This window comes from Myodes glareolus, chromosome 4, assembly GCF_982192425.1.
Source record: "Myodes glareolus chromosome 4, mMyoGla1.1, whole genome shotgun sequence".
NCBI classification, from domain to species: domain Eukaryota; kingdom Metazoa; phylum Chordata; class Mammalia; order Rodentia; family Cricetidae; genus Myodes; species Myodes glareolus.
This window is the reverse complement of record NC_142029.1, coordinates 29,538,338-29,807,495: the sequence shown is the minus strand read 5'-3', so window position 1 is coordinate 29,807,495 and position 269,158 is coordinate 29,538,338. Positions and strand designations below refer to the sequence as shown.

At 38.8% G+C, this 269,158-nt stretch overlaps 3 protein-coding genes and 1 non-coding gene across 16 annotated transcripts; 1 reads left to right on the top strand and 3 right to left on the bottom strand.

Moving 5' to 3' along the window:
- Positions 1–1,095: 1,095 nt before the first annotated feature.
- Adam10 (ADAM metallopeptidase domain 10) lies at positions 1,096–103,143 on the bottom strand. The gene is made up of 16 exons (XM_085689319.2): positions 102,945–103,143; positions 76,544–76,694; positions 60,890–61,008; positions 57,127–57,285; positions 41,766–41,866; positions 39,000–39,152; positions 37,032–37,124; positions 33,818–34,001; positions 29,303–29,466; positions 22,845–23,028; positions 18,203–18,353; positions 17,279–17,462; positions 16,388–16,496; positions 15,503–15,723; positions 4,843–4,969; positions 1,096–3,352 (listed from the first exon to the last, which is right to left on the bottom strand). Exons 1-16 carry the CDS (start codon positions 102,997–102,999, stop codon positions 3,258–3,260), a joined length of 2,250 nt encoding a protein of 749 aa, XP_085545445.1. The 5' UTR covers positions 103,000–103,143; the 3' UTR covers positions 1,096–3,257.
- A 17,026-nt stretch (positions 103,144–120,169) lies between these two features.
- Positions 120,170–194,282, top strand: Mindy2 (MINDY lysine 48 deubiquitinase 2). 3 transcript variants are annotated; one of them, XM_085689317.2, is made up of 9 exons: positions 120,180–121,107; positions 132,970–133,027; positions 143,250–143,314; positions 154,433–154,591; positions 165,234–165,336; positions 176,165–176,307; positions 182,318–182,491; positions 185,250–185,450; positions 188,195–194,282. In XM_085689317.2, exons 1-9 carry the CDS (start codon positions 120,340–120,342, stop codon positions 188,318–188,320), a joined length of 1,797 nt encoding a protein of 598 aa, XP_085545443.1. In that variant the 5' UTR covers positions 120,180–120,339; the 3' UTR covers positions 188,321–194,282. The 3 variants fall into 3 exon arrangements, with proteins under 3 accessions (XP_085545444.1, XP_085545443.1, XP_048280135.2); XM_048424178.3 differs by having other exon boundaries at positions 120,185–121,107; positions 188,192–194,282; XM_085689318.2 differs by lacking the exons at positions 165,234–165,336; positions 176,165–176,307 and having other exon boundaries at positions 120,170–121,107; positions 188,192–194,282.
- Positions 194,283–200,092: 5,810 nt separating this feature from the next.
- Positions 200,093–254,873, bottom strand: Sltm (SAFB like transcription modulator). 11 transcript variants are annotated; one of them, XM_085689314.2, is made up of 21 exons: positions 254,733–254,873; positions 245,326–245,413; positions 234,449–234,513; positions 231,968–232,165; positions 231,106–231,153; positions 221,086–221,113; positions 219,334–219,802; positions 218,654–218,703; positions 216,204–216,322; positions 214,053–214,202; positions 213,402–213,505; positions 213,130–213,293; positions 212,614–212,699; positions 211,971–212,134; positions 209,103–209,283; positions 208,320–208,444; positions 207,295–207,462; positions 206,220–206,537; positions 205,990–206,134; positions 202,628–202,788; positions 200,093–200,755 (listed from the first exon to the last, which is right to left on the bottom strand). In XM_085689314.2, exons 1-21 carry the CDS (start codon positions 254,763–254,765, stop codon positions 200,647–200,649), a joined length of 2,973 nt encoding a protein of 990 aa, XP_085545440.1. In that variant the 5' UTR covers positions 254,766–254,873; the 3' UTR covers positions 200,093–200,646. The 11 variants fall into 11 exon arrangements, with proteins under 11 accessions (XP_085545440.1, XP_085545437.1, XP_085545439.1 ...); XM_085689311.2 differs by lacking the exon at positions 254,733–254,873 and adding an exon at positions 246,257–246,498 and having other exon boundaries at positions 206,220–206,534; XM_085689313.2 differs by lacking the exon at positions 254,733–254,873 and adding an exon at positions 246,257–246,498 and having other exon boundaries at positions 206,220–206,534; positions 219,334–219,748.
- A 13,072-nt stretch (positions 254,874–267,945) lies between these two features.
- On the bottom strand, positions 267,946–268,051 carry LOC125393796 (U6 spliceosomal RNA). Its single transcript, XR_007229954.3, has one exon. It is a non-coding gene; the product is annotated as a U6 spliceosomal RNA (small nuclear RNA).
- Between the last annotated feature and the right edge of the window lie 1,107 nt (positions 268,052–269,158).

Here is a 269,158-nt window from a genome sequence, read left to right as displayed (position 1 = left end):
GCCTAGTCCTATGGAAATCACTAAATTCTGAAACTGTAACAATGATTTGTTTATAAACTGGTGTCAAAATTTAGAAAACTACACCAAAATAAATTCCAAACAAAATTTAAGCAGCAATAAATAAAGTACCAAATTTGTAATTACCTGGGGGTTGCTGAAAACTACCAGCTTCATGGAAAAAACAAAACAGTTTCCCCCTCCAATTATTATTAAGTAATTCTACTGTGAAAGTATTATAAGGTGGGCACAGATACAGATGTTCCTGATTCTAACACTTGGAAGGCAGAGGCAAGGGATGGTGAGTTCAAGGCCAGCTACACAGCAAAACCTCTATTTCAAAACCAAAATAAGTAATATTTATTATGTAATAGATCCAATCATTTATATCTAGTCTTAATTTTAAAAAAGGAATTTGGGGCATATTATTCTATGAAGAGCACTACTTTATGTACAAAATAATTTCTTTTGTAGGTAACACTACGATGTCAATTCTCTACAATAAATCTGACAAGACAGAAAAATATTAGTCCAAAATTTCAAATATATCTCCATTAGACCAGGTCTTATGCTGTGTGGGAGCACTAGGGAAGTGCTATGAATTGAAGATGGAGTCCATGTGCATGCTAGGCAATTAGTCTACCAGGATTGTTCAGAGATCTTGCATGTAGCCCAGGTTGGCCTTTAACTCCCCAAATCCTACTTTAGCCTCTGCAGTACTGAGATTATGGATGTGCACTCCCATACCCAGATAAATTAGACACTAAAAAGGCACTTAGCACGTAGAACTTTGGAAATAGAAAGAAGACTGCAGGTTTCCAGTTAGGCTCAGTTCTTCACTAAGACAAGTCCTGGAGACTGACTACAGTGAAAAGCAGTCCTGCTGAGTGATTTTTAATTGTATGTGTGTGTGTGTGTGTGTGTGTGTGTGTGTGTGAGACAGTGATACCCAATAGGACTGCTCGTTGTGGCTCTTCCCTGTGAGCAAGGAAGCCTGCACTCGCAGGAGGAGATATGTTGGGCTGAGCAGTCTTTCATTCAGTAGGGCAACTGCCTCTAACAGTTCTCTGAGTTCAAAGAGAGAACAGACCCATCAAATTGATTTCATCAAGTCTATTTATTAATGCATTTCAAGTTTCAAAAAACCTTACATCTTTGCACAATACTTTATTTTTTGCAGGTTTTAGTAAAAATTTCCAAAGTGAACAAAAAAAAGATACTGTATAAAACACAGTGGACATTAAACTGACAGTAGTATTAGATCTCACTGGTCCTGATCCTTTCATTTTTACCACATCTTAATTTGCAGTGGAAACAGTTCAGTGCATGTATCTCTTCAGAAAACATTTAACTTAGACTCAAAATAAAATAAGACAGTGTACAACTGCCAAAATCCTACCACAGGATAACATTACAAGCAAAAAATGTACATGTTCCAAAGTCTACCACACTCAAGAAGTTACTAAGAACTCTTGCAGAATAAAAGTCACCATTTTAGAAATGCAAACCCACTTCCAACCTTTGCACAGTCCAAAAACAAAGGCATTTGAATGATTTAAAGCAGTGTCATACACAGCTACCTACTTGTTGGGTTAGAATTATTTATAGTCTATCTGGGGTTTCATGTACAAAATTTGTCTCTAAATCATGTACAAAAAGCTGTTTTGAAAAAAGTCACCACGTACTGTACAAGTTTACAAGGAGAGATCCCATTGTTTCTCTAGCGTTTTTGGCCTTGCTGGCTCGCGTCACATTATGAGTGATTGTGTAAACCTTAGACTCTTAAGAAAAAAGAAAAAGAAAAAAGAAAAGAAAGCCAAACACAGTAATCTTGTCAACCTTCCCTAAATTTGCCTCCTATGTAAAGCCAGGAAAATCACTGCTGTTGACTTCTAATTTAAGTGATGTAGCTGGAAAACAGAAGCAATGAATATGTCACAAGCTTACAGTTTTTAATGCCCCCTCCATTTTCTGCATAGCGATAAGCCTGTTAATACATTAAATGCTTTTGCTTTCTCTTTCTTTAAAAATGCCAATTATTTATATCTGCTTTAAAAAGAAGTTTGTAATGGGACACTGTGCTGTCTACCTTTATTGTTGTTAAAATGGCTTACAGGTTGGAAAAACAACGTCAGAAGGCCTATCTACAATTTCAACTACCTGCCAAGCAAATTACTAATTTCTAGTGGTTACCAATGATCAATGATGGTGTGCTGAAGAATGGTCCAAATATTTCAATGAAGACACTGATTTTCTTTTCCATAAAAACAGAATTGGCAAACTTTAAGTATATGGAATATACAAAGGAATAAGCAGGCTACAAATGAAAATAATTATTTCTGACATAATTCCTACCAAGGCATCAAGGCATGAATAAAATTTCACCTAACAATTTAAAAAGGGAATTGAATTAGGAAGTATAAAATACTAAGCAGAAACCAAACATTTACATAAAGAACTGACTCTGAAGCCCAATGCTGTTGTTGTTCAGTTCACACTCCGATCAGCTGTGTTCTTCAGCACAGTCTTTCCTGCTCACAACAGCCATGCGACAAGACAAAAAGATGTACGTAAGAACCAACTCTATCGTAAGAAAAGGGAAAATGATTCTATTTCAAAACTGCCTGTGTGAAGCATTACAGAATCCTGGACCACTGAACACCACCATTCTCTGTTATCCTGAGTATGTCAATTAAACAGTAATTTTTCATTAAGAGCGGGAAAAATTTATAATACAAAGAAACATCCATATTGCAATTTCTGTTTACAATTGCACAGAGAAATACAGTGTACGTAAGAAATACATGTCTGCATATAACAAGGTATGTACATTGGCAAGTGATATATCCAATGTTGAGGTGGTCGAGCCTCCCAGCCTTGATTGGCAGTTGAAAAAAATATATTTCAATTTGTGATAAAAGTTCATCGAGAGCCAAGTCTGTCTGCAATGAAGAAAATGCAGCAACGAAGAACAGGGAACATGGGGCACATAATAATATTCTAAGACTTTGTGCCATTAGATTAAAAATATCTGTCCATAAGAAAATTGGGTTCCTTTTCCATCCACCCCCCCAAAAATTGGAATTTTCAGGCTTTAAATTTTAGGTAATTCCACCTGGTCTGAGGACATGATCTCTTGCCATTTTTCTTCAACTATGAACTGTGAGGGTTTCGTCTGGAGATGATGACTTAACAGGTTTCTCTTTGGAGTGAAGTTTTCCCACTGTAGGCACTAGGAAGAACCAAGGCAAAAGCTGCAGTTAGCGTCGCATGTGTCCCATTTGATAACTCTCCCGGGGCCTCTGACGCGGGGGCTGCTGAATGGGTTGCGGCGGTCTCCTCCTTTTTAAAGTGCCTGTAATGAAAGCAAAACAGTTTATTGTTCATCACCTCCTAAAAGCAAGAAAAATTATTCTTTGTGACTGATCAGCAGTATGTGCCCTGTAACACAGTTTTCAATTTTCTGGTGGACATAATAAAAAAGTAATAATACTAAATAATTTTAATACTTATTTCATTTAGGCCAATTCCAGTTAAAAACACCAACTTTAACATGTATTCAATATAAAAATTACTATAACGCTACACCATTTCATACTGACTTTAAATCTGATTCATATTTAATGTTTAACAGCCTTAAGAATTAGACTGGTTATCCTAAATTAATAGGTTTGAGGGCAGAATCTAGGACTTGAACTCTGACAGGACAAGATACTTGAGGTTGGTCTGCACAGCAGAATGGCAACTAACTCATCCAGTCTGTTGTGAGGACTTGGAGACTACTCCTGTACGTGCTTAGCACTTTTTATGAAGGTTTAACAAATGACAGTCTTCAGAGGTGTTAATACACAAGTCAAATATCTGTTCCACTGAAGGAGAACGTCATGGTAACTGTGCCTAAAAGTGTCCTGTAGTTCTTGGAAATGTGTTAAAACAAATCCAAGTGCCTGAGTTCTGACTCAGGAAACTTAAGAAAACAAGTGTATCAAATCAAACATCCTCTCACCCCAACCACAACTTCTGGGCTCTCTTGTCCCAACACAAAAACAGAGGAAAACTACAAAGTAGAGGAAACTACTTTGTGTAGGGGATTATAGTTGGCTTGACAAGGCTCTCCTAGGAAAGGGGAAATGCTAGCACCCAACCCTGGCTTTCTTGCCACTGTCTCAGGCAATGTCTTCCCCACACCTATGATGATTAGCCATTATACTCTAGAGAGGGGAAAGGAGGGACTGTTAAGCCTGACTAATGTGTAACACAAAGAAGCTGCTTCCTCTTGTCTTCTTGCCCAGACTTGATTTATCCTAGTGGTGGTATCCTCCCAAAGGAAAGGATAGGGACTACTTGATAGGTTCTCAACATTTGAAGCTGCTATACCAAGACTCCCCCACATAAAGATCTGTACTTCTCAGTAGGCCTCATCTAGGAGGAAAATGTGCTTCTGTGCCAGAAACTATTTCAAGAACACAGACATCACAAATAGTACCAGAGCCATTAACTACTCAGAGGAAAGACCAATAATTTAAAAGCAGCTTAACTACCATAATAAAAACAAGGTATGGTAACAGATTGAGACAAAAACAGGGGGTGGGGGAGTCTACGCAAAAATCAAAATGTTATTCTAAATGTTTCTTGACGCACAATAAATCAGCATTACACTGGTAGTCAGTGACTAGATTGAACTGACGAACAAAAATACAGCCAGTGAATCATTTATCAGGTAATTTGTCAACAACAGAGCCCATAAACTCAGTTACTAAAGCCTTGTGGGTGCTGCATCCTTCATCCTCCCTGCCCGAAAGCTCTGGCTCTGCTCACAGCAGCAGCCATTGCTCAGCACCTTACCTGGAAGTGGTTTAGGAGGAGGCAACTTTGGATTACTACTTGGAGTGTGAACACTGCAAATCTTGATAAATCCAGCCATTAACATGATCAGGGCAATTCCCATAAGAAGGACTGCCCACCAGTGAGCCTGGACAGGAATAGAATTAAACTGTTTTAAGAACAGATACTAACAACTATCACTGTTAGTGTTTACAGCTTCTAAACTCTGAATATCCACATTGGCATTAATACAGATTATTGTAACACGTATGCAATTACTACTCATTATTTCTAGCAAAACAACATTCAAAATGCCTCTATCATCTGAGACTTTACATTACTTATTACCTCTGTAGTGTGTTTACTCAGATCCTAAAATAAAAATACATGCTGTGTCAAAACACCCCCCAGCCACTTTTTATGCATATATAAGCTCTCACATTAGGACAACTTTTGTTTTACTTTGAACGACTCTCTAACTTAATGAAAAGTTGCAAGCAGTGCAAACACCTTTCAGAAATCTGACCCAGAGTCAGCTGCATGCACCACTTTATGCTCCTGAGAATGTTAGCATGAAAGGCCCATAACAAGGAGCTCAACTGGCACTCAATGGGCTTGCCTTGCCACCAAGATGAGGACCTACGTTCAGATTCTTAGAACTCATGTAAAACGCCAGGAGTGAAAACAAATACCTGGGGAGCAGATACAAGTGGATCTCTGGGGCTTGCTGACCAGCCAGTTTAGCCAACCAGAAAGCTACAGGTTCAGTGAGAGACCATACACCAACAACAAAATAGGTGGAAAGCAACATCCAATATCAAACTCTGCCTCACACATGCAATCTCCAAAGCAGACCACTGACAGAGACAGACAGACACACATAGACAGACAGACAGACTCTCTCTCTCTCTCTCTCTCTCTCTCTCTCTCTCTCTCTCTCTCTCCCTCCACCCCCCCCCCCCCATGATAAAAGAGTATTTTCTTAGGCCACGGTCATCACAAACCCATGCAAGCTTTGCCATCTGTTCCTCTCTGCTGTCCTTCAGTCTGTAAGGGTTCCACAGATCCCCTCTGACCTTTAAGACTGTTAAACTTTTGAGACTAGAGAGATGATCCAGTGGGTAAGAGAACTTGCTGCACTTACAAAGGATCTTGATTTGATTCCCAGCACCTACATGACAGTTCACAATGATCTGTAAATCCAGCAACAGGGGATCCAATGCTCTCCCACCCTCCACAGAGGAAAAAGAGATGTGATGCATGTGGGCATACACACACACAGGCAAATTACACCCCTCCCCAAATACACATACAAAATAAATAGATATTTTTGAAATTTTCAGAGCAGGTGTTAATTACAGGATGGTAACAAATTTTGAAGTTTGGATTCTCTAGTGTTTCTTATGATCAGACTCAGGTCATGCATCTTTTAGGAGTATCGCAGAAGGGATGTTGTACTCTTTTATCATATCCTGTCAGGCTGGACATGACTCTGATTTCACTACTATGATGCTAACCTTGATTACCTGATTGAGATACTATCCACCAGATATTATTCAATGAAATTATTTTCCCTTGTGAAACCAATGAGCAATTTGTAGAGATGTCATCTGGAACTATGCAAACACTCTATTCTTCACCAACAAGTAAGTAAATCATCATTGATTTACTTACTTGTTGTGCTGTAACCATGGAGTTTTTAAGACCTTCCCCATCTCATTCTTTAAGCACTTACTTTCTCACGCAACAAAAACTTCCAGGTTTATCCTGTTTTTAGTTTTTGTTTTAAATATCTGAGTCCGGGACCACCATGTCTCTGTTGAACCCTGGTTCTCCTCCAAGGAAGACCCCTTCTTCACCCCACTTGTACACTGACGTGACACTTGCCTTCTACACAGGACAGAGGCCTCTGACTGTACTTTCAATCTTTCTCCTACTCTGTAGACCCTACTCACTTCATTTGAACACTAACACAGCATTCACCTTCCACATGGAATAGAGGACATTCACAATATTTGGAATATGTCGTCCCATACCATGTTCTTCCCCACACCCTCCTGACCAGGTAAGGCTCTATTAGCCAGGCATGCCTTTGGTATTGCAGCTCTCCATAGCTGATGTGGATTCCAACCTTGCTTAGACTCACTCAATGACTTTAGGAACAAATTCTTCAAGAAAAGAAACTATATGATGGAAAGAATGGATTCCAGAAAGTTGTTCCCTGACCTCCATTTATACTTACACACACACACACACACACACACACACACACACACACACACACATTTTTTTTAATGCAAAGGTAATAGAGAGATAGCTCAGTGGTTAAGAGCACTGGCTGCTCTTCCAGGATCTAGATTCAATTCCCAGTATCAACATGGATCAGGGGATCTGACACTGTCTTCTGGCTCCTGCAGGTAGCAGGCACACACATGGTACACAGGTATACAAGCAGGCAGAACAATCAAACACATAAGATATAAAAATAAAAAGAAATGAAAGGAGATGTGATGGCACATGTCTATGATGTTAGCAACTGAGAAACGAATACAGAAGGATCAGTGGTTCATTCAGGATTAGCCTCAGCTAATAAATACTAACTGAGGCTGGTCTGGGTCAAAGGAGATCCTGTCTCAATCCTTTCCCCCACTTTCACCCCAAAAACATGAAAGAACAGGGAACAAAAAAGGGAACGAGGCCCTGGCTGCCCCTGGAGAGGTGAGTGTCTGGAGTCGCATCTGGATGGCCCAGCTCTCTAGATGCTAGTCCCTGCCAGCCCCCACACCCCGTTTGGCACATTCCATGCCCCACCCCCATCCAGTTAGGCCCCAGGGACCTGGGAGCAATCTTTCCACACCTGCAGTCATCTCCCACTACATCTCTGACCACTGGAGCTTTGGCCCTGGCTGCCCCTGGAAAGGTGAGTATCTGGGTTCCAGTTGGACAGCCCTGCTGTCCAGGCCCTAGCCCATGGAGGAAAACCCAGTGCCTCACCCCCAACCACCAAACCCCAGAGACCCTGGAGCAGCCTCCCCACTCCTGCAACCATCCCTCACTGCACCTATCTAAGATCACTGGAGCTTTGGCCCTGACCGCACCCGGAGAGGATTCCCCAGAACTGCATCAACAACTACCTTTATCAGCCCTGCCTACACCAGGAGGAAGAGTGAACATCTAAGCCACAGGACAAACCTGCATCAACTGGAGGAAGATAGACCCCCCATGAAGCACAGGTCCCACCTGCACCCCTTGGGTAGGTGCCAGCGCAAGTATATTTAACAACCTAAAGAGCAATATGGCAACGTTTGAACATAATAGTCCTACAAAAGGAAAACCTGAACATCCTAACCCAGAAGCAGAAGAAAATGTGCTTAAATTTAACTTTCTGAAGATGATAGAGACCCTTAAAGAGGAAATTAAAACTTCTCTTAAAGAAATGGAGGAAAAGACGAATAAAAAAATGGAAGAAATCAATTAATCTCTGAAAGAAAGCCAAGAAAACCAAGAAAAAAAAAAGGTAAAGTAAACAGTTCAAATAATTCAAGACTTGAAAATTGAAATAGAGTCGATTAAGAAAACACAAAATGGCAGGCGGTGGTGCGCGCCTTTAATCCCATCACTTGGGAGGCAGAGGCAGGAGGATCCAAGGTCAGCCTGGTCTACAAGAGCTAGTTCCAGGACAGGGTGTTGAAGATATAGTAGAGGAAATAGATTCATGGGTCAAAGAAAATGTTAAATCCAACAAATCCTTAACACAAAACATCCAGGAAATCTGGGACACCATGAAAAGACCAAACCTAAGAGTAATAGGGATAGAAGAAGAAAAAGAACTCCAGCTCAAAGGCACAGAAAATATATTCAACAAAATCATAGAAAAAAACTTTCCCAACCTAAAGAAGACTATCCCTATGAAGTTACAAAAAGCTTACAGGACATCAAATAGACTGGACCAAAAAAAAAAATGTGCCCTCGCCATATAATAGTCAAAACACTGAACGTACAGAAGAAAGAATATTAAAAGCTGCAAAGAAAATGGTCAAGTAACATATAAAGGCAGATCTATTAGAATTACACCTGACTTCTCAATGGAAACCCTGAAAGTCAGAAGATCCTGGACAAATGTGCTGCAGACACTAAGAGATCACGGATGGAAACCCAGACTACTATATCCAGCAAAGTTTTCAATTACCATTGATGGAGAAAACAAGATATTCCATGACAAAACCATATTTAAACAATGCCTATCCCCTAAAACCCCAGTCTTACAAAAAATACTAGAAGGAAAACTCCAACCCAAGGAAGCTAGCTGCACCCACAAAAACACAGATGACAGATAAACTTACACTGGCAAACCCCAAAGAAGGGAAAAACACAAACACTACCACCAAAAAATAACACGAATTAATAATCACAGGTTATTAATATCACTTAATATCAATGGACTCAATTCACCTATAAAGAGACACAGGCTAACAAAATGGATACAAAAACAAGATCCGTCCTTCTGTTGCATACAAGAAACACACCTCAACCTCAAAGACAGACATTACCTCAGAATACAGGCTTGGGAAAAGATTTTTCCAAACAAAGAGACCCAAGAAACAAGCAGGTGTAGCTATCCTAATATCTAACAAAATAGACTTCAAACTAAAATCAAGCAGAAGAGATGGAGAAGGACACTTCATATTCACCACAGGAAAGGTCCATCAAGATGAAGTCTCAATTCTGAACATCTATGCCCCAAATACAAGAGCACCTACATATGTAAAAGAAACATTACTAAAGCTTAAATTGCACATCCAACACCACACACTAATAGTGGGAGTCTTCAACACCCCACTCAACCCATTGGACAGGTCAACCAGATAGAAACTTAACAGAGAAATAAGAGAACTAACAGATGTCATGACTCAAATGGACTTAACAGATATCTATAGAGCATTTCACCCAAATACAAAAGAATATACTTTCTTTTCAGCACTTCATGGATCCTTCTCCAAAATTGACCATATACTCAGTAACAAAGCAAATCTCAACAGATATGAAAAAAATTGGAATAACACCCTGTTGGAATAACACCCTGTGTCTTATCAGACCATTCATGGCTTAAAATTAGAATTCAACAACAACACTAATTGCAGAAAGCCCACAAACTCATGGAAACTGAACAAGGTTCAACTGAATCACCACTGGGTCAAGGAAGAAATAAGAAAGAAATTAAAGATTTTCTAAAATTCAATGAAAATTACCACATAACATACCCAAACTTGTGGGACACACTCATAAATGGATATTAGACATAAAGCAAAGGATAATGAGTCTATTCCACAACCCCAAAGAAGCTAGGTAACAAGGAGAACCCTAAGAGAAATATACATAAATCCCCCAGGGAAGAGGAAATAGACAAGATCTCCTGAGAAAATGGGAGCATGAGAGTAGAAGGGAGGGAGGAAGGGGAAGAGAACTTGAGGGAATTGGATGGTCAAAATGCAGGAAGGACAGAGAGGGAGAGCAAGGTCAGAGATATCTTGATAGAGAGAGCCATTATGGGGTTAGCAAGAAACTTGGCAGTAGAAAAATTTCCAGGAATCCACAAGTATGACTCCAGCTAAGACCCTAAGCAATAGTGAAGAGGGTGCCTGAACTGGTCTTGCCCTGTGGTCAGATTGGTGAATATCTTGAATATTACCATAGAGCCTTCATCCAGCAACTGATAGAAGCAGAGGTGGAGCTCCCTAAGTTCAGTCAAAGAGTGAGAGGAACAAGAATATGAGCAAAGGGGTCAAGACCATGATGGAGATACCCACTAAAACAGTTTACCTGACTAACAGGTGCCCACTGACTCCAACCTGACAGTGGGAGAACCAGCATAGGACCAAACATTTGCCCTCTGAATGTGGGTGACAGTTGTATGGCTGGCACAGACAGTGAGACCAGGATTTATCCCTAATGCTTGTACTGGCTTTTTGGAACCCATTCTCTCTGGAGGGATATGCTGCTCAGCCTAGATATAGTGGGGAGGTCCTTGGTCCTGCCTCAAAGCAATGTGCTAGACTTTGGTGACTTCCCATGGGAAGCCCTACCCTCTCAGAGGAGTGGACAGGGGGTGAGGTGGGGGGGGTGGAAGGAGCAAGAGGAGGAGAGGGTCTGGGAACTGGGATTGGTATATAAAATGAGAAGAGTTTCTTAAAAAATAAATTAAAAAAAGAAAAGAGGATAGTTTTATTTTTAATTTAAAAATGAACTTAGAATGATTTATATTACATGTGGCTTGTCATTAGTCTCCTACAATCCTCAGGTTATTTTCTTTCTTTCTTCTGTTTATTTGAAGCAGCGTTTCTGTATAGCCCTGGCTGTCCCTGAACTGCTCTGTAGAGCAGGCTGGTCACAAACTCACAGAGATCTGCCTGCCTCTGCCTCCCTATTGCTGGGATTAAAGATGTGCACCATCACCACCTGGTTCTATTTTCATTTTTTTTTCAACAGTCTATGACAGGAGTTTCCAGTTTGTCACTCTTATGGTCACTAATTGCAGGAATTGTAAACTTACATGCCCACATGGCAGTAAGGTGCAATGCAATTTAGCCTTCCTGCTCAAAGATCTGTTTTTTTGATCAATGATCTGCTTTTCAGGAGAAGTTACAAATCTGAATTTTTATGTGAATTTTTTTGTTAAATACTGGCAAACTTGTTCAGGGTTTCTAAAAACTATGGCCGGACCACACAAAACATGTTGATGGAGGCTAAATCTGGCTTAAAAACCAGGTGTTTTTTTTTTCCCCTTCAAGTTATGTAAGGCAATTATTGTGCTGGTTTATGATCTATGGGTAAAATGAAAGTCTAAAAGACCAAACATCAGTTTTTGTTGTTTTCCAACTGCTCCAGATATGCTGAGGTGTACTTTTGTGTTCTATTGAATGTGCATTTGGAGACTTGAAGCCTACAATGTACTCTCTAAACTACTGCTTCTATCCTGCCTTAGACTGTCCATTTTCTAAAATGTTCTTTTATTTGCTATAGAAACAATTTTCAGAGTTCCTTTCTTTTTTTGTTCTCAGGATGACATCATCCTTGTTTCAGAAGTTTTCTATGGATTCCTATTATTTTTCTATTCTTACTCACTGTCAAGAAACAGACTTGCTGTTATCAGGAGGCAGGGTACAGGACTCCTGTCAGTCTGACCAAATTGGTTCAGAGTCAATTTTGAGCAATGTTTGAAGCTCAATATTCCTGGAGCCCAGTTAGTAAATATCAGTAGAACCCTTAGTTACTCTAACAGCTACTGTATACTTCTGAGTTCCTACTGGGAGCAGTGACCAATTCTTAAGCTCAGAGGACAATGGCCATCTTACTCCATTCAAGCTAAGGCCGAGTACTGACACAGCAGCTACTTCTACCTTTAGTGTTCCTCTCATTTTTCTTAAAACCTAGCCAACACAGCTCTACTTAGTTCTCTTACAGTATATATATACTGTAAGATAGTATATACTGTAAGATACTACAGATAGTTTCTAAAGAACACACAGGAAATTCATCCTAGGCAGACAAGCTTCAGAGCACAAAGCCGGCCTGCTTTTAAACAGAGCACTTTATCAATTAAAAGAACTCATCAAGCTTTACAAAAGACTTTCAAACTGTTTCAGTGTTGAAGGCTGTTGTACATGTGGCTTTTCCATGTACTTCCTTCTCCATGAAACATTTTTGATGTCTGCTTCTGCCAACTCTTAAGAATGTAGTTCTAGTGTCACCTTCTTAAAGAGGACTTCCCAATGGCTGGGGATGGGGCTGAGTGGTAGAGAATTTGTCCAAAGTAGCTGAGACCCTGGGGTCACTTGCTGCCAGCATCACCAAAATATAAACAAACAACAACAAAAACCAAACCAATAACAAAAAAATCTTTTTAAGATTTCTCCAGTACAGTCTGCTGTTTTCTATGAAAACGACACACAGAATTGAAGTACACTTCTATGTCTGTCTTCCATGTCCCAAACTGAACTGAGTTCCTGTACTTAAGAAACCACTTGTTGGGATAGTTATCACAGTGGCTCATCATTCTATCCCACTATGGTCCATGTACCTTGTTCTAGTTTGTCTGACACTGACAACGTGGACAGGGATCCATTACCAGAGTCACAACACAGAGATACTTCAGTGCTAGTAACACTCCTTCTTCAGACCAACATTCTATAGTGGAGCAACACAAATACCATAACACTGGAATAAGTAAAGTCTGGAAATAACTGGTTGAAACTTGGCTTCAGGCCAATTCCAAGAGCTTTGACTCACTTGGTCTAGGCCCTGTGGTGCTCTTGGACAATGTTCACCAAGTAAAGTCTAAGGACATCCTAGTTTTGCAATCCTTCCATGAGTAAATGCTCCTATGGTTGTTTCAAAAACAAAGCTAAAATGATGTATGAATTCTAGAACTTCTCCCAATTTCACCAGCCTCCAGTTTTCTCAGAGGCATAGATAATCAAGCTGAGAACAAATGTAGTCTGTGATTCACTTGGGAACCACTGCCCTAAATCTTCCACTCAAAAAGAATACCAGATACTTAGTATTTAAATTCATAAAGTTAGAACAAAATATGAGGGTAGAAACTGATTAAAAAGTGAGAAAGTACATTTTGGAGGTTGAGGTAGGATTGGGGCTAGTTTGAGCTCAGCTTGGGTTACATAGCAAATACCAGGTTTAGAGCTATGATACAAGGCTCGTCTCAAAAAAATTGAGGGGTGTGTACTTGGAGTCCAGCTACTCAGAGGCTAAGAGTAGAGGAACCCCCTTGAGCCCAGGGATTAAAGATCTAGACACCATAGTAAGAAGGAGAATAAGGAGCGTTAATTCTTATCAAAACAAAAACTGAAACACAAACTTTTCTCAAACTTAAATAGTCACAACATATCAAGGGATGAAAAAAAGGAGGCACATACTGATAAATTAAAAAAAAAGGTTAAAAAATGGGTCTCTGCAATATGAAACCTAGCCAAAAGGTGAAAAGAGAAACAAGACCATATCAACTATAGGGGAAACTGGAAAAGAATTACTAATGCCCTGAATTCCCACTTAAAGGACAATTGATAACACCCAGGATCTCAATATATTTAATGGTGAGTGCTCTCAGTCTTCTCAACAACTACACGATGCTTGCTAAAGCTATGGAGTGTTTATCACTGCCTCCAAGCCAAACAAATCCAGCAAAGGTATGGAGCATACTGTGGAAAAGCTTAAACATGGCTGTCAAAACAACTCTCTACAAAGAAACAACAATAACAACAAAAAATATCTCCATGGCAATAGGAAGTGTTAAGGTTCTTCCTACTCTACAGAATTTCAGGAGAAGAAAGGGGGACATAAAGCACACCGAGGAGAGAAAAGGACACCAGGTAGCACTGGAAACAGAACAGTGAAGGGAGCCCTTTACTTCTTACAGTCTCTTACAGCAGAACACCCTAACAGCATACATTACCAAACAAAAATATTGCGTCTGGTAAGACGCCAAGACACAAACTATCATTACTACAAAACAAACCTTTTTATGCAAGAAAAGTCTGCACAAAGTCAAATGAGACAAACAATGTAAAACATCTCAGCATTTACTGTATTAATTCTTGATCTGGCCAATGCTCACCAAAGCATCCAAAATCTCCTCTCCAGGCACTGGGGGTGGTGCTAACTAAGGATGTTATACAATTGTATATATAATGCTGGCATTATAAAATAAAAGATACCTGTTACAGTCACTCATGTACAGCAAACCTGTATAAATTCAGAATTGTCTGATTAATCTATTCCAGAATATAAGATAAGAACATTCTTAGTGCTAATTCACAGAAAGGGATCTTTCATTAAAACTACTTTTAAAAAGTAATAACCCTTGGAAAAGGGAGAGTCTGAGTTCTAAATCAATTTGTAAAGCAAACTACTCCATTTTGGGCATAGCACATTCTTAAACATACTACTTGCAAGTATGTGTCTGACACAAGTGCACTTGAAAAGCGTGAACATTTAGGTTAATCTCAGCAATCCTTTAAGAAAATTGCAGCTGGTGCTGGAGGGATGGCTCAGCAGTTAAGAGCATTGCTTGCTCTTCCAGAGGTCCTGAGTTCAATTCCAAGCACCCACATGGTAGCTTATAGCCATCTATAACTGCAGTTCCATAGGAACCGATGCCCTCTTCTGATGTACATGCAAATATATGCAGACAAAACACTCATATACATAAAGTACATAAATAAATACATGTACTCCTCCCCTCCTGATGTACATACAAATGTACATGCAGACAAAACACTCATATATATATAAAGTATATAAATAAATACATGTATATGAGTGTACCTGTTACACTGAAACAGGAGAGAAATACATAAATCAAGTAGCACTTTCCCAAAAGCCCAGTGAAAACACTAATATATGTACCACCAGAAGTCACCTGCAAGAGACAATGTAAGCAGCAGAGGGAAGCAGAGTGACTCTTAGAACATACAACAGAGCTTTAAATGATATTCAGGTGGAGAACCCAATCACTGCAAAAGGAAATAAGAACCAGAGTTACTATACATACAGTAACTCTAATATAAATAGGCAAGTGTTCTTCCTCCAACATTGGTGACCACTGCCCAAGTAAAATTAAGCCCAAACATTTTAAGTTAAGGCTTTTATGAACGAAGACTATACTTACTACAATCCACTCCGCAATATTTTCATAGAGTTGTGGACTAAAAATTGCTTTTTTCAGCCTCGCTAGAGGGCCATCAGCATCTACTAATCTGCACCGCATGAAAACATCACAGTAGCCTCGGAAGTCATTACACGGAGAGCCCGGCTGCAGAGTGATAGTCCGACCACTGAACTGCTTGCTCCACTGCAAAGACCCTGTACTGGCACAAGTTGAAGGAGCCACTAGAAAAAGAAGTTCCAAACACAGAGGTCAGAATACCTGGCGGGACAATCTTGGAAAGCAAAAAGAAAGACAGAACTACCTAAATTCATTCCCATATTACACAGACCTACACTAGTTTGTCAGAGTAACATCATTAATTACCTTAAATGTTAAATATAAACAAACATTAAATCTTGATTTAATGCCTACAATGGCTTTAAAACCATTGAGCTATGTTTATATAAATTATTACCTGAAGCTAAAAAGATTTGGTTAATACATCATTTAACATTATAAGGACTATAATACAATGCTACATTTAAATTTTCCTCAAGAGAATCAATTTAGCTGGAAAGTATCTGTCCAAATTGTGTATCAGTTTAATAAGGGAAACTTAAAGACAGGAATCTTCTCTGTCCTACCCTACCCCACCCGTGCCACCCCTCTTAGGGCAGTTCACCTAATGCTCCTCTGCATGTTCTAAAGGAACCCTCTTTCCCTTTAAGGCTCTGCTAAGGTGTTTCTGATATTGCTGTTTCTTTCTTGTGCTCACTTAAAGGCTCAATCATGGTCTTGGAAGTCCTTACTCCTAATAAACCTCATTCCCAAAGGATGAAAAACAACTTAATGGCAAATAACAGATTTTGATAGTAGACTTTAATCCGAGGTACTGAAAAGCCTTACTTTTCTTCATGCAGCAAACATGGCATAACTCTTTGTCATCTTTGCCATCAGAGCTGGCACAGGTGCACTCTTCCAAGTCATACTTCTCACAGATAGAACCTGCACATTGCTGGGGAAAATGCAAATTTTATTTAATATCTGTGGAGTCAAAACTACTGTCCACAGTAACAGGTAGGTATAAGTTTCAGATGTCAAATAATAAAGTGGGTATATTTAATGTAATAAACAACAGGGCTAGAGATGAGTCTCCCTGACAAACAACTGCAGGCGCATATAAGGTCCTGGGTCTAATCCCAGGCACCACAAAACAAAAACACAGACGACTATCAGAACCAATAATATCACATAAATATACCTGAGACTGAATGAAAGTAAGCTGTGCAACCTTTAAATCAATTAAAGGAAAGAAGAAAAAAACTAAACAAAAGCAGAGAAAGAGGCCATTCCACATTTATGTTGGTTATTGTGACTCCTCTACAAGCAGAAAAAAAAAAATAAGTTTTCTTTACGCAGAAAAAGTGACATTTAGCCATGGAAGCTCAAAAGATTTTACACTCAGAGAAAATGACCAGATGAGCTCTTTTATTCAGGCTTCTGAAATATTAATTTACACAACTTAAAAGCAATGCTGATAACACCACATGCCTAGTTGTACTCTTGTGAATACCAAAGACATATGGTTACAAAGATGAAAGGTGAGTCAGGAACTAACTGTATACCACCAGGCAATTGTCACATTATACATTCATGGATTTGTGGGGAACAGATAGGGATATTACTGAATGGGAGCCCCAAAGTAGTTATCTTATGGAGCTTCCAGGGTCAACTATTATTCTGAAAAAGGAGGCTCTATAAAATTTAAATTTAAAACATCTTAAATCAAATACTTACTCCGTTAATACACACTTGCGTATGCCTGTTACAGTCTGTAAAGTTGGGCTTGGGATCAGATGCTGGGCAGAGAGCTGTGAAGCCATTGCATATGCCTTCCTTTGCACAGTCAGAATCATCTCGGCATTTCTCGGACTTTGACTTGAATGTACACTGTGCTGTACAGCAGGGTCCTTGACTTGGACTAGAAGAGTGGTCAGATAGAGTAAATCTCTTGATGGGCCTGATTTTTACATCATCTTAAATGGTGAGTACATTGATGGAACACAACTTCAAATATTACTACTAACAAACTACTCTATTTGAACATTCTAGCAAGTGTAAAAAAAATGATTAAGCATCTGGTTTCCACAGTCAAAAACACAACAGTCAGCATTCTTACTCAGCCTTTTTGTGAAGTGAATCCAGGATTAAGAAAGTTTTCAGTGCTTTTTTTCCACAGCTACTAACATAGTAGTCAATTTACAGATTTTTTTTGTACTAAAATTGCACTAGAATACATGCCTAACCATCTAAAAAGTTTGTGCAAACTATAGTCTATTGCCTGTAATTACGACTGCATTTGACAAGTGAAATAACTATATGACACTTAAATCACAGAAGCCTACATGCCCCATTTTACCTTAATACTTTCAAGTTAAGATACTATTTGGACAGAAGATAGTAATGTTTTCAAAGTTAGGAACTAAATGATATGTATTTTAAAGGGCAGTATTTTCATATTCTTTTTTTCAATGCCCAAATTATGAATTGTTCCAATTGTCAGCAACAAGATATGGTCCAGAAAAATAAATAACAATAGAACAAAGCAGGGAAAATTTCCATAGCCTTATGAATCTCTTGACATCAGCATTAAATCTGTCTTAACTGCTGTGCGTGACCCTGCAGGCATGTTCACATCAGTGGGGTTGGCAAGGCAGGTACCTGCACTGCTTCCCGGGCTTCAGTTTGCATTTCTTCCCCTCTGGCTGGTTTGCATCGAAGCAGCACTCATCTTTACACTGGTCACTGTAGCCACAGTCACATTCTTCACCTTGCTCCACCATCCCATTTCCACATATAGGCTGGCCAGACTCTGAAGAAAGTAACAGGACAAGATGAACACTGTGTACACACATTAATTTTCTTCAAAATTTACAAACTCAGGGCTGAAGAGATGGCATGATGGTTTATTTAAGAGCATTTGCTGATTTCAGTTCCCAGCACTCACATGGAGCTTATGTCTCTTTATAACTTAAGATCTAGGGGATCTGACATCATCTTCTGGCCTCCAAGGGAATCAGGCTCACACATGATGCAGACATACATGTAGGCAAAATACCATAAATATAAAAAATAAAGTAAAATTCACAAACTCTTTAGAGCTTTACCTCCAACCCCCCAAAAAGGAAATTTTGATAAGTAAGTAAGACAAAAATAGAATCTGAAAATCAGACCTGTTTTTCAATAAGGCAGTGCTTTGCTTACTACCAACAATGAAACCTCAGGTCACTTTGGGGGCCTCTGTTTCTGTACAGTGAGAGGACTGATTCCATAGGTCCTTCTTATTATGTTCTTTACAGAACTAATAACTTGCTACTTAGGCCATATCACAGTAGAGCTTTGCTGACTACACATGTGTGTCATAATATGCAAATAAAGTTAGTATTTTTCTCAACCAGGCAAAAAGGGGGAAAACCTGTTATAGAAAATTTCAAATATACATAAAAGTAGTAAGAAACTAAATACAATGACCTCCCATGTATGCTTCTCTTGTCTTACTTATTCCCAGGCATTTTTATTTGTAGCATTTTGAAATCACCACACCTAATATGTTGTTCTTTAAGTAGTTCAGGCTGCATGACTACATGACAAACCTTTTATAAACCTAACTATATATCATTATCACAGCTAATAAAATCAGCAAGATGCTTAATAAACTAAGCTCCTAATAGCCAATCAATGTTCAAATTTCTTAAACTATCAGTTGGTCATTAAATCAAGTTTCAAACAAGGCTCTCCTAACTCCACTCCTTCCCTCACAGGAACTTTAGATGATGTATCTCTTAAGTTATTTTACTATAGAATATGTTCATCCTGTCTTTTTATTATTGCATCATTTATTTGTTAAGGAAGTTGGATATTTTTATCCTATAGAATAACTCACTTTTAAAAAGTGATCCTAACATTGTCAATAAGAACTTTCAAATGTACATTATTTTTTTTCTTGATGAACCAAATTCCTTAAGAGAAAAAAATAATTATTAATATACTCTCTGTAATCCCAAACAGCCTAACAGTACAAGGACAGATCTTAGATAATTAAGAGTTAGAAAGTCTGGTCTAAAAATTGGAAAATTTCAATTTATTTCTTTAACTTCTGAAGTTCTCATTGAAGCTCGATATTAGAGTAGTGGATTCAATCCCCAGCACCACTAAAACAAATGATGTGGGGGAAAGAATCAGACTAGAAATGCTGCTTTGTGAGATAACAAAATCACCTCAAGACATTATCATTTCCTGGGAATGACAAGAATCAAATGCCTTTATTTTCTAGTAAGCAAAGCTAACTTCCAAGGGGCTTGTGACTTGCTAGAGGCCATATACCCCAGTATGATCAAACAGATGAAGTCCAGGGGTTCTTGGATCTTAAATCTTAGGTTCTTCTCTTTCTAATGCACCAATTCAGGTTTTAAAATGGGAACTAAATGAATAGAAGGAAATCCACACCCAACACAGCCTCATTTATGACACAGATGAGTGAAAAACACTCCCAGAAGATAGACTTACATTTATCAAGTTCGTTTTTAATTCACTAAAGAAAATCTTAGCAGTCACTGAAACTCCAACCCACTATCTGATCTTATATGGTGTCTTTGGACTCTACAACTAGAACGTCCACACTAAGTAAAACAATGACTTTTAAAAGGCTAGCAGTAACTTTGTAATTCATGTAACAAGTAATTCAAGAGAAAAGATCAGAAAATACATGTATAGTATCTGACACCCAATCTTCTTCCTAACACCTACCAATCGATACATCCATTGTTATAATCAACTCCTCAGGTTATTGTGAAAACTCTTACCCTCTACAAGGCAATTCTACATGAAGAACTGACCAGAAGTAAGTGACAGAAAAACAACCGCCAATGACAGTAACAAATAATTACACCAATGTAACGTCAAGCTACCCTATTGGGGAAAAGTCTTAAAAGTCAGAGATTCTGTGACAAAGATAAAGAAATATACTACAGGCTGTGAGAAAACATGTGTAAACCATTATCTAAGTCCAGCAAAGTGGTACACAGCTATAACCCAGCACTGAGAACACAAAGATAAGGAAGATTGCACTCTACACCAAAAATACCAAAAAACTCTCCAAGTTATCTGAAAAACCACCAGAAATCCCAAAACTCAATGGATAAAACAAAAACAAACAAACACATTTTGAAAACAGCTGAGAAACATGAGCAAACATCTCACCAGAGAAGATAGCTAATAAGCTGTGTGTGAAAAAGTTCATCACTGTTACCAGAGGAATGCAAAATAAAATAAGGAACTATTTCCTCACTCCTGCCAGAATAGATTGATCCAAAAATAGTGAATATGCTAGATTCTGACTCTGATGATAAGACTGAGACTAGTCATAACCAGATCATGAGAATGTAAAATAATACAGTCACCCTAGAAAGCAGTTGCGAGTTTTGTAGAAAACAAAACAAGGGATCGCTACATGGTCTATTAACTAGACTTAAGGTACTTATCAAAAGAATAAAAAAAATGTATGTTCACACAAAAGATCCTCCACACGAATTTTATATTTAATTATAAAAACAAAACCCTGAAAACAGCCAGCCGAGCTGTTTTTAGCAAGTGAATAACTAAACAAACTATTATATATTGAGGAGTACTTCTTAATATCAGAATGGACAAAATACTAATAAAATTTGGATAAATCTTTAGCAAATCCTTCTAAGTGAACAAATGCATGCCCTAAAAGCTATATACTGTACAATTCCATCTATACATTTTCAAAAGGACAGTATTTTAGAAACAGAAAAGATGTTAGTGCAGTGGGCAGGAAATAGCAAAAGATAGCTTGGTGCAGTTATAAGTAAACAGGTGTGATTATGAGCAGATAACACTGTGTATCCTTGACCTGATGAACTGTTCTAGATCTTGTCTGCAGTGGTGGGATATAAAATTACACATGCAATCAAAGTATATAAAAAGAAACAAACACCCTGAGAAGATATAAGTAAGGAGTGTGGAGTGTGCACTGATGATAACATCTCACTGATGATACTACCTACCTGAAAGTTATTACCAATGAAGGTACTAAGCACCTACTGCTTATTCTAACTGTATGTGAATCTATAATTATTCCAATAAAAACTGTATTAAAAACTTATTGTTTGTAGGGACAAACTTATCTGGAAGTCTTTCTTAATTTGTCAACCCTTCTCTGAATGTTCTTTATATACAAAAGTGACCATGAGTCAATATTTGCATTCAAGTATTTTACAATCTTGTGGGAAAAAAGGACACACACACAAAAAAAACTTTTAAGACTAGGCAGAATATCTGCAATCTGGTAAACATCACAAGAGAGATACACAACTGTATATAAGACCAAAATCTGGTATGCTTTACACAGTGGAATATTGTTTGCCCTTAAAAAGAAGCGGAGTTGTGACACATGTTATTACAACAAGAGAAACCGATGAAAAAACTTCACATATACACACTTTGGGTTTATTTATTTTTGTTGTTGTTCTTTGGTTAGAGACAGGGTCTTGCTGTCTGGCTGGCCTGGAGCCTGCTATGTAAAACAGGATGGCACTGAACTCACAACCTTTCACATGTTTCTGCCTCCCAACTGCTGGAATTACATCCATGCAGCACATACACAATGGAGTTAGTCAGACATGAGGTGGACAGTTTTTTGGTGTTTGCAGGAAAACAGATGCAACTGGAGATAATCATATTAAGTGAATTAAGTCAATGTTACAAAGACAGGTATCATATTGTCTTCTCATTTCTAATTCCTAGCTTTTATACAAACACATAAAACCATGTACAAGAACACAGAAATAAAACTACCTCTCTCTCTATCTCTCTCGATCTCTCTCTCTCTCTCTCACACACACACACAGAATGTGAAATTCACTTATGAAAGAGAGGGGAAGAGTGGAAGAAACTCAAACAAACTCAAGCTACTGAGATATAAGCTAGTGTTTAGATGTAAAATACTCTGTCATCTGCAACTCAGTTCCAAAGGGGCAAACAAATTCCTAAGCATTTTGATAAAGCAAATACAGCAAAGTCTTAATTGGAAAACATAGATGGGAGATATTCTTAGAGTAGAATCTTTCTAGTTTTCTGAATGTTTAAATATTTTGGGCTGAAAAGATGACTCATCAGGGGAAAAACGCTTACCACCAGACTTGACAAACTAGATTCAATCCTCAGAACCCACATGGTAAAAGGAGAACACTGAATCCAGCAAGTTGTCTTCTGACCTCCACATACATGCCATAGTGTGTGAAAAAAAATTAATAATTAAAATATTGAGAAATATACATACCAACAAAACAGTTGTTTCTCTTCTTCTCAAGCACTTGGCTTATGTTTCTAATACTGCAGAGTGAAAATTTGTTGTTGTTAAGTTTGTCCCCAGACGTTGCTCTTGCATACATGATATAATTACCATTTTCTTTTTGTCCTAAGTTCTTAGACTCTCCTGGTGTGCACTCTGTTCCAGAATCATGCTGCCAAATAGAATATGATGTAACATTAATAGGAAGTAAAATAGGGTTTCCAGGTCATCTGCTTAAGTGGAATTCTCTCATCAGAAGAACAGTGGAAGTTATACTTTCCTTGAGGAAGGATCTAACAACTGCCTAAGATGGTGGCACTTGCACACAGAAGGAAAACTGAAGGTCTAAACATAAACTATCTTAGAGCTTTGTAATTAGGGACTAGAACTGAGCATACACCATTATAAAGACTATTGAAAAAAAGCTTTTAAGGTTGGCAGTAATAATATGGATTACTTAACATTTATTAAAATACATGGTAAATTACGTGCTAAAACTGGTTCAGGAAGGCAGAGAAGAAACTGAAACCCAGACCAGTGCTGGGGAAGGCAGAGAATAAGAACTCAAGGCAGTGGCAGCTTCCTTATGAGTCACTTCAAAAGACAGCTGAGTAAAATGCTGAGTGGAGACAGAAACACAAGTTTTACTTTTAAATGAAATTAAGAAACTCAAGGCATGAGATCAAAACATTACTTTACAGAATAAACAGGAGACAGAGTTCTGTGTATGAGCACACGTACAGAAGTGGTTTTGGTTCCAGTAATTTATCCAGGTATCAGAGGCACCAGAAGAGCTGCCTAAATTTTCTCAAAGAAAACGTATGGTGCTGGAATGAAGTAGCAGGCCCCAGCAGCACCTGCTTTCCTGGGCACTAAAACAGCCTAGAGTTTGGCAGATGCCTTGGTGAGTTAGAGCACTTGTTGTGCATGCAAGAGGACCTCTGTTCAAATCTCTAGGACCCACATAAAGCCAGGCACAGGATCAGAGAGATGGCTCAAGGGGTAAAGGGGCTTGTCACCAAGCTTGGTAACTTAAATTTAATCCTCAGGACCCAAATGCAAGTAACTCACACGCTCTCTGACTTCTACTCACATGCTATGGAACACAAGCGAACATACACAGACACACAGACACACAGACACACAGACACACAAATAGATAAAATATAATAACAATTTTAAGAAAAAACTTAAAACCAGACATGGTCATGCTTATCTGTAACAACCTCATTGCTGGAATACAGAAACAGATACCAGGAGTCCATAAGATGACCAGTCTAGCCCAAATGACAAGCTCTAGTTCAGAGAACTTGTCTCAGGCACTCACACAAAGAGTGATTAAGGAAAAACACTCACCGTCCTCCTGATTTCTACATGCACACACAAAGGTGCATATTCAGTTGCATGTATCACACACACACACACACACACACACACACACACACTACCCTCAATATACACACTCACACAAAATATCCTCAAGGTATTAAGGTACTCATCATTGCAAGGGGCAAAAAATATTAGCTACTAAAATGGCAGCTGTATTTAACTGAATCTTGGTTTGAACACCCAACAACGCCACTCTCCGCAGACAAAAACAATACATACTAGGTCACTTTGATTTTTATATTTTCTCATCAGAGACCTCTATTCAAATCTTACTCTTCCTGATACTGCCCTGCTTTTCTCCTGAGCCCAGATTCAGTCTCTAGCAACTACTTGTTCTGAACGCAGTATTACCTTGCTTTATGGTTCTGCTCCTTACAATACAATTTGGTTTCTGATTAAGTATGGTACTAACAAGAGTGTCATCATTTAAATTAAGAAACAGAAATAAAAAAGATTCCAAAACAGCATAGCTCTTAATGTGATCATAGAATCACTTGCTACCTTTCAAGGCAGTAAATATTAGAGTACCCAGTTCTACATCAAAGTACTTCAAACCTCTTTGCAAGGAGTTACATTCTTTTGCTTGTTTGTTTGTACACAGGGTTTCTCTGTAGCTTTGGAGCCTGTCCTGGAACTTGCTCTGTGGACCAGACTGGCTTCAAACTCACAGAGATTCATTGCCTCTGCCACTCAAGTGCTGGGATAAAAGGCATGTTCCATCACTGCCCGGTGAGAGTTACATTCTTAAAAACAGCAAATTGTGACCTACCTGCCTAGTTTTAATTTATTCAGGAATGGTGTAACAGAGTTCATCAATGGTTATAGAAGGAAAAACTGATTGTAAACAAGGATGCTTATTATTTGCCACTTCAGATACAGGAACAAAACTGACAAAGAAGTAAAAAGATCCCTACTCCCCTAATACAGATATATACACAAAGGACTACTTTGACTGGAAGCCAAAAGGATTCAGAGTTCAAATAAAGACTGTAAAGTTTCAGGCTAGAGAGATGGTTTAGAGGGTAAGAGCACCGGCTGCTCTTCCAGAAGTCCTGAGTTCAATTCCCAAGCAACCACATGGTGGCTCACAACCATCTGCAATGAGACCTGGTGCCTTCCTTGCCAGAAGTATATTGTATGCTTAATAAATAAATCTTTATAAAAAAATAAAGTTTCACAAGTATACTACAACTTTATTTAGAAAAGAAAGCAACAAAAACTACTTCCTAAATTCAAAAGCTACATTTGGCGGGATAGATTGCAATCCCAGCATTAAAGAGGCTGAGGCAGAGAGATTACAAGTTTGAGGTCAGCCTAAGCTATCCAGTAAGAACCTATCAAAGAAAAGAAGAAGAAATAGAAAAAGGAAGAGGGTGGCAACAAAGATGGGAAAAAAGGAGCAAACATTCATAAAAAAAATTTAGAAAAAGATTTAAGAATATATTAAAAAATCAATTAAAGTCTACTGCCCACAACTATTGACATTTTGGTCTATTTCCTATGACTATATATGGTTTTATCACATCTTAATTTAAAATTTGCATTCTGCTATGAGTATACTGATTATCTATGTCTCAGTGTGCCAGTGTAAGATAAGCACTGAAGAGCCTAAGTTTTTTAATGGCTGCAGAGCATTCATGGTAGCAGTTAGAAGCATTTGCTGCTCATGCAGACCTGGGTTCAGTTCTCAGTACCGACATGGTAGCTCACAACCATCTGTAAAATCCAGTTCTAAGGGTTCTGACACCTTTTGCTCTATAGACTTGAAGCACCCATCTGGTACACAGACATATATGCAGACAAAACACACATATAAAAATAATTTTTTAAAAAAATATCTCTAAGTAAGGTAGGCTGAAGCAAGAGTGTCATCGGATTTGCAAGATAAGAGGAGATGACATAGAATATATACTTTGAATTGAATTATGTCAAGGCCTAAATACAGAATGAGAAAACCTGTAGTGTATTTTAATAATACCATTTGTATTTTAATAAATAAAGCTTGCCTGAAGACCAGAAGGTAAAACCAAGCCATTAGACGACAGGCAGTGGTATCTCACACCTTAATCCCAGTACTAGGGAGGAATATAAGGCGGGACAAGACAGGAACTCATTCTCTTTCAGTCTGAGGATTTCTTAGAGGTAAGAACTCTCTAGTGGCTTTGCTGCTTTACTTTGCTGATCTTCAGGTTGAACCCCAATACTTTTCTCTGGGTTTTTATTATTTGTGCCACAGAAACCTTAACAGCAGTTTCATTCATCACACAGCAGAAATAAAGTCAGAGTGGCATGATTTGAGCTAGATTTGCACAAAGATCACTCTGGTAAAAGCAGAAATACATCAGACTTCTCATACTAAGAAGTAGGACCTTTCTCATTTGTGATTACAGCTTTTCACAACAAAGCTTAAAAAGCAGCTTACAAATACACAATAAATATTTGGGATAATAAAAGTGAATATAAAGAATAATGTAAACCACCGGGAGAAAGTAACATTCTGTGGCACAGAGACATAGCAGGAAGGAAGCGGGCAGAACGAGATTTCAGAGGAAGATGTCAAGGTGGGCAGGTTTGGGAGTTTATGTCCAGCTCATTTTTAAGTCACTCAATAAATACTTATTAAATATCTACCATAAATATGCAGAATTCACAACATGCACAAAGAAAGAGTGTGATTAAGCATGACAAGGTCATTAAAAGTAGTCAAGTAGGAGAGAAAAAGGTTAGCAAAACAGACAAGGAACAAGAACCTAATTATCTATTAAACAATTTATAAAATAAATAATAATGTTAATTTACTAAATGCCAATTCATTGGCAGTAAGATAAAGATTAAGATGAGAAGTGAGGGGACTAGGGAGATGTGGCTCAGCAATAAAGTGCCACCCAAATATGAAAACATGAGCTTAGATTCCCAGAACCCACATCAAAGTTGAATAAGGCAATACGCTGGCAGTTAGACAAATCCCAGGGGTTTACAGGCCAACCAGTCAGAATAGATAAAAGGCAAGCTCCAGATTCAGTGAGATATCCTGTCTTTAAAGAAAAAAATGGGTGGAGTGTAATGGAGAAAGAAACTTTAAATTGGCTTCTGGCCCATACACACACAAACTCAGGCTCCACTAAGAATCTGTATTTTGAGCTCCTTCGGTGGTTTATATGAACATTAAAGCAAAACAGGTCAGTCAAGTGTGGTGGTGTATGCCCTTAACTCCAGCATTCAAGAAGTAGAGACAGGCGGACTGCCATGAGTTTGAGGCCAGCCTGGTATACAGAGAGTGCCAGAACAGCAAGGTCTACACAGTCTCCAAAAAATCAATAATAATAAATAAACAAAAATAAAATAAGCCAGGCCCTAGGGCAGAGAAAAGAAATGGTACTAGAAAAAAGGGTATGACAGCACCTCTGGCAAGGCTTGTGATAGAAGGGGCTGTGAAGAAGGGATGTTTCCTTGCTCCTGAAACTGCAGCATAACCATTGACATCAGCCTCTGCTCATCGCTGATACTCTAAGAATGCTTGTGAAAATAATCTCTCAATTTCTGATGGAGACTTAGACAAGAAAAGTCTGAGACAATGCATTTTACAAACTTAGAAAACTCAGAAGTGCCTTTCAAGATTTTAAACCACAAGTTCATGAAATTTTTATTAGTTTATTTATTTTGGTGCTGGAAATTAAACCCCGGGTTTCATGTATGCTACACAAGTACTCTGCATTGACCCATGCCCTCAAAACCAACAAATTATCCTTTTGTTTGTTTTTTTGTTTTGTTTTTTGAGACAGGGTTTCTCTATGTAGCTTTGGAGCCTGTCCTGGAACTAGCTCTTGTAGACCAGGTTGGCCTCGAACTCACAGAGATCTGCCTGTCTCTGCTTCCCAAGTGCTGGGATTAAAGGCGTGCGCCACCACCACCTGTTTTGTTTTTTTTTTAAACAAATTATTATGAAAATAAATGATTCCATGTTTACATATGATAAGGTTCAAGTAAAATGAATTTAGATAGTTTTCAAGTGGAATTTCCCCAAACATGCACTTGATAAGCTCCAGTAAAAGCAGACATAATCTTTAACTATTTCCTGCTTCTAAGTTGAATAGATGTTTTAGAGCACTTACAAATCATCAGAATGGACCAAGTGTTGCAGGGTAGGAAAGACAGCTGTTGTTAAGTGCAATAACCATATTGTGGCTATATATGAAACCTTTTTCTAAAATATGTAATGATGTTTTAATTTAAACATCTTAGCAAAGAAAAAGAAAGGAATGCAAAAAGCAGACGAGGCAAAACCTTGATAACTGACTCAGAGGTCAGCAAATGAGTCCATATTACCTATAAGCTGCTATTACATAGCATAAGCTAAGAAAGGCTTTCCATATTTGAAGAATTGAGAAACAAATAACATGGAATATGAGACAAAATGTTACCCCCAAAGCCTAACAAAAATGTTCAAATAGGCCCTTTGGGAAAAGCTTGTCAAATCCTGTTCTACATGGTGGGAACACGGCCTGTTATGCTATTACTTCTTCTGTGTATCAGAAATTTATCATAGGAAAATGTAAAGTATCAATGTATTTCCACAACAGAAAAATACACTCAAGTAAATCACAATACTGCTTTAATAGAAACAAAGCTAAAAGACATCATACAATGTAGTAGATTATTAAAAAGAGACTCACTGAAAAGAAATTTGAGTGTATTATGTGTTGGTGACTGTTTCAGAACCAGCAAATACAGATAGATCACTTTCTGTCCGAATGAGCCAGGCAGAGTCAGGTCTGGCTGGTGCATTCACAGATCTTGGGAAGCAGGGACAGGAGGGTCAGGACAAGACTGCCTAGGCTACATGAGATGCTATCTCAAAGTTGTCTCCCCACAAAGAAGCCAGGTAAAATTCTGTGCTTTCACAGAATTCTTCTTTTCAGTACAGTCAGTTACATCGCTGTGCTCTGGCACAGTAACACTAAACATTCATTGTACACCACATGTACAGCAAAATACCACTGGAAATAAAAGTCAAGCTAATCACTTTTTAAATTTTTTAATAATTAGTCTGTACTTACCGGAGAGCCAAAGTTATGTCCAACTTCATGAGCAAAAGTAATATGAGAGACTTTAGGAGGCACATGAGAGCCATAGTTCTGAACAGTAATAATGCCAGTGTTCAACGACTTCTTCTTGCCATCTGAATACAACTTGCTTTTCTCACATATTCCTCCAGAGCTTCCTAATTCAGATTTAAAAAAATAATAATAAAATAAAGTAAAAAGTCTAAATTAGTTATCTATTCCCCTCCAAAAAATGGGTAAACAGTAAATGAAATCATTATATGGAATTAAAACATTTATACTTTTCAATTTAAAATATATCTGGTACCTAAATGACTCAAATACTCCAAAGTTCCTGTAGTCCAAGATTTAAAAAAATCATTAAAATAAAATGTTAATGGTCCCTGCAAAGAAACCCCAGTATTGAATACACAATCCTTATATGTTTTTCAGCATCAAAAAGTTTCTGCTGCCATTAACATACCAAAACAAATGTTTTCTTTAAATTTGAATACGTACACATTTATACTGAATAAAAGCATACACCCCTTCATCTTTTAAATGGAAAACTTATAAATTAAACAAAAGTTAAAATATCCTTAATTACATTCTGCAAAAGCCACATCTACAAACAGAGAAGAACATTCAGCATGTGATGGCAGTCCTTCAATGCAATGCATCCATCAAGAGTTCTACTGGTGAAACACTAACTAAATGACATGGATTTAAGAAATAAAGAGTTGAAAGAAGGGTAAAGAGAAGGTGGGAAAAATGGTAAGGCAAGAAAGTAAATATGGAAGAATACGAGTATCTAGTTTGCTACAAGGTTACTGGACGAGTCACACAACTCTTTAGCAGCTGTGAAATTTAAAAAAAAAACACTGAATTATGATTTTGCAAGGTTCCCTGAATTCATTTTCAAATTTTAAAAGAAATTACAGTAAGCAGAGTAACCTATTTTGTAGTTTGTCTTTTCATTAACAAGAACTTTGGAGTTTAAGACCAAAATGACAATATATTCATAGCCAAAGGCAGTTACAAGAAATAAAAGAAAAAAATAAATGAGAAAAATCTACTTAGCTGGCCATCTGCCATTCACTTCATCTCAGACTACCAAATACATTTACAAACATATGTCACCATGTTTATTCTTTCTTTTAACTTTATAAATATTTTAAGGAGAAATTCTTTAGTCTATGTTCACATTTAAAAGAACGTAGCTCAGTAGCAGAGTACTTGCCTCAGGTGCCAAGATCCTGGATTTGGTTCTTAGCATCACAAAAATTTACTATTTAAATAAACAGTTTTTTCTTATTTAGTATTATTTTTAAAGATTTATTTTTAATTTTATATATGTGGGGGGTGAGCATGCGCACATGTGTGGGTACATACAGAAGTCAAGAGGGTACCAGATCCCTAGGGTGGCTGTTAGTCACTTGATATGGGTGCTGGGAACTGAACTCAAGTTCTCTTCAAGAGCAGTTCAGTGTTCTTAACCACTGAGCCATCACCCCCACCCCAGTATTTTAAAAGACAAAATCAAATTGATTAAAATATTCTGATAATCAAATTATCTCATTTTAGTTTCAACAAACTAGGACACAAATATTTTACTAAGTCATTTAAAAGTCTAATGCTTTAAATTTCTGATAAAACATTTAATAGAAGGCAACTGGAAACAGAACTGCAAATATGGCATGATTACAGCCAGGCATAGGAGAATATATCTATAATCTTAGCATTCACGAAACTGAAGCAAGAGAATAAATAAGTTCAAAACTAGCCTAGTAAGACCTTGTTTTGTTCCCATGCCCTCACAAAAACAGCAAAAACAACCTATTGCTTTAATCCTATTAAATATATGGCAACACACATAAATTTGAAAAACTGTTAGGATTTAGCAAACTGAAATCATAATGCATTTCATGGAAAAGGAAAGTGAAGATTAAGCCAAGTGCAGAGTTAGCCCACGAAGCATGGACAGCCTTCATGATGGTCTCTATCTGCATCCTTTTCTTCTCTACTACCATTTTTTGAAATGTGAAATAACTTCAGAACTTAATGAATTAAATTTAGGGCAAATTAAACAACAGGATAATTAATGAAGACTAATTAGATCAAATAAAAATAAAAGATTAAGAAATACTAACAGACTATAAACCCAATAAGTCAGCTATGAAGTATTATCTTAAAAAAAACAAGATAGCAACAAACACAAGAAAGACATAAGCAAAAAGATGGAGTCTCAAAGGAAGGAGAGAAAATAAATTATAATATAAATTAATCTGATGCAAAGTAATTTACTGGAATGTATTAAAAAAAATAAAAGCAAATAAGAGCCCAAGGCTCTTAGTGCCACTGCTATTCCCACAGAGCCTCAACATTACTCCACATGCTAATGCTGAATTATAGCAGTGTTCCCATGTCCAGTTTCATTTCTTAAGAAAGAAGGAAATGTGTGTCTTCCAGAGTGTTTTACTCTAAGTAAAAAAAATTGACAAATCTAGCTGCACTTTTAGGAGAACACTGCAACAGATTCAATCAGGGTTACAAAAAAGCCAAAATGCAGCAGCAACCAAAAGTAGCCTAACTGTAGGCCTCGACCAGGGGGATCAGCACAACCAGACAAAATGCAATTTATTTTCTTTGCTTGAAGTTGATACCCCCCTTGTATTTTTACTTCTCTGTGATTACAAGAGGAAGTGCTTATAATTATTGGCTCTCCGTGTTATGATTATCACGTTTGGTTTTTTGTTTGTTTGTTTTTAATTTCAGTGCAAACACCTCTGCAAACACATTCCTTGTGGTAACCTGAAACCCCTATCCGGGTAAGATTCTGATTGATTTTAGTAGAACAAAGGGACAACGGTTTCTCATTTGAAACCCAGATGAGACATTCCCTATTTCTTTTTAAGCTGGGAGTGAAAAATGGTTGGGTGGTCACTGTTTCAAAAGAAAAGAGGAAAAACACAATACTGAACAGGGCAAATGTACAGTGGCTACTTTTCTGTCGTGGAATTGCTGTACTATATGTGACAATCAAGAGCCCTAAAATGCGGGCACCTCTTCACCTTGCCTGCCAGTCAGGGAGTTGGAGGTTGCTCTCAGTGACTGATAAGCATATTGCCTGTGCCAACTCAGGATGTGATCACTTGATTCTTTTGACATTAAGAGAGCTCCATTCGATCCTGACAGATGGTCAGGATATGGAAATGTACTTCTGCTCCTTCTTTTGTAACTATGAGGTCACCTGGGGAGTGGTTGCCTTCAGATCTAGAGTAACTTCACTACCTAAACAACAGGATGTCTCAAAGTGTTAAAGCGATTGACTGAGTTATCATTTGTATCATGTTAATAAAGTCTTTTGCTACCTCCCCCCTTTACATTCGGCATAAAAGCTATGGAAAAATAAATGCGGGCGATTTTAGTATATAAAAAAAAAAAAGAAAAGAAAGAAAGAAGGAAATGCAGTCAGTAAAATGTAACTAACCTCTACTGAAAGGCTGGACCTATTATCCTGGGATAATCAAGTAGATTATATATGCAACATTCCTTGTAAAATCAAGTGTATATCAAACTCAAAATTAGTTCAGTTACTGAGGACAAAGCTGCTGGTGTTATTTCATGGCAGAAACCCTGTATGAAGGCAATTGAAAAGATTCCTTCCTTCCCTCACTCTAGCCTCTAATCTCTCTGCCTATCCTCTCTCTAAGAGCTTTTGGAAAAAGCCTTTTAAGACCCAGAGTTGAGGATTTAATAGTCAAGTTAGAGGGCATTTTTCACCTGAAATAACGGGGAAAGGTTATTAACTCAAAAGGAAAAAGCAGAGAAGGGAGAAAAAAAATAAGGATAAAGGCTGGAAAAAAAGGTCACATTTTCCATTCTGACGACTCACTCTTCTGTCAGTGCTCATGATAGACCAAAGTAGAGTTCTGTTTCACCCACGCAAAGAATCTAACAATAAAAACTCTACCCAGTACCATTTTAACAAAATGAGTAGTATCACAAAGCGATGGTTCAAATATCCCGAAATCTAGGCATAAATACTAAGCATCCCTAAGCCCACACCCCATCTAATCATAAGAAAATCATTTGACATCAACATAGGACATCCTACAACCTGGCTAAACAGCATTCTTCTAAACCAGTGCGAGGATGGGAGTGGAGAACTCATCATAACATAACTCTAAAAACTGTTCTAAGTAACAATAAAGCTTCTTTAAAAGGAAAGTAAGCAGTTATGTATGTAAAAGACATGAATCTAAGATTTCAAGAAAGATGGTCAAGCTCCTGTATATATCCACCTACCCGGAATCCCTTTTTTTTTTTAATTAAATTTATTCATTCATTTTATATCCTGACTGCAGTTTCCCTTCCCTTCTCCACTCCTCCACCCCTTCATTCCTTTCTTTTGGAGACAAATTCTTACTAGGTAGTTAAGACTGGCCTTGAGTTCATGATTCAGAAAGGATTACAGGATGCCCCCAAGGTTGCTTTTTCTTCCAAGTATTAAGACATTATACAACCTACCTGAAGGTGCTCCAACCCATGCCAGACCAAGAACGCCATCATCAAAATCCCGGTCGGTGAAGACATAGGCCAAGCAGTAGTCATCATGATTCTGCTCAGAATTTAGCTCCAGGAATTTCTCCACGCCAATATTTGGGAAACGGAAAGGATTTGTAGGGTCCTTTTCATCAGAAGTTGTATTGATCTAAAATTCAAAACAATAAATTAAATAAGTAATTACCACTAGCTGCTCTCTACCCACCTCCTCCTACATAGGCCTGGACAACATTCTTGTGGGGTCTAGAGGAGAGTGCACAGTGCCAAACCAGTCGCAGAAACCATATACATAAGCACACAAACAGAAAGAACAAAAGGAAAATAGGGCAAGGAAAATGAAATTGAAGATGTTCAATTTCTCAGCAAGCATCTGCCAGATTCCTGAACAGAAGCCATGGAAAGAAGACACTGTACCTCCCCAAGATCTAATGAAGGAAGTTTGGGTTCTCAAACTCATTTGTCTAAGCAGGTCTCTTTATGGGAGCTCTATAAATGAGGATGAATATAAAGATACAAAACCTCATAATCAGCGAAAAACTAGAACATCAAATAAGTATGGAATTCAAGACTGGTTTTCCTGGTTTTTCTTGAACATGAGTTAAACCTAACTAACTTCTTGATTCATTGTTTTCTTGGTGTACACAAGAATTCTGAATTCTACTTTCAACTCTTACTAAGTTTTAAACTGTTCCTGCAGATCTTTTATCTGATACTTAGCTATTCTTCTCCTCCACAGTCTCTCCTTCCTAATCTGAAGAACAATCGACAATAGATCTTTACTGAACAACACATTCAAGTGTCAACCTTCTTTCCTCCACAGATGCCCTCCTAAACACTTAACCTATAGAGCAGTTCACTTTCCTGAGAAATCACACCCCAACTGGGTAACAGATCATATAAAAGGTATATATGAAAGTAAATATTTTTCTAGAAAGCAGACTTAGTCAATCTGAAAGGCCAGCTTTAACTGATACAGTGAGAATTACAGATTCCTAGGCTCCACACCCTCCAGAAACCAAGAGGCTGGGATGCAGGATTAAACACAAACACTACTAGAAACAACAATTTAAGGACATGCTTCAGAACTTCTGGCTTAAGTATCAATTAACTGTACACCTTTGGTTATAGTCATTTAATACAAAACTATCCAAAATCAGGCAAATATATATTATCATAACCCATTAAAATGGGTTTATCCACTTCATATGGAAATAAGTTTTTGACATTTCTTATACTAGTCATAATTAAAAACTGCATCTAAATTTTAGTCAGCTACATTAAAAATGAGTAGTTAATATTTAAGTACTATTGATCTAAACTAAAATAATAATCTCAGTTATGATGTTCCAAGCTGCCATATTCGTACTGATACAAATACATCTTCAGTACCAATCATTTTACTAAACTCTACCTTTCTCCCAAAGTTGTTAGATACCCACTACTTCCTATGATGTTACATTTTATTGTTTTGCCAGTTATTCCAATACTCAAACCACTTTTCACATTTACTTACACATTTAAGGATTTCTATTGATTAGGAGTGACTCATCATGTAAATTATATTGCCCTTGAGATAAACCAATGCAAGATCTAATTACGTACTAAAAATGTCTAGTATATATAGTTCTTATTGAGTTATTTTAGGAAAAATATGAAAATATAAAGAAACTTTATGGTAAAAATTTTGTAAGAGGGTGAATTCTTTTAAAACTTAAGTATATCCAGTTAAAAACTTAGAATCTTAAAAGACATGCAGATATATTTAAGAAATTCAGAAAATTCTTTACTTAGCCTAATTTATCAGTTATTCAATATCTATTTGCATATAAATCAGAACAATAATTTTTCAAAGCAATAAAATACAGCAATAGAAAACAGTGAATATCTAACAACTTTTGGGCAAAGGTAGAGTTTAGTAAATTTATTGGTACTTTGAAGATATGTGTGTATCAGTGAAGAATATGGCAGCCTGGAAGGCTGTAACTGAGATTATTTTAGTTTAAATCAGTAACACTTAAATATTAGCTACCTATTTTAATATATCTGAATTTTAGGTTCAATTTTTAGTTATAGCCAGTATAACAAAAATGTCAAGAAATTATACTCAGTACCCTGTGGTTCTGTTCAACAGGTCTGAAGAGTTACAAACAGAAGAGGATTCCATAGCCAAATTTAGAGTAACAGCTTTATTTCTTGGAGATCTTCTCAAAATCTGATATATATATTGTAAACGTGAATTTTCAAGATTATAATTATTTCTCCAATTTCTAATTTTGCTTAAACACTGTATCTATTTTTCTTCTGCCCTAGAATAACAAAAGAGGCACATCCAAAACAACACGCACAAGGCAAATCTTAAAAAACTAGCAATAAAAAAGGGGAGAAGTCAAGCAATGTTTATCAGACAAAAGAAGGAGCACTGTTTTACCTCTACTGTAGTACAGATTAAGGACTTGCAGATTTGATTCTTGCACTGATATGTGTACATGCTCATGTGGTGGTCACAGGTTGACACTGGGTGTCTTTCCCTAATGCTCTCCACTTCATTTTTGAGACAGTTGCTCCCTGAACCTGGGGCTCATCAAACTGACTAGCCAGTCTAGCCAATGAACTTCAGGGACCAGCCTATCTCTGCTTTCTCAGTTCTGGACTGGAGTATGACTATATGAGGCCACAACTGGCTTTTACATGAATTCTGAGCACCCAAACTTGCAGAGCAGGTATTTTACCAACTGAACTATCTTCCCAGGTCCCTGGATTTGTTTCTTAAATCATAAACTAAAGTTTGTGTGCACACATGCGCCAAGAGTAAAGAGAAACAGCAAGAGTAGATATGATTTAAGTTATGTTATTTCATGTAAAAAATGAAGTAAAAAGCAAGTATATTCTTTCTTTGTAAACTTGGTACTTACTTTTTAATTTTAAGCTTTATTTATTTTTGCTTTATGTGTATTTTGCCTTCATGTATGTAAATTCATCACACGTACGCAGGTGCTCATGAAGGACAGAAAAGGGTATTGAATCATCTGGAACAGGAGCTATAGACAGTTTTTGAGCTATCATGTGGCACTCAGAACCCAACCAGGTCCTCTGAAAGTACATGAGTGCTTTTAACTGTTAAGCCCATCTTTCCAGCCCACTTATTAATTTTAAAAATGTCTTTTATGGAGTTCCTTACCCTTATGCGCTTCACCATGAAACTGATGTTACGGATTCCAGAGAAGTCTGTAGTCTGGTAAATTGTATCAATTGCTTTAACATGACTGGATATCTAGTGATTAAAAAAAAATTTAGGGGTATTGTTGAAATATGAAAACAATTATCAATTTCTTCTTGTACCATCAAGAACTATACTACACAAATAAATTTTAAAATGTCTATGCTAATCAACCAACCAATGAACCAATCAGTAAGTGTACCCCTACTTTAGTCCTATTAAAAACTGCTTCATCAGTTCAGCTTGCAGAGTCCCATGCCCCTCCTTTTTACAGACCCTAATGCCTGGAATGTTTTTATTTGTCCTTAAGACTCAAACACTTCTATAAGAATCTAACAATATCAGGGCATGCATTCCTTTCTCGACAATAGTCCTTCTGTTGCTGCACTGGCACAAATTCCAGAGATTTGTTGATTACTTTCTATGTAATAGGCACAGCTTCAGGGGCCAGGGATAAACAGGCAAATGATATGGAGAAGATCCCTATAAATTAACAAAGGTTTACTATAATGAGGTATATAGGAGGTAAATAATCTGAATTTTAAAAGGGAATTTAAATCCTAAAAGGAAATAAATTTAATGAATGATCTCAAGAGGTATTTGTTTACTTAGTTGACTCCCACCTAAGCCCTGGCTCAGACCACTCTGCATGCAACCTTCCAACTCATCTATAAAACAGCACCCTGGCTACTGCTTAAGTGTAAATATATACATACACGTTCAAAACTTATTGGCAAGGCACAGAAAATGGCAAAGAAGTAGCATTAATAAGAACATTTCAAAAGCAGTCTACGCTGATAAGAACAGTAAGGCAGGGCTGAAGGGTTGGCTCCCAATGCCTGTCCAGTTTTCTTACTGCTTGTGCTCCACTCTCATCTGCAGTGATTCAGGTAGTTCTCTAGACATGAGCATATCGCCGGCTTCACAAAGAGTTCCTCCCTCTTTGCCATCTTTAACCATCTCTACCTTCCTCAAATGGTGACTCCTCCTTAAAGAGTCACTTTTCTTCATGACCTCAATCCTTAGTACTGTGGACATTTAAGAATATCCATGTCCCTCTCAGTTTACACAGTTGATCTATAAAGCTGTTTCCTGCTCTTTGAATGTTCTTATTGCTCCCCATTTTTCTTTTATCCCTAAACTATAGTCTATTGTATTTTTTCCGCTTTTCAGGTTTTCTTAAAACCCTGTCTATTCCCACCACCAAAATGGAATCATCATTTATACCACAGTACCTCCACCTTCTCAGACACAAATCTTTGAGTCAAGCATAAATTTAACAAACTTTCTCTTGGTATCTTTAACATAAAAAGACATTTTAAAGGATACCCTCAAAACATTTCTATTTTCATAAGGGTTAATAGACATTACCATAGTTGGTGTGATAGACAAACCTGTAATCCCAGGACACTTAGAAGACTGAAACAAAAGGATTATCATGACTTCAAGGACAGTCTCAGCATAAAGAGAACTCAAGCCACCCTTGTTCTCAGAGAGAAAGGTGGAGGACAGCTATAAATAATTTTACTAGGAAAACGCTAAGTAAGTACAACGAGATACAAAACAGAAATTATACACTACTCATTGGAAAAGTTCCTGGTTTTTTTCTTTCAAATTAAAAATAAAATGAAATTGTTTTCAAAGGTAAGTTTCATACTTGTCTACCATGCATGAGGCCAGCCCCAAGTCCAAACACTTTCCTATCAAAACAAAACAAAGAAAAACAAAAGCCTAAGTTTCAGTGTCATCAGCAAATTTAAGAAATTATTTCCTTTATCTTCTGCAGTAAAAAACCTAAACTGGTCTTCCCATGTTCTTTGCACTTAGTTTACAGACTTCCCATGGCACAACTGAAACTATATACTTTCTTTAGCTTTTATTTAAGAAAACAATAGGAGAACTCATAACACAGTGAGCAACTTTAAGTACCTGGGCAATCACAGCTTCTCGTGTTCCATAGTATTTAAAGAACAGGTGGTCTGTCTGGATATAGAGCTGACAAGTATTTCTTTCAGCCTGAGTTGTGCGCTTTTTCCTCAGGAGCTCGGGACCACTACTAGCAGCATGCTCCTCTTGACGTGCCTGTATGTGGGTCATTTCTGATAATTAGCTTGTTTCACAATTATAGTTTTATAGTTTAGAACACATATGCAAGACAATTTCATATCATGTGACTATGTAATATTGCAACTATTTCTAAAGCCATTAGTGTAACAGGGGCCATTAGAAGTTAGAAAGGAAGCCAGGAATGTGAGGGGTAGCTAGTGGACACCAAAACTTAAAGGGGGATTGCCATGATCTGGTGTTGTATGGCTAAGTAGAGCGACCACTCTGTACTACAGCTAATGGCAAACTGCCAAACAAAAGAAATGGAGAAAAGAATTAGGAAACACACACACACAAAGTAGTAAAATCCAAGGAGATGGAAATAATGATGACTCTGATCATCTCACAAACACACAAACACACACACACACACACACACTAAAGGTATGTATGCATTAACCCAATTAATATGTACAAACATGTCACTTATATTTTGCAATATTACACATATCACAGAATCATTTATCTATCTTCCTTATTCAGGACAACCTTATATTTATTATTTGTTTAATTTCTGTCCACAACTCATCACTATTACTTCAACCACTAGAAGTTTTTGAAAAGGAACCTCATTGTGTGTGTTTTGCACTATATTATTATCACCTAATAGCTTTAGCAGAAAGTATTTCTTTAACGAATTACCACTACTGTTGAATTCAAACACTCAAAAAAGTTTACGACATCAAAAACATCATTTTAAACCTAATTTGATAGTTGCATAGAATCTGAATTAAATTTTAATCCACAACTCCAAATTTACATTAACAATTTATATTTTTCTACTCCCTGGACAATTTCCTGTTAATTTACATAAACTATAAATGCTATATTATGTTCCACAAAAAAGGAGTAACAGTGAGATAACGAATATGTTAATTTGCTTTACTATAATAATTTCATTCTCTCTATATATCTATAATATAGAGCCTATATCATAAAACACACAATTTTAAAAAAGAATTTTAAGTGTTATTATGGGTAAAACCAAATTCTACTGGGTTAGTGATATAGCTCAGTGGTACAGTGCTTGCCTAGCATGAACAAGCCCTGAATTCAATTTCCAGCCATGGGGGAGGGAGAAATCAATACTATTAAAAGCTACAGTCCTAAATAGTACACTTGGAGGAAGCATGCCTTTACTACTAATTTCCTCAGGAGACTTTCATTTAGGTGGTTTCTAGATGATGTCAGTCTGCTTATCTTGAAAACGACTGAAAAGTACTTCATATGCACAAGTTTGTGTTATACAGTTCATACTTATAATCATGCTACTTCATACATAAAGGATTTGAATGTTAAACTCAGCTACATTTTAAAGATGCATTTACAATTACAGGATTTGAATATTAATCTCAGCTACATTTTAAATTTGCATATAGGTTTAAAAAAAAAACTTCAGGAGAAAAACCTGAATGCTCCAAAATGAAAATATTTTTTGAAGAAAAATTTAAACTAAGTAAGTCTTAAGTATGAAGGAGATTCCCAAGTAGAGGAATTAACATAAATTAAGTGGTCAAATTTATTAATCATTTAATTCAGAATTTCCATATCTTTCTTGGGCTTTATTCTTTATCCAACTATTCCTTAAGAAGTGAACTGAAATCTCTGTCATATGGTCTTTTTACTGCTCCTTCCGGTTTAGCCAATTTTAGCTGTATTATTCTGTTCAGAGACAAAACCTCATGTAGCAAAACTGGTCTTAAACTCAAAATGGAGCTGAAGACAATCTTGAAATTCATATCTTGCCTATTCTCCCAAGTGCTAGGAAACCAGTATCTAACAAGTGAGCTACAGATGCAGGCACGGCTTTATATATGTTGAAGTTATAGTATAACATTATAACAAAAGAGAACAAAATTCTTTAAAAATATATTTATTTTTCTAATGCTTTCTTACCTGAAATCTACTTCAATATTAAGAAAGTATATATAACACTGATTAGAGTTTGAAATTTTGATCTCTTGTATATTTTTCCTTTCCACCTTTCTAGATTTTTATCTTTAGAGGAAGAAGTTAACTTAGTAACTATATAATAATTTACTTAATAAAACCAAATATACTTTTAAAATTCACAGAAAATTTAAGAACTTGAGAACACATTAACTACATTTTCATCCTGCTTCAGTCTCCCAAGTACTGGAACTCCAGCATGGTGCTCACAACCATGGGCAGTTGCACATATTCTTAAAAGTCTGTTATTCTCCTGGAGTGTTTATCTAGCCTTTGCTTGGACACTTAAATGGTGTAAAAATTTAGGGGCATGATAAAATAGCATAGACCGTTTATGACTATAAAAAGAAAAGATCAATGTGCAATTAAAATGTCAACAGCACTGAGCTTTTATTTAGGGTGAGAAATCATCTTGGTTTGTCCAAAGACTCAAGACTCAGTTTTAAAAAGAGCGATCAGCACTACCTCCTTACTACTGCTAAATTATGTGCATGGCCTTTTTGAACATTAAATGAGTATAAATATTTCACAACAGTGGTATAAACATTTAATAACACCTAGAACATATCTGTGAAAAGAAGAAACACTTGCCCAAGTATATTTCCATGTCTTAACTTTAACAAATGCTGAAATCCTTACCTGTGTTCCTTCCTCTACTCCAGTCATTTGGTACTTCCTCATCCTTTCAAAGACAGAGTGATCTGCACAGCCCCCCTGTGGGCCGTATTTATGGGGGTAGTCTAAAGCAGAGAAGAAATATCATTGTTACATGTTTAGATAGAGACAACATCTTATCAATTAAAAATTAACTATCCTAATTTGGAACTGGAAAGATGGTGCAGTGGTTAAGAGCATCTACTGCTCTTCCAGAAGACCTTGGTTCAATTCCCAGTACCCACATGCAGGCTCACAACTGTGTTCTTCCAGTTCCAGGAGATCTAATGTCTTTTTCTGGCCTCTGTGGATACCAGGCACAGATGTGGTGCACAGACACACATGCAGGCAACATGCACACCAAATAGAAATAAATTTTAAAAACTGAGTATCATAATTAATGAAGGTCATGTTTAGTGAACATTCATGAGAAAAGCACTGTTCTAGGGACTTGGATTCCTGGTTCTAGCTTTTTATCTGTGGACAACTTCTGAATTCAAAAACAGAACAATAACCACTCTTTATTTTGGACATAATTTCCCCATGTTAGATAAACAGAGCATCTTAAAATTGCAACTTACCTCGTTTTGTTATTTATAACTTTCCCTTCAGTACTTTAAATTTCCTACACTACAAATGTACAAATTCCCCCAATTTGAACACAGTAAGGCCAATATAAGACTATCTTTGGTTTGAAGTCCTTCTATGAATACTAACTGGCCTCAGATAAAGTGTTCTCCATAAATATTCTATGGCATGAAAAAAGTAGATTGATTTTAAATTTATCCCATGTAGAATTCAAATGCTACACAAACTGATAACTATTTTATCATTTGTTCTCCCTTCATGTATTAATTTATCCTCAGCTAAATCTGGTTTTGTTTTCAAATAAACTATGTAATTTAAGTGAGTCATTTAAATGTTTATTCTACTTTCTCAATAATCTACAAACTTCTTTCTGTTTAAGATTCTCCTTAGTTTATGAACACATTTTACAATCCAATTCAATAACCACAATTAATAAGAGAATTGACAAAATAAGATGCCAAGATATAGGTAGGAGACAGTATGCACTGAAAAGCCTCAGCAGTAACTGTAGAAACCAGGAAAGTAAAACGCAACCATTGCCAAGATGGGGAGAGGGAGAATAGAAGGGCAGAGAGAGCTAATTGGAGATCTTCATCTCTGTGTCCAATGATATTCCTTCCTGTCTACACCTTCCTAGTGCTGGGATTAAAGGCACGGGACTCTGAAAAACTGGGATTAAAGGTGTGAGTCACCACCACATGGCTTCTAGTGATCTTTAGGCAAGCTTTATTTGGTAAAATACAAACAAAATATCACTACAAGTTGGTTATCCAATATCAAATGATCTGTCCTGAAAACATATATAAAAGTAACACAATACAGATTGAGCAGGTTATATTTAGGAACGTATATTTATATGCATGAGATAACAATTAATGAAAAGAGAGGTCATGACTTTCAAGAGCAAAGAGTAGTATATGGGAAGGTTTGGAGGCAGGAAAGGGAAGGGAGAAATGATGTAATTACAATATTAAAAAGTTTAAGCAAAGAAAAGATTATTCTATTTCTCACAAGATAACAATGTAGAAGATGATGGATTCTGCTGCGGACTTAGTTCATGTGGTTGTTTGGACAAACATGGCTCCCACAGGTTCTTATGTTTGAATGTTTGGTCCCCAATTGGTAGAACTATTTGGAAAGGATTAGGAGGTGTGTGTGGCCTTATTGGAGGAAGTGTGTCACTATGGTGCTTTAGGTTTCAAAAGCCTATGCCATCTCCAATTAGCTCTCTCTGCCTTGTGGTTGTTGTCTCAACATGTAAGCACTCAACTATTGCTCTAGACATGCCTGCCTGTCTGCTGTCATGCTCCCTGCCATCACAGTCATGGACTCACCTTCAAACTGCAAGCCCCTAACAATCTCTTTCTTCCATAAGCTGCCTTGGTCATGGTATCTTCACAATAAAAGAAAAGTAACTATGACAGCCAGTAACCACAGAAGCAATTGAAAAACCAAAGATCTAAAAACAAAATGGTTTGCCATATAAACTGTGATTTTAAATTTTTAAATTCCTGTTCCAGTATGATGAGCAATTATTATTTGATAAGTATGTCATGTTCTTATTTTTGTTTGTGAATCTGTGTATAATGCTTCTATATAAATTTCTAAGACTGTCAATATTTAAGTTAATAAGATCTCATTTTAACATTTACCTTAGGCTAATATAAGTTTAATGAAGAAAAATATTCAACATTTGATACCATTCTTAATGAACTAAATTAGGCACTTTCCTCCAAAGAGTTGGGCTTATAGTTTTAATTATGAAGTTTCTAAAACTGCTACATCCCCCCCCCTCACCCTCAGACACATTCAAAACTTCTCTCTCACACACTCAGACAATAAAAGGACAGATATAAAAGCACATAGATACCATTACTCCCAAATAAGTGACTACCAAAATTAGGAGTTTCAAAGACAACCCCTGTGATTAAATCACTTGCAGCAAGTTTCACAATAATATTCCCTAAATGTCTCCCATATTTAGCCCCTTCCTTTATACCTCAACAACACACACCATTTAAAAAGTATATACCAGAGTTGGGTAATAATGATCTGTTCAACAAAATATATATTTCTCAAAGACCCTTTTATACTACCATATTAACTTAGTCAGACTTTTAAAAACTACTATTAAAATTAAATATTCTTCTTGAAAAAGCAATACTTGCTTGATAAAATAATACTAAACTTAATAAATAATTAAAATATTATTTTTTGACAAAAGCAATTTGAAAGTTATTGACCAAACTATTCCTCAATATCCTGAGCTAATGTATGCAGACTGAACTTTGTAGCTTCCCTTCACGTAAAGCATCACACACAACCAAGTTCTAGTTGAAGTAACTAGCCATGATCCTCCCTGGGCTTCTTTTTTGAATGGCTGATAGACTCCAGCCTGGTAACAGCAGAATGATGCCATGGTTTGAATAAAAAATGATCCCTACATGCTAGCCAGTCAGCCTGGCCTACTTGGTAAATTCCATACCCATAAGAGACTCTGGACTCTGCCTCAAAAATAAATAAATGAACAAATGAATAAAGTAGGTAAATAAGTAAAAATGAATGAATAACATATGCATGTATACACATGTACACTGCATGCACATACACACATGCGCACATGTGAGCACGCACCACTAAAATAACTAAAAAATTCCTTAAGGCATTTATTTATACTTTTAAAAGAGAAGCACTTAAAAACATGAAAGAACATTAAACAGGCCATTTTTCACAATAAAGCAAGGTAATAAAATACATCTGCAAATACTAACTACTGTACTCAGGGCATTCTGGATTACTAACAACAACCACTAGTCCAAGAATGCTAAGCAAATTAATTACATTTATAGAGAAGTATGCCAATAGGCAGAATATATAAAAAATTCATATCTATGCTTGCCAACTGTTATACAGCTTCAGAATCCAAAGCATCCCATACAAAGTGAATCTTCTGATTAGATTAATCAAACCACAACAGGACAACACTATGTATGCCATTATTACTCAAATAGTCAAGTTCTCAAAAGAAATTTATCATTCACAAATGCAGAAATTCTTCACTAAATGAGGTTAGTGTGATGATGTATATATACAGACACACAATGGTTACACATAAGTAAATGCTATGGAATTTTATTAGTTTTGAGATAAGATATCAACATGTAGCTCTGGCTGGCCTAGAACTTGCTAGATAAAGAAAGCTGGCCAACTCACAGAGATCTGCCTGTCTCTGCCTCTTAAGTGCTGATCTGAACTAGATGTTGCTTGAGCATAGGAGACCTCAAAGTCTGCCCCCACAGTGTCACACTTATTCAAATAAGGCCACATCTACTTCATCAAGGCTACAACATCTAGTAGTGCTATTCCCTATGAGCTTATGGGGACCAATTACATTCAAGCTACCATAACATGCATGCTAGGGATCCACTCAAATGTTATGCTTGTATAGCAAGCACTTTAAATGAGTGAGTCATCTCCCCAGCAATCTTTGGTCTGGAAAATCCATTCTGCACACACTCATATAGAGACCACAAAACTGGTACATGATATCCTCATGGTTCAAAATGCAACACTGTAGAACAAATGCTCTCTTATCCTACACTGCACATAATTATTTTCAAACCAGTCTAGTAACAACACTGTTGTTAATTCATTTAAAACTCTGGTGATCTCATCAGCTAAAAGAAATACAAATGCAGACAAAAAAAAAAAAGCCTTGGTTTTTCGTTTTGTTTTTTTGTTTTGTTTTGTTTAGTTTTAGGCAGGGTTTTCCTATGTAGTTCAAGCTGATTTAAAACTGACTATGTACTTCAGGCTGGTCTCAAACTTAGATCCTCCTCCTCGCCTCACCCTGTTGAGTGCCAGGATTACAAGCATGAGCCATCACACCTGGAAAACAATTAAGTGAAACTTTTGTGATTGCCACATGGCAAGTCATCACTTCCCTAAAATTTGTCTACTCCTCACACATAGCTCCCTATAGACCACACACACACACACACACACACACACACACAGACAGACACAGTGATATTTTATCCGTATTTTAATAAATAAAGCTTGTCTTATGATCAGAATCAAAGCTAAGCTATCAGAAGCCAGGGAGTGGTGTCATACACCTTTAATCCCAGGATTTGGGAGACAGAGACAGATGGATCTCTGTAAATTCAAGGCTACCCTGGGCTACAATATCAATCCAGAAATAGATCCAGCTGGTGGTGGCTCACACCTTTAAAGCTAGTGTTTGGGAGTCACACACCTTTAATCCCAGCACTAGGGAGGTGAACAGAGGAGCAATATGGTTGGGCAGAGAGAGGAATATAAAGGGGAAGAGACAGGAACTCTTTGGAGTGTGGAGTCTGAGGATTCATGGAGATAGGGTCTCACCCTATTGGTCTAAAGATCTGGTAGAGGTAAAAGGTCTCTCTAGTGGTTGACTGCTTTGTTTTTCTAATCTTCAGCTTTAACCCCAATATCTGTCCCTGGGTTTTTATTATTTGTGTTACACACACACGAAAAATTTTGTTTTGGAGATTTCATCTTTTAAACATCAACATTTGGGATTTTAATATTTTGGAATGGTGAGGTTTTGGACTGAAATGGCAGGGCCTGGCCATTATTGCACAGGCTAGCCACAAACATTTGAACTGGACTCCTCTCACTTAACCTCCTTAGGACTACTTGTTATACATTACTATGCCTCGTTTATATAATTTTTGCTATTTTATACTTTAAGGATTTTGATCTTTGGGGATATTTCAGTCTGAGACTGTGACAGCTGAGATTATGATTAGCACTGGTTATCATCAAAACATTGTTATGGATGCAAACTAGATGTTTCATCATTAATTCTAAAATAATCTAACAAATAATATCTACTGAGCATTTTACCTTCTTCTCTATTGATAAAAGATGAGTTAATACATTTACATACATAAACACATCTATTTGTAACACTGTATACAATACATATACTTGATATTAGAGGGAGTTCCCAGTCTTCATATAGTAATCAAATATGTACCAGTGTTCAGAGTATACCAGACTGCCTATATGGGCTATCACCAGCAGGAATTGAGGGGAAGTCAGTAGAAACTTAATAGAACCAATATCCAATAGGTTGTCTGTCATGCTTGAGTGAAAAGGCAGCCTAGAATTACTATAAAACTGCCTTGCTACTACATCACTGTGAAAAGATTACAACTATCTATAGTCAAAAGAGTATGTTTTTATAAAAACAACTACTCTAAAGTCCATCATCTGGCAAAGGTCAAGAGCATCTTTACCTGTATCATGGAGTTAAGGGCAACCTATTGTTAGAAAGAAAATCATCTGCCCCCTCCCCATTTCAATAAGCACTCAGGGCTACATACCACTTTCTGCCTTGGATTAGTTAAAAGAAAAAAATAGCTGTTAGATTATATATATATTTATATATATATATATGCATATGTGTATGCATGTATATGTAATATATATGTTTATGTGTGTGTGTGTGTGTGTGTGTGTGTGTGTGTGTGTGTGTGTGTGCAGACTCCTGTGGCCTCTTCAGCCCTCAAAGTCACGTCCCTTTATTTCTTCTAAGATCTTGATTCACTCTTACTTCCATCACTCATTATAATTCTCTGAAACTACAACATCCATGTGATGATCTCTCTGGAATATATAGATCTTTTCTCTAGTCCACATTCCTACTTTTGAACTTTCTCATGACTGATAACCAACCCCTTTACAACCTCAACTTTCAGTATCCTATCTTCTGTCCACCATTGCCTGTCTAGACAATCCCTCTAGACCCATGAGTCATTCAAAAACAATAAACTCTTTTTAACAAACCAACACCTACCATCCTGTGAACTCTCACAGGAGAGTTTCCTCCTGCATATTTCTTTTATATATCACCAAAGATAATTACTTACTGCACTCACCTGTAACTTCTTTGTCCCTACCCTACTCCCTTGACTCCCAACCAAATTTCTTTTAAATTCAATTCTTTACCTATACCCCTGGTAACAAAGACTATTCTCATTCAAAAGTCATAACCTGTAGCCATAACTTTAACTTCCCAACACAGCCTGGAACCTCCAATCTATTCTGAAATCTGTTTTCAGTTTCACTAGCATACAGTTAGCAAGAGGCAGAATCTTATTTTGTACAGACCATAAAACGGATCCTGCAAACTTCTTGAACTCTGGAAGTGACTTCAATAATCAATGGGAAAACCTGTAACTGTTCTAATGTTTAAATGTCAAAAGGCTAAAACTTCCTACTGTTATCAGTGTATATAAAATGAAAAACAATAAAGATATATTTAATAAACTGTAATTTTAAAATAAAATTGTTTATACAGTTAGTGTTTTATCTCTTTGTGATAGAGGAGTTCAGCCAATCACATTCTGTCCGTGGGGCATGTTGCCCTAAGGCAAAAATTTACCTATAAACCTGGTGGGTGCGCTTCCCCACCCTCTCTTGGGACCTGCACTCGGATCCTTGGGACTCTGGTGTAAGTTTTCTTTTATTCTGCTTATTAAAGATATATCTTTTATATTAAGCTAGTCTGGTTAAAGTTTAATTATCGATCGACCACGCCCCATCATCTTTGTACTATATATATATATTCATTTTTTGTTTGTTTGTTTGGTTGGTTGGTTTTTTTGAGATATGGCTTCTCTGTGTAACACCCCTAGTTGCCCTGGAACTAGCTCAGGTAGACGAGGCTGGCCTCGAACTCACAGAAATCCACCTGTCTCTGCCTCTCGAGTGCTGGGATTAAAGGTGTGCACCACTATCACCCGGCTCTGTAAGTTATATTTTATGTAAGATAAAGACATAAATTATTTTGAAATCTTTTTAGGGTAAAAGTAAAATTCCAAGCAACAAGACACTATTATATATTTCAAATTCTGCAACAAAACACTGTTATATATTTCAAATTCTGTCAGCACAAAATTTTCATGACAGGAAAAGGACAAAGGCCAAGCACAAAAATTTTTCTGTATACTTCTAAAATTTCTAAGAGACTATTTTCCCTGGCCACCACATTAACTACAAAAAACGGACAATGACATTTTCTCTCTAAAATTACTAACAATATAATCCTCATTTCTAGAAAAAGCCTTTGTTCCAACTAATGAATAAGCCCCCATTGAGATGCAAAAATCATAGGATGCACTGCGGTTCCCTGAAAAGGCCAAACAGCGATTCTTTCAAAAGAATGAGCAATGAGCGGAGAACATTAGCCAGTTTAAAACAAAGATGGCTTTAGAGCTCCTGCCCTCTCTCCAGTTCCTCAGCATACAAACCGCTTGCTTTTGTTTTGTTGTAGGAAACACAAATATAAATAACACATAGACACATACACTAAGGCACCACCTTAAAGAGGAAGTAAGTAGTTGACTTTCAATTATCCACTCTGCTAAGGCAGGATATTTACAGTTTGAGTTATCTGGCCCACACCACGAGCCACAAAACATCCACATCAGCACCTCTATGTAGTTAGTTAATTAAGGTCTAGGGTCTTCACCATAGCTCTCGAATAGACAAAGCAGTTCTAAAATCTGGTAATAAGCTATTGATCAACAAATCCAATTAAATAATGCAATCCTTAATATGAACTGAATTTAAATACAATAACTCCACAGACAGATAATTATATGAAAACTATTGCCATATCATGGGACATGTTCCTTAACTACAAATTTCCATTTATTCCAAAGTTTCCCAAATAGCAAGAACCAAGAAAAGAAAGGATGAAGAATGTGAAGGTAGGGAAGGACTCCAAATGCTTCTCTTCAATTCCAATGGACATGGCCCCTTTTCTCACCAACCCCACTCCCAGTTTAGGAAACATGGGGAAGGTGGAAAGAGCAGCACATGTCACTCATCTCCCAGGAAATAGGTGAGAGAGCCAACTCAAGCACGTTCTTCCTTACTCTGGCTTTTGGAACAAAGGGTTAGGGTTGACAGGCGGGGGTTTGTGGGAATCAGAACAACAGGGAAAATGCTGTTGTACTGTAACCAATTATAAACAGAATCACTAGACTGTAGACTTTAAAAGGATGGAACTTTGCTGTATCCACCACTGTATACCACAACCTAAGGAGAAGATCAGCCATTCAAATAATGTAAATTAAGAAATAAAGTAATCATTAAACTTGCTAAAGGAGTATTTGCTGAAGGCCTGGCCAACTATTATGCTCAAAGGCAATGGAAAAAACCTAGCAGGAATTAGGTCACTAAAAGCAAGCACTGAAGAAGTACCATCCAAGGCCTTTCCTGTCACTGTCTCTCGGGATTCCCAGAGGGCATACGGTGAACAGTATTCACAGACTCCCCACCATGTTACATTCACTGTTGCCACCAGAGGCCCAAAGTAACTGAACAAACAAACCATTTACTGAACTCCAGAACAAATACAAACTAAATCCTTCCTCTAAAAGTTTTAAAAAAAAATCTGAAGTAGCAGTACAAAACTAACAGAGAACCTGTGAATTGTAAAACTGACAACTGAAACACATTATGTCCATCTTTGCTTCTTGGGATAACACACCTGTCCACAGCAGTAAGTGGATGCCTCTAAGACAAAGCCAATATTTGGCTCATGGGTTTTTTTGTTTTGGTTTTTTTTTCTTTTCTTTTCTCAAGTTCCCAAACAAGTAAAAAGAAATATTGTTACAAGCCGGTAACAGTTTCTGTAATCACAGACTCTTTCTCTGGCAGTCTAGAAAAGACCTCTAGTCTTATGGTTCAAATGCAATGTCACAAACCCCAGGAAACTAAATTCAACTAAGGATTCCTGGGTTTATTCCACTCTCATTAAGTTACAGTATTAGATTTTTATTTTATTTTTTGAGACAGGATTTCTTTTTCTTCTGTGTAACAGCACTGGTCGTCCTGGAACTCGCTCTGTGAACCAGGCTGGCCTCGAACTCGGAGAAGGGGCCACCGGTCTCTGCCTCCCAAGTGCTGGGACTAAAGGTTTACGTCATCACACCTGGTGCACATTCTTTCACTAAGTGAGAATTCACCTTCAAGATGTATTTTTTAAGACAGTATTTCCTGGTTTACATTCCTAAACCAATATAGCTGAATTTAATTTTTCCATTCATCAACTGGTTTCTATGTCTCTTTCTCAAAGGCATCTATCATGCAGACATATATTTAAAAAAACAAAACAACAAAGCACCTCTTCAATAGCCTCCTGCTGGTTTTCATGCTACCAACGACTAGGAATTGTCTACCATTTCTAAATGACTTCTCCAAAAAGTATTTTTTAAATTTCTGTTTTTACAGACTACTACAAAAGACACATTCAAAATGGGATCCAGGAGAACTTGCCCAAAACACATAAGGCACCTGCTCTTCCAGAATGCTTAAACCTATGTGTGCTACTATTTCCCAGAGCTGCATTAACTTTCTTGTCACTACTCCAAAAGAAAACACTGATTTTTAAAATGAACAATTGTAACATTTGAAGATTTTTTGAATTCAGTCTTCTTACTACCAAATCAAATGTTCACAAACATTTCACCACATTGTACTGAAAACTACACTAGAAATTATACCCAAATATAATATCTAGATTGTACAATAAGTTAATTTCTGCTCGTCTTGTTGATATTTATTTATTCAAGACGGGGGTCTTGTTATAAAGCTCAGGCTATCTTGGAACTCAATAAGTAATCCAGTCTAGTCTCAAATTCACAACTCTCCTGCCTCAGTCTCCTAAATGCTAGGCAACAGATATGAGCCACCAGGCCAGCTAATTTATTTCTTTTGTAAAATAAATACTGTAAAATAGAATAGTGAAACAGTTCACAGAAGAAAAAAATCAATGTCAATTCCTAGAGTTGTTTTATGACAGATCTTTGATGTTTTTAAACCATCTTATGCTTCTGAAATGATGCATTATAGATCATTACAGCTATACTTCATTTTATAATTAAAGGTATAAATACATATAGACATATATGGTAACAAATCAGAAAAGGTCTTGATCTAAAATTTTCTCAACAAGTTCTACTTCTATAGTTTCTGACTGAATAAGCCTTTTTAAATCTAATTTTTGCTTGTGTGTTGTAATTTGTTTGTTTTATTTTTTATTTTTTTCTTTTCTTTTTTTTTTTTTTTTTTAAAGAAAGGGTGTAGTTCTGTTGCCCTGGCTAGCCAGAACTCCCTATGAAAAACAGGCTGGACTTCAAAATTGGAATCTTCAGAATTCGCATCACCTATGTGTTGATATTGCAGATGTTCCTCATACCCTTGGCTTCTTTTGATCTAATTTTTAACTGAATTAGATTTCTAATTAACTATAGTTTTTAAAATAACTGCCATTTCTTTCTGGCTTTATCAATTTTTCCACCTGTAAAACGGTTGGAGAAATTTATATTCCCCCCCCCAGGTAAACTGGGGGTGGGGACAAACACAACGAAAAAGCACCTCCATCTATCTAACTTGAGGTGACAGCTAACACTATCACACCTGCCTAGAATCGTGTGTACCTCAACGCACAAAATATTTTGAAAAATAAAAACATTCTCTAATATTTTATATTTGTTCCAAATACTTTTATTGTGCCTATGTTCAGTATTTAAAACCAATACAAAAGAAAAGCTATAAATTATCATGTAGTAGAAAGATAACTAATACCCTTGCTCACAAAGATCCAACATCACTATTTCCCATCACTTGTCTATCTTAGCTTGTCACAATTCAATATATGCAAGATTTCCAAACTCCACACTAGCCCTACGTATGGCTAGTAGAATACTTTAAAGGTAATCTTCAGAAATTTGTGTTATAAAAGTGACATTACAATCTGACATCATAAAATATTAATAGTGCTAGTAATCCCCAATTCAATTTTTTTTCCCACTGATACCACCATCTCATGGTGACACGAAAGACCAGGAAAGCATAATAACCAACAAAACTCAGTTGTGCCAACAATTTCAAAAACATATATGGAATTAACTAATTTCTGTTTATTCACTGTCCAGATTGTTTGCTTGATGTTTGAGACATATTTTCATGTAGCGTGGGCTGGTTTTGCACTTGCTGAAGATGACTTTGAATTCTGATTCTCCTGCCTCCATCTAGCATTTGCTGAGATGACAGGCATGGCGTGTCATCACATCTGACTTCTAACTGATATTTTAAAGGTATTAAAAGCAACATACTGAAGCCTCCACAAACAAACCTTCTACATGAATGAAGTCTCCATCTTTGAATTGTAAAACAAAGTTTTTAAGTATCTTAATTCTTAAGTTCATGAAATTATGTGCCTTCTCACTAAAACACAAGAAAAAGGAGAGGTACATACAGCTATAGTTAACACAAGCTTGAGAGCAGGGGCACCTACATTCCTAAGAGACACAGGCAAAATTCCATACACAGGAAAATAGATAATAAATAAATCTAAATGAAAGAGTAAACCAAACATTCTCTACATAGCTTCATACATTTAATTAAAAGGTGTTTCTAATTCAGAGTTTAAGTATTATTATGAAAATAAAACAAAAAAGGGACTTAGACCTTTGCCTCAGAGTACATGGAAGGCCCCAATAGAGAAATAGTCAAGCATTCCAAAGATCAACACATATCAAAATTACTATTAGAGTTTACAAGACCGTGGTTTTGCTGTTTCTTCAAAATAAACTTATTTCTTCAAAATAAGCAGGCAGAGAACTAAGTATCTAACTAACTAAGTATTTGTACCTTGTCATAATTGTAATACTAGGAAAGAGTGTTTTACTGCTGCAATAAAGAACTGAGCATATGACTCCTGAGTCGGTACCTGCATATAGTGAGCAGCACCACACCCAGGTGTGTATCAAAGTACCTGGAGAGACTGCTCAGTGTTTCTGCTGAAAAAGCATCACCTAATGTTCTCCAGAACAACAACATCATTTTCTACATGGATTTACATCTATACCAAGAGGTCCAAAAACAGTATTCAGAAAGTATAGCTAAATTCTAATCAAAACATTTGTATAAATTCACTTATACACAGCCACAGTATATAAACAATCATATAGCACTTCAGTTGTGAAAATAAATTACTGGCACTAAGATAATTATGTGAAATAATAACATGCATTAAAGAATATACCCTTTTTTCTCATTAGTTAAAAAAACAGCAAGAGGATAGAATTTGGTCTAATGGGAGAGAGGGGAAAAATGTATAGCTCAATAAAAACAATAAAAAGAAAAGAATCTGGTCGAACACAGCAATACATGCAAATGTGTAATTTTGGGTGTGCAGATTTCAGAAAAGCCCCAGAAATCCTAGTAGCAAAAGATAATAAGGATTTACAGTTTCTCCCCATGGGTCTATGGCACAGAAGATGGTGTCCATAAGTCACATAAGACTCCAAGTCTTCCTTCCCTCACCTATAAAGTAGGAATAATACGTTTGCCTATACCTCACAGAGCTACTGAGGATGAAATAATTAACACACATAAAGAATTTTATACGGTGTCAAACAACATTAAACAACAACTACCCTTCTTACTAATGCTGCTTCTTTTGGGATCACCAACACCCAGAGTCAACTAAAAGTAAGATTACATGTCCATTCCCTAGAATGGGAATAAGTAAACTACAGTCTGCAAGACAAGTCCAACTATCTATTTTTGTTTGGTATGCTTGCTAGAGGTAGTTTTTCTACTGTGTGTGATACACATCTGTGTGTAGGGGGAGGTTACGTATGTGTGCAGGTATGTGTGTCATAGCCAAAACTGGATACTGAGTGTCTTCCTGATCACTCTCCACATTATATATGAGTCAAAGTCTCCTGGTGAACCTGAGGCTCACCAATTCTGGATAGTCTAGCTAGCCAGCTTGTTCTGGGAATTCCATCTCTACCTCCCAGATGCTGTTGTTACACCTGTCTGGCTTTTATGTGGGTAATAGAATAGCCTTCACACTTGTGCTACAACCATTTTTATCCACTAAACCATCTCTCCTGCCACAAGAATTCTGTTTTTAATATGAATAAAGTTTAAAATGCATTGTATGAGAACAAAACCAATTCATTTTATTGTAAAAAGTGATGAAAACATGTTATAAACTTTTACATCTTGACATCAGTACATTTCCACTTAACAGAGAAGTTAAAAGCAAAATCATCTTAAACATACTACATCTTAAAACCACTACTGATATCTAATAAGAAATGTTGACATAAACAAGATATTTGGAAGTTATGATGAGACATAACAAGAGGTAAAAGTAGAGAAAAACACAGAACCTATGAACACCAGAGACTGACAGGAGCAAGAAAACAGGAGGGAGAAGCCATCTCAGGAGTTGTAAAAAGCACAAAAACACAGCAAAGACACTGACAGCAAGAGTGAAGCACACACACAAGACAGCCACAGTAACACAGGGAGGAATAGCAACCTATCCAATCACTCTTCCCAACCTCCTTACCCAGAAAGGCCTAACTTAAGTCTGAAGGTACTTGCTAGGGAACAGATTTCAACATTTTATTAGAAATTTTCTGCTTCACAGATAAGTGTTACTTGAATATTAAAGAAGTAAAAACCACAGGACCTGCATTTGTAGAACAATACATTGTAATAGTGGAGATAAAAACTACAAAAAAAATCCCTAAATTAATTAGAAAATCTCAAGGAAAAGCACAAGCCCAGTAAAGAAAAATTCTGGCAGCAGAAAAAAAAAAAAAAAAGCAAAGGAATCTACATTCTTACTTATGGAGGAGGGCTGTAGCTTGGTGGTCGAAAGAAAAATAATAAGGGCTTGGAATACTAGGAGGTGAAGGGGTAAAGGTATCAAATAAGGATGACTAAAACACAAGCAAGCAGTCTTAATAAATTCAAGAGACAGCAAGCAACAACAATAAGGACATCCCTAAGTAAACCTGGGCTGTCCTCCCATCAGAATCAACAGGCTGTTTGGTCAGTAGAAGTACAGAAACTGTCAGAGCTAATGGAGGAAAAAAAGCAAAATAGTTCACTTTTGCCAGCATATTACTAAGCATGAGAATGAATTATGGATAATAAATTCCTATCTGTAGAAAAGAAAATGAAACCAGGAGGAAGCTGCCAAGTCAAGAAAACATGCAAAACTAGAAAAATTGGCCTAGCTACATTAAAAAGAAAGAAAAGTATTCAAGATGCATAGAAATTACAGGAATATGTTTCTGTGTTATTTTAATGGCACATTCTCACAATTGGATAACCATGGAAACATAGAAAATGACAGAATTAAAATATAAAGTCTAAATGAATTTTCTATCCTTAAACACAGAAAAAGAATTATCCCAACAAATTCATGGTAAGATTGGAGCCTTACCAAGCTCTGGTCAAGTCAATGTTTCAAGAGTCTAAAAAGAAGTACTTAATGGATGTAAAAATTTTAAAAATCCTATAATATTACACAAATATTCATACAGAAATTGATATAAGAAATATGACATTATTATTATTCCTTCAGCAAGCCACAAACATAGATGTTACGTTGTAATTAAGTAGACTGGCTGATACCAGAACTTAGATTGCCAGTTCCAGTTGATTTGGTTGATTCACAGTTCAAACAGAGATGCCTGGCCTGTGCTGGCAGCTGCTATACCACATACAACCTTTATTTACTAAATGAAGACTGCTTATTAAGCTCTAGCTGTTTAACCTGAATAAGTATAGGAAAGAAAACAGCTCAGGCTACACTTGTCTCCACAGAGTTAGGAGGATTCCTAGGCCTTTGCACAGATCACCTGGTATAAAAGTGAGTACTTACTAATATCATCTTCATGATAAATAACAGAGTGAAACGGCAGAATTCGGTCTTTAATATATCTCTCTGCTGGCTCAATATAAAACGTGCCGCCACGAGTCTGGATGAAACCTTCAAATCTTCCATCAACGACAGACCCATGACTAAAGCTTCCTTCTTCACCTATTGACAAAAGCAACAAATTCTTGAAATTTTAACTTGCACATTCTCCTTTTTTTTTTAAAAAAATCCATTCTTATATTTTTTGCAAATATTCTGAGTACAAAATGTACTGGAAAATTAGTTTTCACAAAAATATATGAAGCTAATTTGAGATATGAATAGCAATCAGTATGTAGTTAAAACAGACAGTTACGTACTCAACAATGAAAGTGGAATGTCTGTCATGATGGTCAAATCCTAGCACCTTGCACAGTACCTGATGTGCAGACAGCAGTAATTCAATAGCCAGTACATTAATTTAAACTTTGAAAAAGTAAACAGATCCTTTAATAAACTATGTATTTACAGAATAAAGATACTCAAAGTACCTTTTGAAACTTTTCCTAATTTGTCACAAGTGAAAAGGACCTTTCTAGCTTGACACTTCAGTTTTTGGTCTCGTTGCCACCTATAGATCTTACAAATATATTTTAAATAGAAAAAAGCCAAGCAGTTCAGAAGTAATTAAAACAAAAGCATTTCTACAATCTTGTTTAAAACGCTGGACAACGAAGCCAGATGTAGTGTCTCACATCTACAGTACCACTGCTCAGGAACCTGCAATGTCAAATGAGAATGAACCGCATACTGAAAATGATGTCAGCTTGGGAGATGAGTGACACTTTGTCTTTAAAAAAAGGTATTGGACAGATTGGCAATACTATCTCACTATTCTCTAATGAGAGAAATAACAGCAAAAAGGGGAGTACTTTTAGTTCTATTTAAATATGATCTCAAAATCTAAGTACCAAAATTAAATGAGAGAGAAGCATACAGTTTGCTCTGAGGGTTCTAAATTCATGACCTCCCATGTGCTAGGCAAGCATTCTACCTCTGAGCCATGTCTACAGTACCATCAGCCATTCTGGTTTGTTTAGAGATAGCATCTTGACTATGTTGTTTAGGTTGGCCTCAAACTCCCTCTACCCAACCTCCCAAATAGCTGAGACTACAGACACATGCCTTTAAAGATGGGATTTAAAGTTAAATTTATCAAAGCTTGGTGTGGGACTGGGATAGGATTTGAAATAAGTCTGAACACCATTAGCAACAACTACAAAACCCAAAATTTTATTTTTTAAAAATTTATCTTTCACTAAAAACAAATTTTCCTGGGCTCAATCCCAACCAAGCATTACAAGGAGGGGAGGAAGAGCAAAGGAGACACGATGAAAGGAAAGAGAGAGGAGAGAGTAGAGAGAGAAGAGGTAAGGGAAGAAAAAGGAAAGGGAGGGGGAAGGAAGATAGGATAGGAGAGGTAGGGTAGGGTAAGGAAGTGAGGGAAGGAAGGGAGAGGGAAGGAGGGAGGGGAGGGCAATGGGAAAGAGAAAGGGGGAGAGAGGGAGAGAGAAGGAGAGGGAGAGAGAGGGGAGAGAGAGAGAAATGAAAGAAGAAAAAGGAAGGAAAGGGAATGACAAGATTGGACTCAACTCACAGGATTTTCTGTAATTCTGAGGCCATCTGGCCCTGGTACATACTAAGTACATACTCTACCCATGTGAAATATTCCTAGATTCAGTCTCTCACAATTTCTAAGTTACAGGTTAACATTAGTTGATTTTTCAATTAATCACAAACTGTTAAGATTTTCTTTTCTGTTTTTGTTTTGTTTTGTTGTTTTTTGTTTGAGACTGTATGTTATGTCCTGAACTCATACTCCTCTTGCCTATGCCTCCAGAGTACCAGAACTACAGGTATGTGCCATCAAATCTAATCCTCCAAGACATATATATTTTAAATGACATCATCTTTTTCTACAAACTCACTTACATTTTTACTTTTGATGACCATCACCTACCAAAGAGGGAAGAGTCTGCCCAGTAAGACAACTGATAAAGAAAGTAAGAGAACACTAAGAACAGCCAGAAAAAATACTTTCCTTTGGCTATGATTACAAGACTGCAAAATTTAGTAAAATTTACTAAAATTTAGTAACTTGGGTTAGTTTACAGGTAAGTATAAAAATGACTCATTTATCTAGTAAAATAAAAAATTAAAAGCTCTTCTTTAAGCATTTAATTTTTCAAAATGTTATGACTTTGGGCAAAAAAAAAAACCTCATTTACTGAAGAAAATTTTGACTGCTCTAACTCAATAATTGAGGACTGTCTTTAGTAATTATTAATGGAAAGTTATAATAGCCTAGAAGATTAAATTACTTTAGCCATATGACTTCCCTGTCTGTCTTGCACTTTGCCATCAGATGAACTTCCTGTTGGGCTAAGTATATGCCTGTGCCTCCCAGCAACTTTGTAAATTGGTGAGAGCTATTTGTTACAAGTGTCAGGAAAGACACATGGATTTTAGAAAGGAAAGGCCTGGGAAATTATTTTTAGGTGATTTTATTACATTGTTTTAGGCTAAAATGATCTCTACTACCAGTTTCCTTTTAGGTTTTTCAAATTTTTTTCATCTTTTTAAAAAAATATTTAAATAAACCTGGAAATCACTGCTAATTTCTTCCCTGAAAAATTAGAATGTTATAAAAATCATTGAAAATTTTTTAAAAATTCTGAATGTGGGGGTTCATGCCTGCAGTCCTATCCCTTAGGAAATAGAGGTATGAGGATTGCTAGTTCCAGGCCAGCCTAGACTACATAACAAGATATTGTCTCAAAAACAAACAAGAGGCTAAAACAATTGGAAACTCTTAACACTTGGAAGCACCAAGAGTCAAAGAGTTACAGATTTCAGAAGTGGCACAACATATAATTCACTATTAAACATCATGTAAAGTGGGTTCATAAATGACTTAATTTTCAAAGACCATTTTCCTATATAATCTGTTCTATTTCCTCAGGTTTTGTTTTGAAAACTAAAAAATTTAATTAACTAGTTTAGTTAATTAAAATTTTTAAACCCACAAAATTCACTACATGTCTTGGGCATGGTAATACTGGGCTGAAAGGCAGGCAAGACAGGTGACTAGCGTTCTCATCTCTGCTGGGGCTTGTGTCTCTGCTGCATGTGGTGGTCTAGTCTATGGAAGACGTGCAGGAAGGATATACGCCAACAGTCAGGGACATCTTGAATTTTGTTTGTTTTTGTTTTACCAAAGTTAGAAATACATTAAGATAAGTTTTAACAAGGTTTATCTGAGCAAGGGGCATTAGGGACAGAAATACTTAGGGAAAGACTGGCCTTCTCAAGAGACAGTCCCTAGACTATCTTGTGATAAGTATTGCAGTGACAGCCACCTGGGATCAGAGGCCAACCTCTTCTTCCTTTTCTCATAGGTGCATTATTCCTGTCCAGAATTCATCCCCAGGTACAAAGTTGAACAAGGAACCAGAGAGCCAGGGGACTGCTTTCTCAGTTGTCTCTCCATCTTTAAGGAAAAGGTCCCTGGTCAACAGATCAGCAACCTTGACTCTTAAGGATCTAAGAGTCTTCTAGAATTCTTGACACTCTGGACAATCAAATGACAAGACATTCTTTCTCTGTCACTTTCTTACCTCTCCTCAGGATTTATGCAACCTTTTCTTAAATATCTGCCTATATTTATAATATATGCTGCCTTTTGTAGAAAAAAATCAAAGGAAAGTCTGATAAAGGTCCAACTTACCATAAATATGTCCAGTGTAAATATGAGAGGTATCATAATCAAGTACTTTATTTGATGTTTCTACTTTAAATTCATCACTAAAAAGGGAAGTGTCCCTCTTCATTCGTAGGTTGAATTGTCTGCAAAATGAGACAGGAAAAGAAATTAAAAGGACCCAATCTTAAATGATTTCTTTTACTATTAAAAAAAAAAAGCACACAAAACAAGGACTGTGTCACATGATTTGTCTATTTGGGAAATGTATGTATTTATATTTATATATTTTTATAAATATGAAGTCTCACCAGGCCAGGCGGGGCTATAAAACGATACTCTGTCTCAAAATAAAACTAAATTAAATTATAAATTCTGCCTATCTTGTGAAATTGCTTTAAGGATTAGAGATTACGATGTAACGTAGCACAATGTAGCCTGCAGGAAATGTGAGTAACAACTTAACTATCATTACTAAACTCTTCCATAATTGCTACAGAAGTCTGCACACAGAATTCCTATCCCTGATCTTTATGACAAATATAACAAAGTTATCTTCTTGAGCATGTTTTGAATAGTAGAAAAGGAAGGAAACTTTTTGTTTAAAACACATTACAAATTTGCACTGTAGTCATTATACTCGTCTGTGATATGAAAAAAGTGGTATAATATCTGCTTAAGAAAACTGATCAAAAGAATCAGTGACAGTGACTTCTAGTATAGGAATTCCTCTTCTAGAATTCATGTGCATTCTTGTATATAATAAAATGACCTCTAGTACAATAGACTACAACAAACTGGCCTTTGTCTCCATTTCCTGTGGCAAAGCCCTTAAAACTCTGGGATCTCCAGAAGAATAGGAGTGTCTTCTTTCCCAATAAAGAGTTCATTTCCAATCACACCAAAGTCTATAAAGAGGACACCCATACAGCATCAGGATGGATTGATCAGGGACTATTTAATGTTTGTATAGAATTCAATAACCAATCTGTAATCCCTGATCTCTGGGTCTGAAATTTCAACCCTCAGTCACTTAGTCTTTCTGATGATCAGTCCAATTTGAGACTGTCTTAGGGGTCCCATGTTCGGTCATTTCATTATCATAGAAAATGAAATCTGATGAGCATCCACAGGTGGTTAGCACATGGCAGTGGTGCAAAGGTAATAAATACATAAAAGACATGGAAGCTCGATGCTCCCATCTGTCCTTTGTATCTCTTCCATTTAGCTGCTCCCAAGTTGTATCCTTTAAAATAAACTGTTATTAGTAAGTAAACTGTAGGGTTCAGGATGTGGTTAAAAAATACAGGGCTTGCTTAGCATGCTTAAGGGTTACCTGAGTTTGTTCCCTGCACTAACGAAAATAGGTAAGAATGTGTATGGATATGGGAAAAAGAAATACTTACTGCTGCTGCAAATACAAACTGGTACAGCCACTATGAAAATCAGTGTGGCAGTTCCTCAGGAAGCTGGGAATCAATCTACCTCAAAATCCAGCTATACCACTATTGAGCATATACACAAAGGACTCTACATCCCACTACAGAGATACTTCTTCATCCATGTTCATTACTGCTCTATTCATAATAGCCAGAAAGTCGAAATAGCTTAGATGTCCATCAACTGATGAATGAATAATGAAAATGTAGTACATTTAAACAATGGAATATTATTCAGTCACTAAGAAAAATTTAATTGTGAAAACTGCAGGTAAATGGATAGAGCTAGAAAAAAAAATCATTCTAAGTGAGGTAGCCCAGACCTCAAATGACAAATATTGTGTATTTCCTCTTACATGTAAATATTAACTTTGAAGCTTTCAATATATGTGCTACACTCTGAAAATGCACAGAGGTTAAGTACCCAGTAAAGGACTAATGGGGAAGAGAATCTCAAAGAAGAGGAAACAGAATATAGTGTTATGGAAAGACAAGGGGGAAAGTGGAATAGAAAAATTAAATAGGTAAGGGGATGGGAGAGAAAGGTAAACAATAATAATTGATGAAGGACAACTAACACTAAAGGCCATTGAAAAACCATACAAAATTCTATTTCTATAAAAGCTTCTTAAAATAGATGCATATATGGATCATCAAATAAGGAAGACAATCTTATATCATCAGTATAAGTATGTAGACATCTTATACCATCAGTAAAATCTCCAGTGCCAGAAATGGGCTGCCTCTTGTTGAGTTATTGGCCAAAGGGCCACACAGAAACCCCAAGCTAACCTATTGGTGTGGTCTTACTGCTGAAGACAACACTTACTTAAATCAATGAACAAAGAGAATAGTTGGCACCTAACTAGGAACTTTACCTCTACTGACTAGCATCCATAGTATTGGAAGGTATTTTGCAGGTTATCAAAGGAGAAAAGTAATCATCAATATCACACAACTACAAACTCTGTGACCTACAAGAGTGACCTACCTGCAAGACAGAGTGGTGTAATATTGGTACATATACTACTGGAGTAACCAACCACTTTCTGATTGGATTTAAAGCCCAATCCAAGAAGTGTAACCCACTTCTGGTACTGCTAAAATGGCCAAAAACCTGAGAGTAGATCGCAGGACTTGGAGAAGCCTACCAGAATCATTTTGCTAAAGAACATAATAAAACGACTCCTAATGACATACTACTATACACATATATCAGAGCCTTGTTTAATCATCATCAGTGAAACATCTTCTTGCAGTAGATGAGATTTAACAAAGATTTACAACTAGACAACGTCCAGAGAGACTCTGAAGCACTCAGTCCTAAATGGGATGTTTTCATCAAACCCATTCCCCCAGGCTCAGGGATCTATGCAGAAGAGGACACAGAAAGATTTTTAAGAGCCAGAAGTAATGGAAGAGTTCAATGAAGTCATGTCTTCCAGACACAACAGGACTGATACACATATAAATTCACAGCAACTGTGGTAGCATTCACAAGCTAAGCAGGGTCCCAGTAGTGAAAGGCGAAAGAGGACACAGGATCCTACCCCTAACCAGAAAGCTATCTGCAACAGATACTCACTGTCAAAGAGAAAAATCTGTCTCCCTGGGTATATTAATCACACTACAGAGCAGGCCCCAAACCCAGGAGTAATTGGCTAACACAAAACAAACACAATGGTAATTTTGTTCACTTTTGTTTATTTTACATTATTTATGGCATTTTTTTTGTCTTATTAGACTTTTGCTTGTTTGGATATTTGTTTTTGTGTTTTGAGAAGTTTCTGTTTCTTGTTTTTTCTTCCTTTTCTTGTTTGGTTTTTAAATGAGAGAAAGAAAACGAATATAAAGGTGGGTGAGTTAGGGAGGTGAGGCGGCTCTACAAGGAATTGGGGGAAGGAAAAAACATGATCAAAATATATAAAATAAATTTTTTAATAAAAAAATAAGGTAACTGTTTCAAGTTCTGTAATCCATTCTTGAAAATTAACTTTAGGAAGAAGTTGCAAGCACTCCTTATTTATAGCAGGTTGGTCAGACCTAAAGATTGCTCAGAATTTACCACTGTATCTGAAGGGTTAGAGGAGGGACCTTTGTGGGTCAGAGCCCTCAAGCTATGAAGTCTACACTAGCTCCACACAGTTACTATCAAACCTGAATTAATTAACTAAATTATTGAATACTCATTTGGTGTCTAAAGGATAAGAAAACTGTTAATTAATACAAGAAAATACCCCAAGAAGCTGGGTGTGGTAGGGCAGTAATCCCAGCACTTAGGAGGCAGAGTCAGTATCTCTGAGTTCGAAGCAAGCCTGGTCCACACAATGAGTTCCAGGACGTCCAGAGCAACGTAAAAAGACCCTGACTTAAAAAACTAAAAATTAAAATTAAAATTAAAAGAAAATACCCCCAAAAGAGTATTCACTCTACAACTGATTGGAAAAAAACAATCAAGTTAAAGAAAAAATGGTTATCAAAAAGAAACAAACAAAAAACCTGGGGGGGGGAATAAAATAATTCACATTTAATGAAACTAAAAATACTAAGTTTTTAAAGGGGAATAAAAAATAGGAAAAAGAAATATGGTAGCTTAAATGAGACTAGCCCCCAACAGACTTACATATTTGAATACATAGTGCCCAGTTGATGAAACTGTTTAAAGGATTAGGAGGCGTGGCCTTACTGAATGAAGTATGTCACTAGGCATAATCTTTGAGGTTTCAGAAGTGCCTACCATTCCCAATTGGCTCTCTCAGTCTCCTACTTGTGGAAAGGATGTGAGCGCTCAGCTACTGCATCAGCACATGCCTTCCTGCTGCCATACTCCCTGCCTCTGAAACAGTGAGTTTGCCTTACAGAGTCTTATCATAGCAAAATATAATTAAGTATATTACAGGCTTTTAGATTTTTATTTTATTGTTTTATGTATATGAATTTTGCCTGCATGTACATCTGTGCACCATATGTGTGTCTGGTACATGCAGAAGTCGAGAGAAGGCTCTGGATCCCCTAGAATTAGAATTACAAATGGTCTGAACCACCATGTTGGGGCTGAGAATCAAACCTAGATTTGCAAGAACTAGAGCTCTTACCCTAAGCCAACTTCCTAGTCAATATTATATTTTTAAAAAATAAAGAATATTAATGAATACATACATATGTAACCCCCTAAATTTATGCAAAGAAAATATTTTATGTGAGAGACATAGTGTCAAAATGTATGTCAAATGTCCTGAAGGATATAAAAGCAATGAAAAGTAATGGCTTAATAGTTAAAAACACTGGTTGCCCTTCCAGAAGACCTAGATTCAATCCCTAGCACTCACAGGGCAGCTCACAACCATCTATAACTCCAGTACCAAGGGATCCTCCTCTTCTGACCTCTGAGGGTACTACATGAATGTGGGACACAAACAAAATACCCCAAAACACAAAATAATGTTAAGAAGAATAGGAATAAGAAGAGGAGTTGATGATGATACATGCCTTTAATCCCAACACTTGGAAGGCAGAGACAGGCAGAACTCTATGAGTTGAAGGCAACCTGGTCTATAGAGCAAGTTTCAAGACAGGTGCCAAAGCTACACAGAAAAATTCTTCTTGAAAAACAGGAAGGAGAAAAGGAAGGAAGAAGGGATGGAGGGAGGGGAAAAAAGGAGGAGGAGGGAGGGAGGAACTGGGGGTGGGGTAAGGGTAGAGAATGAGAAGGAGAAATAACACAAGGCACCAGACATGGTAGCTGTGTAACATCCAGGTCTGAGCTATATAGAGAAATGCCATCACACCTGTGCCCGCCTCCAAACTGTAGAAATCAGAAACTATATAAGAGGACAAAAAGGGGCAGAGGGAAGAGTTAAGAGAGGAAGAAAGAGAAAAAGAAACAAAGCAAGAAAGAAAAAGAGATGAAACTAGACGATGAGAATTTTCCTGCATATGTTTTATAACCAAGAATTAAAGCAATGGTTTTCAACCTCCCTAACGTTGTGGCCCTTCAATACAGTTCCTCGTGTAGTGGTAACATCCAACCATAAAATTATTTCATTGTTACTTCATAACTGTAATTATGCTATGTTGTGAATCGTAAAGTAAATATCTGAGATGCAGGATAACTGATTTGTGACCCCTGTGAAAGGGTCATTCACCCTCGCCCCTAAAGGGGTCAAGAACCATAGATTGAGAACCACTGAATTAGAGGGAGCATATTAGCATAATTAGAAGAAAACATACTATAAGAGAAAGGACAATTTAAAAAAAAGATCATGTGGTTTGAATGAGAAATGTGCCTCCTACCCCCAGTTTCTCTGAAGGTGCTACTGTTTGGGGAGGTTATGGAATCTCTGTCGTTGGGCTTAGTCATTGAGGGCCAGGTCTTAAGGTCTGTAGTAAGTTCAGGTTCTGGCAAGCAAGCAGCCTGACACTCCTGCTATTACTTGTCATGAGCTACTCCTGCTGCCCTGTCTTCCTCGTCATGATGGACTGTGCCCTCAAACCATAGCCCAGAGAAAGTATTCTCCCTTAAGCTGTTTCTTATCAGATATTTGATCATAGTAACCAGAAAAGTACCTTAATAAAAATAATATTTCACTGGACAGTGATGGCTCATGCCTTTAATCCCGCGCCTTTAATTCCAGTCCTCAGGAGGCAGAGCAGGCAATCTCTGTGAGTTCATAGTCAGTTTGGTCAACAAAGCAAGTTCCAGGACAGCCAGGACTGTTACACAGAGAAACCCTGTCTCTAAAAACCACCACCACAACAACAAATATTTAAAATAATAATAATAATAATAATAATAATAATAATATTTCATGATCAATTTAGTTTATTCATGGATAAGGTAGGTCTGCATTTTAAAATCAATGTAACTCACTGTATTCAAAGAGAAAAACACACAATCATTTCATTACAGGAAAAAGCAACTAAACTTTCAGCACCCACACAACATAAAAATTTTAGCAAACAAGGAAGAGTCAGAACTTCCTTAACCTAACAAAATATCTCCAATATATTGTAGTGTTAAAGATCAATCATTCCACCCCTAAGGTAGGAATAAAATTGCACTTGCCAATTCTTTTCTACTAAACAAAGGCCCCAGTTAGTACAATAAATTCAGTGTATAAACAAAGAAATAAACATGCCTTTATTTGTAGATGACATAAAAAAAATCACCTATGTAGCACTACTAAGGAATCTACTGGACACTAACCGAAGTAGTAGTAAACTTAACAGAGTCACAGGACACAGGAGTAGAATACCAAGACCAAAATAAACTCTATTAGCGTGTTTTTATACATAGCAGCAAACACATGAAAGATGAAATTTAAGGAACAATCCCTTTAAGAGAGAGAGAGAGAGAGAGAGAGAGAGAGAGAGAGAGAGAGAGAGAGAGAGACTTTTTCAATGGGGGTCTTGTTTTATTAGACAGGGTCTCACTATATAGCCCTAGCTAACCTTAAGATCAAGAGCTATACCTGTCTCTGCCTATCAAATACTAGGGAATTCACACCATGATCAACTACAATAGTATTTTTTTCAATGTCAAATACTCTTTATTTGTATCATAAAAAAACCACAGTACATGCCTTTCAGTGGTAAAAGGCAGCATTCTTGACATAGGGAATTCTAATTAAAACAATTAACATTGTCAAGAACAGACAGTTGCTTCCTGACATTTAAATATTACCTGTAACAGACCAGTGAACACAAACACTGAAACACAGGAGAATTTTGTTTCTGAGACAGTGATAGAATTTTCCCAGTGTTTAAATATATTCATATGCCCAGTTATATAAATCTAAGTATAAAACCATTTAACAGGTTTGAGGTGATATATCCATCTTTATGGAAAGTAGAACGTTATCAATTAATTTCAACCTTATCTTGGAAAAGGAAGAGTAGTGATAGTATTCATGCAACTAGAATTGTTATTTTTTAAAAGATCATATCCACTTTACTATATACAAGTCAATTTTACTTAAATTAGGACTGTACAACAAAAAACATTATTAGCCATTTGTAATCTGAATTTTGGTGTATACATTAAATTATAGTACACATGTTTTGTGATAAATAATGCAGTGATGTTGCTTATTAGTAGGCTTTTTAACATAAACTATTAATCTGCCCTTCCTCCCTTCTTAACCACAGTGAAGATCTCTTTTGTTTTCAGGGATTCTCCAAACACTCCTTCAAGGTATTCTCCCCCAGGTGACGTCTTTGCTCTTGTTAGCATCTGTGTGTAAGAGAATTCAGCCACATGACCTGTCTTCCTCCCAAATAGACCATGGAGATTTGGTCCAGTCTTATGTTTGCCTCTCTTTTCCACAGTGTGTCACTAGGCACACTTCTGAACCAGTCTTCTTGCCTTTCTCAACATCATGCATTCTTAATTCTAATTCGCTCTCAGCTGGTCAATAGCCAAATGCTATGACCCAAAGATGGACATTCCACTCTCTATACAATAGTATTTTTTAAAATACTTAGGAATAAATTTAACAAAAGATGTACCATATCTCTACATTGAAAGCTATTTAGAAAAAAAAACTGCTGAAAAAACTAAGACTTAAATAAACGGAGGAATCAGGTTCAGAATTCAAAGACTAAATAGTGTTTCTGGGCTGGGAATACAGTGTGGTAGGATGTATGCTAGCTTAGGACGTGAGGTCTTGAGTTCAAGGCTCAGCACTTCTTTCAAAAAAGCTACCAACTTTCCAAATTATCTAAAGATTCAGCAGTCTCTATCAGAAGTGCCACAGTACACATGTGAGTGTCAGAAGACACTTTTAAGAGTCTGTTCTCTCCTTGTTTCAATTCCAGGGACTGAACTCAGGCCACCAGGTTTGGCAGCAATATATTTTCTGAGCCATCTCACTAGCCCAATAGAATTTTTTTTGAAACAGAAAAGTCCTTCTTCAAATCACCTTTTAGAAGCTCAATATATATCATATACACACACATAAATAATAAGCAGAACAATTTTACAGAAGAGGAAGATAGAATCAGTTCTGTGCACCCCAGGCATCATCCACAGGAATTCTAGAGCTCTACAGACTAAAAACAAAGACAAAAATTACTACAAATTAAGCAGACAAATCTAGGTTTAATAATTTCACAAAGCAAAGAGAAGAGTAACATGAATAGCATACAAATAAAACGAAAGTCTGAATCCGACATAATCTTTAGCCAATGACCTTCTCACCATATCAAGTTCCCCTGCTTTGGATGTATGGGGAAGCCCTAACTGGCAAAATGTAGGCCTTTTGGTAAAAGCCAAAATCAAAGGACTGACTGAAAAAGCATAATCAATGGTGGGAAATTTGAAAAGAATGTGTCAATAGCAGGAATCTAAAAGGAGTAAAACAGGTTGTACACTCTACGCCTCAGAATGCCATCCAATATCAGTCTGGGCAAAATGAACAACAAGGCCTCAAGAAAAAAAAATGAAAGAGTCACTCCGAATGACAGGTGAGATTAAGCTATTTATGAAACTATAAAAACAAACAAAAAACAGCTGGTAGTCAAATATGTAGGTGTTTGTCTTTTAGTAGGGACAGCAAAATGTATGTGCTTCAGACTATAAGGAAAGTAACTGGGCTCCTGCAATCACCACAGAATCAATAATGTTAGTTCCTCCCACATTGGTCCATTAGACTTTGTACAACTAAACTCTTCAGGTTAATCCCAAGAATCCATGTAAAGAGAAAAGGCTGGGCCTGATGTTACATGCTTGCCATCCCATCACTGGGAAGCAGAGACAGGAGGATCCCTTGGGCTCCTTGGTCAACCAGCTTAGCCTACTTGGTAAGTTCTAGAACAGTTGAGTGGCATGCCTCAAGAGGTAGGCAAAACCTGAGGAACGACATCCAAGATTGTCTTCTCACATCCACGCTCATTCACATGGATGGACACCTACACATATGTACACATACAAAAGAAGCATAGGTCTTACACGACTGCAGTAAGAAGATTGTACTTGTTCAAGTTTCAGACAAGCTTCAGATACATAGTGAGTTCCAGGCTCATGTGAGCTATATATGTGAAACTTAAACAAAACAGCATCAGGAGGCAGACACAGGAAGACGGCCATTAGTTCAAGGCAGTCTACAGACCTTGCTACAAGAGTCCATGCTATTGACCTTGGTTTTTGAAAAGAAGAGAAGAGAAGAGAAGAGAAGAGAAGAGAAGAGAAGAGAAGAGAAGAGAAGAGAAGAGAAGAGAAGAGAAGAGAAAAAGGCTAGTAAGATGGTTCAACAGGTAAAGGCTCTTAAAACACAAGTCTTATTAAAACCTTCAACTTGATCTTCAAAACCCACATAATAAAGGTAGAAGGAAAGAACCAACTCCAGAAGTTGTCCTCGTACCTTCATGTGGTGGTTTGAATGAAAATGGCCCATAGGCTCATAGGGAGTGGCACTACTGGCAGTGTGGCTTTGTTGGAGAAAGATATGACAAAACAAAGTCCAAGATATGTCCAACTTAACCTACAGAGATATTACATCACAGAACGCAGAACTGCAGAATCAAAACTTAAAACGAGGTTAAACTTGCATTTTACAAAGACCACATCAACTAAATTCCCAAGGTGAATCTAGCACATTAGTATTATAGAAGCTTAAATGCATGGTAGTCAAGCCATGGATACAGATAGTTAAAGTAGGAGGTATAACAGATATAGCAGGATGCAACATGTCACTGGCTAGTATTTAAAAAGAATACAGGAAAACAGTTCCTGGTACATTATACACTATTACATGAGGACAAGGATTGAGAAATACAAATTATCTGAAATTACTATAAAAAACCTGTTTTATAATATGATATATCTGCCTTTTCTGCATATTCTTAATATTTCTGCATTCCTTCCTTCTTCCTCTCACCCTCTCCCCGTTCTTTTCCTCACTATGACCATTGTCTATGTAAAACCAAAGTAACACTCAGTCTCTGCATCTCAAGTTCACAAGGAAAAATAGACATATGTGGACACAATAAAACAGGTAACCGAATAAGGAGAAAGGAACAGCTGGCATAAACACAGCACTAAGTAACCAATTCCACTTACCCAAATGAAGTCATTTCAGAAATCCAGAAAATTCTGTATCGAAGTTACCTTTAAATTATACTTAAATTACCTTTGATAAATTTTATCTTAGAATCTATTGACATATTCTTCTAAAATACCTTTCTTAAACAACTGCAGTACTGGCACAAATAACACTTTCCACAAACTTTCAACTTTATTTCAAAAGCAATAGCTTTTTGTAGAATTCTTATCTTTGATCTTGGAAGCCTGGCAGGGTAGTTAACACCTGTAATTCTTGAACTCTGGAGGCTAAGGAAGGAGAACTGCCACAAGTTCAAAGCCAGAATGGTCTATATTGTCAGTTCTAGGCCACCCTGAGATGCAGAGTGAGACCCTGTCTCAAAGAAAAAGGGTATATACCTTAGTTGGTGGAGTATTTGCCTAGCATGCACAAAGCCCTGGGTTTAAGCCCCAACACTACATAAACCAGGTATGGTGGTGCACTCCTGTAATCTAACAATGGGGAGTTGGAGGCAGAAGGATCAAACGTTTGAGGTCATCTTTGGCTACATAGCAAGTTCAACCAAGACCAGCCTAGCATATATGAGACTGTGTCTTAAAGAAAAATGTTGGGGAAAAACCACACACACAGTGTTTTATTTCAGTTTGGTTTTTTGAGACAGGTCTCTCTACATAGCCCTGGCTGTCCTGGAACTCATCATGTAGACCAGACTGGCCTTGAACTCACAGAGACCCACCTACCTCTGCCTCCTGAGCTCTGGAATTAAAGGAGTGAGTGCTCAACCATGCCTATGCCTGGCCTGAAAAAAAACAAAACAAAACCTTAATAATTAAGCAAAATTTAAAGTTTGGTCATATACTTAGTTATAAAAGAAATAAAAAAAGGACTTTAATACTTGAACACACAGGGGCTGGAATACTTCCAAAAATTTAAGTCATAATTGTCTAATCATAATGTTGTACAACCATATTCTTTATGTGTCTGAGCTAACTATGCTATATTCAACATGTTCCATGATTAACTTAAGTAGACAAACTTGGTTCTGAGGAGCTAGGCCCTACTTTATGAATAAGATAAGCTCTTATTAATATTTTTAAAGGTTGAAAAAATAGGGAAGTAATCTAGCCACAATGCATGAGTGGGACATTTTACAGCTGTGACTACTGTTAACAATAACCCAAAGTTTTCATTATAGTGTACTCACTAACAAATACAAATATACAAGAGATCATTTATTAATCACCTAAAAATTAAATGCAAGTTACTTTTTATTCTCAAAATAATAATCTGGATATAGATATATATATTCTCTTGGTGGTGTTATGATATATTTAACCAGAATTTCAATTAGTTTTTTGGTTTTTGAAACAAGGTCTTATTATACAGACTACACTGTTCTAGAACATGATCTGCCTGAACCTCTCAAGTACTGGGGATGGATTACAGTCATGCACCATCACATCTGGTTTTAGTATTTCTTACAAGACAGAGGAAATATATCTAGTAAGAAACATATAATTAATTTCTTACACAACTTCACCATTGTATTTCCTGCTTCAAAGAAAGGGAGACAGATGTTAACACCATCAAACTATCACCTGAATAGGAAGCTCTCCCACTGTAAGTTTCTACAGCATTGTATCTCTAAAATGCAGTAAGTGTTCCTTCTTCCCAATGATTTCTGCACACCTTACTGTTCCTATTAACCTATGTCTATGTTTCTATAATCCAGGGCTTAAATGAGGTTAGCTTTAACCTGCAATCAAGTTATTTTTTGATGACTATATACCTGCATGGCACTCATGCGGTAACTCTCACTCACATACACATAAAAGAACCACGAATTTGGTTTGTCAAATATAAAATATATAATGTACCTAGTAAAAATCTACCTACACAATAATGTGACATCCAAATCAAAGGCAGCTAACTGAAATTGTATCTTCTGCAAGCGAGGGATAAAACAATAGTAGTATATTTGGGAACACAGTGGCTGTTGCAAAAGGAGCTACGGGCTGCGTCTAGCCACCCGGCTAGCTTTACCCGAAATAATTACATGGAAACTGTATTCTTTTAAACACTGCCTGGCCCATTAGTTCTAGCCTCTTATTGGCTAACTCTCACATATTAATTAACCCATTTCTAATAATCTGTATATCACCACGAGGTCGTGGCTTACCGGGAAGATTCTAACCCACATCCTTCTCAGAGAGGAGAGCCATGGTGTCTGCCTCACTTCCCTTCTTCCCAGCATTCTGTTCTGTCTACTCCACCTATCTAAGCTGCTGTCCTATCAAAGGCCAAGGCAGTCTCTTTATTAACCAATAAAAGTTACACATAGACAGATGATCCTCCTACATCAAGTGGCAAGTTTATTTTTGAGAGGTTACTAAAGTTAAAAAGGCCAATGACATTATCTTTTGACGAAGCTAATAAAGAATGGATGATTTTAATAATATCTAAAACTAGGAGTCATAAAAATGTATTTAGCTAGCCCTAAATTTTTTAACATAAAAATCTTCAAACTAATCTTTTGATTAATCTATTAGCATCTCTCCAAAGCACCAAGATCATATGTGTAATATAATGAATAACACTAAATACTAAAGTGCTTGCCTGTGAAGAAAACAACACATACATAGACAATAGGCTGAGAGACGCTCGGTGGCTCAGAGCAATGGCTGTTCTCGCACAGAACCCAGATCAATTCCCAGCACCCACAAACTCCAGTTCCAGGGGATTTAATACCCAAGCCTGGCCTCCATGAGTTTCAGGCACATACTCGGTGTACAAACATACAAACCAGCCAAATACTCATATACATAGAATAATTTCTAAAAAGAAAAGAAAAATAGGTAAGAAGTACATGGAAGGAAGAAAGCACAAATCAAGTGTTGTCAATGAAACAGTGAGAAATTTAAAAGTTCTAAAGAAGGGGAAAACATGACTAAGAGGTAGAATTTGAATTACAAATCAAAAGATGATCAGAATGTAAGATAAATATAACAAAGAACAAACTATATATGCACCTCAGGTACTTAGAAGACCATTCTGGCTGAAAAAGACACTTGAAGCTAGATTAGACTAATAAACTATGACTAATTTTTTTTAAAAAAATTATTCAACAAAAAATTTAAAATCTGGCTAAAACTTGTTAATAGAAAGCTTCAAAGCATATACACCATAAACTGACATGAAAAAGGAAACATTTAGGGGCTCACAGAGTGTTTGTCAGTGAGTGCAAGGGTCTGGGTCCTATACCCAGCACCACAAAAGAGGGTATGGTAGCATTTAGGGAAGAGCCACATTGTAGCCATATACAGAATAATATTAATGAGAACAGGTTGGAAGGTTAGAAATCTACTAGGAAGTAAATAGAGATCTCAAGGTTACATCAGTACAATAAGCTACAGTATAATTATAGCAAGCAATACAGAGTGCCTGACCAAGAGTACAGGAGAAAAAAAAAATGGTTTTAGTCATCCAGGTCTAGCTAAAATCTATACTGTGAAAGTTATTTAACTTCCCTGAGTCTATGTTTCCTCATCTTATAGACATAGTTACCTTTGTCTGAGTGTGTTTTCGTTATTTTTAACTAACAACTTGCCACAACTGAGAATACCTCAGGAGAGACTCAATTAAGGAAATGGCTAAATGAAATTGACCTGTGGGCATGTCTGTGGGGAACTGTCTGGATTATTAACTTGATATGAAGACCCACACCACTGTAGTGATACCACCCCTAAGCAGGGATTCCTGAACTACCTAAGAAAGATAGCTGAGTGTATACAAGCCACCTAGCAAGCAGCATCCTCCATGGTTCCAGCTATACTTCTTTGGCGATGAAATGAATTCCTTGGTTGGAAGTAAGGGCGTGTGGAATATCAAGCAGGTCTCCCTGCCCTGCCTCAAGTGATGGATTGTGACCTGGAGTTGTAAACTAAAACGACCCTTTCCTCCCTTCAGTTGCTTTTTGTCAGAGTATGTTACCACATTGGGGGGGAGGGGTGTCAAACTAAACAGTGTTAAAAAGACTAATAATAAAATACACATGAAGGACATTTGAATGACTCTGCGGATAAAGGCAATTTCTGTAGAAACCTGACAGTCTCATGCCTGAACCCCACATAAAGGCAGAAGGAGAGAAACAATGCCACAGAGTTGTCTTCTGACCACTGCATGTGCACTATGTTATGCATACACCCATATACACACAACAACAACAATTTTTCAAGAAAATGCAAGTAAAACACTGAAAATAGAACAGTCATTTAATAATTAATTTTCTCTTTCTCCCTTAGTTCTCCTTTCTGTGTCCCTTCACAATTTTGTGAGAATTGAACAGGCAATCTGTCTACTGGTTGTTACTACAGAATTAATACAATTGAGTTAATAAAAGATTAAGTAACTTATTCAGTAGTAAACAATTAGTTACTTTATCTGTTGGTACCAGAAAAGAAACATTAAACACAAAACATAGAAAAAGTGGAAAGACAAACACAAGATCTTTTATAAGGGTTAGTTTATGTTTAAAAAACATGGTGCTGATATGGATAGCTGGTATGAGTTAGCTAAAACATAGCTGACACCCAACATCTGAGGACCTATGAGTTGGCACAAAATGGCTGACACAGATATCCAAGAACCCCAAAAGTAAACACTGATGTCATCTGTTACATAACTATTTCTAGCAGAGTGCCACTTTTGTGTAATATATGGCCTTAAGATCACAGGTGAGTGCCTTCTCTTTCATCAGCCTGCCTGTGTGTGCCTGTCACTGTCCCTACCTCTGTGTGGTCTATGCGCCAGGTCAGAGTGTTTGCCTGCATATGCGTGTCTCCTGTGAGCCAACTCCTGCCTGAGTACTTGCCAGTATCTTGCTACCTAACCACGTGTGTGCTAGTGAATAAAATATGTCCTCACATCTTCTGTAACCACCTAGCCTCCTGTTACCCTCCCTCCTTTACATGCATCTGAGATTAGACCTCATATTTACAATTTTTGAATTGTAAATAGCTACATCCAACTTAAATATATAATAGAGCAATCCATTTCAAAAGACATTTTTAAATGTATATATCAAATTCCAGTGGAGGTTGAATTTTTAAACGGGAAGCTTTCCATTAGGAAAAAAAAAAGTTTCTTCCTTTAGCAGACTGAATCAAAAGACTTCAGACACTGTCAACAATAAATTTACTCACCTTCCATGGGCATGGAAATCTAGAAGTAAAAACTGGTCCTCATGTGAAACTGCCCGTTTGGCACGCTGGTGTTTTTGGTGTAATGAGTCCACGCTGTAAGATAATCCTTCATAATGTCTAATATATTTATTTAGAGGATTTCCATACTGACCTATAAAAACAAGCAAACATGTAACAGTCTGAATTAGTATTTTATTTTTGAAGACCTCTTCTTCTTCTAACTAATTAGTCCTAATCCATACATTATTTTCAAATACATATGAATAGTATATACCAACTGTCTCGTTAATCCTGATACTAGGATGAATCTCCCACTAACATCATTCTCACATACTTTTAAACTTATTATGAGGGTGACATTTGCCAGACCTGGTGGCACAAACCTTCAATCCCAGCACTTGGGGGGCAGAGATAGGAGGATCTCTGTGAGTTTGAGGTCAGCCTGGTCTACAAACTGAGTTCCAAGACAGCCACCGCTATGAAGAAAAAACCCTGTCTCAAAATAACCAAAACAAACAAAAACCAAACCAAACCAAACAAAACAAAACAAAAAGAAACTTGTTGTGGCATTAATCACACACAAAAGCTTTTGAGTTTGCTGTAGGTTTGTCTTAGATATGCTTTATCAGACTGAACAAAGTCACATTAATTACATTTTGTTGATAAAAAAAACTAGCACCATAGAAGCCAATTTTGTCACCTGTTCCACTCAGTTTCTACTATGAATATCAGAGTAAAAGATAAGTGGAAAATTAGTACGTCTTCAATCTTCAAGATAAATTTTTAAAAAAAGTATCATTTCCCCCTTCAAAGTTTCTCAAAATTTACCAATGAAATCATCTTGTTCTAAAATTGTCTTGTGGAAATAGTTTAACTACAATTTCATTTTATAGTACATGGTAGGTATGCAGAGCTTTAATGATAGCACTCAGGAGGCAGAGATAGATGTCTATGAGTTAGAAGTCAGCCTGGTCTACAAAACAAGCACCAGGACAGCCAGAACTACATAGTGAGACCCTGTCTCAAACAACAGCAAGTAGATTTTAAAAAGAGAAGGAGGAAGAAGCAGAAGCAGCTAGTCCTGGTTGAACTTTATATGCATTCAGGACTATTAAATGTTCTCTCAGTACTGCCTCAGAGGTAACATTAACTCTGTTATATTCCACTTCTATTTTCACTCCTCATTCTTTCTAATTTATTCTTTGATCCATATGTTATTTTAAAGACTATTATTTAGTTTCCAAATAATGAAGATTTTTCAACTATATTTTGATTATTGATCTGTTGTTTTTGTGGTACAGGGGATCAAGCCCAGAGACTCATACATACTAGGCAAGCAGTACCACTGAGTACATCCCAGGACTTAATTTTGTTACTGACTTCTAATTTAACTGTTATATAGCCAAAGAATACAGGTTATATGACATCCTTTCAAATACGCTGAGATTTCTTTTATAACCCAGAATAAAATCGCTCCTGAAAAATGTTACATGTACACTCAAATATAACCTTGCATAATCACATTAGGGCAAAACCACCAAAGAAACAAAATCAAAGGAGGAAAAACCGACCCAACTATGATAGAAACAAATGTCTAAAAAAAAATTCAGAACAAATAATCAGAATCATTCTTTGATAACATTGAGAGATTCTTGCTACTTTTGGTTAGTACAATTGTAGTTACATAATAGAAGGTCTTGAATTTTCAAAGGAGTTTTTTTTTAAAGTATTTTGGCGGTTAAATGGCAAAATATACATAATTTACACTGAAGTGATTCTAAAAAAAAAAAGAAAAAGAAAAAGAAAAAGGATGCAAATTGTTAAGTCAATATCTAGTTTTGGCTAGGATAAAAAAAAGACAAAGTAAATTTAACAAACAGTCCTAACAATGAGAAACTGGACAAAGAAACATATGAGGTGATTTTTTTCTTTGGGGGGGGTTGGTTTTTTGAGGCAGGATTTCTCTGTGTAACCACCCTGTCTGTCCTGGAACTAGCTCCTGTAGACCGGGCTGGCCTCAAACTCACAGATCCACCTGCCTTTGCCTCCCAAGTGCTGGGATTAAAGATGTGAGCTGCCACCACCCAGCTCAAATAAGTTCTATTTTGAATGTCCATAACTTCCAAGAAGAAACTTAGACAGCTGAGTTCAGTGAGGCCAACCAGTTAAGACCTGTGAGACAGAGTTGCCAGAAGGAAGAGAGCTAAAATTTCTCGAGTTTTGATGAGTAATGATCTGAATATAAAGAATAAATTATCCCACAACAGTAAATAAGAACCACCAGAAGAAGAAGAATTCTTTTTACTTTTTAATTTTTGAGATATGCAATCTCTATGTAGCATCACATGTGCAGAAACTCACTATATAGACTAGGTTAGCCTTGAACTCACAAGGCTAATCATAAGAGAGATCTGCCTGCCTCTGTCTTCTGATTGCTGAGCTTACAAGTATATACTACTGTGCCCAGACAAAACACATCTAACACAGGTCTGGTAAATACTCATTTTCATATCACCAAGAAAGAAAGTCTAAAAGTATATGAAATACTGGGGATAACCTTCAGAAAAGTAACTCCAACTTAGTAGTGGGGTACAAGTAGTCACAGACTAACAGATGTTCTAGATTTATCTTAACTAAGCTTAAATAAGCATGGTCTTCCAAATTTAAATAGCAAATTGGATTTAACTGATTCCAAGCAGTTTAACTGCCGGAAAAGTCTGAATGTGTTTAAAAGAAAGATACAATCAAACACCTCCAAATATAAAAATCAGAATGTTCTTTATCCAACAATTACCATGCATATAATGTGTGTGTGTGTGTGTGTGTGTGTATTATCACATAACTAAAACAAAAATCAGTCCTTAGTAACAGAGATGATGAAGTTTGTAGACGAGGTTGTAAAAGCAGTTATTAAAAATAAGTCCCACTAAGCTAGGCAGTGGTGGCGAATGCCTTTGATTACAATACTTGGGAGGAAGAGGCAGTCAAATCTCTGAGAGGTCTGCTTGGTCTACAGAGCGAATTCCAAGATAGTCAGGGTTACAGAGGAAAAACCCTGTCTCGAACCTCCCCCCATACACACACACACTAGTTAAACAAGAAAACAAATATTTTGGAGAGGAATAAAAAAATATATTTATAACTCTAAGTCAACACTACGCCAAAAAGAATACATGTAAAAGAAAACTAGATAAAAGCAAATCATAGGCTAGTGGTTGAAAACTAGAGGTCAAAAATGTTGAAATGAACTGTATCAAGGAAACACCAAAAAATCCAGAGGAAAAGACACATGCCACACAGAGATACATGGGTAAGAATGAAGGCACAACTCTGTGTACAATCACAAAGTGGGAGTTTATGTTTAAAGTTCTGCCAAACTTACAGTCAAAGATCCTAAAACCAGTTAAATGAAGTTAAAACCAAGACTTGTTTGGATATCAAAGCTTCTAACCTAATTCCAGACCTGTACTACTAAAAATGTAAGATGACAATTTCCAGGCAGAAAACAAAAACAAAAACAAAAACAAAACAGGGAGATGGAGAGATGGTTCAGCCATTAAGAGGGTTTACTGCTCTTGCAGAGAACTTAAGTTCCCAGCACCCAAAAAGCAGCTAAGTCTGTAACTCCAGCTCCAGGGAATCTAATACTCTTTTCTGGCCTCCAAGGGCACCAGACATGCACACTGTACACAGATAGGCATGCAAGCAAAATATCCATACACATAAGCAAATAAAATTTAAAATTGTTTTTCAAGTATTCATAATAACAAGTACAAAATAAACACAAACACAAATCAGAGACAACTCAAAATATTCCAATTTGTTCCCTCAGAAATTTAAATAATATCACTATTCTAATAATTTATTTTTTATTTTTTTCTCCAGCCCTCTCTAATAATTTCTAGTAAACTATTAACCCACCTTTTAATAATCTGTTGTTCCTAAATATCTCCATTTTGAACAAGATAGAGTAAGAAGAAATAGGCAAAAAATAAAAGGTCAAGTAACAATCAATTCCAGGTATGAAGAGACATTTGTAGAAAAACAACTTCAAGAAAATGTATCAGTTAAGAACATAACTAGGCCATTTTCAACAAAAGAACAATTCTATGATCCTCTGCTCACAACCAAGAACTTCTTAGAACACTGGTAGGTCTCACTCTGCATTTAAGACCAACATCTAAAGATGAAAACCTGGAAAACATATTATTTACCATATAATCAAATAAATATATTAAACTTTTTTTACTGTTTTGTTTTTGATTTTTGCTGTTGTTGGTTTTGAGGGGGTTGTTTGTTTGTGACAGGGCTTCACTATGTGGTCTGCCTAGCCTGGAACTAGTTTTGTAGATCAGACTGGCTTTGAACATACAGAGAGGCATGCACTAAACACCCAATTACTCCATAATTGGTAATAATTATATACCAATAATGGGCATAAACCCATTAACTCAACACTGAGATTAGAAATACACTTCTGTGCATGTATTAATCCTATGAAAATACTTTTCCATGCACAGATTTTGCATTTCCTATCACAAGAGACCACATTATCTAAACTGCTTCAAAGGCTAGAGCAAGGGTACACCCTGGGGAATTGTTAATAGGGAAGATTCTAGAGCACCCCACAACATCTACTGACACTCCCAATAACCCAGTGTGGTAGGTAATCTTGAATGCTGCCTTGATTGAATTAAGAAACATCCAGAAGATCAGTGAAGAACCTGTAATGTGCTTGAACAGATACTGTTAGATCATAAGGGCTCTGACATAATCAATGCTCTCAGTCACCGACAGATCTGAAATGCTGAGGCTACTGTAAGGAGATGGTGCTATGAAAGGTGGACCCTATTTTGAGAAAGTCACTCACTGTGGGAATGCCTTTAAAACACCTATTTACCTTGGCCCTACAAGCTTCTATTACCTTTCCTTGTTTTCTGGCCACTATGAAGTGAGCAACTTTGTTTCATCAGAATGTTCGGTTTGCCTCACCACAGACCCAGAAATAATGGCAGCACTGGCCCATGGATTGGAACCTCTGAAACTTTAAGCCAAAGGCAGCCATTTCTTCCTTAAGCTGATTTTCTCAGGCATCTGTCATAGCAACACAATGGTGCGGGAGAATTATCTGTATTCTGTCAATCATATTTTAATAAAACGCTGATTGGCCAGGCAGGCAGTATAGGCAGGAAAGCCAGACAGGAAGTAGAGGTGGAGCAAAGAGACTGGGAGTATTCTAGGAAGCAGGAAGCTCCCTCTGCCAGTTCTGCCCAGACCACCGGAGAGGAAAGATGTAAGCTGCCCAGCTGAGAAAGGTACTGAGCCGTGTGGCTAACATAGATCAGAATAATGGGTTAAGATAAGTCATAAGAACTAATAAGTAGCCTGACCTAATGGACCAATCAGCTTTATAACTTATAGAGATCTCTGTGTGATTGATTTTCTCTGGGACTTGCCGGCTGTGGGGTACCGGGCAGGAACAGATACCCCAACAAGCTGGCCCTTCATGTTACAACACAAAGCCACCATCTAAGCCCAAAGTTGATTTCCAAAGTCATCCATATGCACATTCAGGCTTAGGAAGCACTGTGACTTGTCTTCATGAAAAAATTTCAGACTTCAGCCCAGGAGCTATTTCCCCTTTTATCTACAGAATTGCTTGAAGCATCAACAGGGCTAAGGCCCACCCATGCTTCTAGGTAAAAGAACTGGTTAAAAAAAAAAAAATTACCAATAATGCAGGAATACATAACCTATAACCCAAAAGCCAGTTTTCAGACAGTATCTGTTTTTAAAACAGATAAGATCATTAATTTACTTGTTTTTCTACCACTGCTTTTGTGCATCAGCTGAGTAAACTTGTCATCCTAGCACTCAGGAGGCTGAGGCAATTAGAGCACTACAGAATGATACAGAAGTCACTAAAGACACTAAGTTTCTTAGTGTTGACTTAACTACAATGCATCCTCTTTTCTACTGCAACAAGAACACTAACCTGAGATCAATAGACCTCTGTGATAGTTAATCTTAGTGTCTTCCTAAGTAGATTAACAAAGGCCCAGAGACAGGGCAGGAGAGGTTGTTCAGAAGTAAAGAGCACTCGCTGTTCTTCCAGAGGAGTGGGGTTTGACTCCAAACACCCAAATGGTGGTTCACAACTGTCTGTAACTTCAATTCTAGGGGATCTGATGACCCTCTTCTGACTTCAAGATACCAGGCATCCATGTGGTACACAGATTATACATGCAGTAAAATACTCACACACACATAAGATTTTTTATTTTTTTATTTTATTTTGCTTTTTTATTTAATTAAAAAAATAATTTTGAGAGCTGCCAAAGTGCTATTTCTGGGTGTGTCAAGGCGACTGCCACCTGTATCAGGGATGTGAGTGTGGAAGACAGAAACTGACCCAATCAATGTGGGCGAACATCACCAAATTGCCAATTGTTTATAATCATTTTCTCCTTTTCTCTCTACGATGGCCTACCATGAGACTTCTCAGCCTCCATAACTAAAAGCCAACTTCCTCTAATAAACTTCCCCTAATACAGCTAGGCCATCCAGATCCATTTATCTGTCTCTTATTGGTCTTACCTCTCTTGAGACCCTTAGGAGAGAACTTGTAAACTCCATGATTATGCATGAAACTTCTTAAAATATTTTTCATTTTCTTTCCTGGCATTGTTTCTGTTTCTCATATTTAAATCTCTCCATCTACTATAACCTTATCTGTTTTTAACTTACTATACTACACTAATTAGGATTACCCCAAACCATTCACCAAACAGGAAACGAGGGCACTTTTACTTTTCTTTCAACTTTAGTAAGAATACTGTTAGTTCATTGCATATTCATAAAATCATGCTAATGTCTTCCTTCCATTTCTATTTTAAAAATCTAGTATTTTAAAATTCACATCAAAATCTGGCTAGAAAACACACACACAAAAAAAAAACTTAAAAGCTTCGCATTTTACATCTTAAGAAGAAAAATTAAAATCCCCAAACTACAAAGGACTATTTTATTTTTTCTAAGTACTTTAGTTGTAGGATTTTTTGTTTTGCTTGTTTTTAATGAACACTGACAGATTATATATGGTGGGAGACTATCCTGATGAGGTAGGTTTTGCCTAATTAAATGCTTAATTGTGACAGAAAAGATGACTTAGTATGTAAAGCTGCTTGCTAGCAAACCTGGTGACCTGAGTTCAATCCCTAGAACTCATGCAGTATAAAAAGAAAACCAACTCTTAAATGTTATCCTCTGACCTCTATACACACTATGGCAGGCTCATAACCCCATCCCACTCCCACTAAAAAAATAAATAAATAAATGTAATTTAAAATAAATTTATAAATTAGCACTTGATTTAAAAATAGGTAAGTAAAATAAATGCTAAAGCAAGCTTGTTAACTTTACATCATGGTTACAGAAAAAATAAAATAAAACAAAACAAAACAACAAAAAAAACTTGAGACAACAACTTAAAGGAAAAAACATTTAAACACAATTTCAGAGGGTTGGCCTACCAAGGCAGAGATTGTGTGGTAAAACAAAGCGGCTCACATCATCAGCCAGGAAGCAGTGATGAGGGATATTTGTACACTGTGTGAAAATATATTGCTGTGATTGGTTTAACAAAAAGTTGAACAGCCAATAGCTAGGCAGCAGCTATAGGCAGGATTTCTGGGGAGAGAAAGGAAGAGGAAGAGGAGGAATTGAGGGGCAGGAGAAGCCAGGAGACACAAAGAGGAAAAAGGAAAAAGAGCAAGATGGAGAGAGGTAAAAACACGTGATAGAATATAGATTAATATAAATGGGTTAAGTTATAAGAGCTAGTTAGGAACAAGCCTAAGCTATAGGCTGAGCTTTCATAATTAATAAGAAGTCTCCATGTCACTATTTGGAAGCTAGCTAGTGGGACAGAAAAGGATTCATTACAGTAGAGAGAATGTTTCCCTCCTTTTTTCCTTTGATTTTACCCAGATCCTAACCTACTAGATGGTAGCACCTCCCATATTCAGAGCAGGGATGACCACCCCCATACACCCAGACTTCTAATCTAGGCATCAAGATGATAATCAAGGTTAACATCACAATAAGAAGTTGAATGTAGCAATAATTAAAATTTATTGAGCACTTGCTATTTGCCAGGCTATGCACTGCTCTGAACTTTTCTATTTGATCCACCAAATGGATCTATTAATTAAAAACTATTAGGCACTTTAAAGAAACTGGTGATTTAAGAGATCTGTAACAAGTCCAAGGGTGTGGACCAAATCAGGAGCAATGTGAGGAAGGTAAGTGAGGTATCAATGAGCTCAAGACACACAACACATTGGATTATCTTCAAAAAGTCAGACACCATTCATGGTGTTGCTGTGACTACAAAAAAAACTGAAATAAAAAAAAAATCAGTGACATGGCCTTCAAAACTAACATCTACCTTTAAGATACATTTTTAAACCCACATATAATGAAATACTAAAGAGGAAGGAATGTACTTTTTATAGATCAAAAGTATGTGTATACCCTTGATTTCCACAGCTAGTAATTGAAATTGGCATGGTTTACTCCACAGGAACCTAAGCCAATCTCCGACCCCTGCACCACTTACCTCAGTCAGACATCACAGAATTGCCTGTTTCTACATGCAGAGTCTGGACTGACTCAACTGAGCTTTGTTCTTACACTTTAGCAACTAGTCAGAAGCTCAAAAGGTAAAGACAGAACACAGGCTGCCATCAGGTCTCACCTGCCTCCATCGAATCACAGCATAGCCTCCAGCCATCCTTGGCATAGCTCTCCAGATTTCCCCAATGCCAATGTGCCAACTGTCTACTCCAATTCCTTGCCATCTGCTCTAGCCCTGATTCTTGTCACCTGTTATTCTTCCAGTTCAGGTTCAATCAGTCTATAGATGCCTTGGGACTAACAATACTATCCTTCCTATAATATCAACCTAATCAAGGACAATCATGAATCAGGCCAAGCAACACCGCATTCAAATAGAAATCCAAGATTTTGTGTTTCTTACAAATCATCTTGTAAATCCTCCTCAGAAAAACTGTTCCCAGAGATACTGAAGTTATTTCCCAATGTGATTTTATCTGATCTCTACACTTCTCATACAATACTATCTGCTTAGAATAAAATTCCACACTTTAAAACTGTAATAAACTCCAGTCAGGCAGTGGTGGCTCACACCTTTAATCCCAGCTCGTGGGAGAGACAGGCAGATTTCTGTGAGTTTGAGATCAACCTGGTGACACAGAGAGTTCCAGGACAGCCTAAGCTACACAGAGAAACCCTGTCTTGAAAAAAAAAAAAAAAACCCAACAAAACAAAACAAATAACAACAAAAACCAGTAACAATAAACCTCTCCTCTTTTATCCTTATAATTCCCAGAAGCAAGCAGTATGTAGCATAATTACCATCAAAATATGTGAAAATATTAAAAGTGCTGCCTTTCTTATGTCATCTTTGTTTGTCTGTGGTGCTTGGAACCTTTAACACAGGAACCTCATGATTGCTTCAGTCCTTCTAGTATCAAAAACCCAACCTAAAAGCAATTAGTAGAAAACCTTCCAAAAGATGTACACTAATGTCAAAACTTCATCAAGGAAAGCATGTCTGCTCAGCTCAGAACCTAAGTCTCCAGGGTAATTCTAATTACAGGTGCCTATAGCTCCCATAACAGTAGCTCTCTTTACATACCTAGAAAGAAAGAAATTTGCTGCAAAGAAATTTCAAACTCCAAAACCTCAAAATGTACCAAACACAGTAAGGTTCAAAAGTATCTCAACAGTCAAAACTATGACAAATAACTGACCTCTTTTTTTGGTTCTATTCCTACCCTTCTACCATCTACCCTTTACACAACAGAGCAATGCTATTCAAGAAAAGTATATGTTAGCCTTCCAGACTACAGCTTACAAAGCTGAGTGTGATCCTTGCAAGAGGCAGCATTGCTTCCACCCAACTCCTACCTATTCTCATCTTATCCTCCCCCGCCTTTCCTTCCATGTGTAATATCTCTGTTCATCACCTTTCTGTTATCCTGAATTCTCTGACCACCCTAAGTATGCATTCCCATCACTCACACTCTAATGCTCTACTCTGGTATTCCTTTTGAGTTCGAACATGTCCCACCAGCCTCCACCATTAGAATACAGAATCACAAGTTAAATAGGTCACTCACTTTGCTCACTGATGGATCCTCAGCACCTGAACAACAGTCAGGTATAGACATGATGGTATAGACCTTTAATCCCAGAACTTGGGAAGCGTGAGAAAAGAGAACTTCTATGGGTTTGAAGTCAACCTGTACTGCACAGTGAGTGTTGGCCAGCCAGGGAGACATAATGAGAGTCTATCTCCAAAAAAGAAAAAAGTGATCAATAAACACCAATATAAATAATTAATGAACGAATGTATTCAAATGTTCCATGGAAAGGGAAACTATATTTTAGAGATTAAGAGTCATAAACTAATCACTGGAAAACATGTGATCCTATGAACCAAAGTATCAGAATGCATAACAAGTCTGGCAGTAGAACAAAATTTATTCAAAAAAAAGAAAAAGAAAAAACTTTTAGTCAGGTGGTGCCGGTGCACACCTTTAATCCTAGGACTTGGGAGGATCTCTGTGAGTTCGAGGCCAGCTTGCTCTACAAGAGCTAGTTCCAGGACAGGCTCCAAAGCTACAGAAAAAAAACCTGTCTCAAAAAAACAAAGAAAAAAAAAAGCTTCTACATCTATGTGCAAGATAAGGGAGGGATTATTTTACTGCTGCTGTGAATGTAGTTCAGGAAATTTCCATGCAAAATATCCATGTAGTTTTCACAACTGTATGATGTATTTACTTCACTATGCCTCAGTTTTCCCATTTGAAAAAAGGTATAAGATACCAGTACCTATACTTAAAAGTGGCATTATACATATTAAATATATGCGTGTATAAAGTGTTTAGAATGGTGTACAGCACAGACTACCTAAGAATATAATAATTTATTGTTAAAAACTACTGCTAGACATGGTGACAGATATCTATAATCCCAGCATTAAGAAAGCTAAGGAAGATAATTCTGTTTCAAAACAACATATTTATTCTTTTAGACTATTTTTTTTTCAGTGAACTAATACATGCTTTAAAATGTTTTCAGGGACTGGAGAGATGCTCAGCAGTTGAGCACTGCTCTTTCAGAGAGAGGATCTAGATTAGATTCCAAGCACCTACATGGCAACTTACAAGTGTCTGTATCTCCAGTACCAAGCAATCTGACACCTTCTGGCCTCCACAAGCATCAGACACACAAGGACTGCACACCTACATGCCAGTAAAACGTCTAAACACATAAAATATACTCAGATGGGAAGACACAGTTGTTTTTAAAATTAGCTCAGTTCTTATAGAAACAATTCTAACTCACTCTACCTGTAATTAAAAGGGCATGTAAAAGTACTTAATAAATAAAATGAATACTCGAGCAAAAACAGTAATCCTGTTCTATTTTAAAGTTGGTTAGAGTATGACTGAAGCACAGCTCTGTGGTAAAGAGCTTAGCTAACATACTGAAGTCTTAGGTTTGATCCTGAGCACCATTCAAAATGTTAAAGGAGTCAATGAAAGAGAAAGGACAAACATGAATTTCCGGAGGCTTTTCCCCCACTACACACTCTCAGAAATTTGGGGAGTCTTACATAATTTGTAAAATGAAGAAATTACTGATTTTATGATTCATCTATTCACTCAGCACATACATACTGGATGCACTTAATAGAGTATTGTGGCTTTACTTCAGATACTGAGAATACAAACATTAAAAAGTTACAATATATAGCTACTGATCTCCTTGAGCTTTACTCTCAGATGATGAACAATAAACAAAGCTATAAAAGTTATTAATGGAAGAAATATATAGGAAAATGGTGGCTAGATAAGCCCAAGGAAGGAACAGATATTTTTATATAAGGTAATCCGGATGATTAACATAAAAAGCGGCTCAATAGAGAACAAACCACAATATGTGAATGTCCATACCACTACTGAACTACATACTTTGAAATCATTAAGATTTTATTGCTTTTTTCTTAAAGTTTCCAAAATAAAAGAGAGCTCATAATGGAGCCATATTCAGAAATACATGTTGCATGCAAAGAACCAGAAAGTACAAAGGCCCTCAACAGGAGCAAATTTGGTTGTAAAAGAAATGAACAAGAGATGCAAAGGCACTCATACAGGTTTTTACAAACTTGACTTTTACTTACAATGGTGAATTACTTGATAGGTGTATTATTGTTTATTCAATTGAGATATTTTTAATTGAGGTAAAATTCACACAGTATTTAGTCACTGTGAAGTACACAATCACTTCCTGGTGGGTTCTGACTATGCTTTGAATGGACGCTGACTGTTAAGCTGAAGAGAGACTGTGTGGGACAGATGCAGGGAGAACAATGGGCACGTATAACAGTTACTGACGAAAGATGACTTTAACCTAAATCAGGAGGGCAGTAGTGGTGAACTGGTGGCTGAAATCAACTACTTAGGAGTACAAGTACAAAGCTTGTCTAGGCAACAGAGAAAGTAACTACTAAGTATCAACAAAGAAACTATGTCTTCCAAAAGCTTGCTTCTATTTTAACATGGAATTTATAGTCCACAATGAAAATCTTCCCCTGCCTTAAACTCTTTAAATACATCAAGCAGATCTGTACAAAATGAACAATCTCCTAAAGACTAGGAGTAAAACCAAAAAGCACAGAGCTAGAGTATCTTTTCACTACTGCTGTACTACCAAACAGGGACCGATGAACAAGTTAGCAGGAAGGGCTCAGAGGACACCAACCACAGGCCAGCGGTATAATGGCAAAAAACTTGTCTAACATCCAATCCACAGAGTCTAGGGGTTGATACTCAACACTGAAAAAGAAATTTTAAAAAAAAGTTAGTTACCAACTCAAACTTCTTTTATCTCCAAACACAGAGAATATAACTAAAGGTGTTCCAGTGTAACCTAGAGTGCAGAACGAAATGTTCCTTATCTGAGGTCAGTGGAAAATGGCAGCTTCCAATGAAGGACATTTCTAGACAACCCAAGTTTTTCCATGTGCAATATATCTTTCCACTTGAACTATTGCTAATTTCTCTCCACGGTTTAACATCTTAATCAGGTTCATTCTTATCAGCATCGTCGTCGGGGGTGGCCACAAAGATGTCATAATCTCAGAACTATTTTACTACAGTACTGCGTCCTGTAGTAAATCACTACGCCCTGTAGTAAATCACTCCACTCTGCACTCTGGTTGTCAGGTAAGTTATCTTTCTCTTCTGCTACACAAAAAGAGCATGCCAGCAGCATCTCGCCTTCCTTTTCTTTGCTGTGGCTTTCAGAAACCTGACACTGTACAAATACACAATAAAATGTACACAGTGCCTAACACTTTACAGGCCCAGTGGAAATTTTGAACATTCCCACATTTAACACACACACACACACACAGGATGATGAGATGGCACTTGCCACCACATCTGAGGAACTGAGTTCAACCACTGAGCCTCACAGGGTGGAAGGAGAGAACCATCTACCCTACAAGTCATTCTGATCTCCACACAACTGCCATGGCATGCACACAAATAAATGCATGAATGTAAAAAAGAATTTTAAAAACACCCTCTACCCCAATTACAGAAGTATACTATGAAAAACAAATAAACTGTCTCTCACAGCCAAGGGATTTTCTCTTTGCTCAACCTTTGGAAGCTGAGTATGCTAGGGTCTAGAGATGTGGTTCAACAATGGACCACTTGTCTAGTATATGTGAGGAGGTCCTAGGTCCAATGAAAGCACTGCAAAACATTATGAAAATAAGTAAATCAAGAGTGATAGTGTACACCTATAATCCTAGCTATTAGCCTACAGATGATAGGTTAATAGCATCACTTTTGGACTAAAAAGCAACAATACTTAAACACTTTTCCCTATCTATAATCCATTTTTTAAAAAATGGTGATTTATGTAGGCACTTAGTGCTATGAATTTTCCACTTAACACTGCTTTCATAGCATAGGTTAGGATATGTTGTGCCTTCATTTTCGTTGAATTTAGGAAGTCTTTAATTTATTTCTTCCTTGACCCAGAGGTTATTCAATTGAGCATTGTTCAATTTCCATGAGTTTGTAGGCTTTCTGCAATTAGTTGTCGTTGTTATTGTTGAATTCTAACTTTAAGTCATGATGATCTGATAAAATACAGGGGGTTACTCCAATTTTTTTGTATCTGTTGAGGTTTGCTTTGTTAACAAGTACGATCAATTTTAGAAAAGGTTCCATGCTGAGAAGAAGAAATATTCTTTTGTTTGGATGAAACATTCTATAGCTGTCTGTTAAGTCCATTTGAGTCATGACATCTGTTAATTTTCTTACTTCTCTGTTAAGTTTCTGTCCAGCAAACCTGTCCACTGGGGAGAGTGCGGTGTTGAAATCTTCCACTATTAATGTGTGGGGTTTGATGTGCAATTTAAGCTTTAATAATGTTTCTTTTACATATGGGTGGGTGTGCTTGTATTTGGAACATACATACTCAGGACTGAGACTCCATCTTGATGTATTTTTCCTGTGACGAGCATGAAGTGTCCTTCTCCTTATCTTTTGACTGATTTTAGTTTGAATCCTATTTTTGTTAGATATTAGGATAGCTACACTCACTTGTTTCTTAGGTCCATTTGATTGGAAAATCTTTTCCCAACCCTTTACTCTGATGTAATGTCTGTCTTTGAGGTTGAGGTGATTATACAATCTTAAGAAGGAGAGCCAGGAAGTAGAGGTGTATTGCCTTTAATCCCAGCACTCAGGAGCCAGAGGTAGGGGATCTTGTTAAGTTTGAAGTCAGCTTGTTCTACAGAGAGTTCCATGACAGTTAAGGCTGTGTACAGAGAACCTTGTTTCCAGAAAGGAAGGAAGGGAGGGAGGGAGGGAGGGAGGGGAGGGGAAGGGAGGGGAGGGGAGGGGAGAGATGGAGGGAAACAGAGAAAGAGAGGGGGGAAAGAAGGGACAGAGGGAGGGAGGAGGGAAGGAGGGAGGGAAACAGAGAAAGAGAGAGGGGGAGAAAGGGACAGAGGGACGGAGGGAGGAGAAAATTTACAAAAATATTAACATAATGAATCTTCTACTTAATAGAAAACCCAATTACAACACATGAAAAAGTAAATAAAGGACAAACTAAAACTGGCACATCTGTAATGCCTCCAAAGAATTACCTGCAATAAAGTTATTTCCAACACTTCACTTATATTAACTTCAAATTTTGATACTGCATTTATTAAGTTACCGTCTCACTGCTGTGGCCTGGCAGTCTAGCCCACCAAGGAGAAGAGATATGGTGCAGGAAGCTCACATATCTGGTCACATGACATCCAGAGCCTGGAAGCAGAGAGGAAATCTAGAGCTCAGCCTCCTTTCTGGTCTTTTGTTTTGTTTTGTTTTGCTTTGTTTTGTTTTGTTTTGTTTTGTTTACAATCAGGCCAGAACCCAATCCATAGGATGGCACCACCCACATTCAACAGTTGCTCTTCCAACCTCAGCTAAACCTCTTTGGAAATACCCTCAGATACCCTCAGAGTTGTGTGCATGTCCCAGGTGATTCCAATTGTCAAGTTGACAATTAAGGTCAATAACGTGATTTCAAGAACATTTTCCAACATAAAAACGGATTTTCTTTCTTCTCAAACCATTAACTGTACCTCAAGGAACATCCTTGACCAATGTTCTTCATGCTGATACATAGTCACTCTGAGAAATACTACACAGCACTTACAAAACTGCTCTCTTGCATAACAAAAGTAGACTTCTAGGAACTATGTCCTATATTCCAACAATATAACAAAGCACTCTAAGGCACTTAGTCAAACCATTTCTACACTATGACTTCAAATTGAAAACAGTATCCATTTCTTCACCAGAAACAGTCAAATAATCTAGAATCAACTATCTATACCTCACAGTTACAAGTGAAAGTTAAAGATAATAGGGTACATTTATATTAAAAGCATATTTCAACACATCCATTATTAAATAAGTTGGACTCTTATAAATAAAACAATAAAGCCAGCTGGACCAGAAGTAAAACTAAGTAACCCTTTTACAAATTACAATCTGAATCAATCAATCACACAGGGCATACAACATGAATGATTAAAATTCACTCATTACTCTATTTCTATCATTCACTTAGGAAATAAAGTTTCAAAATTTCAAAATGGAACCGTGTATATCATTTAGATTTTTATGCTTATATCTGAAAATGTTTCATATACTTTCAAATAAATACCACCAGTACAGATGGTAATCTACATAAAGACTGTAGTTTTCAAACTACATACACTATTCTCCCACATAGCCACAAGAAGTTCCAGCCACCATTTCCATTGTTGCTGTCCATTTATCTGGCATTTCACTCTAAACCCATACCTAATGCCTCACTTTCCACCTATGTCACATCTGGCTGGGAAGTACTGTTCTATTCCTTATTCTATACATGAAGGATAAAGACTCAGGGATTACTAAGGGATTTGTACTACCGTATGAGCAAAATCAGATTCTACAGGTCACCAGGGAAATTAAACATTTTAACCAAAATAAAGTTAAAATATGTAAGTAAAAATAATTTCCAAACCAATTTGTAAGTACAAATAACTATCTACCTCCAAGGCTGGCAGCCAAATAGTTCCAGATTAAAATACCTAATCCTTATAACTGTTCACCTGGAATTCTGATAATATATTGTATTAATTGGAGAGGGTACTTTCTAATATATTACAAGAATATTCAATTTTAACAAAAATCATTGATATTTATCTTCATATTTGAAGCTATTTCCATAATACTGTGGACAAATTCAAAGGCTGTGTCACTAGACTACAACCTTGCTTAATGAAAACAGCTATGTAACATGCATTCAGCAATCTAGTCTACTCACTAAGCAATGCTATTAACAAGTCTGTGTTTTTCTGAACTTCTTAAATATTTTGTGTATGATGTGTATGTGTATATGTATATAGGGTGTGTGTGAATGTAAATTTGCCATGGTGGATATTCAAAGACAACTTTTGGGAGCTGGTTACCTCTTTTCACTGTGGATTCCAGAGAATAGTTTGTCAGGCTTTAAAAAAAAAAAAATGCCAGACTATCTATTTCATCAGCCATAATTCTGTAGTTTAAATAAAACATTATAAATCTTGATGTGAGCTAGGCTTTGTGCTAGGTTCTAAAACACTTAAACTAAGAATAAAATGACCAGAATGGGTAGATTGTTCAGTAGATAAAGTGTTGGCCACACTAACATGAGAACCCCAGAATACATGTTAAAAAGCCTGATGTGGTGGCACATGCTTGTAAACTTCGTGTTGCAAAGGTAGAGACAAGCAAATCCCTGAGATTCATTGGATGGATAGCCAGCCTAGACTATAATCAGTAATCCCTAAATCCCAGTGAGCGTTTAGACACACACACACCTAGATTCAACATATGACAGAAAACATTCAATATGTATCTGAGTCTGGCTATTTGTTTAATATGACGATCTCTAGTTGTATAAATAGTATAAATACAACCATTTGCCTAAAATTTAAAGAAAATCTTGCTTTGCCCAACTTGTTTCTGAAGTAGAAAGTTTACAGTCCAAACTTCCTTTAATCAAACTACTCTTTTATCAAGAGTACCAAGCATAGTCTCAAATTCTAGAAGCTAATTCTAACAAGATAAATTAACAACAAAAATGGAGGATAGAGAGACAGTTCAGCAGTACTAGCTGCTCTTACAGAAGATCTGGGTTCAATTTTCAGCACCCACCAGATGGCTTACAACCATCTATAACTCCATTCACAGGAGATTGGATGCCTTCTTCTGACCTTCACAGGCACCAGACACACACATGGTGCACATACACACATGTAGGCAAAACACTCACATACAAAATAAAAATAAACCACTTTTTAAACTCTTCAAAGCTGATCGCTCCCCACTGCCCCGAATTCATTAGACTCCTACCATCCAACTCTCTAGAACATTACTTCCCAAAAGACCAGTCATAGAAAATTGAAGAGCAGTGCAAACTTTTAAGCAGTCCCAGGAAGAAGCATAGTGGTATCAAGCCCCACACTGATAATCACTCCCACCTTCTATCTAGAATCAAAACCTCAAAACAATTTCAGCTTCAAAGACTAAGATCCTCAAAAGGCTTACAAAGCCACTCTCCAATGTAAAATTTCCTAAGATCTCAACTCAACACTAAGTTCTCAGTACTTTTTGTTAGCTTAACATTAAATATTTGCCAAGTTTTACGAGTGCTATTTCAAATATAAGTGTGTGTGTGTGTGTGTGTGTGTGTGTGTGTGTGTGTGTGTGTGTATCAGTGTGTGTTGGGGCGCAATACAAGTGAATGTCAAAGGACAACTTATGGGAGTTGGTTCATTCCTTCTACCATGTAAATTCTAGGAATCAAACTCAGGCTGTCAGATTTAAAAAAGGCAAGCGCCTTTACCTGCTGAGCCACCTTGCCAGCCCTCCTAACTTTTTTAAATCTTTATTTTTACAATAACTACTCTAACCTGAAACTAGGCCACACAGTTCATCAAGCAGCTCACTTACTCCTAATTGTATCACATCCCAATCACTCAACATGGATACTGATTTGACTCCTTAGGATTCTGCCTCCTAGTAATGGCCCAGAATATGAATAATGCAAGTCCAGGTCATTACCACCCAGGTAGCAAGGGCCTTCCTGCCATTTAAAACTCAAAGATCAGATTATTTTCCCAACTAATCTTTGAAATGATAAGTTCACAATTTGCATATAACCAAGTGTACCAGGCAATCTGGAATCAAAGAGATTAATTCCAACATGTTAAATTAACAAAATCAAAGACAATTGTTTTTTGTCTCTCAAATCTAATTCCTAAATCTACGTGCATCATCATTCTCTTTTACTTCACAAACTACCCCAGCCTGCAGGATGACATCTCTACAGTTTCATCAAATTTCACCACTTCACTTGCAACTACAATACATAATTGGAACTGTATTTTTACATCCTGGCATTTTATCCACTTTGATAAATTTAGTATTTCTTACTTTTCTTCTCATTCAAACTGCACCTTCACAAATCTAGATACCCAACAATCCCTGGTTCTTACTGGACATCCTGCTCATTATTTTGCTGGAACTGTAGTAGGCTCAGGATGAATTCTTTTGGTGGCAAAGGAAGAGCACATTATCTGGAAGAGGCTGTTCTCATATGCATTTCTGCAACCTACCTAGACCAGAACTATAGCCACAAGTACTAACTCAAGACCATCTCACTGCTGAAGAATAACATTTCTGTCCATGTAGAAATCCAACTGATATCCAACTGCTGCAGCTTTCCCACTTCTCACTGACATTGCTTCCTTGTCCCCAGTATAAAAATTGACAACTAGGGGGTGTGGGTGGGGGATAGGGATATGGCTCTGTGAGAGAGCGCTTGTTAAAACATGAGGACCTGAGTTTAAATCTCCAGCAGACAAATCGAAATCTGGGTGTGGATATTCACACCTGTAGTTCCTCTATTAGTGGATACATAGAGGCAAACTCCGGCAGCAGTTCTGTCACAGTCAACCTAGCTAAAAAGGCAAACTTCTGCTTCAGTGAGAGAACCTGTTCCAGGGAATAACTCTTCCTTAAACAACAACAACAACAAAATTAAACCTTGAGGCTCTACTGAACCTTGCCACACAGAGCTGCTTACATGAAAAGCAGATCAAATACAAATCAATTGCTACTATCTGAAGTGTCTGCCTCCATAATTCTGATCTTGGGGCTCCTATTTGAAACCACCATATATTTTTTTGTCCACAGGCTTTCCTAGTTTACAATTTATCTCCCAGTTTGTAGTCACATGGCCTCTCAGGGAAAGGCATCAGTTGAGATAGCCAATAAGTACTTCGCTCTGCTCCCCAAGAGTTCCCATATGTGCAAGCTATTTTGTTGGGATTCACACAGGTTTAAACTAGACTACTGAAAAACTATATCCCACAAGACTGCATATACCTGTAAGTTCCAGTGCTACAGTACCAAGTGATTACTTGAGTCTATAAATTTTAAGATAGCTTGGACAACACAGTGATTATGTGCTACCTATATCACCAAAAAGAAGAAGAAAAACAAACAAACAAAAAGAAAACCAAACAAAACACCAACTTCATGGAGTTGGAGAGACGGCTCAATGGCTAAGAGCACTGGCTGCTCTTTCAGGGGACCCAGGTTCATTTCCCAGCACCCACATGGCTCACAACTGTCTGTAACTCCAGTTCTAGGGGATCTGACATCTTCACACCAAAGCATATAAAATAAAAGTTAAATAATTTATTATTAAAAAACCCACCAACTTCAAATTTTTCTAAGCATTGTAATTAAAAGACTGGGCTGTGGATGCAGCTCAGTGGGAGAACATTAGTAATAACCTGGGTTAAGTCTCCAACATCAAAGAGGAAAAAAAAGAGGAGAGGCAAAGAGTTAACTTTACCTGGACCTACTACAATGCTAGCTACTACTGAGAAAGATTACAAATTCAAGGCTTGTCTGGTCTACAGACTGAGTTCAAGGCCACCCTGAACAAGTTAATGAGACCTTCTCTCAAAATTAATCATAAGAGCCAATGAAATTGGCTCAGAAACTAAAGCCTAACAATCGGAGCTCAAGTCCCGGAACCTACAAAGTTTTCCTCTGACCCCATAAGTGTGCTATGACAGATACATGCAAATAAATATGTGCACATATGTACACACACACACACACATACACACACAAAGTAAGTAAATAAATAAATAAATAAATAGCTTTTAAAAGTTCAAATATTAAAAAGGGTTGGGGACATAATGCTTAGTAGTAGAATGCTTTCCTAGTGGGGGCAAAGTTGTTCAATACTCAATATTGAGAAAAAGGGATAAAAAGGGAAAGAAGAAATTTAAGACAAATAAAAAAAAATCAAAACTAGGACAGAGTTACTATAACACAGGTCTAACAGTAAATAAATTTTAAAAAAATATGAAAGTTTCTAACATCCAGCTTTCACTGAGTTTCTTTAAGTACAGAAAACATATTTTCTCAATTTGCAGTTTATATTACTGCAGGGAATATTATAATAAACATTTTAAACTATGTGTTTTCTAACTAACACATTAGTACCATATCCCAATTACTGAGAAACTAAACAAAGCAACCTCAGTACTACACTCTACAAAACCAAAACATACATAAAAAATAAATAAAACGACGAAAGGTCATCTACTTTATTCCATAGAAAAGTCGGAATTTCCACTTTGCATGAAAGTGGTAAATATGTCTATTCAGTTTTCTCATAGGGGAAAAAAGAAGCTAATTTAAGATGATAATCTGGTTAGATATAGCAACACACCTCTAATCCCAAGACTCCAGAGGCAGAGGCAGAAACAGGAAGATTAGGGTTCCAGGCCCGTCTGGACTATATGGTGATTTAAGGCCAGATTAGACTTCACAGTAAGATCATGCCTGTCTTCTACTCCCCATCCCCTGAAAACAACATCCTAAAACTTCACAAGGAAACCTAATCAAACGGCTATATGATTAAAACTACATATAATACCAAAAAGCATAATCAATTACAATAAATTCAAAGGAATAGTAAAACGTCATTTCAATAATTTCTGGGAAAATAAACAGAAACTACAAGAACGACCCCTTCCCAATCATTTTTCCCATTTAAGAAAAGACTGAATTCGATTTGTTTTGGACAGTAAATATTGATGCATTTTAGAAAGCTATTATCTAGGGGCTGAAGAGATGGCTTAGCAATTCCGAGTACTGGCAGCTCTTCCAAAGAATTCAAGTTTAATTCCCAGCATCAGCATGATAGCTCACAACTGTCTGTAACTCCAGTTCTTGAGGAATCTAACGCCCCCTTCTGGTCTTGGAAGGCACCAAGCACACAAGTGGTACATAGGCAAAACACCCATATACAAAAAATAAATCTATTTTTAAAAAGAGAATCTTTCAATTAAAATTTAAAAAACAGAAAAGGGGGGTAATTTGTGTTCTTTCGGGTTTTTTTTTTTTTTTGAAACAGGGTTTTGTTAGGTAGCTCTGGCTGTCCCAGAACTACGTAAACAAGGCTAGATTTAACTCACAGAGATCCACCTGCCTCCACCTCTGAAGTGCTGGGATTAAAGATGTGCCACTACACTCCAAAGAAAGAAAGATCTTATATAGTCTGGCATGGTGAAATTCACCTGTAATCCCAACACTGAGTAAAATGTGGCAGGAGACTATAAATTTGAGACCACACTGTGTAACCCTGTTCCAAGAAGGAAAAGAAGAAGGAAAAGAAAAAACCAAAACAAAAAAAACAAAAGGCAGGTATTAAGGTACAGAGAACAGTGGGTTAAAACTTTAGCTAGTTTGAGGTAAGCCAGACCTGCTGGTACAGACCTATAATCCCACCTACTCAGAAGGATCACAAGCTCACACCAGACTTAGTAAGACTCTGGAGGGGGAGGGGAGACTGGGTATGTAGTTCACTGGTAGAGTACTTGCCCAGCATTTGGGGGGCAAGTTACCCAATCCTCAGTACTCAAAACAAAACAAAAGTCACTGGTTTATGTTTGAATATTTCATTACTTAGCAGACACTAGAACTAGTATCCCTTCAAGCCTATATTTGTTTAACTTTCATAAATGTTTAAAGAAGAAACTCCTAAACAGTATTCAGTGTATGATGAACATCAGAGAAATGTCCTTTGCACTCCCCCATCCAACCCTTCAGGTTTAAGTCTTCAGGAAAAGAGATCCAATAATACACAGTATATGAAGGTCTGAAACAAGTTATTAAAAGCTCACTGGGAAAAAAAAAGAGTGCCTACTATGCACTATGCCATTCCCTTCAACCAGGCCAACAGAGGTCCTGTACACAGAGACTAGAGACACTGCTAATGTTGAGAATGACTTGAAATTGGCCTTGTTTGGGTGACAGAGTGTGCTGGACTCTCAAACTCTAGTTAAAAAGATAAAAAGTCAAAGTTCTTAGAGGCAAAGACAGAAAGACTATCTTTCTATATACTCCTACTTGCTGGCAGAAGCTGGAAAAAGAAAGTTCAAGTTTAAGCACTAATTCTTTAGGCTAAGTGTCCATAAATTCTTTAGGTTAAGTGTCCATAAAGTTTGTTTCTGTAGAACATGTATCACACAAAGATTTACACCAGATTTTTAAATTAAAACATACATACACACATACACACACCCAAAGTTTATTACATGGGTGACTTCATCAAGCCAAACATTACAGGATTAACTTCTTGCTATAAATAATACTTTCTGAGTTCTCAAGAACACAAAATAATTTTCCTTTTTGTTTTTTGATTCTCTGTGTAACCCTGGCTGTCCTAGAACTCACTCTGTAGACCAGGCTGGCCTTGAACTCAGGGATCTGCCTGCCTCTGCCTCCCAAGTGCTAGGATTAAAGGTGTGCGCCACCACCACCGACAAAATAATTTTTCAAAAGAAGGTAAAGATTTTAAATTTCCTATACTTGTGTGCAGTAACAGTCAGTGACGCATAAAGGCCTGCACCTGTAGTCCCAGCTACTACGAAGGCAGGAGGATCACTCGGGTCTAGGAATTATAGCATAACAATATCTGTCTGCTTCTCAAAAAAAAAAAATCACACATAGGTTAAACAGAATAATACCAGTGCATTCCTAACCGGTCTCCAAATAACTTTAATTTATTTAATTTTATTATTATTGTGTGTGGTGTACATGTGTCAATGTGGGCACAAGGAATCATGGCATCCATATGGAGGTCAGAGGACAATCTTCCAGGAGTTGGCTCTCTCCTTCAATCAAAGGATAGGGGCTGGACTCAGGTAGTCAAACTTTCAAAGCAAATGCTCCCATCTATTGAGCCATCTTGCAAGGACTCAAATAACTTTTTAGAAGCATTTTGTATGTATGTTTTAACACTTCCATATAGACATTTTATGAACTAAAAATACCATAGTATTTTTACTTATGAACTTTTATCTTATGAACTAAAGATACCATAGTATCTTTCTACAAATACAACATAGGGCAGGACAACTGCTAATACAGAAAGGGAAACTAGCAAAGTTTGTTTTATTTTTTAAACATTTTATTGCCTCCTTCCAGCTTCCCATCCCTCACATAAGTGGAGTAAGAAAAACTTCACACACAACAGTGATAAACAGACAAGATGAAAGCAACCCACAGAGTTCAGTTGCACTTAAACATGATTCACACCTTAAAGCTCTCCGGTGCTACTACAGCCTACCTAACCATACAGCCAACTTTCCCATGCACTAAAGCCAACACCTACTTAGCCTGAATGGACAGTAGCCTACAAAGCATCACAAAAACATACAAACTTAGCTACACTTGGTTCAGATTAGATAAAAACAACACAGAGTACAGTAAGTTAAAAATAAATACAGGAGAGCTTTTGTTTTTGTTTTGTCTTCAAGTGGGAGTCTGTACTCAAAGCCTTGCATGGCCTTGCTACTACTCAGAAACGCAAGTTATACAATCTTGGTATCAATACATAAGTGAAACTTTGGTGTTGTTATGTTTTTTAAGTTTTTAACACAAGCACAATGAAAAGTGGCCTTTGAACCAACACTTAGTGCAGTAAGAGACTCCAGAGTTCTGAATAAAAGTCTTTACCCACAATGATTATGTTGTCAATTTACTTTTCCCCCCAGACAGACAACATTGGCTTGTTTTCCTTAATAAAAGGCATTTTACATCACTACTTATCAGTCAAAGTGTCTCGTGTTTGTCTAACTTTTTATTACCTTATAGAGAACAGTGTCTAATTCCTGGCCATACTCACAAAAAGTGAAAAACACCCAGCCAGGGCTGCAAACAGTGTTTCGACAAGAAATACAAACGTTAAAGAAGCTCCTTACAGACAGTTTGAGCCTCGTTCTTGGAGGAGAAGAAGAGAAGAAAGAAAGAAAGAAAGAAAGAAAGGAAGGAAGGAAGGAAGGAAGGAAGGAAGGAAGGAAGGAAGGAAGGGAGGGAGGGAGGGAGGGAGCATCTACTACTAGTGGCTATCATCTAAAATGTGTACCTAATAAATGAATAGTACAAACGACAGCAGAAGTTTGAATACACAAAACCAACTTCAGAGTAAGCAGAAAGCAGTACAGACTAGGCTGGGCCCTGAGGTTCTAAGTCAACGAGACAAAGGGAAGAACACGAACAATACACTACAGAAAACACTAGGATATTTTTTAAATTATCAAATTAGGCTGCAGACAACCATCCCAAGCACTCCTGCATGTTACGGTCTTGGAGGTTTGTTGTTGTTGTTTTAAATGTCATGCTTTTAAGTTAAGCTCGATCAGGATACCTCAGTGTCGTCAGCTTACCTAAAGTACAGCACTTTCTCAAGAACAAAATAATAATGACTGCCCTAGGAAACACTGGGAAGGAAAAGTCTCTCGAACTCCAAACATCAAGGAACTGCCTACTTTAAGCAACTGTGAACTCCAATTTGCTAGGGGAGAGAGCACCGTTTGACAATCCTCTAACTACGCGGCACGTCTGCTCCACCTGAGTTTAAGGAAACTCTGCAAGTTGGGTCACCCAGAAAAGGTAGCTCTTGCTTCACTAAGGGACTCAAACAGACGGCTGGATGGAAGAGCATTCTAAAACGGCTTGCCGTTCTCCTAAGTCAACTAAAGCCTTGCCCCCAAGGCGACAGAGGAGACGCACACACTCCGGTAGACGTGACACACTCAGACACACACACTCCGGCGCGCTGGCTGCAAACACTCCGAACCGAGCGCGACGGGGAGGGAAGGCGCCCGTGTGGGACACGCACACCGGCGCCCGACACCCGGTCCGGATCGGCTCCGGATCGCCGCGCTCGCTCGCTCCCTCTCGCCCGCTTCCAGAACAATGCACGCGCCGCGCTGCCAACCTCGCAAGTTGCTGCGAGTCTGCGCGGACCCAGGGCTCGGACCCGGGCAGGGCTGAGGTGGCTGCGAGAGTGTGCGAAGGCGGCTGGCCTGGGCTCCGCGGCTCCCGGGAAAGCGGCGCCGAGAAGCTGGGCTGGTAGGGCCGCCCGGCCGTGGGGGCGGGGAAGGCCTGGCCCGGGGCTCCGCAGCCTGCTCGAGCCGCCGCCGGCGGGAGCGCGGTCGGGACGCGCGGGGGACAATAGCGCGCGGGGAGCGCGGCTCGGGGTCGGCTGAGGCGAGCTAAGAGAGCTGACAGAAGCCGAGGAGCCCTGACACGCGCGCGCGGTCCGGCTCCGCGACGCTGCGCTCGGCCGGGCCGCCGCTCCGCCGCCGCCCGGGGTCGTGTCTCACCTCCCAGCCCCGCCGCCCAGGAGAGGAGAAGAATTAACACTGTCGGCAACACCATCTTCCGCGGCCGCCGCCTCCTCACGGGTTAACCGCGGTGCATCGATCCTGAGGGAGCCGCGACCGGCGCTGGGTCCCGACGAGCCTTCCCCGGCAGCTGCACCGGCGAAGCGCCTCCCTCTCGCTCCACTTCAGGGGCCCAGCCGCGCGCCCCGCTCCGCCAAAACAGGGCCCTCCCTCCCCCTCGGCCTCTTCCTTCCTCCCTTCCCCGCTTCCCTGCCCTCGCTCTTCGCCTGGTCTCTGCCCCTTCCCTGAGCCGCGGCCCTCCGCCTCCTTCCTCGCCACGTGACGTGCCGGCACCCAATGCGCTCGCCAGGCCGCGCCCCTGCCTCCCGCCCCGCCCTGCTCCCCTAGGCGCCCCGGGAGAACGCGCATGCGTGCCGAGGCGGGCGCCCCGGCCGCTAGGCCCCGCCGCTGCTTCCGGTCCGCTGGCGGAGAGCTGGGATTGGCCTTGTGGGGCGGGGCGTCCCGTGGCCCCGCCCACCGCCCCGGGCGGGAGCGCTCTTTTCCCTGTGAAAGTGCTGCCCGGTTCTTCCAGCTGTCGTGGACTTGTCCTCGGGGCTATCGCCCTGGCCAGAAGCTCTCAAGAGGAACGGCTTTCCGCCTCTTCGCCTCCAGGAACCGAGAGGTTTTCGTTGCTTTTTTTAATCTGTCTCTCTTGAAGCGCTGCAGCTGCCAAGTAAACAAAAGCAGTCCCAGCAAGCACTGATTTTAGCCGCGATAGACAACAGTGTTGGGGACCTAACTAGGAAAGACCCAACAGGAAGAAGAGATGCCCCAAGGGGTACTTTTTTTCCTGAACACTTAACAAATTTATGACACATACTAGGCCTTAGCCATGGCGGGGGGGGGGGGGGGCGGAGGACCTTGATCTCCAGCTTAGAAAATGCCCCTTTGTTAGTCTGTCCCCTCATACCGCCTTCATGCCAACTTCTACAAAGCTGGTATTTGGCGTCTCATTAACTCCCTTTGATTCTTTAGTCTTGTATTTCAAGAACTACAGCTTCTCGATGATTCTAATTATTCCTCATCTTTTTGGTATTCTGCTTAGGTTGATTCCGAGAATATAAGAGTTTAGATTATAGATAATAAGAATAAATTGAAATTCTTTTATTTCTGCTTTCTGTATTTTCTACAGCCTACATCGTTAAGTCGAATGTGGTTCTTTAAATAAAACAAAAATAAAGGCGAGTATACTTATCCAGCCCCCATCTCCCATCACCTATCTGTCTATCCTAGGCTATTCTTTGACACGTTATTTAATCAAGGATATTCCCATCCTCCATCACTGGGTTTATAGACATGCACCATCACACCTTGTTTAAGGAGTATGCTTATTTTCTTTGTTTTGATAAATAAATTACTGTTTTGTTTCACATTGCTAAATTCAGTACTACAATTCGAAGTTCCCACATCCTCGTGATTATCCTGTTCATTCGTTTCCACTAAGGTATATGAAATCAACACAGAATGACTGAATGTTGTTATTTCTTTTTCCTTCCGTGAAGGATCTACTCTTAGGAAAGCTGCCTCCAGACATGTTGCTTATCACATGTGCTTTCTGCTTCTCCCTTACAGATAACCTGTCACAAGTTTGTGTTTTGAGTTATTAATCCATCTTTGTGACAAATTTGGTGTTAGGCAGTAGTGTTTATAATCAATCCCAGTAATCATAGGCAAAGAGCATTTTCTTTGTAAATTCAAAGTAATCACTGAACCTTACATCTGAGATGCTGTTTCTTTTCTTTGTAAAACATGATAGCACTACACTCCCACATCACAATGAATGACACTTTCATGCTACAATTTTGGACCATTACTTTCCTTAAAGTCTTAATTCCATTGCTAGCATTTTGCAAGTCAAGAGGACAGTGAAAAATGCAACGGGGCAAGGTCTCCCTCTACGCCATCCTCTATGCCTACTTGAGTTTGACTCCCACCCCTGCCATTCGTAAGCTGATTGACTTTGGCCAAGTTATTCAAAACCCTTTGTAACTTCAACATTTCCCTTTTAAAATGAAAATTGCCTTTTGTAACCATTTTTTGATGGATTAAATGGTTACTTACCATTGTAAAGCAATTACAAGTACCTAGCAGGTAATTGTTATACATTAAATAAAATACATAAATACTATTTCCTTTCTCCTTTATTTTTAACTGTGTGTGTGTGTGTGTGTGTGAGAGAGAGAGAGAGAGAGAGAGAGAGAGAGAGAGAGAGAGAGAGGGAAAGAGAGAGAGAGAGAGGGGGACATGGCCCACAGTAAGCATGAGGTCAGAGAACAACTTAATGGTGTCAGCTCTCTCCTTCTGTCTTTATTTGGGTTCCACGTGACACAGGTCATCAGGTTTGTGCAGCTAGCCTGCTCCAAGAGTTACTATAGCAGTGTTGTTTCTTAGTCAATAAGAGACAATTTTGATGCTAACAATAGCAGGTTTTATGTTTGTTTTGCTTTTTGTTAAGGCCTAGCCCATAAAAACCATCTTTAACTTATATCTAGAAGACATTTCCTAGTAAACAAGTAGCCATATATGATATATCAGGCAAACGATGTTAAAAAAATGCTTGCTGCACAGACTTAAGACCAATATTGGCTATGTAACAGAGGACAACCTTGCATTTCTGATTCTCTTGCCTCTAACTCCTGAGAGCTAGAACTACATGCACATATAGCTAGGAACTGAGTCTAGGGCTTTATGCAAACTAAGCCAGCACTCTAGAGCTGAGCTACTAGCCCAGCAATTTCCTTTGAAATTTCCAGCTCCACTAAACCACCCGCTGATGTCTCCTTGTCAGCCAAACTCAGGAATCTCTTTCGTTCCTTTTCCCTAGTCTGGCTCTCAGGAACCAGAATTGAGAGTAGGGCCAGATGGCTGGAGAGAAGGATCAGTGGCTCCAGAGCACTGGCTGCTCTTCCAGAGAACCTGGGGTTCAATTCCCAGCATCCTCAGGACAGCTCACAACTGTAATTCCAGTTCCATGGGGTCAGATGCCCTCTACTGGTCTGTGAGGGCACCAGGCAGACCCATGGTGCACAGACATGTAGACCAAACTCTCATACACATAAAAATAGATGTTTTGACAAAAAAAAAAAAAAAAAAAAAAAAGGTGGGGTCATCTTAGAGTATCACTCACCTGTGGTCAGTCACCAAGTCATATCGAGTCTTCCCTTTCTTGTACCCTTCAGCTTTCCCTCTCGGCTCTGACCCTGCTTCAGACAATGACTTTCTCTCGCTGAGCCAGATCCAGGACTGGCGCATCTCCTTTCTCCAGTTTCCCTTGCTTTCAAACCTCACTTTAATTCATAGCAACCTGATGCCACCTCATCATTCCTAAAGCCACTCTTGCTAGAGCCATTTAACAGCTGTCTGTTGTCAATAGCAGTAGACACCTCCATTCCTTATCTTACTAAACCTCTTGGATGGTTGACACCTTAAAGACAAACCCCCTCTCACAGTGTTCTGGAGGACATTGTTCCCTCCTCGCTTTCCTCCTGCTCCGAACTGAGCTTCTGTCTTTGTCTTCCGAGGCCTCTCTCCACTCTACGCCTTAAATATCATTGCTCCTCAGGACTTGATCTTTTGGCTTTGTTCTCTAATCATTCTCTTCCTTGATTAGTTCTTATGGCCATCATGTGACTGTGACTAGGCTGAAAACTCCATACGAACAAAACCTGGGTCTGCCTTGTTCGGATTCCACTCTGGGTCTTAGCATGTAGTAAGCCTGTTTTCCTGGACCTCTGTCCCAAGCCCCAGCTCTATCAATAGCTTGGCTGCCCCACTTTTCTAAGCGCGTACTCTTGGCTAAGGTAAAGAAATCTAGGAAGCTGGAGCAATGGCTCGGCAGTTAAGAGCACTGGCTGGTCTTTCAGAGGATCTGAGTTCAATTCTGAACACACACATGGTGGCTTAAACCAGTCTGTAACTCTAATAACAGAGGGTTCAGCCCCATCTTCTGGCCTCTGGGGGCACTAGGGATGCATGGACATAGGCATGTCTGGGTACATATGTAGCCATATACACATAATAATAATACAGCAAAATCTTTTTTATTTTTTCATATTTATTTATTTTATGTGTATGAGTGACCTGTCTAGTCTTCATGCATACCATAAGAGGAAGTCAGATCCCATTGTAGACGATTGCAAGCCACCATGTGATTGCTGGGAATTGAACTCAGGACCTGCGCTCTTAACCTCTGAGCCTTTTCTCCAGCCCTGAAATCTATTTTAAGGCATCTAGGTCTCAGTTTCCTAGTCATCATAATGGGGAGAATAACACTGCTTACCAAACAGAATGGCTACTAGAGTCAAATGAGTTAACAGGTGTAAAGCACTGAGACAAATGCACCGTACATGGTAACATTATAAAATTCTAGGTGATTCTATTATAATTACATGTGTAATTATCTGTACTGCTCACTAGCTCTTCCCTGGTGTTATACAGTCACACCATCAAGTCTTTTTTTTTTTTCAGACCTAGGAACTGAACCCAGGGTCTGGTGTGTACAGTTCTACCACTGAGCTACAACCCCAACCTTTTCCTTTTCTTCCATGGAAATGCAGCTCAGTGGAGATTTGTCAGGCATGCAGGAGATCTTAAATCCAATTTAGCACCAGGGGTGGAGTGTGTGTGGCAGGGGTGGGGGGAGTGTTAATAAAATAAAAATAACAAGGGCAAAATCAGAGTAACAGGAGCTGACGTTAGAAAGGAAGTGGGAGTTTAAATCACTTAAATAATCAACCAAAGTCAGAAGCTCAAGAGTGGCGAAGCCAACCAACAAAGTTAGATTCATTCGGAGAACAGGCTGACTTTAATCAGTACAATGTGTCGCTGTTAACAGCGGTTAGTTTCCCAAACACACCACTTGCCACTTCAGCACCTTTGCACATGTTCTGCCCTCCCTCCAGGAGTGCCTTTCCCACTCAGCCCACAGAGTCTACAAAACGAGGTTCAGAAGAACCCCTTGGTGATGCATTTCTTAATATACTTTTTTGATGGGGGATTAGGATTTTAGTTTTCATGAAAAAGAGGGATTCAAAAAGAAAAGCATAAAATACATTTCTAGAAAATAATAAAATATGCTGTTTACGACTATAGGCATTTAAACGTATTAATTTCTGGTGGGGCAGTGGTGGTGCATGCTTTCAATCCTAGTACTTGGGAGGATCTCAGTGATTTTGAGGTCAACCTGGTCTACAAAGTGAGTTCCAGTACAGCCAGGACTGAAACCTTGTCTTGAAAAACCAAACGATAGATGGAAAGATAGATAGATAGATAGATAGATAGATAGATGGATGGATGGATGGATGGATGGATGGATGGATGGATGGATGGACGGACAGATGGACAGACAGATACAGAGAGATAGACAGAGAAAAATAAATTTATCAATTCCTGGGCTGAGAATATAGCTCAGCAACAGGGATGGCAGTGTCTGCCTAGCATGCATAAGATCTTAGGTTCAATTCCCAACACTGGGAGTAGGCTTGGGAGGTTAAGTATCTATTTCCTTTAAAATGCAAAGGAACAGAATTGAGATACAATGTGCTGGCTGGTTTTTATGTCAACTTGACACAAACTAGAGTCACTTTGGAAGGGGGAACCTCAACCAAAAATAAATGTTCTCACCAGATTGGTCTATGAGTAAGCCTATGTTCGATTTTCTTGATTGATGATTGATGTGGGAGGGTCCAGCTTACTGTGGCCATACCACTCCTGGGCTTGGTATTCCTAACTTTTTAAGAGGGCAGACTGAGAAAGCCATGAGAAAAGCGAACCGGTAAGCAGTTTACTCCTCTGCATCGGTTCCTGCTTCTAGATCCTTGCCCTGAATTCATTCAACGGGCTGTGATGTGGAAGTGGAAATGAAGGGGGAGTTGCTTATGGTCGTGGTGTTTCATCACAGCAGTTGAAGGCTCCACCCCTTTTCTGAAATCCGTATAACGTCTCTACTAGAGAGAATTCAGTATCTGCCATCTACACCCCTCTAAAGTAGACTTATCAAATCACAATGCATTTGCTAATTTAAAATATTTACCCTGGGTTAAGTGGTACTGTCTATACTGCATATACTAACCTAGTAAATGCAATGCTCTGAATTTGATCCCTAGACTAATCAAACATTCTCATCTCTCTCTCTCCCCTCTCTCTCCTCTATGGATTAACCCATATCTACCCAAGCATTTGTAACGCTGGGTTAAAACCACTCTCTCCCTAATTCTCAATGACAAGTGTGATTCCCATATTATAGAAGTTTTAGAAAGAGGCACACGGTGTAGCAAATATATGTCCAACACACACCTATTACATTTCAATGCTAGTATGGGCTAAGTTTGAATACTTTATTCAAAAAATAAAAAATAACATCTTCCTGCCTAAAATTCTAGTATCTTACTCAAAATTTAAAAGCACCCACAGACCTCGCCTGTCCATAGACCTCTCTCTTTTCTCTTGTTCCTCTCATTCGGTTAAACTGGTCTAGTCTTGGTAGCGTCAAAAAAATCTTCAGCTTTCCTGCTAACACATTTATGCCCCATTTCCTTTCACCTTGCAACCTTTAACTTAGCCTCTCCAGGGCAGGGCATAGTCAGACGGCTCAGAAAGTGTGTCACACTCACAGACACCTTTCTAGTTTGATTTGAAGTGAATTTTTAAAACTTCATTATTCATTTGAATCAAACAATTAGGAGCTTTCAAGGTATAACCATGATTCTATGCAGACCTAGATTCTTCTACCTTACTAGTCAGGAACTGAGTAGAGACTGCCCTCTTTGGACTGGGCTTGTCCTATGTCATTCTGGTTCTCATCATTCCCATTAGTGAACTTCCTATGAGACCTTTGGTTTAGAAACTAGACCGACTTCCGGATAGTCTTTGATTTTGCTTACATGTCTCTGGCTCCAGTAATCTTGATCACATTTTAGTCCAAAACACCTTTTATTTTTAGCCTTCTTCCACAATTAAGCATGTGTTACTTCCTGGAAACTCTATTATTGCTTTGACAGCTGACACCAACACACACTAAGGCAAAAAGCAAAGGATCAGAAAACCTTACAGAATGGCAATGATCACTGTTGTTCTGAAATTCGATGAACATTTATTCTGTTCTTACTCTGAGTATCCCCAGATTATCAAATAATAGTCCTGATACATTAGTGAACAGTTTTATACACACAATCATGTTTATTCTTTGTAACAATGCTATGAGATAGATACACTGTGATCCATTTTACAGATGGGGAAACTGAGACATACCAAGTATGACAGTTAATTTTCATGGTCGACTTGATTTGGAATCACCTAGGAAACACACGTCTTGGTGAGTCTGTAAGGATATTTCCAGAGAGGTTTAACTAAGGAAGGAAGATCTACTCAAAATGTGGGCAGCACTATCCCACAGGCTATGGTCCAGACTGAATAAAAAGGGGGGAGAAGGAGAAAGCCCATGAGCATTTATAGCTCTGTTTCCCAACTGAGGACACAATGTGACCAGTCACCTGCTCCTGCTGCCATGCCTTCCTTGCCATGGTGGACTGTACCTCTCAAACTATGAACCAAAATAAATCTTCCTTTCCCTAACATCTTCTTGTCAGGTATTTTATCAGAGCAATGAGAAAAGAGAGTAATAACCTGAGCTTCTAGTGTGTGTGTGTGTGTGTGTGTGTGTGTGTGTGTGTGTGTGTAGAACTTGCAAAAAATTCATACAACTAGATAATGTTTTGTAGGCACACAAACACTTACCTAAAGTCATGTCAATGAACTTCTATACAATTATACAATTAGACATTCTGAAGCTGGGGAGCTTTGCTTTGGATTTTACACTTGATCAATTACATGTGTATGTATTTATCCACTACAAAAAGAAAGAAAATACATGACAGAGTTAAAAATAGAATTAGATTTTCATGACTCTGTGTCCTTTCCCTGTGTTCTGTCTTTTCTCATCATCCAAATATGACCCTATCTAATCCAACCTTAACTCTGAGTCTTGTAGTCTAGTCTCTAGATTCACTTGGTAAATAAAGCTGTATTGTCATTGCTATAATCCAAAACCTACTTCTTAGCTTGTTGCTGTTTTGTTTGTTTGTTGTTTTAGGCTGAGGAACTACATCCAGAGCCTCATGAATGATAAGCACATGTTCTATGATACTACTGAGCCACACCCTCGGCACCTGAAGGTCCACAAACATGACTTTAAACAAAACTTTTATTTATTTGTCTTATGTGCCTGTGTGGAAGTAAAGATGTACCACGGCAAATGAGTGGCAATCAGGGGACAGCTCTTAAGTTCCTCCTGTTCACTCTGTGGCTCTGGGGATGAACTCAGATCAAAAAGTTCGGTGGTAAGTGCCTAAACTCACTAATCCATCTTGCCATCCCCATTCCTTGGAGCTATCTGAATTTACCAACCCACAAGGACCAATGAATGAGAGCTAAACTCTTAAGAGAGGGATCTTTAAAGGTTATAGGCATGGTCACATAGTGTGCCAGTGATCCCAGCACTGGGGGGGCAAGGTCAGGAGGACCACCACCAATGCTGGGTCAGACAAAGCTACATATTGAGACTCTGTCTCAAAATAAACTCCTCAAAAGATCTTCAAGTAGATTTTTATGTTATCAAGCCAATGAATTCATCTTTATTATCAATACTTGAGAAGCTGAATCTTAATTGAAAGTGACTTAGTGACTGTCACTGGTGCCAACGAAATACACTAAGTGAGTTTACTATTCAGCTACCCAGCTATCCAACTTACCACGCCACAGTAGAGGTTGTTTAGGGGTCAGGCAGATTGATATCAGGACACTCACTTGTTCAGGAAGCTCTATGTAGATGGTGATCAAAATCCCACAGTGGCAAACAAACCCATGTGCATTGGGACAATCTCCAGAGCCATACTCACCACCATTTCCCTTTCAGCAACTGTGTTTTCTTCAGCACTTCCACAGTTGATTAGGCCAGGCTTTAGTTCAATTTCTAGGTTTTACTTTGTTTCTTTTACTTATTTACATGTGTGCAAATGTTGTACCACTTTTTCAAGATTTAATTTTTTAAAATGTTTGTGTGTACCTGTGTGCAGTGTGTGTGTGTGTGTGTGTGTGTGTGTGTGTGTGTGTAAATGCAGGTGCCTATGAAATTCAGCAGAGGCATCCACATGCCTGGGGCTAGAGTTACAGATGGATACGGACTACCTGATATCAGTTCTGGAAACCAAACTTAGATCCCCTGAAAGAGCAGCAAACACTCTTTACCTCTGAGCCATCTCTTCAAGTCTCCATCTTATTTATTGAGATGGGGTCTCTCACTGATCCTGGAGCTTGTTGATTCAGCTAGAGGGACTAGCCAATGGACTGCAGGGATCTTCCTCTCTCTGTCTTCCCAACACTGCTGTACCCAGCTATCTTACTGTGGTTCTGGGAGACTGAACCCAGATCCCCATGCTTCTGTGGCAAGCACTTTAATGACTGGGCTAACTCTCCAGCCCTATTTATTTACTATTATGTATTTATTTCTGGGCTGAGAATCATCCTTGGGACCTCACATATGCTGAAAGGATTCTACCTCTGACCTTCACTCCCAACCCTTAAACATAATAATAATCATCATCATCATCATCATCATCATCCCATCTCCTGGGAACTATTACAAATAGCTAAGCTTATTCTTTTTATATTATTTGGATTTTTGATTTTGGGGTGGGAGGGGATTGAGTCAGGGTCTCACATGTCCCAAGTAGCCCTACAATTGTTATGTAGCTAAGCATGACTTTGAATTCGTGATCCTCCTGCCTCCATCTCCCAAGTACTAAGATTACAGGCATTTTCTAGCATGCCTAGTTTTAGTTTAGATATTTAATTATCATTGCTGACTTAATTCCTATCGCTTCCCAATCCATTTGGCATTCCCTACAAGGGTCATATTTTCATTTCATTTTATATACTTACATTGTATCTTTCTAACTAGACTGCTGTTAGTTTGAGAGCCCTAATAGTAACAATGATAGATTTGAGCCAGGAGTGTAGTTCAGAAGGAAAGTACTTGCCTAGCATGTGCAAGGTCCTGAGTTTACTCCTTACTACCACAACAGCAGTCTCAGTCGAATATCTATCTGTTCAGAGTTCATTAATGTTTGCCCTAAGTTTCCATTTAATTTACAAAATAAAATAACATGGGCTGGAGAGATGCCTCAGTGCTTAAGAGCACTGGAGGTGCTTTGGCACCTTCTAGAGGACTTGAATTTGGCTCACAGCACCCTTGTTCTGTAGCTCACAGCTACCTGTAACTCCAGTTCCAGGGGATCTGATGCCCTCTTCTGGCTTCAGCAGACATGCACACATGTGAAATCCCATCATGTATATACAGACATATGGATAAATAAAAAGAAATATAACAAAAATATAATAAAATCATTTAAACTAATACTGTTCCTTTTTTAAAAAATTGGGCTTTTTTATTTTTCTGACAGGGTCATATGTTTAGTCTAGGCTGACCTCAAATTAAGTAGCTGAGAATTACTTTAAATTTCTAATTCTCTGGTCTCACTTTCCAGGTACTGGGGTTATAGGCACACACCACTCCACCTGGGTTCAAATCCAGGCTTCCTGTATGCTATCAACTGAGCTACATTCTCAAGGTCTACCCATCTTTCCCTCACCATTTTTTTCCTCCTTCTCCCCCTACTCTCTCATTTGCTTTTACAAAGAGTAACAATTAAAGTTAAGTAAATTGACCTACCCAAACTTAGAAAATGAGTGAACAGATGGAGCAGGTTCTAACCAGGTCTGTGGGCTCTGTTCGTCATACTTTCTGGTACATTAGCCTGCTTCCATGCTTAGCGTTCTCTTCTGTGCCCCCCAAATAACAATGTTATAATTAATTAAGGAGATGTCTCATGTAATTATGAAACAAATGTAGCATAATTATTACTATATGCATCTTTTTAAAGGTGATTTTGTTTGTTTGCATGTTTTGATTTTATGTGTATGAGTGTTTTGCCTGCATGTATGTATGTGCACAACACATATGCCTGGTGTCTGAAAATCCCCTGGAACTAGAATTACAGATGGTTTTCAACTGCCACGTGGGTGATATTAACTGAACCTAAGTCCTTTGACAGAGCAGTACATGCTCTTAAGCACTGAGCCATCTCTCTAGCTCCGACTATAGCAATCTTAACAACTCATATTACACGCCTCAACAATAAGGGTGCTTCCCATCTGATAGTGCTCCAGACCTATCACAGGTCAGGACAGTTCCTACAGGAGAATCACTTTGCTTGCTTGTCAAGAGCTGCAAGTTCCTGGACCTTTCTCCAATTCTGCTGGACCAGAATTCCAGGGGTGGAGTCCAGAAACACACCTGAACAGAATTTTGATTCATTTGATTCTTCGGAATTAATAGGACTGAAGTGTGACAACCACTCTTCTAAGCAAACATAATGAAGAATCGCTAAAAACTAAAAGACCAAGTTGTTTCATATCTGGTTTTTTGTTTATTTGTTTTTAATTGGTTTGGTCTGTTTTCTTTTTGAAACAGAGACAGAATCACAAAAATACTTCCCAAGTGCTAGGATTACAGGCAGACACTACCATGTCCTATATTTGGTTTTTTGTTGTTTTTGTTTGAAAATGGGGTCTAATGTATCCCTGGCCGGCCTCATTCCTGGTGTAGTGGAGATCACCGTGTTTGGTTGCTTTGAGACAGGATCTCACGTAACCTAAGTAGTTCAACAACTTACTATAAAGCAGAGGATGACCTTCCACTCCTGATCCTCCTACTTCCACCTCCTACGTTTTAGAGAGCAGACCACCACACCCAATTGACGCTTTCCTGGGGATGGGATTCAAGCCTTCATGTGTACTAGGAAGCACTCTACTGAGCTACATCCTCAGGCCCAGTGATCAAACTTTACAGTGTATTTGAATCACATGGAGGATTTCTTAAACATCACATTTCTAAATAAGACCAGAAAATGGCCCTCTTCCACCACAAGACATGCACAATCTGGAGCCTTGCCTACAACAGGTCAGCACTCTACCACTGATCGATACATTCATTCTCATTCCTGATCGATACATTCATGTGATGTTTCCAGGCGATGTTGGCATTGTCAATCAAAAAATACATACTTTGAGAATTGTACCAGAATTGAGAGTTATTTGGTAAAAATAGTAGGTTGGCAAGACAGGATTTTGTTAATTGTTTTCATTTTGGAATTAAAGCCTTAGCCTCATGCATGCTAATTACACACTTTACCAATAGGCTATATACATCCAACCCTTAGTAGAACTTTTTTTTTCTTGAGAGACGTCCTGTGGAAAGAAGGAAGCAGGCACAATTAAACTCGACCCAATAATAAACTGGACTAGAGGAACAAGTCATATACTAGGGAGTATTTGGAAGTGATGGAATATACTCCTTGGATTCATTCCTAGTACAATCTATAGCATTCAGGTACACATGTAGGTTCCATTTTTGATAAGACTATATGAGTGCAATAGAGGAACTGTTTCACTATTACAGCATGTGAGGGCTACAATAAAGGGGGGCAAAGGTTGTTTCTCTCCATCCTTTCACATCACCAGGACAGAGGAGCATCTGCTAAAGCAGCATGGTGCAGAGGCAGCACCTGGTCGATTATCACAGCACTGAATTTGTTTCTGAACAGGTGCAGGGCTCCTCATGGGGGCGAAAGGAAGTAATCGAGTTTGGGGATGTACTTTGCAGGAAGCTGGAGTGTCTGCAAGCAGCTGAGGGCCAAAGCCAGGACCACTGAGTTACATGAAAAGCCTGGATTTTAACTCACATATGTTGAACTGAAAACTAAATGAGGTGGAGCCCTGTACTCATTTCGATGCAGCTAACTATGATAACTGTGATGGTTAATCTTGATTGTCAATTTGATTGGGTCTGGGACAAACTAAGAGACATGGAAGTGTGTGAGAGCATTTCCTGGAAGAATTAACTTCGAAGACCCTCCTCCACACAGTGGGTGGCACCTGTCAGGTGGGTGGCCCAGATACAAGGAGATCTAAGGAAGCAGCGGCACTGGTTGCCTGCCTGCATTTCCTGCTGATGAATGTGTTTTTCTCTGTTACTATTGCCATTGTTCGCTGACAAGCTCCAGTGTGGACTGAAGACCAGGGACTCTCCAGGACCTCTGCAGCTCTTCAGCACCAGCACCAGACTGGGACTGCTAAGGAAGATGGCTTCACTGATTGAGGAGCTATCAGGTTCTCAGCCTCTCCGGCTTGTAGACAGACAGTATTGGACCACCCAACCCCTTTCAGTCATATGCGACTCTAGTTAATCCCTTTTTAATATGCATACATTCTATCAGTTCTGCTCCTTTAGAGAACCCTGAATAATACAAGAACCACCAATTTATGTATTCGTAGTATGTCATCCTCATAAAAGCAAAGACTTACGAATTAGAGTTTTTATAGGCATGTATAGGCTGTGAGGAAGAAAAGATCATAGGCCAGAAAGTAACTGGAATAGTGCTATTATACAGTACTTGTAAAGGGATAAGGACTAGGGGTGGCCACAGAGAGAAGGAACAAAATAAAGGGCACATAATACCAAGTAAGACTTGACAGAGAAAATAATGCATATCTAGGGTGAAAGTCAAAGATGATGCCAAGTTTTCTGATATGATAGCTAGAAAACTTGTGATGTAGCTTTAAAATAAACATGGTTTTAATAGACTAGGGCCAAGAGTGATGGCCCATGCTTGTAATCCCAACACCTGGGAGACTGAGGAAGAGTATGAGCTAACTTGGGCTACCCTAGAACAAAACAGAATGAAATAATCAAGGCCAGGATACAGCTTAGTTGTATAGCTCATGCTTAGCAAACAGGAGGCCCTGGCTTCAATTCTTAGCAGCACAAAACAAACAAAATATAGTTTAGCCAGATGTGGTGGTTCACATCTGTAATTCCAGCACTTGTAAGACAGGAAGACTGGACCAAGCTAGAGACCAGTCTGAACTTTGGAATTAGTACTGTACCAGGGTAGTTGAGCTAAATAAAAAGACCGTGGTCAAAGACAATCCAAAACACTAACAAAACAATAATTAATAATAATAATAATAATATTGATATTTAAGAGATATATATTTTGTATCTCAGTTCTAAGGCAATACTCAGCCTATAGTTTTAATTATTATCTCACATGGGTTTCTTTCCTCTAATTTTTTACAATATTTGTTGTTTACTACTAGTTATTTAATATTGTGACATATTCTCTGCAATGATTTCATGTCAAAATGTCTCAGTATGTGGAGATAGTATGTGTTTGTGTATGTGTGTATTAGTGTGCTTGCCTTTGAAGATTGTGTAGAAGTGAGAGGTCAATCACTCCTTCCTCAATCACTTCCCACCTGGTTTGGGTTTTGTGGTTTTTGGTTTTTGTTGTTGCTGTTGTTCTTGCTTTGTTGTGGGTTTGTCTGGTTTTTTTGTTTGAAACAGAGTCTCACTGTTTGCTCTGGTGGGCCTGAAACTTGCTATGTAGGTCTGGCTGGACTCAAACGACAGAGATGCCTCTACCGCCTGTGTGCTGGGACCAAAGGCGTGCACCACCACACTCTACCCTCTGTATTTGAGAGGGTATCTTTCATTGAACCTGAAGTTCACTAGACGGGTCAGGGAACCCTTAGGTCTGTCTGTCTCTGTCCCTCCACTGCTGAGATTTCAGGTATGTACCACTGCACTTAGCTTTTATGTGGATGCTGGGGACCCAAATCCAGTCCTCGTGCTTGTAAAGCACTAGCTAAGCCATCTCCCCAGCCCTTATCAATATCTTATTCCCCAAAGTAACACTTGTTCTCTATCTCTTTCCCTTATGTCTCAATCCCTAAAACTACTAAGTACATGTTACTGATGCATCTGTTTCAATACGCTTTGGAAAATACAAAGGTGGGACTGGAGAGATGATGGCTCAGCTGCTAAGAGCACTCGCTGCTCTTGCAGAAGATCCAGACTTGGTTCCTAGCACCCACATGATGGTTCACAACTGTCTGTAACTCCAATTCTGGGAATCTAAGACCTTCTTCTAACCTCTGCAGGCACCAGGTACACATGTAAGCAAACCCTTCATTCGCATACAATAAAAATTAATGAATCTTTTAAAAAAAGACATCAAATGATAATATAAAATTATCAATATTCTAAAATAAAAGTATGCTGATAAAATAAAAAGGAACTAGAAGGAATATTTGAAAACTAAAGCTATAAAGAACAAATTGATAAAGACTGTAAAATCAAGAAAAGTTAGGAATTATTAAAGAAATAATCCATTTCCCATAACTGAAGAACGTAAATTTCTGTACTGACTGTAGTTACCGAGTACACAGCACAACAAACACAAAGAAATACTAACTAGTGCAATGTCAGCGCATAAAATAAGAAGAAACCCGGTGGGAGGCTGGGGTAGGATGAACGTGAGCTCAAGCTTAGTCTGTGCTACACAGACAGCACTTTCTCAAAAGAAAGAGAAAGAAAAAAAGAATAAAGAAAGAGAGAGAGAAGGAGGGAGGGAAGGAAAAGGAATTAGTACTTTATAAGAGCATTACTATCATGACAAAAAGTTTAAAATGTATATGTTAATCTTATAAATTTGAGATAATATTTATACTTTAAGAAAAGCCTTAAAGAATCAAAATAAAACCAAAGGATTATGAGATTAGTGGCAATAAAATAGTCCCTTAATTTTGGTTGTTCTCCTGTCCATATCAGGTGGTTCTTCTGACATGAGACAGATTTTGGATATTTTGGATTTTACTTTAACAAGCATGCTTGGGTTTAGAGAAGGAGAGAGCCACACTCCAACTCCAAAGTCAGCTTTAACCTTTAATTGGACAGGGACTACAAAAAGACTATTTGCATTATATGTCTGGGAATTCCAAGCCAACCAGGGCTACATATTGTGACTCTGTCTCAAAAACAAAAACACTCCCCCCCAAAAAACAAAGAAAAAACAAATAATAAAATAAAACAAAGTGATTGATTCCCCGCATTGAAAAAAAGAAAGGAGCGGCAGGAAAGAAAAGAAAGGAAGGGAGGGAAGGGAGAGCTGAAGGAGGAAGAGGAGAGAGAAACAGAAGGGACGGCCAGGAGAGAAATACCGCTATTCCTGAGAAGATAACAATGACGCGTTCAGTGTAAAACACAGTACTCAGAAACACACTTGATGCTAAAATGTGAATGAGCAAAGCAAAGCAAAGCATTTAGCTTGTCCACCTCGCTAACCAGTAGAGACAGATGTACCAGGTATTTCTATGTCTGACCCTGAAGGAAGACCTGTCTTCGTTTTTATATCCTCTGAGCCTAGACAACTTTGAAATCCTTTTCGGAAACAGGTCAGAAGATCTGTATCCACTCTTGCCAAAAAAAAAAAAATTGTGCAGGCAACTCTGGCCTCTTTGCAGACATCAGGGCTTCATGGTAAGTCAATTCTAATTAGAAAAAGTCACTTTTTCTGGAGCAGGCGCTTCCCACTCCGTGCAAAGAGGAGCCAAGTGAACAGAACCGCAAAGACTTGGCTTACTTCAAACGCAAACTAATTTATTATTATTGGCCCAAATTTACCATCTCTCCTGGGGCGTAGGCCAATATCCACAACCGCACTGAAGTCTCGGCAAGGCACACCAGTAGCTAGTGGGGAGCACGACGATTCTCAGCCAAAACCCAGGGAGAGCTGCCCCCGTGCAGCGGTCTTCCAAAAGCCTCCCACAGATCTCCGCCTTTAAAACTCTGCATTTCCTAAGAAATGCTTCCAATTTCCGATATTAAAAGCTAAAGAAACGGCTCTTCGGAGCCCTTCAGAGAATGGCTCCCTTCCAGCGCTACTGCCACTGTTGGGGTTCACCAGGCACAAGCCCAAAGCTGGACCACACTCGCTCCAGCCTTGGCCACTGCCTTCAAAGTAACCGCGCGCAGCGGGCGTGCCCCGGAGTTCAACTTCCGGCCCCACACAGAGGCTATTTTCTTACTGGCCTTGCGGCTGCCCGAGCCGCGCCTTTGGCCACGCCCAAAGCCACGCCCCTAGGCTCGCTCTGCTTTCCTTGGCTGGAACGCGCGGGAGGGGCGTGGCCTCGGGGGAGAAGTGCTCTCGGTGTGGGTCCCCGCGCCTCACCGAGCGCAGTCACGCGAAGGCACGCTCCGCTCGGGCGGACGGGCGGGCGCGCGATCGCGCGCGCTCCCGCCGCCCTCTCCGGTGACGTGCCTGACCGAGGCCGCGCTAGGGCGCTGGAGCTGCCACTGAGCGGCTGTCATGGCGTCGGAGGCGCTGACTGAGGAGAGCCGGCCGCGCTGTCTATAGGACCCAGGGGCGGGCGGCCGGGCATGGAGAGCGGCCCTGACAGCCCGCAGCCTCTGGATCCCGGGGTGGCGGCGGGACGAGAGTCGCCGCCGGAAGGGCGACGGCACGGCGGGCGCGAGGCTGAGGATGGTCTCGCAGGACGCGCGGTGGAGAGCGGCGGGCAGGGGGCGGCGGCCGCGCGGAGCAGCCCCGAGGACCCGACGTCCCCGTCACAGCTCGGCTGCAGCGCGGGCTCGGACTTGAAGGACAGCTTGTCGCGGAGCCCCGCCGCCTCGGAGGCGCCTCCGAGAGGGCAGCACAAGGTGACAGCCTCCCCGGAGCTGGCCGAGGCCGCGGAGGGCCGAGGGTCGGGACCAGTGGGCGACGCGGGCACCTGCCGGGTGGAGCAGGCGGCCGAGGAGCCCAGCAGCGCCGGCGCCCTGAGCAGCAGCTGCAGCGAGCCGAGCCCCCCTGGGGACTCGCCCAGCCTGGACTCCCTGGAGTCTTTCTCCAACCTGCATTCTTTCCCCAGTAGCTCTGAGTTCAATAGTGAGGAGGGAGCGGAGACCAGGGTCCCCGAAGACGTGGAGGAGGGCGCGGCGGGGCCGCCCAGGGCTGCACCTCTGTGCAAAGAGGAGGAGGAGGACCCGGCGCAGGTGCTAGCGGCCTCCAAAGAACGCTTTCCCGGACAGTCAGTGTATCACATCAAATGGATCCAGTGGAAAGAGGAGAACACGCCCATCATCACCCAGAATGAGAACGGACCCTGCCCTTTGCTGGCCATCCTCAATGTTTTGCTTCTGGCCTGGAAGGTACAATCTGCAGCTTTCTACTTCCTACAGCTTGTGGGGAGGGGCAAAAATGGGGTGAGGAAACGGCTGTTTGTCAGCTGATGGCTTCCTTGTTTCTTCATTCATCAGACCTTTTTTGAGACAAGGTTTCTCTGTGTAGCTTAAGCCGTCCTCGAACTCATGATCTTCATGCTTCAGCCTCTGGAGTGCTGCTAGGTTTACAGGCATGCACCACCACTTCTGACAGCCCCCTTCTTACATGAAATTAATTTCAGGATTTCTTTATTGAATGATTATTCACCTGTGTGTCAGATAGAATTGCCCCTAGCTTCAGGTCCCTTTTGTTACGTTCAGTTAAAGATTGTAACTGATTGTGTACTTGTAAACAGGTAGAATCTAGACCCTACACTTACACTTTCTGAATATTTTTACTCTATTTGCCCGTATATTACTCCTTTTTACTGACGTTATCACATATGCAAAACAATCAAAATTGGAAAAAGTGATCTTCAGAGTTACTATCAATGTGATATCATGAAGCCAGTTTTAATGATAATATATATACTATTTTCTAGAGAAAGCTGGCCTGCCACTCTTGGGTGTAATACATGAAAACAGAGATAGGGAAGATGCAGCCAGCCCCTTTTATATAAATTTCACTTAAGGAAAGCTTCGATCTGACCTCACTTACCTAAATTACTTATTTTCAAAGACTGTATTTTCAGCCTTTGTATGATTTTTTTTTTACTTGCCTTGTTTCTTTGGGTCTACTTCAAAGGACTGACCAGTAACTATACATTAGAATCTACTAAGGAAGCTAAGACTTTTAACAACTAAAATAAGAAATGATAAATCTAAGTTACTGGAGCATTAAAGGGGAACGACAGGTGTATTGAGGCCTCAGAATAAAGTGTCATATTTAAGCTTTCTGCTTCTGGGTGCTGAGAGGATACATTTCCACACTTATTTTAAAATTGATAACTCCATTTGCAGTTAAAATGTTTCCTAGAAGAAGAATAACTTAAATATTACTAGCCAGTTATGAAGAAGTGAGATGGATAGTGAGAGGAATTCCAAACACCAAATGTTACAGTTTCATGTTGGGTATCTGGGGCACTTGATGGAATGAGTCATCTGGGTTCCAATCATCTGGGTTAGTCTGTGAATGAGTATGCATGCTAATGAATTTGAAGATTATTTTGATTAACTTCTACCTACAATGTTCTAGGGTTTCTCTATCCCAGAGTTCCAAACTTCCACATTCTTTCTACGAACCAGTTCAAAAAGTCCAGGAGCTCCATGGTCAGGTTGGTCATAGCAAAGGCTCCAGTCCTGACCACCAGTTTTCTGGCATAGTTACTTTTCTCATTGCTGTGACAAAACAGCTGAAGGTATGGATTATTTTTGCTCACAGTTTGAGAGTACAGTCCATTAAGTCAGGGAGGACATGGCAGTTGAACTGAAGTAGCTGGTTCCATCCTAGTCAAGAAGCAGAGAGAAATGCCTGCTCAATTGGATTTCTCCTTTTTATTTAGTCCAAACCCGCAGCTCATGGACCGCCACCCACATTCAGAGTGGGAAAAGCAGTTACCATGGTCTGGATTACTTTCTGGATATTTGAACCTTGTATTGACTCTGAAAGACAGACTCAAATGTGGAACGACATTTGTGTTCTGCTTTTGTAGAAGACACTATAAGAGCAAAGACAGTACAAAGCACATGGGCCTTCAAGTAGCTCAATATATGGTAAGGAGGTGGATTCAGCCCTCTAATGTGTTAAGGAAGTACCAAAAAAAAGGAGGGGGTTGGGTAACTGGGAATAGGATCTCTCAGGGGAAGGCTTCAGAGATGAGACACACTGATTCAAGTCAGAAGAGTGAATGAGATAAGAGCTTTGGACAAAAGGGTACATTTGAAGAAAAATCAGAGATAGTTTGTATTGATTCCCTCCAAGTTTTGCTGAAATGCAGTAGAGAAGGGGAAAGAAAGCATCATAAGCAAGAAGTAAATTTGATGGGTTTAGTTAGTCTGTGAATGAGAATGCATACTAATGAATTTGAAGATTATTTTGAAAATCGTTGGTTCTCAGTCCTTTTTCTGCCTGTAGGCTATTTATGCCAACAAAAAAAAATCAGTCATCATTAATGATTGATAGGGAGACGGTTGAGAGAAACAATGTCAAATAGTATTCTCAAGGTGAGCCAGGGTTTCCAGAGGTCAAAACTGTTTTCCTAATAATACAAAAATGTTATTTACCTTTTGGAAGTCAGCAGAGATTTCTAGATTCTTTGATGAATGGATAATAATTGAGGTTTAAAAAAAGAACAAAAGGGTATTCACTATACACAACACATAGAAGTATTTGTCGGGTTATAATGTCTAAGAACGTGTGTGTGTGTGTGTGTGTGTGTGTGTGTGTGTGTGTGTGTGTGTGAAGGTCAGGTGTTTTTCTGTATGACTCTTAATATTTTTTGTTTTGGTTTCTTGGAGACAGAGTCTCTCAGTTGAACTTGTTCTTTCAGTTATACTGACTGGCCAGTGAACCCTGGGTTTGCCTGTTCTACTTCACCACTTTTTAGTGCTGAGTACAGAAGTTTGACACCGCAGTTTCTACATGGGTGCTAGGGAGCCAAACTCAGTTGCACTTTTTCCACTGAGCCATTGTCCCAGCTTCAGGTTTCTTTATTTTCAAGTTTCTTTTTGTAGTTAGCGGTATATTGTACAAAATAATGGGTTTCACTATGACATTTATATATATATGTGTGTGTGTGTGTGTGTGTATAAAGAACATACTTTGATCATATTCATCTTTTTACATGATACTAATTATATAGAAACTAATGGATTTCATTATAATATTTGATTTTTGTTTGTTTTTGAGATGGAATCTTAAATATCACAGATTGGGCTCCAGCTTGCCATATAGCCTGAGGATGATTTTTGAACTTCCGGTTCTCCTTCCTCAACCTCCCAAGTACTGGAATTACAAGCATGTGCCACCACTCCCAATTTATGTGGTTCTGCCGTTAACCAGGGCTTCATGTATGCTAGGCAGGCACCTGTCAGCTGAGCTACGTCTGCAGCCCTCGTTATCACATTTTCAAACATGTTTGTAGTGTGCTTTGATTGTCTTCACCTGACTCCAGGGCTAATTTCTTCTTTAGTATATATGGTTGTTTTGCCTGAATGTGTGTCTGTACACTACATGCATGGCTGGAGCCCAGGAATCCAGAAAGGAGCACCAGATCTCCTGGAATTGGAATTTCTGACAGTTGTGAGGCACCATATGAGTGGTATTGAATCTGGGTTCTCTGAAAGAGCAGTCAGTGCTCTTAACTACTGAGCCATCTAGTTTCTTAGTTTATAAAGAGCACTTACAAATAAGCAAGAATAAAGCAGAGCAACATAATGACAAATGGATAAAAAAAATCAATAGCAAAAAACTTCACCAGGTGATAGTGGCACACACCTTTAATCCCAGCACTTGGGAGGCAGAGGCCGGCAAATATCTGAGTTTGAGGCCAGCCTGGTCTACAGGGTGAGTTCAAGGACAACCACGGCTACACAGGGAAACTCTGTCTCAATAACAAAAGACAGGAAGGAAGAGAGAAAGAGAGGAAAGAAGGAAGAAAAGAAAGAAAAGAAACTTTAACTTCAGATGGCCATTTCTTATTTTATCACCTTGAAGTGAAGTTCTGTGTCTATGAGCATCTTTCTAACAGTGACTGTTTGCTATGGGGTCTCCCTACGTTTCAATGACATCTCATCTCTTCTCCCATGTGTTTTTCGTAAATCCTTCACACTAGTTTCTGATTTATTCTGCCCCATCCTACCAATCCTGTAGAAGAACTGCAGTCACACTAATTTTTTCATGCTATCTTTTCTTAAAGTAAGCACAAAACTCTTTTGAGGTTTTCCAAGTGTGTTTATCACTTATAAAAAAGGAAAAACAGATGGTGAGCCAAAGGTTTTATCTTAGCCTCTGCCTACTCTGTTTTAAATATAGACCTGGTAAGGAGAAATTTAAAACTTTACGCAGTGGTAGGACCTTATCTACATAAAGATTTGAGGAACAGTTCTGGGGCTTTCTTTCCCAGCTTCGCTGAAGAGTTAGAAGTATTATGTGCCTCTGGAATTGTAAGCAAAGTAGATGCGAACAGCATGATCCTGCATGGGTGGATGCCTGGTTCTGATAGTATTCCTCCAATGAAAAAGCCTTCCTTTTCCTTTTCCAGTCATGCCTATGGAGGTCCAGGTAAAGGATGTTTAATCTTTGAATACATGTGGTACCCACAAACTAGGCCTTTGAATATAGTAACTTTTTGTTTCTACTCTGGTTTGTTTTGAAGCAGGGTGTTGCTATTTAGTCACTGCATTTGAGTTTTAGAATTACAGGTGTGCAGCAACATACCTGGCTTAAAGTCCACTTTGATACTGTTCCCCCATTATTTTCCACTTTTTTAAAAAAAATAAGGTACTCCCATGTATCTTTTTGAGGGGGATCGGCTGTTTTCCATGCATGCATGCATGTGTACCACATGTATGCCTGGTGTTGGCGGGGGCCAGATCAGAGTCCTTGGAACTGGAGTTACATATGGTTGTGAGCCTAGATGTGAGTGCTAGGAATGGCTCTGATCCTTCTGTGTCGTCCTCCTGAGAGTGGGATTGCAGATCTGGGTCACTATGCACTGCTTGTTTTGAATGTTTTGTTTTTATTGTGTTCAGGATCTGATGACATTTAAAAAAATTCTTACCTTATGGTAAGTTTGATGTCAGCTTGTACTATATTGAGAGAGCCTGTCTGAAAAGATCAGATCAAACAAAACAAACAAAAAAGTGTTGGGCAACTATTTATTCTGGAGCCAAAAGTGAGTGGCCCTGTCCTGGGAACACAAATTTGGTTACCCCAAATCCCATGTACTGATATGGTGACAGTTTCATGAAATTGTTAGAGTAACAGAGCAAAGAATATTTCAAATACATTGGTGAAAACATCAGATTGGTGAATTGTAGCAAAGTGAGGGCGTGAGGGAGGTCGGAAGAACCTCAGCTATGGGTCTCAGATGCCATCTACTGACTTTCTTAGATTTTAGGGTAGTGGAAGATAGTGGTCTGCTACAATAATACATTCCAAAGATGATAGGCCAGGCACAGAGGTGAGCTATGAAGATGACTAAAGACAGTCCAGGGTAAATTATAATTAGACTCTGGACCTACAATGTTCCAGTCTTTCCACAATCACTAAATTTCTATCAGGTAATCAGGCTTTGTAGAATATTTAATATGGGTGCAACTTCTTTTGGGGAACTAAATTTAGTATGCTAAGCAAGTACTCTATCACTGGACTACACTCCACCTTCAGGTGTTTGACTGCATGCACCTCAGGATAGCATGAATGTGCCCTAAAATATAATCATTAACTTACTTTAAACATTCTGAAATTGTGTGTGTGAGTGTGTGTGTGTGTGTGTGTGTGTGTGTGTGTGTGTGTGTGTATGAACTTTGTGGATGACAGTGTCATAACATAATGCGCCAGGTTGGACACATCTGATTCCGAGAGACATTTTACTGACTGAACATATGTTATTCATTCTTTCCTCTCTTTTTTCTTTTGAAGTTCATGCTGTTATGAAAGAGGAACTTACTTTGCTGTGAGTCCCAAGTCATATTTCAAGTCATCCACTTATTTTGGATAAACATTTCAAAGCCTTAATTTGTTCTTTGAATTAATTATATCTTGCCACTTGTTTCACAGTCATCAACTAAGGTGACAAGAAGTCGAGTGACAGCTAGTAGGTAATTTAATAACTCGACTGGACAAGCTCAATTGTGTTTCTACTATTAAAGAACTGTTGGAGCTGGGCATCCCAACACTTGAGAAGCTGAGACAGAAGGGCCACCAGGAGTGCTGTGTCCTCCAACAAGACAGGTGTGCTCTTAGAAACATCTGTAATCCCTGTACTGAGGAAGGACAGGGTCAAGAAAATCACTGGGGATTACTGATGCAAGCTTATCTAAAAAATGTATAAACTCCAGGTTCAGGGAGTGACCCTTCCTCATTGGAATAAAGAGAAAAGTGACAGAGGAGAGGCCATCCAATGCTCTCCTCTGTCCTCTGTTTATGTGGGGACAGACATGGACACACATAAGCACATTAGAAAAGTTGTTAGAACTTAACCGTATGGCTCTTCAATACTTATTGACATTGCATTAAGAACTTAACAGTTACCTATGATAACTGATCAAAAACTTTTTTATTCTTGAGACAACGTCTAACTATATAGCTCTTGCAATCTGGAATTCTCTATGTGAGTCAGTGTACCTCAAACTCCCAGTGGTCTTTCTGCTTCTGCCTCCTGAGTTTGGGGACTAAAGGCTTTTATTAGTATCATCTATATAAGTTGCTCCTTATTCCTTCGTATGACGAGCCCTCTGTATTTATTATTTCCCCATCCCCTTAAAATCTTAGCCTACCACTTTTAGAAAATTTTACATTCCTGTTTAAAATTTCACTAATATTTTAAACACAAGATTTTATTGTTTTTACCTTTGGCCTCTCTTGAGGCTACTTCTAATATCAGTATAGAGGTGGTCATTCCCATTTTATGTGCTTAGGACAGGGCACAGTAGGCAGTCTCCTCTTGGAAAGCTCAAGACCATGATCTGAAATAACATAGGCCCCTAGGATTATAGAATGTATATGCCAAATTCATATACTCTTCAGTGTCTCCGTCTTGTTCTTATCCTCTGGTCTTGGTGACTGAACCTCGGACCTTGTCCATGGTGAATGCAGCTCCACCACTAAGCTACAGCCCCGGTCTCTTTGGCTTCTTAATTTTATAACAGTGCCGAAATTAAAAAGAAGGGTTTCTTTTTTCCTTGTTTTTACATTTATTTATGTATTGGGAGGGTACACCACAGTCCATGTGTAGAGGTCAGAGGACAACCTGCTTCTCCCTCCATTATAAGGGTTCAGAGAATGGAACTCTAATTGTCAGGTCATTGGGCTTGGAAAGTGCCTTTACCTGCTGGACTATCTTGCAGGCCCTTTGAGAAAGGATAAATTATTTGTTCATGAAATCTTTTTTTTTAAAAAAAAAGAAGCATCATTTAAGTTGGCACCAAGATTCAACAGGTAAAGGTGCTTGCCTCCAAGCCTGACAGTCTAAGTTCGATTCCTAGGACCCAAATAGTGGAAGGAGAGAATAGACTCTGGCAAGTTATCTTATGACCTCCATAAGTATCCCCAGGCACATGGGCACACCATACAGGTACAAACACAAAATAAATAAATGTGAAAAGATGTAGAAACAGACTGATGGTGGTATACATCTTTAATCTCAGCATGCAGAAAGCAGAGTCAAGTAGATCTCTGTGAGTCTGAGGCCAGTCTGGTCTACATAGTGGACTCCAGGAAAGGTAAAGCTATATAGTGAGGACCTTTCCCAATAATAATAATAATTTTAGAAAACATTAATAAGTATGAATGTCTCTTTCAGATTGCTGTGAAATTGAGAGTTTCATCTTTAGAATACAAAAAATTAACTAGATACCAGCACTCCAAATATGATACTGAAATACATTGATAAATACTGTATAATGATAACTAGAATAGTCAAAAGCAAAAGTTAGTAAATTGTCCTGTAAAGAACTACTTAGTGGGGCTGGAGAGATGATAGCTTAGGGGTTAAGAGCACTGGCTGCTCTTCCAGAGGACCTGGTTCAATTCCCAGCACCCTTGTGGCAGCTCACAACCACTATCTGTAACTCCAACTCCTGTCCCACGCTATCGTCTCGCCAGCAAGAACCATGCGGGACACTAGGATTCTTCTGCAGAAAAGCTTTTAATGCGTCCTGAGAGAGAGAGAGCATCAGCTAACATGGCCGGGGACCCCTAAATGAGGGAACCCCTCCTTTATATAGGAAACAGTCCTAGCTTCGGACGTGTCACCCTTGGATTGGCCGCTGCCCATTAGCCCAGGTGAAACCTCGGGAGTAGGCGGGGACAGCAGTGGAAAGTTACCGAGCACATGTGCGTTCACCTGGCTGGCGGTGAAACCGGATGCCAGCGCCATCTTGTAATGGAGCATGTGGATGCGGCCCTTCACAAACTCCAGTGGATTTGATGCTCTCTTCTGGCCTGCTCCTAGCTTCTATGGACACCAACCATACGAATGGTGCACAGACATACATGCAGGCAAAACACCCATACATATAACATAAAATAATAAAAATTTTAAAAACTAGTTAGTAATCATTTTAGGCTTTGTGTTTTAGGAGTCTGTTAAAAAAATTAAACTTTGCCACTGTAATACAAAAAATGTAGAATATATTGAAATGTGGCCAAAGAATACATAAATAATTTGAGTAAGAAACCCAACTTTTTGTTAGAAAATCACAGCAAGCTATGATTTGCAAGTGCGCTTCAGTGTTATGTAGGAACTGGGCTGCAGAGCTGGCTCAGTAGCTCAGAACACATACAACTCTTGCAGAGGACCTGAGTTTGGTTTGCCACACCCTTGTTGGGACTCACAACTGCCTATAACTCCAGCTCCATGGGATCTAGCACCCTTTTCTGGCCTCTGAGTATGTGTACACACATGACACATATCCATTTAGATATGTACATATAAGTAAACAAAGTAAATCTTTTGTTTAAAAAAATTACTTTTTTTGGAAGAATGGTTTATTGAGTACACTACAATAAGGCATTGGACTAGACAGTAACTAGAATGCTGCCTGCAGCAAAAATTATTCTTTAGAATACATTGTTACAGAGAATAAAATTTATTAAGAATAATATGATGAGCAAGCTTGTGTGGTGTATCTTGGTTTTCACAGAGTGATAAATCCAAAAGATAATTGGACACTAAGCATCAGCTGCTGTAATATGAGGGGGCCTGCTTGTTGGGGTTTCTGTCCCTCCCGGTACCCCACAACCGGCAACTCCCAAGGAAAATCACACACAAGACTTCATAAAATTATAAACTGATTGGCCCATTAGCTCAGGTTTCTTGTTAACTCTTATAGCTTATATTAACCCATTATTCTCATCTATGTTAGCCATAACATACCTTTTATGGTACCTTTTTCAGCTGTTAGCTCACTTGTTACGTCTTCAGTGGTCTGGGCAGGAATGGCGGAGGGAGCTTCCTCCTCCCTAGCCTTCTACTATTCTCATTGCCCCGCCTCTACTTCCTGTCTGGTTGACCCGCCTAGACTTCCTGCCTGGCCAATCAACATTTTATTAAAATACATGATTGTCAGAATACAGACAATTCTCCCACACCATAATCTGTTCTCAGAGAGGCTAACACTGCTATGTTTTTCAGACATCATGTTGAAAATTTATTATTGATCAAAAACATTTTAATATGTCATCAACATACTTGATAGCATAAACTTAGAATGCCTTATTTAACAATTTAACAAGGTAGCTATTGGAGAAATTGATAATTTAAACACTTTCTTTGGTTGAACAGAACATAGTGACTAATATATTTTTAATTGTGGTATTTTCCTAATATTGATATGATAATTATTTGGAATTTCCATTCTGAATATTTTTAAAACTTTCAAAAAGTTGTGTGTGTTGGCCTGCATGTATGTATATACCACAACTAATAAAAAACCCAGATATCGATATTGGAATACAAGCTGTAAGATCAGAGAAGCAAAGCATGGAACCACTAGAGAGCTATTACCTCTATGAAATCTTCAGGCTGAAAGAGAGAGAATTCCTGTCTCATCCCACTTTATGTTCCTCTCAAGTATTGGTATTAAAGGCATGCACCACCACTGCCCAGCTAACTCATGTGGCTGCTGGGATTAAAGGTGTGTGCCACTACTGCCTGGTCTGTATGGCTGACTAGTGTGGCTAGCTTTGCACTCTGATATTCAGACAAGCTTTATTAAAACACAAATAATATTAATAATGTTAGTTATTGCCTTTTTATTTTGGACAGGAAAGGGAAACATAGTGATATAGCTATCATAAGAAAAATTATATATAATAAGCAAAATAACCAATAAGAACTTGTAACTGCCCCCTTAAACAATGACAAATATCCATCCCACCCATCCCACCTCTTAGGAATGTGGGCATTGTATTCTTAAATTTACTTCCTGATGTCTAGGGGTCATGGCAAGGGGATTCTGAAAAGAAAAATTTGGGTTAATTGTCAAGTCCTGGGAGAGGTAGATTTATCATTTGTTTTCCAATCTCTGTGTACTGGGAACGTTCAGGGTTTGTCTCAAGTCTTGGCTAGAGTAATCTGTGAGGCTGGATCATTTCATCTAGCCATCTCAAAATTGCTCTGAGCAGTTTGTAGTCCAAAGCCCATCTTTAGTTGGTGTATTTCATCTTAGAAGTGTTATCATAATCCTGGAGTAATCATCAATGTGGAACCCCATCCTGCTTTTGCAGACTTCAAAGGTCACTATTAGGCATGCTCATAATTTGGTGCAGAAAACTGATTAAGACTCAAACTCAAAATCATGTACAGGAAGGTAGATGAAATCTTTTTCATTAGTTAGTACTCTATATGACCATTAGTATCATGACAAAAAGTTTAAGATATGTGTGTGTATATTAATCTTGTAAAATTTATGCCTTAAGAAAAGCTGTTAAAGAGTCAATATAAGATAAAAAATATGAGATTAGTGGCAATAAAATAGTCCTTAAATATTTGTTTTTCTTCTGTCCCAAATCAGGTGCTCTTCTGACATGAGATAGAGATTTTGGATTTTACTTTAATAAGCATGCTAGGATTTAGAGAAGAAGAGAGTCACACTCAAACTCCAAAGCAAGCATGAATCTTTAACTGGACTAGGACTACAAAAAGACCATTTTTGTGTCTGTAAGACCATATATTTTTCTGTATAGAATAAGTAGAAACAAACATTTGGGAAGACTGAGGAAATGTGTTTCTGTTGGAAATGTGATATATCAGTAGGCCAATTTACCCTTTTTCTTGAAACTTTTTTTTCTGGATGATTTGTCCATTTTCTTCAGATGTCTCATTTGTCTAGGGGTCTTTGGATTCCTTAGCTGGATTTTTATTTTTTTAATTTTTTATTCTCTTTATTCTCCTGATAATAGAAAAGCAAAACACTTCCCCCAACCCTCATTTTGGGGCAGTTCTCTTTTGGCAAGCTATTTCTGATCAAATGAAAAGCATTTGTTAGTTTTATAGGTTAGTTTAGATTAAACGGTCATGCTGTTTCATGAACTATCATCTCTTCTAATTAAGAGGCATCTCTTGTTCAAATCAAGTTTATCAATTTTGATGGTATCAATAGCTTTTCTTCTCCTGTGGAAACAAAGGCAGAACCTCTTCCCCATGTAGCACACGTTCTGGTTTCCATTCGAGGTCAGTATAACTTTGTAGAATATTGGCTGATTTAATTTCATAGTTTTTTCTACTATCCAATGTCTCTCCACAGCTGTTCCTTTCTCATTAGCATTTAGAAAATTTAAATTTAATAAAGCATTATGCAATCTTTTTCTGGGGGCATTTATCATCCCTTTCTGTTTATTTAACATACCCTTCAGAGTGTATGTGTGCATATGAGATGTGAGTAAGGAATCATGTGTGTCTTGGTGTGAATATGTATCACAGTATGTGTAAAAGTCAGAGCACAACTATAAGAGTCCATTCTATCCTCTCATTCTGAGTTCCCAGGTCATCCTTTTACTGAGTACTGGGAGTATATACATGAGCCACATGCCTGGATGACTTTATTATATAAGCATGAATGTTAATGTATTTATATAGTAGGTGTTTGTGTCTATCTGCATGCACATGTGTACTTGCTTTTGACTAACGGAAACAATTCAGTCATAAAAAACATCTTTATAGAAATAATACTTTGTTTTTTCAGGTGAAACTTCCACCAATGATGGAAATCATAACTGCGGAGCAGCTGATGGAATATTTAGGTCAGTGTCGAAGACTAGATGATTTTGTATCTTTTACAAAGTTAAAGTTTTCAAAGCTGTTATTTTACTAGTGCTATTATACAATCTATTTTTAAATTGTAGTTCTGAATCTACTAATTAAAAATTTTACCAGTATGTTACTATTCTTGATTGTTATAACATTCTTCTGACCAGTATTAGAATCCTAAACTATAAATAAGAAGACTGAGCAAAATTCAGAGAAAAACATACTAATTAATTAATCCTAGTAAATTTAAGAATGAGAAATGATACAGAAACTTTGGCATGAGAAAAATACCTTTTTAAAATTGTGTTGACTTGAATTAAAATCGAAGGAGCTGGGTTGGAGATATAGCTCAGTGGTGGAGCACTTGGCTAGCATGTGTGAGGCCCTGTATTTAATCAATAGAGCAGAAAAAACAAACATAACAAGCCACACACACACACACACACACACACACACCCCAAAACAAAACAAAACAAAATAAAACTGAGGAGGTGATATGAGATACTGCTACCCAGTATAATTTGTGGACCTGTGTCAGTTTATAGTATATTTCATCTGAAATATTTTTCTTGTTGAGGAGGCAATGTGTTGAATTGCATTCTTTCCCAGGCTTTTTTTTTTTAATCTCAGAACAGAGTAGTAGGGGCTGGAGAGATAGCTAAGCAGTTAAGAGCACTAGCTGCTCTTGCCGAGGACTTCTATTCAGTTTCCAGTACCCATAGTTTATGGTAACTCCAGTTTTCAGGGAACCTACTTTGGCTTCTGGCTTCCATAGGCACCAGGCATGTACATTGTGCACATACATACATGTAGACAAACACTTATACACATGTAATAAAAATAAACTTTTAAAAAAAAGACTAGTAATTCAGCTTGTAGGGTAGTTATTTTAAATTGAACTTATCTAGAGAGAAGATGATTATATATTGTACTATGCCTTTTGCAATTTGGCAAACAACATACATATTTATATTATTACCAAATAAGATACTTTATCCATACCTCTCTAGTACTTTTAGTGATTAAATTTTTATTTAAAAATATTGTTCATCAAGGACTGTGAAGATGGCTTAGTTGGTAAAATGCTTACTGCACATGCATGAGGACTGACTTTGGATCACCAGTACTCATGTAAAAGCTGAGTACAGTAGCATGTGCCTGAACCACATGAAAGGTAGAAACAATAGAAGTCTTGATGCTTCTTGGTCAACCAATTTAGTCAATTGGTGAGTTCCAGATTCAGTAAGAGATCTTAATATAAGAGATCTTAATATAAAAGATCAAAAAATAAGGTGAAGAACTGGGGAGATGACACAGTGGTTAATGACACATTGTTGCAGTTGCAAAGGACCTAGAGTTCAGTTCCTAGCACCTATAACAAGTGCCTCACAATTGTCTGTAACTCCAGCTCAGGGGATCCAATACCTCTGGCCTCTGAAGACACCTAAACTCACATGCACAACCCGCACATAGACACACACACATATACAAATAATTTAAAATAAATCTTAGCATGTGGTGGGGCACGCCTTTAATCCCAGCACTCGAGAGGCAGAGACAGGCAAACATCTGAGTTTGAGGCCAGCCTGGCTACAGAATGAGTTCCAGGACAACCTGGGGCTACACAGAGAAACCTTGTCTTTTTATAAATAAATAAATAAATAAATAAATAAACCTTAAAGGAAGAAGTGACATCTTGAGATGCTCATACAAAACTGAAAAGCAGTCTACCAGAGAAAGGCAAGTCTTCGCAGCTGTTATGGCTTCTGCAGTCAACTCTGGATGATGGGAGGAAGCATTACAGTAAAACCTGGGCAAAACATACAGTATCACAATGCTGTGCAAAAATGCTTCACATCCAGAGCACAACAGGTTACAAAATGTAACATTTTATCACAGGAAGTTGGACAGGATGGGGGATCCATTCAACCTCACCAATGCTGTGTGAACACAGTGCAGTTGGCTGTTTTACCACTAGTTATTCCAAGATAAAGATAGAAATCTTTTCTATCTAAACAACCCACAATTTTAACTCTGTTAAACCCAGTGAGGCCTGGAACTGGTCTTTCACTGGCTCTCTCCAACTCTTTCTTCCACCTCATGGGTTCTTAGGTTTGTTTTCTCCATCATGTCTCAAAGGTCTCAGGTGCTTTGGCCATGCTTCTGAACTCCTGGACTCAGGGATCCTCTTGCCTTTGCCATCCATATCCTGGCAAGAGAGACATCAGCACAGTACCAGCATGACAGTGTTTCAGATTACTTTCGCTTGCCTTTCTCTTTTATCAGCAAATATGTTTACTGAGCAGGTACCCCATGGAGATGTTTGGGAGTATGTGTCATCAGTGGTCATCAATGCGGCTGCACAAGTGACTCTCACTGCATACATATCAGAAGAATATTTCACTTAGAAAAAGTAAATAATTAGCATACCTGGGTATGTTAACATATCTCTTTAGCTAGTAAAGCTCACAAAAAGTAGGACAGAGAATTTTAATAGGGAGAAAGAAAAAACATGAAGAAGTAGCTAGAGCTGGCAAGATTGCTCAGCAGGTAATATGCTCTCGTGTATAAGCCTGATGACCTGAATTCAATCCCCTAGAAAAAGAGAATCTATTTCTGAAAGTTGTCCTCTGGCTCCACATGTGTCCCATGGCATGTGTATACACACACACACACACACACACACACACACACACACATACACACACACACAATATTATGAGATAAGAGAAAAGAAAAATCTACATCCAGGATAGCCAGAGGGGTCATGGGTAAAAGGATTTAGCTACTAAGAAAGGCATAAAATATAATCCAGAGGGAGAAGAAATGGGAGTAACGTGAACAGAGTCCATGTAAACTATCTACTCCGGGTCAGTCCCATCAGAACAAGTGGCTTAATGTCCTAAGATAGTTTGATTGCCTCTTCTTGAGATTACTCCAGTTCTCTGGATGAGCTAGAGATATTGTACGTGTGTGTGTGTGTGTGTGTGTGTGTGTGTGTGTGTGTGTGTGTGTAAGCTTCAATGCCAATGTGGAGGTCAGAGATGGGTTCCATGAATCAAACTTAAGTCATCAGGCTTGTTAGGCAAAATCCTTTTACCTCTTGATCCATCTTACCCCCATGGGATGTTATAATACTTGAGTTAATGTGGAAACAATATTAGAAGGATTATAAGACAAACCATTAGTTTTTTTCCTAACATCTAGGTGAGGTAGCTCAAAGGTTGGGTTTCATGTGTATTCATGTATGGTACATGTATGCATGTGAAGGTACACATAAGTATATGCCAGAGGACAAACTCAGATGTTATTTTTCAGATACTGTCTTTTTTGTTTGTTTTTGAGACTGAATCTTTCACTGGTCTTAAGCTTACCAAGTAGGCTAGGCTGGTCAGTAAGCCCCAAGAATCATCACCTCTGCCTCCCCAGTGCTTGAATAACAAGCATGCACACTCAGATTTCAGAATTTTTTTAATTTATTTATTATGTATACAATATTCTGTCTGTGTGTATGCCTGAAGGCCAGAAGAGGGCACCATACCTCATGGAGCCACCATGTGGTTGCTGGAAATTGAACTCAGGACCTTTGGAAGAGTAGGCAATGCTCTTAACCACTGAGCCATCTCTCCAGCCCAGATTTCAGAATTTTTATTTATTTATTTATTTACTTACTTACTTAATCAATTTTGAGATAAGATCTTTATTTTGTTTTAGTTATTTATTTTTATTATTGCATTGGTGTTTAGCCTATGTGTATGTCTGTGTGAATGTCTGTGTGAAGGTGTCAGATCCCCTGGAAATAGAGTTACGGGCATTTGTGTGCTGTCATGTGGGTGTTGGGAATTGAACCCAGCTCCCCTGGAAGAACAGCCAGTGCTCTTAATCGCTGAGCCATCTCTCCAGCTCTTGAGATAAGATCTTACTACATAAACCAAGCTGCCTTCTAACTCAAAGTCCCCCTGCCTCAGCCTGCAAATGCTGGGATTACAGGTGTGCACACTCATACCCAACAAAAATGAGAATTTTGCTTAGTGAAGGACAGAGGAAAAGCAAATGAGTTTCATTTTGGAAATCTCTGCTCCTAGGTAAAAAAAGGGGCCAAAGGCAGCTCTAGCTTGTTCGAGTATTTGACATAGGGAAAGGAACATAGGATGCAGATGCCTAGGCAGTGTTAAGAAGTCTAATAAAATAGAATGAGAACTAGCTGAATGAGGTAGTACATACCTAGGCTGTGTGGGGAGACCTGGTCTCAAAAACAACAACAACAATAACAACAAAAACACAATAAAAATGAGGTAGAAAATACAGATTCAGCAAATTAAGATACTTGCTGCTAAGCCTGGTGATCTGAATTTTAGTCTTGGGTCCCATATGGTGGAAGAAAGAAATGACTCCTGAAAATTGTCCTCTAACCTCCATATATCACCTCCCAGATAAATAAATATTGTTTTTAAGATCTTATGCAAGCTACAATTATGACTGCAACCATCTCCAGTAGTAAGATGGTGAGACAAGTATAGTATAGTAAAGAAAAATAGTCGGGATGAGATGATGGCATTGTTGGGCTTTAAAAAATTACCCTTTGAATACAAATAAACTATAAAAGTAGACCAGCATTAAAACATTTTAATTTTGACTACATTTAACTATGTCTTCTTTTCCAAGATCATCTGGGATAAACTAACTACTTGCCAGATTCAAGCCTCAACCTAATGTAAAGATTGGTGTTTGTTTCTTGATTTTCAGTTGTGTGAAACAGCTTCTTAGTAGCGAATTTTTATTGGGGACTTTCTTTGAACTTCTTTCTCTGTGCACTAATATTTCAGAGGCTGTGAATTCTTATTATTCTTCTACCTTCCAGGTTAGCCTATACCAGTATACTCTTCCAAAAACATCAATTTCATCCTCCATCCAACTTAAAATCTCCAGGAGCTGGAATATAACTCAGTGGTCAGCCATTATCTAGCAGGTGTGAGGTACTAGATCTTACCCTCTACACTAGAAAAAGTAAATAAACATACACAGAGATATGTATACATATATATATATATATATATATATATATATATATATATATATATATATATATCCCTCCAGTCTTTTATATTCAACCACACTTTAGATAACTTTGGATTTGGATTTTTTTATAATCTTGTTAGTTATCAGCCATATTTTCTTCTAAAACAAATCTGACATATTCATTTTTTAAAATAACCCATTTTAAAAAACACACTCATTTGACTCAGCTGTTTCACAGGAGCCTTGCAGATGCTTGAAAAGTGTTTTATTACCCAGCTCCAATGCCAACCCTCTTTCCCTTTAGAGCTCTTGCTCACCTATCAGTTCAGATCCCAGCATCCATGTCAGGTGGCTTATAGTTGTCTGTAACTCCAGACATGACACCCTCTTCTGCTCTCTACAGGCACCCATGCTCACATGCATGTATCCACATATAACATTTTTAAATTTTAAGTATGTGTGTGCACAAGTACACACACACGCGCACGCGTGCGCACACACATACACACACACACACACACACACACACACACACACACACACACACTCATGAGTACAGTGCCTATGGAGGCCAGAAGATGGCACTGGATCCCCTGTGATTGAAGTGACAGACAGTTGTGAGCTGCCTGACATGAGTGCTGGGAACCAAACTCAGGTCTTCTGCAAGAGTAGTGTATGCTCTTAACTGCTGAACTATCTTTCTAGCCATCTCACTCCTAATTTTAAAAACAAAATAAATCTTTAAAAAAAAGGAAGGGACAACGAAAAGAGAAGGAAGGAAGGAAGGAAGGAAGGAAGGAAGGAAGGAAGGAAGGAAGAAAGAAAGAAAGAAAGAAAGAAAGAAAGAAAGAAAGAAAGGACAGAAAGAAAGGACAGAAAGAAAAGGGAAGGAAAAGAAAAGAAAAGAAAAGAAAAGAAAAGAAAAGAAAAGAAAAGAAAAGAGAAATGTTTCTGATACTTCTATTTTGTGAAACAGGGTCTTGCTATGTCCAGGCTGTCCTGGAGCTGGCAGTTATCTCTTTCTAGGCTCCAGAGGTATGGAAAAGAAGCACCTTTTTATATAAATGATGTTTTTAAAGTAAGTACAGACACTATAATATAATAATCTAGATAAAATTGTACTCAAAGGGATAATTTATTTCCATTCTAGAACTGAAAGGTGCTTTCTTAGAAGCTCAATTTCTTCTTGTTGTTTTAATTTTTTATTGAGCTAATACATTTTTCTCTGCTCCCCTCCCCTCCTCTCCTCTCCCCTTCTGCCCTCTCCCATGGTCACCATGCTCCCAGTTTACTCAGGATATCTTGTCTTTTACTACTTTCCATGTAGATTAGATCCATGTATGCTTCTTTTAGTGTCCTCATTGTTGTCTAGGTTCTCTGGGATCATGAATTGTAGGCTGGTTTTTCTTTGCTTTATGTCTAAAAGCCACTTATGAGTGAGTACATATGATATTTGTCTTTCTGGGTCTGGGTTACCTCACTCCATATGATGTTTTCTTGATCCATCTATTTACCTGCAAATTTCAAGATGTCTTTTTTTCTGCTGTGTAGTACTCCATTGTGTAAATGTATCACATTTTCCGTTTTAAATTTTTTTAATTATGTATACAGTGGTGTTCTGTCTGCATATATACCTGCATACCAGAAGAGGACACCAGACCACATTACAGATGTTTGGGTGCCACCATGTAGTTGCTAGAAATTGAACTCAGGACCTCTGGAAGAGCAGCCAGTGCTCTTAACCTCTGAGCCATGTCTCCAATCCTGAATTTCTTCTTTTAAAAAGGATTTGATTATAAGGGTTGTAGGTTTAGTTCAGTGGTAGAGCGTACCTTAGCACTCAACAAAGATCTAAATTTGATCTCCAGTGTATCCACACACAAGATCAATCAAATTCTTACACTATAAATTCTTCCTAAAATATATGGTTCCAGCATTGTGTGCCTAGTACATTAGTTGTCTTGTACTATATAATAAGTCATTCCAAACAATAATCATTTGTTATTTCACAGTATCTTTGAGTCAGGAATCTAGGTGACAGACTTACTCAAAGTCTTAGGAGGTTGAAGACATGGTGGCCACCAGCACTGCCACTTCAGGAGAATATACAGCTATGGGGAATTGGTGGTTATTGACACATCCAGTTGATGGAAGGACTCAGTTTCTCTTGAGTTGTGGTACTAAAGCCCTTAGTTACCTGATGACTGTTGGCCAGAAGTCTCCTGACATAGGAACCTCTCCATAAGGAGCTTCACGACATGGAAGCTGGCTGTCTTTAGAGGGAGCAGTAAAGAGCACAACAATAAAAGCTACAGTATTTTGTATTCTAATTATAGAAGTGACGTCTCATTACTCTGTCATATCTTATTCATTAAGGTAAATCAGCCAGGTACGGTGGAACCTACCTATAACCCCAGCACTGGAGAGACTGAGGCAGGAGAATCATTATAACAAAGTTAGCCTGGGTTACAAATATGACCCTGTCTCAAGAACACAGCAAAACCAAACAAGATGAGTCAGTAAATACATTATATATGGAAGGATATATTAAAAGGTATAAAAATCACGACAGTCTTGTCATTAGTCCCCAAGCTTTTGTCTCTGTAAGCACATCATGTAAAACTGTCCCATATAATGTTCCACATACCAGACCAGCTAACATGTAACATGGTAGCTAGGAAAGCACACATAGTCTTTCATCAAAATAAACATGGAACACGAATGAAATACAGGATCAAGCAGACCACTCACATTATCCATTATCCAAATAAATATATATAATTTGCTCATAAATTAATTTTCAGTTAAATGTTACATCAAAACCTCAACCTAACCAGGTTTCATGGTACCCGAATGTAATTCCAGCATTCAGAATATCATAATTTTGAGGCAGCCTGAACTAAATAGTAGTATTTCAAAGATGAAACTTTTGAATACATGAGACCCAGAGTTCATTCCCCAGAACAAATAAAACAATCTATGTAATTTTAAAATTGCTTAAGCTATTCCATAAAGCAGTTATTTAAGTACTTTTGAAGTTCTTCTGTATAAGTAAGATAAAGTCATTGCAGGTATAACTGTCTTAAAATAAAATTGATGTCTATAGGAATTCTTTTACTTTTAGAGTTGCCAATCTTAAGAGAATATTTGGTGTAGTCTTTATAGGTTCATTTCAAAGTAAAGGCTATATAGTAAAGTAGTTTTGTTAACTTGTTAGCGTGTGTAAGAAGCTATTCTATATCTTACTATTTCTATCCAAATAAATTCCATTTAAAATGAAAGATTTAAACAGGAGCACACAAAGGTTAAAGAGAAAGGATATATGAATATCTATAAACTCAAAGGTAGTGGAGATCTTTCTGAACATAACATCCAATTCAGAATCTACATAGCTATTTCCATTCAGAAAAAAATAGAATAATCAATAACAAACTGTCATAAAGTGTAAAAACTCTATAAGAAAAAAATCTTTACTAAATATATCACAGGGATCATGCTAATTCCTCTCATTCTGAAAGAGCTCTTAGGGTCAGTGAGATGGCTTAGTGAAGCACCTGCCATCAAGCCTGACCAACTAAGTTCAGTCCCCAAGACCTTCATGGTTTGAGGAGAGATCTGAATCCCACACTTTGTTGTCTGACTTCCACATGCATACATGCACACATGTGCGCACGCACACACAATAAATAGAAATGTGATAAAAATGTAAAAGAGCTTTTACAACTCAGTAAAATGATGATAAATACACTAATAATTTAAAGAAGGCATGTTCAGTTAATAATTTCACACGCAATGCGTAGACTGGGGCTGTAGTTCAGTGGTAGAACACATGCTTAGCGCATGTTCAAGGCCCTAGGTTCAATACACAAGAACTCCACAATGTTTATATAAAAAATGCATGTCTTTATTTCTAGCTCTTGGGAAGCAGAAGCACGTGGATCTCTGTAAGTTCCTGGCCACTCAAGGTTACATAGTTAGACCCTGTCTAAAAAAACTAAAAACGAAGAGCAATAGCCGTGCTCCAGTGGACCCAATTCAATTGTACCCACCTGGAGATAGCTCACGATTGTCTGTAGTTCCAGTCCCAGGTCATTTGAAACCCTCTTCTAGTCTCTGAAGTACGCACATGATACACAGACATACATGCAGACAAAAGACCCATACACATAAATAAAATTATAAGAAAATGGTGTGTGTGTGTGTACAGAGAGAAAGAGACAGATACATACTAAAATTGTGCTCCATGTTTTTAAAGGTGCCACATATATTGAAAAGTTATACATGCATTAAAAAATGATAGCAGTGATTAGGGTGCCTCAGTGGCAGATTGGTAGCATCTGTGGTTTGTGGTATTGTTGGAGAAGTACTTAAATTATTTATAGCAGTTGAAGTTGGTACACTCTTTAGGTCATAGAAAGATGCTCAAATACGTTGTAAAACTGGAAAATAAAAAAAGAAGATTCAAGTTAGGCCTGATGGCATAGGCATGTAAATCTAGTTATTCAAGAGGCTGAGGCAGGAGAATCAAGGCCAACCTGGGCTACAGAGCAATGTCAACCCAATCTGTGCAACTTACTGAGACTTTGTCTCAAAGACTAAAAGAAGGTGTATGAGAGAGATGACTCAGTGATTAAGAACACTTTCTGCCCTTGCAGAGTACCTGGCTCTGACTCCTAGCATCCACATAGCAACTCACAACCCTCTGTAACCACAGTTCAGGGATGCTGATACCTTCTTGGCTCCACACACAGTTGTCATACACAGATATAAATGCAGGAAAAATACCCATATATATATAATAAATATAATTAATATAATATAGCATAAAATAATATATATTATACATATATATGTATATGTAGTTTTTTTTAGTGAAAAAAGGGCTAGAGATAAAGTTCAATGGGTAGAATGCTTGCTTGGCATGAATAGGGCCCTGGGTTCAGTTTGTAGTACCACAAAAAGGAAGAAAGGTAGAAAGGAAAGGCAAAGCTCATGAGCTTTATATGTATACACTGAAAACTGTGTGAGATGAATAGTTAACTTTGCATTTCTCTGAGTAGAACTAAGGGATTGACTTTATCAGCAACCTGTTTAAAAATTTAAATATTTTAATTTAAATGTTTAAAAATTTATAGGTAAAATATTTTATAAGCAGTAAGAATATTTTTAAAAGGTAATTTATAATTTCTTTTACAGGCGATTACATGCTTGAGGCAAAGCCAAAAGAAATTTCAGAAATTCAACGTGTAAATTATGAACAGGTAATAAACATGGTTTTTAATTAAGTTTTGTGTTATTTATAACACAAAATTATTTATAAAATATAATATATAAAATATAAATATGTTTTATGTAATTTTTTTAAAAAACACATTGATCATTGTCTGTGGTTTGAAACTTTCTTTCTTTCTTTCTTTTTTGTTTTTTTGTTTTTTCGAGACAGGGTTTCTCTGTATAACAGCCCTGGCTGTACTGGAACTCCCTCTGTAGACCAGGCTGACTTCAGACTCTCAGAGATCTGCCTGCCTCTGCCTCCTGAGTGTTGGGATTAAAAGGTGTGCACCACTGTGCCTGTCCAGTTGAAACTTTCTCTATACAGGACTAGAGAGTAAATGTTTTAGGCTTTGCCGGTCACATAAGTTCAAGTCTATTGCTTATTCCTTCTTTTTCAATGTATATTTTAAATATTTTTAAAAATGTAATGTATATCCTAGCTCAGAACCATATTTGGTTCAGAAATCGTAATTTTTGAATTCCTGTTTCATTGTATGTGCTAATGATGTATTGATATCATCTTATAAACCTGTACAGGATAAGTTGGCATTTTTCTTTAAAAAATTGACTCTCAAGTGAATTTTTCATTGATTTATCTTTTGTTTCATTTAAGTTATTATCATTTTTTCTAGTGCTGAGAATTGACTTCATTACCTTGTACATGCCAGGTAAACACTCAACCAGTCCTCAAGTTATGTTTAGGATAAAGTTGAGTAAATGCTGACTGAGATGTCTGGACACCATTTGCAATTATGTAATTTCAACACGTCGACATTTTGTGGTTTGTTCTTTAGAGATCCTGTTCTGTAATGAAGGCACAGTAGATTGAAAATTACCAAAGCCAGTAGTAAACAAGCAAGCCTCATTTTCTTCAGTGTTCTTTGTGTTTGTCAGTAGAAGGAAGGAAAAAGAAATTAGCTTCTTTTTGTGAAAGGAGCAATCACCTAGAGAGGAAATGAAAATCACTGGGGATGCATTCTCACTGTCCAAGCAACTGGGCATGGTGAAGCCTGATCTGCCTAGATTTCCATGCCAACCAGGGCTACACAGTGAGCCCCTCACTCAGAAAACAAAACAACTGTCAGGAGCAAATTCACAACAGGAAACAAAATTCATTTCTGTTTTTTTCGGAGTTTATCTCTTTCTTTCATTCGTTCATTTATTCATTGGTTGATTGATTGATTGAGATAGGGTCCCACTGTATAGACTTGGCTTGCCTGGAGCTCACAATGTAGACCAAGTTAGCGTTTAATTCACAAAGATCTATCATCCTCTTCCTCCGAGTGCTGGGAATAATTTACAAAGTTCAGCATTGCATTATAAGGTTAGAGAGGAACAGTCTAAGGTTTTGAAACAACCAACCTTAATATATCCAGTAACCTTACATGGATTGACAAATGATAGGGGCTCTGTAAGAGCTGAATGGACTCCTGTGTCAATGTTAGATTTAAGGTGAATCTCCTTAAATCTAACATTGACACAGGAGTCAAATAGTCTCAAGGAACCAATAGTCTCAAATGGCACACATTTACCTTTTGTGACCAAATGTTAAACTTGTGGTCATTCTGTAATAGAATTATCCCTAAAGACTAGACAGACTTTGTTAAAGCAGTTTTAGAGCCTACTCTGTAATTACAGTGGAGTACCTGTTTCAGAAAATAGGCTAAGACTATTGAACAACTAGAGATATGGAAACCTCTCAAGATCAACTTCTTGAAGAAGGACATTATGGTACTATAGAATTTTTTTTACAAAGATTGATATCAGCAGAAAATAGAATGATACCAAATTCAGAAGCTAAACAAATAATTGAATCTGTGGCTTTTGAAAATGCTAATTCTCAATGCAAAAGAATTATTAAGCCAATAAAGGCATGATCAGCACCTTGCCTTGAATGGTTCCAAGATATAATAATATAGAATCTCATGACCATGATCATGAATAGGAGAGGTGATTTCCAGAGGTTTGAGGAAAAATCAAAATGTCAAGTTTTATAATTGAAGCAAAGAAGGTCACCTTAAAAGAGTCTGTAAAAAGGATATTCCTAGGAACAATGTTTTTCTACGTATAAACCAAACAGAATGCCCCTTCCTTCTGGATTATGCAGAAGGTGTACCTAAGGCCTAATGAATGTATCAAAGGTCTAATGAATGTAGATCAACAAAAGATATCCAAGGTAACCTTTTGCCACCAAGAAACTCCTTGAGGGGTCTCTTGCAGGCCCCTATGCCAAGTCCAGTTCAGTCATTTCCTGCCATCATAGAGGAAACTCATTCCCCGAGCAGTTAAAGAACTTCATGCCTATTGTAAGGAAGGTCAGAGAGGAAAATTAAAGCCATTTGTTGTGAACATAACAATGAATTTGTAGGGACATGATTTGTTACAGCAATGTAATACTCAGATTAACATTCCCCATGTATTAGAAACAAACCATAAATTAAGGTTTTTTTCTGGGAAATATATTACAAGATATTATAAAGAAGAGTCACCAACCATTCAAATACTACAAGAAAGGGCACAACAGCTGCTAATTTTCTAAGGCACCAACAGTCCTACCTTTAAAATGGTTGACACACAAATCTAAGTGAATTCTGGTCATATTACCCCCTAAACACTCCTCTACAGGAATTTTAATGCAGAGGGAAGATATTATCTTAGAATGAATCTTTATATCAAAAAAAGGTTGTACAATGGCCTTTAACAGCAGAGAAACTGCAGGCTTTTGAACAGCTGGTATAGAAGCAACTAAATAGTCAATATATTGAAGAGTCAACCAGCCCTTGGAATTCTCCTGTATTTGTTATTAAAAAGATATCTGGAAAATGGAGAATAAAAACAGATTCAGCCAACAGGCTCTCTACAGTCTGGCATTCCTTTGCTGTCTCTATTACCTAAAGGATGGCTTCTTATAGTTGTTGATTTAAAAGATTGTTTCTTCACTATGCCTTTACAAGAAAAAGAGAAAGAAAATTTTGTCTTCACGGTGCCTACTTATTATAGATAATTCTCAGCCTGCTAAGAGATATCAATGGAAGGTTCTTCCACAGGGAATATTAAATAGCCTCACCGTGTTGCAATATTTTTTAAGTCAGCCATTGGAAATGCTATGTAAGTAATTTCCAAAATTTTAAGTTTACCATTGAGGAAGAGACCTTGTCAGTCATCCTCATCAACTTAGAACATAAATCCCAATATGGACAAGTTCAACAGAACTGCCATATACGGGCTGCCCATGCATGCTTCAGCATTGCCAGGGCATAAATTTCAAAAAAAATTATAGTTTACCGTTAGATGGACAATATCTTATTAGTTGACTCAAACATATATCCTTTAGAAAGAATGTTTGAAGAAGTAAAGAAAATTTTGCTTGGTTGGGGATTTCAGATTGCTCCTAAAAATATAAAGAAGAGATTCTGTTAATTATTATGACTATATGTGGATTGTGTGGATTCAAATCTAACTGAATTCTGGTCATATTACCCTCTAAACACTCCCCTACAGGAATTTTAATGCAGAGGGAAGATATTATCTTAGAATGGATCTTTATATAAAAAAAACAAATAAAAATTAAAAATTTATGGGTAAAGGGTTTCTGAGTAAATTCTAAGAGGAAAACTGAGACTTCAGCAATTAGCAATAATAGACCCAGAACTTATAGAACCTTTTAATAATGATGAAATTGACAAATTATGGAAAGAAAGTGAACCCTGGCAAAGAGCTTGTAATAATTTTTTGGAAGAGATTAACAACAAATAACCCAAAAGCAAAAGAATTCAACTTATAAAGAACAAGCTGGATCCTTCCTCATATTGTATGAGAAATACCAGTAATTGGAGCCCCTACTTTATATACTGATACAAATGAATCAGGAAATGCAGGTTACAATTATATGCTAGTCTCATGGTACTAAGGGACTTTAAAAAACCTTTCAACATAGTTACTGATTCACAATATGCAGGGAGAGTTGTTTTGCATATTAAAACCACTGAATTTATACCAGATGATACAGAATTGACTTTATTATTTATTCAATTAAAAGATACAATTAGGAATAGGAATCATCCCATATACATAACACACAGCCAAACCCATATGGGTCTGCCAGGTGCTCTAGCACAAGGTAATGCAAAAATTGATCAATTATTGATTGGAAATGTGCTGAAGGCCTCAGAATTTCATTTAAAAAATCATGTCAATAGCAAGGATTTACAAAGGACTTTTCTATCATGTGACAATGAGCCAAGTAAATTATAAGGAAATGTTCTACTTGTTCTTTCTACAACCAAATACCACTACCTATAGGAAGTAAACCAAAGGGTACTCAAAGGAATGAAATCTGGCAGATGGATGTGTTCGACTTGTAGAATTTGGAAAACTAAAATATGTATACCACACCATTGATACCTATTCAGGTTTTCAGTGGGCAATTGCTTTGTTCAGAAAAGGCTGATTCAGTAATCACACATTTGCTTTAAGTTATGGCCATCATGGGTATACTTGTACAAATAAAGACAGACAATGATCCAGCATATGTCCCTCAGAAAATTAAAGTTTTTTGTTTATTATAATATAAAGCATATTACAGGTATACCAAACAATCCTATAGGGCAGGAAGTTATAGAAAGATCAAATCAAACTCTGAAGGGTATGTTGAAATAACAGAAAGGGATGATAAATGCCCTCAGAAAAAGATTGCATAATGCTTTATTAACTTTAAATTTTCTAAATGCTAATGATAAAGGAACAGCTGTGAAGAGACATTGGATAGTAGAAAAAACTATGAAATTAAATCAGCCAGTAAGTATTCTTTAAAGTTGTACTGACCTCAGAATGGAAACCAGAACATGTGCTACATTGGGGAAGAGGTTCTACCTTTGTTTCCACAGGAAAAGAAAAGCTATTGATACCATCAAAATTGATAAAGATTTGATTTGAACAAGAGATACCCTTTAATTAGAAGAGATGATAGTTCATGAAACAGCATGGCCGTTCAGTCTAAACTAACCTATAATATTAACAAATGCTTTTCATTTGATCAGAAATAGCTTGCCAAAAGAGAACTGCCCTAAAATTAGGATTGGGGACTTGTTTTGGTTTTGCCTTATCAGGAGAATCCAAAGACCACTAGACAAATGAGACATCTGAAGAAAATGGACAAATCATCCAGAAAAAAAAAGTCTCAAGAAAAAGAATAAATTTGTCTACTGATATATCACATTTCCAACAGTAATACATTTCATCAGTCTTCCCAAATGTTTGTTTGTACTTATTCTATACAGATATATATGGTCTTACAGATACAAAAATGTTTTTTTTTGGTAGTCCTTGTCCAGTTAAAGATTCATGCTTGCTTTGGAGTTGGAGTGTGGCTCTCTTCTTCTCTAAATCCTAGCATGCTTATAAAAGTAAAATCCAAAATCTCATGTCAGAAGAACACCTGATATGGGACAGAAGAAAAACAAATATTTAAGGACTATTTTATTACCACTAATATCATAATATTTTTGTTTTATATTGACTTCTTAACAGCCTTTCTTAAGGTATTAAATATTATCTTAAAATTTATATGATATATATATATTTCTTTAAATGTGTGTCATATTAATGGTCATATAGGGTTCTAACTAATTCTAGAAATATCTTTCATCTTTCTGTACATGATTTCAGGTTTGAGTCTCTATCACTTTTCTGCAGTGAACCATAAACTCATGTAACAGTGACTCCACAATGATGATTCCTTCAGGACTTTGAAAAATACCACTAAGATGAAAAATACCACCTAAAAATTGTCTTTGGACTACAGACTGCTCAGAACAATTTCAAGGTGGCTAGCTGCAATGATCCAGCCTCACAAACTACTCTATCCAGGACTTGAGATAAACCCTATACATTCCCATTATGTAGAACCTGAACAACAAATGTTACAGTTACCTCTCCCAGGGCTTGTCAACCCAAATTTTTCTTTTCAGGATTCCCTAAAGATTCCATCACCCCCAAAAAGCAGAAAGTAAATTTAAGAATACAACTTCCACATTCCCAAGAGGTTCTTCAGTGGGTCATGGATATTTATCATTGTTTACAGGGTTGGTTACAAGTTGTTACTGGTTAAGGTCAGAAGGAAAGTTAAACAAAAGAGAATAGATTCAGAGTTCTTGTTTTCAAAAGACAAAAAGTGAGATAAAGACAGGATAAAAAAGTAGATTATTGAATCTACTCTGAAAATAAAAGAAGGAGGATATAGATATGATAAAAATATAGACTATTGAATCTACTTTTTTAAAAGCAACTACTAGTTTTAAATATTTTACCTTGGATTGTACTTTTATATATTGTATATAATTTTGTATATTGATACAAATTTGAAATCAATTTTGATAAAATATACTTTACATACATTTCTAATCTTTTTCAAGGTATGATACTTGTGCAAGTCATTTAACAATATAATGTAAATTGCTAACCCTTGAGAGTTTTTATTACCAACTATTTAGGATAATGAGGAAATGCAGGTTAGCAATTAGTCACCTATTACAATGAACTTGTAGTCATATTAGGTATGTTTCCAAGATCAAACAGATATATTTTAGATAGACAGGTTGTCTTCAAACACTTAGGAGATCCACTGCACATGCTATTTAAGATGTTTTAATTGAGACTTCTTGGACAGAGAGGGCCAGAGGAAACAAGCTCCACTAGGAGCAGAAGCCAGGAGCAAATCCAGCCCTGGGAGCCAACCCAGTCCTGGAACACTGGCAGACCAGGATTGAGCCAATGACCTGATTCAGAGTCTGCGATCTCCACAGGAACCAGAGTGGGACTAAACCAGTTACCTAAGACACAGAGAGAACAAGCTCCACCAGGAGCAGAAGCCAGGAGGAAACCCAGTCCCGGGACATGGGCAGATCAGGATTGAGCCAATGACCAGATCCAGAGTCAGCAATCTCCACCATAACAGGTCCAATTCCAAGCCAGGGACTTCTGCAGGAGGAGATCCAGACCAAGATTTACAGAAACAGATCAAAACCAGCACCCTAGGCCGAAGTAGGCCTGAGACAGCAAATTCCAAGGGAGCAGACCAAAGCACAGGAGCACTGAGTTACTTTCAGGAACAGGAATAAACAATGGGGCAACTAGAACTGTGACATTGACTGTACCACGAGGAACAACCATCTGAGCTCTGGATTCACTGGCACCTAGAAGATTATTCAACAGAATCTCAGACAGCCCCAACCACACCTATTAGAGGGAAAGATGAGTAGAAAAGGTAAGATCACATGCTACACCATAAAGAGCAACACAATATCAGTAGAACCTAAAGATCCTACAAAAGCAAGACCTGAACAACCAAATATGGATGAACCAGAAGAAAATGATCTAAAAAAATAACCTCAAGAGAATGTTTAAATTCCTAAAGATGAAATGAGGAATTGCCTTAAAGAAATGGAGGAAAAAGCAAACAAAAAATTGGAAGATATCAGCAAGTCACTTAAAGAAAACCAAGAAAAAGAACTCAAACATATAAAAGAAACTATTCAGGACTTGAAAACTGAGATAGAAAAAAAATAAAGAAAACACAAGCCAAAGGAATTATAGAAACAGAAATCATAAGAAAAAGATCAGGAACCACAAATGCAAGCATGAACAACAGAATACAAGAAATGGAAGAAAGAATCTCAAGCACTGAAGGTACAATGGAGGAAATAGACTCTTCAGTTAAAGAAAACATTAAATCTAACAAAAGCTTAACCTAAAATATCCAGGAAATATGGGACACCATAAAAAGGTCAAATCTTAGAATAGTAGGTATAGAAGAAGGAGAAGAAGTTCAACTCACAAGCACAGAAAATTTATTTAACAAAATCATAGAAGAAAACTTTCCCTACCTAAAGAAAGATATGCCTATGAAGATATAAAAAGCTTACAGAACATAAAATAGACTGGATCCACAAAAAAGTCCTCTCACCATATAATAATCAAAACACTAAACATACAGAGTAAAGAATGAATATTAAGAGCTACAAAGGTAAAAGGTCAAATAACATATAAAGGTAGACCTATCAGAATTACACCTGACTTCTCAGTGGAGACAATGAAAGCCAGAAGGTCATGGTCAAGCATTAAGAGACCACAGATGCCAGTCCAGACTACTATAAAACTGTTGATCACCATAGAAGGACAAAACAAGATATTCCATGACAAATCTAGATTTCACCAATACCTAGCCACAAACCCAGCACTACAGAAAATAACTAGAAGGAAAACTCCAACCTAAGGAAGATGGCTACACCAACAAAAACACAGACAATTGATGATCTCATTACAGCAAATTCTGAAGAAGAAAAAAAATGCACAAATTAACATCGCCAACGGTGAAAACTAAATTAACAGGAGATAGCAACCACTGATCATTAATATCCCTTAATGTAAATGGACTCAACTCACCCATAAAAAGGCACAGGCTAACAGATTGGATACGAAAACAGAATCCATCTCTCTTCTGCATACAAGAAATGCATCTCAACCTCAAAGACAGACATCATCTCAGAATAAAAGGTTGGGAAAAAATATACTAATCAAATGGATCTAAGAAACAAGCGGGCATAGCTATCCTAATATCTAACAAAATAGACTTCAAGCTAAAATCAGTGAAAAGAGACAAAGAAGGACATTTCATATTAGTCACAGGAAAAAAATCCATCAAGAGGAAAGTTCAATACTGAACATCTATGCCCCAAATACAAGGGCACCCTCATATGTCAAAGAAACACTTCTAAAACTTAAATCATATATTAAACCCCACACACTAATAGTGGGAGACTTCAACACTCCCCTATCACCACTGGACAGGTCAGTCAGACAAAAAAATGAACAGAGAAATAAGAGAACTAACAGATGTTATGACTCAAATGGACTTAACAAACATCTATAAAGTATTCCATCCAAACAGAAAAGAATATACCTTCTTCTCAGCACCTCATGGAACCTTCTCAAAAATTGACCACATACTTGGTAACAAAACAAACCTCAACAAATACAAAAAAAATTGGAATAACCCAATGTACCTTATCAGATCACCATGCTTTTAAACTAGAAGTCAGCAGCAATACTAATTCCAGAAAACCCACAAACACATGGAAAATAAACAATGCTCACCTGAGTCATCAATGGGTCAAGGATAAATAAAGGGGGAAATTAAAGACTTCTTAAAATTCAATGAAAATGACCATACAACATACCCAAATTTATGGGACACAATTAAAGCAGTGTTAAGAGGCAAGTTCATAGCACTAAATGCCTCCATAAAGAAGCTGGAAAAATCCCACATTAATTAACAGAACATTTGAACACTTTAGAACAAAAAGAAGCAAACTCACATAAGAGAACTAGATGGCAGGAAATAATCAAATTGAAAGCTGAAATCAACAAAATAGAAACAAAGAAAGCAATACAAAGAATCAATGAGGCAAAGAGTTGGTTCTTTGAGAAAATCAACAAAATAGACTAACCTTTATCCAAACTAACTAAAAGGCAGAGAGAGAATATCCAAATTAACAAAGTCAGAAATGAAAGGGGGGACATAACAACAGACATGGAGGAAATACAGAGGATCATCAGGTCGTATTTTGAAAACCTGTACTCCACCAAATTGGAAAACTTAAAGGAAATGGATAACTTTCTGGATAAATATCACTTACCAAAGTTAAATCAAGACCAGATAAGCAAATTAAACAGACCTATAACTGCTGAAGAAATAGAAACAGTCATCAAAAGTCTCCCAATGAAAAAAAGCCCAGGACCAGATGGCTTCAGCCATTTATTGATTTTATTGATTTTATTGATCTTTTTTATCAATAACAAAGATGTTTTAATAGCATAGGTTCTTTTTCTAATGACAATGAGACATGTCTGTTCCTGGCAGCACCAATCTAATTCAGAGAAGATATGGGCATCAAAGAAACTCCATGGAGTTTTCTTTCTTTGTGGCAAAAGTAAGCCACTGGGCAAGAAAGTGCCCTTGCCTTGACTGCTGGCAGTATGTTGTCCTAATTGGACAAGCAGGTCACAACAGAGATTGACTGTCAAACCTTGTCCAGATAAAGCAGGACAGTCCTTCAGAAATTCTGCTTTATTAAAAAGTTTGTCAAAGCTGCACAATGGTAGCACACACCTTTAATCCCAGCACTTGGGAGACAGAGACAGCCAGATCTCTGTGAGTTCAAGCTAGTTCCAGGACAGGCTCCAAAGCTACAGAGAAACTTTGTCTTGAAAGATCAGAGAGAGAGAGAGAGAGGTATGTCAAATATTCCCTATTATAATGCTGCAACTCAGATTAGTGCCTGGTACATAGTATGTACTTAATAAAAGTCTGTTAAGGGGTTGAAGATATGGCTTGTCTAGCATGTACAAAGCCCTGGGTTTGATCCCTAGTGCTGCAGAACTATAAGGGAAAAAAAGATAAAATCAGAAAATGAAAGTGAAAGTGTTGAAGAGGGAAATAACTTGGGTAAAATGTAAATTGTAACTTTTCTTTTCTTTTCTTTCTTTCTTTCTTTTTTAGAAACAGGCGCTTGGGGCTGAAGTGATGGCTCACTGGTTAAGAGCACTGGCTGTTCTTCCAGTGGTCCTGAGTTCAATTCCCAGTAACCACACAGGATTGAGGCTCTCTGGCATGCATATAGAGAGAGCACTTGTACCTAAAAAAAATACATCAATAAATAAATAGAAAGAGGGTCTTAGGCTGGGCGGTGGTGACATATACTTTTAATTACAGCACTCAGGAGGAAGAGGCAGGTAAATCTCTATGAGTTCAAAGCCAGCCTGGTCTACAGAGTGAGTTCTAGAACAACCAGGGCTACACAAAGAAACTCTGTCTCAAAAAAGGAGAGAGAGGGAGAGAGGAAGGAAGAGAAGGAGGAGGAGGAGGGAGGAGGAGGAGGAGAAAAGAAAAAAAGAAAAAAAGCAAGATCTTGGTGTGATGCCTATGTTAGCCTGGAAATCACAATGAGAACCCTGCTGGGACGACTACAGGCTCCTGTCACTACATACATTTTTTTTTTTGTAATTCTTATTCTTCTGAATTCTACTTCTCCCCTTTGTATTTTCAGAATATGAGCGATGCTATGGCAATCTTGCACAAACTGCAGACAGGCTTGGATGTGAATGTCAGATTTACTGGTGTACGAGTGTTCGAGTACACACCAGAGTGTATAGTCTTCGATCTTCTAGATATTCCTTTGTATCATGGGTGGTTAGTGGACCCTCAGGTAAGTAGATTTTCAGTTATATAAATATAGGGGTCTTGAGAGATGGCTCAGTGGTTAAGAGCACTGTTACTCTTGCATACAGGTCACAATTGTAATTTCAGTTCCAGGGAATTTGATGCTTTTTTTTGACACATGTAGCTACCAGGCATGCCACTGATACATAGATGTACATGCAGGCAAAAGACTCAGACACATAAAAATAACAGTTACATAAGCACAAATGCAGGAAAGTTCATCTAAATTTATATTTTTAATATAAATATGCTTGCTCTTTGACCTGGAATTAGCAAAACTGTGAGGGAACAGTGTTCCAGACTCCCCAACCTACTCAACACTTCTGACCCTAACTGCAGAGTCAAGTGAAGAATCCCTCACTTTCACATCAATTGCAAGTTTAGAGGGTTTCCCCAAATATCCTAAGATTTAATAGTTTGCTAAAACCCTTGTGGTAGTTTGTAAGAAAATGGTCCCCAAGGGAAGTGGCACTATTGGGAAGTGTTGCTTTGCTGGAGTAGATAATGGCCTTGTTGGAGGAAGTATGTCACAATGGAGGAAATCTTTGAGGTCTTTTACTTAAGCTCTGCTCAGTGTCACAATAAACTTCCTGTTGTCTGTGAGATGTAGGACTCCCAGCTACTCCTACAGCACCAGGTCTACCTCCATGCCGCATTGTACCCATCATGATGATAATGGACTGAACCTCTGAAACTGTAAGCCACCAGCTCAATTAAATGTTTTCTTTTATAAGAGTTGCTGTAGTCATGGTGTCTCTTCACAGCAGTAGAAACCCTAACTTACACAACCTTCTTGGGAATACCATTGTATACAAATAATTCAGCCTATTACTATAATGGTGCACACAAGAGAAAACAGATACAGGTTTGTTCTAACCAAGGAAGATGCATAGGACAAAATTTAGAAAGTTTTTACCTGGGAAGCTCCTGTCCTCTAGGCATGCTGCCCTCCTATAATTGTTATATGGCACTATCCATACAGTATCCCAATTCTAGAACTCAGCTTTCAGAGCCCAGATTCATTATGGATTGCCAATGTGATTGATCTCAGTCACCAACTAGACTTGATGCCACGTTGTTCATGTGGGCCCTCATGAGTCACTGTGCTCTAGTGTGAGCTGCAGATGTGGCATGAAGGCTCTGCCATGAATAGCACTATTAGTCTTGTTATTAGAGAAACCCCAAGAGCTTAGAGGTTGTACCCAGGATTCTGGAAAGGCCAACCTTCTCCTTGGTTAAGAGCATAGCATTAAGAAGAGAGAGAGAGAGAGAGAGAGAGAGAGAGAGAGAGAGAGAGAGAGAACCACCCTGACATTTATTTCAAAAACCACTCCCTTATCCACATCACTCTAATGTGTGGAAGAATTTTTCACCTTTCTGTATATCCAGTCTGCTGATGTGTTTGTTTATTATTATTATTATTATTATTATTATTATTATTATTATTATTACTCTTTATTCTTTGTGGCACCTCCACCCAGCCCCCAAATAAATTCATGCAAAGGCTTATTTTTTTCTTATGAATGCCTGTTCTTGTTTGGTTTGTTTCTAAAAGGCTATTCTTAAATTATCCTGTTTATCTTTTGTCTCTGGGCTTTTACCTTTCTCTGTTTTTGTATATCTTTCCTTATTTCTTACTCCATGGCTTGCTGTATGGATGGGTGGCTAGCCCCTGATGTCCCCCTCCTTCTTTTCTTGTTCCTTCTTCCCTTTTGTTTTTTTTTCCTCTTTCTTTTATTCTCTATCTGCTAGCCTCTCCTATCCTTTATCTGCTTAGCTATTGGCATTTAGCTCTTTATTAGACCAATCAAACATTTTAGACAGGCAAAGTATCACAGCTTCACAGTGTTAAACAAATGTAATATAAAAGAATACAACACATCTTTGAATCATTCAACAAATGTTTCACAATGTAAACAAATGTAACACATCTTAAAATTATATTCTACAACATTTTTTCTCTTTATCTAAATAAAATGATAGGTTTTTAACATAGTAAAACTCTATACAACAAAAACATTTATCAAGTAAGAACTAATTTACAATATTCAGTCCTTTTGTATGTAGCAAATTCAGAGAAAACACTCCACCATCCATCCCATTTTAGTGAAGCCAAGTTTTATACCTTGATTTACTTTCTATCATAACTAAGGAAAAAATAACGGAAAATAGTTCATTTAGTTTTTAACTCAATCAAAGACCCAGAAGGAGGTCTTTGATGACATACTAAAAAATACATCTTGCTGCTTGTATAGTCACCCAAAGTTCCTCTGCAACATTGGGGCATACATCTTCAGCCTACGGGCCTAGAGTATCTGGCACTTTTCAGCAAAGCAAAAAAACTAAAGGACTGTCCTACCTTGTATTAGCAAAGTTCATCAGTTGCTTTCCTTTGTGTCTTGCAGAATATCTCACAGACTCTTTTGTGAAGCAGGAATTTTTCCTGTGGGTCCTGCATATCTAATCTGCACAGCACATTATCAGCAATCTAAGGCAACAGCAGTCTTTTTGCCCAGTGGCTAAACTTACTGCAAATAAAAGCAAACTCCTTAAGGAGTTTCTTTGATGCCCATTATCTCTGAAGTAAATTGGTGCTGCCAGGAGCAGATGTGACTCATTGTCATGAAAAGCCTTAGGTTAGCAAAGCATTTTATATGCCATATTCTATAGGTCTTTGAAGTGTTTGAAGACCAGTTATTTATCTAAAATATCTCTGATCTTGAAAATATGCCTAACATATCTACAAATTTGACTGTTATAGATGACTAAATATTAGCCTGTGTTTCTTGATTGTTGTAAATAGTTTATAATAATAACTTTCAACAACTAGAGCTTTACTTTACATTTTTAAATGAACTGCATAGGTACAATACCTTAAACAAGAGTAGGAATGTATATACAGTATAACAAAATAACTTTAAATTTGTATCAATATATTATATTTCCCTCAATGATAACAAACATCCATAACCCACCAAATAACCAAAAGCCTCTCACACCCCTTCTTGGGAAGTGGGTATCATGTTCTCCAGACTGCTTCCTGTTGTCTGTGGGCAAAGCATCTGTAGGGGTCCCTGAGAAAATTGAGATAATGGTCACGTCCTGAGAAGACCAGCTCTAACCCTTGATGATAGATATCACCTGTCAAGTTTCGGAAGGTCTCCCTTGATTAAACCTGATCCATATTAACGTGGAACAACACAGCCTCTCATTTCCTGTGGAAACAAAAACAAGAATGCTTCTCCAAAGCAATGCATCTTTTAAGTTCTATTTTACAAATGCATTTTTTGACTTCCATTTTAAAGTTAAAACATTTTTAAAATATCTAGGCTGGTTTATTTCATCAGTCCCTCTTTCATTCCCATGTCTCTTAGCAGCTGTTGTTTGCTTACCAACAATCAAAAAATTCAAAAGAAATATAACAATATGTAAGATCCAGACTCCCTGTGTATTTCCCTCCTACATGGCTCTTTAAAGACTTTAAGTTACTACTTTTAAAGTATTTCTTTCTTTGTATGACTGTCTATACCCATATTTTTTTTCTTTCTTAAGCCTGTGCACATTGTAAAACACACTGGAACCTGTTTAGAGATTGTTCCGTCTGGACCTCTTTTACTGCATATCTATGGTCTTTTTTGACCGTGTGAGCCAACTTGAAACTACTAAGCTACAGCAGAGTGCTCTGTACCACTCTAATGGCTGACTGCACCTGCTTCCAGGTGCCTGAGAACCAAGCCTAAAGTTCGCAGTCCAGTTGGAGGTGCATTTGACCAGAACCGCATTCAACATCCCCAGAAATCTAGACTTCCAATGCTTGCACTGAGGCAGGCGCTTTTACTTAGTTTTTGTTTCTATTTAGCGTGAAAAAGGTTGTTTCTGTGTGGCAGAATTTCTTAAAGGAAAACTACTTTTTTTCCAGAATAAAGCAACTTTATTTTCATTAGCTCACAAAAAAACAATACAGTGGTTCAAGGAGGCCATCACTTGCCCAGTCCCCAACACTATAAGCCTCAGTGAATATCTATACAGTTAGAATTCTTTCATGATTATTCTGAAGCAATGGAGCTATTAGAAATAAAAGGTTTACTCAGGGTCCGAACTTGCACTATCAATTATGTAGAGCCCATTTCAATTTTTTAGTTTGAACTTGTTGATTAAACTGTTTGCAATTCTTCACTGCCTCAACACCTTGTTGAAGCCCTTGCAGAGTTTGATGTTGCTCTGGTTCTGGGAACACTCCAGAAACTGATCTCAAGAGAGCAAGACCCATAAGATGCCTGGTCAAGCAGCTGGGCTCCCTGGGGCTCCTGATAAGTGATGTCAGGCAGGCTGAGTATTACCACCTCCACTGAAGCCCCCAGTGATGGCATGACCTAGGGTGGGCCCCACTGCAGAGCCCACAGCCACACTGGCTGTAGCGGTTGCCATCTGGGCCATTAGGCATGGCTGCCTGGCAGGTGAGCCAACTGAAGATGGTGCAGCTGCTGCTGGAGGCTAAGCTGTAGGTGCTTGTCTGGGAGCAACCCTCTTCTGAGGGGCCTGGCTGTCCAGAGGGACCACCCTGGAAGAGCAGTTTCAGCTTCAACACAGCATCCTAGGTACTCTCACACTCTTGAAGTTCAAAGACGACAAACTCAAAGGAGAGTTTTCTAAAGAAGCCGGGTTTTTTGTTGTTGTTGTTGTTGTTGTTGTTGTTTTGTTTTGTTTTTTAAAGCTTCTTCAGGATCTGTGGAAATTCAAGAGCCTCTTGTCGGGCATCAAAATGTTGATTATTTTATTACTCTTTGGGACACCCACCACCCAGCTCCCAAATACATACATACATACATACATACATACATACATACATACAGAGGCTTATTCTTTCTTATGAATGCCCGGCCTTAGCTTGGTTTGTTGCTAACTAGCATCTCTATTTTGCCTCTGGGCTTTCACCTTTCTCTGTTTCTGTATACCTTTCATTATTTCTTACTGCATGACTTGCTGTGTAGTTGGGTGGCTGACCCCTGATGTCCTCCTACTTCTTTTCTCATTCCTTCCTCCTCTTTGCTCTTTTCTTCTTCTGTTTATTCTCTCTGCCTGCCAGCCCCTCCTATCTTTTCTCCTGTTTAGCTATTGGCTGTTCAGTTCTTTTTTAGATCAATCAGGTGTTTTTAGAAAGGCAAAGTAACACAGTTTCAAAGAGTTAAACAAATGCAATATAAAAGAATACAATACATTTTTACATCACTAAACAAAATGTTCCACAGCATAAACAAATGTAACAACGTATCTTAAAATAATAGTCTACAATCTACTGGTATTTAATAATCTACATTCCAGTTTCTGCCTCTTGCCGAGTACACCAGGGCCTTGACTTGAAGTACAGGATACACCCCAGTATAACTAAGCAAAGTGTTAAGAAGATCTTAGTTAGAAAGGTGTGGGTGAAGGTGAAGGAAACAACCAAGGAATAGTGAAGTATCTTAGAACTGTCAGCAGCCAGGAACGATTTCCCTTAACTCTGAAGACACAGTGGTTAAAACCCAGCAACACCACTTGCTGAAGCATGAGAGGACCGTCTAGAAGGGAATACAGTTACTACCAAATGTGCCTAGCAGCAGAGATAGCCAGGAAGACCTCTTCTTCCCTCCACTCTCTAGTGTCCATTATTATCATGCATTAGTCAAATAAAGAGGCAGTCTTTAGAATCAACTGCAGAGATGATCTTGGAAGAACCAAAGGAAGAAACAGCTTCTTTCTATGTATAAAGTTGTTTTAGTTTATTATTGTTGTTGTTGTTGTTTTCCTGAGATAGAGTCTCACTACATAAACCATGCTAGCTGGAATTCACAGAACTCTACCTGTCTGCCTTCCCGGTGTTAGGATTTCAGGCATGTACCACCATGCTTGATTTTTTTACATAAGTGTTGAAGATTAAACTCAGGTCCTCATCCTCATATGGTAGTACTGACTGAATCATCTCCTAGCCTCATGCCTGGATTTTTTTTTCTTTCTTTGTTTTTCTTTTTATTTTTCTTTGTCATGCCTGGGTTTTTTTTTTTAAAGTTTGTATCTTTAACCATGTTTAACATATTTTCCCATGTTTATTTGCTTTTAGTATTTCTTTTTTCAATAAAATCTCTTTTTATCCCTCCCTTTTGTCCCCTCCAATTTTCCAATTATATTGGAGTTTTTGGTCTTTTGAAATATGGTCTCTACATATAACCAGAGCTGGCATAGGATTTGCAATTTTCTTGCCTTTGCCTCCTGAGTGCCAGGTTGCAAGTGTGTGTTACCACATCTGGACTCAAGTTTTTTTTAATTTTAATATTTATGTGTCTGTATATAAATGTACATACATGTGCCACATTTGTGCAGGTACTTAGAGAGGACAGAAGAGGGTATGGGCTCCCTGGAGCTTCAATTATTGGTGGTTTTAGTCACATGACGTAGGTGCTGGTAATCAAACTCAGGTCCTCTGGAAGAACAGTACGTATTATTAACCACTGAGCTATCACTCTAGTTTTTTTTAATTTGGTGAAACTTAGTTTATTGACTGTTTTTTTTTAAGTTCAACAACTCTTTCTAGCTCTAAACATTGATTGTTTTCTGCTGTGCTTTTCTTTGCTAAATGTATTATGGTTTTATTTTTGTACTTAAGTCTATGATACATTTTGAGTTAATTATGTAAACTTGAGCTGTTGAATATGAATATTCCCTTGCTCTGGCACATTTCATGCATAATTATCAACTCAATCAGTTTTTTGAATAGTTTTATCATCTTGAAAAGAAACTCAGAGGGGTGGTGGAGGCACCCACCTTTAATTGTAGCACTTAGGAGGCAGAGGCAGGAGGATCTCTGAGTTTGAGGCCAGCCTGAACTACAAAGCTGGTTCCAGGATAGCCAAAGCTACACAGAGAAACCCTGTCTTCAAAAAAAGCTAAATAAATAAAATCTTTTAAAAAAAAAGAAAGAAAAGAAAAGAAACTCTATAATTTTTAGTCTTCAGCCTCTAGTCTTTGTAACTTTCCCAGTCTGCTTTGTTTGTAAAGATTCCGCTATCCTGGACACTTCATGCCATTGAAAACATGTAATATGTGATCTTTGTTACTTCTTTATCTATGTGCATATGCATGTAGACTCTTGTTCTCACAGAGCTCTACCTTACATCTACCTCCTGAGTGGTAGGATATATAATTTTGATGAGACTCAATTTATCTATTTTTAATTTTGTCTTCTGTGTGGTCACCTAACCAAAAGTTACAAATGTGAACTCACATGTTTTAGTGTTTACGTTTAGGAATATGATCCATTTTGAATTAGTTTTTCTGTATCTGGAAAGGGCCCAACCTTATTCTTTTACCTGTTAGTATCCCATCGCCCTGTTATTTGCTGCAGAGATCATTCAAGATCTACTGAACTGTCTTGATACTCACTGGCAAAGTAACTTTCTTTTTTTAATTTCCTTTAATCTCTAGTATAGTTGCAATAAAGTGAAATCATGATGGGTATTTGTTGAATTTTTGGTTTGTTTGTTTTGTTTAGTCTTTATGACAGAGTGTCCTGTATGATAGCCCAGTTTGACCTAAGATTCACTATGTAGTCCAGGCTGGCCTTGAATCCACAGTAATTGTGCCTCGGTTTAATCCAGGTTTTTATGCTCTAGACTCTGCCTAACACCACTTCCTGCCTTTCTCTGACATTCTCACTCTACTCCAGTGACACTGGTGTTTTTCTGTTAGCTAAGCAGGTCAGCTCATCTCTCTCAGAGCTGCTGATGTTGCTGCAGGTCCTGGCATGGAACCCAGAGCCCTGTGCATGCCAGCAAGTCTGCACTCTTAGCCCAGGTCTGTTTTGTACTGACTGGATTATTACCTGTGGACTGCTAGTCTTCCAGTACCTTGTTCTCCCAGGTCTTCACAGTCTTGGTTCTTTGTATTTTAAAAGTTCTTGTCAAATATTATCTTGTAAGAGAGGTCCTCCCTAAAATTATTACTCTACCTCTTCTCAGCCATTTTCTCTCCTTTTACTATGTTTTTATCATTTGTCATTAAACTATAATTATTATCTATTAATGTACCTGACTGACTGCCATTTCCCAAGAAATGCTTCTTTTATGGGGTCTTATGTCTCAGTGTTTAGAATAGTTTATGTCAATAGTAGGTGCTTAATAAATACTAACTGATGGAGTGCATTGTGCCTGCATTAGCTATAGAGAAAGAGAATATCATGGCAGAGGGTTGCCTATATCCTCCATCCCTGTCCCTGAAAGCAATTGGTATTCTGGGCAATAAAAGGGTAGTTCACTTTAACCAGGACATCTGTGTTTTGATTGGCACTCTTTTACCGAGGATATCACTAAAAGTCAACTCGTCAAGCATTTTACACATCCTGGGTGTAACTTGGCAGTTAGCAACACCAGGTACTTTCACTTCTTGTAAGTCCCATGACAGCCTGAGGAACATTAGACTGAGTTCTTAAAAACTAAACTCAGATCACCTGTTTGTGTGTATAGCTATAAGTTGTTTGGTATGGTTGAATAATATACTTAAAGAAAAAAAATGAACTTCAGTGTAGTACAGAGATGGCTCATCGGGTGCTTCTGGTCTAGGCAGAGGTTCCCAAGAGAGGCCTCAGTGCTTTAGATCTGTTTCCCTCCCTTGCTTTCTAACAAATCATGTTGGCCAGAAGAGAACAAGAAAATACAAAGCTTAAAAACAAAACAAAACAAAAAAACCTTTCAGACTGGGCAGTGGTCTGAATTCACGCCTTTAATCCTAGTACTTGGGAGACAGAGGCAGGTGAATCTCTGTGAGTTTGAGGCCAGTCTGGTCTACAGAGTGAGTTCAGAATGGCCAAGGCTACACAGAGAAACCCTGTCTTAGAAAAGAACAAAACAAAAACAAACAAAGAAAAAAACAAATCAAACTTTCAGAGCTAGATGCTTCTTTGAATTTTAATTCTGTAGTCTATAAATAACTACCTTGCTTAGGTACAGTAATACCTTTTGTACTTCGGAGGCAGAGGCAGACAGATATCTCTGAATCTGAGACTATCATGGTTTTATAGAGCAAGTACCAGGACTACATAGAGAGACTTTGCCTCAAAAGAGAAAACTATCTTGAAAATAAATACCTATTGTCATCTGGATAATGGACAGTAGAATTCAGTCATTGAGAAGATATTTCCAAATAATTAATTGGTGACTAATCATTTGTTTGTTTGTTTGTTTTCTTTTGAGCTAGGGTCTCAAGCATCCTATTCTGGCCTCAAACTCACTATGTAACAGAGGAATCAACTTGAATTCCTGATCCACCAGCCTCCACCGCCCAAGCACTAAGGTTACAGATACAGGCCACTATACCCTCTAACTAGCCTCTTGAGAGCAAAGGTGAAGGCTAGATAATAATGGGATGGCATCAGTGAACTAAAAGACAAAAGCTAATTCAATTCTTTCCATGGGAAGTAATTTTTCAAGAATGAAGCAAAGTTTTTTTTTCAAATTACATTTTAGTGTTTTGTTATTGCTAGACCTTTATTAGTATAAATATATGTATTTGAACAAGAAGTAAATACATCCCACATGTTAAGAAAAACTAGATATATTGCATATAATATAGATAAATCTATGTGACTGATGGTTACCAAATAGCATGATATTTTGGGTACTCAAAACTTTTAAGTTTTGCAGAAATAGTAACAGAAGTTAGAAGAATTAATGAAATTAAAGTGTCCAAGGACCTAGAGCTAATTGTTAAAGAAGAAAATAATTAACAATTTCTGCTTTTAATTCTGTGGCAAGTCTTGCTTTGTTACTGAGGCTGGTCATAGCAAATTCTTAAAAAGACAGTAGCTTGGGCTGGATTAAAACACATTTGTGTTTTGCTGTTGATAAAAGATATACATAAAATATAATAACATAGAAATACTGTAAGGAACAAGAAATGACTCAAAATTGATAAAAGTGATGGACAAATGGCATGGGCGTTCCTGAGATCTCCCCCCCCCCAAAAAAAAAGACAACAGTAAAATAAGTGTGAAAGTGTCACAGGTGGAGGACAGGCTCAACATCAAGGCCACAGGCATGTGCCACCACACTGTTTGAAAACATCTGTGTTATCTGAACACTGAATTTTTGTTTCTGTTTTATGTATATGAATATTTTTATCTGCCTATACGTCTGTGTATCACATGTATGCAGTGCCTGTAGAGACCAGGAGAGGGTGTTAGCTTCTGGAACTGGACAGTTGTGAGCACCTATATGAGTGCTGGAAAAGGATCTCAGGTCCTCTGGAAAAGGAGCCAGTGCTTTTTAACTGCTGAATCATCTATCCCCCGAATTTTCTCATTTTTCCTCCTGAATACTTCATGTATTATAGTTGCTTAGATGCATCTTTATAGTCTTTACAGTTGCATGTAATAACTATCATTTTTGCACAGTTCAAATATAACTATGCTGTGGTTTTCATAATGTGTTAGACTGAGTTGTAAACAGAAACTGCTGGGTTCTGGCTTCTGAACTGGCGTTCTCCTAAGCATTTCTATTCAGTGTTGTATTAGAACACAGGCTTACAGAGTAATGGGATTGTTTTCATTACTATTTCTAATCTTGCCAGGGCTAGTAAGACAGTCATTTGTTTTCCAGACTGATGACATTGTAAAAGCTGTTGGCAACTGCAGCTACAACCAACTGGTGGAGAAGATCATCTCCTGTAAGCAGTCAGACAACAGCCAGTTGGTTAGTGAAGGTGGGTGAGTGCTGATGATACCTGGTAAAATAACTTGTCTTGAAATACTTTGAGTTTACATTTATCTTCTATAAGTAAACAAAATAATTGTTTCTTTATAACATTTTCATTATTGTAAATTTCTTAGATAGAAATTCTAAAAATATAAGTGGTGGCTCTTGTAGGAATTAAGAGAAGCATTACATGCAGGAGAGGATCCTTCTCAAGCCATCTTCAACTGACTGTAAAATCAGGGCAGGGTGCTAAGACCAGACTTTGGATCACTTGCAGCTTTGGTGAGATCAGATGTCCAATGATTACTACTTGTGCTTACTAAGTAGATTGTGTTACTGTCCCTGAACCCTCATCTAAAGAGCTTATATGTATTTCCCACAGTGTCTCAATGCAGTTCTGTATTAAAGCCTCATTCTGGAACATGAGTAACTGACTGAAATTACTAAATTCACTGTCATAGAGACAGGTCAATATTTTTTCAGGGTTTTCCTCCTTTAAAGCCCCTCCCACTCACAAGAGTTCTTTGCCACTTTTCCTCAGTAAATCTACAAATACCCTACTTTAAAAAACATACATTTTTCAGATGTGCTTCAATTAATAGTCAGTAAAAAGATTTGAAACTAGAATGCTCTCAGGTTGGAAGTCATTTCAATAAACTTTCACCACCATTCACTCCATGGTTTCATACAAAAACATAGTGAAGCTGAAATTCTCCTTCCTTAGCATGGAAAAAGAAAAGAAGGGAAAATCAAAATAAGCAGGGGCAGGGGATGAGTCCCCCACTCTCACTCAGATACAGTCCTTCAAAATGCAGCACAATAAAGATTATAGTTAACAAATTTTTATAAATTAAAGCTAGTGAGTATAAGGATATATAATAGGCTAGGGGCTGGGCAAGGTAGCACATGCCTTTAATACCAACACTCAGAAGGCAGAGGCAGGAAGATCTCTGTGAGTTTGAGGCCAGCCTGGTCTACAGTGCAAGTTTCAGTACAACCAGGTCTAGACAAAGAAACCCTTTCTCAAAAACAAACAAACAAAAGAATGGACTAGGCTAGGGAGATGACTCAGTTGGTAAAATTCCTCTTGTGTAAGACTGTAAATAGGCGTTTCTCTCCTGCCCACCATTCAGATATAACCTCTCAGAGACTTATTAGTTATGTTTGTCCAATGACTCAGGATTATTACTAGCTAGCTCTTATGTGTAAATTAACCCATTATTTCTTTTCTATACTTTGTCATATGGTTCATAGCTTGTTACCTAATTTTCTACATGTCTTGTTTCCTCCATGACTGACTGGCATCTCCCAGATTCTGTCCTTCTTCTCCTCTATCTCTGCTTGGATTTCCTGCCTGGCTCTATTCTGTTTTTCCATATGCCAAATCAGCTTTATTTATCAACCAATGAGAGCATCATATAATCACAGAATACAGAAAGATATCCCACAGCATAAGACCTATGTTGGATTTCCTGCATCCCAACATAAAAACTAAGTACTTTGAAGACAGAAGCATCCTAGGAGCCAGTCTAGCTAAATTACTGAGGACCCTGTCTCAGACGCAAGTGGATAGCAACTGAGAAAGACACTCTAAACCAACCTCTGGTCATCCACAGGAACATCACACATACCAAAGAACAACAACAAAAACACTTGTTGGAGGAGGCTGCTAGTTAGTTCCCAGCTGCTTAACCCTGAAATAATCACACAGAAACTATATTATTTAAATCACTGCTTGGCCCATTAGCTCTAACTTCTTATTGGCTAACTCTTATATATTAATTTAACCCATCTCCATTAATCTGTGCATCACTACAAGGTTATGGCCTACCAGCAAAGTTTCAGTTCATCTGTCTCTGGCAGCAGCTCCATGGCTTCTCTCTGACTCCACCCTTCTTTTTCCCAGCATTCAGTTTAGCTTTCCCCACCTAGCTCTGTTCCCTTATAGATCTGCTATAGGCCCAAAGCAGTTCCTTTATTAACCAATGGTAATCACAGAATACAGAGGGAAATCCCACATCACCTTCCCTTTTCTGTTTAAATACAAAGAAAGGTTTCAACTTTAACATAGTAAAATTACATATAACAAAACATATATCGAGCAAGAATTACAATTACAATATTTATATTTTCTTTATCTTTTATCATAACTAAGGAAAACTATATAAATTCTTCAACTCCATCAAAAACTCCAGAAGAATATATTATCTATGTAAACAGGAAGTACATTGTAAGCAACTTCTAATACTCTAAAACTAGTAGAGATATCTCGCTGCCTGGACAGTCACCCAAAGTTTTTCTGTATTGTTGGGGCATCCATCTTCAGCCTGCAGGCCCATAATATCTGGTAGACTTTTCCATGAAGCAGGAAATTTCAAAGACAGTTCCACCTATATTGGCAGTTTGTCAGTCACTTTCATCTGTATCCTGCAGAATGTCTAGCTGACTCTTTCATGAAGCAGGAACCCTAAAGGACAGTCTCACCTGTAGGTAAGTTCAGCAGTCATTTCTCTGTGGGTTCTGCATGTTAAGTTATGAAGCAGCCCAGGCAAGAGCAATTTCTTGCCCAAATGGCTAACAGACTCCATAAGGAGCCTCTTCAGTGCCCATCTTCCTCTTGAAGTAGCTTGGTGCTGTCAGGAAAAGTCCTAAATTCTTAAACATTTTAAATGTCATATTCTGTAGTCTTTGAAAGGTTTGAAGAATGCCTAGCCACCTGAAATATATCTGTACATCTAGAAAATCTAAGTAACATGACTACAAGCTTGACTATTATAGATGATTTTCTATTAACCTATATTCCTTAATTATACCTTACATTTCTAAATTAGCTGCACAAATACAATACCTTAATCAAGATCAGAAATACATATATATAGTATAACAAAATTGACCTTAAATTTGTATCAATAAACCAAGATACATACCAATGCAAATCTCTACAACATATTCCCCTTTAAATGTAAACAAACATTTATAGACAATATTTTGGAATATGGGCATACTTCTTCTCCAAACTGCTTCCTGCTGTTTATTGGGCAAAGTAATCTTTTGAGGAGTGTTCAAGGCAACCTTTTAGGGGATCTTGGTCCATTAAACCACATTAGTCTGGAAGCAATCCACAGCTTATCATCTTCTGTGGAAACAAAAGAAGAACCTCTTTTCCAAAGCAACATAATCCTTAGACTCGAATTTGGAAGTCATGATACCTTTAGAACATATGCTGGTTTAGCTTAGCAGCCCATACAATGAAATGTCTCTCTCTACTTAGTTCCTTTACAGTCAAAAAATTCAAAGAAAACACTATAATATATATAATCCAGACTCTTTGTGTATCCTTCATCTTTACCTGGCTTATTTTTCTTTACTCCTTTTACTTATGACTGTCTATACAGTTTCTTTAAAGACTTTGTTTTATATTTTTTATAAACCATTTACTTCCTTTTATAACTCCCTATACTTTTCTTCTCTCTCCCAAGCCTACATACATTTATCCAACACCGTGACCCATTTAGAGGTCCTTTCCATCTGAATTTGTCTTTATTGTGTATCTGTAATTCTTTACTGTCAAGGAGCCCTTCTTAAAATGCTAAACACTTCTTAAAAACTTAAGCTGAGGCATTACTAGGGTATATATGTCCCTGCCTTCTTTTTTAAAAAATATTTATTTATTATGTATACAATATTTTGCCTGTGTGTATGCCTGAAGGCCAGAAGAGGGCACCAGACCCCATTACAGATGGTTGTGAGCTACAATGTGGTTACTGGGAATTGAACTCAGGACCTTTGGTAGAGCAGGCAGTGCTCTTAACCTCTGAGCCATCCCTCCAGCCCCCTGTCCCTGCTTTCTTACTCTGCACAGTTCAACATGGTGGAAGTTCGTTCACTACCTTTGCAAGCCGTACACATTGCCCTAGTTCCAAGTATGTAGCAGCTCTATGTTGAGCCATTAAGCAGTTTGTAATATGCTGCTTAGAAACCCCATTTAAATGCTCAGAGCTCCTGAAAGAGCTGGCAGCAAGGCCCAGAAAGCTGGCATTTCAAAACCGCAGCTTTTTTTTTGTATTTATGTATTATTACATATATTTATTAAATGTTATTCTAAGGCTTTCTTTTAAACATTGAGAGAGAGAGAGAGAGAGAGAGAGAGAGAGAGAGAGAGAGAGAGAGAGAGAATTAAGGGATTTCTTCAATTCTGTGTAATTTTGACTGGTAAAGGCAGAAAAAAGAAAAACAAAAGCTGATAAAAAAGCATTCTGTTGGGTTGACCCTCTAGGATCTACACAGGAGCCAGTCTCACTTCCTGGGCAGAGTTCAGGCTCCCCAAAACCCCCCCTTTTTTCTACTGCTGAATCAGGAAAACCTCTCTTAAAGGAATGCAGTGTGCTGCCAGCAAGCACAGCCTATTCAGAAAAAAAAAAATGCGGCTAAACTTTGTTTTTAGTGTCTAGAATTTTTTTACCAAACTCTCTCAGCTTGTAAGTGGATTTTGGCGCCAATTTGTTGGAGGAGGCCGCTAGTTAGTTTCTGGCCACTTAACCCCCAAATAATCACACAAAAACTATATTATTTAAATCACTGCTTGACCCATTAGCTCTAATTTCTTATTGGCTAGCTCTTATATCTTAAGTTAACCCATCTCCATTAATCTGTGCATCACCAAAAGGTCATGGCCTACCAGCAAAGTTTCAGTGCATCTGTCTCTGGCAGCAGCTCCATGGCTTCTCTCTAACTCTTTCCTTCTTTTTCCCAGCATTTAGTTTAGTTTTTCCAGCCTAGTTCTGTTCCCCTATAGCTCTACTATAGGCCCAAAGCATTTCCTTTATTAACCAATACAGAATACAGAGGGAAATGCCACATCAAAAACTATATGAGATCATATAAAAAGATTTGTGCATGAATCTTATAATAACTAAGAGTCCTACTAATTGTGTTAATTATCCAGGAGTTTAATATACATATGCAAAAATGCAAGTAATAAAAGTTTATACCTGTCTTTTACTTGAAAAAAATACCAGGAACATATAAGAGCATTGATAATTGATTTGAGTGATATCTGTTTTATTACAACTTAAGGCAAAATGTTTAAATTTTAGGACGGAAACAAGCAATAAAGCCATCATAAAAATGTTTTCTACCAGTTATAGTGTCTCATGCCTCCTCTAATCCCAGTGCTTTAGAATCTGAGATAGGAAGAGCTTGAATCCAGCCTGAGCAGTATAGCTACTTAGTGAGTCCCAAGCCAATATGGGCTACATTGTGAGATCATCTCAAAACAAACAAGAAAATCTTTTTTCTCTATATATACAGAATTCTACTCACTTTCTTTCTATATTCCTGATGTCAGATATGTACCTGAAAGGAAGCCTTAAAAAAATTTCTATCTATGAAATCTAGTTTATCAACAACACCCAATATACTATTAGAATTATACTATTCTAGGGTTGGCGATATTGCTAGGAAGTAAAGGCACTTCCCACAACAAACCTTATGACCTGAGTTTGATCCCCAGAACCCATGACAGAAGGAGAGAACAATTCCTGAAAGTTGGCCTCTAACTTCCACATGTATCTAGCAACATACATGCACAACACATACATACATACACACACACACACACACACACACACACACACACACACAACAATAATAACAATAATTTTAAAAATATAATTCTTGCCAGGTGGTGGTGGCGCACGCCTTTAATCCCAGCACTCGGGAGGCAGAGGCAGGCAGATCTCTGTGAGTTTGAGGCCAGCCTGGACTACAAGCGCTTGTTCCAGGACAGGCTCTAAAGCTACAGAGAAACCCTGTCTCGAAAAAACAAAAATAAAAAATAAAAAAATTTTAAAAATTTAAAAATATAATTCTACTGTTCTGTGATAATTAAAAGAACAGTGGGATTCAAAAAGTGTCAAGAAGCAGAATGATATTATGAAAGAGAGTTTGGGTGGGAAGTTTATGGGTGAGAAGCCAATGGAAACAACCTGACAATATCCTTCCCATGCCAGGTTGCAATTCTGCAAGGGTAGGAGTTGTTAACACACTAATTAAATATAATTAATATGGAAAAGTCAATTCCTCCATCACTTCTCTTTTCCCTCTAACATGACAATGTAAGTCATTGCCTCTCTGACACTGACTCCCCAGGATAATGGAAAGGTGTAGGAACATAGAATGGATAATTGGAAAGAATATCTTGACAAAAACAAGAAGGAATCACCTACTCTGCAGTACATGGAATGTTCAAGTACATATACCATGCATGTTTATTATAAAGTCCTTGATAGGCCAATTTGATAGCAGTGACACTCTATATCATTTTTATACTAAGAAGTAATCGTATGCGAAGTTTATCACAGTTAGAAAGCTAGACTAGTTTTCTGGTGGCAAGAAATAGCAATATATAGTGTGTCTAAATACCAGTCATGACTTGTATAAGGCCCCAAAGTTCACACAAACAAGGAAGAGCCACCCTGATTTTGACTCACATTCCAACAACTTCTTCTCACATGGTTCGTGGTCACACCAACTTGATTCATGTTCAAGAAGTTGTCTAGTTCTTTTTTGTATGTAGCCTTTGACTGTATCTTCCTTTTGAACCAATAAAGTATCCAAACTTGTCTATTTCTAGTCTTAGAAGCTTTAGTCTTAAATGACAACTACTTTTTTTAATCCAAACATTTCATATGCCATAAAGTCTCAGAATATAAAAAATACTTTTGCTAACATTCTTCTTGATGGGGAAGAATGTTATATAGCTGGTGTCAGCAGAAGCAGCTTTTCTCTTTGGGGCTGACACTTTGTGAGCACAGCACAGCATTGGTACAGTAAACAGAGTGTTCATTGTCTGTTTTCTCTTTTGACTGGCCATATCTTCTTGAATCTGGTTGTTATAATGATTGCTTGTGACACAATAATAAGAATCAATTAGAAAATCCCCACAGTACCAGCTGCCATACTCACCCAAAGACAGTCATTTAGTTTCACACCCTTTTAAAGTAACATCTTAAAAACTATTCCCAGGATAAACACATACTTATTAAACTGACTCCAGGATATTTATTCATTTGCTCAAACTTTTTTCCAATTGCATTCATATTGTCTTTATTAAGTAGTGGCAATCATTATTAATTTATGAAGTAAAACCATAATTTTGGCCCAACTTTTATTTTGAGAAGCCTCAAAACCCTAAAGACTCTCTTGGTGAACATTCACAATCTCTTAATTCACTAGTTGTTCAAGCATTGAATACCTGCCCTTTTTCTATATTCCTAGATAACATTTTTTTTCCTACTAAATAATATTAGAGTTAGTTGTGAGTGTCACATCACTTCACTCCTGTGTATCACCATTAAAAGAAAGAATTCTGTGTAACTTCTCTATTATGATCCAGTGACCTTGGGCAAGGCAGTGTTACTGCTGTGTTACATAGGATGTTATTTGTTTGTTCCTTTTCCTGGTTTTTTTAACCATTACCTCTAACTTTCCATCTCTTTCAATGTACACTCCAGCCAAGGATCAGTTAGCAGTTGCAACAGCTTCAATCTCTGTCATTTAGAATAGATCCCAGTTTTCCTTTTCCTTTCTTTTCTTTCCTGCTTCATTTTAAACCTTTGTTTTATTCTTTGAGAATTTCATACATTTTTTTATCATATTCTTCCCTGATCCCCAACTCCTTCCAGATCCTTTCTCTCCCTATCCACCCAACTTCATGTTCTTTCTCTTTAAAAAAGAAAAGCCAGGAGCTGGAGAGATGGGTCAGTGGTTTAGAACACTGTTTGCTCTTTCAGAGTTCCAGAGGTCCTGAGTTCAATTCCAAGCAACCACAAAACCGCATGATGGCTTATAACCATCAATAGTGGGATCTTATTCCCTCTTCAGGCATAAAGTCATACACACATAAAATACTTATATACCTAAAATAAATAAGTAAGTAAATCTTAATTTTAAAGTGTTGGTCAACCACTCCTGAGCATGGAGTCTGCCCTGGAGTGTGGGGATATACCCAGTGTCACTCCATTGAAGTAAACTGATTTTTTCCTCTCCCTAGAGAAATCTAGTTGGTACTCAACTGCAAGCTTCACCTCTGCTGGCTAGCATTCATAGTGGTAGAAGGTGCTACATACACTACTGGAGAAGTAAATTAGTCATCAGTCTCATCCAGGTACAAACCCTGTGAGCTGTAATAACAACCTGCCTGCAAGATGTACTACTGGTACAATTAGTGGCATGAAAACTGTAGGAATAACCAACTACTTTTTGGTGTGATGTAAGGTCCACTCCATGAGATGAAACCTATACCTTATACTGTTAATGAGGCCAAGAACCTGACATTATATAGGTCATGGGCCCAGGGAAATCCTACTACTACTATTCTGCTAAATGAACACAGCAATAAAACAATTCCCAATGACACATTGCTATACCCATAGATCAATGTCTTGCTTAACCCACATCAGAGAATCTTCTTATAGCATATAATAATTAACACAAAGATCCACAACTGGGCAACATGCAGAGAGAGAGAGAGACTTTAGAGTATTCAGCCCTGAAAGAGATGTCTTATCATATCCTCTCCCTGTCAAAGTTCAGGCATCTATATGGGAGTGGAAAAGTGGAAGAGCCAGAGGTGGTGGATGATTTTAAGGAAACAGTATTGTACAGGCACAACAGGGCAGATACACATATGAACTCATAGAGACAGTGACAGTGACAGTATGCATAAGACTGACGCAAGCTCAAGTCAGACAAACCTGCCACCCTCCGCACCCCCTACAAAAGAAGGGCATTGACACAAAGTTCTACCACTAGCCAAGAAGCTATTCTTTTAAACTTTTAAAAATTTAGTGTGTGTGTGTGTGTGTGTGTGTGTGTGTGTGTGTGTGTGTGTGTACCACATGTATGGGGGTGACCACTGAGCAGAAAGGGGCTTTAGATCCCCTGGAATTGGAGTTATAGGCAGTTATGAGCAATCCGAGGTAGGTGCTAGAAACCAAACTTGGGTCCTTTGCAAGATCAGTACTCTTAACCACTGGGCCGTATCTCCAGCCCCCTTTTATGCTTTCATGCATTTATGGTATTGTTCTCTTTCCCCTCCTACCCCCTCTCTCTACTCAGCCCTCATCTACTCCCACTCTTCTCTACTAACATTTTTTAAATAGTGAAGGCCAGTATTTTATAGACTAGCCCCAATTTTCATTTATCTGATTGTTCTTTTATGAGAAGATACAGGTGATATAATTTTGGCTGGAATGCCACCCAGATGGCATAGTAGTCTTTTCATTGCATCAAATTGGGTGCATGAGTCAGATTATTCATTATTAGTTATATTTAAACTTGAGTGAGGTGAAATAGACCATATATCTTTATTGTAAAATTATCCTTTTGCTTTGTAATTAATACGTAGTAATGTGTAATTAATAATCTGTCATTAGACTTTAAAACTGTGTGAATAGCCTTTTTTCTAAGAATTGTATACCCAATATATGTGGAACCATTGTTTTTTAACTGAATCAATTATGGTTATGGTGGTTATTGTTTTTGTTACTTATTAGCTGTTATTCTTCTGTTTAAAAAATCTAATTAGCTATTCAAAATTGAACCTATATTGGATTAAATTTACCATTTAAGAGACAAAAAAAGAATTAGGAAATATTGTATTTTTAAATTCTTAATAAGTTTATACCTTATGGTTCAGGGCAATATGTAATTCAGGTGGAATTCACAATCATCTCTGCACTAAAATGGTAACATTTAATACCAATATTAATTCCTATGGTCCCAGTCTTCACTTTGTCATAGCTAGTTTGGGCAAATCATCTATTTGTGAGCCTATTTCCTATTCTGTAAAAGATGTGTCTAGTGTTCATTTTTTAATTTCACACCAACATAATGGTAGTGTGCTCTGTCTCCAGTGAATTTTTTAAAATTTTCTCAAGGAAGCATTTATGAGCATGGATACTGCAACCAGGAGTACTTTTGAGCAAACAGTGCATTCTTCAATGTGGTACATAATAATAAAAGCTTGAATATGTTCTGCTGAACAAGGTGATAACAATAACATGAAGGGGAACTCTCATTTCCCAATGTATAAACACAAGTGTGTGCTGTAAACCTCAAACTCTCCTCTCCCTAACACAAGTCTTTGTTTTTGTGCTGCATTGTAACTTTCTATAACTCCTTTGTCCTGCCAAGTGCCTGACAAAAAGTAAGGGAAAAGGAGTGCCCTAACCTGCCTTGACCAGCTACACTGGGCTTGCCAAGATTCCCACCCAGTTATTTTCAGCTTCTTATTGAAGTATTTTTTAAAAACAAACTCAACTTCACTGTCTGCACCTCTTGGTGTGCTCTGTCACTCTCTGCATGTGTGTGTGTCTCTCTGTCTCTCTCTGGTTTTTTGAAACAGGATCTCACTGTGTAGCCCTGGATGGTCTGGAACTCACTCTTTAGACCAGGCTGGTCTTGAACTCCCAGCAATTGAACGCATACACCACCATGCTGGCTTACCTCTCTTATAAAATGTTGTAGAGTAACTTCCCTGTTGTTTTATTGTGTCTGTGTCTCTTGTAAACCACCTGAAAGAGTAAAGGAGTTTTCCTAAGTTAAGAGACTATACCCGTGGATAAAAGAGTTTTCACATCACTGTTTCTTCAGGACAGGAATGATCAGGGACACTGCTCCCATAAGAAAATTAGAAAGATGCATCTCCAATCTGGGGGCCATTATGTAACAGGAAAATTGGCCTTTGTATACAGTTGGAACAAATGTAAATAGGAAAAGTAACTTTCTGACTTTGAAATTCCTCCTTCTCATAGTACACATTGGTTCCATAGGCTTTGTAGCTGAGCAGTTTCTAAACAATACAGCCACTCAACTGACGTACCATGGATTATGTGAACTGACTTCAACCGTTCAGGAAGGAGAGCTCTGTGTGTTCTTTCGGAATAACCATTTTAGCACCATGACAAAACACAAGGTAGGATATAGAAACAGATTTTTTTTTACTCCCTATCAAAGGAGCTTGATTTAGAGATGTGTTTTGACCTGTTACAGAATAAGATTGAGCATAATATTCCTTAGCCATCAAGTTGTGAGGGTAATTATTATTAAATACCGCATTAGAATGGGATGAATTAGCAATTGAAATGTTACCTTGATCAGCTTTTATTTTAAATGTAGTCTCAACTTCTTTATCACAGATTATTGCATTCAAGTGTTTACTTTTCTACTTTCTTGGAGAGAGGATTTCACTGGGTAATTCACACTAGCCTTGAATTTGAAATCTTTCTGCCTCAGTCTTTGGAACACTGGAATTATAGGCATGTGCAATCATACCTAGCAAGGTTATTTCTTACTTAGAGGAAGCAAGATACCTGGAGCTAAAACCAGGGTGACTATGAATGAAGGATTTTATTTTAAGCATTAAACGATATTAGAAGTTAGAAATAAGATTTGCCCTAAACTGGAATGTGTTGGTGATTGCCTGTGATGAAAGCTACTGAAGAGGCTGAGCAGAAGGATTGCAAGTTCAATCCAGCCTGGGTTACATAAGTAGATTACCCACCCCCAGACATACACAAATTATCTTTATGACAATGTTGAGTTTTGTTAAAGTTATCAGTGTGTTTATGGTTTTGCACACACACACATACACACACACTCACTCTTAGGAATCCATCCCTTTTATTCATCTCTTAGATCTGTCTCTTGATTTTACAGGTAACATTTAACTACTTAGGTATTTATCATCAACCTAGACTCCTATGGCAGGATGCTGTTCTTACCATGTTGATAATACAGCACAGATGTTCAGTTGGCACCTATCCTAGAGGATAAAACACAAGTTCCCTCTGCCACAGTTCTCATCCTATATGAGTTTAATATGTTCTCATTTACTGCCATTCTTATTGCTTCATACTATTTGGGAAGCTCTCCTCACTTCTGTTTGCCTATTCCCAAATTACCCATCCTTAAAGAAGCATTCAAATACTAATTTACTGAAAAGTACCCCTTTTCTACTTAAAATAGTGATTCTCAGCCCTAGACCTATCTGGATTGCTTTTAAAAAAAATACCAATGCCCAGAACTTACCACTAATGCAATTAAATCAGAATCTCTAAAGGAGGTGGGATCTGAACACCAGGTTTTGTTTTCTGTTGGTTTTTGCAATCTCAAGGATTAGACCCAGTGCTTTACAAATAGTAGGCAGGCACTCCACCGTTATGCTACACACTGTCCTGAATCAGTAGCTCAAGCGCTCCCCAGGTGATCTGAATGTGAGTCTAAGACTGAGGACTACTGCAGTGACCGTCCTCTACCTGTTAGTGGCCACACTGTTCTTAGGGAGCTCTTTCTGTTTTGTGTCTTGTGACCAGTTTGTCTCCCATGTGAATGTCTGCTTATTTTCTAAATGAAGGTAGCTTATTGACATCATAAATCACATCTTCATATTTTCATCCATGCTTTTTTATCGATGGGTGACATGGGATAGTGTAAAATGATTTACTAGTGAAAGAATACCCCAAAGCCACAGCTCTTCTATGACTGTCATATTTTTAAAAAAGTACATTTCGTTTTATTGCTTCATAGTTAGGAGTGTGCAAGATGTAAGATGAGAGTCATTCACATTCCTCAAGAATCTAAAGCAAAAAGGTGTCAGATCCCAATGGCTGCTCTGTCATCTTGTTTTACTTGTCCTCTTCAGACCTTGGATCCACTGATTCATTAACAAAGCTAAGCTAACCCTGACAAGTATAGCCATAGATACAACAGCCAGGGTTCCTGGCATTAAAGACTTCTTTGTTTGCTGCTAAGATACTTCTGTCAAGGACACATACCAAAAGTTCTGAGAGCTCTTATCAGGATTTTATCTGGAAAGACTCCCCTGAGAAGGTCACAGACAGTGGTAAAGCACTTGCCCAGAACACACAAGACCCTAGATTCAGCCCCCAGAGCACCGCAAAAAAGGAAAAAAGGAAAGAAGGAAGGAAGGAAGGAAGGAAGGAAGGAAGGAAGGAAGGAAGGAAGGAAGGAAGGAAGGCAAGCATCTGAAATCTGAGTTGAATCAGCTAACCACAAAAGGAATAACTAAGCTGAAGTAACTCACAGCATGAGTGCCAAGGCCCTGAAGGTGGTTGTAGCAAAAGAGAACTGTGAAGTGGAAGCTTAGAAGAAAGTTTTTTTTTCTGACTTTTATTTTTTGTTTTTGTTTTTTGAGACAGGAAAAAAACAAAAAACAAAAAACAGGGTTTCTCTGTGTAGCCCTGGCTGTCCTGGAACTTGCTCTGTAGATCAGGCTGTCCTCTAACTCAGAGATCCACCTGCTTCTGCCTCCTGAATGTTGAGATTAAAGGCATGTGCCACCACCACCTGGATGAACTGTGTTTTCTTAATGATCCTGGTATTTCTTTTCTTCTTCTTTTGGCCCAAGAGTGAGTTGGAATGAAATAGTCCTTTGGGAAAACAAGGTCTCTGTCTTTGGTGACTGAGAGCTTTCTCTCACTCTTCCCTCCCCTCCCACCCTTCACCTCATATGTGCTAGGTAAGCACTGTACCATAGAACTACTGATGTTCTCTGTTCTGTTAAAGCCTTGTTTCCAGCCAGGAAACCTTTACTGACCAGTTAGGTATCCCCAGTTTTGTGTGGTTGAAGAGGATGTGCCTATGTATAGACTAAGTAGGCCTATCTATGTCATAGGAGCTCAGAAAATATGTATGTTCTGCCTTTTTTCTGCTTCTAAAATTTCCTATTAAGTTTATTCTGTAGCTTAATATTGCACTAGTGTCATGTGCTCTCATGTCCCTTGTGTGACATTAATTTGCTTTAAACTTTGAAAGTGGATGTGGAATTTAGTTAGGAGACACTCCAGGAGATAAAGGAAGGAGATTATAGTGATTTGGACAAGGGGTAGTAATGGCTATACAATGTGGAAAGATTCCAGAGTGGGTCAGGAGATAGATCAGCCAAATATCTCCATTGGATTTGAAAAATAAGTGATTTCTGGGTCCTCTGTAGATGGTGATAGTGAGGCATGGTGGCTCACATCTTCAATCCTAACACTTGGGAAGCTGAAATAGGTGAACCTCTGTGAGTTCAAGGCCAACCTGATCTACATAGCAAGTTCCAGGTCAGCCAGAGTTACAAAACTCTGTCTCAAAACAAATAAACAAACAAGAGAGAGAGAGAGAGAGAGAGAGAGAGAGAGAGAGAGAGAGAGAGAGATACACAATACAATGTTAAGGGTCTGAGATGTTAGAGATACTTCTGAGGTGACATTCAAAGTGTAAATGCTTTGGACATACAGATAGAACTTTAGGATTTACAAGAAACTACAGTAATTTTGGAAGGGGGTTATAAGAAAAGTAGTGGCCCATGCCTTTAATCCCAGCACTTGGGAGGCAGAGGCAGGTGGATCTCTGTGAGTTCAAGGCCAGCCTGGTCTACAAGAGTTAGTTCCAGGACTCCAAAGCTACAGAGAAACCCTGTCTTGAAAAACCAAAAAAAAAAAAAAGAAAGAAAGAAAAGGACTCAGAAGAGAGAACCTAGGATTGAGATTTAATGAATGCCAACTTTTAAAGGGTCAGCTCAAGGAAGAAACATTAGTAAAGACAGCTGAGAAAGAAGAGGGCATAAGGGAAGTTAAGAGTGCGACAGCGGAAAACTAGGAAGCTAGGGGAGAAGAGATAAGAACTCTGAGGGTAGAGTGGAAGGAGGGACCAGAATGGCAGCAAAAGAATTTGAGTTGCTTAAGAGTGGTTGGAATGGAGAAGGCAGTAGCAGGCACTCCTAGAAATGATTTGCTGAGGGCTGGAGAGATGCTTCAGTTAAGAGCACTGGCTGTTCTTTCAGAGGATCTGGAACCCAAGTCATGTGATTCTTAAACACACACACACATAAAAAAATAAGCATTAAGACAAGCATACATACATATATATATACATATATATATATATATATATATATAGTTTTTCAAAATAGGAGATATTATTGAATATAAGGGTAATGGCTCCTCCCTGTAGGGGATTTAGGGTTGTAGGTGTGGATCCCAAGGTTGACGTTTTTCATATTTTTGTTATATTTTGTCTTATGAGGCAATTTTACTATGTAGGTTTGGCTGGCCTGGAACTCACTGTGTAGATCAGGCTGACCTTGAACACATAGAAATTTACCTGTCTCCTAAATTTCAAGATGCAAGTATTCCACCACCATGCTTGGCCTCAGACTATATACATTGCTCGCTCAACCTCAAAATCCAGGACCCAAATGATGTTCCCACCTCGAGTTCCCTTGCACCACTAGTACCATAGTCACAGACTATTGCACCTGCATCTGGCTCTTGGGTTGTTTTGTGTGTTTGCTTGTGTGTTATTCATTACTACTGGAGAGTGCACAACATTGTGTGACCACTGAGGCACAGACACTTGTCTGTCATGGTGCACGTGTGGAGGTAAGGGGACAACTTTAGCAAATCAGTTCTCTCTCTTTCTACCATATGGGTCCCAGAAATCAAATGCAGGTTATCTTTTACCCCTAAAACAATTCCACTGCCCCTCCCATTTTTATTTCCTTCAATGTTAGAGACTTGACTGTTTTAAAACATTGGCAGGCTCATTAGAGAGAGGAAAAGTGAAGATCCCAAAGATGTTAGAAACAAAGCATAAGAAGATGAAATGAAGTGCGGGTATCTGTACAGGTGAAGAACATCAACATGTAATTTCACTGTGTTATTTGTTTTGAAACGGTCTCCCTACATAGCCCTGGCTGTCTTGGAACTCACTGTGTAGACCAGGTTGGCCTTGAACTCACAGAGATTCACCTCTCTCTTTCTCTGTGTCTCTCTTTCTCTCTCTCCATCCCTCCTTCCTTCCCTCCCTCCTGAGTGCAGGATTAAAGACATGTACCACTACACAGAGCAACCTGTGATTTTAAAGGGGATCTATCTGTGCATTGTAATGAGGGGGAAATAGGCTATCAGGTTTGCTTTTGCTTACTTTTTTCCTGTTGGAGATTAGAAATGAAAAGTAGTGTTCTGGGTGATACTAAAGTTGGTAAGAAACAAATATGAGGTTTGAGGAGTAGCAGAGTGGTAAAGAAACTTGCTTATTAGCAGGTTCTACAAAGCCCTGGATTCATTCCCCAGCACTGCTAAATAAACAAATACAATAATAATTTGTTAATTCTTTTTACACTTTGACTAAGAATGATAGCTTCTTCCCCACAGAATTTTAACATTTAAGTGAAAATCCATTTAGTTGTTTTAAAGGTGACTGATAAATGAGAAATTTATTTTAAAGGTAAGAAAGGGGAGGAGAAGTGGGAGCAGGAGCAGGGAGTGACTCCACCACAGGCAGGAGTGTGTCCTTCCCCTAAGAAGGGGCCAAGGGACAGCATGTTCATTAAATAATAGCAGGGCAAAGGACGTGTAGTTCAGTGGTGGAGCACTCCCACACAAATGGGCTGGAGAGTGTCTCCATTTAAGAACAGGATCTGACATACTTCTGGCCCCATGGGCACTGCACTTGTGCACCAGCCCACACACAAACACATAGTTTGGGGCTTTGTGTCGTTGTTTAAAGGAGCAAAATGGTACACAGAAAGGGAAAGGCTGGTTTGGGTTAGATTGGTCCTATCAGCTTAATTTTTTAAGTAAATAAAACCAGACAATGTAGAATTTTTTTTTTGCATATGCTTTCTGGTTGTATCTTTCTGTTTTGTGAAATGAGATTGTAAGCCCCAGAGCTGTTTGTCAGTTAGCATGCCAGAAGGTTCCTCCTGTTCCATTGTGATGTGTTGACTACCAGCTCCAGGCAAAACCAGATGAATTTGAGCAGAGAAGCTATCTGCTTGGGCTCTTTATTGGATCACACAGATCCCAGGTAGAATAATTACTGTACTTCAGACATATGACTTCAAAAATATTCCTTAAATATAATGTTGGCTAGTTTAGGAAAATTTAACAAATTTTCATTTGTTGTTTCTGATTAAGGGTCAACTGTATTTGTTGGTAACAGACCAGGGGTTTCTTACTGAAGAAAAAGTTGTCTGGGAAAGCCTGCACAATGTAGACGGTGATGGGAATTTTTGTGACTCAGAATTCCACCTTCGACCTCCTTCAGATCCTGAGACTGTGTACAAAGGTCAACAAGACCAAATAGATCAGGTAAAATTGTTTTTCCCCACCACCCATCGCATTGTCTAAAGTGCATATTCTCGTTCTCTTCTTTCTTTTTTCTTTTTCTTCCCCCCACCTTTTTGAGATAGGGTCTCACTATACAGCCTTGACTTGTCTGGAGCTCCCTATGTAGACCATGCTCCCTTGAACTCAGAGATCTGCCTACCTCTGCTTCCCAAATGCTGAGACTAAAGACTTGTGCCACCATGCCTCGCTAAAGTGCATATTTTTCATTGAGGCAAGGTAATGTGCACAGCTACTTGGGAGACTGGGGGATGTCACTGAGCTCACAAGTTGGAACCAGCCTGGGCAACATAGCATGATCCGGTATCAACAAGAAAAAGCAAATTCGAGACTGGGTTTCTCTGTGTAACCCTGGCTGTCCTGGAACTCATTGTATAGAACAGGCTGGCCTCAAACTCACAGAGAACTGCCTGCCTCTGCCTCTGAGTGCTAGGATTAAAGGCATGTGCCACCACTGCCAGACTATTTATCCATTAATTTACCTGTGAGTTCTCACATTTCCTAAATAGGAAAGTGATCATTCTATAAATTCTCTATGAACATCAATTATACACTATGATTCAGAAGGTGGATTGTGTTGAAGGGTCATAGTGAGGACTTTGAATTTCATTCTAATTACAGTAGAACAATTATGTTGAGGACTAAATGTGGAAACTGCATGAACCATTTTATTGTATTTATTTACTTAGTTTGTTTGTGAGTGAATATGTGTACCACAGTGCACCTGGAAGTCAAAGGACAGTGTGCAGATCTGTCCTTTCCTACCAACCATGGGTACTAGGAATTGAACTCCAGTCATCAGGCTTGGCAGTAGGAGCTGAAACACAGACACACACAGTCAGGGGATCTCTCTCTCTCTCTCTCTCTCTCTCTCTCTCTCTCTCTCTCTCTCTCTCTCTCTTCTCTATGTTGTCCTGGCTGTCCTCGATCTGTAGACCAGGCTGGCCTCGAACTCAGAGATTCACCTGCCTCTGCCTCCAAGTGCTGAGACTACCACCACCCAGTGAGAGAGAATACGTAAGTAAATAAGTGTAAAAATAATAAATTAGGTATAACTTTGACCAAAATGAACTTCTTCTCATAGGAGATAATCTAGGTATTTAGCTAGAAGACATAATTACCTAGTAATTGAATTTAACAATAGCTACTTTGGCTTTAAAAATCATCTTTTGGGGCTAGGAAAATAGCTCAGTTTATAAAGTGCCTGCTGTCCACACATAGGACCTGAGTTCAATTCCAGCACCCATGTAAAAAGCTGGAAATGGTCACATACACTTGTAATCTCAGTGCTGCGAGGCAGAGACAAGATGATCCCTGGGACTCACTGGCCAGCATGAAAACCTGAGTTCAAATTCCCAACATCCATGTAAAAAGTTGAGTATGGCAACATATCCCTGTAACCCCAATATTAGGGATGGAAACAAGTGTCTCCTGAGAGCTGATTGACTACCTGGCAACTTCTAATTGACCAAGACACCCTGTCTCAAGACAGTAATACAGTTACAGAGAGTAACACAGACTGTTTCAATACAGAAAGATAAACAGTGTCCTGCTCCGACCACCAAAGGTGTGCACACATGCACATACTTGTACTATTCCCACCCCTTACACACACTCACAGAAAGAGAAAAAAATATGAATGACACTTGAGGTTGTCGTGGCTTCCACTCACAGGCAACTTTGAGGTGAGCCAGGTCTATATAGCAAGGGTCTTCCTCAAATGAGTAACTAAGGACTGGAGAGATGGTTCAGTTCATTCAGGCTACTCTTCCAGAAGACCCAGGTTTAATTCCCAGCAACCACATGGAGGCTCACATCGGTCTGTAACTCTAGTTCCAGGAGCTTTGGCACCCGCACACAGGCATACATGCAGGAAAAAGAAAAAGTAACTAAATACTGTAAAATTTAAAAAGGGAATCATTCTTTGAGCTGAATATGGTATATAGCTGTAATCCCAGCCCTCGGGATTCCTAGGCACAAAGATCTGAAAGACCAGCCAAAGATACTTAATAAGACCTGGCTCGGAGCAGAACAAAACAATCTGGGGGGAGGAGGAGATAATTGAGCAAATAATCTTTTTTAATATTTATTTATTATGTATACAGTGTTATGTCTGCATATATGCCTTGGCACCAGATCTCATTACAGATGGTTGTGAGCTACCATGCGGTTGCTGGGAATTGAACTCAGGATCTTTGGAAGAGCAGGCAGTGCTCTTAACCACTGAGCCATCTCTCCAGCCCTAAGCAAATAATCTTATGAAGTTCTTAAACTATTTAAAAACAAATGCTAAATGGAAAATAAAAAGCTTAAAATAGTTTTAGAGGGTGGGAGATATGTTTGAATTTCTATGTGAATGTGGAACATACTAGATGGCTATAAATACTCCACAGTTACATCTGTTACAGTGATTTCAGCCCTCACATTTCTGGTTTTCTGTCTTTTCTGCATGTTCCTTGCTCACATGTTTCTTTTGAAAATGGGAACTTTTTTCAATAGCTTTCTTATATGCCTTATTTATTGCTTCTAGAAAAGATTTCAAACTAAATGCTAAAACTGTGTAGAACAATAATAATAATGAAGGAAATCTGTTGCTCTACAAAGAAGTCCTTAGAAATAGAGCTTTAAAGACCTATGTCGTAAAAGTCATTCTCGGACTCATCAGTGGTGTCTGTTCCTGGTCACATCTCAAAGCTGAAGCAGTTGTGATTGAACTCCTCAGGACTACCTTATGGCACTGTCACTACAGCAAGAACAGCAGAGCCAAGAGATCAACTGGGAGCAAATCCCAGAAGGAATCAGTGACCTGGAGTTGGCGAAGAAACTCCAAGAAGAGGAGGACAGACGGGCCTCTCAGTACTACCAGGAGCAAGAGCAGGCGCAGGCAGCTGTGGCTGCTGCCACCACTTCCACACAGGTCCAGGTAAAACTGTAACTCTGTGAATCTCAAACATGACAGTCACTTTAGCAGTAAAAGAATTTCTGCTTGGCACAAACAATTGTAAGCCAGCTCTGGCTTTTCAACTGTGTTAGCATGTCAGCACCTAAGGGTTTGAGGAACCTTTGTTTTGCTTTTTTTTAAATTTATTTTTTCAATTATTTTATTTTATTCTATTTTTTGTTTTTCAAGAAAAGATTTTTCTGTTTAGCCTGGAACTCACAGAAATCTGCCTGTTTTTGCCTCCCAAGTGCTGGGATTAAAGGCATGTGCCACCACTGCATGGCTTAGATTAATTTATGCATATGAGTGTTTTTCTTATATGTATATCTGTGCATCATGTGTGTGCCTGGTGCCTGTGGAAATCAGAAGAAGGCATGGGATCCCCTGGGACTAGAGTTATAGACGATGGTGAGCCACCATGTGGGTGCTGGGAATCAAGCCCAGGTCCTCTGCAAGCACAAGTCTTCACTGTTGAGTCATCTCTCCAGCTCTCCCTGCGGGATGTTTCACATTGTTCTAAGGTTTTTACCATCCTAACATATTTCTGATTTCATGAAGACATTTTTTTCAGAGGTTCTGATAAGATAGGAGGATCTCAAGGGCTTGCTGGCCACCAACTTAGCTCCAGATTCTGTGAGAGAACATCTCTCAAGGAAATAAGATTGAGAGTGACAGAGAACACCAGATGAACACCTCTGACCTCACACTCACACCCTCCACACACACATGGACCTTAAATTCTAACTGCTATTAATAATAAAAACCCAGAGTCAGATACAGGGGTTAATGCCAAAGATCAGAGAAGCAGAGAGGCCAGACACTAGAGAGACCTTTTACCTCTACTGAATCCTCCAACTGAAGGGGTGATCCTGTCTCTATGAATCCTCAGACTGCAGACTGCATCTGAGCTCCTGTCTCCTCCCACTTTATATTCCTCTTTCCACCTGATCATATCCTATAGTGGTATATTACATGTGTTTTAATAAATGAAGCTTGCCCGAAGATCAGAGAGCAAAGCAGCCATACAGGCCAGGGAGTGGTGGCACACACCTTTAATCCCAGCACTAGGGATTAATCTTGGGGGTGGGGCGACGAAGCAGACAGATCTCTTGAGTTCAAGGTCTCCTGGGCTACAAAGATTGAATCTGTCTAAAATAGAAACAGAGCTCTCACAAAGATGCTCACAGCATTTGGGATCACATGCCTTTAATCCCAGCATTACGGAGGTGGAGACAGGAGCGATATGGCTGGGCAGAGAGAGGGATATAAAGGAAAAGAGAAAGGAGTGTGGAGTCTTCAGGATTCATGGAGACCATATCTCACCCATTTTCAGTCTGAGGTGGAGATACGAGAAAGTGGCTAGCTGCTTTGCTTTTCTGTCTCCAGGTTGAACCTAATACCTGTCTCTGGTGTTTTATTATTTGTGCTACAATATCCCTTTCTGTCTCCACTTCCCTAATGCTAGGATTAAAGGCATGCGACTCCCAAGTACTGGAATTAAAGGTGTGAGCCACTATCACCGGTTGTTTCTCTTTTAGACTGCATCAATTTTGTGTTGCCCAGGGTGGCCTTGAACTCACAGAGATCTGTCTGCCTCTGTCTCTGAATGCTGAGATTAAAAGTGTGTGCCACCACTGCTTGGTACTATGGCTAACTAGTGGCTTAGCTCTGCACTCTGATCTTCAGGCAAGCTTTGTTTGTTAGATCTCAAGCAAAATATCACCACACACACACACACACACACACACACACACACACACACACACACATTCTCTCTCTCTTTTTCCCTCTCTTTCATTAAAATACATGTAAAACTTCTGCTTCTAAATCAAGCACTAGCTATCCAAACTTAGCAGGTTGAGTCCTACCATATTATTTTATTTCATTCAAATTCTCTGATCTTGTAGCACACACTTATTATTTTACACTTTCAGTTACCAGGATTCTTGCTTTTTGCTTTAAGATTTGTTTGTTATGGCATACAATAAAGTCCTGAAGAAATACTAAATTTTTCCAAAATTGTCAGTTTAACATAAATATTTCTCTTTTGAGGGGGTGGGATGAGACAGGGTTTCACTGTTTAGCTCTGGCTGTTCTAGAACTTGCTTTTAGACCAGGCTGACTTTGAACTCACAGAGATCTGCCTGCCTTTGCCTCCAGAGTGCTCGGATTAAAGTCATGTGCCACCATTGCCCGGTTACATAAATATTTCTTCAACTAGAAGAGTTTAGATAATTATAGATTTGGAATGAGTACATAATTAATTGCACATTATTTGTGTCAGTTATTCTGTATATTAATTACTTCTCTCACACCTGACAGAAGCAACTTAGAGGAGATTTGTTGAGATCTGCAGGAAAGGGTACAGTTCATCATGATGAGGAAGGCATGGTTGGACAGTGTTCAGTTGATGTAGGTGGGAGTTGGTGGCACAGCATTTCCCATCCTTTCCATCAGGAAGCAGCAACAGAAGCAGACAGGAAGACATGCCCTGCCACTTGCTTCACATCCATTCTTATGTGGACCGCTAGGCCCTCTTCCTTAAGATACCCAAAACTTCTCACCGCAACAGGCCAGCAACAGGGACCGGGGCATCTGCCATTCAAACCTTAACACCTGTAAACAGAAATCGTGCCCTGCAAACATCTGTATCTGTGAGGATGCCTTTTGCCTTGTGGTTCTAGCTAGCTCTGATTCTGTTCCGGTGTGTGTTTCTCCTACAGCAGGGTCAGCCAGCACAAGCCTCTCCATCAAGTGTAAAACAGCCTGGAAACAGTGAACGGAAACGCAAAGAACCTCGGGAAAAAGACAAAGAGAAAGAAAAGGAAAAAAATAGTTGTGTGATATTATAGTAAGTGCTGGCATCTGTGGGAACCACCTATGCAGATGACGGAAAGGAAGACCCAGTACCTACCGTCTGTGCCTGATCTCTCAATGGATTTTGTTCTTGTTTTCCAGGGGAAGGTTGTTACTTTGTTACAATCAACTTTTTTAAGTTACACAATATACTCTTTATGAGCTGGAGTTTTGTTACAAAGTGGAACTGTTGTATGTTGTCACTTGTAGCCAAATAAGTATATCACTCCTATTTTACGTTTAGTGATATGACAACTCTAATCAGTTGGTAAGCTACTGTGTTCTTTCTGACAACGGATGGAGGTCACCAGAGTGAGTCCTATCCTTCTCAAGATGTAATTATCAGCACAGCTATTTCTGAAACATTTATGCTAAATTATGTTCTAATCCATAAGAAATGAGGAGTTTAATATAGGGAAAGGGGAAAAAAGCAGGAATAAATGACCCTTCATTGTACACTGAACTGGCTCAGCCCTTGAACAGCTTTACCTTTCTTTAGTAATGTACATTTTAGATATTATCTTGAGAACTGATAATGAAGCTTGGATCCAATTTAGATAGAAAAATATTTTTTATTTTCCAATAGCAAAAAAAAAACCCACAAAATTATATGACACTAATACATATAACCTATCCAAATCAGATACTGACTTTGTAGTATTGTGAGATTCTGAGGAATTTTAACATCTTTAGGTAACCTGAATGATGGTTTGTTTGTTAAGGATGTGGTAAGTGAGGAGACCACACTCATGTTTTAGCCTTGTAAATAGGATGGCAGGGAAGAGCAGAGTTCACTGTCTACCTTTTTCTAGAATTACCTTGAACCTTAAATTTTAAACCATGTTTATTACTAGAAAATTAAGCATAGTTATTAAAACCAATAACAAGCACATTTCTGAAGGAGAGTTAATCTCTTGACTCTAATGAAAAGATATTAATAAAATTCTGAACATAGCAGGAATCTGAAGGAATTTATGTAAAAGCAGTCAGATTTTTTTTAACTTATGAGAACCAAATAAACCTAAGACATCTTATATCATTTATAGGATTCTGAAAGAATATTTACTCAGCTTTGTGATGAGGCAGCACATATTGTAATTTCTAGATCAAGTTTGAAAACTATCCTTAACAGTCCTTTTTATATACTTTGTATTTAAAGTTTGTTTCAGTCATTTTTAAAGATTATTGCCAGTGCAGGTAGCTGTATGAATTGCCCTAAGCCTCAGTAAACTTGTTTATTCAGAAGCATCACAAATTGAACATCCAGTTAGAGAATATTTCTTGTGGTCTGGAGACAACAAAAGACTACAAAAAAAAAAAGTAGTCTAGAGTTTCTTAAGACTATTGTCATCAACATTCTCCATGATCCCAAACCAACTGTAGGATGGATCTGTATGTAAAAAGTAGTTTTATTTATAAAAAGTATTATTCTAAGGGGAAAAATTCAGGGCTATGCTGTATCCTTTATACTCTTCTATATTACATGTCTATTTATGTTCTTTGTTATTCAAATTTCCTATGCTAGCATGGGAACCAATCAGAGAACATGCTGGGCTATAAAATTTGTGTATAAAATACTTAAGTCTCTTGATTCCAACCTAGAGTGAGTATGAATTGTCAAAGACCAGAATCCTATGGGTGGGCTGACTCAGCATAAACATATAGATAGGCAGCACTCTGATACTTAGAGGAGAAAGCTCAAACCTCAGGGTTTGCTTTTCCCAGAACCATCTATTATCTTAATTTAGAAAACAATAACCTTGAGTAATTTTAAAAAGTATACTTGAGGCATATTTTTCCATAATTATATACAATATCTATTTATTGCCCTTAAAATCTATATATAGAAATTGTTACTTTTACTATCTTAATTTGTTCCAAAGATAATACTGCCATACTGCATTCCCTCTAGAAGAAAAAAAAACAAACACAACTCACTCAAAACCAGCATCACTATCAGATAAGTAGGTGTCAATGTGCACTTATGACAAGCAATGAGTTGTGTTTATTAATCCAATCTTATGTCAAATTTCCAAGTCAGGCCTGGTTACATTCCTGGAATTGTTTGATAAGACAAGAGTCATAATATATGTTTTGATTACTGTGGGAGAAATTAATGTTTGACTCTTAAAACAAATTTGTGAGATGCTTTCCTGTCCTCGAAGGCTGTCAAGGATCTAAATTGTCGTGTGCTTGTTTCCTATGTTTTGCTCAAGGTAGCAAGTGATATTCAGACATATTGTTGCTTATTTGGGTACAAAGGACTTTGAATATGGTATTTTGAGGGATTTTTTTCCCCTCATAATACTTTGTAATACTTGAAATTGTTATACATATCTTGCTATCAGACGTTAGAATTTAAACATTTTGGAGCTTAATGTTTCTAGACTAAATTTCAGGCACATTTGACCGATATGCCCACTCAGCATGAGAACAACTGGCAGGAGGCAAGTGGAAGAGCAAATATGGTCCCTGGCTTTTCTCTTGCTTTCAAAGCAGTCTTAAAGTTAGTAGGTCAGTCTTTATTAGTGTGCAGTTCTTCATGGGAAACCCTGTTGTATAACAGTGCTATGACTTGTATTAATTTATCAATACCGAGAAGCATGTTGTTTTTGAAGGTTTCCATGACCTCTGTTTGGGTCTCAAAGCAAAACTTCCTATAAAATTTAAGTCATTTTAAAAATATGCACATACACACCAGGTTTAGGAGTGTCACCCAGTGGTAGACCATTTGCCTGGAATGCTTAAGGCCCTGGGTTCAATCCCCAGAACATGCGTATGTGCATAGACACACTGAGAAGTATGGTGTAAGCAGTTAATCATGGTGTGGGCTTTAGGCCCAGCCAGTGTTCATGGGTAGAATAACTTCCTCCATGTTTTAAGGGTTTAGGGTTTGAGCAAGACAGAGGCTTAAGTTTGGGATTAGGTGTATCTTGTTTTTGTTGCCTCACTTTTCTTCAGTTTGTTTTGGATTCTTCATGCTCCTCATGTCAGACATAAGCTGACTAAACTCATGTTAGCCATTCTGTACTCACACAAAAACCTCATAGCATTTTGTTTTCTGTGAACGGTAAACTCAGTGAGGACCTTGAGGACCACAGGGCAGATGTGAGGAAATGGATGACTCACGATTACTTGTCTGTGTTGGCATGTGAACAGATGTCTGTAAAATCCTAGCAAATCAAGGCAAGAATTTTTAGAACTGTCCTCAGTCTTGCTTAAACTTTTAGACATGGTATTGCTGTCTAGCCAGCTGACCTGGAATCAACTGTTGTAGCCCTGGCTACCTTCAAACCCAGAATCCTCCTGCCTCAGCTTCTCACTGCCGTGATTACAGGCATATGCATCATACCCAGCTTGTTTAACTTTCGTAAAGCTAACAGCAAACTGATTCCATTGTACCAGTTACTATTTTTTCTTATGAAAGCTTACAGGTTTGCACATATCACCGTCATAGGCATAGAATTTAAATTGAAAAATTAATGTTTGACAAAATAAGGCAAAGACATTAAAGGTAATTATTCATATTTTAAGGGATTAGACATGTGAAATCCTGGATCATTTGATGTTTGAAGCTTTTGTCTGAGCATGGTAATACACACCTGTCACTCAAACACCAAAGGTGTTTGGGGAAGCTGAAGCAGGAGGATCCTGAGTTCAAGGAGACCCTGGGCAAGTAGTAAGACCCTGTCTCCAAACACAAACCTGCCTTTGTCTTGTTTTGGCAATCATTGTGCACCTCAGTTTCCTCTGTGTGCAGGGTGCTCCTATTCTGCCACTCCCCATGCTTGCTTCTCCTGAGCACCGAGAATTACTGAGATCATCAGACGTTGCACAGCCTCTGTTCTTGAATTGCAGACTTTATAATGACTTAAATCAGTTTATTTTTAAAATGCCATTAGCTTCTAGAACTATTTCAAATGTGGCATGGCTTTCAAAAATATATTTTGTGTTGCTTTTGTATGTGGTAGACTAGTATCAAGACCAGGAGTATTTGGCATATAAAATGCACTTTACAGACCTGCTCTCCTGGTATTCTTTACAATTTAAGTGCTTAGAGCCTCTTGGTCTTTTCCTTCCCTCCAGAGTAAAGAAGCATCAGGAACTGACCGGTCTCTCCGCTGGTATCAGTGTAGACTACTTATTTGTGGCTTGGTGTGAAAATGGACTCTGATAGTGTGCAAGTCAGTTCCTTTAGACAGTGAGAAATCATAAAGGAACAATTGAATCTGAGATTGTTTCTCTGATAATTTAGTGTCTTTTGTTGCTGATCAAAAGTTATGAAGAATTGAGTTCACTTTTCTCAGATAACAGTTGAGAATAACTTTTAAAATTAAAAGCTCCCTGAAGGGAATAAATACAGAGAAGGTAAAACAGGAGGGTACCTTGCAGAATGGTGGAAAACTGATTTTGAAAATCTAAAATTTAATTCGTGCATGTCTTTACTTAATCCTGGTATTTCTGCTATTAGGAAATAGAGCTTAACAAATTGATAAATGCATATATTTTTTTACATGTAGGATTCTAGTTTCTACCTTCTGAACTCAAGAAAACTAAACTCAACAAACAGGGTAAATATCTTCAACTCTTGCCTCAAATTCAATGTTCCTTTGTCCTGACAAAGGTAGTTATATTTGTCTAATAAGCTGGTATCTTTAGGGCATGACACCCTCCCATTAACTAGTTGAAATAACGATGGCAAAGACAGGAAACCCAACCTTTGTCCCATGGTGAAGTTAAAAGAGCAAAAGTCCCATCCCAGAAAGTGCTCACTTTATCTAGCATGAATTGTAAAGATATCACCTTTTAAATGTTCAATTCTGCACTGTTGCACCTAGAGAGGCAAGGTGGCCCTGTAATTAGAGGATGTACAGTGCGGAGTCCTATGGGCAGTCCTGGCTCCTTTGCCTTCAGTAGTCATTTTATAGCTTAATGTGGAAAGTCAGGGAGCTGAAATGCCCATTATAAATCCCAAGTCACAAGATCCTAACAGAAATCCCCTATGAAGCAGCTGTAACTGAGATAAGAGATTGGTGTTTAATCTTTAAAATGTCTGGTTTGTCAGAATGTGTGTTGCTATTCTTTCCCACCCATTATTTGTATGAGATAACCACTGTGAAAGGATTCAGTGTCTCTTCACTTTCCAAGTTTGTTTTTTAGTGAAGCTTTGCTCTAGTAGTTTTTGTTGATTTATTTTCTGCAATAAAATGACAACTATTGTCACAGATCCACATAGGACCAGGTAATAGAAGACTGCTAAATGACAGAAGGGATAATTTCCCAGCACATGTGATTCGATTCCCTTGCTATGGGCTGCATACGTAGGTTGAAACATGGAACTGGGAGAGCAAAAAGGTAAACAGAATAATAATGGAAACTGTCATTTTGAACAGCAATAAGGAAAAGAAACAGGTTTTCTCCCCCGACTTGAGTGTGAGGCCAATTTCCTCTGACCTGTGGAGCTATGTGCTGCTGAGATGGGCTGTGGGAACTGTCTGTCCCAGCATCTTTTCTACTTCTAAAAAGTTACTCTTCCACTTTAAATGCAAGCGAAGAATAAAGACACAGGGAATGGGATATGTTCATTGAAAAGAGACACCTAAAATGCGCCTACTCATCACAGGGCTGAACTGATTTCTGTGAAATAAATTGATTGTTTTAAATGCTAATTATGCTAAGAACACCTCTAAAAATTATGTCTTAAATTTCAAGTTTCACTTTTGGAAACTATTCCTGAAAAGACATTGAACACAGGTGGGAAAGTATAAAATGTTCTGACAATGATTCAGTATTATTGTTTAATCTCAAATTCGTTGTTATACAGTGTAGTGTCATCATTGGGTTAAAATGTTGGATGTTTTTGTTAATATACTTAAAACTGTAACCAGTGAATAACATTGTAGTATTTTTTATTATAGATTATATTTTATTTCAATAAACTTTGATATTTAGACCGAACATTCTGTGTGTCAGCTCATCACATTAAGCTGCTGTCCATGTGGCTGGTCACATTTACTTGAGATTTACTTAGATCAGTGTTTGACACAACATACAGTTAATAATCAACTCTAAACTGCAACCCTTGATTCTGGTGAGCAAGAGTCACCATCTCACACAGCTCTCTTATCAGAGGAGTTAGTTCAGGAAAAACTGAAAGGGATCATTTCCTCCTGCCACCGTGGGTCAAGCTGCCAGGCTACTGCTACATGTACCTCTACCCACAGAGCCATATCATTTTGTTTTCTAAGTGATTTTCAGAGGTATTTATGCTACAGCTCAAAATTAGTATTCATCTTGAATGGTCAAAAACTCTATTGTGGACACTCAGGATAGTTCACACTTGTAATTCCAGCACTTAGGTGGCTGAAGCAAGAGGATCACTGTGAACTAAAGGCCAGCCTAGGCTACAAAATGAGAGACATTGCCTCAAGTTTCAAAAAAAAAGCTCCAACCAGTGCCAGTTTCTCTTACTGAGTTGACTAAGTTCAAACCTCAACCATGTCCCTCATTAGGGTCTCAAATGCCAGACTCCTGCTTCCTTACTTAAAGACATCAGGGGTAGAACAGAGATGACTAGAGTCAGCCATGCCCACAATGAAATCATTCAGATTAGTCCAGAGGGGAGTCCTGAACTGGCAAACCTCACCACTCTTTCCCATCAATAACTGTCCCCCAGAGCTGTAGCTGGATGCAATAACCTGGTGGGTGGTAGCACAAGCTTTCTCCCTCATCACATCAGGACTGTAAACAAGAGACCAATTTCATATACTCAAGCATCATACTGAATCTAATCATCACCGCCATCTTTAACTTTGGAGGTGCAAGCTTGGGATTCCAACACTCTGGAGACTGAGACATGAGGAATCAGGAATTCCAGACCAGCTTGGGCTACATAAGACCTTGTTTCAAAATGGGGCAAAAATGAAGACAGTGAGTCAGGCACGGTGGTACATATTAGTAATCCCAGTACTCAGAGGTGGAGGGTGGTAAATTAAAGACCAGTCTGAGATACAGTAAGACTCAAGGAAGGAGTAAAAAAGAAAGCAGGCCATCACAGGGACACAATATCCTCAGGACATATCTGATAAATAATACATGAAAAGGGTTTAGAACGCAAAGATAAAGACAAAAACACAATTAAAATGGAGTAAAGATGTAGCCAGGCAGTGATGGTGGCAGCACACTGGTCTAAAACTCAGGCAGGCGGATCTCTGTGAGTTTGAGGCCAGCCTAGTCTACAGAGCGAGTTCTAGGACAGCCAGGGCTACACTGAAAAACTGTCTTGAAACACAAACAAAAAAATGTAAACAAATAATGCAAAGTTATACCAATTATAAAAGGCATGTGAAATATGCTTAACATCATTAGAACAGAAATTCAAGAGCCAATGAGCTAGCTCAGTGGGTAAGAGAGCTTGCTACCAAGTGTAACAACCTGGACTCAATCTCCAGAACTTTCATAGTAGAACTGATTTTCAAGTTGTCCACTGACCTTCAGATGCACAATATGACACATATACACACAAATTTATGTAATAAAAATTTATAAGTTTACCAAGAGTCAAAAAAATTAAAACCATAGCTAAATTACACGGGACAGCCAACACACAGAGTTGAGTCTGTGCAGTGCAAAGATGGCACACACTTGAGTTGAGAACTCTCCAGCAGTTTCCTGCAATTACAGTTTTCTGGCAGCCACACCTGCCAGTTCCAAGCCTACTTATCCAAGAGAAATTAAAACATGGCTATAGAGACTTAGACACACATACTCAAAACATTTACTCATCAAACTGCAAGCAAGCTAAATTCCCATCAGTAAGTGAATGCATAGGGAATTATGGTACATATATATGTACAATGAAAACCTACACAGCAACAGAAAATTGCTGACACATAACAACATGGCCCAAATGCAAACTGCAATGAATTAAGTGATGTTTTTGTATGGTTCTAGGCATATGAACTTAAGAGAAAAATAAAGGCAACAGTAGCTGTCTAGGCTGGAGAAGTAGTTTGGGATGACCAGGAAAGGACATGAAGGGCTGGAGAGATGACTTAGCAGTCAGAGCTTGTACTGCTCTTGCAGAGGACCAGAGTTTGGTTCCCAGCAGTCATGCCAAGTGGCTAACAACCACCTTTAACTCCAGCTCCAAGGGGACCTGCACTCATGTACACATAATCTCTCTCTCCTCTCTCTCTCTCTCTCTCTCTCTCTCTCTCTCTCTCTCTCACACACACACACACACACACACACGAATACACATAATTTTTTTTTTAAAGGAAAGAACATGAAGATTTTCAGTGATAAAACTGCCACTTAAATTTGTTGATAGTTATGTCTGGTCATTTGTATATTCTACTTTAAAATAATTTCAAATGCTTTCATACATTAGCAACAAATAAAAACTGAGATTTTAAAAATTCTAGTTGAGGCCGTGTGGTGGTGGTGCATGCTTTTAATCCCAGCACTCAGGAGGCAGAGGCAAGCAGATCTCTGTGAGTTCGAGACCAGTCTGGTCTACAAGTGCTGGTTCCAGGATAGGCTCCAAAGCTATAGAGAAACCCTGTCTCGTAAAACAAAAACAAAACAAAAAAATTCTAGTTGGGAGTTGGAAAGACAGCATTAGGATCTGAGCTCTGTCTCCAGAATTCCTGTTTTTAAAAAGTGGTGTGTGGTGGTTTGAATGAGTATATTCCCCCAAAGCACCTAGGTCTCAATACTTGGTCCCCAGGTGGTGGAACTGCTAGGAAGGATAAGGAGGTGTTTTTTGGAGAAGTTGTCCAAGGGTAGGCTTCAAAAGACTTGTACCATTCCCAGTGTGTGTCTGTGCCTCACCTTGCAGAGTAAGACACAAGTCCTCTGCTCCCTGCCTCCAGACCTTTACTCCACCATTATAGACTCTGACCCACTGAAACCACAGCCCAATTAAACACTTTTTTTACAGTTTGCTTTGGTTATAGTGTGATACCAAGAAACAGAGAAGCAACTAAGACACAGGCATGGAGGTGTACCTATGATACCAGTGCTGGAGAAGAGGACACATTCAAACCCCTGGCTCACTGACTAGTCAGCCTAGTCTGACTAGTGAGCTGCAAGTCAATGAAGAGATCCCCATCCCCCACACCAAGTTGTGCTGCACCTGAGGCTGACATTTGGCCTCTATGTGCATATTGCACAGAATCACATCTGATATAACATCAGAAAATTGAGAAATTTTAGTACAAGACCCACACACTGAAACCCTGAACATGAGTTACTTTCCTTTTGCCATTCCTTAACCACTGGATTTTTTGTTTGTTTACATTTTATTCATATTTTGCCCAATGGAATCAACAAGAATTGAAAGAAATGGTCTCAAATTCTGAGCACAAGTATATCTGGGTTTGAATCTTAGTTCTATTATTCTCTGTGATCTTGAGATCATTCCTGGGTTTCCTTCCATACTGATACCCACACAAAGGCTGAGGGGCATTAAACCACTGCATGCAAACTGCCTGGATGCTCTGGGAGATGGCTCGGGGTTAAATCACTTGCCATACAAGTGCAAGGACCTAAGTTCAGATACCTAGAGCCCACGTAAATGCCAAATGGGCATGGCTGTCCACCTGTGATTTCAGTCTTGAACAGCAGAGATACAGTAGCAAGTAAGACTAGCCATTTCAGTGAGTTCTAGGTTTGACAGAGACCTTGACTCAGTGAATAAGGTGGAAGAGTAACCGAGGATAATTCTAACACCGACCTCAGTTCTCCACATGTGCACACAGGAGAATACACACAACACAAACATACATGAAAACGGAAAAAGGAAAAACTAGCCTAGTACACGTCTCCAGGTCTGGAAGAGCCCATCTTCCTTTAGAAAATCCTCCCTAGACCCAGTTTTCACTACTGTCTTAGGTACATCTGTGCTAATTAATGGCCTAAGTCTTCAGAGCTACTCTCAACCCCTAGATAATTCCAGGTGGGTTTTTCAAGTTTTCTAAACTAGAAAAAGCTGTAACTATGGCAACATTAGGAAAAAATGTCTGATGACTGTTGGGCCCTTCAGTGTAAGCAACACTCAAAGTTAATTTACTTATACTGTGGATTAAACAAAGGGACTTTTCCACATTAGGCAAGACTTTTACTAAAAACCACTAAACACACGCAGCCCTTCAAAGACCAGGCTAGGATCTCATACATCATACACACACTCCAAATATGTATTTTTTACATATGTATGTGTGTATTTGCATGTTTACCATGCACGTAGGTGTACATTGTGTGTGTGTGTGTGTACCCAGGCTGACATCTAGTGTCTTCCTTAATCACTTTCCACCTTTGCCTTTTGAGGCTGGATCTCATCGTGTAGCCTTTGTTGGCTCTGAAGTCATCTGGAGTGCTGGGATCACAAGCATGAGCAACCACACCCGCAACTGTAGATGGGATAGTACACGTGAAGTGGGTATGTGGGTATGCACGTATATGCCAAGGCTAGAGAAGACTCCAAGCTACTAGTCTCTGCCTTATTGCCTTGAGACAAGCAAGGGCTCTCACTGAATCTGAAGCATAGTTTCACTTTGACTGACTGACCAGCAAACTCTTATCCCCCAACACTGGGGTCAGAGGCACACATGATCACGGCCCAATTTTTTTATGTAGGTACTGGGGATTTGACCTTATGTCCTAGCACTCGGGGCAGAGTCGGGCAGATCTCAGAGTGAGTTTCAGGACAGCCAGGTCTACACAAAGAAACCGTGTCTCAAAAGAAAAAAAAAAGTGGGTGGTGGTGGTTCCCCCAAAGAACAAGACTAGAGTCCTTTGGCTACCTGCAGTCACTCAAGAGTCTGAGACATCTCATGTCCCTACATCTAGGGTCAGATACTGACAAAAACTTTTCCAAAGACTCCACAACAGAGTACCATTGCCCCATTCTTCACTAGGCATGAACAGATCATTGTTGTGACCAAGATCCTAAATGGCCTCAGTTTTGGTGGCTAGTCTCTATGAAGGGGAAGCTGCTGTGAAATAGGTCAAGAGCTTTCCTACCAAAGATGCTTAACAAAGGATTAGAGAATTTCTTTTTTCTTTTTCTTTTTGATTTTTCATACAGGGTTTCTCTGTTGTTTTGGAGCCTGTCCTGGAACTAGCTCTTGTAGTCCAGGTTGGCCTTGCACTCACAGAGATCCTTCTGCCTCTGCCTCCCGAGTGCTGGGATTAAAGGCATGTGCCACCACCGCCTGGCTGGATTAGAGAATTTCTAACACATCTACAGTGTGTTATCAACTCCTGACCAGAGCAAAGCTTGCTGCATGTCCTAGGAACAGAGAGCAAATGCTGCCATTGCAGTTCTTACCAAGTCTGCTGCTTGGGAGTCACTAGCAGGAAGGCTGGAGGACTAAACCCTGAGGCTGGAACAAAGACAGACACAGTTCTAAGTGTGGGCTTTTATTCTCACAGAGAGATTATTGCTGCACACTAGCATTTATAAAACCCGACTGAGTCACCCGTCTAGAATCTGGGATTCTTCTACTTCTCAGCATTATTTAGGGAGATGGAAATGTTACCACACAATTCTGAGAAGTGGGATTTATCCATCAAACCATGAAGACCCTCCACAAGTGCAGCTTACCTGCTCAACTCAGTATGAAACCCTTGTAATACAAGGTACATGGACAAAGTTTCCTTCATCTATGGAGCCTTATACCACACAAACTTGGACAAGTGTACTGCTCCCCATATAAAATCTACCTTCAGTTTACAGTTAAAAAGGTCCTCAACACTTGAGCAACTATACAGAATATGAAGGTTTATTTCAAAAAAGATTACATTTTTTTTAACCAGGATACACAGATGCACTTAATGTAACAGTACCTTCTGCAAAAATAGGTTACATAATACTCCGAAATGCAAGGAACAATCTTATTCTCTAAAAATTAGACAGCAGGCATCTGAAGCTCAAATAGCCTTCAAAATGGAGGCAGCAAACACTGGTGACACCACAGAGCTAATGCTGCAAATGAAACCACTACCACTCAGCTGCAAACCACTCCCGTTCACACAGAGCCAAACAAAACAGCCTCGGTGCCAAGCCTTTAAAATGGGTCTCAGTGCTGCAAGAAAAAAGTTGAATGATACACAAAACTGTGAAAAGTTTCAACAGAACTATTTAAACATCTTCTCTAAAATTGAGAAAAGCAATCATGTTAAATTTTTTTAAAAAAAGAAAAACAACAGTCAGATAGAGCTTTCAAGCAGTCAGAGGTCCTCCTCGTAAGTAGTCAAGTAAAGTTTACAGGAGATCTCAATAAATTATCTGGAAACCTCGGCAGGAAGTTTGTGTTCAAAACCGCCGTGGAGGTCCACTCTTAAACGGCTTAAACCCGGAGCTGCTTCCTCTTGGCATGGAGTTGCCACTCATCTGTACAATCCTATTAACTGGGGATGCGGTGCTAAAAGGGAGTTTAAAAGGGAAAAGGGTCAGAACAAACAATCACAAGAAATACCCTCCCAGCACTTACCACTCCCAAAGACTTCTCTGCTTTCCTGATCTACATTTAGACTCTAATCCTGTAAGGTGGATACCATTACTAACCCCTCTTCACCAAGGAAGAAACTGAGACCTGAAAGTATATCTTAGTCCAAGACACAGAGCTAATATGTGGTGGGCAGCAAGAGTGTGACCTTGGCGCTCTTATTTCAATGCTGGCTTCTTCAGAAGCAGGGTGCAGTGCATATGACAGGACTCCAGCAAGGCTGGACCTCAGCCACAGCAGCAGCAGTAGCAGTGGAGGCTTGTGCAAAGGGCACACAGCCTCTTCTGGCCTTCCGCTGCTTCTCCCTCACTTTTTAAAAAGGATGTAATTCTGGAGATGAAGAAAACCTCAAACTCAAGATCCTTCCCTTAGTCTCCACTGCTGGTCCTAAGGCAAATACCATTCTAACCCCACTCAGATCACTCCAGGCCCTCAGTCTGTTTTAATTACCAGTTAAGGAGATGATGGTTCACACTAGTTTCAAAAATTGACTAGCAGGAAGTCAATATTATTTCCAGTTTCTTTATGCATAGAGAGTATTATAGACACTAGTAAATTTCAGGAAAAAGATAATCTAAAACTCTATCACAATGAAGAGGTGAAAGTTGATGGTGAAATACTCCAAATAAAACTAGCTAAAGCCGGGTGGTGGTGGCACACACCTTTAATCCCAGCACTTGGGGGCAGAGGCAGGTGGATCTCTGCGAGTTCAAGGCCAGTCTGGCCTACTACAGAGAGAGTTCCAGGACAGCTGGAGTTAAAGAGAAACCCTGTCTCAAAAACCAAAAAAAAAAAAAAAAACAAAATAAATAAAAAAACTAGTCAAGAACCACTATGGTTTAAGCAAGTAAATGATACATCAAAACATGTGGTCCCACAGTCATGCAAAGGCAGTGCGAGTATCAGGAAGCTCTCTGGGAAGACCAGGCACAGGCTGGATGCAGGAAAGAGCAGCATCAAAACCACAATTTTGGACAGCATTTTTAATTTCTTCTAGGAACAGAGATCAAGGCTGGGGCATGTTTCCCCAGTCAAGGTTTTGAGGATGGCAGCACTGAGAGGTAAAAGCTTGAGGCAAAAAAGCAAAGCAAACAAAAAAATTACATGGAAAAGACAGTGAAGACAGTACCATCTGAAGCTCTGCTTGGAGGAGCCAAAAAAGAGGATCAAGAAGGAAAGAAAACAAAGGGCCAAAAGCTGGGCGGTGGTGGCACATGCCATTAATCCCAGCACTCGGGAGGCAGAGGCAGGCAGATCTCTCTGAGTTCAAAACCAGCCTTGTCTACAGGGCAAGTTCCATGACAGCCAGAGCTGTTACACAGAAAATACTATCTTAAAAAACAAAGAGAAAGAGGGCTGAGATGGTATGGTGGGGCATGCCCACAACCACAACACCTGGAAGGCTGAGTCTGAAGACAGCCCAGCCTACACATTCTAAGACTCATCACAAACCAAGCAACTAAAATACTGCCTCACAATCAGAACAGTAACAGGGTGAAAAGCAGCATCCGGTGGAGCCCAGAGCTTACACGGAACAAGTCACTGGCCCCTCTCATCAGCACAGAAGCAAATGGCATTGCTACGAGGATGTGACACAGGAGTCACCAGCAGAAGTGCAAAGTAGCAGCTCCACCAAACAAGGGCGTGAGGGAAAGGACAGGGAAGCAGGTGAGGCCAGGCCACAAGAGTGGGCTTTACCAACGGCAATGTCATCTCATGCTCTAGCGTGCTGTAGCGACTACTCGGTTATGGAACAGCAGAAAGGGTCTTAACAGATGAGGTGCTTACCTTGAATGCTGGGTTATCATGCCTGCTCCTGACCGGCCATCACCCATTCGCCTTGTGTCATGGTAGCCAGGCCCCTGAGAGGGTGGGCCATGCCATTCTTTTCTTGGTCCACTTGTGTCCCGTCCATGACGTTCCACTACATGTCGTTCTTCAGGGTAGTGCTGAGGACAGCCCATAAAAAAGTGAGTCCTGGCCACTTTGTCCCATGCACTAGCTCATACTGCTATGCTTTAACGGCAGAGCAAACTAGTAGAATGTCTAAGAATGTAACAGATGGAAGGAGTGACCACCCATTTATTCCGGCAGGAGCCCCTCTGGACCTTCATTTCTAGGTCCACACCCACTACTACTCCAGCACTATTTGGGCATAGGAATTTCAAATGCCTGGATAGATCTAAAGAACTCTAAATTTACACAAGAGTTTGTCAAAAGTTAAAGGGCAGTTAAGTTGGCCATATGATCAACACATCAAACCAACTTGCAAAGAGTATACAGAAAAAGCCATCCAATTGTAGACAACACAGCTCAGTGCCGTGACTTGTCCACGATGCTCCATTATGGCTATATTTAGAACGAGAGGAGGAGTCAAGGCCTGTTGACACCTCGCTTAGGCAAAGCTGTTGGCATCCACAAAGGCTTAGGGACAATACTGGTCAAAGAACTGACAGGCTAACGTTGAAAACTTCTGACAGGGAATCCAGGTTCTCTTCCTCAGGAGACCTTTTTAAAGGGGATTCTGAATGTAGGGTGCTGGCCTAGAATAATTTCTTAAGTTCTACCTTAAATAAAGTAGAGCATCTGCATCATGCTTAGTTTTAAGTTTGTTCAGGATAACCAGCTTAATGGACTTGTGCGAACATTTCTCCTTATTAAGACAAATTAATACTTCAGAACCACTGAGCTGCAAACTTACTTCATAAATGTGCTAGGTGAAATGATTTACAGTGACACTGTACATGCCAAGACAGTAAGACATTTTCTGGCTAAAACAAAAATGCTATCATTGAGGGCTGAAGTTCAGATCCCCAGAGCCCACATAGAAGCTGGGTAAGAAGCTGGGAATGTTGGCACACACCGGTAATCACCACACTTGGGAGTCAGAGATAAGTAGATCTCTTGAGTTTGGGAAAAAGAAAGACTAGGTAAGAGCAGCAGCTGCCACCGGGAGAGGCAGAAGCACAAGGTCCATAGAGCAGGCTAGCTGCCATGACTAGCCAGAATTGGTGAGCTCCAATTTCAGCAAGAGACCCTGACTCAATAAATAAAGTGCAACACAATGGAGGACACCAGCCACGCCTGCACACTCATGCCAACACCTGTGCCAAAAGATGCGCTAATGAGACCTGGTCTGTATTTCAAGCTGTACACAGCTCCAAATTCCATAGAACTTTAAAGAATGTATTCCGTCAGACTAGAGATGCAGCTCAGTTGGTAGACTGTTTGCTAGCATGCACGAAACCTTGGATTGCAGTCCCAATACCAGAGAAACCAGTATGTGCCTATAGCCCTAGCACTCCAAAAGGTAGAGGCAGGAGGGTCAGAAATCCAAGGTCATTCTTGGCTTCATCCTCAGCTACACAGCATGTTAAAAAGCCAACCTGGAATATGTTTGACTCTTTCTTTTGAAGGAAAAAAAAGCACATCCTTTCTATTCGTGCTGCAATAACCTCACTGGCATGACAGTATTTTATCAATTAAGAGAATGCTTTAAGCTGAGTGCAATTTTTACATATTTGTATCACTTATAGATAATTTTCCTCTACTAAGCTCAGCAACTTAAAAGAATATTCAAGTCAACAGAATATCAAAAGAATAAAAATTGGGATTCAAGAGATGGTTCAGTGGTTAAAAGCACTGGCTGCTCTTTCAGAGGACCAAGGATCAATTCCCAGCACCCACATGGTGGCTCACAACTGCCTGTAACTCCAGTCCCAGTGGATATGATGCTCTCTTTTGGCCTCTGTGAATACTACATGTACAGAATACAAGTAGGCAAAGCATTCACATACAATACATTTTATCTTTTAATTAATTTATTATCATTTTTTTTCCAGACAGGGTTTCCCTATGTAGCCCTGGCTGTCCTGAACCTTGTTTTATATAGTAAGCGGGGCTGATTTCAAAATCAGAGATCTGCCTGCCTCTGCCTCAGGAGTGCTGAGATTAGGGGGTGGACTACCATACTCGGCTTACATAAATATTAAAGAATAGAGAGCAATTTCAAATGATTCTACTTGTCCATTTTTTGAAAACAGAGCAAAAGCAATTGACTTTTACTCTATACTTAATATGCTAGCTTCAGCACTACATACACTAAAATTGGAACAGCAGATTAGCATGCTCCCTGCTCACAGACACAGATCAAGTTATGATGTGTTCTGTGTTTTAAAAAAGCCAAATTATCATTCAGAAGGCTCATTTAACAACTATAGCTACTGTCAAATAGAAGAAGAATTGTAATAAAAACAAAGTTTGAGGACCAGTAAGATAGCTCAGCAGGTAAAAGAACTTGTCATGCAAAGCCTGGCCTGAGCTGGATCTGGAATCCATGTAAAAAGCCAGATGCAGGAGTCCACGTCTCTAATCCCAGTACTCCTAGGATGGGAAGCAGATACAGAAGAATTGCCTGCAGTCTTATAGACCAGCCTGTTTGAAACAGAATCTGCCTCAACAGGGTGGGAGGAAAGAAATAATTCCCAAAATGTAGTTCTCTGACTATGTACCATGGCACATAGAGAATCCTTCTCTCCCATATACAGATATAAAATATTAAATCAGGCAGGCATGGTGGCACATGCCTCTAATCCCAGCACTTAGGAGACTGAAGCAGCTGGATCTCTATGAGTTCAAGGCCAGCCTGGTCTACAGAGTGAATGCCAGGACAGCCAGAACCACACAGAGAAACCCTGTCTTGGGGGGGGGGGAAGCTTTTAAGGCTAGTACTTCTTCTTTGGACAACTGATATTTATTTATAAAGAACAAACCTGAGAAACATCTGTTGCAGAAGTTGGTCTCTCAGTCATTCCAATTACCCAATCTTAGCCACCACAGAATGGTTCTCCATATGGACACCTGTCAAGAGCATCTCCTATAGGCTGGAGAGATGCTGCTCTTCTAAAAGACCCAGCTCAATTCTCAGCAACAGCATGGTGGCTCACAACCGTAACTCAAGTATCATGGGATCTGAGGCTCTCTTCTAAACTCCACAGACACCAGACATAAAAATGGTATACAGATCCATACAGAAGCTGGCAAAACACCCATACACATAAATGATAAACATTAAATAAAACAACAGAAAGAGGGAGCATCTATCTCCAGTGCTTCAGTAGACTCAATAGGAAGCGCCCAGCAACTTTTACCTGTGCTCCGCTTCCTCGGTCAGAGATGACTCCTCTGTCTCCCTCTCGGCTTCCATAGCCTGAGGCACTACTGCGATTCCCAGGGGGTGCTCCCCTCACACTGTGTCCCGAGACTTCTCTCCCAGATCGCTCTGGCCTTTCAACTCTGTTAACGCAGCACAGGAATGGTCAAACACTCATTTAAATACCAGTACACAGTACACCATGAAGCAGCAGCAGCATATGACTACCTGGACTCCCGTTTGTCAGTAGACATGCTCCCTTCGCTTTTCCAGGAGGTTGGTCTAGAAGGATTGGGCCCAGCTTCTCGAGGATGTCTAGGGTGAGCAACCTCAGCTCTGTCATGAAGGATTACTGTTCTTCTTTCGTCTCTCTCCCCTCGTACCTCTCGTCTGTCTGTTTCTCTAAGTTCATTTCTTGGTGGTGGAGGCTCGTTTCTTCTGGAATCACCAAAGTTTTTGGGGTACCTTTCAAAGCTTGGCTCTTCTCTTCGGGCTGCTGGTCTTGGTTTTTTCCCTTCACTTTGACCAACAAACCGTTCCCGTCTACTAATGAGAAACAAATGCAGATCCTCAGAAGCATTTACTTACTCTATTCTCAACTTCATCTGCATGACTTACAATCATGAAACTTTCTTAGGAGGAGTTAGGCAAGGACAGCAGAAAAGCTTCATTACTAACTCCAACAGTTTTCTTTTAGACTGAGCTATGTCTAGCACAAAGGTTTCTTTTCCAGGAAAAATGGTAGCAATCAAGTTACTACCAGCCTGCATGTTTCACTGTTCCTAATAGCCACAGTACATCCAAAATTAGCATTCTCCACTCATACTTGTTTTTAGTTAATTTTTTAATTGGTTTTTATGAAGCAGAATCTCAAACTGCTGTGTAGCCTTGGCTGGTCTCAACTCTTCAGTCTATGCCTCCCAAGGACACCATCCAATTGCAGATAAGAGGATACCTCTTCCTCACCAGTGAAAACCAAACTAAACATACAATTGGTTCTGCATCCTCAGTTTTGACTCAGCACTTTTTTTCCAATATTTACTTATTTATTATGTATATAATAGTCTGTCTGTGTGTATGCCTGCAGGCCAGAAGAGGGCACCAGATTCCATTACAGATGGTTGTGAACCACCATGTGGTTGCTGGGAATTGAACTCAGGACCTTTGAAAGAGCAGGCAATGCTAATAACCTCTGAGCAATCTCTCCAACCCCCCTTGACTCAGCACTTCTATTATTAGTATTATATTATAGAGAATCAAAGTTCTGACTAGCAAATGCGAGCATTTCGGTTTGTCCATTTACCTTTCAAAGGACGAGGACTGCACAGATGCAGTTTCAGGAAACCTACTCCGCTCTCGGTGACTGAAGTCAAGAAACCTGTTCTGCTGACGATAGTCAGATCCATGGCCAAATCGTGCATCTGTATCTAGAGACAGCTTTTTATTCTCGCTCCAGTAAGGATCATCTCGCCTTAAAGAGAAACGTTTGCTCATTTATACAAATTATTGTGTAATAATCAAACAGCATCTACTTGGAATCATAGATACCACATTAGAACATACAAGTCTCCTGAACTCAAGAAAGAATAGTGAGGAACTAGGACAGGACTGTTTAATTCTGTTGTCACAAATATGAGAGGAGAAAAATAGTTGAAAAAAGTGTGCCTGTATTTTGTGTGTGCACATGTAAGCGTTGTCTGGGAGCAGACAGCTGTGTGTGGAGGAAAGAGATCAATATGGGTGTCTTCCTCTGTCACTCTCCACCTCATTTTTGGAGACAGAATCTCTCACTGAACCTGAAGCTCACTAACTGAACTAATTTTTCAATTAGTTGGCCAGAGAGCTCAGTGATCTGCCTGTCCCTGCCTCATCAGTGCTAGGACTGCATAGGTGCTGGATATATAAACTCAGATATGCTTGCTCAGCAATTGCTCCGCCTGTCTACTATCTCTCAAGCCTAAACTACCTGTTCTCACATCTTTCAATAGAAAAGACAACACCTGACATCATGTCATAAGGGATTCTCACCAGCATTTTCAGTTACATTTTTTACCCCTTAAAGTGCTGGGGATGGCCCAGGGTCTGGCAATGCCCAAGGGAAGTAGGCCCTCCGTCAATGAGCTACATCCGCAGCCCTCAGCTACCATGAACCTCATAAAGACTGCAGAGGTAAGACTTGAGCTTATACTGGGTCCTATCAGTACTGCAATCCTTTCCCTTCCATGTTAGACAGGACCTTTGATTCTAGAGCAGGTGTGTTCTAATTCTCTAACCCTAGCTCACTAAGAACAAGATAGCATGCGAGATCACTAAGAAAGAAAGTACTACCTATGATCTACATCACGTGGGCGTTTCAAAGAATTCCTTTTTTCTTGTTCATAACGGAGCTGCTGCTGTTGCCTTCTGAGTTCTTCTCTCTCTCGAGCAATCCGTTCAGCTTCCTTACGCCGTTCCTTCAGATATACAGGAATGAACCAAATACAAAGAAGGTAAGTGTGCATCTGGGTTAAGAAACCAACCTAGAGAAGCACCAGGCAGAGCACACAACTGGGACAAATACATTAGATTTTAATCACCTAGACTAAAGCTACTGTTGGGTGACATTAGAATAGCAGGGGTTGGTTGAGTGGTAGAAACTAGTGAGCTTTTGGGGGGAGGTCAGATTTAGTTTAATCAATTGACTTAAACAAAAGCATCTAGCAGGAATGAGAGAACTGGGTTCTTAATACATATGGAGAGAAGTAAGTGTCCTAAGCCCTGGGTGGCAACTATGCAGAGAGGCATTATTTCCTTCCCATAAGTAAGGAAGTGCTCGTTATTTTCTAAGTCTGGGGTGGTGACAGAGCCTGGATTATAACTACTCTGGACTCAGTCCTATGCTCATACTATTAGGCTGCCATTATACTGCAGAGCTACAGGTTACTCGCAATCAATAAGAAAGTCACTCTTCAGTGTACTTTTAACGAGTGCCTAATTCATTATCCGTCAGGGACACTTCAATGCTCATTCTCATCTAGAGGAGCTTTACAGCAAGTAAAGCAAACTTGAGGGCAAAAATCACAGGGTTTGCAAAGGTGAGTTGTTCAAGATGAAAAGATTTTCTGACTGCACCTGTTCAATACGAATGCGTTCCCTTTCCAAGCGTTCGCGTTCCATTCTCTCTCTCTCTAGTTTTTGCCTTTCAATTTCTAGGCGCTCTCTCTCTCTCTGTAAGCGTTCCCGTTCTTCCCGTTCACGAATTATTCTAATGCGTTCACGCTCTCGACGCTCTCTTTCTGCAATCTCTCTTCGTCTAACAAAAATCAGTATTTAGAAATACTTAAATTATGCTAGCACTGTGTGAAAAATAATAGCTTTGATTTGAATCACTTTCCTTGTGATTGGCAATTTTAAATTTCACATTAATCTTAGTAATTTTAATGTAATTGGAAAGAACGCAAAATAAAACTTTAAACATATTCCAGTCTTATCACTTATTTATAAGTGTCAACTAAGCAGCTAAATTTTACACACTATTTGCCTTTCAGATTTTGTTAAATAAAAATTCCACCATAGTAAAAACCCAATAATTAGCATTTTAAAAATGTATATAAATGTATAAAACTACAATTTTTCTTTTGGCTTTTTGTGATAGGGTGTCACTATGTAGCCCTGGCTGGCCTCAAACTCAGTATGTAGACCCAACTGGCCTTGAACTTGTAGTAAACCTCTTGTCTCTGCATCCAAGTACTGAGATTATAGGTACAATTTTCTACTATCTACCACACATCCTAATCTCCTTAAATAATGTATATACTTCATTCTGATGGCTTGATGACATGATGGAATTATGATCACAAACACAATTACAGCAAATGTTATATAATAGAATGGTGCCCTTAGGGGCCACTATGGCTGTACACTGGCTTCTAATATACAGTTCAGGGAACATACTTTTGAGCCAGAGATAATTTAGTACAAACATATACTAGACAGTGCTTCTTCATTTCCTGACACTCAGGTAATCCACGTTTACATTTTTGCCCACTTGCATATTTGCCTGTAGCAATTCAGCATTCTTAATGGGTCAGTACTATTCCCATAAAAACTGATGTGGCATTTTAAATGAACAGCAGTCAATGGGCTGTTACTACTATTCAGTGGGTGAAGACCAAGAATTCTACAACACTTGATGATGCATGAACTGTCAAGACAGTTTTACAGACCAAAGAATGTGCTCCACAGAGGCAAGAATATCTAACGCTTTTGAACCCTTTCCTATGTCACAGAGGACAGCCATGCCCTTGAGAAAAAGATAGCCTAATTTAACTGTTTTAATAAATGCTACGCTTATTTGCTTTAGCACAGATTTATATATTAAATTTTTCAATAACAAAACTCAAAATTTATCTTTTTTTAAAAGGGGGGGATTGCATTTTGTTGAGGGCTTTACCAAGAGTCGTTACCATTTCAGAAATCACATCAAAATGCCCATACTTCTCCTGTTACATGACTCACCAATACGACACACAGATTGGTCTGCATCTGCAGCTTTCATACTCTCAGTGAGTCTAACAGGATACAAATATCTGACTAGTTCAATGTATCTTCTATACATCTAAATATTTATATTTGGAATATAGATATTTGTTACAAATCACTTTTATTTCACTTTAATAATACTGCTAAATCATCACTTTTTTTTTTTTTTTTTTAATTACAGGCAGACGCCTTTCTTTCTCCCCAGGAGTATGAAGGAGGCACACCTCAACAGCTTATTTTAAAGGGTCACTGGGCTGGGTGCAGTGGTGCATGCCTGTGGTTATAGGTCAGCAGGAGACTGAAGCAAAAGGATCCCTTGAGCTCAAGAGTAAACGGTAAGTCTGAGCAACACAGGCCATTTTAAAAATCCAATAGGCATTGGTTTGACAGGTCTGAGAGTCACTGCCCTGATAGCTCCCCACTTCATTCTTTCCCAAACCTAAGAGCTAGTGTTTATGGAAGTGAGTTTTGCAAGAATCATTTCCCTTAGCCACACACAGGCAAAGGTTGTATTCTCAAGCTACAGCTTTTGAAGTTCCTAACATCTGAGGCTGAGTAGCTGAAGCTGCACGAGTGACCCCTGTGCTGGACACGTCTACTAGATTAAATACACTAGGAGATATTTCACGTGGACACGTCTACTAGATTAAATACACTAGGAGATATTTCACGTGGACACGTCTACTAGATTAAAAATACACTAGGAGATATTTCACGTGGACACGTCTACTAGATTAAAAATACACTAGGAGATATTTCACGTGGACACGTCTACTAGATTAAATACACTAGGAGATATTTCACGTGGACACGTCTACTAGATTAAAAATACACTAGGAGATATTTCACGTGGCTCCCAAAAAAGGGTGTGTAGATATGAACTCATGTTGGTTGCTGACACTGACACTAAAAATGGGAGCATTTTCTTTTGGTCTCTGGTCAACTTTAATGAGGAGTAGGGACTGCATTAAAGCTCACAGAGCAACTCAGCCTTCACTTGGGTACTAACTTGGGTACTTGCAGGTTTCCATCCTGTGACAGCAGTTAACACTGTAGCTTACTCTGATACTATCTGGAATTATCGTCTGCTTTAATACATGATTTTTATGGCAGCATCTTTGGAATAAAGAAAAGAGCACTGGACTTGGAGTCAGATTTGGATCTGAGTCTCGACTCTGCCACTTATTAGCCACATGGCATTGGAAGAGTCATTTAGCCTCTCCAGGCCTCTATATTTTAGTATTAAATAGCGGGCTTAATTAACTGTACAGAATTGAGTTGGAGATAACAGATTAAAATAATTTTGAAAGCTATAAAGTGTTATGCAAACTTATTAAATCATTAGGTCATACCTTTACTTCCTCAGAATGACAGTCTTCTGGGGGACACAATCTCTAGCAGGCTGGATTATAGCTAAAGGCGCACATTACAGACAGCAGTCAAAAATGCTCCTCCTACCTTCTGAGTTCAACAGCTCGCCTCAGTCTTTCAAAACGAACTAAATGTTCTCTCAATCTTTGTTCCTTCATCTTTTCAAAAGGCAAGATCTCTTTCCTTCTGTAGTCTTTGTCTCTTTTTTTATCTAGGCTAGTCCTCTCCTTTTCTTTGCTTCTTCCATGAGCCTACAAAAGAAAAACCGTAGGAGAACATGAAGCTAAAATAATCTGAGGTCATGTATTTTGGTTTTCACTGGTCATTTAAAAAGTTCAGATGAGAGGACCAGAGAGATAGCTCAGATGTTTCAGTGGTCAGGGATGCTCACTGCACTTGCAGAGGACCCAGGTTTGGTTCCTGGCACCCAAAGCAGCTCACAGCTGCCTGGGACTCTAGTTCCAGGGGATGTAGCACCTTCTTCTGCGCGTGCGCTCTCTCTCTCTCTCTCTCTCTCTCTCTGTGTATGTGTGTGTGTGTGTGTGTGTGTGTGTGTGTGTGTGTGTGTGTTAGGGGGCTGGTGTCCTACACACACATAAAAAAATTAATCAATAAAACACTTCCTAAAGTTCAAACAGCTAGTAATATTTCCTTTTTAAAAAGTTAACTTGAACTGTGTCTTTAAAAGTGGTTTGGAGATAACAGCTTTATCTTTTGAAAGCAGACTTACTTTTTCATATCGGCTCCTTCTTGATGGCCTACAATGATCTCCCTTAGTTTGGTTTACAATCACCATATGTCCTGGACTCTTTGAACCTAAAAAAGAGAAATACTTTAAACAAACAAAATAACATTGAAAAGGAGCATAAATAAATTTGAATTTTCACCTTGTATAAATAAAAAAACTTATTCTGCTTAAATGCAAAGAAATCAAATTATTTAATCTGTTAACAAATACTTTCAAAGTATACAAAAAGATCCTAATTCAGTAAGATACTGAACATCAGTGGCCACTGCTCACATTTTCACTCCTTTGTTCCGTTTTCCTCTATTCCAAACCCAAATCAGTTAGGACTTAAGGATTCAGTCAGGGAACTTGTTTAGAATACCTTGTAGTAGGGAAGAAGACAGCTGGTCTATAAAATCCCCTTTTCTAACATAGGCCCTATCAACATTTGAAAAATAGTCCCTTCTAAAATACAAAACAAGCAGTGGACACAGTGGACCAAGAGAACATGCGACGTACTTATCCGTTTCTTCTCCTCACTCTTTTTCATCGATTCTGAAGTCTGGCCACTTGAACCATTGTCATTCTTCTCATCTTTCTCTATTTTCTTAGTGTCTTTGTTTTCCTTTTTTTCCGATTTCTCAGATGACCTTTTCTCTTCTTTTTTGATAGATGCTTGTGTCCTGACCACATCATTCAAGACAAGAAAACAGAATAACTACTTTGTTATGGAACAAGAAGTCTGTTTATCAGAAAGCAGTCTTAGTCTAGCGGCTGTCAATCACCCTTACTTGGCGCTCCTATCACTGGTATTCTTTTTATCACCAGCACTTCTTGAACTGCTCTTTTCATCATTGTCTTTCTTCATTTCTTTCTTAGAAGGATCACCTTTCACCTGAAAAGTTTAAACAAATGTTTTTAAAATTCATAATTCATAAGTTTTTTCTTAAAGTTGCATTATCTAAATGGTGTTGAGCTGGGCACAGCCACACATGCCTGTAATTCTAGCACTTGTGAGGCAGGTACAGGGTGATTATTAAGTTTGGGAATGATCTTGGCAGGTTTGGAACTCACTATACAGCCCACAACATCTTGATTTTTCTGCCTCTGCCTCCCAAATTCTGGAATTACAGCCATACATCACCATTCATGATAGAGACATTTTTAGACTGAGACTACAGGTTGACTCTTCTTATCTGAAATACTTGGACCAAGACTGTTTCACATTTTAGGTTTCAGATATCTGCATCTACTTTCCCTATTGATTTTGATTTACAAGTACCGCACCTACTTTCCTTGCTGAGTGAGCATTTTAACTGAAAACTTTCAAATGAACCAAATTCAAAAATTTTGACCACTAATGACACTCAAAAAGTTTTAGATTTTTTTTAAATCACTCTTCTTCTTAATCTCCCTTTTTATAAACAGGTGGTCACACTTACTTTCTCCACAGAAATCAGTTGTCCATGTAGCTCTGTACGATGAAGATGTGCAATGCATCTGGACACTTCTGTGCTTGAAGACATAGTTACAATGCCATAGCATTTTGCCCCAGGACTTCGAGCATTTGTAACTACCTTTGCACTTAAAACCTGCAAAATTAGATTATACTTCAGAATTTCATAGCTGTACATTCCTAAACCGATCAGACTCAGCACTACAACCACTCACATGAAAGGGGAGTAAAGATGCACTCTGGGTGGAATTCCGTCCTCTCATTTTTATGACCAGCACCTACTTTGATAGTATGTACTTCAAATATTCAAGGGAATTATTTTTCTAATTCTCTACCCAAATATACAGCACAAACAAGCTTCATTCATAAAATAAATAGTACAAAATTACAAACAAAAAGAAATTGGATTTGAACCAGTTTTCTCACCATGGATATACCCTGAATCTCTTAGAGAAAATTATGGACATGTCTGAAGACAGTTTACAGAAGTCTTAAATCTTTCCTTTGAGTGACTTTAAGTTTCAAAATCAAGCAAAGAAAAAAGAAAAAGCTGGGATAAAAATGCCTTTAATCCCAGCACTAGAGAGGCAGAGGCAGGTGGATCTCTGTAAATCAGAGGTCAGCCTAGTCTACAAAGCAAGATCCAGGAAAGCTAGGGGTATACAGAAAAACCCCATTGAGAAAAAGAGGAGCGGGGAGGGAGGGCAGGCAAAATATAGCCTAAGATTAGGCCACAAAACCTGTAAGGTAATCAGTAACTAACTGACAATTTCAATACTAGAGAATGATGGAAGAGCGAGAGAAAAAGCAGAGCTATTCCAGGGCTAAAGAGAGAGAACAAAGACATAACAGCAGGAGGCAGAAAGGGAACTTGGGCAGTATTCTGATGAGGGTTGTTGGAAGCTTTAAGAAAAGCTGCTTTGTTCTACAGAAACTTGAGCCCACAGTCTTGTCATCATGTATGGTATTCTCATGCAGTTTAAATTCTGACTAGTGCCAACACTGAAGTACTGTTTTGCGTCTCTAAAAGTACACAACATATGCTACAGTTGATTACGGGATTATCACTCTGATAACCAATACTGGTTACTAATTTAACGAACATTTAAAACCTACCATGTATACACAAAATAGGGTAAGATCTCTACCCTCAAAGAGCTAACAGCAGAGCAAGTTAAAAAAGCAGGATGTGTATTTGGAGAATGAAAGTGTAAGTAGTCACCTTTAAAGCAGAACCAAGTGCCTGCACTGAGATGCAGGCCGGCAGCAGCACAGCGCTGGCTGAGTGCTCTATAATTGCTCTCTGCTGTGAGGGAGCCCAGTCATGGCACAAACCCTTCCTAACGCATCAACTCACATACTTCACAGCACTTAAGAGACTTCTTATTTCATTGTTTTCACACATGCGTGTGAGCACACACATACACACACGTACAGCACTAGTGTTACAAAAAAACCTGTTTTAATGACTTTAGAAGCTTTTACTTCTTCAAATAGAAAGTCGTTTAGGCAAAGCAGGTTCTTGCAGGTGTCAGAAACACTGAGAATGGTGGGACCGTGATCAGCAATAAAACACAGCAAGTTTTACATTTTTCTAGTTAACGGATAAGAACCTCTACAACAGGATATTTGTTTCCTCTGCAGTTCACATATTTTACTACCTAATTCCAGCTACTTATATTTTCAGAATGACCAAACAGTCTCAGCATCTTCTACATCCTTTGCATCATGATCAATAAAATACAGTTCTTGGTGCAAATGAGTATAGACTTGGAACTCAAGTTATAATACAAGGCTCAAGGATTCAAAAATAAAGACTATAGGTCTAGAGAGATGGCTCAGCTTTGGGGAGCACTTGTTCTCATAGAGGACCCAAGTTCGATTCACAGCATCCACATAGCAGCTCACAACTTTTCCAAGTTCAGTTTCATAGACCACTTCTAATCTCCAGAGGAACCAGGCACACACCTGGTACACAGACACATTGAAAGCAAAACACTCATACACATGAAATAAATCTAAATTTGTAAGTAAATAAGTAATAAAGTAAATATAAAAACTTAAAAAGTGTAACATATAGAATATATCTACATAATTATTTTGAATACTAAAAAAATAAAAGGTAAAAAGAATGTACCTTTCCATATTTGCCAAAGAGGTTCTTCAAATCAGCAGCTTTGGTATTAGAAGACAATCCACTGACCCAGATGTTCTTGGTTGAGCTTCCACTGCTTCCTCCAGCACTGCCTGTGCTCCCTAGGATGGATTTAACACCAGAAGCTTAAGTGTTTGCAGTGACTTAGAAGGCTCATAGACTTCCATTATAAAAGCCTTTCTCATTTAAATTTTGATAGCCTAACATCACAATACCTAAAATCTTAGAAACTTACCATTATAAAAATCAATCAGAGCAGTGAAGGAATAAATCTGAATGTTCATACTCTCCCTGTTACATGAGTTCTAAACGAATAAAAATTCCACTAAATCATGGACATTTTCCAGCAAGTGCTAACAACCTGTCCTCACACCATTACAATGAACTGGGGTGTCTGGAAGCAGTCCTGTGGCAATGAGCAGACTGCTCCAGTGTTGGATATCTGCCATGGACCCTGAAGGGTCTGAGAAGTGGGAATGAAAACAGGGTGATCCAGAGTTGAGAACAAACATTCTAATAATTCACTTTCATTTTCTTTTTTGAGATAGGTTTTCTCTGTGTAGTTCTGCCTGACCTGAAAGTCAATATGTAGACCAGACTGACTTCGAATTCAGAAATCTGCCTGCCTCTGCCTCCCAAATGTTGGGATTAAAGGCGTGCATCACTACACACAGACATCTTCATTTTCTACTAAAGAAAGGTTGAAGAAAATGGAAATTATATGTAGGTGGATAACTTAAGACCTAAATCAGAAACAACCTTCTAAAACAATCTTCTAAATCATTAGAAGATTAGATACCTTAAAATAACTTGAACTAGGGAAATAATCATAGCTTATTTCTGAACGGCCTCCACACAGATATGGCTTCACACATACAAACATATGAAGCACAAAAGCTAGTTAGTGTCCACAGTGTTTTCTTCCTTTGGGGTTATGATGCAAAAAAACTTTCTAAGATGCTATGCACATATACAAGAAACAGAAAAAGTAAACATTTCAGAATTGCTTTAAAGTCACATGAGATAAACGTCAACCTCTGAAAAGCTGTGCAGTGAAGGCTTTTAGGGAGAAACAATACAAATGATTCAAACTGTAATACAACAGTTAATGCTTTTCCTATTCTTGAGGGTAGTCATCAAAATGTTTTACTGTATGATACGCAACTTAGAAATTTGTGTAGCTACACATAACTAGCAATACGTAATTACAGGAAAAACCTTTAAATAACAGGAAAGAAAGTACCACTTAATCAAAATGACTGAATTTCTCAATTTAAAGGATAAACCTTTTCTTATCCATTAACCCACACTATAGAGGTCAGGGGTATTACCATTACAGTTACTGAGTTAAGTCAATCATTACGTCAACATGAAACATACCAATATAACACTAACCAAAGCAATATGCCAGGTGGTGGTGGTGCAGACCTTTACTCCCTGCACTTGAGAAGCAGAGGCTGGCCAACCTCTGAGTTCGAGGCCAGCCTGGTCTAATAAAGCAAGTTCCAAAATAGCCAGGCTGTTACACAGAGAAACCCCATCTCAAAAAAATCAAACCAAACCAAACCAAACCAAACCCATAGCAATGCATGAAATCCTTATGACACCCAGGAAGATCTGAGGATTTGGCAGTACACAAGAGCAGTGCATGTTCCTTGACGATGCTTTCTGAGAAAACAAATGTTCCTCAAGCCATCATAGCAGAAGTACAAGATGAAGCCATAGTGGCTCATGGGTACAAGATAATCAGCCAGCTCCGAATGACAAGAAATAATAATAATAAGCCCCGTAGGGGAGCATGGGGAGATATGCTCAAGGAACAACATACACTTGAATAAAAATTCTTATGCAACATACAGCCATGTATAATTATGAAATAAATATACAATGAAAAAAATTTAAATTGTCTCGGATACAGGAATTGAATATAAAATTATTTCCCTACATAAAGACAACCATCAACACAAAATAAGTCAAATTAGGAAATGAACTCTGAAACAATTAAATACTACTATACACTTGCTGTGTTAACATAAGTATACCCTAATTTAAAGAATGAAGTACTACCAAATATTAGACTGTCTTTCTTTTAAATAGTAGATTCCACAAATACACACAAATATATTTATGATACAAGTTTCTTCCCAGACAGAACAGGGAAATGGATGTGGTCATGTCTGACATTTCAAACTCACTGCAACTAAAACTACTCCAATCTCTCATGCTCATATGAGTTTACAAAGTAACTCAATGACAAAGTATTAATGTCAGGGTTTATTGTAATTCTTTAATGCCACCAGTTAAAGGTTATCAAAACTTCTATCTTATCAACAAAGTTCAGAAGACTAAATGTCAAAGGAAACACAGACAATTAACACTTTTGGTGGGAAGTGTGTGATATTATCATGAAATAAATAGAAAAAATATGTTACCTTTGTCATCTTTAGATGATGTCTTGCTGTCTTTAGATTCCTTTGAAGAGCTAAAGAGGCAAATCACCAGAGAAAATTGAAAACAAAAAACAAAACAAAACCAAACAGCTTGATATTGACAGCATTGCAAACACGGGTTCTACTCATACACATGAATAACTCCAAAGGCCTATATTAGGCTACTTGAACAAATGGCTCCCTTAGGATTCTTGCACTGATTTTGCCCAAGATGCCTGAAGATCTAGATTTTCTGACAATTCTATTCAGTGGATATATGGCCATCTTCTCCAGATTTCAGGACTGGGACTTGACTTCATTTTGTGTTCTTAGAACTGATAGTTGCTCATTAACCACCATCACAAGGGTTTTAAAAAATGAAACACAAAAATTGTCAATTTGAAAAAAAAAACAAAAACCAAAAAACATAAAAATAACCAAAAAATAAAAAAATAAAAAAATAAATATATGCTGAAAATTCGACAATGCACTCAGTAGGACACACTGCATATCATGAAGATCTTGAATGTTTTTAAGTAACTTATGACGGTCAAAAATATTCTAGGCAGGATCATAAGACACTAATTATTGTACATGGTCTTGAAGCCACCCCCTTAATGTAGCGTGATCTTATTGAATGCTGGAATTTCAGTATCGTAAAGAACTGACATAGAAAAACAAACCTCTTTGCTTGACCAGAGGCCCCTGTAGACGAGGGCCCTTTCTTCAAAGTATCCTTTTCTTTGTCTCCAGATTCTGCTTTCTTAGAATTTTCTCTGGCTTCCTTCTCGACAGGATCACCCTTCACGGAGTCTTCCTTCTTACCATCTTTATGGTTCGGATTCATCTCATAATCCTTGGTTTCCTTCTCCGGACTCTGTGCAATGGCGTCCTGCCCATCTTTTGGCTTACTTGCTTCAGAATCTGTAATTTTCACATTTTTACCTGTTTCTAGGAGGTCATCACCATCAAAATCCAGAGTGATGGCATCTTCAGCCTGGATTGTGACCGAGATGTTGTCATCCTCAGCTTCTTTCCCAGTCGCATTAGCTTCCATCTCTTCATGAGCTGTGTGATCAGCCTCAGCTAGGCTCCCTTCTGAAGGAAGAGGTTTAGATACTTCTTGTGTGCCATCACCAGAACCTGCTATATCTAAGAGGATTTAACAGGAATAAATATGGCAAAACAAGAAGTTTAAACAATTTCACATTCATAAGCTAGAATAGGACCTAGAAAATATAAAGCCAGTCATTAGCACTGATGGAGGGTTAGGGGGAACACAAGGGATTAACTAACATACACAATCCTTTACCTAAGATCAGTATTCTTCAGGGGAAAAAATGATCTCTACATACAAACATCAAAACAACAACAGTGAGAAGATGGATCCATTCTCAAGATGAGGTTCTTCATTTCTGCTTATAAGTTAATGGTATCGGAATTGTTTTCCTCCATAGTAGAATGGCAGATGTGCAGGTTTGTTATTCAATGTTCGGCTCATCTTGGAATTTAATCCTTGTCACCTTGAGAGCTCCTTGGTGACTTCTTGGAAGGTCACAGTCTGAGGACATTGGTCTTCAGAGTATTTCCAAGCCCCATCTTTTTCACTCTTCAATCCCTGGGTAGTACAGAATCGAAAGTAAAACTGCTACGGAAGACTCCGAAGATGCTCCTCCATGTCATCTAGGAGAGTGGCTGCTTGCTATCCGCGTCCTGTCCAGGTGGTCTGCAATGACCGTTTGCAAAGGTATCTTGCATTCCGACAGAGTGAAAGGCCTCAGGTATGTGAGATTTTTCAGTCAGTTGCTTTATTTCATCATTGCTTCTGGGCTTTTTATTCTGCCTCGCTGAGGAGCCTGCTCCATGTCCTGTCTAGTCCAAGTAGGACAGTGTGACTTCTGTTCCAGAACTCAACTTCATAGTGAGCACATGTATTGCTACTGTTGTCCCTGTGATTGTATTGGATAAGATAGTTCTCCCAAGCCACTACACATGTCAGAAAATCACATGAAAGTTGCTCTAAAGAAGCAAACAAAGCCAGTTTCCTGGTCATTCACCATTCTTAGGACTGGTGCAGAATTCACTGAGTCAGAAACTAGACTCCAGTAAGCACGTATGAGTTACTGCAGTGTCAGTCCTAAAGACAGAATCTACTTACCGTATGCTAAAAGTTATTTTTAAAATAAAACAATCCACAGTGAAAAAAATGGTATCATTCACTACAGTAACTGATATGTACTATTAAGTCAGAACATATCTTATGTTCAAAAGAAAATAAAAACCAATTGAAAAATTAAGATGCTAACTTAATTCATTTTGATAATTTAAAAATAAACTATTTTAAAATAAGATTTCAAATAAAGAATGTTTATTTTCATATACTTTGTTTTTCTAAATGTCCATAAATTTGAAACTCTACTTAGCATCAAACATACCTTTCTCATTTTCTTCTTCCTCACCATCCTGAAAGTCAAAGAATAATCAAATGTAAAATAAACTCATGGAGAACTACATTTTAATAATCACAAAAGCAGTCAAATTAAACTGGTGGATAATTTAAAAATACTGATTAGAGATACACATCACATGCAAATATACTCTAATCAGAACTCAGACCCATTTAAAACTAAAGAGCACCCTCTGCTACATATGATTCTACAAAATAAGAGGCAAATCACTCATTAAGGGTTATCATTTCATTAACCAAAACTAGTTAAAATAATCCAAACCTTACTTGAACCACAGAGCTGTCAATAAAGAGACTGACAAGATTATTTTATGTCACTCAGTTCACACTTTTTTAAGAAATCTTTTTTATATTAATTAAGTGGAGGAGGGAAATGAGAATGCCATGACCCACATGGTTTAAGATACGCAATGGATTGAATGCATGATAAAGAAATAAAGAACAAACAAAACCCTGCTTCCCTGTCTGCATACTTCAACATGGGAAGGGGATTATTATCAGGAGTCAATTCCAAATTACTTTCTTTAAAAATATCTGTTAAATGAGTTCAAAGTCATCACAAATACATAGAAAATGGCCAATTTTAAAATGGTATTTGTGCTACAGGCAATCAAAGCAAAGAACATAACCATTTAAAAGATGTTATTTAATAAAATATTTGATATTTCCCAAAATTAACTATGTGGTAACTTCAAAACAGAAAGATTTCAATAAAATGATGGTTTTTTTTGGAGGAGGAATTTTGTCTTTTTAAGGAAAAATAACTTATTGAAAGGGAAAGGTGTTTGGCAGTTACTACATTACTGCCTGCAGTAAGGAAAAAAAAAACTTTCGTTATTAAGAAAACACTGCAAAGATCAGTGAGGTAGTTGTTCCAATATAAACTCTCCCAACATAAGCCACAGAAAAGTAAGTAAGTGCGAGAGTCTCAAAAGATGTTTCCATGAATATCTTGGTCACACAACTTTTTTTTTTTTGTTTTTTTTTTTTTTTTCAAGATAGGGTTTCTCTGTAGCTTTGGAGCCTGTCCTGGAACTAGCTCTTGTAGATCAGGCTGGCCTCGAACTCACAGAGATCCGCCTGCCTCTGCCTCCTGAGTGCTGAGATTAAAGGCATGCGCCACCACTGCTCGGTAGTCACACAACTCTTAAAAGACAAGCTATGCAGATACAGATACCTAGAATACAGATGAATCTAGGTAAGCTGGGAAATTTCCCAATAGCAAGGCCTTAAAGTACTGCTTCTCAAACACCAGTGTACAACAGAAGCCTGGAAGCGCTTGTCAGTCAGGCTGCCCGCACCAGTCCCACAGCTTCTGATTCTGCAGGTCTGAAACAGGGCTGAAGGATGTGCACCACTTAACATGTTTCCAGGTGATTTTGATGTTGCAGGTCCAGGAAGAACCCAACCAACTCCTCCTGTCTAGCAGTGAAAGAAGATTTCACACAAAACTTTCAATTCAAGTCAAAATTAAATTTTTACCATGGATAATAACTACAACATCGTGTCTATGTGCACACAGCAGCCAAGTCAATGACAAGTGTCTGTCCTCTATAGCCCTCCAACTTTTTTGTTTCTTAGTGAGATAGAGTCTCTCAATGAACCCAGAGCTTACCAGTTAGCTAGATTGGCTGGCCAGAGAGCTCCAGGGATCTTCCTGTCTCATCCTGACATCCCTACCTCACCTCACCAGAGTTATGGTGTGCATCACAACAGGCATTTTTACACAGACGCTAGGGATCTGAACTCAGGACCTCATGCTTGTTAATACAAATCAACAACAACATAAATGTTATCAGTCTGCAATATAAAACCTACCAATATTGCGTACTATGATTTCTTTTCAGTTTTGAAGTTTAAATTTCTTGAGAGAGAGAGAGAGAGAGAGAGAGAGAGAGAGAGAGAAGGGAAGAAAGAAGGAGGGGAGGGAGGGAAGGAAGGAGGGACAGAGAATACTACGATTGTCCTTGATGCTGGGGGATAATCCTCTCATATACTGTAAAAATTTGTCATTTGTATTAGTTTAATAAAACACTGATTGGCCAGTAGTCAGGCAATAAGTATAGGCAGGGCGACCAGAGTAGAATTCTGGGAAGAGGAAGATCGAGAGTTAGTCACTAGGCAGATGCAGAAGAAGCAAGATAAGAATGCCTCACTGAGAAAAGGTACCAAGCCATGTGGCTAAATATAGGTAAGAATTATGGGTTAATTAAAGTTATAAGAGCGAGTTAGTAATATGCCTGAACAACAGGCCAAACAGTTTATAATTAATATAAGTCTCTGTGTGTTTATTTGGGACTGACGGCTGTGGGACCGGATAGAACAGAAACTTCCATCTACACTTGAAGTCCAGAAGAAGGCATCAGATCCTCAGAGCCAGAGTATAGGCAGTTATGAGCTCCCCAACATGGATGACAGGAACCCAACTCTGGTCTTTTGAAAGAACAGTGCGTACTCTTATCCACTGAGATATCTGTCTATTACCCAAGAATTTAATAAACTTCCACATGGGGTTGGCAAGATGGTTCAGTGGGTAAAGGTACTTGCTACCGAGTCTGACAATCTGAGTTCCACACATAGGGCGCACATGTGGAAGAAAAGAACTAACTTAACACAAGTTGTCTTTCACCTCCACAGATGTGCTATGGCATACGTGTACACATACACACACTTCAAAATTAAAGAAATCACCACCTCTGAGCATTTAATTACACAACTAATGTGTGGCAATTTAACAATGCTTTGTGTAGAGTAACTGGTGATGGCAGCAAGGGGACAATAAGTTATTCTTAAATTTTGAATAATTTTTTTCCTTACAACTCAGGTATGGTTTATTAATTTACCTTGAAAGAGTAAATAAAATGAGATATCTTGATGATTTACTTGCAGCACCAACACTACTACTTTCAAGCTATTATAGTCAAGATACAACATGACAGACTAAAGGAAAAGATGTCTAATTAGGCTGGGCACTGGGGGCAAGGCAGAGACAGGCAGATCTCTTGAGTTTGAGGCCAGGCAGGTCAGCAGAGTGACTTCCAGAACAGCAAGGCTACCACTGGGCCTTTTCTCCAGCTCCCTAGATATTTTTCTTAATTCAACAAGTCTACTGAAGGATCTCGTAAGTCAAGTGTCTCCACACAGGGAGACACATATCCTCCAAAGCCCACAGGATAGAGGGGTCTGACCTAATTCTTAGGAAACAATGCTGGTGACAGCAGAGTTGACAGTGAGTGACCACACGTGGAAGTGCACACTCATTCGAATAGTGTTATTATGGTTAAACCAGGTCTACATGTGCTTCAAACTCCTTATAATAGACAAATCAAGAAGCATGGAAATGTCCATACCTCTAACACCTGGGTACAAATATGCAATGTTTGAAAATAGTCTCCCCACTGAAAGCAGTCTTTAGCCACTGTGGGAATTATCTTAAATAAGAGAATTTCATGCGTGGAAATGAACTGCATTTTCTAGAAAGCAGGTACTCAAGTAGTTATCTTGTAGTGGAGCCTATGACCCTACTCAACACAAAGCTCCTCTCTTTTCACATATCCTAGGCACAGCAAAAAGTCAAATCAAGCCTCACACACACTTTCAGTCAGCCACATTCTACTGCCATCCTTTGGGTTAGTCGGTGATATACACGGGTCTCTATGGTAAATAAAAAGATATATATATATATTCAGACTGACCGAATAAGCCTTCAAAATTATTTTGCATCAGTAACTGCCTGACATCTAGATGACAATGGGCTAACCTGTGCGGGAAAAACAAACTGACCCAGCTAAAAATAGGAACAATCTGAGCTATATGGATAATAGTAATGGGCTAGCATATGTAACATATTTTAAGCCCATAATAAGCACTAAGTATCTGTTGAAATAAAGTCACTGAATAAATATACTGTAAGATCTTATTCTTTCTAACAGACTTCTTAGTTCAACAGAGCTTAGAAAACTCTTACTAATGTGGGGTTACTTACTGAAAATATGTAATATGAACAAATAAATAAATAAATGAGTCACTGAGATGGCTTAGCAAGTAAGGGGTACTTGCTGCCAAACCTAATGACCTGAGTTCGATCCTGAGAATTCACATGGTTGAAGGAGAGAAATCACTCCCACAAGTTATCCTCTGATCTACACACACACACACACACACACACAAATAAGTGTAATTAATTTTTAATGTGATGTATTTCTTAAAAGATGAGGTTAAGCATGAGATGTAGGTAATCAGTTGGTCTTTACCATTCAAACAGTTTATTTTTGTGATGCCATCCATCTAGACGTTATCTGTAGACTCACATGTGATAAAAAAAAATGTATCAAGGAGAAGTAAAAGCATGAACAGAGAGTAAGCACTAGACTGGAGAGGCATTAATTTTATAAAGAGAACAGATGCTTTGAGAAGCACACAGATTCCCCCAAAGTCCATTCCAAAAAGGGAAAGTTCCGCAAATTAGAGAAATGTTGTACATGTAGGTAAATAAATAAAAGAACAGACATGGCAAAATCTTAAGGCACTACAGGGGCTCTTTTCGTTGTTCTCTTTGAAGATATATTTATTTCTATTTCACAGGTAAAAGTGTTTTGCCTACATGCATGTAAGAGCACTGTACGTGTGCCTGGTGCATGCAGAGATCAGAAAAGGACACTAGATCCCCAGGAACTAGAGTTTCAGATGGTTGTGAGCTACCATTTGGTTGCTGGAAACCAAACCCAAGTCCTCTACAAAAGCAAGCAGTGCATTTAAGCATTGAACCATCTCTCTAGTCCCTCTTTTGTTTCTGAGATAGGATCTCACTATATAGCTCTGACTGATCTGGCACTTGCTACCTAGACCAGGCTGGTCTCAATTCACTGAGATTCTCTTGTGTCTGAATCCCAAGTGCTAGGATTAAAGCTGTGTACCACCAAACCTAGCCACTAGAGAGCTTCTTGAGAAAAGAGGAAATGTTTAAGATTTAAAATCCTAACAAGAACAATGTAGGAAAAAATGTTCAGAAAATTCCAAGTAAATGACATCTTCAAATTAGTCAAACAACACCACAAAGACACTAACTGCATGTTCATGCTAGGATCTACAATACTACACCAGTCCAGCAAGGAGGGGTTTGTTTTAAAGTATGGTGCTGGAGTCAAATTCAACCCTTTGTTCATAGTAGGCAAGCACTCTTCCAACTGAACTACATCCCCAGCCATGATTTTTAATGTTCAAACTGACTAAGAGAATTTGCTCAAAGTCACAGTACTATAATTAAGTAGAATAGAACAGGAAGCAGTGTTCATCCAGAGACATAACTTCAAGTCAAAAGCTGAGAACTGGGTTTAAACACTTAACACTGGGATTATTGCCCTCACACAAACATCATCCTTGTTCATATTTTATAAAGAGACTATGCCAAGGACTTTTTTAAATGTATTTTATGTATATAGGTGTTTGATTTGCTTGGATGTCTGCACCCAAGAAGAGGGCACCTGATTCCATGAGACTATATAGACTGCAGTTATAAAAGACTGAGTGCCATGTGAGTGCTAGGAATTGAACTCAGGGCCTCTTGAAGAGCAGCCAAGTGTGTGCAACCACTGAGATACCTCTCCAGCCCATGTCAAGGATTTTAAAAAATTAGTAAGGGAATGGCAGGGAACTACATGGACACCTTTTTAAATATCTCATTTCATACCTTGATGTAAAATCAAGAATATATTTGAAATATGTATAGAATTAGATTAAAATAACTGTAGAATCCCAAAAAGTTACAGATTAAGTTTTTTAAATCATTAAAAATAGATGAAGCAAATCAACCAAAATATGTTTCAGTAGGTGCTCTACTCCTTGGGGGCAGAACTGATCTGCGATCCAGTACTTTGTTCATCCTTAATGAGGATATGCTAATTGGGGAGTTCTTAAGTCATCTTCAGTAATGACCTTGGTGTGAAGAATGTGAGCTAAAGGAAATGAGTAACTTCAAAGTATCCCTATGAATGATTAACAGAAAAGGCCTAGAAATAATGAACAACTCAGAAGCAGTGAACACCCATGAACCTGACTGCTGTCCCGACAAAGGATTTACCACTAACATGAAGCAACGACTACATGAAGGTCTAGCAAAAAGAAACCAAAACACCTTTATATACACCAAAAATAAAGAGCTAACACTGTTCACTAACAGAAAGTGAGAATCTTCTAAGCTTCAAGGATAACAATAGACTGACATAAATTAAATATATGAAACCCATGAGCCTGAAATAAAAGGACAGAAAGCAAAGAAAAAGATCAAAAGCTCATTAGTACTATTGAAGGTGCTGGTCAACTAGGTCATTATTTTGGAAACTGGTGAATAAAAGGGGGAAAAATCAAATATATATCCTGGTTTTTCTTTATAAATGGTACTACTTGATAAACCAACAGTATACAAAGGGTTAGTTTTTCTAGAAATATTCCAGTTATTACTATGACCACTTTGAAAGGAAACACCAATGACTTTAGTGTCATACAAAAAGACACAACCAGCAATTCATAGGCAATTCCACCTATGAAACACCTGTCTCTCATGCTATCCTTAAATGTGAGAGTAAGCCTAGCAACCAACTTACCAATTTCAAGTAACTACAGTAAGCAGAAATATGTTCAAAGACACAATAGAATGTATCCAGCAAAATCTAGATTTTGGCTAGGCAGTGGTGGTTCACGCTTTTAATCCCAGCACTCAGGAGGCAGAAGCAGGCAGATCTCTGTGAGTTTGAGGCCAGCCTGGTCTACAGAGCAAGTTCCAAACAGCAAGGGCTACACAGAGAAACCCTGTCTTGGAAAAAAAGAATAAAAAATAAAAATTAGATTTTAAAGGCTCTACTGCAAGGCTTGAAAAATTGTTATTTTTATTGAAATATAGCTAGGCCCATTAATTTTTACATTGTCTCTAACTGCTTTCACACCACTGTGGCATAGTTGAGCAATTGTGAAACACAATTTATAGCCCACAAAAGCTAAAATATTTACTGTCTGGGACCCTTTAAGGAAGACTTTGCAGCCCTTGCTCTATCAGATAATCAACTAAGTTTTTTTTAATATTTATTTATTATGTATACAATATTCTGTCTGCGTGTATGCTTGCAGGCCAGAAGAGGGCACCAGACCTCATTCCAGATGGTTGTGAGCCACCATGTGGTTACCGGGAATTGAACTCAGGACCTTTGGAAGAGCAGACAGTGCTCTTAACCACTGAGCCATCTCTCCAGCCCCTCAACTAAGTTTTTCAACAAGTTAAATAGGAGAAACTAAGTCACAGAGAAAGCCTACAGATTAAAAGGGCCTTGGGCTAGAAAGATGGCTCAGCAGTTAAGAGTACGGACTGCTCTTCCAGAGGTCCTGAGTTCAATTCCCAAGCAACTACATGGTAGCTCACAACCACCTGTAATGAGATCTGGTGTTCCCTGTTGGCATACATGCAAACAGAACACAGTATACATAATAAATAAATAAATATCTGAAAATTAATAAATAAATAAATGGGCCTTAACAGACATATCAATCAATCACAGTAGATAGGTCTGGATTCAAACAAGACCTGTAAAGAAAAAAATTCATAGCTGAAGGAATATTTGAATATTAACTTCATTGCTTAATGAAATTACAATTTTTATATTAGGAATTTCTTTTAAAGCTATGTATTGAACTTGGTTATGAAAAATGGATTTGATTTTAAACACTGCAGAAAGTACAATGTAAATGAAGGTAGAGAAAATAAGATTGAAGGAACTGAGAATAGCTCAAGTTGGGTAATAGTTACAGCCTCCATACCCCTAACTCATATAATATATTCATGAAACATGTTTAAAAGCATCAGATCACAGGGAAATCTGCATAAATTTGTATGTCTATACAGTATATAAATATATAAATTATATAAATATATTATATAAATAATGCATATACATTATTTATAAAAAGGAAAATAAAGAACATTGTAATTTTCTTTCTAACTTTTATTGTTTGTTTGGTTTTTGTTTTGTTTTGTTTTTTTGAGGCAGGGTTCCTCTGTATAGCCCCAGCTGTTCTAGAACTCGCTCTGTAGACCAGGCTGGTCTAGAACTCAGACATATGCCTGCTTCTGCCTCCTGAGTGCTGGGACTAAAGGTGTGTGCCACCACTGCCCAGCTATATTGTCTTCTTGTGGATTTTTAGCCAGGGTCTAGTTCTGTAGCTCAGCCTGATCTTGAATTTGCAATCCTGCTGCCTGTGATGCACCTGTTTTGCCTTCTAAGTTCCAAGTTAAGGCTGTACTATAAGACTGTATTTAAAATCTCTCTAAAGATGTAGCTTCCTTATTTTTTGATACAATATGTCTTTTATCTTGGTCTCTGAAATAACTGTTTCTTACTATCAGGATAGAATGGTTCACTTATTCTATCCTATAAAAATTAAACTTTAAAAAGATAACCATTCCATGAAATACTTTACTTCCACCTGTTAAGCATGTTGCAATAAAGTAGCCTGTGGTGTAAACAGGGTTCTTTGATGCAACACTGCCAGGCAGCTCACAATCTGTATAACCTAGAAGCATCCCAGTAGTGGAACCAAAATGCTAGCTGCTGCTGGGTGTGGTGGCACACGCCTTTAATCCCAGTACTCGGGAGGCAGAGGCAGGGGGAATCTCCTGTGACTTTGAGGCCAGCCTGGTTTATAGAGAGAGCTCTAGGACAAGCTCCAAAGCTGCAAAGAAACCTTGCCTAGAAAAACAAAACAAAACGCTAGTTGCCAAAGATACACAGAGCTCAATTCCAGCTTTCTGAAAACTTAATAATCTAGAAAAATACACCCCCCATGTAAAAGTTCATCTCCCTCATCTACTATGCAGAAATGAATGTACACAGACAGAAGAGGGACAAGTCTGCTGCCTCTCACTGTCCAAATGGCCTCTTCCTAAGTATTACAAGGGGCCTGAAATGTCAGTTCTCTTCCACTGTGAGGGAGCCACAGCTCATCTCACAGCCAAGGACAGTCAGCTACACAGTTGTTGTGTGTGTGTGTGTTTTTTTAAGATTTATTTTATGTGTGTAAGTGTTTTGCCTGCATGTATGTCTGTGAACCATGTGCATGCCTATTGCCAAGTATAAGCCAGAAGGGGGTGTCATATGCCCTAGGACTAGAGTGATAGAAGGCTGTGAGCCACCATGTGGGTGCTGGGATCCAAACCTGGCTTCTCTGCAAACAGCAAATGCTCTTAAGCAGGGAGCCATCTCTCTAGTCCCAGCTCTGCAGTCTGCACACACATTCCTCAAACTGCTCTTCTAGCGGACACTATCAAGTCACAAACTCTATCACCATTTTTGCTAATCTAGTCAATGGTGAGTGGTAAGGTATCTCTATTTGAAAGCATGGCACTTAAAGAATTAATATATAACCAGTCTTTGTGAATAGGCGAAAAGACAAAGGATAGTATTTAACACTGCAGAAACAAGGATATAAATAGTTTACAACGGTAGCATACTCCCAAATGTACACTATGCATAGCATGGACCAAAACAAGTTTCACCAAATTCACGCACAGCCATTTTCCACATTCTACCTTCCACAACAATGTCAAGAATGAGATTTTTCCCCACTGTTATCAAAGTTGATCCTAGCAATGTTAAACCAACAAAAAAAATTAAATAAATCCTTGAAAAAATATACTTTTATTTATGCCACATGGAGAAAAAAATCAAGATTATACACCTCTCAAAAGTCTGTTTTTTGAGAAATCTCTACTATTTTACACAAAGGTTGGACTTTCTAACTCTAAAAATTACAGGAACCTCCAGTCCTCATCACTTTTTTGGTACCTAACCTTCAACTGCCAACAGTTTATACACATCACATTCAAAGCTCAGGATTAAACTTAAAGCAGTTTTATGAATTAAAAAATTAAAGTAAAAATGAGATTGCTTTTCCAAGCCCTTCCACCCACAGTATTATACTCACAAGACTAATGCAAACTTACTTGGGCTGTTAGAAAGGTGTCATCTTCACCTTCTTGAGCTTCAATGTCCTAAGTAAAAGGTACACAACAGCTTTGCTTTACAAGACATCGGGGCACAATGGGAATGCTTTGACACTCATACCTGGTTAGCATCTGCCTCACACTCTGATAACTGTGGGCACCAAACCAGGAAGTCAGGCTATACTCTTTATGACAACACAAACATATCAGTCATGTCACTACATGATTAGAATGTCCCGAGCCCTCATTTACTAGGCTAGGTAGGAGGCAAGAGCCTTATGGATACTGAAGTCCTCATTCTTTAGAAGCCAAAGGTTTTTCTAAGACCTAACATACTTCACAGCAGGATAAATGGTCTGTTTCAAAAGAAAAATTGGAAAATTGTTTTATATTTCAACTTTCATTTTCTTAACCTTAATAATAAATGAAAAAATGTAATTTTTTATCCCACTGAAACAGCAAACAGGAGTGGAGGGACCGACCACCAAGTAATACTGACAAGGTCTGAGTGAAACAGGCACACTCGTTCCTAGTGACATAGAAACCCCACCCCAACCTTAAATATTCAAGGTTGTAAAGAGGCTATCAGACACACAGAAAATAGCCTAATTACAAAGTCATTATGGCATGTTATATAAAAGCAAAATACAGAATCAACAGCAATTTCTGGCATGGTAATAACTATGTAAATATATACGTAAAATAAGCAAAAAACTTAAAAGCCTTAGATGATAGGATTCTGGAAAATTTTATAAATTTCTTTTTAAATTCTGAGACCTCCAAATCAAACTAAAAAAAAAATACTTTTTACTAGTAAATCTTAATTTCTCTGTGTCATGTTTTAAAAAAACTGGCTAAAGACCTGACTTTCGATGTCCTCTTTTTCTCTATCTTCTATTGCTTCTGCCTCTATCAATTCATGAGTTTTCTTGTTCTCTTCTGCAGAAAGCAACTCCTGGGAATGCACAATGTCTTCTTCATTTTCACCAAATTCTTCCAAGTCCTTTAGCTCGTCATTTCCATCTTGTTCATGTGTCTCTTGATTCTCCAATTCACAGTCCTTTTAATGGCAAAAACATTTGGTACAACTAGAGGCAAGTGGTGTGGGTTACCCACCAAACACTTTCAGAGATTGACAACTCTACACATGACAGGTTTGACTTTATGATATTCCCAGAGTGAAGGTCTAAGCATTTTTACCTGTCACATTACTGTTAAGCATGTAGTCAATACCACAACCAATGAGCCATGACTGAATCTCAAATTTCACACTGAAATACAAGCTGAATTGCTAGAGAGATAATTTAAGCTCAATTATTTAAGAGTTTCTAAGCCACAGTCTAAGAGCTGTCCAGAAGACACAGCTTCTAAGAAATGAACTGATTCTTCATTCTCCATGTGTGATTTAACATCAAAGACCCCGAAAGTCATATACATATTTAAACAGGAAGTTTACTTCTAGTTAATAATAGAGAACTCCCAATTGCTACATTGATCTAGTCTTTAAAAGTATGAATATTATTCATTTAAAAGTATTTGTTTTAAAAATCTCCCACTGCCAATTTAAATAGAATGGGGACGCAAGATTTAAGAAGTTGGTTTGGGCTAAAAAGGAAAAACCAGTTTACTTGCCATTTGTAGAACTCAGAAAAGGAAAAATATCTAGTAAGGAAGGAGGGCAGCAAAGACCATGGCTGCTCTACAGTGCACACTGACTGCAGACTGGGCTCTGGTGTGACTATTATCATCACAGTGTGACTAGGCAGCAGTGGAAACTGATAACAGTGCAGAAGCAAAGAAGCAAAAAGATGGGAGGAGTCACTGAGGAACTACACCATTCTGAAGCAAACCTAGACTTCACTTACCCACAAAAACAACTGCTATACTGTCCAAGTATCTAGGCAGTAGGTGCCATTTACCCACTACTATTCTAAAAAAATTCCAAAATTACCAATTCTAGAAGCAAGAAAAGAAATTCACCTATTTTATCAAATATATCATATATACTTTCAAAGAGAAGAACGAAATATTAAGAACTAAAGGTATATTCACAGAGTTTTCTCAAAATCTTTTTGGCTCTTCCAGAGAGCAGGTCACTTTAGGGCTGACACAGAAGCGCCCCTCCCAGCAGACGTCATCTCAATACTCCCCTCAATGAAACCTGAGTCCCTCAGCATTTCACACTAACAGACTACAACAGGAGGAAACTAAACACATTTTTACAAGTTTCAGTGTTTCCAGCTTATAATTTTGCTTAGTCACACATTAGTAAAGAAGTACAGAAAATAATAACGAAGAAATAGACCTAGTAAAAAACATACCACAAGAATAATGGATACCAAAACTAAGGAGTTCTTAAGGGCTCAAACAAAAGCTGATTATGGAAATGCAGTCACAAAGTTTAGTGGCTCCCCAAGCAAATAGTTACTAAAGCTATCTGCTTTCAGGGTTCTCAATAAAATCCATCTATCTCTGTGTGGAGTGATGTGTGTGGAGTAGAGAGGGCACAGAGCTGGGCACATGAGCTGACCTCATAGTCAACACACAAACACCCAGAGACAATTGTGACAATGTGAACTAACACAGAATAGGTGAGAATAAAAATATGTGTAATTTAAAAAGACCAATGAACAGCACACTACGTTTTGCTCAAAGAAACAAAATACCCTACTATTAACTAAAAATAACTTGCTCTATACTTGTAATACATAGAACTGTCACTGCCCCGATCAAAATTACTATTTAATTTTCTGTTTTGAGGCACAGAAAATTTTTTGGTTCAAAAAGATGTGGTATATTTATCTTTAAAGGGCATAACAAATTCCTTAATTTGATCTTTACTAGACAGTAACACTTCCCTCTCCAGTTTTAAAGTATACATTATCAAGTCCTACATACTGTAGTATATAAAAATTAATGCAGTAAGTACACTGAAAAAGTATCAGCATCCTTCCCAAGTGCAGCTTGGGCCCACTAACATCCTATTACCCAAGCTGTCCTCCAGGTCCGTACAGGCCTCAGATTCCCATTTGAAGGCCCAAATATACTCCTTTGTTTTAGTTTAGTTTGATTTCTTAAGTCAAGGGTCTGTGTAGCCTAGGCTGGCCTGAGAGATCTGCCTACCTCTGCTAGGATTAAAGGCAGTACCACCACACCCAGCTTAGATTTTTCTCCATGTCTCAGTTGGTTACAGTTATTTCTTGTATAACTCAGTTATGAGAGATCATGGGGCTGCCAATATTTAAGTCTCTTTAATTTATGTACTTCAATGTCTATTTTTCAAGTCAAAATCCATGAATTCATCACACAAATTAAACATCTTAACCTAGAGATTAAACTTTACCTTGACAAAAGTATCATCTTCCACAGAAGCATCTCCACTCAACTCATCTGCTTCTTGTTTTTTACCTGCGAAAGAAGGAAAATGGGCTAACAACCAGTATTTTATTACTTTTAAAAAAATAGAACATTCTACACTTACTCTACAGTATCACTCTCCACACCTAAAATCATCTACAAATGGGAACTACTTAAAAATCACCTTGTCACAGCTATCCCAAACAAGAAAGTTTTCCCAAAGCCATGCCACCTCACTGACATGCATGCTATCAGGACCCATCACCTCAACTCACCTAATGCCAACAGCACATTTTCTTTATACACATACACTGTCTTCAGTTCTGTCTGCAGTAGCACCTTAAACAGTATTTTACAATCTATATATGTAACCAGATCCTATAGCAAAGTTCAAGATTCAATACCTATAAAATCCTCAATCCTCCTTTTAAACAGCTTTATCTAAAATAAAAATTTCACACTTAGTCACACGTGTAATCCTGCCAATTAGGAAGGTGGAAGCCGGTGGATTAAGAGCTCAAGTTACTTCAAGTCTGAAGCTAACCTAGGCTACATGACACAAGTCTTTCCCATAACCTGTACAACACACCAGTTGATACAAACTGCCTAGTCTTGTTTCCAGGACCTCACACCTCCCCATGGAGGGCAAACAGTCTGTGGTTGTACCTGGCTGGATGCTCTTTACCACAAACCTCAGTAAGGCAGTCCTGACCACTTCAGCGTGAGGACAGGTGCTGGTCACTCAGCATGACACTTAGCAGAAGCAAAGCAAGAGAACTCAATTCCGGATGCAGACTATCCCCAGTATCCAGGCAGACTACAAGATTTCTCTGCTCAGCCCTCATTTCCAAAACTATGCTATTTGGTGGAATTTAACGAGAGCTACTGCAGTTTTGGGAAGAAAAAAAAATTTTTTTTCCACACAGCCAATGCTAAAAGTTTCTTGTCTCTTCAATAAAGCTCCCCCCCAAAAAACGACTGCCTAAAAATCTGTAATGCACCATAAATGTTGTCTTTAGAAAATCAGAGCCATTGAAACTTTCGTATTTAAATTTTAACCTTTTTCCCCCATTTCTTTTGAAATGTAAATGGACATTTCTTCTGAGGCAAACTAAACTGCATTTTCCTTTTGCCTGGATCAGGTATTGACAGTGTTGCTGCCTAGATTCAGTGACTCCAGAGAATCTAGTTACTAGGATAAATGTTAAAATGTTAGTTTTCCCATATCCTCTACCCAGTCATCCCTTTTCTTTCACATGTTCCCAATTTAAAACCCTCTCTATGAATGAATGAGTAATAACAGGAAACAAAATACTGGTCCTACAACTTAAGAAGCAAGACTGAGAGAACACGCTTCCCATTTAGTCAAGTGAGAATACATATAGTTTTTAAAAGATTACTTTCAAAGAGGAAGGAGTTAAGACAGAGTCTCACTCTATAGCCCTAGACAGCCTGGAACTCACTATGTAGCTCAGGTTGGCCTTGCACTGGCCTTCTAGTGCTGGGATTATGATGCATGAACTACCACTGTTGGTTTGAACTTCCTATTTAGAATACTGGTGCCTATATTCTAGGGAACTCATAAATGTATAATATACTTTAAAATTTACAATTATTAACATTTTTTATCAAAACTTTACTTTTTTAGTATTTTATACAACAATCAAAAAAGCCCTTGAGAAGTTTGAAGTTTAAATAAAGAAATGACTTGAAAGGCAGCCACTTTATGGCCTTAGTAGAACCTATCAGTCTGTTGGGAAGAAAACAAACAACAAAGGTATTGCTTTTCTGAAAACTGGATGCAAGTGAGCTCATTAGATTATTCTATTATAGAAGAACACGTCATAGCAAAACTATTTAAGGACAAGCAAGCTGACTCAACTGTTACTAACACTCGCAGCTCTTACACAAGACCCAGGTTCTAGTCTCAGCACCCATGTGACAGCTCACAACAGTCTGCAACTCCAATTCCAAGATTGGATGCCCACTTCTGGCCTGCACCAGTACCAGACACCAGTACACTTATATATACACGCAGGCAAACACTCAGACACAGAATGTAAAAAACATTTTTTTTTTTAACTTAAGGATGCTACATTTTGGGGTAAAAAGTTTCAAAAACCTGAAGCCCCTCCCTTTACAAATACACATCCAAGTTACCTAGAGGGCAAAGCTTAGGGTGAACTCCCTTAGTCGCCTCAAAAATTCTAAGTTTCACTTTGTAATTAAAACCTGTCTTAGAATTTGCAAAGCACTTTTTAAAAATATGACTTATTTTTACAGGCATGCTTGGGTACACAGGACAGCTTTCCACAATTTTACAAAGAGATAAGGTGCTCAGAGGTCAAGCAGCATGCCCCAAACCAGCAAAGTCTCCCCTCAATTCCAGGGGGAGGCTTTTCTGACCCACTAACAGGGCCCCATTCTAGGAAATGGTTAATGCACACAATTTACAGACACCACATAGCATCATAACAAGCTACACATCAGGCACATTCCAAGGGGAAGTCTATTTGTTTTAGTTAACTTAGAGGAAGCTCAAATGCACTTCAATAAAAACTACCAGCAGCCACTGCTATTGCTCACTGGCTTCCTGCTGTCCAGACTCTCCAAGTCTATACAGTCACATACTTCAGCTATTCACCCTCCAGCTACTCTGAAGCACTCATTCCACAAACTAGAAAACTGAGGTTGAAAAGATCACAAAGATAGTATATTTAAATCAAGCCCAATTCTACTCCTGGAAGCCAGATCTTTGAGAAGTTAAAATGAGTCAGGTGCTCAACGACTATTTCTTATGCTGTAAATAAAGGTTCCAAAGTGCCATCTTTAAAAATGTAAATGGTGGTGGCACAAGCCTCTAATCCCAGAACCTGGGAGGCAGAGGCAGACAGATCTCTGAGTAGGAGACCAGCTTAGTCAACAGAGTAAGTTCTAGGACAGCCAGGCAACACAGAGAAACCCTGTCTCAAACGCGCCACCCACCACCACCACAACTGTAAACTGTGTAATTCTCAACAGTTAAGTAATTTGCCCCAGGACACATAGACAAGAGGCATAGGAGGGTATACAGAAATGTCTTACTGTTGTTCTATGCTATTTCCAGATGTCATGTTACACGAAAGCACTACATAGTTACCATTTCCTTATAAACTTTAAAACCACAAGGATGAAATTGGGCAACACAGTGGTGAGACTGCAGTACAGAGTATTCGAGAAAACTTAAAACTCACACTAGCTTTTGATCACTTTCATAATCTAAAACTCTGGGTTTATTTAACTAATGCTGAGTTTGAAACTATATTGCAAAAAAAGAAAAAGAAAAACTATTCTGCAACTGCTTCCTCTTTGAAAAGAAGTTACTACCTCTACTCACATATATAACTAGCCTGCATAAGTCACCATGTGCACCATACAGCAGGGAGCCCAGTTTGGCACTAGAGCCAGCAGGTGTTCATTGTCCTGCACCTCCTGGCTGGTCATAATAGACTAAGTACTATGTTGAACACTAGTAGGCCCAAGGTCTAGACTTCTGCTAAGTCCAACTGGGACAAAATTAAGAGGTGACATGGCAGTCACAAAGTTATATGCAGCCTCATCCTGTCAACAAGGCCGTGGTAACTTTAACTGATGCTATGAATTGTATCAGGAGTTCTCCGGCTTCTCGAGCAGTCACAGATGTGCAAGGATTTCAACAAAAACCCCATTTCAATAACACTACACTTAGCACACTTTATTTAGGGGTAATCATTTCTGTCTGCTCCTCTTAACCCTGTGCTATGTAAAGGTCCTACAGACAGGCAACTTCACCTCCTTTGTCCTGCAGGGAATCGAGCATGTGCCACAGAAAGGCAAACTGGCCCAAAGGAAAGCAGCATGACCAGGATGAAGGCTGACTCAAGGCAATGAAGATTGCACATTATTTTTAATGTTCTGTGAAACAAAACTGGAAAAGTTGGCTAGTAAACAATGTCTGGAAAAAAAATCGAAATAGAAAATTAAAGCAAAATTAACACATCACATCTTAAGTTATAGTAGAAAAGGTAACTATTTTGACACATATAACATTCACCAAAATGCTATTTAAGCAAAAATCACACAAACCAAAAGTTGGGAAACTAGAAACATGTCTGTGAATGACAGTGTATAGGTCAACAGTTTTTTTTAAAATTTATTTGTATTTTATGTACAATGGTGTTCATAAATTATGTACATACACTGCATGTATGCCTGTGTAAGGATGCCAGACACCCTGGAACAGGAGTTATAGACAGTTGTGAGCTGCCACGTGGGTGCTAGGACTTGAACCTGGGTCCTTTGGAAGAGCAGTCAGTGGTCACAAACACTGAGCCATCTCTCCAGCCCCACTGAACTTGTTAATGAAATCTTGAGGCCAGTTAATGTCTGAAAACCGCAAACGTACAGACTTTGCAACAGTGGGCATTCTATGTTCCACTTCCTAAATTCAATTCCCTTACAATCATCAGAAATGCCGGGTATGGTGGCACACGTCTTTAATCCTAGCAACCTAGGAGGTAGAGACAGGCAGACACCTGAATTCAAGGCCAGTAGAGAAACTGCCTCAAAAAACAAAAAGCAAAAAATAAAAAAAAGGAAAGAAATATTTAGAGAAATATATGAATAGTATGAAAGGTTACACCAAACAGGAATAGCTCATTTTTACCAAATTTTTTAAGCTTTCAGAACACACACATTTCAGAAATCATACATAAAAGGTTTTAGGTTGCTGGGTGGTGGTGGCGCACGCCTTTAATCCCAGCACTTGGGAGGCAGAGTAGGCAAATCTCTGTGAGTTCGAGGCCAGCCTGGTCTACAAGAGCTAGTTCCAGGACAGGATCCAAAGTACAGAGAAACCCTGTCTCGAAAAACAAAAAAAAAAAAAAAGTTTTAGGTTACAAACTGATTTTTCTTCTCCAAAGATAAATTGGTCCTTATTCTTGAGATAAGATTTGTAAGATTTACAATCTTCCTTAAGTTTAGAAGTAGTTACAAAACAAAATCCACTTAATAAGTTGATTTTAAAGTAATTTTTCCAAGTAACTTTATCCTTAAACATAAGATGTTGCTATGAAATACAGATAAGGGCTGAGTTGTAAAGTGTGGTGGTGGCTCTTGCCTAGCAGACATAAAGCCCTGGGGTCTAGTCCCCACTCTCAGGATGGGAAAGAAGATTAGTTACCAAATGTCTGTTGGAAAGGATATGGCTTCCGATTGACCGTTGATGTTTCTAGGCAAAACCTCCCCCCAAAGGCATGCAGCAGCCTAGAATAATCTTTTCCCTATGCTGTCTTTTGTGTGTCTGGTATGTGCATGGGCACATGCGCTGGTGTATGTACAGAGAACAGCCTGCAGGAGTCAGTTTCTCCTTCCACCATATGGGTCCTAAGGGATCAAACTCAAGCTGTGCAGTGGCAGGCACCTCTTATCACTGAGCCATTTTGCCAGCCCCAGGCTAGAATATTTTTACCAAAAATCATTCCTGTGGTAACTGTTGGCATGTATTTTAGCTACTGCTGCTTTATTTTACTTTATTCTTGAGATAAAGTTTCCCTATATAGGCCAGGCTGGCCTCAAAATTAAAACTCCTGCCTGCCTTCCAAGTGCTAGGATTACAGGTGTATACCATCACACCCAGCTGTATTTAGCTTCTATTAACTAACACTTTACTAATAGAATAAAATTTCTGAAAGTCTTTGTACCCTGTCTTAAATATAGCAGTCGTTGCATAAATGAGTTTTTTTTTCTTTTCTAATCAGGGGAAAGCAAGGGAAAAAATATATACACACATATATTTATGTATATAGATCTGTGTGTGCATGTGTGTGTATAAAAGGTTATTCAGATTCATCGTAATGAAATCAATACCCAAAGTATGTATTTTTTAAGTCCCTTAAATCTGTCATCCAAAGAGAATTAGTATAGGGCCAGAAAGATGGCTCAGCGATTAAGTGAACTGACTGATCTTCCAGAGGATCCAGGCTCAATTCCCAGCACTCACATGACAGCTTACAGCTGTCTGTAACTCCATTTCCAAGGGCTCTAATACCGTCACACCAATGCACATAAAATAAAGTTAAATTAAAAAAAATGCTTTCTCTAAAAAAAAAGATAATTAGAATAAACAGTCATGATTTTTAAGGATAGTGAAAGGGCCAGGGGTATATATAGTCCAGTAGCTGAGCACTTGCCTAGCATGTGAGGCTCTAGATCAGGGCTGACACCCTAGCACTGAGAAAATAAACAAGTAAAAATAAAAAAATAAAAAGTAAAACAAGTAAAAATAAAGAAGTAGTAAAAGTCCAGTTCCTGTTAGGCTAAAGTTTACACCTATCAACTAAAAACAGTTCTAGGGCTGGAGAGATGGCTCAGTGATTAAGAGCAAGCACTGGCTACCTTTGCAGAGGACCTAGGGGTGACTCACAGCTATCCGTAACTCCAGTTCCTGGGGATCTGATGCCTCTTCTGGCCTCCAAGTGCACCAGGCACACAGGTAGTACACAGACATAGAGGCAAAACACACATAAAAGGAATAAATCTAAAAATACGTTAAAACTATTATATATGTGTAATGTGTGCATGAATAGAGAAAGTCCTGCTTACATCTCAGCACATCTGTGAGAGTCAAACAAATGCAGCGTGAAAGGTTTCTGGAACTACAAAACTGACGAGTAGAGTCTCCCAGAAAAGGCAGCACAGCCCCAGCTGCACATGAGAACCATCAGGAAGCTTCCAGAAGACTGGTACCTACGCCCTGCCAGAGCATGGAAACTAAGCCTCAAAGGAGTGAAAACCTGGTGCCTGATTTTGAAAATGCCAATGACTTTAATGCAGAGTATAGAATATTATTTGAATGATAGGCTTGACTAAAGAGGTCAGAGTGAGAAAAATATGGGGAAAAAGTGACTGTTTTCAGATTCTCCACACTGAATAAGTATACGATGTAGATTTATTTAAATTGCTGAAAAAGGAAGAAATAGACCAGGAGTGATGGCTCAGATGCTGGAAGCACTTGTGGCTCTACTGGAGGACCTAAACTTGATTCCCAGCACCCACACAGTGGTTTACAACTACCTACAACTCCAAATTCCAAGCTGCAAGGGATCCAGCATCATCTTCTGACTTCCTCAAGTATGCCATGCGATATACATGCAAACATGCAGGCAAAAACTATATAGATAAAATAAAATTTTCCTTTTTTTTTGTTTTTTTGAGACACGGTTTCTTTGTGAGCCCATCCTTGCCTGGAACTCACTCTGTACCAGGTTGGCATCAAACTCAGAGATTCACCTGCCTCTGCCTCCAAATACTAGGACTAAAGGCATGTGCCACCACAAACTGGCTGATAAAAATAAAATTTTAAAAATTAAAAAAAACACACAATGACAAATTCAAGATGGTAGGGTAATGAGCTTTTTTTTTTTTTTTGCATTATTCTGAATTATCTAATTTAAAAAAGAAAAACACTTCACCTTTATGACCAGGAAAACACTAAACTACTATTCCAGAGTAGAAGGGCTGACACACAGCGACTCAGGCTGTGCAGCTTAGAATTTGCAGTTAATTCCAGAAGCTGTAAAACACTGAGGTCCTTTCATTCTGTCAGAAGAATGGCTGATTAAATAAATCAATAATCCACATGAGCTGTAAGCCGCTGTTCAATCTTTCCATTAAAATCTCATGCCATCGACACTAATAATGACTTCTGTCTGTAATCCATGCACAACCAACAGTTTATTTTACATGAGTTCACAAAATGGAAATAAGTCTTAAGTCTCCAGCCTCTGACACAGAATACTTAAGATGACTACCCTGGCAGTAAAGTCCTATATTGGTATAAACTAGCTATATGCCATATTTGATATCATAGTTGAAAAAAGTGCAATAGTACCTTATAGATAATATTGTTTTAATGGATGAGACAAATGGGCTGGCTATGTGAAATGAAAACAACATACGAGCCCTGACACTTGGTGATATTCGAGCAAGGGACAGAAGAACACTACAGTGAGCTGTGCATTCTCAAAGCATACTTCACACAGTGAGGATAATAGAAGAACCCACTGTGCTCCTGAGATAGCCTGATAGACTATTAATGCCTGATGTAAAAGTTTCCCACAAACGTGTAAGTGAAACATGCAGCAAGAAATACTTTGGAAATTACTACATCTAGAATAGTCTTCAGAACTTATTCAACAAACATCTGAGCACACATCACTTGCCCCAGGCTGTTAGAGGTGTAAAGACTACATCCTGGGTCTTCAACGATCCTCACATTATGGATCTTTCAGTCTAGCAGGCACACAAGAAACACCTGTGACAGTCCTGCGCTCAAAGTCCACTTCCACTACAATTTTATTAGTGACTAACATTCAACATGCTAAAATTTAAAGTAAGTAACATTCAACACGCTAAAATTTAAAGTAAGTAGCGGGGCAGAACGACCATCCACTGGGACTAAACTACTCAAAATGTGCACTGTGGCTACTCATTACATTATCCTAGTTGATAATTTTTGAAAGTTTTATAGAATAAACACATAATATTATCTGTTCTATTTTCTCACAAAAATATTAGGTATCAGATGCTTGGCCAAACCAAAATTCCAAATTACACTTACTCCTAGAGGGGGAAATTCTATGTTTTGTTTTTGGGGAGGGATTTGTTGTTGTTGTTTTCGTTTTTCTTTTTAGCCTGTATGCACTAAAAATTATTTTAAACGCCAATTAAATTATTATATTTAATTCTGAATGCTATATTGATTTGGTAATACATAATTTGTTGAAGTTTATAAGTGATTTTGAAGGTTGAAAATATAGACAAAATCAGACACAATATCTCTGAAACAAGGCAGGGAGACCTTAGCACCACCTGTTTAACTGCTTTCTTAACACACACCCAAGTAATATGATACTAACTCTCGATGGGAGAAGCTTTCCTCTAAGTTACTTATTAAAACGTTCCCCGGAAAGAGACTGTAAAGAAACTGAGAACTAATTCAGGATACAAACTGCTTGATATTAGCTACATGTTATTACAAATACCAGAATCCACTAGAACATAATCAATACCACAGACTTTTGTCCTTGTAACTGTGTTTTTTAAACATCCTATATGTAAGACTATAGACTCCTTTCCCTCTAACCTGTCTGAGAGTAATCATTTAACATATTTTAGGTGGGGGAGTGATAGGGACTGAACCCATGGGCTAGTCCACTGAGATTTACCCCTGGATTGAGCACACATTCTTTTAAGATATATGTATGTATAGGCCAAGAACTACAAATATAAAGAATAAAAATTTCAAAATCAAACAACAAAAGCATGGCATAACGAAGTTAAAATCATTAGGTTAACTTGAGACTATGATTAACATATGGCTTTTCAGCTATCACAATACACCAGATAAAAGACGTGAATCAGAAACCTATACAAAACATGTTCATTCCTATATTTCTTTCCTGTTATGAAACATTTGCTTCACCAGCAGTTTCCAAGGTGATACAAATGTTTAAAAGGCACAGATCTTCAAGGCAACTTTGTTAATCTTCTAAACTTCTATCACCATGTTGTCATTACTACCGACCCAGGAAATGCTTCTTCTCCCTTTTTAATTTCTATCAGCACACCCAGGGAACTCTTGAATCAAGAAATCTCAATTAGTATGCTGACCAGGTGCTGAGATACAGTGCTTAAGGTCAAAACTGAAGATTCCCTTCTATTAAAATTAATCTATTCAATCATCTTTGGTTGGCTGGTTGGTTGGTTGGCTGGTTGGCTTTTCCAGACAGGATTTCTCTATGTAGCCCTGGCTGTCCTGGAACTCACTCTGTATAACAGGCTGGCCTCAAACCCAGAGATCCACTGCCTCTGCCTCCCCAAGTGCTAAGTGCACTGCTGAAACTGCCCGGCCTATTCAATCATCTTACTCTCATTACAATCCTATATAGATAGTTCAGGTACAGCAGTGAAGAAAGTTATGGTACAGTAACAAAGTGTCACAGAAGTCCAGCACTTACTCTACCTAGAAACTAGAGTGTCCCAGCATCAGACAACTGCTTGTCTACCCTCTGCCACAATTCTTCATAAGTGTGTGTGGGGGGGGGATTTGTAATTATTCAAATAAGATTACACTAACTGGATGCTTTTAAAAATACCTAATTACCATTTGTTATCAAGACATTCATTTGAAAACTACTTAAAGCTATTCACACCAAATCATTCCTCCCTTGGAAATACACCTAACCTAATTTAAAAGTTACAACATTAAAAACCTTTAGTATCCCCATAGCTTAAAACTTCTTTAAAAGCTAATTAATTATGGAGTTTTTTGCCTTTATGAGTATGACTGATGAGGTCTTTTGAATTTCACTGGAAATTATTAGACTACATAATGGAATAAATGCAAAATAACCAGTATGTCAACTAAAACACTAAACACAAAGGTCACAGAACTTTAACACACTAGAAAGAACAGCAAAGAGCCAAGGAAAGGTCTGGTAGGAATTTCATCAAAACTCTGCCAATTGTGGGGCAAGGTAGACATGGATCAAATGGTATTTTATTCTTCAATACATCCTACTATGAAGGCTCGGTATGTAACATAACTTTGGACTTTCTCCAGAATCAATAAAGAGCTTTCTCACTTTCTAATCAACTTCAGCCCAATCTAAAAGGCTACAAGGACTGGGAGCCTGGTAACTTTTCTTCCTTGACCCAAGAAGGCAGAGTGCCAGGGGGAAATAGCAAAGAGTAGCACTATATAAACAGGGCAAGTGGTACAAGAGCAGAGCCAAGTTATATAACCAAAATATAGTTTAAAATATGTTCAGAACTCGTAACAACCTTTGCCTTTGGTTGGTTTCTTGTTTGGAGTATCAGTTGAAACAGTTAATTCAATATTATCTGGATCGCCTCCTTCCTCTTCAATAGCCTACATTAGAAAGAGAGGTTAATATGCTACACAAACTATCTAAACTTACTTTATAAAAACTTAATGAAAATATATTAGCAAACCTCAAGCCTCAAGACATTAGAATTGCCAGTTAATTTTACAAACCGACTTCACAAACGAGTTATTACAGTACACAGGGAGGGGGTATGTCATTAAGTATCAAAATGTCATGAAACTTGAAATTCGAACGAGTCGATAGTTATATGTCACATATACGGAACAAGAATCTAAATATATTATAGAAAAGTTTGTAGCTACTCAAGTAAAGAAGAGTTTTCCTAACGTGTATTGCGTACACTTGTTCCTCAGCTTCACGTGAATAAACCTAAAGCTTAGCAGGGCTGAGAACATAGATGATTACGCTGATGCAATCAGAAATTAAAAATTAAAAATAAATCAACTAAAAGCCCGGGGGAAGAAGATAAACCTTCCTTCTCATTTACCCATCAACTCCCACTACCGATTTCTCCGAACAGGGGGTAAAGAAACGGTTGGGCACAATTAAACGGTAACTTCGGTCAAGTCAGCAAACTAACCATTGCCTCGGAGACCGAGCGATGCACGCGCTAAGTAAGCACCGATACCCGGCACCGCCCGGGTCTGCAGCACCGCCCTCGGCAGGCCGCGGCGCCGACCGAGAGGACGTCCCGGGGGAGACAGGGGGCGCGACCAGCGGCAGCTCGCGAGGCTGCTGGAAGGCCGGGCTTGTTGCGGAGGCTCGGGCCTCGCGCGCCCGGCACGCACAGGCGCCGCCCGGTCCGCCCCGACCGCGGAAGCGCAGTAACCAAGCGGCGAGGCCTAAGCTGCGCGCCCGGGCCTCACCTGCTTCAGCCGGGAGACCAGCACCGTCTTGACCCCGTTGATGTCCAAGTTGCGGCGCTTCAGCTCGGACCTGAGGTCGATGACCCGCAGCTCGGTGATCTTCTTCCCTTCCGCCTGCCCCGAGGCGGCCGAGGCTGCCACGGCCCCGGCAGCGGCAGCCATTTTGGGAGAGCAGCGCGCTGCCGAGGCAGCGAGTGGGCTGCAGGGCGGCGGCGGCGGAGGAGGAGGCAGCGACGGTGGAGGCGGTGGCCGCGGCAGCACCAACTTCCAACCCGGGCCCGGGCGGCCAGCGGCGCCGCGCTACGCTGCGCACAATGAGCCGCTGGCCACGCCCCCGCGGGGACCACGCCCCCCGGCCCGCAGCCTCAGCGCAACCTGCAGCAGCACCCGGATGACGAGTGCGCGTGCGCACTGAGCAAGCATGGTGGGGGCGGAGCTCTGAACGACTACCGGCGCTGCCCTTGGCGTGGTCCCAGACTGTCCCGCGTGTCCGTCCGCGTAGCTGCCCTTGGCCCCGCGGTCCCCACTTCTCCATTAGCCATCTTCTCGTTGAGTCTCGACTCTGGAGCCACCGCCGCGTGAGAAGCACCCCATAGTACAGAAAGTAGGCGAATCTCTCCACCGAAGCCAAGGGGGCGTGTGCGCACGCCAAGCCTCCCCGGAAGAAGTACGGAATCGTCGCGGAAAGGTGGTCGGGGTACACCGTGAACCTGGGTCGGCGGGTTCCGCCCCCGAACGCCCAGAGAAACCTCCTGAGGCTGTGAGCCCAGGCGACCTGTAGGACCCGGCTCGCTGGCTCTCCCAGGGAACTGTGTCCACCCTGAAGCTTAGCTCGTTCTAGGCCTGTCCCTTTTTACCTGAAAACCACCAGAAAAACGTCCTCTCCGTGTTGACCTGTTAGCCCATCCTCCTCGGTGGGCCTGGCGGCTCAATGAAATTGTTCACAAAAGGAGATTAACTCATAAATTGTTTCCTCAATCCTATGCCGTGTGTACTGTGTTGCGCCCCCAGCTTTTGAGATGTCAAGGACAGGGCTTCTTTATGAAGAACCAGCCCCGTAATAGTATCTCTTCGTAATTTTAGTCAGTATTAATAATCATCACAACATAAACATGGAGTAAACTTAAAAGTTCGATGAAGTTAAGTAGGATACACAAGGAACTGGACTAACATTTACTGGTGGGTTTTGTTTGCGTACTTGTTTTTACCCCTTTCTCCAATTTCCTGCTTTTAAAACGTAAATTGATGAGGTGTGACTCACATTGGGTTGTCTTTTCTGATGCAGTTAGCGCAAATGGAGGAAAATTGGATGTTATAAAATCATACCGGACAGTTCAGCATTTCTTTAAGGTTTTGTTTTGTTTGATTCAAGGTTTGTCTGTGTAGACCGGCTGTCCTGGAACTCACTTTGTAGCTCAGGTTAGCCTGGAACTCACATCAGTTTGCCTCCTGAGTGCTGGGATTAAAGACATGTGCCACCACCGCCCAGCTTTCTTTGTGGCTGCTAAGGAACTCTCAGATATAACAACCCCTGTGATCCTCCTCCACTCTGTGTGGTAAATCTCCCATATGCTAAAAAAGATAAAATGACTTAACAAAAGTTTGCCTGACTTGTATGTGGCAGAGCTGTGCTAGTATCCAAACCTCCTGATTCTTGGTTCAACTGTATTCTACTACAAATGAGTTTCACACTCAAAAAAATTTAGAATTCAAAGGTTCTTAATCCTCCAGACCAATTGCACCCCACCCCATCCCTTCACAATAAATTGAGATGTTAACTTAGGGCCAACACCTATTGTCCATGTTTGCAGCAAACCTTAGATCTTATTCTATCTTTGTTCTCCCTCTTCCAGATCATCTTCTGTGGACACTTTAACCAGGGATCTAATTACTAACTCCAAATTAATGATATATTCAATCCTTTTTCGGGGGGAAAAAGGCCTCTAATAACAGAGTAATCTTAAAAGGAAAATCTCTGAATTCTCATCTGAGAAAGATTTCACTTTCCCAAATACAGAGAGTGCTTACCATGAATCTGGTAAGCAGTAAATAACAGATCATCTTCAGTTCTCAGTAAGGTATCGACTCTGACCTTTTTGGAGGAACAAAGTGGTGAAAATAAAAGAAGTGATATAAAAATGACCAGAGCACAACAAACGTGATGGGTGCTTAGTATTTGGGTCCTGGCTCAAAGCAGGCAGCAATAGTAAAGGGATAATTGGAACCAATGTTAAACACGTGGAATAGGATAGGATTTTGTAGGAAGTCCAAGTAGAAGTAAATAATGTCATTCTGTCTGCAATTTATTTGCAAATAATTGGAGAAAGGACATTATGTTAGCAAAAAATCACAAAGGTAAATGTAGTAAGATGATTTGGGGCTTTTTTTAATTTTATTTATTTTGGTTTTGGTTTGGTTTGGTTTGGTTTGGTTTTTTGAGACATGTTTTCTCTGTAGCTTTGGGGCCTGTCCTGGAACTCGTTCTGTAGACCAGACAGGGCATGAACTCACAGAGATTCACCTGCCTCCACCTCCCAAGTGCTGGGATTAAAGGCATACGCCGCCACCACCCAGCTTGTAGTAAGATGTTAACAGGGGTAATAAGTATGGCAAAGTTTTCATTAGTTAGATGAAAAGCAAAGAACTGTGGTGGCTGGAGATGATGCTGAGTGGTAGAGTGCTTGCCAAACATAACTGAAACCCCAAACTTGATCCCCAGTGAAGGCAAGTGTGTAAAGTTGTTCATTATATACTGTTCAAGCTTTTTAAAAATTAAGTTTGAGGGCTAGCAAGATGACACTTGCTAAGTAAGCCTGGTGGCCTGAGTTCCATCCCCAAAACTCTTGTAAAGGTGGAATTAGAGAGGAGGCTCCAAAAAATTGTTCTGTGACCTCCACAAGTGCTCCGTGGCACAGACACCCCCATGCACTCAAGGCACAATAATAATACATACAATTTGTTTAGATAGTAACTCATTATGTGTGTAGCTCTGACTAAGCTGGAATTCTCTGTGTAGACCAGGTAGATCTAGAACTCATAGAAATCTGCCTGCTTCTGCTTCCTGAGTATTGGGGTTAAAGGTGTGCACCACCATGCCAGGCCCAAAGTACATTTTTTTTTAAAAGAATATGATTCAAGCTGGGCAATAGTAGTGCACATATTTTATCCTAGCATTTGAGGACAGAGCTCAAGTTTAGCTTGGTCTATAGAGTAAGTTTCAGGACAGCCTCCAAGCCTCCAAAGCTACACAGAGGACCATGCTTGGCAAAAGAAAAAGAAAAAAAAAAAGACTGACAATCTATGACAAGCAAAATGGTGAACAAAATGGCTCACCAGGTAGCAATGCTTAAGCCACCAACACTATGCCTTCCATTTCCAGAATTCTGATGAGCTCCAGCTCCAGAACCCACGTCAAGGTGAAAGAGTCGGCTATCTTCTGGCCTCCAACCATGTACCATAGCACAAAATGCCCACATTCACACATCATATACACACAATAATAATAAAATAATAGAAAGATGATACTGCAATACATTTTTCTATAAAGTCACTTGTTTATTGAGCCTTTAACATGTATGTTTTCATAAAAGCTTACCAGTTAACAAATCTATGTTCAGAATATAGTATTTACTATCTTAAAGGCAGATCTGGCTCTGAGAAGACAATAATACCATATCTGCCTTGCTTATATGGTATGGACTCTTAACATGTACTCTCATGAATACTGAAGACTTAAACAGCAACTGTTCTGTCCACATGAAATTTAACATTCATATATCAAAGCAAAACATCAATCGATCAGAAAAAAGACGTGCAATTACAGCTGCAGCCAGTGAAATGAAGTAGATGAACATAGCACCCTGCAAGCCTGTAATATTCTTTAAAAAAAAACCCTGAGAAATGGATTAAATGGTTTGTTTTATGGAAGAAATTGATAGAATGGTTGTTTTATGGAAGAGAGAAGTTAACTGTGTCGATAAGTCAGGCATAGTAGTGCACACCTGTAGATGGTTGGAAGTTCAGGGTCAGCCTGAAATAGGGAGATTGCCTCTCAGGAAAAAAAAAATGAGGGGGCACAGACTAAACTTGGGAGGCACAGGCAAGCAGATTGTGAGTTTGAGGACAGCCTGATCTACAAAAGTGAGTTCCAGGACAGCGAGGGTTGTTAACACAGAGAAACCCTGTCTCGAAAAACCAAAAAAAAAAAAAAAAAAAAAAAAGAAGAAGAAGAAAAGCACAGATTAAAATGTGGGCTGGAGAGATGGCTCAGACAGTTAAGAGAACTAGCTGGTCTTCCAGAGGTCCTGAGTTCAATTCCCAGCAACCACAAAGTGACACACAACCATCTGTAATGAGATCTTGTGCCCTCTTCTGTCATGCAGGTATGCAGGCAGAACACTGTGTACATAATAAGTAAATCTTTTTTTTAAAAATCACGAATGATTCCAAATATGTTGCCTTTTAAAAATTCTAAATTCTTCCAGGCACTGGTGGCTCACTCCTTTAATCCCAGTATTTAGGAGGCAGAGGCAGGCAGATCTCTGTGAGTTCAAGGTCAGCCTGGTCTGCTGCGCTAGTTCCAGGACAGCCAGAGCTGTTACACAGAGAAACCCTGTCTCAAAAAAACAAAATCTAGGGAGCTGGAGAAATGGCTCAGAGGTTAAGAGCACTGATTGTTCTTCCAGAGGTCCTGAGTTCAATTCCCAGCAACCACGTGGTGGCTCACAACCATCTGTAATGAAATCTGGTGCCCTCTTCCGGCCTGCAGACATACAAGCAGACAGAACAAGAACACTGTAAACAAAATAAAACAAAAAACAAAACAAAGAAACCCCCCCTCAAAAAAATCTAAGTTCCAAAATTCCAACTTATACTGCTCACTTCTGAGACTTCTTTTCACCTTCTTGTACATAGTTGCTCCTGACTCCTACCGTCAGATAGGCTAAGTCTTCCCTGTTTGTCTTGAAGTGTCTTTACTTGACCAGCTACTTCCTGCTGGCAGCAATGCAGTATTCTTTTTTCTTTTTGGTTTTTCGAGACAGGGTTTCTCTGTAGCTTTGGAGCCTGTCCTGGAACTTGCTCTTGTAGACCACACTGGCCTCGAACTCACAGATCTGCCTGTCTCTGCCTCCCAAGTGCTGGGATTAAAGGTGTGTGCCACCATGGCCTGGCAGCAATGCAGTATTGTATCATTATCCTAATGAAAAGCGTGTAACTTCTGGTAATGACAGAGGAGGCAGATACACAATATGTTCCCTCAGCTATATTTAAGGCCCAAAGATGTTACTGAGTGTCAGGTGATATACTTACCAAGCACAGAAAGAGACTGAGACTAAAATCTAAAGAGATGAAGCTACTCTTTGAAGTTTAAAAAAAAAAGAAACAGGCATTTGTTAATGTTGATTCTGTTTGTTTGTTTGTTTGACACAGTTTTTCTGTATCTTTGGGGTCTGTCCTGGAGCTCACTCTGTAGACCATGTTGGCCTCAAACTCAACAGAGATCTGCCTACCTCTTCCTCCCTAGTGCTGGTATTAAAAGCATGTACCACCACCGCACAGCTGAACATCATTCTTAAGTGTTTTTTAAGGACATAAAGTGAAGGGGAAAACTGTAAGGGCTATCCTGGAAAAGAGGCCATCCCAGGTTTTCTTTTGAGATGCTAATGTGTAGCATTCTAGAACCAAAGATGAACTTCAACCAAAGAAATCTTGCAAGGATTGTGTGGTAGTTTGAATGTGATTGACCCCCATAATCTCACAGGGAGTGGCACTATTAGGAGGCGAGGCTTTGTTGGAGTAGGTATGGCCTTGTTGGAGGAAGTGTGTCACTGTGAGGGTGGCCTTTGAGGATTCCTATGCTCAGGATACTGCCCAGTATCTCAGTTGATTTCCTGTTGCCTGCAAGATGTAGGATTCTTCAGCTACATCTCCAGGACCATGTCTGCCTTTATGCTACTATGCTCCCTTCCATGATGATAATGGACTGAATCTCAAAACTGTAAGTGAGCCCCAAGTAAATGCTTCCCTTATAAGAGTTGTCATGGTCATGGTGTCTGTTCACAGCAATAAAAACCCTAAGACAGACTGCATCTATGCATCATATCATGTTAGAAACAACATCATGTCCCCAGTACCCATGTCATTTGTATTATTACTGCCACATTGTATCCCAAGTACCCATGTTGTTTGTGGTATTAGTGCCACATTATGTCTCCAATACCCATGTCGTTTGTGGTATTAGTGCCACATTGTGTCCCCAGTACCCATGTCATTTGTGGTATTAGTGCCACATTGTATCCCAAGTATTCATGTCATTTGTAATATTAGTGCCACATTGTGTGTCCAGTACCCATGTCATTTGTAGTATTAGTGCCACCACTACTTGGGTAGAGCAAATGTAAATTATCTTTACATTAAGATATAAACCTTTAACTTTGTTCACAAATATTTCTACAAATACTAGAAATTATAATGTCTAGCATCAGTCATATCACAGAGAGGCAAGATCCTATGACTAGAAAGTAGATTAAATGACAAACAGCAGAACAAACTATTGGCTCTGCACATAGAATGATCAGATAGTGAAGAGGCAAGCAACCAAAATGCAAAAGCCACAGAAAAGCAGGATATGGTGGTGCATGCCTTTAATCCGCAGCAGATCTCTGTGAGTCTAAGGACAGCTGATGTACATAGTAAGACCCAATCCCAGGGGGAGAGGGGAGTCAAGGAACTTGAAGTTACGAGTGTTACTACAAATTTGAGCCAAAAGGGGGAATTCTAGAACCAGGCAATGATATAAATAAAACTAGGAAATTGATGAGCAAGTTTTTCAGTAGAAAAACACAAATGAAGAGGTCTGGTTATCTGGAATCTGAATGGCAAGAATAAATTACCAAGAAGGAATAATGAGCTGGCCCAGACCTGTAATCCTACACACTTGAGAAGTTAAAGCATGAGGATCAGAAGTTGGAGGCCTGCCTGGACTCTAGAGTTCAAGGCCAGGTCGGATAACTTAGTGAGTAGTAAGGCACCTGTCTATCATAGATGAGGCCCTAGACTCAACCTTCATTACTGAGTGGTTGGGACAAAGAATGAACTGCAAAAGGGATGGGAAGTAACTCAGTGTAGTATTTGACTAGCATATGTGAGGCCCAGGGTTTGAGCCTCAGTGCTGCGAATCAAACAACAAAACACACTGGCACGGATTATGGAAAGAGAAAGGGTAGAAAACATGAAGGAGTATTAATATTCTGGCAGGAAAGAGATTGCAAAGTCAAACTGAATCACTTAAGAAAGGCTTAGTAAAGGAAGTATTTGCAAAGATGAGGGTGGTATCTAGGAAATTAATATGGTAGTTAATCTGGGTTAAAATCATTGCCCGACAGGCAGAGAAGAAATGATCATTAAAATATAGAAAGGAAGCTGGGCATAGTGGTGCACGCTTTTAATCCCAGCACTCAGGAGGAGGCAGAGGCAGAGACAGGTGGATCTATGAGTTTAAGATCATTGTGAGCTACACAGAGTAAGTTCCAGGGTATGTAGAGAAACACTGTCTTGAAAAACCAAAATTAACTAATTAGTTAGAAATAAAAAATAAAGCCTTATAAAAAGAAAAAGACACAGGAAGGAGAGCTATATAGAGGGTCAACAGGCCTGTGCATCCAGGTAAAACATGGTAACTTCATGGCAAAGCAGTCATTGGGCAGGGTGAGCTGAGGGTAGGGCCATAATAGTATATACACAAGCCTCTATCTAGGTGACGTTATCTATAAAAGTTGTTCGGATTTGGGGATGTTTTGGCAAAGTTTCTGGACACAGTATCAATATAGAGTAACCAATTGTTAGCCAGACAGTGGTGGCATGTATCAGCACTTGGGAGGCAGAGGCAGGCAGATCTCTGTGAGTTCAAGGCCAGTCTGGTCTACAAGAGCTAGTTCCAGGACAGGCTCCAAAGCTACAGAGAAACCCTGTCTTAAAAAACCAAAAATAATAATAATAACAACAATAACCAATTGCATCATCTTTTTACAAAATAAAATTGGGGGAAAAACAAAAGCTCTGGGTGTAGCAGTGCATTCCTGTACTCCAAAACTCAGAAAGCCAAGGAGCAATGATAATGAGTTTCAGGCCAGCTTGGGCTACAGAGCAAGACCCTGTATTAAAAAAAAAAAAACAGGCAAAACAAAACCCAAATTTACTATTTAAAATTACCAATATTCAATCACACATCTGGTTTGAGATCTCTAAACACACACAAAAAAAATTCATTTACAATAGCAAGAACACCAAGTGTCTTGTACCAAGACTAACTTGTGGGAGTCATTATATGGAAAACTGAAACAATATTAGGAGAATTAAGGCAGGCCGAAATAAAGGGAGAGACATCCAGTTCACAGATGTAAAACATTCAGTATCGTAAAGGTATCAGTTCATTCTAAATTTATTTACTCAGTATAATTCCAATCAAAATACTAACCTCTTTGTTTGTAGGATGATGGGAGGGATTCATTTGGATTTTATATGGGAGGCAAAGTCTAAGAATAATTGATCTCTCTCACTCTTGCTGTCGCTCTCTCTTGCTCTTGGTCACGCTCGGTCCTCACTCATGCTAGCAACACTGTTTAAAGGAGGAAAATGGCGGTCAGCACTTGTTCAATGTATATCAAGATTATTGTAGAGTGTGGTATGACCAGAGTACTGGAAATGGACCAATGGGACAAAATAAAGAAAAGCAAAACAGGCCCTTGAACTTGATTTTTTCAAAATACTTATTTTTTATGTTATGCATATGAGTGTTTTGCTTGTTTGTATGTCTGTCTGTATACCACGCACAAGCACTTTTCTTAGTGGCCAGAAGAAGAGTGATAGATCACCTGCAACTGGACCTACCAAAGGTCATGAGCCCCCATGTGGATGCTGGGACTCAAACCCAGGTCCTCTGTAAGAGTTAACGGTACTCTTAACCCCAGAGTCACCTTATATCTCAAAACAAACCAAAATTCCGTTGTGATTGCTTCACAAAAAACAACTCAATTTTTTGTAGATCATAGATCTCAATATGCATCAAAATAATTTTTTAAGCCAGGTATGGTGGCACACACAGAGTTCCAGGCCAGCCAGGGCTGCATAGTGAGACCCAGCTTCAATAACAACAACAATAATAATATATAATATAATGAATAAAGATTATCATGCAAAGAATACATGGACACACATACTACCAGTTTCAGTGTGCAGATAGAGTAGGGAAATGGAAGTAGAAAGACGGAGCAAAGCATCAACAGACTGAGCGTAGTGTTCTATGACAGGAAACCTGGAGATGGGATGTAGCTGGAACTTTCTTTAGGATACCAACCAGCTCCCAAATAAAGACGTGGAGATTGATTTTTGGTTGTTAATGATCAACTTTAGCTTAAGTTTGTCCCATTAGCTTTCTTAATTTAACTGTTTCTATTCATCTATGTTTTGCCTCAGGGCTTTTGACCTTTCTTTCATTCTGTATGTCCTACTTTCCTGCTTCCTCCACGTCTGTCTGTCTGGCCCCTGACATCTCTTTTTCTTTCATTCCACTAGCCTAAATTACTCCTCCTATTTACTGTCTCTGCCCAAAAGTCCTGCCTATACTGCCTCCCTTGCTATGGGCTGTTCATCATTTTATTAGAATTAGTTAAGTACCTTAGGCAAGCAAGGTAAAACAGCAACATATCTTGAGATAAACAAATACAACACATCTTTACATAGTTAAAGAAATGCAATATATCTTTTCATAGTTAAATATTCCACAACAATGGGACATCATCATATTTTATAAATTATTCTAGGAAAACTAGGGACAATGATCAGACTTTTCTGTGGCTACATAGTTGTCTGACCCAGGAAATTTTTTTCAAAGGATTCTTTTCCATTGAACTGAGTTGCCAGAGGGAGGAGTAAATCTTTACTTCACAGATGTGTCCCCTCAAAGACATTTTGGGAGTGTGTGGTCAGGATTTTGTGGTAAGAAAAGACTTATAAGTACCCACCAGTGCACCACCAACAAAGGGAAAGCCTCACAGAAATGACTACAGTGTGAATAAGAATGTCTGCCCTGGTAGGCAATGTTGGCACACACCTTTAATCCCAGCACTTGGGAAGCAGAGTCAGGCAGATCTCTGTGAGTTCAAGGCTAGTCTGGGCTACAGAGTGAGTTCCGGAACAGGCTCCAAAGCTACACAAAGAAATCCTGTCTTGAAAAAACAAAAACAAAAAATAAACAAAAAGAAAGAATGAAAGAAAAGAAAAGGGAAAGAAAAGGAAGGAAGAAAATAAGAATGTCTGCCCTTAGGGGATGTAACTTGGTAGGGGCTTGTCTGGTGTGCTCTAAGCCCTGGGTTAGAGCACTGCATAAAGCTGGGTGTGGGGTTGCACACCAGTAACCCCAGCACCCAGGAAGCAGAGACAGAAGGATCAGCAGAGGCAAAAGGATAAAAACCTCAAGGTCATTTGAAGCTACATATTCTTTTGATGCCAGCCTGGAGTAGCATGAGTAACACTGGTCTTACTATTGATAATAATTAATAATGATAATTTCTTTTAAATTTCTGTAAAAAATGGTCAAGACTTGAAAAAGCACCTTTCAAGATGGAAATTCAAAGTTCATGTTGACATAAATATATATAAGAAATATATTTATTTCAAAGTATAATATATAGAAGTGTGCATATAATTAAAATGGACATGAAAATCAAAATCAGCATATTGAAACCAATGTCTTGTCTTTAGATCCCAGTGCAATATCTCCATCAGAGAGGATTAGTAATGGTATAGTTGAAACTCATTAGTGTTGAGAGAAAATATAGATGAATTCTATCAAGCAGCTAGAATTATTTAAGAAAATAACGGAGCTACATATTTCTTTGACCCAGAAATTTACTTCTAAATACTTGCTCTCTTGAAAAAAAATACAGTCATATGCGACACACCATGTTAGCCTTTGGTTCCCATAAGATTGCACTGACCAGGGCTGGAGAGCTGGTTGAGGAGGAAGAATATGTGCCATTCTAGCAGAGGACCCAGTTAGTTTCTTGGATCTACGCTGGGCTGCTCACAACTATTGTAACTCTCGTTCAAGGATCTGACACCCTCTTTTGACCTCCGTGAACACCTGTACTTCTTTGCACACACACAGACACACAAGCATACACATGATTAGAAAAGTAAAATCTTTTTTTAGGCTGTTAATACCCAGCGACACCATAGCCATCTGGCTTGTGTAAGTACTCCTTCTGATGTTCACGTAATGACAAAATCACGCAATGGTACAGTTCTCAGATCATATCTCTGTTGTTAAGCAACGCATGACTGTGCACATAGAAGCAGTATTTGTAAGTCACACCTCAGAGCCACCCAAAAGCCAATTAACAGAAAAGAGAATAAGCAGATTGTGGTATAATCATGCAATGTAATATTCTCAAGTACTCAATATGAAGCAATTATTGTTTCCTACAGCAATGTGGTTACATCTAACAAAAATGATGTTGGAAGAAACCAAGTACAGGGGCGAGGGAGAAGAGTTGGAATATAAAAGGATACCTAACTTCAACCTGTATTTTCCTCATTTTCACCACCACCCAACTTTATTATTTTAACTTTTAAAAAGAAACCAAATATAAAATATCATAGATTATGACATTTCACTTATATTATTGAAAAAGGGCTACCAGGCGGTGGTGGTGCATGCCTTTAAACCCAGCACTTAGGAGGCAGAGGCAAGTGGATCTTTGTGAGTTTGAGGCCAGCCTGGTTCACATAGCTAGTGCCAGAACAGGCACCAAAGCTACAGAGAAACCCTGTCTCAAAAAATCAGAGAGAGAGAGAGAGAGAGAGAGAGAGAGAGAGAGAGAGAGAGAGAGAGAGAATCTTCAGAACTTCAGAGATAAATCTCTAAGGGCAGTTAAAGTATGATTGCCACATGAAGGGTGTAGTTCACTGGTAGAGCATACATGCCTAGTGTATGGAAATCTTTGTATCCAGTCCCTCAGAAATAAAAGAAAAAGTAAAGTAAGTTGATAAAATATAAATACTGAGCAGAGACAGATAGAGCTGTGGGGACTGGAGATGTGTTCATTTGGTAGAGTGAACCACAAATTCAAGGTCATCTTCAGCTACATGGCATGTCTGAAGTTAGCCTGGGTTCCATGATCCCTCTCCCTCCCTCCCTCTCTCTCTCTCTCTCTCTCTCTCTCTCTCTCTCTTTCTCTGTCTCTCTCTCTCTCTCTCTCTCTTTCTCTCTCTCCTGTGTGTGTGTGTGTGTGTGTGTGTGTGAGAGAGAGAGAGAGAGAGAGAGAGAGAGAGAGAGAGAAAGAGAGAGAGAGAGAAAGCACTATGGGTTTCACTACAAATGGTAGTGAGCCACCATGTGGTTTTGAACTCAGGACCTGTGGAAGAGCAACTAGTACTCTTAACCTCTGAACCATCTCTCCAGTCCCTAAAATAACATTTCTAATGAAGGTAGACTCTTGGGTGAGGTTTTCCTTTTTTATATTTTTATTTTATGTACGTGGATGTTTTGCCTACATGCATGTCTGTGTGCTATGTGCATGTCTAGTGCATACAGAGGCTGGAAGATGTGTTAGGTCTCCTGGAACTGGGTTTGCCAACAGTTGTGAGCTACCCTGTGAGTACTGGGAATTGAACCCTGATCTTCCCAGAGCAGCAGCGCTCTTAGCATCTGCCCAACCCCCTACACTCCACTCCCTTTTAGATTAAAAACATTTCACAAGCGTAATTTTAGGAGTGCTTGACAAATGTTGCTATTAACTGACAACTTTGTAAACATTTAATATCAGCAACAAAAAAGCACTTACTCTTTTAATACAGGCAAAGTGTCTTTGTAACAAACAGTAGCAACACAGTAACAGATTTGAGAGCCAGGTTCAACTTCAGCACTCATATGGCAGCTCACAGTGTCTGTAACTCTGGTTCCAGGGGACCTGACACCCTCACACAGACATCATGCAGGCAAAACCCCAAAGTACATTAAATAAATAGATCTTTAAAAAAAGAAAAGCATGGTGATGAGGTGAAGCAGCAGGATCAGCATGTAGGGAAACAAGAGACTTGAGAGTATCGTAGTCAGGAGACTACACATGTTGCAAGGGAGAGATGATGAGACATGTCTAGAGAGGTATCATGGGGATTCTCATGTGGGTTATGTTGAGAAAGGAGGCAGCAAGACCAGTTAGGGAGCTATTAGTATGTAAAGAGTGAGGTGGAGTAGGAAGGGATGGGTTACAGCAGTATAGTCCACAGGCCTTAGGCATTAGATCAGTGGGGGATCATGACATTGACTGAGATGCTAAGTCCAGGTAAAGGGAACTCATCAGAGTTGAGTTTAAAGATAGGAGCTGCAAGGATCCAGGACAGGGTAAGAACAGAGGGCTTGCTTAGTACGAGAGGCACTGGGTTCACCCCGGCACTGGAGGAGGAAGAAAGGAAGTAAGGAGGAACAGAAGCAGTGCAGAGCAGAAGGGTGGAAGTTTTTCTGTTGTCGTTGTTGTTTGTTTTCTTTTGGTTTTCATTTCAGGATTTCTCTATGTAGCCCTGGCTGTCCGAGAACTCACTCTGTAGATCAGGCTGGCCCTGAGCTCAGAGATCCGCCTGCCTCTGCTTCCCAAGTGCTGGGAACAAGGGCGTGTACCACCCCTACCTTGCACTGGTTTCTACCTTCAGCGCTGGAAGGAAGAGGAGGAAGAGGCCAGAGTGCAAGAAAGAGGGAAATTCACATTTCATTTGATTTTTGGCTGAGGATATTGCTCAGTTGGTAGGATGCTTACCTAGCATGAATGAAGCCCTGGGTTCCATCTCAACTTCTTTGTAAAACTGGGCATGGAGGGGCATGCTTGTAATCCCAGCACTTAGGATAAGAAACTAAAGGCCATCCTTGTCTACATAGTGATTTTTTTAAAATCTGATTTTTTTTTTTGTCTGTCTTTCCGTTTACAGCGAGCATTCCGGAAGAGCTGCATCCGCTCTGCATTTACTTTCTTCCTCATATTTCCATGTCCTCTGAGCTCCTTTCGACATGGCTTCTGTCCCTACCACTGCCTTGCCTTTGCTCATTCTAGAGTCTCCAATCACCTGCTGGGCACCAAAATACACCATAAGCGTTTGAGTATTTAAAGTGCCAACCACCCACTCCGTTTCTGATGGTGATTCCTGTTTAAAACCCCTTCCCCTCAAACTCAGCAATAGTGCCATCCTCCCGTTTTCAGCTCATCACTGCAACATCCCGCTTCAGCTGTAGACTCCCTTCTAATCCAACCCCTCTTGTTACCTTCACTCAAACGTTCTAGTGCTCAAGGTTGTACTGGAGGAGGCACTAGAGGTCAAGTCAGTACATGCCCAGTTGAATCCCCCTTTCTCTAGCTTTCTTCTAGTGGAAAGATGAAACACTCAATCCTTTACTCTGAAGTTAGGGAGAGCCATGGGCCTCAGTTCAGGACCACAGGCTGTATGCAGACAGAAACTTCAGGAGTTTTCTTTTTCCCATTAAGAATACCTGACAGGTCTGGGAATGTGGCTCAGTGGCAGAGTGCTTGCCCAGCGTATGAATGGCCTAAGCTCAATACTCCGCATTGCGGAAAACAAACAAACAAATAAATAAGGCATCTGGCAAAGGGAAGGCTTGAGTGTCATCATTCTGCCCTTTTATTACTAGAGCACACATACAGAATTGGAAGGGTACTTGTGATCTTTCAAGACTAAGGGGGATGCAAAGGTGGTGTAGGAGAAAGATGAAGGTGGTTGCTGGCATCGTTCATCCATGCCAAAGTGAGCTGCTTGCAACCAGTCTCCTTAATGCATAGCTAAATAAACTGTGTTTGTTTTTAGTCAAATTACAGTTCTCACTTAGAGAAGTTTGCGCTCTTAGATACACCCCCACACACACACCTTTCCATTATGGTAGAGGGAGATCTTAACCACCATCTTGACTTTAATCGCCAATCACCAACCACGTGGAGTTAGAAAACTCATATCTGGGGCTGGGCAGTGATGGTGCATGCTTTTAACCCCAGCACTCAGGTGGCAGATACAGGCAAATCTCTGTGAGTTTGAGGCCAGCAAAATTTACAGAGCTAGTTTCGTGACATGCAGGGCTACACAGAGATACCTTGTCTCGAAAAACCAAACAACAAACAAAATAAGTTGAAGAAAACCCACATCTCCAGCCAGACCTCTTAGTTTAGGACCCTTGTATCCACCTGCCTTCTAGAGTCTCCACTCAGACTACTGTCTCCAAGACATTTTAACTGTGCACATGTTCTTAAGCCTTCCAGTTTGAAATAGCTACGAATTTTTTTTAAAAGTATGACAAACACCTTAAAGAATAAATGTACCAGAGTTGTTCTAGACAAAATGGACAAAATGCAAAGTTAATACTCTCTGTCTGATATTTATCTATCTGTAAATTTGTTCTAAACCTTTCCGTGTAAACTCACTCATCTAACAATGGAAGCAGAGATCCATTGTCTCATGAAGGCAGAAGTGTCTGGTTTGGAAAATATGACTGGACAATAATTACTGCTGAAGATTCATATTGGGATGTGAGATCTGTAGACAATTCTGCCTGCCATCAGGACCCTCTGCCCTGTCTTAATGACTGCCATCTGTGTGGGTGCTGCATACTGACACATTTCAGGTAAGGTTTCTCTTCCTCTATTCCTCTTTTGACTCTGTTTCACTGATGATACATCTTTGAATATTTCCGTTTAAAGCATAAAGATGTTGTCTAATCTTTTACTGGTTGAATAAACCAGTCTAGGTTCATGCATCAATGATAGCAATCCGCTATTATTAAACCTCTAAAAAGCTGTGGAGTGTTCTCTCCCTCTCTCTCTCTCTCTCTCTCTCTCTCTCTCTCTCTCTCTCTCTCTCTCTGTGTGTGTGTGTGTGTGTGTGTGTGTGTGTGTGTGTGTGTGTGAACATCAACAGGAGTAACTAAGGTCCTCGAGGCCTACCTTTATTCTTCATGGTGGTCAGAAGTCCAAGTTGTCCAAGGGAATGAATACTCTCTAGACCAGGGGCACCGGACTGACAGGTCAGCAGTTGCCTTTGATTCTACTTCAAAGCTGGAGCGAGACAGGGCGAGGCAACCACAGCTGCAGTGTGAGCAGGTCCCTCCGCTGCCATCGTTCAACAGGTGCTCCTGCTCCTGGGAGTTCAAGGAGCCTACCTGAAGTCTCAGTGAAGCAGGCCTAGCTGTGGCTCTTCAAAGGGATGAAGACTTTTCTTTGAATTTTTGGAACTTATATTTCTTAGACTTGAGTAATAGATAATTAAACCACATAATTAGAGTAACACTTAAACTGGAAAAACAGGTTCATAGTAAATCCGTCTGATTCATGGTACGCACACAGGCCAGCTTCTCAGGCAGAAGTCAGTCACCCCGGTAAGCAGGTGTCCCACTGTAAGTGCCCAAGCTGTGGCTGTCAACCTAGTTGACAAAGAAACCCTAAATATGAATTACTACATTAAAGGAAAGGAGGGTGATAATGTTTCTTCTCTGTAGAGGTGTCTGGAAATTATGAATGTTCTCTTGTGGGAATTTGAGGAGGCCCCTCCATCCATCCATGTTTTCTTTCTTCTTTTCCTGCAGCTGCCATACATTGTCCATCACTAACTCTACATTCCTTTCTTTGTTACCTTTCTGTGGTGCTAGAGACCCAGCCCAGGGCCTTCTTTTCGCCAGACACTCTGGGCCCAGGGCCTTCCTTCCGCCAGACATGCTGGGCTACAGCACTCCAGCCTCTGGAGAGCTGCAGGGAAAGGGAAGCTATGTGTGTTACTTCTCCCTGTTGCTGAGGCACTTAGCTTGAAGCAAACCTCCCTAGTAGTTTGGCTAATAGGATGTGGGTGCAACTGATGTAAGCGATTTTCATGTCTGGTCTGTAAAAGCTCCACGGGCAATCTTCCAGCCTCATTTTCACTACAGCCTAGGAGACTTCATAATCCAGGATGTCAGAGATTCACCTGAAGACGATCTGGTACCACAGTGAGAATTAATTTTGTTCATTTGTTTGTTTTCAAGACAGGATTTTTTTGTGTAGCCCTGCCTGTCCTGGAACTGGCTCTGTAGACCAGACTGGCCCCAAACTCACAGAGATCTGCCTGCCTCTGCCTCCTGAGTGCTGGGACTAAAGGTGTGCACCACTGATACCCAGCTGAGAATTAAATTTTTGCAGCACCAACTCAGTGAAATTTTGGGGGCTTGTCAATTGTAGCAGATTGTGTTTACCATAACGAATACACAGTTCACAGTAGCAACAGAAGCAGATAAGACCAGTTGTCTATGGGAAAATCTGGATGTTTGTAGAACAATTTTGGGACAGTAAACATCCACAAAGAAAATGTTAGTGTTACATCTTTCTGTAATACAAACAACAGCAACAACAAATATGTATATATGCATATTTTTCATCTGTTGCATATTGATAGGGACATATTTGAAGAAATGTGCTGTTAGTTTTCCAATATGTGAACATCATAGACTATATAAAAACTAATATGGCTATAAAGTCTCTAGGCAATAGAATTTTTGCGATATTTATTTATTTTTATGAGTTTGACAATTTGCCTTCATGTTTGTCTGTGCACTATATGCGTACAGTGTTCTTGGAGGCCAGAAGAGAGCATTGCGTCCCTTGGAACTGGAGTTACACATTGTTGTGTTGCCACATGGGTGCTGGGAACCAAACAGAGGTCCTCTACAAGAACAGCCATTACTGCACACGGAGTCATCTCTCCAGTCCCTAGATGATCAAATCAGTGGTGGCACACGCCTTTAATCCCAGCACTCAGGAGGCAGAGGCAGGCGGATCTCTGTGAGTTTGAGGCCAGCCTGGTCTACAAGAGTTAGTTCCAGGACAGGCCCTAAAGTTACAGAGAAACCCTGTCTCAAAAACAATAGCAATAACAAAAAAAATCTTATGAAACAACTGTTGTACACATGATCTTTGAGCATTGCTTTATTTGTGTTCAGATATAGCCAACTCAAGATAGAGAACGTTTTTAGCAGCCAGGGAGAATCCATTCATATCTTTTCAATCAGCACCCACCTCCTTCCAGACAACCACTCTTCTGAGTTATAGTATGGTCAATTAATTCTGTATATTTTTAACATTTATGATGAATTTAGGTAATATTTACTCTTTTGGGGTCTCTTTCACACCACAGTGTGCAAAACGATGTTAGTACAATATTGTTGTAATCTGTTGTATGATGCTCCAGTGTCTGAACTTATCAGTTAATGACTCATTGTCCACTCAGTAGACTTCTAGGCCATTCACGATTCGCGGCTGTTATAAGAAAAGCTGAAGAATAAGGCTATGAAAATGTGTGTATTTGTCGTTGTTGTTTTGTTTTGTGGTCAAGCTTTGTTAAGGAGATTCTTTCCTGGTTCATTTTTTTCCAGGCTGTTCTGGCACGCTTCTAATGGCATCAGGATCTACTGGATCAGGGACAACAGTGTGCACACTGGGTAGTATTTTCCACATCCTGTGCCCAGCTCAGGATTATTGCCCCTGCTCTGAAGGACACCAGTTCTGGCCGCTGTGCCATAGTGTTCTATTTCAGATTTTCTCTAAGCAAGGCACTTGGCGAGAATAGCCAGCTGTGCTTTGCCCTGTCTGATCATCTTCAGAGTCAGCTTGGCCTTCAGTGCACACTGTCTGCTTTTCATAAAAAGTTGCCGCTATAGTTGATCGATGCCAAAGACTTTTTTTTATCACCTTCGTGGCCATCATTTTTCTGCTTAAGTGCAAGATGACTCCCAACTGAGGGCAACGACCAGCATGGCCTGAGAGTGAGAAAGCCTGCATACATCTTTTGTAGCTATATGCCCTCAGTTTTTGAAGCTGCCTAGCTATTGGTAGAAATCCTAAGCACAGGATAGGCATATGTTTAGCATCTTGCTGGCTTTCTCCTTGAAATCTGAGATTTTTTTTTCTAATTCTGTGAAGATCACTGGAATTTTACAAGTGTTTGGAATCTTGTCACAATTTTAATTCTATCAACCATGTTCATGAATGACCCACTCATGAGTCATTCTAATGTCTTCTTTTTTTTTCTTTTTCTTTCTTTTTTTTTTTATTTTGTTTTATTTTGTTTCGTTTTGTTTTTCAAGACAGGGTTTCTCTAGCTTTGGAGCCTGTCCTGGAACTAGCTCTTGTAGACCAGGCTGGCCTCAAACTCACAGAGATCCACCTGCCTCTGCCTCTGCCTCCCAAGTGCTGGGATTAAAGGTATGTGCCACCACCACCACCCAGCTCCTTCTTCACATTTTGTTAGAGACGGGTACTTGTGTAATCATGGCTAGCCTTTTGATCACTCCCTATATAGCCGAGGATGACCTGGGCTTCTTAATCCAGCCTCAGCCCAGTCATGTGTTGGAACTGTAACTGCGTGCTACCATGCCCAGGTCTACAAAGTCCCAGCAGACTGTCATGACTACACAGAGAAGACTTCAGAGTTCTGCAAGGAGTAGTCTTCCTTCTATTCCTTGGAAATAGTTTTTCACTTGACATTCTAACTTAGGGGTTTACAGTATAGCTCAGAGGCAGAGAGCTTGTTCAATATATACAAGGCCATGGTCATCCAAGTCCCAGCACCTAAATATATTGAGATCATAAGGAATGACCTTTATACCCAAAGTTTTTTTGTTTGTTTGTTTGTTTGTTTGTTTTTCTTACTGGGATTCCTTCAACTGTGAATGACTGGCCTGTGGCTCAGTGGGTAAAAGTGATCGCCATGCAGGCTTGATGACCTGGATTCAGTTTGCAGAACCCACAGCAGAAGGAAAGGGCTGACACCCAAGGCTGTTCTCTGAACCCCACATGCAAACACATCATACGTATACAATAATAAATCATTTTTTTAATCTATCAAGACAATCAGAAGGAAGACAAGTTTGAGACATGATCACAGCCAAGATGAACCTAAAAACACATCACAACTGAATAATGTTTCTGTGCTGGCTAGTTTTATGCCAGCTTGGCACAAGCTACAGTTATCGAAGAGGAGAAAACCCCAGCTGAGAAGATGCATTTATAACACTGGGCTGTAGGCAACCCTGTAAGGCATTTTCTTAATTAGTGACACCATTGTAGGTGGTGTCATCCCTTTGCTGGTGGTGCTGGGTTCTATAAGAAAGCAGACTGAGCAAGCCAGGCGGAGTAAGTCAGTAAGCAGCACCCCTCCTAGCCTCTGCATCAACTTCTGCCTCCAGGTTCCTGCCCTGAGTTCCTGTCCTTAACTCCTTTAATGATAAACGGTGCTGTTAAGTGAAAACAACCCTTTCCTCTCCGAGTGTTTTGGTTGTGGTGTTCCGTCACAGCAATAATAATCCTAACTAAGTGTCTTTAATGGGACTTTGGATTTTCAGTCAAATAATTTTTTTGAATAAATTCTTTTCTTTTTTCTTTTTAGATATATGTTTATGAGGGATGAGTGCTAAATTACAGGCCTATCTCTCCCCACATCATCATCATCATCATCATCATTATTTGTTTTTTTCAAGACAGGGTTTCTCTGTGTAGCTTTAGAGCCTGTCTTGGAACTTGCTCTGTAGACCAGGCTGGTCTCGAACTCACAGTGATTCGCCTGCCTCTACCTTCTGAGTGCTGAGATTAAAGGCGTGCACCACTTCCTGGCTTCCACCACATTTTTCTGACAGCCTTTCTCACTGAACTTGGAGCTCACTGATTGGGCAGACTGGCTAGCCAGGGACCTACAGGGATCATACCAGTGCTGAAAATACAGATGTGCACTGGCCAGCTTCTCATAGGGTGCTGGGGACCAAATTCAGGTCCTCATGTTCGTGTGACAAGCATTTTACTATCTAAGGCATCTCCCAAATCCTCTGAACAAGCTCATGTTTCCAGGGCATCCCCAGTTCAGCTCCACTGGAGTACTGGAGTGCACAGCCTGTCAGGAGGCCAGGCCCAGGAGGAGCCCAGTGCCCAGGAAGAGACTGGTGCCCGGGAGGAGCCTGCTGCCCAGGAGCCACTTAGGTTCTCTGGTTCCCCCTGCCAACTTTCTGTTTAATGGAAGCATACATCACTCACTTTAAAGTCTTTTCTCCCCAACATAAATATTTAATGCTATACTTTTCTCTGAGAACACTACTTTAATGGCATTCCACACATTTTAGTAGTTGTGCTTTTACCTTAACTCAGTTAAAAATATTTTTTCTGGTCTTTCTTGACCCAGCTATTTAAAAGTGTTGTTTTATTAGCTTCCATTATTTGTAGGGGAGTTTTAAAATACTTTTTCTGTTATCTAATTTAATCCTTTTTGCATGAATTCATTCATTCTAGATTTATAAGCATTTGCTTTTTGTGTCAGTGTATAATATAATTTAGTAAATGTATAGTGTTGTCTTGATGAGAATGTGTTGTAAGTCAGGTTGATTGATATTCTCGGCTTTTCCTGATTTTGTTTGTTTGTTGTTGTGGTTTCCCAAGACAGGATTTCTCTCTGTAGCCCTGCCTATCCAGAAACTCAGTTTGTAGATCAGGTTGGCCTGGAACTCACAGAGATCTGCACGCCTCCTGCCTCCTGCCGCCCCCCCCCCCCCCAACCCCGCGCAAGTGCTGAGATTAAAGGTGTGCACAATCACTACCTGGCCTGGCCTGTGTTTCTGCTTTTTGTTTTTAAATATAGAATGCTTCATGAATTTTTGTGTCATCCTTGCACAGGGGCCATCTAATCTTCTCTGTATTGTCCCAATTTTAATATATGTGCTGTCAAAGCGAACACAACTTTACTGTTAAAAAATTATTCTGTCAATTATCAATAGCAGAGCTAAAATCACTAAGTCTTTGTATATTTCTCATTTAAATTTTGTTGTTTTGCTGGCTGTGGGAGCACATTCCTTTAATCTCAGCATTTGGGAGGCAGAAGCAGCAGATGTTTGAGTTGAAGGCCAGCTTGGTCTATATAGAGAGTTTCAGGTCAGCCAGTGATCCTGGGTAAGCTCTTGCCTAAAGTAATGACAACAGCAATAATAAAGCCTAAAGAAACGGTTCAACAGTTAAGAGCACTGGCTACTCTGGCAGTGGTGCTGGGAATGTTTCTTAGCACCCACGTGGTAGCTCACAGCCATCTGTCATTCTCACTCCAGGGGATCTAAAACCCTCTTTTGATCTCTGTGGGCACCAGATACAGACATGGTGCACAGACACAAATGCAGGCAAATAATCACACACATAAAAATAAATAAATACATCTAAAAACTAAAGCATAAGCTGAAACTTTGGACTGAAGAATGGAGTGACACATAGATATAAATCTGATTGGTATGCCTCTTTGGGCTTGGAGCTCCCATGAAATAACAGGGTGGAGATATAGACTAGGCAGTTGAACAGATACATCTGGTGTTCAAAGAAAGATGAGGACAAAGATATAAAACTGAGATATCAGCACACGTGTGAAGTTGCACACATAATTCCTTAGGAAAAGACGGTACAGGCAGAACATCTGGGCGAGATAATTGGCACTTGCCATCCCACTGCAGATAACTAAAGAGATTTAGAAATCAAGAAACTTCTTGTAATTTTGTAGGAATTAGAAGCAAGACTTAAGCTAGAACTGGGGCCCAGAGTGAGCCATTTGTAAGTAGGTTTTTCCTGTGTTTTATGCAGACCCTGTAGAGATAAATGAATCACTAAACTGCTTATAGAAGGCTTCCTAGGCTGCAGGAATGAAGGCTAGATTACGAGTGGCCCTCCAAGGATGGCGATCCACACCAGGTATTGCAGAATACATGGAGAACTGTTTTTAAAAACCAACAACAATAAAAACAGTAACAAATATTGGTGTGGAAGATACTGTAGCACTCTTACTATTGTTTGTTGGGAATGTAAA

Excerpts from the sequence above, each read along its gene's own strand:
- Sltm (XM_085689307.2), bottom strand. The coding sequence starts at position 246,791 with ATGGAGAAGTGGGGACCGCGGGGCCAAGGGCAGCTACGCGGACGGACA. Across the intron at positions 213,294-213,401 it reads ACCAGTGATAGGAGCGCCAA|GACACAAGCATCTATCAAAA; the intron begins GTAAGGGTGATT and ends TGATGTGGTCAG. Across the intron at positions 212,135-212,613 it reads GAAGGAGCCGATATGAAAAA|GCTCATGGAAGAAGCAAAGA; the intron begins GTAAGTCTGCTT and ends TTTCTTTTGTAG.
- Adam10 (XM_085689319.2), bottom strand. The coding sequence starts at position 102,999 with ATGGTGTTGCCGACAGTGTTAATTCTTCTCCTCTCCTGGGCGGCGGGG. Across the intron at positions 41,867-57,126 it reads TTATCATGAAGATGATATTA|ACTACCCCCATAAATACGGC; the intron begins GTAAGTACTCAC and ends TCTCTGCTTTAG. Across the intron at positions 34,002-37,031 it reads TCATGGTGAAGCGCATAAGG|ATCAATACAACTTCTGATGA; the intron begins GTAAGGAACTCC and ends TTTGAATTTTAG.
- Mindy2 (XM_048424178.3), top strand. The coding sequence starts at position 120,340 with ATGGAGAGCGGCCCTGACAGCCCGCAGCCTCTGGATCCCGGGGTGGCG. Across the intron at positions 133,028-143,249 it reads GCAGCTGATGGAATATTTAG|GCGATTACATGCTTGAGGCA; the intron begins GTCAGTGTCGAA and ends TTTCTTTTACAG. Across the intron at positions 165,337-176,164 it reads CAGCCAGTTGGTTAGTGAAG|GCTTTGTAGCTGAGCAGTTT; the intron begins GTGGGTGAGTGC and ends TTGGTTCCATAG.